At 48.6% G+C, this 243,793-nt stretch overlaps 2 protein-coding genes and 2 long non-coding RNA genes across 18 annotated transcripts; 3 read left to right on the top strand and 1 right to left on the bottom strand.

The window, feature by feature from the left end:
• Positions 1-9,206: 9,206 nt before the first annotated feature.
• ZRANB1 (zinc finger RANBP2-type containing 1) lies at positions 9,207-55,929 on the top strand. Of its 4 annotated transcripts, XM_079137768.1 has the most exons (11): positions 9,207-9,580; positions 22,928-23,099; positions 24,550-25,400; positions 44,155-44,342; positions 45,489-45,642; positions 47,723-47,794; positions 48,116-48,314; positions 52,652-52,772; positions 53,965-54,094; positions 54,263-54,492; positions 55,488-55,929. In XM_079137768.1, exons 2-11 carry the CDS (start codon positions 23,059-23,061, stop codon positions 55,704-55,706), a joined length of 2,205 nt encoding a protein of 734 aa, XP_078993894.1. In that variant the 5' UTR covers positions 9,207-9,580; positions 22,928-23,058; the 3' UTR covers positions 55,707-55,929. The 4 variants fall into 4 exon arrangements, with proteins under 4 accessions (XP_078993894.1, XP_078993895.1, XP_078993897.1 ...); XM_079137769.1 differs by lacking the exon at positions 22,928-23,099; XM_079137770.1 differs by lacking the exons at positions 9,207-9,580; positions 22,928-23,099 and adding an exon at positions 40,551-40,672 and having other exon boundaries at positions 25,277-25,400.
• Positions 55,930-58,949: 3,020 nt separating this feature from the next.
• CTBP2 (C-terminal binding protein 2) lies at positions 58,950-205,193 on the bottom strand. Of its 12 annotated transcripts, XM_079137779.1 has the most exons (13): positions 202,214-205,191; positions 201,729-201,932; positions 157,162-157,265; positions 115,497-115,595; positions 102,594-102,751; positions 71,737-71,891; positions 71,462-71,606; positions 67,388-67,594; positions 64,199-64,413; positions 63,645-63,775; positions 63,027-63,154; positions 62,512-62,629; positions 58,950-60,356 (listed from the first exon to the last, which is right to left on the bottom strand). In XM_079137779.1, the coding sequence occupies exons 5-13, from the start codon at positions 102,649-102,651 to the stop codon at positions 60,176-60,178; spliced, it is 1,338 nt and encodes a 445-aa protein (XP_078993905.1). In that variant the 5' UTR covers positions 102,652-102,751; positions 115,497-115,595; positions 157,162-157,265; positions 201,729-201,932; positions 202,214-205,191; the 3' UTR covers positions 58,950-60,175. The 12 variants fall into 12 exon arrangements, with proteins under 12 accessions (XP_078993905.1, XP_078993906.1, XP_078993898.1 ...); XM_079137780.1 differs by lacking the exon at positions 115,497-115,595 and having other exon boundaries at positions 157,137-157,265; XM_079137772.1 differs by lacking the exon at positions 115,497-115,595.
• On the top strand, positions 119,428-121,225 carry LOC306659887. The gene is made up of 2 exons (XR_013763479.1): positions 119,428-120,971; positions 121,113-121,225. It is a non-coding gene; the product is annotated as an uncharacterized lncRNA (long non-coding RNA).
• Positions 142,208-147,314, top strand: LOC306659642. Its single transcript, XR_013763362.1, has 2 exons — positions 142,208-143,506; positions 143,537-147,314. It is a non-coding gene; the product is annotated as an uncharacterized lncRNA (long non-coding RNA).
• Positions 205,194-243,793: the final 38,600 nt, after the last annotated feature.

Below are 243,793 nucleotides of genomic sequence, written 5' to 3'. Positions count from 1 at the left end.
AATATCACAGCAGTTGAGCATCCTGTGCCCTTGCACCGGAACATTCCCAGTCACCAGGTATACCACAGCCATGAGGTCATCAGAGACCATGAGGTCATCATTGCTCTCCCATTCTCTGTCACTGCTCTCCACACTGTACCACTGCACCCAACAAAACTCGTGACTTTTGACTGACACCAAGATGACATCAAGTACCCACTGTCATGGCAAGTCTAGGGCACCTCGGCCCATGCTGACTGGTTCTAAGTGGAGGAGGTTGAACCATACATTTGTACAGATTTCATAGTGGGAGGAATCAGCCTTATTTCCCTGAGTTCCTGGATCTGATCTGTGAAAAGGGTCACAAAGTTCTCCCCTTTCAGAGTAACTTGAGTTTCCTCTTGTCAACATTATTTCAGGCCCATGTTTCTCCTGCAGATAGATGGTAGTTTCCTGGGGAATGTGACATATCCTGTCCACTCAAGCCAGGCAGGGCTGCAGGTAAACTGCTTAGGAAAGAAAGCACACTGGGGTCAACACAGTGGGCTCATTTTATAGAATTATTCCCTTGACCTCATGTTCCCAACACTTGAATCTGTCTGCCGCATCACCTGCCAGAACCTTTGCCCAGAACTTTGACTTTCTTATTGGAATATGCTCTCTGTATCTGCCTGGGATCCTGACTGATATGAAAGTCTGCCAAGGACAACTGTTAAGAATGGGGGAGATAGATATTTTGTCTGTGACTTGTTTTTAGAAAATATCTCATCTTGAATGGAATTTAAAGCAATGCCTTTTACATTTTAAGGAAATTTAAGTTTTCCCTGCTATTTGGGTTTTGCTACTGAAGTTGTTAAAAGGTTTAAATTTTCACAAGAACATGAAAGAGAAAGGATAAGATTCTGCAGAGTATCTATACAGTTCAGCCAGTTCTCAAGGCAGGGTACCGACATTGTCACTCGAGTGTCCATTCCCATGCCCAGGGGGTTCTTCTCAGCATCATGGTGGCCAGGGGCAGATGAGTGCAGGGCTGTGTGGAGTTTACACATCTGTGTGGAGTCAGCATCTTCTTTCTCAAGTCTACAGGAGCGTGGCCTCTAGTTAACTCCTTACCTACTTGCTTCATGACCCCATCACCAGCCTGCATCCTGTGTGCCAACCCCGACACTTCAAGAGAACTCATTCTGACTCTAAAATGATGTCCTCTAAGGCCAATGTTAATCACCTGTCCTAAAAGCCTGAGTGAGGAAGTCACTTAGTATGACCAGATTATTTTTTCAAGTTCACCACTGATTAAGTTTGGTTTGAATTTGGATATTTATGCTTTTTCTCATTTTTACCACCTCTGATATGATTCTTGTTTCAAAGTGTGGTAAGGCCTCTGATATGATTCTTGTTTCAAAGTGTGGTAAGGCCTATAAGTGTGATCTTCTGGTAAATTCTATTTGTATGAATGACTTCTTGAGAAAGCTAATCTTAAAATTAGGGAAGACCTTGATATTTACTTTTAACCAACACACGTTATAAAAACATATGTTAGTTCTGTCTTTTGGGTCCCAACTAGGCAGATGAAATGGTGGGGGATGGGTTACTGTGTTAGGGCTTTAATTCCTAAAAGGTAAGTCCCTGTAACTTCTATCCCTGGGCTTTCCATTCATGTATTTGCAGATAGCACCTACCTGACAATACCTAAAGAAAAAATGAGCTAATAAATACCAAAATGTATTGAAAATTTAAGTATCTAAAGTTACAAACTGGGCTGGGGATATAGCTCAGTTGATAGAGTGCTTGCCTTGCATGCACAAGGCCCTGGGTTCAGTCCCCACCCAGTACCCACACACAAAAGGTTACAAGTTGTTATTATTGCCTAAAAGTACAAAATCTAGTCTGAACTTATAGTTTTTAACTGTTCTTGATGTTAATGTCTTCTGGGAATTGATGAAAGGTATAGATTCTCTTTCCCAAAAAAGAATAAGCCATCCAGAGAATTTTCTTGTACAATCAAGGCAATCACAAATCTTCTGACTCTCTATACACTGGAAAAATTTTCAAAAAAAAATATAACCTGTTTTCATTCTAAAGATTGCTAAGTGCAAAAGTTAATGTAAATGTTACATATCACTTTCATTTGCACTGATTTATAAGATTTAACACAAAATTCTGCACAAGGTATATAAGATTACAAATTGAAAGAAAAAAGATCAAAAGGAAATATCAAACTGTTTTAAGTTCTTGGACAAATTTGAATGTATTAGTTTATCGAACTAAAATATTGAGGTTGAAAAATATTCTGAAGAATAAAATTAAGGAAATCAAGTTCATTTGTCTATTCAACCTGTGTGTGCCAGGCACCATTCTAAGTGCTCAGGATATGTTGATAATCAGTCCAAACATCTAAAATACAGGGAGGATATTTTCTGTTCATTGGCAGTTCTTAAAGATCCAAGTAACATACGAAGACTAGCAGTCAACAAATCCACTGATTGTTTAATCCATGATGCACTCCATATGTGGAATGACTGAAAGGGCTGGGGATAGTGGTTCAGGGCTCCTGGGTTCAATTCTCAAATACCACCTCCCCCCAAAATTACGACTGCTACAAATCTGCCACAGTGAAGGGAACAGAATACTCTGATCTTCATGGCTCCATCTCAGTTTGGTAGCTGTCACACGGGTTATACTTTTTGGTCCACTATTTGAATATGCATATTGTTTTTGAAAGGAATGAAATAACTTGTGTGAATCATTTTTGTTAACTTAAGAAATACCTGAATGACATCAGGAATTTTGCCTTGCACATGCTAGGCAAGTGCTCTATCACTGACTACAGCCCCATCCCTTTTTATATTGAGACAGGAATCTCTATAATTTGCCCAGGCTGGCCTTGAATTTTCCACGCTCCTTTCTCAGCTTCCTGAGTTGCTGGGATTACAGACATGGGCCACCACACCCAGCATGAAATATTTTTAGAGTGTGGTCTATGAAATGACTGAAAGGGAAGGAATGAAGACTATCAAGGTGTTCCTAACTTCACAGCTTTGGAATGGCTTTGAGTTAATTTGTAATTTTAGTGTTTGGCAAATTACAAAATATTTTCAATTCCATATGCATTATGTAGTAAGACACGTAATATAGTATTAGATTCCAGTTACGTTTTTTCCTTGTGTATGAAAGAGTATGTGTGTATGTGTGTGTATGTATGTGTGTATGTGCATTTGTATATGCATTTGTTGATGCATATGCATGTGTTTATGTATGTGTATGCATGTGAATGCATGTGTATGTCCTTGTACACTTGCATGTATTCATGTATTGGGGATGGTAGAGATGTCATGTTGTCACCAATGAAATGGGAAAATGTTTCTTTATAAAAACAATTGAAGCCAGGCACAATTTGGCCGCGTTGGATGCAGTAGCTCACGCAGGTAATCCCAGCAGCTCAGGAGGCTGAGGCAGGAGGATCAGAGTTTAAAGCCAGCCTCAGCAAAAGTGAGGCACTAAGCAACTCAGGGAGACCCTTTCTCTAAATGAAATACAAAATAGGACTGGGGGTGTGGCTCAATGGTCGAGTGCCCATGAACTCAATTCCCAGTACAAAAAATAAACAACCAAAAAAACCAACACCCATTGACCAGGTCAATATCCCCTCTGAGGTTGTTCATGTGGTTAGACTTAGAGCATATTTGAGCTGGATATCACTCCTGGTTTTTGCCTTTTTAGGTTTTTGCCTTTTTAGGTTTTTGCTTTGTTTTGTGGTGCTGGGGTCTAAACAACAGCCTGCATGCTGACCACTGAGCTACATCCCAGCCCCGATTTTCAGGATATTAAATTAAGACTCATCTTATCCTTCATTGAGTCACTCATCTCTCCCACCATCTCCAGCATGTCCTTTTCTTTTCTCCTTGCTCAGATCATCACATTACCTGTAAAATACAGACTTTCTCCCCCCATTTTTTTTAAATTTTTTTTTTTTTTAATTTGTAGGTGGATATAATACCCTTATTTTACTTCTATGTGGTGCTGAGGATCGAACCCAGGGCCTCACGCATGCTAGGCGAGTGCTCTACCACTGAGCCACAACCTCAGCCCTCTCACCCCATTTTTATTTCCAAGGAAACTGCATGGCTTACCTGCTCTGTCTCCTATTTTTTTTTTTTTTTTTTTTTTTTTGCGGTGCTGGGGATTGAACCCAGGGCCTTGTGCTTGCGAGGCAAGCACTCTACCAACTGAGCTATATCCCCAGCTCTCTGTGTCCTATATTGAAACATTAGTGATCCATTTATTTGGTATAGAGCTTGCTTCTCTGTCCTGAAAAATGAATAAAACTCAACCTTTTATTAATTGCACTAGGTTTTCTTAACTTTTTTTAATGTCATGAATGACTCAGAATAATTTTTAAAAAGCATAAAACTAAATGACATTATAAGGAAATCAATTAAATTGAAATATAGTTATCAAAATGTTTTTAAAGATCTGTAATATTCATTTATATACTTAATAACATATTAAACAACAATATCCAACTGCAGGTCAAATAGCCACCATGATTTTGTAGTAGTGAAACCATATTTTGAGATTTCTACAACTGCAATGTGATCTAAAAAATAAATCATTTCTGCTGGGTGTGGTGTGTATGCCTCTAATCCATGTGGCTTGGGAGGCTTAGGTAGGAGGATAGCAACTTCAAAGCTAGATTCAACTTAGTGAGGCCCTGTCTCAAAATAAAAAATAAAAAAGAGCTGGGGATGTAGCTCAGTGAAGTGCTTAAGCACCCCTGGGTTCAATCCCTGGTACTAAAAAAAAAAAAAAAAATTCTATCATTTCCACTGGGCCCAAAGTCATTAATGCTATTGTGGTTTGCTGACTATATCGATAGTTTATGTAAATGCTCCATTTCAGTTAGTGGAAATTAGATGTATTTTTTCCATTCAAGTTTGGAGACCCATAGAGGGTATGTGGTCCCTGAGTTAGGCACCGCCCGCCTGGACTGTGAGCCCTTTGACACAGAGGCAGCCTTGTCTGTCTCTGCATTGCCAGCATCAAGCACAGGATCTTCCATGGAGACTTCCTCCGTATTTGTCATCTGGATTAAATGAAACACAAAACAAGGAAAGTGACCTTTATCAAGCACTTGAGTGTTGCCAGAACACTTCGCCTCTTATCTCATTGACTCTGCACCCTGCCAGGGAAATATTACCCTGTGTTGTTCTGATGAGGAAACAGACTCAAAGAGGAGAGCTATGTGGTAGAGTAGAATTTAAAACAGTTCATGCTGTTTCAACTCACAATATTGTCTTTTACAAAACACTCCTGGGTCCAGAGAATAACAAAGTAAAGTAGTTTCAGATCTTTGGTGTTTCCAAACTTATCACCCCCACCTTTTGTTTTTTTCTTCAGTACTGGGGATAAATCCCAGGGCCTTAGGCATGCTAGCCAAGCAAGCAACTACTGAGCCTACTCCCCCAGCCCCCAAACTTCTTAAGAAGACTCAGTAAAATGTCAGTGATTCTCTTGCAGCTCAGTGAGTCTAGCTTACAGGGATACCTAGCAGAAACACTCTTGGAGACATTCTTAGTCTAGGCAGAGGGTGACTTTGTTCCCATAAACATCAATTTCTGTCCATGAGAGGAGACCAGTTTTAGTACAGATGAAGACTTGTACAAGTCAGACCAACTACGTTTTGTCTGATGTTTCATAAGCATATTTTGCCTGCTCATGAGAGGTTTTCTTCCAGGCAGATTTTTGGTTGGTATCCAGGAGGGTCACAGGAAGGTACTATGTTCCACAAAACGATGTGTCCTTTATTGCAGGTGCCAACACAAATGACTATGCTCTGAATTTTACCTCCCTCCTGGTTTTGAATCACTTCCCCCGCTCCCCTATCTGCTTTTTCTCTGTTTACAAAAGTGCTCAGATATGCCTATTCTTAAATACTTAATAGGAAACAAAGCCTTTCTCTCGATCTAGTTACTAGCTGTGCCCATTATTCTACTTCCTGCCTTCTTTTTGCGGCCAAACCCCTTGGACTGGTAGTCTACAATCACTGCTTCAATACCCACACATGGCTTCTGCTTTTGAAATCTGGCACCTCTCCCTACCATCCTACTGAGAACCGTTCTCTAGAAGGTCACTAAGTCTCTTGTTTGTCAAATTCAGTGACCTTTCTTGGTCCTAATTCTCCTCCAAATCTGTAGAATCTGATATTGTTTAGGGTCATGCACTTGAGGCTAACTGCCTCCGCCTCCCTGGCTTCAAGAACACTCTACTTCCTTTTTCTTTCCTATCTTTCTGACCTCTCAATTTTTTTCTGTTGGTAGTTTTTCTCTCTTCTCACTCCTGACTTTCGCGGTGACTTCTGCACAGATAACTCCCTGACATTTATCAGTCCTATCATCCTATTGTCGCTTTCCCCCTGCCTGTTGCTCCCTTCCACCTGGGCCCAGGATCTGCTTGTATCTGATCAATGCCCAGCGTCTCTAATCCCATTCCTCTCCTGTGTGTCCCGCTCTTAGTCACACTACTATCACATAGCACTCCTCTCACCTTTGATTCTTTGTCCCAGATTTAGTCACTGGCAAATCCTGAAGATTCTACTGTCATCCAGTTTCACTCCTGACCCCTCCTTTCCATTCCCACAGCTGATTGGGTTTTAGCTTCTTGTCTCTTAATTGGTTTCTCTGTCCCTGTTTCTAATTCTACCCTTGTTTGTTCCACAGACATTCTAGGTAAAGGTGTGGCTCCAGTATTGCCACCTTCTTGCTTTAATCCTTTTCATGGCGATTAATGGAACTAAGTACAGATCCACAATTTAGCATTCAAAATATTCAAGATAAGGCTGAAAAAGTAAAATGGGATATCTTCTACAGGAAGTTTGAGAAACAACTGAAATAAAAGCCAACACAAACTATGTTAACAAAGTTATATTGTTCCTATACTTTAGTATAGGGGTTCTAAGGAAAAAATAGTGGGTATTTATTTTCAAATGAATAGTGGATATTTATTTTCAAACATATTTAGGTAAAATGGTAGTTCTCTCTGTGCCAAATAGCACAAACATATTCCTTAACCATGACAATGTCATCTGTGGAATTTGTTAACACCTTTTTGACTCAAATATATTGTAATGGAAAGAACTTCTGAGTGGGGAATGAACCATCTGTGTTCTAATTCCAGACTTGGTGGGTCAGGCTTTGTTAGGTTGCTTAACCTCTCTAGGCATTAGTTTCCACATCTGCAGGTTTGGGAGGTGGGACTCAGCAGTTCTCAAACTTGGCTGCACCTTGCCATTACTTGGAGAGTGTGTTGAAAACATATTCATGCTCAGGCCCTCCTGACGGACATTGCCTCAGAAGGTCTGTGGGGCCTGGAGAGTGGGGGTAGACATCCAAAATTTTAAAAAGCTCCTTAGTTGATTCTAATGTGTAGGAAGGGCTGAGAACTACTATGAACTGTCTTTCTGGCTTTAACAGAATCACTTTTGGATTTGCTTTTCCTCTCAATTACAATTTCACTTTACTTAGCATAATCCACCCTATATTTGTCTTATCCTTTTCCTGTGCTACAGTTTCCTCTACTAATGTGACTTACTCATTAGATTTTCACTAAACATTTGCTAAGTTGAATTAATAAACCTTACCCAAACTACATCCCCTCCCCATATCAAACTAAACAATTCAAACTAAACATAACACCTCAATGTGAGATTCTTTTTTTTTTTTAATAAATATATTTTTTAGTTGTAGGTGGACCCAATACCTTTATTTTTATGTGGTGCTGAGGATCGAACCCAGGATCTCATGCATGCCAGGTGAGCGCTCTACCACTGAGCCATAACCCCAGCCCTCAATGTGAGACTCTCGATGCTCTGCACCCTTGATTAAGAAAGGGGAAGCTGTGGAGGTTTTAAGAAGCTCTTAAAACGTTTTCAAAGTGAAATGGTTGAACGATTGTTCTTACATGAAAAACATGGTGTTTATGTACAACTGTGCTAATTATATGCTTGAGAATATGAGTTGTTTTGTAGGCAAAGGGCTGTTTCAGTTTAAAGGCAATCAACTGACAAGTCCTTGAGTAAATAACATTGCGCTGCTAAGACTGGGAATGTTGAAAATATCCTAGAATGGTTGTGAAATATGTTGGTGAGGGGAAGCTATGGAAGGTATCATTCTTTGTTGGCCATTGTGAAGCTGTACGCACTGCCTTTACTATACGCAGAGAAAAACTCAGACTACCATGAATGGTCTTACTAAATGAGGTCCAGCCAAATTAGAAAAATCTGACTACACTTTGAATAACACGGTCCTCCTGCTGATCCAGAGCTGCGCAATACAACTGCTCTGGGTCCTCTGGGAAGGTTGTCGTTCTTCTTCAACGCACAACTTTTAAAGAGATTTACAAGTTTTATGGTCTTTCAAACTCTTGAAGTAAAGTCTGAAGCACCAAAAGGCACTGGGAAAAACACAAAGCTGTCTAGAGAAACTGAACACACTCCTGGGGTTTTAGCAAATGGCTGCTTTATTTAAAGGGCTGTTGGTTATTTTTGTGGTGAAAAAGAAATACACAAACTACATCACCATGTAACATATTGTTTGGGACTTGGGCTCTGGGGAGTCTCAAGGCAGCGTTTTTCATGGCTGTAATTCATCCGCTGCCGGAAGAAGGAAAGTCTCATTTGCAATCCGCAGAAAAGGCAGCCACAAGGAAACCGGGTTTAGCCCGACGGGAGCCAGTGGGCGGCGGAGGGCGCACGCCGGCCAGCACGTGTGCGCGTCCCGGCGGCCGTGAACACACGCCACGGCGCGCGCCGACGCACCCGGCCTCTGGTGTCTGACACTGCCTAGGAGACCGCGGAGCGGCATCCGAGCAACCCAGTGGCTCGCTCCGCGATCCGGAGATGCGGGGCTGACTCAAAACTGGTGAATCTGCGGCCGAGATCTGGCCCCCGCCGCCCACAGCGCCGCGAGCCGCGCAGCCCAGGCGTGCGCCCGTCGCCCCTGGGCGTCCTCCACGCGTGGCCGCGCCCGCACGCCAGGCCGCCGCCGCGGAGGGTCGGGGCGCAGGGCGTGCGCAGCCGCCTCACAATCGGGACGCGCGCCGGTGACGTCACGCGGCCGCGGCCCGCCTCCTGCGCCGGGAAAGAGGCAGCCGCTCATTGGCTGCGCCGCCGGCGGCCTCGGGGCCAATGACAAGGCGGCGAGCGGCGGGGTCTGGTCCTGACGTTGTGCTGCCGCCGCGGGGTTTATTTGGCTCCGGGTCCCTGGCCGCCGCCATTAGGAGTCCGCAGCGCCCGAGGCCGTCCCCCTCTCCGCCCCCGCCCCCCGGCGCCCCCCCGCCTCCGCGCCTCCTCTCCGCCCCTCTCCCCCCGCCTCCGGCAGCCGGGAGCCGCGCGCGGGCCCGCGGAGACCATGTCCTGACTGAGGCGGGAGGGCGGAGGCGGCAGCAGCGGGGCGGGCGGCGGCGCCGAGGGAGGCGGAGAGGGGCCGAGCTCGGCTCGTCGCCGCGGGCTGTGCGGGAGTCGCCGCCGCCGCCGCCGCCGCCGGGCGCCGAGCGTCGGACGGGGAGGAGGAGTGGGAGCTGGAGGAGGAGCCGCCGCCGCCGCCAGGTAACCGGGCCCGGGGTGCGGGCGCCGGCCGCAGGCCCCTCGCCGCCCCGCCGCGGCCTGCCGGGCCTTCGCGGCTCTCGGCGCCTCGGCCGCCGAGCTTCCCAGGGCGGTGGCGTTGCAGGCCAGGGCGGCAGGCCGGGGCCGCCGCTGGGCCGCGTCCATCTTGGGCTCCGCCGGCGCGGGGACGGCCCGGGCTCCGTGGGAGGCCGGGCGGGCGGGCCCGCCCGCTTGTTTACCTACACGGGCGGCCGCCCTGCCGCCTCTCTTCCGCCAGGCTCCCCTCCTTCCCTGCCGGGTCCGCGGCGGCGAGCGGGGTCTTGGGCTGGGTCTTGTGCTAGGCCGTAAATACTCGGGCCCGTCGCCACAAGTTGGTGCTGGTCTCCAAACTTGTATTTCGGTCCCTTGGCCGCTTTCTCTCAGACTCCCGCGGTGGCCTCTTGTAGCCATTTCTAAGAAAATCCAGGTGGGGAGCTGGAACTCCGCTGGCAACAGTGATCGCTCAGTGCAAGTGTCTGTTGCGTTCCCTGCTGTGGTTTGGTGCGGGTCATTTCACAGACAAAAGAACTAATTTTTAAGCCAGGGGAGAGGCAGTTTAGGTGACCCTGGAAGTTTGAACTGGCCCATTATCTTTGAGAAATATAGGTATTTTGAAACTCCGTTGCTGAGAATTTTGTCTTTCAGCCACTTGGTTCTCCCTTTCCTTAACTATGGAGATTAAGGTGCCGGCCCGTTCCCAAAGTGTTGGGGTCATGGTATGATCCATTTATGATAATGTTTATAAAGGTAATATAAAAAGTACCATTTTAAGAGCCCAGTTGAAAAGAGATCTTAAATTCTTGGAAGTGTTATGTAATGAATGGTTCCTGTACCTGCGGTCTCTCTCAGTTGACTTCCTTATCACTTGTGCAACCTCCAGCGTACCCCTGTGTTGATTAAACATGTGTGACTCAGAGTACAGACCATAAGCCTGCGGGAACCGTCAGGAATTTTGATCTTGGCTGGTGCCACGGACCTTTGGAAAGCCATCCAGTCCGTGTTTGGGAAAAATAAAGCTTTTCCTGATTATTACTATTTTTAATTTAGTGAGGTCATTCTTCAAAGGTTTAGAACTGTACTCCCTCTTGATCTTTGTCTTTTAAGGTAGGCAGTCGTCTCATATGAAATTCCATAACATTGTTTTTATTGGGCCATTAGTTAGGGGGGTTAAGGGTAGCAGGACGGTAATGACACATTTTACTCCTTCGTGGAGGATGTTATTTCAGGAAGGACTCACAAGTGATTTTTATTTCTGTTGCTGTTTCCACACCTTTTTATTTAATGTCTCAGAGCATTGGGACACTTGTTTATTTACTCTTGAAATACACTTGGGTTAGTATGATGAACTCATTCACAATAGTATATTTTAAGTTCATGGCCTTGATCCAGATCTGTACACTGATAGGTGCTATGGGATATCACATTTAAAGTCCTGGAGTTCACATAGTTTTGAAACTCAGTCCAGTTGTAAAATATTTGAGGTAAATTTGCTTGGGATGGGTAGTTGATACAATGAGTGCCATTCCATGTGCCTTATATTGCTTTTATATAATAAATATAAACTAAGAAATGGGAGGTTCAAAAGTAGAACTCTGTAACTTTTTATCTAACTTGGTTCAGTTTTATTTATGTATTGCTGTTCTTTCTTCCTCTTGACTCTGTTAAGAGTTGTTATCCTATCTGGGCTTTTGCCACTCTCTCCCAGTTATGTGGTGTTTCATTTGGAATATTTGTGTTTTACTTATGCTTTGAGTAAATTATATCTTGCATCATAGTATACACACCTGCAGAATAAAGTTCAAACTCCTTGGTGTGCTGTTCAAGTTTCTCTGTAGTCAGGCCCTGACCTAGTCTGAAGTCTTATATCATTTCTTCCTTTTGTGAATCCTTAGTTCCAGCCAAAGTAAATTGTTGGTTGTTCCTGTGAAGTATCTCCTCTAGACTCTTTTTAAAGCCATTCTTTCCCTTTGATATTCTGGTATTCATGGGTACTCTCTACTCTGGGCCTACTTAATCACCATCTCTTGAGAAGTCTTTTTGATTTGTCTGTTCACTCTCATGAGACTTTCTCCTTTTTTAATTTGTTTGTTCTAACCTGAATTTCAGATTATCTTTTTCTGTTTTTATTCTTCCCAACTAGATTTTCAAGACCTCTGAGAAATGAGCATAAAAATATAGATACATGTCTGAAAAAGTATTTTTGGTTATAGAGGTAGTCTGAGATACATAATGTATAGTCTTCTAAGTATTGGAGTTTCTGGGACTTTAATAGTTTATGAGACAAAACTCCTGAAATTATGACTGTCTCTCAAAAAGAGTTTGGTTAGTATGTTTATGTTGTTATCAACACAGTTCATCTTGTAGAGGATGGTTGGCATTTTCACAATGTGTATTAATCAAATGAAAATAAATGCCACAAGTTTGTGGTTTACTTTGTTTGGAGCAGTTACTTGGTTTTGAGTTTGGCACCAGTGACTAAGGTTAGCTATTCCATATTTGTATATAGATAACATGTAGCGTCATGGGAAGGAGAAAATCAGTAGCCTCAGTTTACATTCTAAACCTCAGATGCTGACAGCATGTTGTAATTTATCATAAGGCAGATGGGACAACAAAATATGTGATTCACTGCTACCTGTCAACATTGTTGAAAGAAAACACAAATGACCTGAGTCATAGTATTGCTATATTCCAAGAATAATACATGTAATTATGTACTACTTAGGTGGATGCTGATGTGTTTGGAAAATAGGTGTGTACGTTCCTGTAGTGTGTGTGAGTAGGAGGTATGTGTGTTTTGTGGACACATAGTCTTTTGGCAGTAAACCATCTCAATTTGCTCACTGTATCTATGTGAAAATGTGTTCTCTTCTAATTCATCAAAATAGTCTCACCCTTCAAACTCTGATTTTTTAGAATGTAGTCTATATGAAAACATTACCCCTCTCCCCCAAGTTTCATAAATCTTTGTTTTGTTTGTTTGTTTGTTTGTTTTTTTGTTTTGTGGTGCTGGGGATTTGAACCCAGGGCCTTGTGCTTGCAAGGCAAGCACTCAACCAACTGAACTATATCCCCAGCCCCATAAATCTTTATAGTATAACTAGAGTTAAAATCAACCTGTTACTTGTGGAAATAGTAGGCATTTTTACTTAGGTTACTTGCATTTGTTAAAGTCACTTTTGTAGAATTATACTGTAATTTCCCTGCTTGAGAAATATGGATCCTCTAAGCATTCTTTTCTTTCTGAGTGGATGGTATTTTGGTTAAGATGAAATTTTTGATAAGAGCTATCTGTTTGAATTTTAAAATGGAGATTGGCCAGGTAAATTGAATATAATTTTAAAAAATATTTTTAGTTGTAGATAGACACAGCACCTTTATTTTACTTATTTATTTTTTATGTGATGCTGAGGATCCAATCCAATGCCTCACATATGGGAGGCAAACACTCCACCATTGAGCTAACCCCAGTCCTAATTTCGGTAATTTTTCCGAGGCCTACTGTTTATTGAAGTTTATTTAACTTTAACAGTATAATTATTCTCAACTATAAGTTGGTTATCGTAAAACAGAATTCCTTGGATATATGAAATTATTCCAGTTCTGCAGATGAAAAGGAGTTTAGTGTTGTACATTAAGTGGTAGCACTATACTTGTGATTAGTTTCTGAAGACAGGGTTAATTTCTGTGACTTATTTATTTATTTTTTTGGTACTGGGGATTGAACCCAGCAGTGCTTTACCACTGAGCCACACCCCCAGCCCTTTTTATGTTTTATTTTGAGGCAGGGTCTTGCTGAGTTGCTTAGGGCTTTGCTGAGTTACCGTGGCTGACATGCCTGGCAATTTCTGTGGTATATATATTTTTTAAAAATAAAGCACTTCCAAATTGTTTGCTTTTTTTGTTTTGGTGGGTAATTAATTTTATTATTATTTTTTGGTAATATAATTATTTTTGACTAATTTTTTTGGGAATATTCTCCTTTGATAACAGCAGAATATTGAGTTGCATTTTTTTGACTAAATGATTAGTAAGCAGCTGTCAGATGCAGATGCTATTTATAGAGAGAGAAATTAATTTTTCACAGTTGAGTGTTAGGGGAAAAGAATAGTCCCCGAAACTAAATGCTGTGATATTTATCTTGCTTTGTTCCTGGTCCTAGTGGTAAAGCCTCCAGTTTTCTCACCATTAAGTATTATGTTAGTGGTTGGTTTTTTGGAAACTTACTTGTATCACTGAGGTAGTTCTTCATGCTGATGGTTTGTCATTGTTTCTTTCTCTTTTTCCTTAGGATAGAACTTGGACCTCAGCCTTGTACATAAGCTATATAGCCCCAAGTTTGCTATTTTTTTTGTGTGTGTGTTGTTGTTGTTCTAATTATATGTGACAACAAGATGCATTTTGACACATCATACATAAATGGAATATAACTTATCATTTGTTTGGTTGTACATGATGTAGAGTTACACAGGTCATGTAATGATGTATGCACATAGGGTAGTAATGTGCGATTCATTCTGTCATTCCTACCCCCATGGCTATTATTGTTTTTTTTGAGTGATGAATGGGTTTTGGACTTTGTTAAGTGCTTTTTCTCCATTGATTAATATGATCATGTGATTTTTTCTCTTTAGCCTATTGATATGATGGGATTACATTGATTCATTCTTTTTTTGATTATTGAACCTGCCTTGCATACCAGGGATATGATTTGATTTGATTTGATTTGGATTTGATTTGTCAACATTTCATAGAGCATTTTTTCATATATATTCATGAGATAGAAGGCAGAATGTTATTCAGTTTAAGTCTATCTTAGTTTTCTGAAGTATATTTATTTGGAAATTTAGGATGAAAGAAACTTTGGTTCATATTTTGATATATTTCCTCTCTTCTATGAACCTATAAGTTCATAGAAGTTGTAGAAAGAATCTATATTCTTCAGTTTTCCCAAATGTTTAGCATTTTTTCTCGAATCCGAACTTGTGTCTTATTACTAGATTCAGCAGTCATACCATTATTCTGTAAAATTGCCATGAAAGTTTTAAAATCCTTTTCATTCTCCACAGTCCAGTAAATAGTCTAGACTACCATAGGTCTCTGGACCTCACTTGAGTAGCACTGTCCTAATATACAGTATTCTGATCCTCATTCCTTTTTTTAGCATTAGTACTCCACGTCTTAATTCTCAGTTTAAATAGTATTTGTTACTTTACTGTGTGTGTGGTGTTGTTTTTCTTTCTTTCTTTCTTTTTTTTTTGGCAGGGGGTAGTGTGCGTAGATGTGTTTGTGCACTGGGGACTGAATTCAGAGACTTGTTCATGCTTGGTAAGCATCTACCACTGAGCTTTACCCCAACCCCTAAAATCCTTTTTTATTATGAAAGACTTCAAGCATACACATATAGAGAGACTAAGAGAATGAATGGTCATATATCTATCACCTAGTTATTGACATAAGGCCAGTCTTGTTTCACTTACATTTCTTCCTCCCCATGAATTATTTAAAGGAAATTCTAGACATCTTATGCTGTAAATACTTGTGTGTTTGTACCTCCCTTTACCTCCATAGGGATTATCTGCTTACATCCCCATGACCCCATGATGTCAGGTTTGTACTTCTCCCTCCTGCATCTTGTAAACTGGTGGTCAGATCTAGAGGCTTGATCAATTTAGGTTCCATAATTCCTTCTTGGTGCAAATAAGTCATAGGTGGTATGGTATGTGGGCATTTGATAGCTCTATTTTAAAAATAGTCTTTTGCTATTGCTTGAATCTATTGATGTGATCCTTAATATTTAGTAAGTGTTTTAAAATTCGGGCTTGACTATCAGTTTGTTGCAATAGGAGGAGGAAAGATGTAAGTTTTTTCATTATCTTTGGAAATAGGGTATTTATAAAATCTCTAAAGGTTTTTTTTTTTTTTTGTACTGGGGATTGAACTTGGGGCCACTAGACCACTGAGCCATATCCCCAGCCCTATTTTGTATTTTATTTAGAGACAGGATTCTTGCTGAGTTGCTTAGGGCCTCTCCAAATTGCTGAGGCTGGCTTTGAACTCTCCATCCTCCTGTCTCAGCCTCCCGAACCACTGGATTACAGGCGTGCACCACCACACCCAGCTATAAACAAGATTTTAAAGTGAGTTTTTACATAGAAAAATAAGAGACTGGTAATTAGCATTTAGTACGTGGGATGGGGATCCTGGAGAGCATCATATTTGCTCCTTTGTTTTTACTGATGAAAAAATTGAGATTCTGAGATATAAATATGATTCGCTTACTATTTCAAAGAATAGTAAGCTTTCTTTAAAACAGGGTCATGTATAGGCCCTGTAATTCATATACATGGTATTTGTGCGGACCTCTTTTTCAGCTGACTGGATGAAAATGGAAGGCTTTTCTGTTCTTTTTTATTTAATGTGGTATGGTTTCTTGAATAATATGGATTGATGTATATTAGGCTAAAGGAAGTTAGGCTGACAGTTATTAATAATATTTTCTTTCTCAGTGGTAGCCTCCAAAACAAAAGACACTCCAGGCATTTTATGGTCTAAAGTTGTTGTGATTATTCCATTAAGTAAATTAATGTGAATTTTCCATTAAATTCTGTATGATAAATTTAATGTGTTTTGTTTTATAAATAACTTTTCTAGGTCCATCTAAATCTACTTTGGGAAGATTCATGTAATTTTATCAAGCTAAACGTGAGCAAAATCTGTGTTAACGTATGTTTGTTTAAATATTGCCTGCTAATAGTTATCTAAGAGGGGCTGCTCAGTAAGAAACTCATGTGGTTTAATAGTCCAGATTTTGGATGGTGGGAACAGGCAACTGAGCTGCAGTGTGTGTGTGTATGCTTATTTATATATAGTTATTATATAGAGTATATAGTTCAGACTTGAATGCAAAATGCCTGGGTTTAAACTCTGGCACTGCCTTTTAGTACCTATGACTTTAGGAAAGTTACTCAGCCTCTGCGTCTGTTTCTAGTCTTTAAAATTGGGCATAATTGTCACAAGAGGGTTCTGAGGATCAAATTAATTAATGAAGGTAAAGTGTTAGAATTATGTTTAGCACATGGTAACTGCGTATTTTATTTTAGCTATTATTTTCTCTTTTTAATTGATTAAGGCTGACCCTTGCAAAATTATGAAATAGACAAAGTTGGCCTAGTTATTCACCTACATCTAATGATTTGGGTAAGCAGTTCCTTTGCTTTGTTGCTGTTTTTGGCATTTCTTCCCAGAATGCCTTTTATTAAAGTTTTACCTACTTGTTCTGCCTGTCTCTACAATGGTAGGAAAATCCTTATTCTATTTTTGTTAATCATCACATCCGAATAATGAGGAAAGTGATCAAATTGAATGACTTTGTATTATTAATAAATAACATGTACAAATAACATTTATAAAATAGGTGTTTTAAATCAAATGACTTTAATGGATTAGAATTTAGGCAAAATAACAACATTAGAACGGAGTTGAGGGACTGGGAAAAATACACTTTTGGAACCAGATGGTAGGTCTGAGTTGGTATTGATTTAGAATATTTCACCCATTTCGTTCTGTCTTCTTTTTGCAGCTTTTTTTTTTTTCTTTTATAACTTATAAAAGTTCCAAGTTTCTACTCCTCCTCCTTCTGTCATAAAGGTAACACCTTTGATTTAAAGGATGGTCTAGTGGTCTAGGTGCAGTAATGACCTTTTGTTCTTAAGGGTACTTTGTAAATTGGAACTAGTATGTTCACAGTGTGAACAGAGAATGGATAGAATAATGAAAAAAATTGAATTTTGAATATGGTAAACATGTTTAGAGTTCTTGCAAAAGTTTTTTTTTATTATTATTTTTTGTGGTGCTGGGAGTCAAACTAGGGCTTTTGACATGCTAGGCAAGGACTGTACCATTGAGCTAACCTCCCAGTTCTGTTTTACTCTTTTTTGGGGGGGGCGGGGGAGAAGAGGGAATCACATAACTTTTATTAAAATTTCATGCATTGGAATTTCCAGAAAACATATTAGATATAGGGGCTTTTTATGCCCTAAGGAAATGAAAGGACTTGGAAACCAGCTCAAGGGAGGCCAGGTGGATTGACCACAGTGGAATGGAATTCCTGGAGTCAGGTGCCATGACAAACTTGGAATGTGCCATTTTCCAAAATATGGATTCACAGCATCTGTTATAGAAGGTGACTTGTTTACCAGAGCCAGCATAGAAGTTAGTTAGTTCTCACATGTTAGTTCTGTGAGAAACTTGAAATCATTCTAGAAAAAGACCAACCTCTAATTTTTTGGTAATTTTTCTTTTCAACCAACTTTGAGTAGCAAGAATGGAAACATGGGGAAGTGATGGAAGATGAGGACTAGTCATTAAGATCTATTGAACTCATGCAGTGACCCTTGCCTGTAATCCCATAACTCGGGAGGCTGAGACAGTAGAATAGCAATTTCCAGGTCAGCCTTAGCAATTTAGTGGTGACCCCGTTGCAGAATATGACTTCCAGGCTGCGTTTCACAGGATGCTGTTTTACTGTTTTTCAAATGTTGGGTTGAGCTGGGCATGGTGGCCCACGCTGTAATCCAAGTGACTTGGGAGACTGAGGCAGGAGGATCGCAGGTTTGAAGTCAGCCTCAGCACTTAGTGAGACTGAGCAATCTAGTGAAATCCTGTCTCAAAATAAAACGGGCTGGGGATGTACGTCAGTGGTTAAGCTCCCTTGGGTTCAATCCTTGGTACTCCCCTTCCCCCCAAAAAAAAGTTTGATTGATATGCACTCTTGGGGTGAATTGCTCCATTTCTGTGTGTTTAAGGAAACTATAGTCTTTCATCTGGATTTTAGGTTCCCTGAACAGCAAAGATAGTGTTTTATCTAGTTGTATTTATCTACGTTCCTGAGTGCATAATTCGTTTGGGATTGTAATTTAAAGTGTATGACCATGATATTGTAAAGTAGCTATTATGCTTAAATTGATTCCATCATATATGTATTGTTCCTCTTCCCTTTCTTGTTATTCTTTAAGAACTTAAGTGTTTAAATTGGGAAAGTTTATGTGCAAATTAGAATTTCTCCTGAAATGACTTGAAGATAGATGAAAAGAAAGAACATTAATATTTCATGCTAGATTTGACACAAGTGTAAGAAACTTTGTGTCTTTTAGGTCTTATTTCATTTCTGATCAATGAATTGCCAACTTTCTAGTACTTTAAAAGGAAAAACAACCTATTAGAATTATGACTGTTATAATTTTTCTTAATTGATACATTCTTGACAGATTAAAAAGTAAACTTTAAATTCTTTGTTTTAGTTCAAGGTTTTAGGATTGTTTTGATTGAAGATAGATGTAGTAGTTGAAGGGGTGATTCTTTCAGTTAAGTACACCATAGTTCAAGTAAGGCCAAGGTAGGTGTTATTGATCTTAAATTTACTTTGTCTTGTGTGTACACAAATTCTTTGGAAGGACTCACAAGCATACTTAATTCAGATCTACTCATTTGATCCAGATGTCATGCATAGTGGTGACCTTTTGGTATAGGAAGGTCAGTTTTTGAAATCTACTGATCATTGATTATATGTACACAGTTTCACATAGATTTAGTACTATTAGAAGATATTTAGCGATTGCAAAAGTTTTGTCCTTGTGCCCTTTACATAGCAGGAATTGGTTAATCAGCTTATAGGTTGTCAGAGTAGCCCAGGTTGCTCAGATTTCGAAGGTGTAAGTCTGTTGTAGAATGATGAGCAATGAGGGACAGAAATTTTATTGAACTAGTTTATGGCTCTTAGTGTTCTAATTCCTTCAGTTTGAAGATTAGAAAACTGAGGCTGAGAAACATGAAATTCTGATAAAGAATTGGGTTTTGAATATGTTGAGATATTTGTTAAAACATTTGAATAGAGTTTTTTTTTTTTTTTTTCCCCTGCGTGCTGGGGATCGAACCCAGGGGAAGCACTCTACCGACTGAGCTATCTCCCCAGCCCCAAAACATTTGAATAGAGGTGTCAGGTAGGCAGCTGGACTTATGAATCTGGAGTTGAGGAAGAGATCCAGCCTGGAAATGTAAATTTGAGAGTCATCATCCCCTTATAGGTGATGTTTTAAAACCCAGAGATTGAATGAGATCCCCAAGGGTGTTGATGCTTAGAGAGATGAGAACCAAGGACTGAGCCTTGGGGCTCTTGGCTCCTTAAGTCAGGAATGTAAGATGAGGTTTAACTTAGCCTCAGAGCAGCATAGGATTGGCTAGAAGTAAGCCTGTCTTGCGCTTTGTGTAGCTAAGCCTTCATGTGTATATTTTCAATGGAGGTGACACATGTGTGAGTTGTATATGTGTGTGGTGTGTTTGGGAGTGAGCATGTGGGCTCTGAGTGTAATGGTAAGGAGTTGAGAGTTCATGCAGTTAGAGAAGAGCCTCAGAAAGAGGATTGTTCTGGTCAGCCGGATGGATTTAGAAAGCAGAGATGCTTAGGAAGCTATTATAGTAGTCCTATTATAGTAGTCCTGACCTGAACTGAGAAAGGTCTGGTAGCAGTGGGAATGGGAAGAAAATAACTGATTGGATAGAACCCACTAGAAAGCATGTATGGGCAAAAGGCAGAATTCAAGGTGATTCTGGGTCTCTCCTGGGAGCAGGGGTATGAATGGTGTTATTAATGGAAACTGGAGAAGTTAGGGTAGGAGTTTGTTGTGAGAGGAAGATAAAGGGTTTAATGGAAGATTCGGCAGGCTATTGGACCCCTAAAATGGCATCAGATTCTAGGCAGTGGGTTCATTTATATCATCATCTCCAGGATCCTGCTCTAGCCCAGGTGTTTTTCCTGATGATTATTGTCAGGAAGATAAGTAGGAAGATACTGATGAGAAAAGAAGCAATGACTATGTGGAGTTTTAACTTAAGAGTTAACTAGTACTTTCAGTTTTTTTTTTTTTTTTAATTTACCTAAGTTTTGTAATTCAGAAATACTTTGTAATATTTTCACAGAACCTGAAAATCCAGCATGCTTGGAATATCCTTTTAAGATTTATCTGAGCTGGGGAGGTAGCTCAGCCCCCAGTACTGCAAAAAAAAAAAAAAAAAAAGATTTATCTTTTATCTATATTTCCCTAAGATGTTCTCTGAGCATTTGTAAACCTCCACAGATTAAATCTCCACAGATTTATATTAGTAAGTATTTATGTTAATAAAACTAATAAAAACTCTTACATGTGCTGCTAGTTTATTCTTTGGATAATTTCTCATCATTAGAAACTAACTGACAACTGAGTTTATCTCAGTTTGTTGAATAGGTTTGTACTTGATGAAGATTATTTAACTTCCCTAGTTCTCTTTCGTAGTTTTTTTAAGTAGGTAGTTGGGGGCATTTGTAGTATAGCTACAATTTTTAGGAATTTACTTCAATGTAGCTAAAGTTCTTGTACAGTGTTAAGTAATGCTTTGTAAGTATGATTTAATTAATTAAACATGGTAATATAAAAGTGTACCGTTACTAGCTCCTTTCTAGTCATTAATAAGATGGACCATAATACTCATACTTTTTAAATTATTATTTGAGTTGGGACGTTTATAATTAAAAGCAGTTAATTTAGTATTAGAAAATGGTTGATATATTTGGAGTCATTCTATAGGTAGAATTTGAAGCACAGATGAATTTCCTAGACTAGATGCTATTGTATTTTGAATGACGGAATATTTAAGAGTAGCAGTTGTGTCCAGTTTTCCTTAAAGAAGTCCCGATGCAGATTTTTATTGTACCAGTTCATTGAAGTATGATATGTTGGATAGAATTTGGAAATATAGGTTGTGTATGCAGACTAGTTATAAATTAAATTTGTTTTATTAATTTATACCCATTACTTGGGTATGTGAATATATATTAAAATGATATTTAGTAAGTTTTATTTCAGGGTGCAGCATTAATTCTTAGAGTTGATTGCTTTGAGATTAGTTTTATATACCTTTTGGTATGTTTTAACATTGGAAGAAAAAGAATACTCAGTGCTAATTTCTTCTGAGTAATTAAAAAAAATCAGAGTTGAGCTGATGTTATCCTTATTCTTCCATTTCATTTACTGATGGCCACACGCTCCAGTGGCTCTCTTAGAAAATCCTCTCCAAGAATTTCAGCTTTCAGTTACTAAAATAGAATATTCCTATAAAGTTTTAATTCTCTAGAATGGATACTGTATGCCATCATTTAATGTAATGCACTCTTCTTAAAACTCTTGAGCTTGGCTTTAGTATTGCTTAGTTACCTGGATTTTCAAAATCAGGTAGGCTAATTAGGCAGCTCTATGTTCAACCTCTACCAGGCTTATTTGATTATTATCATGTTTTGTGTTGCAGATTGAACCCAGGGCCTTGCAAATGCTAAATAAAGCACATGCTGTACCACTGAGCTACCCCCCCAGCCTCTATATGATTATTTTTTATGGTGATATTTTGTTTTTTGTCAGCCTTGGACATTTAAGTATATATCTGTACATTAGTTCCATGAAGATTAGGTATGATAATGTAAGGTCACAGGCTGTTGAATGAGGTTTACAGATATATCAGAGTAAGATTTATCAAAGCAAATATGGAGTTTTGAATGTGAATATTTTAAATGAAATACTGAATTTTCTTACAGTAGTTCTTAATATATGTTCATTATAGCATTTGTTTTTCTGATGTGTTTCATGCTCATTATAATTTCTAATAGCATGAATAAGTAATTTACTTACATTTTATACCTGAGAAACTACAGGAAGAAACTGGCTAATGAATATGATCACTATCTTCTATTGTCCATTTTATGAATGGTTATATGATTGTAGTTCCCTGCTCTTAAACACTTATTTGGATTGCTATCACATTGTGGGTAGTCTTTGTGTACGAATTAAATTTAAAAAGTCTTAAGAAATTTAAATTACCTGGGTAAGAGGAAAAAAAGCAAAACCAAAAACCAAATGCAAGTACTGAAGGAGAAAAAGATTTCAAAGTTGAACATAAGAAAAAAATTTTTTTTGCTTTTCTCTGCTTATTTGGATATACCACCTATTTCCATTCAGTAATACAAATAATGATAATATTAGTGCTTGTGTGTGTATATATACACATATTTAACATTATGTAGAAAAACATTTCCATATTAATTTGGCTGACCAAACCAATCAGTTGGCTATTTTTATTGTTGTTCATTAAAATTTTTTAAATGTAATAATCTTATTAAAATAAGTGAGAATAATTAAAATAGAACTGATTAAAATTAAGCCTTTAAAATACTTATGGATTAATTAGCAGGCTATAAGTGAAATTCAGTTTTGGTCTCCTTTACAGGAATAGCTATTCAGTCAGACAGAACCACTTATCACGTTTTGCAGTATCTCCTGAGGAAGTCAGAATCTGAGCCAGCATGAAGACTGAATCTTGTCTTTGGTCTGATTTATAACTGTGCTTTTATTCTAACCATGTGCAAGGTGGAGGTTATAGCATGGAAACTAAAACCTTAGTAAGTGTGATTTTTATTTTAGCTATTTATAATAGCCTTTCTAATAGTGAAGTTGTCTTCTCAGCAGAGTTCACACTACATGGGGTGTAGTCTTGGCAGGCAGGAACATAAAAGACTTCCAGAGTAAAAGGCATTTATTTATCCAGGTTGGGAGAAAATCCCTGAGAAAGAAAGGGAAAAGTATCTGTTACTCTACCTATGGTTTCTTTCTCTTTCCCAATTTAAAATTGGTGGGAATCAGGTGTAAGTGGCACATGCCTGTAATCCCAGCTACTCCAGAGGCTGAGGAAGAGGATCACAGTTTGAGGCCAGCTAGGGCAATTTAAGTGAGACCCTGTCTCAATGGACTGCCCCACCCCCCCAAAAAAAGAAAAATCATCAGTTAAGATGAGTTAAGAAAGGATTTAAGGAAATGAAAACATTGGTTTTAGTGACTAAATTTAAGCTATTAAAGAAGTTATTATTGGGGCTGGGGTGTAGCTTAGTGGTAGAGTGCTTGCCTAACAAGTGCAAGGCCCTGGGTTTGATCCCTAGTAAGTCATTGTTAAATTTACCATGTAAATTTCTTCATTTATGAATTAGTAAGTTCATTGTAGGATTCTAGAAATGCTTAAATAATATATTTTAGTAAGAATTGAATTTTGAATATATTTAAAAATTTCAAATACTGAATATGAACAGTCAAAATTATATTGACATGATTATGCTAGTAGTTATCTCAAGGGATGTTCCGTTGATTTGATTTTCCCAAGTATTGGTGATATGGGTTTTCTTTTTGTGCTCCACAGAGAACTAGATTTTGAGATACAGGATATCAAGAAACAATCTCTTTTATAATGTTGCTTTGTTAATTATGATGATTATTCCTCAATATCTTTTTTCCCCCTACTTGGAATAATTAAAAGCAGTGAATAATTGGTATTTTTAAGCTGCTTTTCTCCCAAGCAAAAAGTATAGAGATTACTTGGATCTTCTGTATTTGTGAATCAAATGTTACAGTAACCTAGATAGCATGATCTATGTTGTTTGTAATTTGAGAATGATTATGTGTTTGAGGTATTATTTATTTTGTGTGCTTTTCTTTGAGTCTTCTTAACTATTGGATACTTTGCTAAATTGTTGGTGATGACCAAGCTGAAATTAAACTGTCCTATTATATGACTTCCAAGTTTTAATTTCTTTCCGTTTGAGAATAAATCTCTATCTCCTGCCTATTTCTTGCATTCCAAAGTACAATTTCCTTAAATCCTGAGATCTAAGAATTTTCTTTGGAAATTTATCTGCAGTATCTCTATGGAAATCCAAAAAGAAGTAAAATAATTCAGTATGAAATCTTACATTCATCTTTGAGAAATGTACTTATAAGTTGAAGGGTACATTTACTTTTTGGGCAGATATTCAGAGGTGAAATTTATAGTTATTTTAATAACCATGTCCTAATTGTTTATAGCTTCCTGCTTGACATAACTCACTTCAAGAAGTGCACAATGTCAGAACGTGGAATTAAGTGGGCTTGTGAATATTGTACGTATGAAAACTGGCCATCTGCAATCAAATGCACTATGTGTCGTGCCCAAAGACCTAGTGGAACAATTATTACAGAAGATCCATTTAAAAGTGGTTCAAGTGATGTCGGTAGAGATTGGGATCCTTCCAGCACTGAAGGAGGAAGTAGTCCTTTGATATGTCCAGACTCTAGTGCAAGACCAAGGGTCAAGTCTTCATACAGCATGGAAAATGCAAATAAATGGTCATGCCACATGTGCACATACTTGAACTGGCCAAGAGCAATCAGGTGTACCCAGTGCTTATCCCAGCGTAGGACCAGGAGTCCCACAGAATCTCCTCAATCCTCAGGATCTGGCTCAAGACCAGTTGCTTTTTCTGTTGATCCTTGTGAGGAGTACAATGATAGAAATAAATTGAACACAAGGACCCAGCATTGGACTTGTTCTATTTGCACATATGAAAACTGGGCCAAGGCTAAAAAATGTGTTGTTTGTGATCATCCCAGACCTAATAATATTGAAGCAATAGAGTTGGCAGAGACTGAAGAGGCTTCCTCAATAATAAATGAACAAGATAGAGCACGGTGGAGGGGAAGCTGCAGTAGTGGTAATAGCCAAAGAAGATCACCTCCTACTACAAAACGAGACTCAGAAGTCAAAATGGATTTTCAAAGGATTGAATTGGCTGGTGCTGTTGGCAGCAAGGAGGAACTTGAAGTGGACTTCAAAAAACTAAAGCAAATTAAAAACCGGATGAAAAAGACTGACTGGCTATTCCTCAATGCTTGTGTGGGTAAGTTTCTGTTTACTGCATTTTTAAAAAAATGAGATGGGTAAAGGTATTAAAAATGACATGGAATAGAAGCAGGGTTAATAGTAGTTAGTATTGAACTCATTCAGCATGATAACTGTACTCACAAGTATTCATGCACAAGAATTTTTTGATCTTGTCAACTTGGTGCTAAATTGCATACATTTAATTGTGTACATGTCTCTATATCATTAGGGGAGAAATTTGAAGTTAAAGCAAACTTTTTACACATAATTAGAAAAATACACCTGGAGTTTAAAACTGCTTCTCTATTTATTATAACAAGATGTAACTGAGGAACACCAGCTGCTGTTTCTGAGTGTTTGTAAACAGCATGAGCATCTTGTGATGATAGAGGCTTTAGTCAGATGTTAAAAATATCACAAAAATGTGTGACTCCAAGAAGTTGAACAGACATAATATTGACCTTGAAAATGCTGATGTTAATTTAATGTGAATGTCATGTAGTAAATATTTGCAAACTTCTTGGAACTGATTTCATGTAGCCAGCTGATCCTATAGTTGCAAATCGTGATTTGTGTATATTGTGTTTTTAGTGTTTTCTTAAGGAAATTTGAAATTTTGGACTCAGTTACTAGTTCAGAGTTGTTAAAAGGACAGAGACATGTGAGAGCAGGGTTTTTCTCCAGTTATTGACCTTGTGAGAGTTTTTTATTTGTGATGTAATTCACAAAAGTTAAGACTATACTTTCAGGGATTATTTTTTCAGTAGTTCATTACGAAAAAATGCACACGTGTATACACATACACATGTATCTTGAGTAACCTGGATGTTTGATTTTTTTATTTAAATATTTTGATGGGATGCTTACTTTGACATTGACTTTTGAGTGATTAGTAAGGTTAATCTTTGTGTGTGGCAACAGTTAAGCCTTAAATGTAACAGCTGTGTTTCCCCCCTCTCCCCAGTACTAATTTTATTTATTCCCTTGGCGGTAGCCCAAGATTATGAAAGACATAACTCTGTGAACCTGCATGTCCTAAGAATAGACTTCAAGAAATTGAGTTTTTTATTTTTGTTTTGTCCTGGTCAAAAGAATATTCCAGTAGATGAGCCCCTCTAGACTCTAATTGTACTAGTGATTAGCAACTGTTTGTTCCGAGGACTAGGGATGAAAATATACTGAGCATCTCTGTTATCTTATTTGATCCCACTGATTTTTTTCCCTCCCCAAATTGGGGGAACACATATGGTGTGATTGCCTCCCCTGCATATAGTCTTTCTCTTTATATATATAAAAATTTTAAAAACTAGGAGATATTAAAGGGATTCATTTACTATCAATTTTGTAATTGAGATCAGATTCATATAACAAATCATACCATTGTGAAAATGAACAATTTGGTTTTATTTAGTGTATTTATAGTGGTGTGCAACCACCACTTCTTTTTAGTTCAAAACATTTTCATCACCCCAAAAGGTAACCCTGTACCCATTAAGCAGTTAAAATTCCCATTCCCTAACTTCCATTCTACTTTTTGTCTCTGAATTTACTTATTCTGGATATTTCATATAAATGGAATTTTATATTATATGACCTTTAACTACTTGTTTGTCTTTGGAACACTCTGAAAATGATTTTTTCAGGCATTAGTGTACTATGCATCTTTTGCTACGTGGTGGTGTTTGATATATGTAGATTTATAGATGAAAACGAACTAAATTTCATTGCAGTGATTTTTAACCTTTAGGGGTCATAGAATCTTTTACAAATTAGGTTTGTAGTTTTTTTAAGTCAGTAAATCTCAGGATAAGAACTGCTTTGAAATATTTATTGTCCTTGAGACACTTAAGTTAGACCAGTCAATATATTTGTCTTTATGGCTGTTGTTTCTTATCTTTATGACTTTCTTCTTGGTACTACTTTTTATTTCATTCCACATATCTTCACTACTTTTGAATATTTGTTTTATTCCTCTTTGCATTTTAATAGCTGTGAGTTCATTTTGATGATGGAACAGGAACTCTGGGCAGAGCCAGTATGAGATTTGGTCTTGTTTTATTTACAGGTTTCTTTGTCCTCAAGGTGTTGTTGGCACCCCTGAGTTTCTAGATTCTTAGGGCTAAGGGTTGATTGTATTTGGTTCTGTTTTTGACTGTTAACTGTATATCATTCTGAATTGTTAGGCAAAAGGTTATGACCTGTCATTCTGATTTGTAAACGTTACTGAAATTGTTAACTTTTTTTTTTTTTTTTTTTTTTACTTGTTTATGTTGTGTTGGGTTAATTTAAAGCAAGCAAACTGGAGCAGTTAGACAAATAGCAGTCTCCAAATTAATCTTCCCCTTTTTCTTCCTGCTTTATATTTCCAACATTTCATTAGATATATAGCATATTATTGTTTATTGATGTTATGTCTTGAAAATACAATCTTCATAGTATGTATACTAAGCGTCAAATTGTATACTAAGTATAAATTGTAAGACTTTCTCGTTTAAAATTGGAGAAAAATTTCCATCCTCAGACCAACTTTGTAGCTGATAAAATAGGAATGAGGAAAGTTGGGTTATTGAGAAAGCAAAAGTAAACTAAAGCATCAAAGTACTAAATAGGCATTTCTTACTAGTTGTGTGTGTTTCTCAACAAATCATCTTAGGTGGTGAGAGGATGTTAGGGGATGGCAGTGCTCCAACCTGACATCAGCAAAATGGAATCTGGGGAGCTAAGATGGTAAAGGCAGAGGTGGGAATTTAAATTCAGTTGACTCTGGAATGTCTGTTGTTGGTGCGAGGTGTTTTTAGGGATGTCACTTAAGCACTCAGTAGATTGCCCTTCCCACTGGGTAGACAGCATTGTACTGAGAGAGTAGGCAGCACTACTGTAATCAGTGCACTGATTTTCTTCTGTTACTGTATGAAGTCATTCCCCTCTGGCCACCCTCCCCCCGTCCCCCCAACGCTGGGAATTGAACCCAGAGGTGCTTTACTAATGAGCCATATCCCCAGCTCTTTTAATGTTGAAACAGGGTTTCTCTAGGTTGCTGAAGCTGATGTCCAGCTTTCAGTCTTCTACCTCAGCCTCCTGAATTGCTGGTATTATAGGCATGTGCCATTGCTCTAGGCCCATCTTTCCTTTTTACAGATAAGTCTCAAGCCTTTCCTCTGCCTCATTGCAGGATTTACTAAATTGCCTCCTTTGAGTCTTCTCAAATGGTGGCTTTCTCAGTGAGGTTCTCTTGACTGCTTTATCTAAAATCCCTGTTTTATACCCCTTGTTCTCAGTTTTAATTATATTCATCATAATCACTTTCTGGTACATTTGATCATTTTGTTTATTAGTCTATCTTCCCTGAAATTTAAGGTTCCTGAGCATCAGAATTCTGTTTTGTTTACAGCTATGTCCTAATGCCTAGAACAGTGCCTGCTGTATATAAGCGCTCAGATATTTGTTAACCAGTGAAAAGGCTTCAGAAACTGGGGTTTGAACAGACCTTTAAAGATCCTTATGTTCTTCTGAATTTCTGGCTTCTTTGCTGTTTTCTTAGCTTTCTGTATTTTTCACTTTACAGACTTATTTGGATTTGACCCTGTAAACCCAACTCTACTTCTCTTTGGCTGTCAGGTTAAGAATGAAGTAGTCAGTGCAATAGAGTTTTAGTGATAAGGGTAGAGAGACCTCAATTTATTACCAGGCAGTTCATGGGATGAAGTCTGAAGTCAATTTTTTTTTTTTTGACCTTTAATTTCTTCATCTTTTAAATTTTTTTTAAACTTTCATTTATTTATTTTTATTAACTTTTTTGACAGTGATATATTTTTTTAAAAAAATTCTTTTCATACATGTATATAGGGTAATAATGTCTGTCTCAATCCCATCCCTACCTACCCCACTCCTCCCCATATTCCCTCTATACAATCCAAAGTTCCTTCATTCTTCCCTACCCACCTCCCACTATGGATCAGCATCTGCTTATCAGAGAAACCATTCAGCCTTTGGTTTTTTGGGATTGTCTTATTTCACTTAGCATGATATTCTCCAGTTCCATCCATTTACCTGCAAATGCCATAATTTCATTCTGCTTTAAGGCTGAGTAATATTCCATTGTGTATATGTACCACATTTTCTTTATCTATTCATCTGTTGAAGGGCATATAGGTTGGTTCCATGGTTTAGCTATTGTGAATTGAGCTGCTATAAACATTGATGTGACTGCCTCACTGTAGTATGCTGATTTTGTCTTTTGGATATAAACCAGGGATTGGAATAGCTGGGTCAAATGGTGGTTCCATTCCAAGTTTTCTGAGGAATCTCTCCATAATGCTTTCCAGAGAGTCTGCACCAATTTGCAACTCCACCAGCAAAGTACAAGTGTGCTTTTTTCCCCAAATCCTCACCTACACTTATTATTGCTTGAATTTCTTCATCTTTGTATTTGCAGTGATGGCAAATTTTCAAATTTAAAAAGTCATTCTATGTGTTTTTGTACACCTAGAGTTCTATCAGAGAAAATTTTTATATGAAAATGTTTTGTTCATCATTGGATCTTTAACTTCCTAGTTGGCATTTTTTCACTTTTTTTCCCACTGTGCTGGGGATCTAATCCAGCTGGAAGTTCTCTACCACTGACACATGCCCCAATTTTGTTTCACTTCTTAAACAATAGCTCTTCAGCAGTCTTTCTTACATCTAATTTATCCAAGGCTCCTGCTAATGCAAATGTGAAGGAGTTGAGATTTGGTGAGGTCGTTAAAGGTGTAGGGGGAAAGAATTAAACTAGGCGTGGTGGTGCATGCCTGTAATCCCAGTTCTTCAGGAGTCTGAGACAGGAGGATCAAAAATTCAAGGCTAACCTGGACAGTTTAGTGAGACTCTGTCTCAAAATAAAATAATAAGCTCTGGGGATGTAACTCAATGGTAGAATGCTTGCCTAGTGTGTGAGACCCTGGGTACAATCCCCAGCTCCACAAGAAAACAACAATAAAACTCCATGAGCTTAAGGGCTTGGTGGTATGGCTCAGTGGTAGAGTGCCTGTCTAGCAAGCACAAAGCCATGGGTTTGATTTCCACCACACAGATATACATATGTGCACTCACACCCACAAATGAATCAAGCTTATGTAATAGGTACATGTTGAAACTTGAATTTATGTATTCAGGTTTTTAGTTGCCCAAAAGCAGTAGCATGAAAAACTTTACATAAAGAATGTTTCAATCAGTGATGCCTTGTGGTGCTCTGAAGTTTTGGAGTTCCCTGCACTGTGCACTGATATTTTCTGTTGAGAATCACCGATTTGTGGGCTAAACCAGAATATCTTCTTTTTTTAAATTATTTATTTATTTTAATTAAAATCATAAATTTACATAGGGCAATCTTGTTTGATTCATTGTTATTCTTTCCCTTCCCCCCGACCCCTCCCACCCTCTTTTCCCTCTATACAGTCCTTCCTCCATTCTTGCCACCCTCCTTATCCCTAACCCTAAACCTCACCCTAACGCTAACCCCTCCTACCCCCCCTTATATGTCCTTATCCGCTTATCAGCGAGATCATTCATCCTTTAGTTTTTTGAGATTGGCTTATCTCACTTAGCATGATATCCTCCAATTTCATCCATTTGCCTGCAAATGCCATAATTTTATCATTCTTCATGGCGGAGTAATATTCCATTGTATTTATATGCCACAGTTTCTTCATCCATTCATCAACTGAAGGGCATCTAGGTTGGTTCCACAATCTGGCTATAGTGAATTGAGCAGCTATGAACATTGATGTGGCTGTATCTCTGTAGTATGCTGATTTTAAGTCCTTTGGGTATAGGCCAAGGAGTGGGATAGCTGGGTCAAATGGTGGTTCCATTCCAAGCTTTCTGAGGAATCTCCATACTGCTTTTCAGAGTGGCTGCACTAATTTGCAACCCCACCAGCATTGTATGAGTGTACCTTTTTCCCCACATCCTCGCCAACACCTATTGTTGCTTGTGTTCTTGATAATCGCCATTCTAATTGGGGTGAGATGAAATCTTAGGGTAGTTTTGATTTGCATTTCTCTTATTACTAGAGATGTTGAACATTTTTTCATATATCTGTTGATTGCTTGTACATCTTCTGTGAAGTGTCTGTTCATTTCCTTAGCCCATTTGTTGATTGGATTATTTGTATTCTTGGTGTAGAGTTTTTTGAGTTCTTTATAGATTCTGGAAATTAGAGCTCTATCTGAAGTATGAGTGGCAAAGATCGGAATATCTTTTATTGAGGAATAGGCTGAAATGGGATCATGAAAATTGTTATCTTGATTACTTCTGAGCAAGATTTGTCATACTGCCAAGATTTTGACATGTCTAGAAACTTAGATAATTTTTAAAATATAGAAAATATCTTGGAATTGATTTTTCTGTCAGGTTATCTGCAAAAATATTTGATTTGATGTTTCATTGTTTCTTAAACTTGTTGAAAATTAGTATTTGAGTCATTTTCCATACTGATGCCAATTGTGTTTTTGGCCCCTTGCCAGAAACCTGTGTACTGTATCATATGCAATGTGTCCATGTTAGAATGTCAGAAGTAACTGTAGAAATATCTACATGTGAATGGTGTTAAACATGTCAGGTTTTTTTTCTCTTTTGGTTTCATAAATACTGTATTCATTTGAACAAAAATTGGTAATTCCTAGTCTTACTACATTTTAGAATATTCTTTCTGATTTGTTCTGGTATCTGTAATAAGAATTGTGCATATGGGCTGGATGTGGTGGTGTATGCCTGTTATCTCAGTGGTTTGAGAAATGGAGGCAGGAGGATGGTGAATTCAAAGCCAGCCTTAGCAACCTAGCAAAGCCCTAAGGAACTTAGCGAGACCCTGTCTCTAAATAAAATATTGAAAAAGGGCTGGGGATGTGGCTCTGTGGCTAAGCTCTCCTGGGTTCAATCCCCAGTAGCCCCCCGCCCCCCCACAAATTGTGTAAGTGAATGGACATTTGCAATTTGTCAGTTGGTTTTTCTCAAGAAAACAAATTGTTAAGATTGTTTTAGTGTTATTTTTCTTTCTCTGGAAAACAAAACTTGTAAAATGTAACCTTGTGTAGGCATTTTTTTTTTTTCTCCCCTAGTTGTTGTTGTTATTTATTTATTTACTTAATTTTTGGTACTGGGGATTGGAACCCAGGGACTCTTTTCCACTGAGCTATACCCCTAGCTCTTTTTATATTTTTATTTTGAGATAGGGCCTCACTAAGTTGCTTAGGCTGGTCTTGAACTTGGAATCCTCTTGCCTCAGCCTCCTGATTTGCTGGGATTACAGATGTGCACCATGTACCCAGCTAATTTTTAGTTTTAAAATTCATGTCTGGTCAAATGAAAGGGGTGTTGTACAATAATCCAAACAAAATCAGGTTAACGAAGTCCTTTAAGTTAGTTTTGAGAGATGGTTTTACTATGAACTTTTATGATTAAAAGGTGATTTATATCAAAAGTACCATGTCAAAATAAAATGAAATCTCTGCATTGGACGTAATGGTGATTTTACTTATTTAAGACATCTTCGAGAGGATTTTCTAACTTACAACTCAGGGCATACAAATGATTGTGTAGAAATGAGAGAAATTGTACAGAAATAGGAGGCTTCTAGTTTTGAATTCAGTACTCCTTAGCTTTAAAAATTATTGATCTGTTTCACAGAGATATTTTATCAAAGCCTTATCTGAAGGTACACATTAGATATCTTGAAAAACATATTAATGAGATAAGTTAGTATCCACGTTTTGTAGTTTTTATTATTTGTCTTATAGGTTCATTCCCCTGTGGGTTTTTGGTGACATGACTGAATTAAATAGTGTGGTTGGTAGGATAATGTGTGGTTTCTCAATTATGTCCATATCCTAATTCCCAGAATCTGTTGGTTTGCTACTTTACTTGGCAAAAGGTAGTTTTGCAGACCTGATTAAATAATAAAGGATCTGGAGATGGAGAGATTATCTGAGTGGCAGTGTAATCACAAAGTTCTTTCCTTACAAGTCAAAGAGTGAGATGGGAGAGTATCACTGGAGGACATGTGAGAGCGGAGAAGTGGAAAGACAGGGCTTTTGGATAGCCTCCTTTAGAAGAAAGAAAGGCCAAGGATGTTTTACAGCTTCCTGCAGGAGAGCAGCCTCGCCAACACCTTGATTTGTGAACTGATTTTCTCAGTAGGATAAGAAGTTAATATTGTTTCAAATCAATAAATTTGTAGTGATTTGTTAGGGCAGCTATAGGAGATAAATGCAAATAGATTTTGTTTTCCCCTGGCAAATATCATCTTAATTTGATAATTTCAGAAAACTTTTATTTCCTTTCTCCAGTTGTTAGAGGAGGTTGAGAGTTAACTGTTTTGTACTAGAAGGAAAGAAGTCGAGGTAGAAAGACTGACTTGCTAGATGTGAAGTAGCCATGTTGTTAATCTTTTGTACATAAAGACAGTAGAGGTGCTTTTTTTTTCTGCAAGCTGTGGTTGAAAGGAGCACTATTACTGGAACTTTTGAATAATATTTGATGCCTGTGAGTACTATTGTTTTCAGTCTTGTCTTTTTTGAAGTCAGCAAAATAAATATGCCTATATGAAGTTGATTGATGTGTCCCAAGGTGATCTGTCACTTGCCAGTATTTTACAACTTTGCATGATTAGGCTGCATTACTTGAACTTGATTTTTTTTTTTTTTTTTTTTTTAAATGTGGCATTTCAGTTCTATTTGTTCTTTTGCTTTGTTTGTGTTGACCTGTTTCCAGCTTGGTATACCACAGCCATTTGGGCAATCTATTTGGGCAATCTATTTTCCATCTTTAAGAATTTTTCCTGTCCATGGAATTGTATTACAGTCATCATTACTTCCATGTTGGTGACTCAGTAGCAAATCTTTGTTCTGGTAAATAATTTTTAGAGCTCATCCTCTTGGAGCTGGTGAATTTTTTCAGTTTTGTTAGATTTAAGTTATGGTTATTTTATTTTGAAGTGCTGAGTTATGAAGTTTGATTTTTATATTGATGCCAGATTGAGTTTTCTATTGAAAGATACTCTTCTGATTTAGTGTTGTTTTCCTTAATATATTACTTTACATATAAATGAAGAGCGGAGTGGGGGTGGGGAAGAAAGCTCTTGGATCTTACTAATAGTCTTCTACATTTCAAGCTATCCAAATACACTGGGTGTGGTGGTGCATACCTTTCACTCCAGCAACTGGGTAGGCTGAAGTAGGAGTTTACAAGTTTGAGGCCAACCTCAATAACTTAGAGAGATCCTGTCTCAAAACAAAAATAAACAATTAAAAAGGACTGCAGATGTGGTTCACTAGTAAAGTGCCCTTAGGTTCAATCCCCAGTACACAAAACAAAACAACAAATCTATCCAATTGCCTCCTTTAAACAATAATAACAAACCCCCCCAAACAAAACAAAACAAAACAAAAGTAATTTGATGGAAAATACTCTGTTAAATGCTTTTTAGTAGAATCTAAAATATATGCAGACTCTTCTAGCAAATCTTTGGCACTGTATCCATAAATAGAAAGTAAGCTCCAAGAAATGCTGGCAGTTCTTTGTATGTCCTTGGTTAACTCTTTGATACTCTAATGAGAGAAGTTTGTGTAGCTATAAAAATTGCAGTATCTTTTCATCGTATGCATTATTGCTTGTGGATTTACTTCCTGTTCAAGGTAGTTCATATTAGTAGGTAATAGAATTACTTCTAGCACCATGGGAGGAATATTACCTTAAGGTTGTTTTTTTTCTTGTTCTTAAGATTTTAAGGATTACCTCTTTTGATTGTGTAACTCTGGATATAAAATAATACTTCATGTCATAATTTTAAAATTAATTGTGGGAATTTCCAGCAATATAAAAGATTCTAATCTGTAGAGAAACACACAATTAACTGATGCTGGTCAGTTTATTCTGGGATTTGAAAGTACTTCCTGATACCTGGAGTAAAAGAAAGACTTCTGGGAATGTAATGTGTCTCTTAAAGCAAATGGATGGTGGTGACAGACATAGAATCCCAGCAGTGATCTTCCAGTTGTCTCTGGTATGCTAAAACACAGTCGCTGTTTAGAAAGAGAATATCTCGTGGTTCTTGAGTATGATACTGACATTTCTGTCTACATCACTGTCTTAGGTAAATGACAATACTGAATTAGGAAATTTAGATGCACCTACTGGAGTAAAAAAAAAATTTAAAAATCTTAAAAGTCTTATTATATCTGTTGTGGTTGGGGGAAATACTAAGGATAGATACTTGGGCTTATTTTAAAGAAATGGAATGGTTTCTCCTTTTTTTCTCCTCACCATCAACTGTTTATTCTGAGAAATTTCCTAACAGACTGAATACCACATATATTTGACATAGATTTTCCAGTTACTACTTTGTTACATTTGGTGTCTCTTTTTCCTGAAACACTTGAGAATTAGCTGTAGACGGCATACACATTGCCCCAGAATACCTTTGCATGTATTTTCCATTAACAAGGACATTTCCCCCTACATAGCCACACAATATAATCACTCAGGAAATTTAATACTCAGAGTCCATTGTTGATTTCACAAGTAGGTTTAGTAATGCTATTGCCTCTACCCTTTTCAATCAAGGCTGATATAGTACATTGTATTTAGTTGTTTTATCTATTGAGACTCTAATCTAGAGCAGTGCCCCTTTTTAAAAAAATTTTTCATAAAGTTAGGATTTTCAAAGAGTGTGGTTTTGAAGAATAATTCTCAATTTGAATTTGTAGGTTTTCTTATGTCCTCAATTGTATTTTCCCCCACCCTTCTCTCTATATATATTCATATATATAGAGAGAAAATATACATATATATTCATATTTAGTTTATTTTTTGGTATTGGAGAATGAACCTTGGGACTTGCTCATGCTAGGCATTGCTCTGTCTCTGTGCTACATGCCCAGACATTTTTAAAAATTTTGAGATGGGGTTTAAGTTGCTGAGACTGACTTTGAACTCGTGATCCTCCCACCTCTGCTTCTGGAGTAGCTGGGATTACATGGGTGAGCCAACATGTTGTTGTTGTTTTTTTTTTTAAGGAGTGAGCAGAATACTGTGTGGGTGAAATTGTTTTGAGGCAGTATCTCTAATATCTCTGAATATGCCCTTATATCATTGTGAGTTTTTTCAGTTCATTTTAATTATGGTAAAATATATATGACATACATTTTATCATTTCATTCATTTCGATTTAATTTATGGTGCTGGGAGTTGAACTCAGAGCCTTAAATATATTCTACTACTGAGCTATACCCTGCCCCCTCTTTACTTACTTTTAAGTGTATAACAGTGATACTTACATTTATGTAGTTGTGCAGCCATTATCACCATCCATTTCCAAAACTTTTTTTGACTTGCAAAACATTAAACAGTAATTACCTATTCCCCAACCCTAACCCCTGACAACTGCTGTTCTTTTTGTCTACGAATTTGACTACTTAAGTGTGTCAAATGAATGGAATTATAAAGTATTTGTCCTTTAATAACTAGTTTGCTTATTTCACTTAACATAGTGTCTTTAAGATTTGTTTACATTGTGGCATGTGTTAGAATTCCCCTCCTTTTTAAGACCAAATATTCCAGTGTATGTATATCATGTTTTGTTTATCTGTTCCTAAGTCAGCAGATATGGATATAACATTTCTTGTTTCATCAAAGTTAGAAATTTGTACTGGCTTCCTGTAACAGTGTATGAGTTTACTTTTAGAGATAAGAAAAGCTATGAAAAAACCCAAAATTTATAATCTCATTGCCTGGAGGAAATCTTTAAGATTTTTGGGTATTTTCAGTCTTTTTGTTTACTTACTTTTACATGGTTGAAATTTTATATTGTATATTCTGTCATTCATTGAACCTTTTATTTTCAGGTAAAATGTTTTCATCTTTTAAAAAGTGATTGTAAAATATAAAGAGGAGTTGTCGGATCTAAAGTTAACCTGTTACCAGCTGCAGTATGAGATTCCCTGTGGAGTTGTGTCTCTGAGGATGTTTGTTACTAAGGGCAACAAGCTATCCTATTTTATTAGTCATTTGTATTTTGTCTGTGAATTGTTGATTCATGTCTTTTGTTTATTTTCTTGGTGATCTTTAGTTATATGGCAGCTCTGTAAGTATAAATAATATGCATATTAAAATACTACTGGTCATATTTATTACAAATATTCTTTTCCCTTTTTGATGGGACAGTTTATTGTAATCATTTTTCTTTTTTCTTTTCCTATTGGATTCCGAACCTTAGAGGTACTTTACTGCTGAGCTACATCCTCACCCCTTTTTATTTTGGTTTTGAGACAGGTTTTGCTAATTTGCTGAGGGTTGTGTTAAGTTGTTGAGTCTGGCCTTGGCCTTTCGATCCTCCTGCCTTGGCTCCTGAGGCGCTGGGATTATAGACCATCAACCCAGTTTATTCTAACTAACATTTTATTTTTGTTATTTGCAATTTTTTTGGATTGAACTAGTGATTAAAATATTTGTTCCAAATATTTTCCACTAATTTGATTTATTAAATAAAAATTTCCCCCATTGATTTGGGTGTTTATATCTATATAAAATTTTTATATCAAAGTTGTTTTGAGGCTTTTACATAAATACTTGCACACATATATTACATATATACACATATAGTTTTTTAACAAAATTAACATCACACTTGTTTAAATAGAGTTTTATTTAAAAATCCGATAAGGTCAGATTTTAGAAGTAACCACACTCCCTTTACTGCTAAAAAATTGTCTGTTTTTACCTTTTCATTGTCAATTCATTCATTCACTGATGCATTCAGATATTCATTGAGTGTATCCCCAAGGATGGTGAAAGAAGTCTTGAGTTTCAAAAGAGTTTATGGTCTGGCAGGAGATGATATTAATTCAGCAAGTCAGTATGCTGCAGAAGTGTGAAGTGCTAGTGGAGCATGTAACCTGATCTCATTAAGAGTTTTGGAGAAGGCTTTCGGCGATATCTAGGCCGAAATCTTGGAAGAAGGAGTGGTATTTCAGAGGAAATTGCATGTGTTAAGTCCCCAGAGTCAAGAAAACATGGCATGACTGATAACCTGGGGGAAAAAAAAAGTTATCAGAACTGGAGTGTAGGGTGAATGCTATGAGAGGTAGACCTGCAGGGAATGCTGAACTGCAAGGTCTGTTTACCTAGGTAAGGAAATTTAGCTTTCCGCATGATGACACAGGTAAATCTTTAAAAGGGGAAGTTCCCCAATCAGATCTGTGGTTTAGGAAAACTACTCTGACAATAGTGGAGGAAATCGATCAGGAGGGTCTGGCACTTGAGACAGGCAAGACTGCCCAGGCAGTGATAGCAGTTCAGGTGAGAACAGGCTAGGCCAGAAGCAGTGGAGTTGGGAGAGTAGGGATGTATTAAGAGGTAGAGTTGGCAAAACTTGAAAGAACTTGGAGGGGAAAAGGAGTTAAGAAAGATAGCCAGGTATTTGGCTTGGGCTCTTGGGTTGGATAGCAGTATCAATTTTCATGAGCACAGGAAGAGGGCCAGGTGTTTTAAACATGATGTGGTGAGGGATGTCTTAACGTCTTGTGTATGGAACTGAAACTGTTGGGCAGAACATACCACTTCATTTATGTGGTACATATGTGTGGGCCATGAGATTTACGAAACTTGTAGAACCTTCTCTTGTAGTGGACAATTACAGGGACTTTCTTGTTCTGTGATTCTAGCTGGGGTCTTATCAAGATGATCTTATATTTCTTGTAATTTGGTAATTTGTTTATATTTTTGACTAAAGAGTTAAATGAGTGTAATATGAACAGTATAAAGTTAGGATAGATCACAAGAGTTTTTCCTTTTATTTTTCCCATACCCCCTACCTATTAAAATGTTTACTTACCATAGTTTTCTTACTTGTAAAAGGGGGTGGCTGGACTATTCAGTCTTTCTAGTTCTAACTATAATACTATAATTCTAAAATTCTAAAATTTGATTCCAAATTCAGCCAGGATGACTTGGCATTGTATCATTGAAATTTTTATTTTGAAGTCAGAAAAGCTTTTGGATTTGATGGCTGTGGTGATTGTGACTTTGGTATATACTATTTTATGTGAGTTTCAAAGTATGCTTTTAGGGGCTGGGAGTTGTTCAGTGGTAGAGCACTTGCCTACCAATGCACAGTGCACACTGCCTCCCCCCCCAAATAAAAAAGAAAAAGAAAAATACACTTAAAATTACACACTTTTAAAAAAATCTTAATTTCCTTCAGCTGAATACTTTGGTGATGTTTTAAGTGACTTTTATAATGTTCTATAACTCATTGACATTTATACTTGTCTCAGATCACTTGTTCCAAAGATAACTTTGTGACTTATTCCTTTAAATTCTTCCATCATGCTTCCTTCAGTAAATTTTCCTGCACTGCAGAATCTTATTTCTTAGAAAGATGTCTTTCATGACTTTGGGGATTTATATTTCTACAACAGTTGGGTTAACAGTCTGATCAAAGATATAAGGAGGTAAGAGCTCAGAAATATTGTTTGGCAGTTTGTCAGTTAATAATAGGACATTTAAAAGGCCTTAGAGACTATTTGACTTCTTTATCTCATTAAGTTTTCTGTTTTTCTAAAGAGGATTTTAATAATGGGAAGTGAGATTATTGAATTAGGAGTTAGTCTTGTTATAGTATAGATTAGATTATATTTAAGAATTTATTTCCAATTTCTGATTATCATCCCTCCTTTTTTGACAGCATTACTGTTTTATAGCACTATTCCAGCATTTGAAATGCTAAATCTTGTTACTGCTGGTTGTAGTCAACAGTGAACTAGGAGGCAGTTTGTACTGCTCAAACTGTTCTGGAGTTGTCCCTCTGTGCCTGATTGAAGGTAGACTTAAAAATATTGAGGACATTTAAATTAAAAAGCTTATGTTTGAGTATTGAAAGTTTGCTATGAATATCTAAGTCAGGTTTATGGTTAAACTATAGCCAAATGGTTAGGATATTAAAAAGAAAAGTGTTACTAGGTGGTGTCGTTTCTTATTAATATATTATGCAAAACCAATTAAATGAATCCAGCTCTGGATAGAGGAAAAACTACCTAGACATTATAGCCAGCCTCATCTGCATCTTTCTACTGACCATGACGTAGGACATTCTGAACATTACCACTTAAAACTAACTTTTCTTTTTAAGGGTTCCTGAAATTGTGCCTGCTGACTCCAGGTCCACCCTGACCCCACAGCATAAACCATGCTGTGATGTCACAGCTACCATAGAACTCCAGGGTAGTGTTGAGCTGGCCCATGTGGGCTCAGGTAAGTCCTGGCTTTTTTTTTACCATTTGGCATTCTTTTCAAAGTTAGTTACCATTATGATTTTATGTCATAAAGGAAAATAAGGCAAAACTTTGAAAACTGTGCCATACATGGGGGAAAAATAAGTCTATTTTCTAAACATCTATGAGCCAGCTTCATATGCTAACCAACGGAGTTCCATAGTAGCTGTGAAGTCCTCGGTGGTTTATTGACCTGTGGCTTCAAAATACTTTAAGCCCCACTCGTGGCCCAGCTTATAGGACAACATGAGCTGCTGCGGCAGGTGCTGCCTCTTTTTTTTTTTTTTTTTTTTTAAAACCTTTCTAGCTAGTAATGTATAACAGTATTTTTCATTTACTCTTTAGATCTTCATGTTTTTACAAGTGCATTAACACTTTTCTTTGTAATTACGTGTCTATTTAGCTAATTGTGCATTTATTGAATTCTTTTGAATGTACAATGATACTGTAGGTTAGTTTTATGCCAGTAATCTTCTCGGAGTGCCTTTAGTTGTCTTTTTATTTGCCTTATTGCATGAAAGGAGGAAGGAACAAAATGTTTGCTAAATTTAAAAAAAATATTAAGAGAAAGATACTTTAGTTATTTTTTAAGGCATTGTGAATTGTCAGTAACTTAGAAAGCAGCAGGTACAAGTCACCTCTCTCTCTTCTCTTGGAACATTTTCAGTTTTTCCCTCTGGCTTTTGTTCTATAAAGTGAGATTTTAGCACTTAACCTTTATATGCTATCTTTTTCTGCCTACCAATTTTGCTTTTCTCTACTTTGTTTTTATCCCTTATATTAAAGGTAGCTCAAAACGTAACGTTACATGAAGAACTCAGAGAAATCTTTTAAGTTTTTTTGCATATACTGTGATTGCCCCCCACCCCCCGGAGAAAATGTGGTAGCTAAAAGTTTAAATTCTTTTAAACATCTTGTGTGTAGTGAAGCATTCATGAAGAAATTATCTAAACTTTATTAGTAGTTCTCTTTGGGCAGTATATAATAAAGACATAACAAAGAATTGGGCAGTTTACTGACATACTCATGAAATTTGTAAAAAGTTTACTACTCTTTGCACCTGAAAATTGACCAATCACTGAAAACAAGAGTTCTTACTGGTAAAGAAAAGAACGGAATTATTTAGTCCTCAACCTTAGGCAGTAAGATAATTTTTCTTTAAATTATCTTGTGCCTGTACTTCCATGTGTTGTTCGTATTCAGGAAGTTTGGAGAATTTTGTGCTGTGAAGAATAGAGAAGAGTCTATTCTGTTTTTTCTTCATTTTCTGTCCTCATGTATTTATTCCATGCTAAGGAATGGGCACTTTAACTTTTCTGCAGTTTAATGCAGAGCTTGGGATGAGGAGTAATTTAGTATTTTTGTTATTTTGGATTAGGCCATATAGAAATTTTGGTTGTGTTTCTGTGTGTGTCAGCTTTACTGAGATATTGTTTATATACCATGCCTTTCACCATTTGCAGATCTTTTTTTTTTTTTTAAGTACTTACTCTGAAGGCAGAGTGGGTGATACTATAAATCTTAGTTCTAAAGCACAGATTATAAACTTCAGTGTGCTGTTCAGTTTAGTCTGCATCTTCCTTCCACCCCGATTGTGCTAATTAACTTCTAATTTCAGAAGTCCCTCAGAAACTTTAGAAAGGAAATGAATTCTTAAGAATTTGTAAGATGAGATTCTTCTAGACTTCAGCTATATGGTGAGTTAGCCAGGAATAGTAAAGACAGTGATTTAGAAGCTCTCCTTACAACCTAAGAAGGAAGTCATTTGGTGTTTAGCTAGATTACCTCATATTTGTCTTTTAGAAATAAATATATTTGAATATAGAATAACACATACATAGCATACACATACTACATACATATGTATGTACAGATCTTCCTCTGTCAGGTGAATTATTCAAACTCAGATTGCTTTTTGAGAGCATGGAATGTTCATAAACAGATTTTTTTTAGGTGTAAGCTAAAGATCATAAAACATGCAGTGATGCTGCTATACCCTGAAATAGTTATAGCTTTTTTTTTTTTTTTTTTTTTTTTTTTCCCTTTCTTTTGGACCTGGAGGGTATATATTGCTCAAGTGATCTCCTGAGTGCTGGGACTATAGATGATGTGCTTCCATGCCTGCCTTATCATGAGTTCTTAACTTGAAAAATGTATATGTCTATGTCTGGGGATAAGGGGGCAGGGGCACATTTTTGGGGCAAAAGCATCTAGATTTGCCAAAAGGGTCCATGTCCCTGCAAACTTCTTTAGCTGGCCTTTCATGACTCAGATATGATTAGAAAGGACTTTTTTTAAATATAGGAGATATGTTTTTATTGTCTTTGTGTTTCTCATATTGCCTAGAACAGTGCTCTCTCTATGTCATCATTCAGTGGATGTGGAAATTAAACTTAAGGGGGAGTTTGTTGCATTGTACTAACCTGTAAGGAATAGCTATTTATCTTAATTCCTAATTCAAAATGCTTTTTAAAAAGCAGACTATTTTCAGCTAGTATTATCATTCTGTCCAGCAAATTTAACAAATTTATTTTTCCTGTTCTAATTTAGGAAACAATTATTTGGTCTTATAATCTTGGGTTTGTTTCCCCCCGCCCCATTATTTGTGGTAAATTGCAAGCTGATCTACACATTTTTTAAAAAAAGTTGATTGTTTATTATCCATACTGCTTAGTAAATACAGTGATTATCCTTATCTAACATTATATGTTAAGGTCAATAAAATGGTTCATTGGGAAATTTAAAGTTCTTTGTGGATTTGGAAAAAGTGATATTTGTTTTATCTGCTTGTCCCTAACTTGTTTGTAATGTTTTAGTGTAAACATTTATCAAAAATCATCTGGTTCAATTTTTACTTTATTAACAATTCTAAATAGGTGTATAGGTGTCTTGGCTCTAAGAGATTTTGAAATCAAAATTTTGCAAACTTTCACTTAAAATGAAAATGGTTCCAGTCACTATGTTGTTTCAGAGCTGAAGAGCAAGCAGTTTGGAAAGCTCAGCACTCCCCCATCTTTTCTTTCTTTCTTTCTTTCTTTTTTTTTTGATTCTGCTTTAGAATGCAGTATAAGGGGGCAAAAGGAGCCCAACACCCACTGGAAGCACCTCACTGCCTCCTTGGTTTCTGCAATTAGGGGCTCAGTATCTTCTGTGAAGTCTACTTTCTCACATTAGTTTACTGATCTTCCATTCAGTGACTTTATTCCTAACGTTTCCTTTAAACCTCACCAGAGTATGGAGCCAGCACTGATGGTAAGGTAAGTGCTAACTAGGTAGTTCTGGACAGAAATTTTTGTAGGGAGGGAAATGATGATTTTTCCTTATGTTCTTCAGGATAATTAGTGATACCCCAGGATCCAGGAAGCACAGAGATATGCTTAGAGTTTGGAGTGAATGCTACAGGTATGTACTTTCTGATGAAAAATAGAATTAAATGCTTTTCTGTCTTGATACTTATTTTAGGAGTCGTAGAAGGTGATTTAGCTGCCATAGAAGCATACAAGTCGTCAGGAGGAGACATAGCACGCCAACTTACTGCAGATGAAGTTCGCTTGCTGAATCGTCCTTCTGCCTTTGATGTTGGCTATACCCTGGTACATTTAGCCATACGTTTTCAGAGGCAGGATATGCTAGCAATATTGCTTACAGAGGTAAGTGTGACTTTTTGGTTAAATATTCTTTTTTTTTTTTTTTTTTAATACCTTTATTTTATTTATTTTTATGTGGTGCTGAGGATGGAACTCAGTGCCTCACATGTGCTAGGCAAGTGCTCTACCACTGAGCTAGAACCCTATCCCTAAATGTTCTTTTATATTTAAATGTGTTCTTTAATTTTATTTTTGATGATACAGTGTTTCTCCAAATGTTCCTTAAAAGTTTTAGATACTCTTGTTTAAAAAAAAAAAATCACATTAAACTTACAAGATTTCACAGTATAAATTTTTTTCTCCTTCCTTTGAGATGAAGTGTGGTTATGTTGCCTGGGTTGGCTTCAAGATCCTGGGTTTAGGTAATCCTGTGTCAGTGTCCCAAGTAGCTGGGTGCAGCCATTGCACCCAGCAGTATGTGCTTTTAAAACAGGCTGTTTTGCAACAATGCTTGAATCATGATGTTTGATTAAAAATACTGGAATGTGTCTGTTACTCATTCAAGTTATTAACTATACAAATATTATCTATGCTATGTGTCAGGAACATAGTTATCAAAATACTAAACCAAGTTTGTGATTAATAAGAATGAATTTTATTTTAGGCAAGGAGTTAGTAAAAATGAAGGATTTAAATATAATTAAAACAAAGTTGCCATTTAAATTCATGGACCCTTAATTAAGAACTTTTAGCCTAAAGATTCATAAAGTTGATGAGAGGCAGCTTCAGGGACATGTCCTGCTTAAGGATGATGGTGAAGGAATGCTTGAAAGCCATTCTTCTCTTGGAATGTCTGTAGCGTTTGGTGTCAAGTCCAGGTTGTTTTTGGAAAAGTCTGGTTTTTGAAAGGATTGAGGGATAGCTTATTGGAAAAAGCTATTTTTGAATTTACTTTTGGTATCAAATGAGGGTCAGTTGCATTCTGAAAATGTTTTACATTTGGTTTCCCATATCTCTTTCTGTTTTCCTGGAAAGCTGTACCTGATATATATTTTCACTGTTAAGGAAATAACACCAGCACATTTTAAGATTAAGAAAGAAAATACCCTTGAGTTATTGGGAAATTTTGTTAATTTCTTTTAAATTCTGTTATGTTGTTCCATTTATGATAAATGAGCTACAGAAGAAAGTTTCTTTTGTTGTATTTAGGTGTCTCAACAAGCAGCAAAGTGTATTCCAGCAATGGTGTGTCCTGAACTGACAGAACAAATCCGGAGGGAAGTAGCTGCCTCTCTTCATCAGAGAAAGGGGGATTTTGCTTGCTATTTTCTAACTGACCTTGTAACATTTACATTGCCAGCAGGTAACTCTAAATTTTAATGTGAAAAGAAATTTCTATCTTATTATAGTTCTGTTTTTATATATGGAAGAAAAATGTGTGGGTTTTGGGGTACTGGGAATTCCACTCAGGGGGACTCGACCACTGGTGGTGTATGCCTTGTGTGTGTGTGTGTTTTTAAAGAAAGCAAATAAAATTAATAGATGTGCATCTTGAGTGATTTTTATGGTCTTATGTATACTTAAAGTGGTCAGTCCAAGAGCTGCTTATAAACAGATGCTGTAGTTATCAGAAGATGGTAACTGATTTTTGTGGGTTTTAGATTATTATTATTAGTATTTTCCCCAGTACTGGATATTTAATCCAGGGGCATCCTACCACCGAGTTACATCCCCAGCTCCTTTTTTAGTTTTTGAGATAGGGTCTCATTAAATTGCCCGGGTTGGCCTTGAACTTAGGATTCTCCTGCCTCAGTCTCCTGTGTCACAGGGATTACAGGCAAGTGCCACTGTGCCTAGTTATCAGATGTGTGTGTATATTTTGCCCCTTTATTTCCTCTTTTTGGTTTTATTTTACAATATTCTCTTTTATTGGTCTATTTCGATTTTCCCTTTCTTTTCACATTTGTCTGTTATTTTGAAATTGAATAGTGATTGGTTATCTTGTATCAGCAGAAAGGATTAGAACATATGACTTTCATGGGGAGAGTCAGGTTATTTGGATTAAAGATGCTGGAACTCTTGAAGATGGCATTGTTTTTCACTAATTACACTGATTTCTATATTTGTGAAGCAAATTTTCATTTTTCAGTAATTGGCTATTGAAAAAAATCTTCCAGGATGCTTTATCTTTGGCATTGACTAAATACACCAAAACTCAAAAGCTTTGTAAAATAAAAGCTTCCATATGGGATCTGAGTATTTTCAACTTTCATACTCAGATATAAATAGGGGACTTACAAATGGCATGATAAAAACCGAATCTTCTAAAAGTTGAGGAAATTTCATTTGAAGTATACTCTCTCTATAGTTAAGCTAATCCTAAATTATGATTAGATTTTTATTTTGAATTGAAAATGTTTTTGTTTTTTTGGTGCTGAGGATTGAACCCAAGGTGCTTTACCACTGAACTACATTCCCAGCCTTTTATTTCACTTTTTATTTCGAGACAGAATCTTACTGAGTTGTTTAGGGCTTTGCTAAATTGGTGATGTTGCCCTCAAACTTGTGATCCTCTTGCCTCTGCCTCCCAAATCTCTGGAATTACATTTACCTGCCACTCTACTTGGCTGACTTGGAAATACCTTTAAAAAATCGTTAAGGATAATTTTTCTTATGGATGAAAAGTGTGTTTTATTAAGTCACTTGAATAGAGAATAGAGAATTTGAGGAAGATGACAAAAAGGCTATGTGCCAAGACAGTGCTTCATTTATTTTTTAAAGATTCTAATTTGGAAGTAACAGTAGGGGCATAAGTTTCTAGTGTGAGAACAAGAGAACAGCTTAAAGTTGATATGTAATTATTGATCCAAATGTTGTTATTGATTTATTTATTTGGTGCTGGAGATTGAACCTAAGGGTGTTTAACCAGTGACTCACATCCCAGCCCTTTTTATTTTTCATTTTGAGACAGGGTCTCACTAGGTTGGTCACAGACTTACTAAGTTGCCGAGGCTGGCTTCAAACTTTTTTTTTTTGGGGGGGGGGGTGCTGGGGATTGAACCCAGGGCCTTGTGCTTACAAGGCAAGCACTCTGCCAACTAGCTATCTCCCCAGCCCCCTGGCTTCAAACTTTTGATCCTCCTGCTTTAGCCTCCTAAGCTGCTAGGATTATAGGTGTGCACCACTGTGGCACCTGACCCAAACGTTATTCTTTATATTAGTTTTAAATAAATTAAGAGTTTTGGTAATGAAATACAGTAAGGAAATATTTTAAGTATTTTATTTTCACACATTACATGCATACAATAAAAAAAAAAAAAAAAAAAAAATCTGACCTACAGTGGAAAGGGAGTTATTTTAGAGGACATGACTATTAGAGGCTAACATAGTTTATTGAATTATGGAATACAAGAGCATGTTTTCAGTCTGATTTTCCTTTGTAGATATTGAAGACCTACCCCCAACAGTCCAAGAAAAATTATTTGATGAGGTGCTTGACAGAGATGTTCAAAAAGGTAAGCATGTAATTAATGAGCATAATTTACCTTTTATCTGATCAGTTAAATTTTACTTTGTTTTGTAAGGTATGGAGTAGTTTGGTGTATTTTTGTTTTAAATTAAAGATGTAAAATCCTTAAAATTTCTACTTTCCATTATGAATGTATTTCTCTGTCCAACATTTTTAGAAAATAAAATTATAAAGAATTCGAAAGTTGAATATACTATTCCAAAGCCATGTTTTATTACCTTCTTACATATAGAAGATGGGTTCTTCACCCTACTGAATATTTTGTAAACATATGCACAAAAATGAACATGTTACTTAAATTGCTCAGAATTGGAAGAAGAATCCCCGATTATAAACTGGTCCTTGGAGTTGGCTACACGTTTGGATAGTCGACTGTATGCACTTTGGAACCGAACTGCAGGAGACTGCTTACTTGACTCAGTACTACAAGCTACCTGGGGCATTTATGACAAGGACTCGGTGCTTCGGAAGGCCCTGCATGACAGCCTGCATGACTGTTCACACTGGTGAGCTGGCATCCTTCCCTGTTCCACCTGGACTGTATCTCTCTCTTTTTTTTAAATTATTTTTTGGTTTATTGTACACAAATGGGGTACAACTTTTCATTTCTCTGTACGTCAAGTTTTATTTTCTGCAGAAATTGAAGAACAAAACTGTTTTGGTTGTAGACATGAAGACTGGTTGAATATCTCAGTGGTTTTATACTTTTTTTTTTTTTTCTGGTACTGGGGATTGAACCCAGGGCCTTAGTGCTTGCAAGGCAAGCACTCTACCAACTGAACTATATCCCCAGTCCAAAAAAAAAGAGGTAACACCTTTGCTCATAATTTTGAGAATTTACGATACTGTATTTTCAGCTTTTAAGAGATTATGTTTAGGTTGTATTGTGAGCTCTTTTTCTTCCTGAGGAAGAGACTCTTAAAATCACATTTTGCAGATTTTCAAATCCATAGAAAAGTTCAAAAAGTAAAAATCAGTGTGATAGATCCAGTATCTCCTTTATTTGATTGACCAGTTGTTAACATTTTGGCACACCTGCTTCATCTGTATGTGCTTAAATGCGCCATTGTACCAGTTTTTTTAGGCATCAAAATTTTACCTTTCATTATTTCATTATGCCTCTTTTCAGAAAAAGAATATTCTCCTACAACATTAAAACACCTAAGAAAATCAACATCGATTTAGTTGTCTAGCATATGTCCATTTCTCTACTTGTTTCAAAATGTTCTTTATATTTTAACCTAGGATTCAGTCAAATCTTGTTCTTGAAGTATACATTCACTTGTTGCATTATCAAGCACAAGAGATAGTTCTGTGCTTTTGCTTGCTTTATTTGACTTAGGGTATTTTCTTTCTTCTGTGAATATATTGTTTCACTTAGCTATCATTTCATAAAATATAAAATTGAAATTCAAAGAAGCTAAATTTAATCATTGGTAAGCATTAGAACTCATTAAAAAATTCATACTAATTTTCTGAACATCAGTATCAAAATTGCCTTTTCTCCTATATCTTATTGACTGCTTACAAGTAATGCTAATGGTCCTGCTTCAGGCAGTGTTAATTACCCTGGCATCTTCATGGTGTTTTCCAGCACTTACTAGTTGTGCATTTTGTGATTATACTTTGGAATTACATGAAGTCTACAATATAAAGAGAACAGGGATTTTATTTTATCTCATTTTGGAAGATCTAGTACCTGGAATAACTTGACATATAGCACTTGTTAAATATAGGAGCATATAATTACTAATTTGAAGATCAAAGCATAATGCAGTATACTAAAAATTTGTGATTGCTTGAAAAAAATAAAACAGCTCCCTGACTAGCAAGCCTGTATGTAAACTTTGATTGGTATGTGATAGAGCTAAAAAAAGAATATGTCACTTGGGCAGATGGTTTAGTCCTTTTAGTCTTTGTTCAGGAAAGAGGATTTTGTGCCTTTCAGTGGAGGTGGGTACTATGGATTGATCTGGTAGTATATGGGCAAGACCATTCCTATGATGAGGGGGATTCACCAGATTATGTAAGCCTAATGCCATGAAGTGTTCAGTCTGTCTGACTTCTCTTTATCAGATTGTATCCTTATCAGGTAACAACTTGGTGATGACTTGGCCTGCCTTTGCTGTGAGAATGAGAATGGTTTGGTTCCTGTGATGGCATCTATTGGCATTGTGGTTTTACAGATCTGCCTTATTGGTTTGGTTAATGTGACTGCCCTATAAGATAGATCTGTTCCTTGGTATTGATGAAGTCTAGCTTCCTAGCTGAAAGCCAGTTCTGGACTGTAATCAGTCTACAACTTTACTAGGCTTTTTTTCTTTTTTGGGTGCTGGCGATCAAACCCAGGGCCTCGTGCTTACAAGGCAAGCACTCTACTGACTGAGCTATCTCCCCAGCTCCTTTACTAGGCTTTTTTAAAAGGAGATTTGCAATTTTTTTCTCTGATGGTAATACCTGATCTTGTTGTAAGGTTGAAAGTACCTTGTAAATTTTAGCAGGTGATGTCTTTTTCTTAATCATTTCTTTTTCTTTTCTTTTTTTTTTTTTTTTTTGGTGGGGATGGGTGTTCCGAGGATTGAACTCAGGGACACTATATCACTGAGCCACATCCGCAGCCCTATTTTGTATTTTATTTAGAGACAGGGCCTCACTGAGTTTCTTACCACCTTGGTTTTGCTGAGGCTGATTTTGAACTTGAGTCTCCTGCCTCAGCTTCCCGAGCCACTGGGATTATAGGCATACACCACTGCACCCAGCCCCTAATTGTTTTTTTTTTTTTTTTTTTTCTTTCCTTTCTGTTTTAAGGCATTGGAGGCTAGTAATAATAGCTTTGGGCCAACTCAGAGTTGGCAGTCAGTGATTTCTGAATTGGAGTTGTTGTCAGTATTTGTATTAGGACTGGAGTTCTTAAGTGTCTGTGAATCATTTGAAATTCTGTCAGTCTAGCACAGAGATAGGCAGAAATAGATTACTGTAATCTGAGTTAGAATGCTAGAATGACAAGGAACAAGGCTGTTTGCTTACAGCCATCAGGAAGTATTGCAGCAGAACTTTCAGTAAGTAGTCCTCAGTTTGAAAGGATGCTTCAGGAGTGAGGCCCCAGAGCTGGTATATAGACAGGATTCCCCAAAGTGTGCTTTGGCACCATCTCAGACCCCTGCCTAGTGATATCTTTGTCTGATGTTTCAGAGTTTAGGAATAGAATGTTGCATAGAGTGCAGTTACAGGGACATGCGTATGTTATTTGAAGAGTGGAGTTGGGGTGCAGATTATCTAACAAAGAAAAGGGGTTCAATGACAACTGAGCTCAGCACTTCAGGGAGGTAGAATGAGACAGGGTAAGCAATTTAGAGGCTTGGAGGATCCAGCCCATCATAGATGTGTGCTTCTTTTTTTAAGCCACTGTTCGCCTAGGTGTCCTTTTGCACAGTCCAGATCAGCTGGGAGAGATGTTTTAAGTCCTGTAAAGTTTCTAGTAAGAACTGAGAGAGCAATTTCCCGTCCTGTGAACTCCTCCCCTATCAATTCAAGGTAGGCTGTTTTTATGTGTTTATATCTGTGAAGTTCTATTGGAGATCCTTGACTTGAGTTCTCAAGACTGCACAACATTGTACTTGCCTTTCATTTCAGTCTAGTTTCTCAGAGGAACAGATGTGGGGATAATTAATATAAATAAGGAAAAGATAGATCAGTGCAGGTCTTTTAGAATGATTACTGTTTTGTTATCTGGTAGAATTATCTTCATCTTGGAGTGGTGACATTTTTCAGGGTAAGTCACAAGTTCTGGTTGGAAGTAGACAAATAAATAATATAGATAACTGTTTCCTATCCAAATACATGTGGTTAGTACCTGTGCTATCATGTGGGTAGATACAATTATTGTGAAAATATTAAAAGTAAGACTAAAAGTTCTTTAAAAAATTTTTTTTAAAGAACTGGGGATGTGGCTCAGTGGTAGAGTGCTTAGAATGTGCAAGTCTCTGGGTTTAATCCCTAACACTCCAAAAAAACAAAGAACTCAGCCTGAAAATCAGTTATCTAGAATGTAAACAAATGCATTAAAGATGAACATGTTTTAAACATATTTTAAAATTTATTTATTTTTTAATGTGGTATCTCATACATGCTAGGCAAGAGCTCTACCACTGAGCCACAACCCCAGCCCTAAACACATTTTAAATGTCCATTTTCACTTCAGAGGTTTTCACTGGATTATTTTGTAAGATTGAACCAATATTTTGAGCATAATTATTTCTGATTTTTGTTAATTTCATACTTAATGTAAAGAAAAAGCATACTTTTTTTTTAAAGTAACTTTAGTCTTCTAGTGATTGACTAGACTGAAGCTAGTCAGTATAAAGAAGGAATTGTTAATTAATTTCATTGTTTTTTTTGTTGTTTAGATTATCAGGTGATCATCAGATATTTGATTTTATAGGAAGAAATCTAAGAGCAAAATGACCTTGGTATTCTTTTGAACACAGGATATTTCCTGTTGTTTACAGAAGTTGGGGATACAACAGTGGACAAATGTGGCTTCTTTGTAGTCTCAGATGATGTATTGAGTGTTTTTTTTTTTAATTTGTAAACTAGTAATAGACAATTGAAAGTAATTGTTCTATTCGCTAGTGTTTTGTGAAAGTTTGGTGGGTGGCAGATCAAATTTTGGCTGAAGATACTTCAAAAGATGTCTTCTAGCAGGATGGGGGCATTTTAATTTGAAAAAGATACTGCGAACCATGTAAAATTAGTATCAACATGAATTGCCTTAAGACTGCATTAAAGAAATGATTAAATGTAGTGTTTATAGAAGGCTTTTTTCTTTTTTTTAATTGTCTAGGTTTTACACACGCTGGAAAGATTGGGAATCCTGGTATTCTCAGAGCTTTGGTTTGCATTTTTCCTTAAGAGAAGAACAGTGGCAAGAAGACTGGGCATTTATCCTCTCTCTTGCTAGTCAGGTAAGCAAGCCTTGACTATGAGAAAGGTAAGCCAAATAGTCACAGTTCCTTGATTTGCTTGAGCAAACCATATTGGGGCATGTGGTACAAGGAAGGGTGCTTGACTTGGCATCAGTCAACTCGAGTTTTAGGCATGACTGCCATTTATGTGAGCATAGGAAGTCCTCCCTGCAGAACTTCTGAGTAACATGTTATATTAAGTCAAAATGAAAAGTTCTGCAGTGATCCTAGTCTTGAGGTTGCTTTCCATTCCTCCTCACTAGAGTGGGTTTATGCCTATTCTTCCTACAGGTTATCCACTGTTCTGGGTAGGTCTGAGGTGGGGCCTTACCTAGGATCACTTAATTAATGATAGGCACTTGCATGATGAAGAGCTATCAGGTGGAGGAAGAAGTCCTATTCTTCAGAATGCTCCCCGGAAGTGGTGAGGCTGCATCCAGATGATGTAGGCAAAGAAAAAGGTGCATTCTGGCTTACTCTGAATTAATCACCACTGGTAAGAGTAACTTCTAATTGATGTGGGAGTGAACTTCTCTGATAATCTGCTTACACATTTTTATAGGTGAGATTGGTTGGTTCAATATAGTATGCCAAGACTGACTTTTTTCTTTTTTTAAAAAATTGAGACCTCCTTGTAACAGAACTGTGTGGGATAGTCACTCTTGGTTTCATGCTAATTTTATTGTGTGAAGCATATTCAGTATAATAAACCACAAAGTCTCAAGATATATGCACAATAGTTCATTTGAACCTTGAGAGAGTAGTACCTTCTCTTTGGACTATTTCAGGGCTCAGTGACTAATTTACATCTAACATGTAAATCATGGCCTTGTGTTGTCAGTCATTGGAAGACAGACCCAATGGGTATGACAATTTGAGTTAGGTGTTATTTCCATTTAATGTTTTATCATATAAAACTTATCTTTTTATTTCAGGGAGACGTTGTAGGTAGTACTTTCATAGTTGATCAGAATGTGATCATACGAAACCCACTTGCTGTTTGGGTTGTTACCCAAGATTGAAGAGAGAGTTGTGAGCCTGGATAGCAAATGGGCTTCTTAAAATGTTTATCCACATCTTTGTAGTTTGTGAGTTTGGATAGTGAATAATACCTTTGCCAATGACATTACAGATATTTATTAACAGTTTTTTTGGACTTAAGAGAAATTGCCTTTTTTGTTGTTCTGTACAGCCTGGAGCAAGTTTGGAACAGACCCACATTTTTGTCCTTGCACATATTCTTAGACGACCAATTATAGTGTATGGAGTAAAATATTATAAGAGTTTCCGGGGAGAAACTTTAGGATATACTCGGTTTCAAGGTAAGCCATTATTCAAGAGCATTTCAGAAAAGCCCCATTTTTTACTGTCCTTACAGAGTCATTAATGGGGGAGGTCAGAGTGACTGCGAGGAAGGAGAGTTGTGGCCAGTGGGGTGTGGATGAGAAACAAGTTATTCACCCTTGTGGTTTTCTTTTGCCTTACTCCAGGAGTTTATCTGCCTTTGTTGTGGGAACAGAGTTTTTGTTGGAAAAGTCCGATTGCTCTGGGGTATACAAGGGGCCACTTCTCTGCTTTGGTTGCCATGGAAAACGATGGCTATGGCAACCGAGGTGCTGGTGCTAACTTGAACACCGATGATGATGTCACCATCACATTTTTGCCTCTGGTTGACAGTGAAAGGAAGCTACTCCATGTGCATTTTCTTTCTGCACAGGAGGTAAGCAACGTGTTTGTTTCTTCTGTGAACACAAGCAGTAACCTGTAGCAGAATCCAACCTCGGGTGCCTTTCAGGTGTGGTTTTATCTGTACTGCCAGATGAATTTATGAATGTGGTTTTAGTAATTGCAGATTTCTGGTAAATACTTGTCAGTCAGACTTTGAAATTAACTCCTGTGTGGGAGCACAGCAAGGAACTCACATGAGATGAGAACTCATCAGAGAAAAAGCAGAGCCTGGGGGATTTGTGACTTAATAGGGTGGTAAAGGGAAGGGGTCATGGGTGAAGTGAGTCTTCTGGTTTGGGGAATAGAACTCTAGGAATTGCTTGGCCAATGTGTATTAAGTGGAGGGGTAAGGAGGAAAGAGGACAGGAGAAAGAGGAGGTGATAAGGGTGAGCTGGGAAGCCAGCAGCCAGTATGCCCAGGAGGAGGAACACTGATTTTGAGGTTGAGGCTAGATGCCTGGGCAGTGCCTTGTAGATACAGGCATGAGCAAGCTTGTGGAGATTGAGCAGGGGAGGTGGTGAGAATGTATAAAAAGAACACACTCTCAGAGAGCTCATTTTCTTATAAAACTATTGGTCTTTTATTCAGTGTACTAGTAATGATCATAGAACGTTCATAGTCACAACATTGAGGGAAAAAATTAAATACAGGACCATAACTTGTGCAACTTTTAAGCCTGTTAATAATTTACCAAGTAAACTTACCTTGTTAAGTGTTTGAAGCTGGCTTTTTCTGGCATTTTCTTTGTCAGGATTAATTTAGTAAAATGTTTGCTTTTTGCTATCCTGTGAAACAAATGATCTATTAGGGTGTTTTCCCCTCTAATGTATTCTGATTATGTCCCCATTGATGTGCTAAATTTAACTAGAGAAGAGGTTGAAAACATGTTAGGTTTGTTGCTTTGGCCTTGTCATACCGGTATAGGTTGCTCTGCCAGATCTCTGATCTTGTATCATTTTCCCCCTTTCTTCATATTCCTCTAAAAGCTAGGTAATGAGGAACAGCAGGAGAAACTGCTCAGGGAGTGGCTGGACTGCTGCGTGACTGAAGGGGGAGTTCTGGTTGCTATGCAGAAAAGCTCTCGTCGGCGGAATCACCCCCTGGTCACACAGATGGTAGAAAAATGGCTTGACCGCTATCGGCAGATCCGGCCTTGTACATCCCTATCTGACGGAGAGGAAGATGAAGATGATGAAGATGAATGAAAAACATTACAGAGCAGAAGACCAAGACATCAGAATCTGTGATGACCCCCAAGTTAGCTTGGTGCTCCAAGCAGAGTGTATAGCATGGAGTGAACCAAATCTGGCAGGATTGACTCACAAGTATTTTTCTGATCCATACCCAGTGGAGATGATGCATCTGCTGCATGAGGAGACAGAGAACTGGTTGAACTAGTTTGTAAAAAACAAACAAACAAAAAAAACACCCTAATTTTATTAAGACAGAACTTTTTTCTTTCCAATTGTAAATCTGTCTATAAATGTAATGCATGTGGTTGTGTAAGAAATTGTGTAATAGGAAAAGTTGTACCAGCATCTTCATATTATTGAGAAAATTTTTTCCAGCATGGGCACTTACAAAAAGCACATGGCAGACCACTCTTATTCCTTTGATATTCTCATTAGAACCTGGCATTCTACTTTCACCTTAAAGATCCATTTTACATTAAGTCTGAGATCTGGAAACTTTGTACAAATTGTCCACAGCAAAACATAAAATAAATAAGCTTATTTTATTATTAATTTAGTTCCTGTTGTGCCCAATAAAATCAAATCTTTTAGGAACAAACTACAAGCAAAGCTAATAATTTTTTTGAGTGAACTTCACATAGCTTCCTTGGAGGATTTTTGGTTTCTAATTTGTCATTTTTAGGTTTTATGATTTTCTCCTTTGAGCATTCAGATACTTGTGGACTTGTCTGGAAGAATGCCCTGAAGTGAATGTTCTCACCCCCAACTGGGCAGTAGTTGGGAAGTGAAGGGAGTGGGCTCACTTCTGAGCCTTCTGAGTAGTGTCAAATTTGTTTCATTCAATTCCCTCCACATTGTTCTACTCCCATATTGCCACGCAGAGAACCTTTGGATTCCTCTATCTGTTATCACAACTCTGCTCTAAGCAAATGCTGTTAGGAGGCTGTGCCTTTGCTTAGGCCGATGGGAATACCATCCAGTACAGAATAAAGATCCTTAAAAATGCAGTAAGGTGGTAAATGCATCGTATGAATTATCTGTGTAAGTCCAAGAACTCTGGCATGTTGGTTAACTGTGGTCATTCTTATTTAATAAGTTAAAACTGTTATGTAGAAAAACTTTCTATGAAAAATATTATTTGACCACTTCAGGAATACATTCAACACTGGGTAAAAATATCTGATCTATCTCAGGAACACCAGACTTAGTGTCCTGACAAGCACTTTGTAGATTATTGATGTGGCAAGGAATTTGCAAAGAAGCAAATAACAGACACATGTTTTCCCTTTCCTTTGATGAAAAGGCTATGAAAACCTTTGACTATTTGCTTCTTTTCTGTTTAGATGGTATCGAAATGTGCACATCTTCAAATTTGATGCTGGAATACTAAAAACAGAAAAATACCCATGAGCTGTCATGTCTCCGGTTCTTTCTCCTTTCTGAACACTCAGTAAAGTGTTCCCAGGATGATGGCATCATTTTTGCTGCATGCTAAAACCTGCGGGGAAAGGTTATTTTTCCAGTATGATTCCATATCAGTTAATTTTGGTATATTACAATGTAAATGTACTGTTACAAGTGGTTACTGTCTTCTTACAAATTGACTCTGTGGTTTGCTTTCATTTTGGTCAGTAATAGCCAGGTTACTGAATAGAAGCAGGGACCACCATTCAGAGTGCTTAGAATAGCATCTGTAGTTAACTATTCTTCATGGATAGGGAAGATTCTTCAGGGGGCAGAGATCCTGTTCCAGTTGTTAACCCACTCTGCCCTCCCAAGTGAAGCAGCCAAAGAGAAGAGTTAGAAAAGCATCTGGTCTCTGGGGTCTGCATCGCACTCAAACTGACAGGCTCATTGCTGAGCTTTGTTCTACGTTGTGGTCTACTGGGTGTCCTTTCCCTGGGGTTCCCTTTTATTTATTTATTTATGACCAGTGGCCCTGACCACATATAGTTTGATGGGTACAACATTCTTCCCTGTGGGAAAGCATTATATCTGGTTCCATTTTCTAGGCTCCAGACAGGAAAAAGGGGATTTAAAAGTGGTTTTCACAGCAGTCTGGCTGGCTGTTAATGGCCGAATTTTTTGGTAAATCAATGCTGTGTTAAGCTCTTGAACTACTAAACAGCCATAATTATCCTAAGACAGAGTATACAGTCCTTTGGCAAAGAACAGATATGTCTTTAGGTTGACTGTGGGGTAATAATGCCTGAACTGTGTGGACTTAACCTTATGGTTCTTTTTTCTAGGATAAATTCAGTATGGTGTCTTCTGTTCTTTCTTATCTGTTGTTCTTCTTTGGAGTCAATTTATATATATAATCATTTCCAAAGAACTGTTTGAGCAACTGAGATCTAATTAAACAAAACCCAGGCACACCATGGATTCACCTGCCTTTTTCTATTTTTGACTTGTAGTCTCATGTCCCAGTCTGAACATGTGAAGGTGAAATAACTTCTGTGCACAAGTGGTTGAGGCTTTGTTGTGCATTTCATCATCTGTTTGGTGTAAGTGGTTATGAAGACAATGGCACACTACCTTCCTGCTTCCTGAGATAATAGGTCAAGTAACTGTCTCCCATGGGAGTTTGTTTTAATGTAAAGTTTCATTGTAGAGTAGGGATGGAGCCACCACCTACCTGAGTGGGAACAGAAGGCCAGGGAAGCTTGTTTTGGGTTGTGACTGAGTGGTAGAGCAAGGCCCTGGGTTTGAGCGGAGTGCAGCTAAAACAAAGTTTTCTAACTCGAAGGGGAGGATAAGAAAAGCTCAGAGTAAGTTTGACACTGGAATTGTGGGACTATATCTTACTAATGCAGAAGGTTTGATGTTATTTTAAAAGGAAGATGTTAAATGAACTTAATATGGATAATGGATGATGTTAATTATTTTGTAACTGTAAATATCAGTTCTTGGGTTATTGGCATGCGTGAACCAGTTAATTCTACTTTTGGGTCAATTAAGAGCAAAATTCACAAAGTTGACCAGCTTGTTTCTGGAATTGACTTCATTCCAATGCAGTGTTTCATCTTAAGGAGAGCATGATTTGAGAATGATGGACTTGTGCGAAGTCTTGCTCTTTCATTCAAATGCTGTATCACATTAGGTAATTGTCAGCATTTTTGAATCTGGTTATGGAATAGGCAGATAGAACCTTGGAGTAACAAGAGTTGGTAATTGGCTAACAATTACCTCTGAACATCTCAAGTAGAGAACTTTTTATATTGGTGAGATGTACTTGAATTTCAGAACTTAGCAGAAATTTTAATTAATTTTTATTGAAAACTGCACTGAACGCTAAATGTCCACCTTTACAATAAACAAGTACAGTAACGGTAACTCACACTAAAACAAAACATACTTCTGATAGCCATTTTCCTTTTGGGACAGGTTAAAGTTTTTTTTTGTTTTTTTTTTGTCACAAAAACAGGAATGTACCTATACAAAGGCTCAAAATAGGCCATCTTTTTAAACAAAAAGGCAATGATTCACAAAAGACTATGAATAGAACATGTAACTAGTTGATACAAATCTAATAGGATTTGTTAAAATCAGTCACATCTAATAACACATCTGAAGTGTTCTTGTATAAAATATCACGTGAAGAAAAGAATTTATCAATGTCTTAAAAAGTGGGTTTGTTCATAGACAATCTGACAAGTTACCATAAAAAGTGTTTCCTGAGACATAAGGAAATGCAACATTATTCTTGAACCCTTAGCAGTTCAAGACTTTCCACTCAATAAAATAGCTGAGGATCTGAAACTGAGAAAATATATTTGAGTACAAACAGCTTGTGAAACTTAATACTTTTTTCTCTTTTTTTTTTTTTGCTTTTTTTTTTTTTTTTTTTTTTTTTTTTTGCATCATCAGAGGGTACAACTGAACTTACAACCAACTTGCCCACTCGGTATGCAGTTCAGCTGCGAGGGAGACACTTCTGTACAGGAGCCTGTACTGTCTTCAGTCCTATGCGTGCAGGTGTCTAACACAGGCAAACAGTTTTTTCCCCATTTTGTAGCAATTGTCTTCCTATTAGCAAAAAGAGGTGACAAGCCCCTGTAGACCAAAGGGACTAGAGTCATAAGATGGGGATTTCCTCTTAATATTTTTTATTTTGATGTTTGTTTTGGAACTCTTGATCCAACATTCTAGAGCAAGGTGCTCAGGACCTGCTGTGCCCAAGGAACTGATAAAGGAAAAAGCTCTATTTATTCTTTGTGATTTGATGCACAGATGAAAAACTTAACACACAATAACAGAAGTTGGTCGTTAATAAATCACGTCCTAGTCTTTCAGCGCTTCTGTGAGCAGACGACATCTTCAGTTTTCTAACTCTTGTAGCTTTTAACACCGCAACACCAACGATGCATATGTCCAGGATCAGTTAAAAAGACTGTCAAATTCCTTTTCTCTTAGTTCATCCACTTTCACTGTCTCTTGGTCCCAAGTTTATCTGAATGATTACCTTTCAGCATTCTCTGCTATTGCTCGTTGGGGTGCTCTCGATTGTCCCCATGTTTTGTAGGCTGGTTGGGAGAGGGAGCTTGGGAAGGGTGTGCCACTGTGGGGAGGTTGTGAGTCACCGGGATGCCTCCAGGGATGATCCCTTCCATGGCTGCAGGAAGTCCTCCCGGAGCCACGCCTACTATGCCCGGTGGATACCTATGGAGCACATGGAAAGGGGACTTGTAAGTCTGACACAGAGTCCTAAGCTCTTGGCCCTTCAATTATTACAGGAAAATTTGTTGTCCTCTCTCCCCGCAAAGCGAGGGGAGACCTAGTTCACTGGGAAAAGAAAAGGAAAAAAAAAAAAAAAAAAAAAACACTAGGCCTTCAATTTTGTGGCTTTTTGACAACAGGTATAATTAATGTTGGTGAGTGTTGTGACCCAACAGTCTCCATTTTCTGGCTGACTTCAGAAAGTATTCACTAGTGAGGCTGACTTCGTGATTTGCCGACAGACTATGAAGCACACTTAGAAGAACCTTTGGGAGGACTCCCTATGAGAAGGATAAGTACCACAGTCATCTCATGTAGCACGTGGGGAGCCAGAGAGCTATGTGAGAGTTCGGCAACCTACAACCAGAAAGCAACCCTCACTGGGACCCTAGCCTGTTAGCAGCTTGTCCTGGCACTTGGAGCTTCCAGAACTATGAGAAACTTGTGGTTTATAAGCCACTGATCATTTTAATAGCAGCCCAAACTCTTAAGCTGCTATTCTGTGGGCTGGGGCAGCAATGGGGAACTGGTAACCTGCTGTTGTTTCAGTGCCTGCCATCCTATGCATGCCAAGGTAGGGGCTCATGTTACATTGCAGGCAGGACACAGACACGTCTGTGTGAGGACATGCTGCATTAGTCTCCTATAGAACACACAGTTCTTAGGCACAAATGTGACAATATATTTAAACACACTTATGGGACAGGTGCTTCAGAATGACTGTCCCACTTGCAAAGTTGTCAGACCCTTTGTCGCAAGCCTGCCCCAGCCCCTGGCTACCAACTTAAACTGCTAAGGAATCCCCAGGGTCTCTCCAGGGCTTTGATTGGTAGAATCCTTTTGAGCTCTGGGCCTTCAGAGCACCTATAGTAGTTTTTCAGAGCCTTGACCTGTCTGAAGGAATACAGCAGAGCCCGTCAGGGTTAACCACCAACCTGAATGAGTGTGGTTGTCGTTCTGAGATTGGCGTAAGCGATGATACTTCAAGGTGCTTATGAGGCAAAGTTGGGACTGAGTGGGCATAAACTATGCCCAGCCATCTGACATGTAGCAGTGTCTGGGAGAGACTTTCAGTTGTCAGAGATGAGAGTAGGAGGGGCTCCTGGCATTAGTGAGCGGAGGCCCTGGAGGCTGCTGAACACTACGATGTACCCAATGATTCCTATAAGATTATTACTTGGCCCCAAATGTGAGTACTGCTCAGGGTGGGGAGCCCTGGGTTAGGGCAAGGCTGCAGCTCCTCTTGTGCGCACAGGTTCTTGTATTTCACTAGAACCCTGCAATAATTGGAGGCTGGGAGGGGTAGCACGACACTACTGTTCCCTTCAGGGACTCTTGTTTCTATCCACCCTAGTAGTCATACTGTTTACCCACACTGCGTGCATTCTCTCCCCACCCCACAATACTGGAGCTAGAACCCAGGAACACTTGACTAGCTACATCGCCAGCCTTTTTTAATTTTGAAGGGTTCTGGTTAAGTTGCTGAGGTTGGCCTTAAACTTGCAATCCTTTTGTCACTGGGATTATAGGTATGCACCTAGCCCAAATTATATATATTCTACCTATTATTTGGGCTATCTTTATTTGTGTAGAAAAGGTCATTGTCCTTAGTTGATTTTCACATTCTCTTGCAAAAATGCTTCCCTTGGATACAAGATTTAAATTAAAATTTAAAAAAATCACAGACCTTTCCCCCTTGACAGTTTTCCTTCTAGAAACTCTGGAACTCTGAGTTTCTAGACAATTTTACAGAACCTTCAGAAGGAAGGGTGTTTCCTGGCATGGTGGTCATCCAACCTGGGTAATTAACCTGCATGCTGTGGATACTACCCTAGCCCTTACACTCTTAAAACATGAGCTGTTTGTTGCCTTTCATAATTCTAGTTTTAAATGGTTTCCTTCAAGTTGTGTTTATTCCATGGAAATCAGGCACCAAAAAAGTTAGAGGATAATGTACACAATTCCCACTTGAAAGGCTGATTTTTTTTTTTTTTTCTTTTATTACCGAACTCACTGCAAATTTGGGCTTTTCTTGCCTCCTTTTGTCCCCAAGGGCACAAGGCTAGTAGCTCAAGACAAATTCAGTTTCTCTTCTCACCTGTATGTGGCACCATTGAGCTCGGGATGAATTGCTTGCTGGTCTATTACTGACCAAGGAGCTGATGTGACAAAGAATTCCTTGTTGACACAGTTTCTTAAGCTTTCTGGGATGCGACCTAGAGTTAAGAGGGTTACAATTAATCATATTCATGTGCATGCGCAGAGAGTTCGTATATACATGCATGCATACACCAAGGTCACCGTGAGTTCAATATTACTTGGAAGGCTTGCAGTGCGGAGGAAGAGCTTTCAGCTGGAACAGAAAATGAACCTCCCTACTGCCTCTGGGGGTCACCTTCTGCAGTTTATAACATATACTGAGACTAGAGGGAATGAACTTCCTCTCTGAAATTTCATTCAGGATTTATGTGAACCTAACTCACAAAATTTAATTTACTTGACCCTAAAAATGAATTCTGCAGCCACCTGTGGCCATCAGGCCATCCGCTGTGTGGATGTTTTCTCCTTTCAACCAGCTGGGCTGCAGCTGGCGTGGAGGTGCAGAGGGCTCACCTGTGATTGCTCGGCGGATCTCGGTGGCAGCTGCCTCTCTCATCTCTAGTGATGCTTGTTCACTATACCAGGCCGTGTGGGGAGTACAGATGAGATTTGGTGCATCTTTCAAAGGACCCTGAGCAAAGCTAGACAAATGTAAAGGAACTCAATAAATGGGAAAAGGTATATCCGGTGACCATATGTCAACTGTGAACTCTGAACCATGTGGAGTGGTAACTGTAGCTCCAGTGGGCGTGTTCTGTGGTGCATTTCATAGGGGCTGGGATTTATAACAGTTTACGTAAGAATGGTTGGATCAGACAAAAAAGAAAGGCCAATTCTATTGAGGGTTGCCTTCCTCCAAGCAGAAGGAATGCCAGAAGTGACTTGTCTATAGCTCCAAACGACCACCACGTTTCCAGCTCTGCCTTCTCGGATGACCTTTGGGGATCTTTTGGCTCTTTCACTATTAATGAGGACATTACAGTCTTTAGAAGACAGACTTTAAACATCTCCAGAATTTCCTACCCAAAAACTTTTCTGGGAAAGTGCCTCAGATTTAAAGTGTAGGGGGGTCAGGTCTGGTCCCTGCAGACTCTTGGCAGGAGGCTAGAGTCAGGTGGGCCACACACCCACCTAAAGGGCTCTGATTCATGCACATCGAGAGCTGCCCCTCGTATCCTGCCCTCCTTGAGGGCCTGTGCCAATGCCTTCTCGTCCACCAGGCCACCGCGGGCTGCGTTAACGAGGAATGCCCCTTGCCTCATCTGTGGGAGGAAAGAGAAGCTGGTTATGTCTTGCTGCTGCTGCAGGTTCAAGAATCAGGGTTTAATGAAAGCTGCAGTTCAAGGACAGGAACGGGAAGTCTTGGTGATAGATGAGGGCCAGGGGTCAGGTTCTGCTGATCCTGTCAGAGGGCCACGAGGTCAGAAGGTTGGACATGTGGCCACTCACCTGCTTTTTTCTTTTAGAGACTAAGACCTGCCTGAAGAGTGGCTGGAAGCCGGCTGGGTCCCGGGTTAGCTCCGGGCCATCCCATTACCCCACCACCACGAGCACTGATTTGTCCCAGGGTCCTTGGTTCACCAATGTGTCCAAGAATCATTTCCCATCCCTTCTGGTGCCCAAGGCAGGTGGGCTACCTTTGGACAGAAGTGTCCAGGGTCTGAGGACATCTGTTTCGAAATTACCTGCTTTATAGTAAAGTCATTGATGAGGTGGTGGTTATGTTCGTTGAGATTGCAGTGCAAGGAGACACAGTCGCTCTGATACAGCAAGTCCTGCAGGGTGTAGACCCTCTGCACGCCCAGGGACCGCTCTATCCCATCCTGCAAGTAGGGGTCATAAAATATGACGCTGAATCCAAAGGCCTTGGCTCGAACAGCAACCGCCTGCCCTGTGCGACCTGTGCAGAGATAGAAGGTCCAGGTGAGTGAGGTCTCCTGGGGGCACTAACTATGTGCTGTCCCATCCTGCTACCTCATTACTTCTTAGGTTGAACCTGAGGTCACCATCCTTACTGCTAGCTGATGACAAAAGGACTGCACCCAAAATATAGTGGCATCCAAGCCGGCATCCCCCCAGAGGCCACCAGGGTCAAGGTGGAGATGGGTGCTCTTGGTCAAGGTCATGGTGCTGCTTATATTTGCCCACATAGCAGGAATTTTTTAAAAGGACATTTCCTAACCCATACCCAATTCAGTGTTTTAAGGAACCACACATGCTCCACCTGTCACTAGGAGGGTCCCATTCTTGTTTACCTCTCCGTTTCTTATTTGCACAGAAGGCTTCTTATCATTATTACTTTCTTGCTCTCACTATCCGTCAGGGAACATTTGTTCTCCAGCCTAATTGCCTTTGGGTTTGCTCCCACCAGGAGTACAAGGGTCAAAACTGACCATTGCATCCAGCTTGAGTACACAAATTGGCTGCAGAACTCACTGACTGAGGCAAGCCATGTGTCTGCCAGGCCTGGCCCTGTCCCACAGCCTGGACTCCATGAGTTCTAGAGAATGTCACCTAGCAGGCAAGAAAGTCTCCCCTGCTCCCCAGTGGTCATAAACCCGTGGATCCCTAAACATAGCTTCTGCTTCCCAGAGCAGTTTTCAGCCTGAAAATAAAATGGTTTCAGTGATGCTTAGGGCTCACTTAGGGCCCTAAATTTTAAATAAAATTTATCTCAACTATTTTCAAATATGCAGGCAGGGAGAAAGCAAGAGGGAAGACCTGCATTTCCAAACAGGAAGCGGGTCTTTGAAGGGCAACGTGCTACAGCCCCATCTAACTGGGCAGGCTGAGGAGGAGATGCCGCCGTGGTTGGGAGGCAAAAGTCATTCTGATCAAGTGGAGGGCTGCATGCGACCAGTGGGCCATTAATCCACCAAGTCATCGCTCGTCATCGCTCCTCATGGACGTGGTAACTGGGGAACTAGAGTTGTGCCCCCAGCACAGGGACAGAGGCGCAGGGCTGGGGCAAGGTACTGGGAAGTGTAGCACCTGTGCCAGAAGGACCCTCTGGGGCACACTTCAGACACGCGGTAGTGACCCCGTGGTGTGGCTGGTGGGAGTCCACATTCAACAGGGTGAATGCCTCCCCGACTCCCGACAGCCATCCTCAGCCACCCTCCGACTCCCGCCTACTTTGATCTGAGGCTGTGGCTCTCGCTGGGAGCTGGTGGAAAAGCAGATGTATACAGGAGGGGGCTGGGTATTAGTTCCCGGCAGCTTCCTTTTTCATACGTTCACAAACACCCACGGATTTACCAGCTTCTACTTTTTTCTGTGAGATTTTCTGATGAAAGACCTAATTATCCAAACTCAGTCCTTGTAGAAAGAAGCTAAGTGTCTGGGCCTCTTGTTTAATTTCTTTTCTTTTTTAAAGCATTGCTACCAGTAGTGGCCTTTTCTTTCAGGGTCTTGCAAATGTTTGCAGCCTCTGCCTCCAGGGAGCCCCCCACCACAGGACTGGCAGCCTGAGCGGGGCTGGCAGACTCCCTGTGGACACTCCCAGGTTCAGCCTTTGGTCCCTAACAGGGTGGCTGCACCAGTGATGGGGTAGCCCCCAAGTGTCCCTCCTTCTGTCCCCTCACTCTTATCCTGGAAGGCCATAGATAGACAATGAACTTGTGTCTGGGATCCAGGAAGATGGCAGTAACTACCTTATGGACAGAGAGAGCAGGACTGAAGCAAAAGGGTGGTCTTGGTACACGGAGGGGGCTCAAAGGGACTTTAAAAACGGGAAGACTAGGGCACATGGCCAAAGAAGTGACCCCAGCAAGGAGCGCCTGGTAGGAGAGCTGTGGGAGGTGGCGCCGCCGCCCCGCCAGGCCCCGCAGGCCTGCTGGAGTCTACGCCGGGCCGCGGGAGGGGCTTAGCAATGGAGGATTCTAGACGAGCCCAGCAACCTCTGCCTCACTTTAGCTACCAGATCCCCAGTGAAGCTTGTGGGGCAAGAGGGCATCAGGGTCATCACGGGCTCTGAGCCAATCATCTAGACGCATGGAGCTCTGAGCTAAAGGCTCAGCGATTGGGGGATATTCTGGAAGTTTACCTGTCCCTCATGTTTCTCATGCCTTCCTCGAGTCTCAAGAAGTGCATCCCACCCCATCGATTTACAGACCAGGAAACCTCAAGGCTATGAGCTGGCAAGTGTTGGGGCTGGGATTTTGGGGGCCAGCTGAGGCCTTCCCATGTGCACCACGAGCAGGGGATGGGTGTGTCCCTACTTGAGCCCCTCTGTGACCGAAAGTGTGGCATCTGGCTGCTTCAAACCATGACTCCCCTTCTCCTGGCCCCTCTACCATGTCTGCTGGAGACCCTCCCAGGGCCTGCTTGTTGGTCTCCATGGCAATAGTCAGGTCCAGGAAGATGGCTTCCAGCTCCTCTGAGGGGAACTTCCAGGCTGACAACCTATGCCACCCTCTGGCTGGAATCTTTCAGTGACATCCAGCTGCCACCTCAGTCTAGCATCCAAGACCCACAGAACCCAGGCCACTACTGAACCACCAGCCTGCTTCTAGTTCCCCAGGACTGATCATTGTCCACGATGGCCCTGGTGTACCCCCACCTGCCCTCAGGGAAAGTTAACACACCCAGGCCCATCCTGCAGCCCACCCGTGGAAAATGCTATCCTGCTTCATCATCCTGAGCAACAGTGCAGACCCTGTCTTACAAGTCTAGGTCTTACCTGCATTTTCTCCATATTGCTTCTGACCTCAGACCTCCCACCCCATGCAACTTGGTGGTGGGTGGGCCCTGGCCTTGCCCTGCCTACAGCAAGCAAACACTGCTTAGTTGCCACTATTGCGGGTGTGAACTCTTGGAGAACAGGGAATCCCTGGCTCCAGGGGGGCAGGACGGTCTGCGAGTTGGGCACGCACCGAAGCCGATGAGGCCCAGTGTCTCCCCACGGATTCGAGCTGCTCCTGAAGCCACCTCGCGGATCTGTTCCACACTCTGTACCCGTGTGCCTTCCCGCAGTGCCTGGTACAGCCATGTGTTGCGCCGATACAGATTGAGGATATGGCAGATGGTGGAATCGGCCGTCTCCTCCACAGCTGCAGACGGGATGTTGCATACAGCAATCCCTGAAAAGGACAAGGGCGAGGCCAGAGGTGAGAAGACCCTAGGTTATGTAGGGGAGTCCCAGGGCTCCGGGCCCACACTGCTGAGGGAGCAGGTTCCTGGCAAGGGAACAGAGAGGTAGGGTTGGCTTCCTCAAACATCGTCTCGTCATGTGGTCCTGGCCGCCCTAGAGCAGCATGGTCAGTAGATACTTCCACCCGACGCTGGCAAGACTTTGAGGGTAGGGACCTAGAGGACTGACTCCTCAACCAGAGTCCTGGGGTTTTCCTCATGGGGCCAGGTTGGGTCACGGAGATTGGCTTTTTATTTTATAGTATTTTAAGAGCTGAAAACATGTTATTTGTAGCTTAATAAAGCGACTCTATGTCCGATTCCAGTCGTGTACTTTTCTACAGACCCTGGTCCCTGTCCTGCTCTGGCAGAAAGCACAGAGGAGACAGACCTGCTCTTCCTGTCCCTATACTCTGGCCAAAAATGTTGGCATGCAGTCACAGAGAGTGAGAAACCCAAGTCTATGCAGGAAGGGCTTTGGCCCTTACCTTCCTTGACAGGAGGGCATTTTGGAGAAGGGAGCAGATGGGCAGAGACCAGGGTGGACACAGTTCTCCCTGCTGCCCAGTATGTGGAGATCCAGAGCCCAGTCGAGGGCCTAACCAGGACTGTGGGTCTGCCTGGGTCCGCCAGTTATGCAGCTTTCTGAGCAGGGGCACAAGCATGTGGGCTCCCTCTTGATCTCAGGTTTAGGCTTTTAGGAACGCCACGTTCCCCAGGCAGTTAGGTGGGGCCAGTTTTAAGGTGGCCCTGAACTGTTCTACCTTCTTAAGACTGGGGCAGGAGACAGAAATTGCTATTAGACAGGAAATAAGACCAATATTGCTGAGAACTATCTTTCTAGCAGTTGTGTTGCTGTCCCCAGGCCCCGCCATGAGGGTTGTTCCAAGGTCCACTCTGATAAACGACCCTCAGGAAGACAGACAGCTCAGAAAGGGAAGTTACCCTGCACGCACAACTCACTCAGCCCACCTGACTACTGAGGGCACCTGCCAAGGGACTTCCTTTTTGACTGGGATGGAGGCTGCCCATCTCTTCCACGAGGTGGAGATTGGTCATCTTGTGACAGGTCCAGCACATTTGCCATGACTCAGGGCAGAACATCAGTTCAATCGTATGTTGTTATTAGTGTCTGGGCAGACTGAGGCAGATGCTAGAAGTTTAAAAACCTTTTGGTAGTGGACGATTTTCACTCCTGAGGGGAGGGGCTACAGTCAGGTGGAAGGTGATGCAGGGCAAGACCCTGCAGGTCCATATGTGATAAAGGAACCACAGGGCAGGGTGCAGGCTTTACATGTGGGAATTCAGCTCCTTGACTCCTGTGCCCATGTGGAGAGGCAGAGCCCAGACCTGGGAGCACGTGTGGCTGGGCAAGGGTGTCAACAATGACAGGAGGAATGAGGAGTCACCCTACCCAGTGGCACCAGGACCTGCCAGGCAATGCCGCAGCCTTCATTAGCCGCAAGTTGGAAATCCTCAGCCATGCTCAAAATTCCACGGATATGGTCTCTCAGGATACTTCACCCAAATGCCACAGAAGTATGGCTCCAGCCCCACAGGGATGGGCTCCCAGCCTCTGTAGGCCCTGAGGCTTGTGGGAGCCTATGTCCTGGAAGTGGTCCCCAAGAGCCAAGCTGCTCTTCCTGCCGTGGCCCAAATGGGATTAGAAACAGACAAATGCGTTTGCTAGAGCGGCCTGCACGGCAGAGGCCTCTGCCCACACTGCCCTGCTTCTGTCTGCTGGTTCCTGGGGAGGAACGTGGGGGACTCCTCTGGCCGCTATAGGTGCCATTATCATGCAGCAACAGGGCCAAAAGGGGTTTCCTGAGCCTTGTTCTGCCCTTCACATGAAGGGCACACTCGTATTCTGGGGGTGGATGGCTGGACTATCTGGTGGTTACTGCAGGCTTCACACAAGCCTGGAGGGTGTGCTGCCTCCTCCGGTGCAGGGCTACTCTCTGGCCAGGACAGAAGTCCCGTGAGGAGGAGGGTTTGCGGGCAGCCACCTGCCATTCCTGCCATCAAGGGGCTGGTGACCACATGACTGGGGAAATGCATTCAGATGAAAGAGCATCTGGATGGAAGCTAGTTCTTCTCCAGAATTCACCTCTGAAAACCGCCCTTCAGAAATTCCCAGGAGGGCTGGGGTGCGGCTCAGTGGTAAGCACTTGCCGAGCACATATGAGGCACTGGGTTCGATCCCCGGCACCACATAATGATAAACAAATAAAATAAAGGTAGGGGGCTGGGCAGATAGCTCAGTTGGTAGAGTGCTTTCCTCACATGCACAAGGCTCTGGGTTCAACCCCCAGCACCACACACACACGCACAAAGGTATTGTGTTCATCTACAACTAAAACGATATTGAGAGAGACCAAGGGAGAGAGAGAGAGACCCAGCAGATATGCCCTGGACGGATCCCTTGTCAGGGCAGTCCAGGGTCAGTGAGAATGCCACCATTGATATCCCTTTTCTGTTTTATGAAGCGATAGTCCCTGGTGGCTTCTGTGAGTCCCAGGACTCTGGAACTAACACCCCCTTAACCAGGGCCCACCTCGCTGGGGGTCTTGGATTTGAGGTTCCTTCCTGAACCCAGCCCATCTGCTCTTACATCGTCTGCAGCTGGAGAGAAGGAAAGTTTAGCCTTGACCTCCCACTTCTCCCCAGAAAGGAGCGGCTGGTGGGTGAAGGAGGCCCAGCATTGAGAGCAGCTGACGCGCCAGAGCTGAGGGGCATGGCCCTGTGACCATGACCCGTCCTCCTTCAGGTTGGGCATTCCGCTCCGAGAGCACGGAGAACATCCGCTTCTAAACACGAACACCCTTACTGGTGCTGGCCAAAGGGAAAGGTCAAGCGTACAGCTGACTTACTCTGAAGTCTCCGAGCCGCCCAAGCTGCTGTGCTGCCAGGCCCGGCTCAGAAGCTGGGCCCAGGAGGGAGCAAACAGGAGCAAATGCTGGGCAGCAGGGACAGGTGAGCGGCCACTCGGAGGACCCCGAGGGCAACTGGAGCTGGTGTGGTCCCTTTCCCCCTTCCCGAGTGGCTGCGGGTAGGATGCGGGGAAGGACGGTCTTCTGCCTCTTCCCTGGACTTTGCCTGCGGAGCAGCCCCAGGAGGGCCACACGTCTCGCTCTGTGACCCCAGTGTCTGGATGCTACCCTCAGTGTGAGCCAGGGGACCGACCATTAAAACACACCCCCACCAGGGCTTCCTTGGTGGAAATGTGACAGGTGGCTTCCCAGGACCATAGGCTCAAGCGTCAGGCACGTGGGGTGCTCCAGCTCAGGCATGGAAACAGCTGACCCCTGGGGCCTTGCTGATGGGGACGAGGTCTCAGGACCCCGACCCACTAGGTTGTCAGCCCAGGTTGGTGTTTGGGGTCATTCAGGCCTGAGATGCTAGCCCTTCTGCGGTATTCTTTAGCAGCCTCACAAATATGGGACCCTGTGTGCCCACTAGGCAGGGGATGCAGGGTTGGTTTGCCTCAAACAGAGGGCCTGCCTTTGGGCTGCCCCGGTTGCCTCTGGTGCTGTTGTCGTGACTGGGCAGGGGCTGCTAGGCAGTGGTCTACCTGCTTTGGCATTGACCTGGGCCGTGGCCTGCCAGGGCTGCTCCCCAAGAGGATGAGCTCCACCCTTGGGTGGAAAAGACCTGAGACCCAGGGCCTTTCCCTCTGCCGGGGTCCATGGGAGCCTCTGGGCTTGGTCCTTCCAGACCCTCGGGGCAGGGGCGCTGGTGTCTGAGGTGTGTGGAAGTGGAGCCAATGAGGCACTTCAGAAACTCCCTGAAACCAGCCCCTTTGCCAGCTGTGAACTCACCGAGCTCGCCAGCAGCCTTGATATCCACGTTGTCATAGCCACTGCCAATCCTCACGATCACCCGCAGGGCCTTGAACTTCTCCAGGTCTTCCCTGGTGAGGGTGATGGTGTGGTACATCATAGCGCCCACGGCCTCGTTTAACACCTACAGAGGGAGGCGGGACACAGGTCAGAGCCCCAGCCACGGGGCGCCCACACGTCAAGGGGCAAAGGATGTTGGGGAAGCCCATGGTGGATACTCGAGAGCAACAGTGAGCAGGACGAACATAGCCCACCTTCTCGTGGATCTCCTGAGTGGACTGTGCATCGCAGAAGGCCACAGTGGCCAGGTCCTTCAGGATGGGCATCTCCACGGTGCAGTCTCTGCCATCCAGCAATGCCACCAAGGGGCGGGGGTGCAGGGGGCCGTTCATGATCTGGGGGCGGATACCTGTGAGGAGGGAGTGGCGAATGGTGGGTGAACAGGGCACTGACCATCAGGGCCAGGGCCAGGGCAGCAGAGAGCAGCCAAGTCTGGCAGGGCCACACCTGGTTAGGGAGCCTGGGGCTCCTCCCCACACAACCACAGGGTTGTTCTGCAGAACCCCACGAGGCTCCAGGACAAGCTCAGTTCACCCGAGACCTAGAGGGAGCACCTGCTGGCTGCAGGTGAGGAGGGGACTCGGGCATATGTGACCTCACAGGGAGCTAACCCGTGGCCACTAAGGAACGAGTCTGTGTGGGCTGCTGCCAACTGCCACTGTGCAGAGGGACTCCAAGGGTTCCTGCCTGCCACTAGCCCACAGCCGAGGCCCCAAGGCCCCCAAGGGCACAGCTACCAGCTGCACCTCAAAACACACACGATGACATGAAATGAAATTGGAGGGAACGAATGAGGTGCCTGCACTCCGAGGGATCTTCCTGGGGAAGCCTCGGGGGAGGAGGTGCCCTGGGCAGCCTCAGTCCTGTCTCCGCCTTAGCGAGGAGACCGTCCAAGGGGGAGGACGTATGGGAGGCAGGAGGCCGGGGGACTCAGGGCAAACTTCTTGAAGGGCTCCAGGGCAAGCAGAAACGGGGGGCGGGGCATAGCGATCGCCCGGCCCTTCTCCCTTTAATGCCCTCGTGCAAGCAGCTGTTCTGTGCCCACTAGTGTGGTGGCTTCTGGGCCTTCGGCAGGGCGGCAGCAAGGCCTCTACCTGCTCTCTGCCATGTGGCACACCCCCAGACACGCAGGCAGCGTGGACAGCCACCAGGCCCCCCAGGTGCAGTCTGGGGCCCGGGTGACTTCGTCAGCCATTCTGTGCAGCTGGCCCCACAGCTCTGAAGCCACATCGAGAGGGAGGCAGCACTGTCCCTAGCATCCACCAGCCACTTCAAGCTCCTGCACCTTGTCCTTGGTCTCCTTGCCTGACCATCTGCCCAGGTGTGGAGACATAGCACCCAGAACCTGGACACGTGAGAACCCAGGCTGCAACAGTGCGAAGCCAGGAAGGGGCAGTGCCTACCTGGAGTGGGCACGGATTAGGAATCCACAGGCAGCGCTGTGGGTCTCTGAGGCTTTCCAGCATCCTGGGGGACCGAGAGCAGCCCAGGCCCACTGCTGTTCCCACCCTCCACAGCCTGCTCTGCTCTGCCTTAGGTCCCACAGGTCACCAGCTCTACTGAGCTCCCCGCATCCTGCATGGGACATGGGCTGTCTGGGACCACTTGGCCTCCGAGTGACCATAAGTCAGCAGCACAGGCTCCAGACACCAAAGGCAGGAACCCACTGCCCAAGAATACTCACCTGTGTGGCCCCACCTCCCAGCCTAGCCCATCCTAGGGGGCTCTCAGCAGCCCCTGAAATGGCTGCCTCATGGGAGCTGGGACAGGTGGGCCTGGGCCCCTCTGTAGCACCTGGGCTCATTATGCAGCTAAGGGTACCCCACAGAAAGGAGCCCAGAGGACATGACCTCGCCGAGTGGGTCCGCCATCTCCGCGGGCCCTTGCCACCACTGTACATGTGCTGCCCCGGTGCAGAGTGGCAAACCTAGTGACAACTGTCTCTTTGAACCCACAGCAGAGGAAAGCCTTGTCCTGACCACAGGAGAGAGGGTGGGCAGCGGGGCACGGCGCACCACCAGGTGGACCCGATTTGCACCCAGCCTCCTTCCACTCCACCCGAGGGGCAGCCAGACCCCTGATGCTGATGGGGGGGTGCACGAGTACTCGGCTGTGCCTGCGGCCTAAGACCTTGACCCCCGAAACAGGGCACCCGAGTGAACCCAAGTGCCAATGTGCTCCTGCACCTGGGGGATGGCAGGGCAGGAGTGAGGGGGCACCGTGTAGGGCACCATGGCTGCCGCTGCCTGTGGCTCACGGTCCTGGCGTCTTAATCCACAGGTTGGGGCCCTCAGTGCTCTGACTTCAGGCACAGGTGAGGCTGGCAGAACAAGATGTTTCCCTCAGGGGCCAGAGGGAAGTGAGAGCAGCCCCCCACCCAGAGGCGCACGGCCCTGCCTCCTCTAGCTGAGCACACACTCCCGAACCCCCCTTATGCTAAGAGTGGTAAGATGACCAAGCCCCAGAGTGGGGAGGGCTGAGGAGACCGGAGTCCAGACCACCTGGGTGAGAACCCGCTCCTGACTTTCAGGAGTGCAGGCAGGACGGGTCATGGGACAGTTCACAAGTTCAGGTCGTTTTTAACAAGGGGCCATGTGGCAAAATCACATCAGGCACAAGGCAAGAACCCAGGGTCACGTGAGCTATCTGGAGGGCTGAGTGCCATCGTCACAAGATGCCCATCCACAGCACCAGTGCACAGATCCGTTACCCGGGTAACAAACTCCAGGTTGCCTAGTGATCAGCTCCCTGCCCAACACTGGCTGCTTTTCTTTTCCGTGAAATCTGCCTGTGGTTCTCCTGACCCTTGGGCCACCTGACCCAAGTGCAATGCTTGAGTGCCTGCTGCAAGGTCTTCACTGAGGCAGGAACAGGGAAGCATAGGGGTTTGGTGCCAAGACGGCCCTCGGCCGAGTAGAGGTGAGAGTGGGGTACCTCCTGCACGAGGTAGAGCGGAACCAAGAAGCCAGGGCAGGGCTGCCGGGGAGGCCACTGAGATCCCAGCACAGAGGACAGGGAACCTGTCACTGTGCCCTGGGAAACCTGGAGTTCAGTGAAGCCCCCTCCCCTACCTGCTGTCTCCACAGTCTTGCCAGAGGTTGAGGCAGAGGGTCCTAGGGAACCTCATGTAGTACCAGAGAGAAGCTGCGAACAGGCCTCCTGTGTGACCTCACGGCCTTTTGATGGTTTAGACAAATTAACCATTTTAAACACATTAGGATGTAATGGACACATTTCAGAGTAGGTTCAAATACAGTAAGATGGAACACGCCTCTGTCAGACTCCGGGAAGTGCGATGCACACTCAGGTCGCACCTCCTGGGGACTGTCTGTTCCTTCCACAGCCAGAGGGATTGGGAGGAAGAATCCACTGCACAATGTTCAACGAGGCAGCGTTCCAGGAGGAGTCTGAACCGGGGATCAGGTTAAGGGCTTTTCTGCTTATGTCTACCCCAAGATCGACAAGGACCTGTGATGCGGTCATGGTTCCTGTTCCCAGCCAGGAGCGGAGGCCACTGGGACCCCGCAACCCCTCAGACGTACCTCAGCGAGGGTGCCTTGCACTCTGCCACCCTCCAAGCAAGTAGCTCCCCAGGACGAGGGGCCGGTGACTCCTGTCATCAGTTACTGCCTGGTTTCAGGCTCGCCTCCATACAGCGAGGGCCACGCTCCAGTCTGGAACACTCTATGGACAGCTTGAGGCCAGGCTGCTGTTTGTCCCCAGGCCTGAAACTGCTTGGAGCTGAAGCCACACATAAATAACATGAACTGAGAGTCGGGAAAGCAGGACACTGCCAGGCAGGTCGCTGGGGATTCACTAACAGTGACAAGTCATGTGGGAAGGCCAAGTCCAAAGGCTCACAGACCCCAAGCGGTCTGCAGGAGGACTGGTGGCTTTCTGGTCACCCAGCCATGGTGCCACCATAGCTGGAAAAACACCAGATCTCCTTTTAGAGGCTGAACATGGGCTGGCAGGGCCGGAGTCGGCCACCTGGTTTAAGACTCAGGGCAAACAGGACGAGCTCTCCTGGTCGACCCCGCCACACGGCATGCGCAGTGATGTTGGGTGTGTGTTGCGTGTGCTGGGATCACCCAGCGGTGCTCCTGCATGGGGCCGCACCCCAGCCCTTTCTTGTTCTGATCCTCCTGCCTCCATTTCCCGTATGGCTGGGATCACAGGTATGCAACACCCCACCTGGCACCCTGCAGTGCTTCTAAGGCCCACTGTCCTGTCCTCTTGGTCACTGTGGACAAGTGACCAAGAAGAAAAAACAATGCCATTTAGAAAAGTGTTCAGAACTGGTTTCTGTTGCTTGCAGGTGGGAGCCAAGCTGTCCTCAGGGCATGATGTTGCTTCAGGGACTGAGAATCTCAGGTTCACCCCAAGGCGAAGCAGCCCCCGAGGTCAAGTTGGACGTGGTCTTAGCGCTTCTCGCACCGTAGTGCGGTTCTCAATGTGGCATGTTAAGAGTTGGGGGTAGCAGGCGGTCCTTTGGTCAGGGGGCAGTGTCCCTGGAAGGGCTCGAGATTGTTCTGGTAGAATCCATTAGCTCTCCGCAGACGCTGTTATGAAGAGGGCGAGCCTGGTCCCTAACCTCTCTGGCTCCTTATTTTGCAGTGTTGTCATCTGCTCCTGCAAATGCTTCCACTGTGATGCCATCTGCTGTTCAGTCTTCGCCAGAGGCTGGATCCATGGGGCTGCCCCACTGTGGATTTTCAGCCTCCAAAAACTTAGAGTTAAATAAGTATCTTTACTTTAAAAAGTTAGCCTGCCTCGGGTGTTTCAGTACAGCAAGGAAAAAATGGTCAAATCTAATGTTTGACATGGAAGCAGAGGCTGCAGCTCTGCAAAGACAAAGCTGGCCACACACCTGAGTGCCCTGAGGGCCCCACATGGAGGAGGAGCAGCAGAAGCAGGTGCACGAGTGAAACAATTGCCACTCCCAGTCGGAGGACGGTCCAGCTGGTGGAACCCAGGGAGGAGCGTCAGTGGGCTCAAGGAACTTGGAATTCTTGGGGTACTGGCCCCAATGCCATCCGTGACGGCTGGCTCTGGATGAAGTACCTGGGTTCTTCCGGAAAGGAGGCTCAGACAGCCCTTACAGGACCCAGAGACAACCAGTACCATCCACAAGGTGCTGTGTACCCGGCAGGAAGCGGTCACAGATTAAATGCTTTGCCAGCACCAACCCTGAGAGGAACCTGGGAGACAGGAGGCAGCTGGTACATCTCCCAGCCTCTCACAGTCGAGGTGGGGAGAAGAGACAGTGGCAGGAAGCCTGACGGTCAGCCGCGCTTGTACCCCGCAGATGCCCTCAGGAGGCCCAATCATGTTCCCCAACGTCCTAAGTTTTGCAAGACTCCTTAATTCAACAGCCTCTTCTTGGAATCCAGCCTGACGGGACCGACCCTCCTCAGCAAGGTACAGCACCAACTTCTGAAGGCCTGACAGACCCTGAGCTGGGGAGGGCAAGGGGGTACTTCAGAGGCTTGGGTTTCACAAAACAGCCCAGAAAACAGGATTGGGGCCAGACTGGGGGCTAGATAATGACAGAAACGAGCCCTCATGTGGGACTCAGCTCTGAGCAGCCCCAGAACAGGCAGGGGCAGGGAACACAGGAGGCCAGGCAGTTTAGCTGAGAGGCCTCCCTTGCCTGGCCGACGTGTCTAACCATGCCGTGGAATTTTCGAACGCCAGACCTGTGACGCAAACCAGAGCACAGGGCCTGGAAAGTGACCGAGGCTGCCTCGCCCCTCACCCTGGGGCAGCTTGGGGGTGACTCGGAACAGCGCTTGTCACTGGGACGTGGACATGGTGTTGTTTTAAGGTGGCCACTGCCATCAGAACTCAGCTTAGCTTCCTTGCTGCCGCCATTGGCCTTCATCTGCCAGGCGCGTGTCCAGTGGTGCTCCTGGGAGGTGCTCCAGGGAGGTCTGCGCCAAGCCTGGGGCAGTCTGGGTCAGAGCCAACCAGGCCTGATTTTGGAGACTCAGTAACATTCAGACTTGCCACGTGCTCCCGATTCTTCTCTGGCTCCTCCCCTTGCAAGTCTCGTTTGACACCCCAGAAGGCTCTCCAGCCCGGGGGGTGGCCTCTGCTGGCCACACCAAGCAAGTCAATGCTGGGCCTCTGTTCTGTTGCACCGGGTGGGGCCACACCCCAGCCTTTTAAAGCTGTTCCAGGGTGGCCTGGAACTGGTGAGTTCCCCTAGCCTCAGACTCTCAAGCAGCTGGGTGCGCACATCTTGGTCACCTTTCCATTTCTGCCTTTGCGGTGGACACGTGCTAACTGATCCCTATACTCTTTCTGAGGCCAGGACTCCAGGCCTCGGCGTCCTGTGCCAACGACACTCCAGTACCACCTGCAAGGCCAGCTGAAATCAGCCCGCCACACTGAGGGAGCCCAGCTGCTCCTGTGATGGAGAGTGTGAAGGTCCCTGCTCCCACATGGCAGAAGGGACGTGAGCTCCGGAAGAGGCAGGCTGCTACTGCAGGTGACCATGACCTCCTCAAACACCCCAGGCTCCCTCCCACAGTGCCGAGAGGGTGGCACCTGGGGAGGGAGAAGGGACGAGCAGCTGGGCTCAGTCGCGGCCTTGGGGTTTGCCCCTGCCTCCTTACAGCAGGGTGCCTCTCCTGTCCTGCAGGGGCTGGGACTCCCACCTCCATGCACCCGGGGCCCTTCTCCCTGGGTCTCGGCAACTCCCCACCCTGGCAGGGTGCTGGTCTGGTCACTTGAGTTGATGTGGTCGGTGCCACCTCTGAGGCTGAGCCCTGCTGGAATCTTAGACGTCACCCTCTAAGCTGCCTGGGCTGACTGAAGGCTTGTGCGAGGTGCAGCCCAGCTCACTGCCTGCATTTTAGAGCCATCTGCTACCCGGCAAAGCTAATGGACACACTGAGAAGGGGCGGGGCAGGCAGGGGCCATGGGAGTCCACAGTGAGCTCGGACCGAAGACAGCAGGAGAGATCAGGACCACCTCCCCTCAGCGGCTGGAGGGCTCGGGGGCGAGACCCCTGTGGGTCGAGCTGCAGAGGCTGCAGGAATGGGATCTGGCCCCAGGCTTTTTCCCGAGAGGCAGCGGAGACCGCCAGGTCCCAGAATGGACTCAGAAGAGCCTTCTTCAGGGCCCAGCCACCAGAGGGCTTGGAATTTTAATGCGACCTTTTGAAAAACACTCCCCTCGTCTCACTTTCCCAGATGAGCCCCTATCTGTTCCTAAAGCGCAGGGTCAGGTCGCTCAGCTTGTTCCAGAGGTGCCCTCCCCCTCTGGACCTTTGTCACCCCCACTCCACGGGTGGGCACACCAACCTACAGGCGTGTGGGGTCTGCAGGCAGAGCACGGCCCACCGCTGGGATCTCAGGGAGGTCACTATCATGCTGCGTCAAGCCTCGCCCAGCGGAAACGACTGAACATACCCTGACCCGGCCCGGCCAAGGCAGGAGCTGGCCAAACGGCAAGTGGCCGGACACTCATGCTGGTCAAGTCACAAAGTGGCCGCCCCTGTGCACATGCTCAGCTAGTGCAGGTGTCACCCACACTTTCTTGGGTGAAGACCACCAGGCGGGAAGGAAGCCAGCTGCAGTGATGGCCCAGCTGCCCCGCATGCCACAGGCACCAGGGGCTGGACTGCAAGAGGGCTCCCGAGCTAGGCTCTTCTCAACTTTGAATACACACCCGCTCTGCGCTACACTCCATGAGGGTCCGGGAGGCATGGGAACCAGTCGACATAGCTGTTAGGGGAGAAGGGCTTCAGAGAGTCTGGTCTCACCAGCCCATGCAGGGCCGAGATGACCACTGAGGGACCTGGTAGGCTGTTCCTCAGTCAAGCTGCCGGCTCTGGTCTTTGCTGCAGAGTGAGCTGGACGTGTGACATAGGACAGCCATCGATGGCATAGGGAACACCTCGATGGCAGGTCATGGTCCCCACATGAGACTCCCTGGTCCCCAGCAGCCATGCACACCTGCTGCTCCAGCCTGGACCACGCTCTGGCCCCGCAGGCTTGCTGTTCACCCAGTGTGAGCTCACACCTGTGTGATATGTGGGTGTCTGGGCGTCTGCCAGGGGGAAGCAGGTGCCTAGGCTTGTGGGAGGCACCATCTCATTCAGATAAATGTGAGAGACACTTTTCCCTTTAGAAAGGGCACTTAAAAACCAGAACAGGATTTCGCCATTTGTTTGAAAATGTTCCTCAGCACCTCACACATTGGGTGAGGTTCCAGAGAGCCTGCGTCTGCCCCCGTCACTCACAACCCTGGTTGAATGTTTGATTCTGGTCGCCCACAAAAGTCCCTGGGAACCCACTCATGTTCCCAAGTGAAACGTCCCCTACCTTAAGAAGCAATGATACCCCTGGAAGCAGAGGCTTCTCATGACAGAGGTCTGAAGCTAGGCAGTGAGGTGAGGTACTGGGCTCAAGAGGCCCACCATTACAGGATATCACCAGGAAGTACCTGACTGGACATGGCTCCACAGTCCAGCAGCCAAGGACACAGGCTCTGCTTCTATTTTCAGGAAGATGTAGGACTTGTTTCCTGTATCCTACCTCCTGCATTTCCCCAGAGGCCCAGTGTCACATGCAAGAGTGAAGAGACTGGACAAAGGCCTGGGTACTGGCTTGGGGACCAGCTGGTGTCCAGGTGTGAGATGCCCTGGCATCCCGTGCATTGGCAGGTCCCCAGAGGGGCATTCATCAAGAGCTGGTGCGCAGGGCTGGGAGCCCCTCGGCTGCTACCTCCTGAGACCCCTTTCCCATCCGCAGCTCCCAAGGCATCCTCTGGGAGGACTACAGCCACTCTGCCCCATGGGTCACCACAGAAGCCCTTGAGCGCCCCCCACTCTCCTTCCATGTGACAAGCCTCGTACAAAGAGACGAACCCCATGACTTTAAAAAGTGTAACCCTCAAGGACAAAGCGGGGGCTCCAGGTGAGTAGCTGCAAGAACCCTGGTGATTCACTTTTCAAGTCTCACGATTCTGTGAAGTCACTGGGCACAGAGCCAGGGTCAGCTGTAAGGTCCCTTGGCCATCCTGGGCATCCTCTCCCCAAGAGTGGCAACTGCCTTATAAGGAGCTCATAGCCCCTGAACTAAAAACCCAGCTCTCAGCAGCCTGAGCTGGACCGGGGAAGACCACCAAGCAGACCCACCCCACTCAGCAGCAGATGCAGATTAAAGGCAGCTGTCTGCAGACAACAGGTCTCCTGGGATTTTTCAAGCATGCCACACCTAGAGGGGCACATTCTGTGCCCCAGTAATTGGACACGCAGTGGACTCGCCAACTATGTGCCTGGGAAGTGGGGAAACAAGCAAGATGGGTCTAAAGTTGTAAAATAGTGGGTCTCATGTCCAGGGTTGCTGCTGAGTGCCACTTTTCCATAATTGGTTTTCGATGTTTTATCGAAGCAATAAAATCACCTGTGCACCCAAGAACCACAACAAACCTGTAAATCAAGTTCCGAGTAACCAGGAGGGTGGACGGCCGGCTGCTCCCAGGGCCATGACTACGAAACCGAGCCCGCCCTCCTAGCCCACGCCTGTTCGCAGGGCTGCCTCAGTGCTTCTCCCGCACCTGTTCGTTAAACCCTGGCTGAGGAAAGACTTGGAGGGATGTTGAACCTGCCCAAGGTCAGAGCCAGCAAGTGGTTGAGCCAGGATTCTAGTCCAGGTCTACCCGGCTCCAGAAACCAGGCACTGAACCCCAGGGCTCACCAAGCACAAGGGGAAGGACCGCCCCAAACCCACGGCTTACTCTTGAACTCCCAGTCACATCAGATTGCGTTGGCTCAACACACCTTGGACACTGGACAGAGCTACAAGAATTCCAGAGCCCAACCCTGGGACAGATTCAGTCCCAGGAGAGACACAGGATCTCGCTCTCCTGAGTCAAGTTAGGACATCAGTTCTCCCTTCACTAAGCAACACTAAGTGGTGTCTGTCAGTCACAGATACTGCAGGCATTGTCCCTGCTCCCTGGACTCAGATATACACCGTCCCTCTTTACAGCGTCCTCCGACCCAGCACACACCCATGGTCCTGGCTGATAACAGAACAGGTCCAGGAAATACTATCGGGGCCCCCAGCAACCCAGCCAGGAGGCAACTTTGAAGTGGCCTCTGCCAAGTGTCTCAGATGCCCTGTACCTGATCAGACAGGGCTTGTCGAGGCACCGAAGGGAAACACAGGCCTCTGCCAAGGTGCTGGCAGAGGGGAAGGACTCCCTGAGGCCTCGGGACCCGAGTGCTAGCCACCAGCAGCCTTGGTGGGCGTCCCTTTCAAACAGTAACCGGACACAGGGTCAAGCCATCAGGCTCATGTGAGAGGATCAAACCAGGAGCAGTGAGCGTCTGTTGGCCGGTGGTAGGCTTTTCCTAGAAGACACTCTGGGGGGCAGGGTGTTGACCAGTTACCATCTGTCCATTTCCTAGGACTTCAGAAAGGCTGGAGGGAAAGAATGTGCTCCAAGTCCCTCAGCAGAAGCTCTGGGTGATCTGAGTCCAAAATAGCTTCATCCAGCAGCCTAAGAACACCTCCGTGGTCACATCCTTCCTTCACTGTCCCGAGACTCATGAGCCATGTAGTTGCTGAACAGAGCCAAGCACACGCCGGCAAGGTGAGACCCTGTTCTCACCAGCGAGCAACCAACCCAGAGAGACCGTCACCCCTGCAGGGGCCAGCATGTCAGCTTCTCTCTGAAATGCAGTACAAAATGGAAGAGCAATGGCCAGGAAAGAACATGTGACAATGATGACAGGTCGCCACTGACCTCAGGGGAACAGGCAGGAAACACCAAGTCTGTGCTCTACGCCGGAGCCTCGGTCCCGAGAGCCTCGTTTGGAGCTGCATCCACCTCAGTCTCAGAAGGCTGGTTTTGGGGCAGGGGACACTGAGCGGCTGTGCAGTGTGCATGAGTGGGCATCCTGAGCCCCAGGCCGGTTCTCCGCCCACTCTGGCTGTGAAGACAGCCAGGAAGCCTGTGCAGCCAGACCCTGCTGGCGTGCCTTCCACCTGAGGGATGGGCCCGACCCAGCACCACCTCCCAAGGCCGCCTGCTTCCAAGAAGGCACCCCCCACCTCCACTGAGTGGGCACTAGGGCGGTGGCGCTAATGCTTCTCCAGAGCTAAACTGTGTCCGTGACAACACGGAGGGGATGCCTAAAAAGGGCAAGAGGAGGAGGAGGAAGGAAAGGCTGCCAGGGAGCCACACGTCTGCTACACGTGTGGCAGCTGTGTGCAGCTGCCACCAGTGATGTGTGATGGCGGGAATTCTACAGGAACTAAGGGGCTACAGTTAGCCCAGGGACAGCCTGGGCTTGTGGCCTGAACACTGTCCAGTGAACATTTTAGAGCCCCGAGTGCATGCCAAGTATTTAGGCTCCCACACCCTCAGAGGGAGCTACAGCACAAGCCAGGGGACCGGGGGAAGGGGACAGTGTGGACACAGCGGGATCAGGGACCTGGGCTCAAAGGGGCAGGGAGGACTCTGCAAGGTGCCTGCCCAGGCTAGGAAGGCTGAGAGGACATGCCTGCTCCTCCTGGTGCCCAAAGGGTCTTACTTAATAGAGGACAGGAAACGGAAGCCACCAGGAGAGTGGGTGTCCCAGGAACAGCGTGGGCTGAGCGGCCAATGAGTGCCTGGTGCCATAAGTTCTCCTGGCTCACTGCCTGTGTTGCTGGTTTGTCCCTTGGAATCAGACCAATTCTACCAGCGTGCCTGGGCACAGGCACCATGCCCTCTAAGTGTCCCGAAAGCCTGGTTGACCTAGGCCCATTTTTCTCACCACGTTAGCCAGGCCAAATGCCCATGCTTAACAATGTGATGTGTCCTTCGTTAGCTGGGACACCAAGAGTCAAGACGGGAGGGGAAAGGAGCCCCCCAGCTTCCTGTTCATTGAGTTTTCCACGTAGTCCTAAATCCAAAAGGAATGTGAATCTTAAGAACGTTTTGCAGGCTTACTATCTGGCAGGCCAGAGGCCAGGAACCTGCCCACAGCCCTGGAGAGGTGGGGTCAAGCAGCTGACCTCTGCCAGCAGAGTCACTGGGGAGACGCTCCCTCCCTCCTCCTTTCCTCTAACTTTTTCTTAAAATCAGATGACTTCCGAAGCATTCCAGGATCAAAGCCCAGTTTATGGGAAAACTCTAGAACCCCACAAACTCACATTTATGTCTTGATCTACAGAACATTCGCCAGAAACGTCCCCAGCAGGGAAGGCTGTTTTCACCTCTCTGGGCAGAGCTCCCTCAGCCTGGAAAAGAGCAGGCACCAAGTTCCTGCGCCAGTCTGGGGAGGTGCGAGCTTTCAACTGACCCGCTCTGCCAGCCCTCAGATTGTAAGAGCCTAGAAACTTCTATCAGGAGGCCTTGGTGTATCCAACAAAAATTAGAAGATAACATGGAGGTGGCTGTATAGGGCAGCTGAGGTCACAAAGGGGAAGGTGTAGGATGGGGATGGGGGGTGATGTAAGAAAGCAAACTGCAAACTTGGAGCCAACACTTGGATCAAGAGCAGGATTCACCCCAGACCACTGAGAAAAACCTCTTCCAAGCAAAGGCTCGCTGTCCCATCCCATGCACAATGTAAATCTTTTAAGTGACTCGTTTCTAAATTTACCTTGGATGCTAGGAAGCTCAGAGCAATTCCCTCATGCTCAAGTTTGCAGGGAAAGCTCTGCTCTGGCCCTTATCACCTGCCTCATCTTTTCCTGAATTTATTTTTCTTAGTTTTGCCCTTTTGCGAGTTAGAATAATTCCTGTTAGTGGGTCAGATCCTCTTAGGAACAAACAAGCAAGCTATATTCCTCATAATCCTCCAGGAGAATGCTATGCACTCGTCAAACAAGACTCAAATCCTGCATTCTTTGAGACCAGCATGATGCAGAGGGAGGGGCGTGGCCCTGAGGTCACCAGCTGGGAACAGGCATGCACCCAGTAAGGGCCCATGAAGCCGCAAGTGCCGAGAGGTGAGCCATGCACGATGCTTGTGATGTCAAAGTTCTCAGAACTGTGCGAGGGGAGGGCAGAAGGTCACAGAGCAGGGAAGTGAGCCTCTGGGCACCTTGGGGCTCGTGCTGGCATGAACCTCAGCTTCCAGTGTGGTTGAAAAGTCGGGGTGTTTCCCCAACTTCATACCATTATGGATTTCCCTGTGCTGTCCTGAACACTGTGCCTGGTGGGTCATCACGGCGTAGCCACCAAACGAGTGCGGAATCAGACAGCCTAGCTGAAGTCCCAATTCTGCTCTCTGACCTACAGCAGGGGGCTAACCTCTCTGCACCCCGGATTTTCCATTTGAAAGTGTAAATGCAAGTTGAGGGTGTATCTCAGTGGCAGGGCATTTTCTTAGCAGGCATGAGGGTTCCTGGTCTAACCTCAGTACAGCAAAACAAAAATAAGTTAAAAAGGAGGGGGTAGATGCCACAGGAGATAATGCATGGTGGCAACTGTTACTATTCCATGATCCGGAATAGTCCCCTCAGAGCAGAGCTGGTATGCCCCAGGAGCCCGTGGAGCATGCCAAGATGAGACCCCACCCTGCTGAGCACAGCCCGGGCTCTTACCTGTCTCTCTGACCCAGCAAGGGCTCTTTCCCCACAGCCTCCAATCCCTTCCTTGGGGGGGTCAAGTTCGCTGCAGCCAGGAGCTGAGAACAGGTGTTCTAGGCTACAGTGCGTGCTAACAATCCAGCCAAGCTGGATCCAGCCAAGTGACCTGTGTGGTCACTGTAGCCACAGGGTGCCCTCCCGTCTCCTGGGCAGCCAGGCCAAGCAGAGGGAGCAGCGTCTTGGCTTCTTCCTTTATGTGGAAAGGACTAGGAGCCCTGCACCGGGGCGGGGTGTGCCCCACAGCAATGTGTAATCACCTACGGTCTACATGGCTAACGTGGGCTAGTCAGTTGTGGGTTACAAGTACTCTTTTGCTTTTATAAACGAACAAAATCGCCCAGGCAGCAGCAAGAAATCTGTGAAAATGCTTCGGATTTCTCACCTCGTATGCTGTGACGAGAAGAAATTGGCTACAAACACCTGAAAAGCTTTCCTGTTAATACATGTTGGCTTTCTCACTTTAAAAAAGGATAGTTTCCCTTCTATAGAAGGTTAGTTGCCAAAGGAAGAACAAAAAGCAAAAAGAAAAATAAAAAATCTTAAAAAACCCAACCAACTCTTAGAGGAAAACATGGGAGTCCACCTTCAGGACCTCGGATTAAGCAATTGTTTCTCAGAGGTGACGTCAAAAGCACCGAAACCCAAAATAAAGGACTTAAAGATGTAACCTTTGTGCTTCAAAGACACTACCGGGAAAGTGAAGAGAGCCACAGGTGGAGGGATGTTGCTACACTGCACCTGACCCCAGCAGCCAGTGTGGTCCTCCCAGGCCCAGCGACCCCCAGACCACCCCCAGCGTCTGGGCTGAGGCAATGGAAGGGATTGCAGGGAGTCCCTGAGCAGACAGTGAACACTCAGCAAGGGTCACGTTTGAGAGGAGAGGGGTGGGCACATGGCCTGCAGCCTCTCCCTTTCATAGTCGAAAACCACCAGACAGTTCTGCTCTGCACAGGAGCCGGGCCTGCAGGTCTTCCAGGGGCTCTGACCTGGGCCGGGAAGCGTGCAGGGCAGAGGAGGGGACTCCAACTCAAATCTGTTATTTTGCAGTCAAAGCAGCTGATGGGCAGCTTCCTGCAGGGCACAGGGATCCTGAGAGGCCCTGCTGGACAAGCCCCGCTGCCCCATGTGGGGCTGCCATCTAAACCAGGACGTCCCTGCATAGAAGACACAGTGCCTCTGAGCCAGTCGCCTTCAGCAGATCTGGTGCAGGGCGCCAAGTCCCAGTTGTCCTGGCTAACTTCTCCTGCTGTGAGAGCCTGGGTCAATTCCTTTACGCTAACCGGCAGGGAAGCGCGGCCAGAACCACCCCACTAGCCACCCACTGCACCTGCACCCTGCAGGTAGGAAACACGACCCCCGACCCCCACCTACACACGTCACTCTGTGGGGGCCCCCTCCGGGCAGAGTCCTGCAGCAAGGTGAGCTCACAGAGATCCCCGACAGCCACCCGCCTGGAATCTGTGACAAGAATGAGGCCTCTCATGCCCACCCGAGGACAGTGGCCGGCCTGCTGCAGGCAGCCTGCCACCGTGTCCTCCACAGGCACAAAGAAGGGTGCACCCAGGGGCAGAAGAGGCTGCTGCCAGGGACAGAGTCGGTATGGTGGCCGGGGGACAATGGAGCCGACGCAAGCAGCGTTGTCGGGGCAGGCCCTGTCCCCGCCAAGGCCTAGTGCTTCCAATGACCGCGACCTCCAGGGAGTTCGTCCTCTGTTAACCACGCTCCCAACAAGGCTGTGAGGCAGCTTCAGTCCCTGCTGCCAACAGAAGCGCAGAGCTCTAACACGCGCCCGTGGAGGCAGTGGGCAGCAGCGCCCAGCCCAGCATGCAGCTGCCCTGGGCGGGTGACCCACGGCGAGGGCCTCTGCCTTCCCCAGGCCTCAGCCTAGTACAACAGGCAGGGGACCCAGGGTGCAGCTGGGGCAGGTGGACACCACTGGTGGGAGAAGTGACCCCTGCAGCAGGACAACAGCAGAGGTGGCAACGACCTGGGATGACAAGATCAGTGAGGCGATGGGTCGCGGGAGTCCATGGGAACAGGATGACACGCCTGCCTGAAGGTGGAGAACGAGGACCCAAGAGCGCCGAGCAGACTCCACACCTGCACACAAAGCGGGCACTGGAGTCGGACCTGGATGCTGTTCTGCTGGGAAAGGCAGCTCGGACCCCGCAGTGCCTTCTCGATTTGGAAGGAGGCTCAGCTGGAGGCAGGGCCTGGGAGAAGCCTGCCACAAGCCCTGGGTGAATTCCCTTCCTGCTCCCTGATGCCGAAATGTCCGGGCCATGCATGTCTCCACCACACTGCAAGAAGAGATGCCATGGGAGTCATGGAATACCAGCCCTTGCACACGACAGCTCACGCACACCAGCCTCTCTGGCCCTGATCACAAGTTGGGCTTGGTGCTCCTCACAGATGCTTCTCCAAGAACAGGGTGGCTGGGTGACTCTGGTGCTCCTGCCTCCAAGGGTCCCGCGAGTGGCTCTGTGACATGCTCCAATTACAATAACTGTCCTTTCCTACCATAACCTTCCAAAGACCCCATGTGAAGGCAAAGAGCGAGTCTTGCCCTCCAGTGAGCGCAAATGTAGCCCCAGGACTGGCCCAGCGGGTCCGCTTCCTGCCATATCAGCTTACTTTGTGTGATTCTAAAGGCCTGGAGCCCCTCTCTGCTGGCCGGACCCCTTCTCCTATTTCCCATGCTGAAGGGAGGCAGCAGAGCTGCACCTTCCCGGGCTGGCTCCACCCCGGGGTGGGGAATGGCGTCACCCAGGCTCTGGGGGTCTTTGGGGCCTGGTGGAGGCCTCCTCCAGCATCCTCCGGTCTGAGGGTTTAAGAATCGCAGACCCTCCAGGCCAGTGAGCCTTTGCCTGGTCCCAGCACAGATCTCTGAGTAGAGGACGCTTCAAAGAAGGCAGAGGATGACTGAGAAAGTACCTGGTGGCGGGTGTCTAAAGGACGCAATCCCTTCCTCAGACTCACGTGACTGGAAGGTTTCTCCTGGGGATAGTTTCTACCCAGGAGACTGGTGCTCACACCCATGATGCTGGAGTCCTGGGAATCAATCTTAGTGCCCCTTTGAGCAATGGTGTGTGAGAGACCAATCCTGGTGACACCACTGTAACCCGTCAGCCTCCTAACAGCCCATGGACTCCTCTGCTGACCTGAAGAGTCCTCGGCAGGACCCTGTCAACTATATGGGGGTCTCATGGTGTTTCATCTACCCAGCTGCTTCAAGGACAAACAGCTGGAAGCAAACGCAGACCTCCCAGGAGAGGAGGCAGGACTATCTCTCACAGGGAAGGGAGCCTGTGCTGCCCCCGGCTGAGCCCTGCTCTACGTTGGGAAGACGGTGATGAACATGGCGGTAGCACTGGCACTTGCTGGATACGCCCCTCGCCACAGGGCACAGGCAGGCTCAGGCAGCAGCATGTGACAACATGTGACAGTCACTGTCAGAAGGCTTTGCAGCTCGCGCCACAGCCATCCAGGTCAGCAGCGGAGTAAGAGCAGATCCGCCAGGTGCCGCTCACACGGGTCTGACCACAGCCTGTTAATCCTGTGCATCTGCCGTCTCACCTCTGTCGCTCTGAACTGCCTGGTCATGGGCTGCACTAGGCTAGCAAATAGGAGCCCAGTGTTTTTGTGCACACAGCGAACCCTGATGGAGCCACCGCTGAAACACCCAGAGCCTGTGAACAAGAAAACCAGACACTTGAGTGACAACAAAGTCCCCAAACAATGCCACTGTGTGCATGCCAAAGGACACAGGAAAACAAGCAACTTCCTAGGTACTCCTGCTCCCTCCAGATGGGTTTCTGAAGGGTGTCGTACATGCTCCTGTCTGCACAGGAGGAACACAGCTGGATCTGAGATTTGAAGAGCGCCGCCTGTTGGCCAGGAGGCAAGATGGGCTACCTAGCAGGCAACTCTGGTTCAGGGTGCTTTCCTTAAAGGCAAAGGTGACCCTCCCCAGGGCTCAGCAACCCTGCCTGGGGCAAGGACCACAGGCACACCGTCCAGTCTGCTGCTGCTTCCAACATACCCAAACCTGCCACACAAGTGGCATTAACCCAGATGAAAAGATACGGGGGATGCCAAGCCCCTGCCCCCACCCCAGCGAGGAAGAGTCATGAGCCACATGGAATGTACGATAAGGAACGAGGACGGGAACTGCCGCTATGGGATAGATCATTTGACAGAGAAACTCGTTTGCTGGCAGGCTTCCGGCTGCAGACTTCCTCAACACTGGCTTGCTGCCACGTAGAGGAAATAAAAATCAATATCCTCGGGTCTGCAAAACAGTGTGTTAACAATCACACTCCAAACAACTCACACAATATCCCTCACCCTACACCCAGTAACAGTGGATGTTTTTGTTAGGAGGCAGTGCTAAATAAACAGAAAGGGGGGATAAGACAATTCTGCAGGTCCTCCTTCAGCAAAACCTTTCCACAACTTCAATGAGGAGATAATCTTTCTGTGATTATGACCAAACCTTCCTGTTGCTTAGCAACACATAATTAAGGAATATGTTTTCAGATCCGCTTTGCAAGCCCAGCCATTATCAGATGAAATTACTGGAGCAACAAATGTCATCGCCATGCAAATTAGTTGGTTGCAAAGAAAGACTGACGAGAGAGAAGGCGCAGGCCCTCAGAAAAATTATCTGACTCGCCTCCTCTCACACGCTGGTTTTAAAAAAGTCAAGCCAAGTATATGATCAGATTTAAAAAAAAAAAAAGAAAAGAAAAGAAAACCACATGAGACAAAACCAGAACCTCCAGCAAGAGAAAACAGAAAAATCCAGGCTGTTCATCAGTCTCCCTTTGGAAGAATGAAGTGCCTGGGGGACCACTCTGGAGTCACAGTGGTCATGACAGCCACCTGGGCTCTGCCATCCTGGGGGAAACTGTAGCGCAGGGCGGGGCTCCCGACACCGTCTGCAGCAGGTTTCAGGGCTACAGTCAAAAGGGTGGATCTCGTTTGTCAGCACGATTTTCACCCTCTACCCTGTAATGCCAGTTATCGGGGGTGGAGGTGGGGAGAAGGTTCATTCCATAAAGGATTTGCTAATTATGCTGGGGAGGCAAAGGGAGAAGAAAGGCAGAAAAAGGATTAACCATGTCAATTTTCAATCAAGAGTCTAAATTAAAATTAAGAATTCTGATGGCTCAGAGTTTAGCAACCTAGAAGTTTAGACCCAGCCCAAGGAAACACAGGTGGTAAATCACCTGTGGCTTGTGCTTTGAAGAAAACCAGCAAGCATCAGCCTCCCTTTCTTCAACTTGGAAATATATTCTTCCCTACAAGCAAACAGAATTCCCAACTGTATTTTCCAAAATGAGAGACTAAATCTGTTTTTGAAACATGGAGTTCTAAGGGATTTCAACATCTTGCTTTGTTTAACCCACAAGTGTGGAAAAACACATTTTTATCTCTATGGTGGGTAATTCCCGCCTTCGAGAGCACACGCAGGCGCTGCTGAGGTATGCTTCCATGCCACGGTGCACTCCTAATGGCTCAGGAGCAGTGCACAATTTATGGGAGGCATTTGATCAAACATCCCTGCCTTCTCCAAAGCCACCCAACGCAAACTGGAGAATCACCAAACCTTGTGCATGGAAGGTCACAGCCTGTTCTGAACAACTGGAGTCTCTCCAGGAGACGGCTATGCTCCAGCACTGTAAAGGGCAATCTGCAAAGCAACCTGGACTCCATGAGAGGAGGACCAGCCTGGTAACACGATGCACCCAAACCCAGGAGCACCCATGCCCTCCACAGCCTGGGAGCTAGACCTGGCACTGTGGCCTTCCAGTTTGGCAGAGAGAGTCCGTGGATGTGTGTGTGTGTCCGTGGGTTCAAGCAGGACCAGCGGGACCCACCGCCCCCTGCTCGAAGCTCTGCATTCCTCCCACATCCCAGGTCCCTGCTGGTGGAGGCGGGAAGGGTGCATTACTTGGCTCCGGTGTGAGCATGGTGGACACGATGATGGGCGCTCCCGTCCGCCGGGCCACCTTCTGGTATGGCGAATGAGGTGTGTGCAGGCTTTGGCTGACCGGCGTCAGGGCGGATGGCTCCATGGAGACCCCAGGCTTCCGCAGGAGCTGGGGGCTGCCATGGGGGCTGGGAAGCGGAGAGGCGGCCAGGCTGCGCTCCCGCTTCAGCAATTCCATGGGTACGGTGTACGAGGTGGAGTAGGCCGTTCTGGGGCTGGGGTGCAGGGGGGTCGAGGTGCCTGGGTTAGTCAAGGCCACACCAGCCTGTGAGGGGTACGTGGGACCCAGGCGTGCGGTCAGGGAACAAGGGGTGGGAGAGCTATACCCGGAGTTGGAGGGGAAGTGGGGGCCCTGGGAGGCTGCCCCAGGGGCAGAGTAGGTGGCTGCCGTCTCCAGGAGGTGCTGGGAGGGTGCACTGGAGGGGCGCCGAGCCACGTCTCCAGCCCGCGGGGATGCTGGCTGCAGGGCTGTAGGGCCCAGCGAAGCCAAGTCACTGGGCAGCAGTTCACTTCGGTGGCTGAAGCTGCTGGACCGTGTGCGGGGCAGGGGACCTGCCTGGTCCTGCCTCCGAAGCTGCATCTCAGTCCTGCAGCTGCTGGCCAGGCGGCTCAGGACTCGGGCCTGGCCCAGGTTGGGTGCGACAGACTTGATGTCTGCGTCCTCCAGGGTTGCCAGGACGGCTGGAGAGTCAAAGCCTTGCTGGAACAGGGCTGCCAGAGTGGCCTCTGTGAGCCCCTCTGCCCGCAGCAGGGCCAGGAACTCAGGGAGCACGCTCCTCTTGCTGCAGGGCCCCTGGAACGCCGACGGGTTGGCCTCATAGTTCTCGTAAGCCACTTTAGCCTGGACGCTGTCCCCGGCAGGCCCGTAGCCTCGACTCAGAGCACCGGGGGTCACCCCCGTGCTGCTCTCAGAGGGAACAGCTGAGCCAGGGTCCACGACCAGGCACGTTGGGGCCACCTGTCTGGCAGGGACAGAATCCACAGGTCTTTCACCAACATCGTTGTAGACCTGGCTTGGCGGGTAGGCAGATGCCTCTACCCCAAACCTGGTGTCCAGCAGTTCCCTTCCATACCGCCCAGGAGACGGGGCCCGGCTCTGTGGCCGCTGCCCCTGAGGCAGTGCTTTGCTCCCAGGATCCCGGTACAGGTGACTGGTGTCCTGCAGAGCAGGTAACTGGCCTTGGACGTGCTCCCACGGCACCCTGCTGCCAAGCACTCCGTAGCTGGGCACTGGCCGGCTGACACCTGGGTCCCGATAGTAAGGCGGCTCCCTGGGCACCCTGGCTCCTCTGGACGGGTCGCCATAGTACTCCCGCGGCAGCAGGGCACCGCGACCAGACATCACGGCCTGTCTACTGTCGTAGAAGGTGAAGTCGGGAGTGGAGCCCTTCCTCGCAGCCAGCGAATTGTACGAGGCCTCCCGGTACAGGTAGGGCTCTGCGGGCCCCGGCAGGACCGCGTCCTGTACTGGCTGGGTTGGCGGTTCGCACCAGGTCCCCTCCCCGGGGCCATACGTCAGAGAGCTTCTCCTCCCGGGGGGCCGCGTGGCCTCGGCGCTCTCCCAGGGGCCCTCGTACCAGCCAGCGGCATCCCAGCTCTGCGATCGGCCAATGTTGACGTGCCTGCTGGGAACCGGCATGGGTGGAAGGACGGACTGCCGGCGCGGGGGAAGGCCCTCTTCATAAATCTGCAGTTACACGCATCAAAACCAGGCCCCTCCTGCACGCCAGCCCTTCCGAGACAGCAGCAGCGACCAACTGGGGGTTTCTGTTTCAAAGCGCGGTCTAAATTATTAATCCCCGAAACCTTAGCAGGCGAAACAGCAGACTCACGGCGACTTCGCCTCCCTCCCCAAACGTAGCCCGAGGTCTGTCCGAAAGTAGGCTGTGCTCCAGCCTGCTGGGTCCCCCTCCTGGCTACTGTGCTCTCATGGACCTTGGCTCTCTGCAGGCGGATTAGGAGCTAAATAAAACCCTAAAGCTTTGGTTCCATGTGACATCTTGTCAGCTCGATGACGGTGGAGCGGGTGCCTGCCCCACCCTAGCCTCCCAACCTGCAGCTGGGAATTATCCCACACTGAACTTCCGGCTGAGGTCCCTCCTGCTCCCTCCCCAGGGTGCTGTCGGGTCAAGCTCAGCCCCTTCCCCTCCAGGCTGCCCCCCAACTGCCGCCAGCTCGCCAGCTCAGGTTGCCTGAGAGCGACAGGAACAGAATAAGATGCTTCGATGTCAGTCCAGCCTTAATCCTCCCTGATGAAGCGCTAATCCACTGCGCGCGGCTAAGAACAACCCATGTGGGCAGATGGGAGAGCCTCGTGTGTGACTCTGGAGGGTAGTGCCCCACACAGGGCCAGATCTGCAGCCACTGCTCTGCCAACTCCGGACGTGGCTTTGAGGACGCGGCTTACAGATGGGAGGGGACCTGCTGCTCAAAGTCCACACAGACTCTTCACCTCCTGATCAGAAGGCAGATTCTTTCAAACCACCAGGGCGAAGTAGGGCCAGCGACAGGGGAGCTGCACCTTTCCACACCTTCCTGCAAACGTGCCAAGGGGCAGGAGAAGCCCTGTGGTAGCCACAGGGCCAGCACCAGTCATTCACACAAAGTGGTCAGGAAGCCACAAAGGCCAGCTACATTTAAAATGTTTAAATGAAATTATAAGCAATCGACTGCCACCCGTCTGAGGCAGCTGTGTCTTCACCAGCAGCCAAGAAGCTTCAGCTACTAAGAAATACTACTTATTTAAAAAAAAGAAATTAATAATGTGAGACGAGCCGAAGACTGACTGGGCGGCAGGAGGGTGGGTGTGATCCATTTCTAGGAACTGCAGGCCCAAGGGATGCCAGTCTCACCCTGCCCACCCCAGGAACCCAGCAATACGTGTTAAATCTGGGATAAAGTCCATGTATACGATCAATGCTCCCCAAGGAAATGCACTGATTCACCCAAAACCCAGAAGCTCTGTGGTCATTTCCGGCCTAGTGAGCAACCAGCCTCAGGGATGGACCAAGCGCCGCCCTGCCACAGCCCAGGCAATCTCAAAGACCGTGGCCAGTCACTCCGGCACCACGGAACCCCTTCTATGACTCCATTACTGTTCAGGACATGGGCAGAGCTTCCTTGCCTCCATAAAGGGGAGGGGCCTCATAGACAACCTTCCTGGGAACGAGGACCAGCGGGCAGCTACGTAAGGAGGAAGGCCCAGGACAGAGTTGGAGCCAGGTACTTCCTCCCGGCTCTGGCTCGTGTCTGTCTGCTCATCAACCTCTCCCAGTACTGGAATAATACTTAGAATAATTATTATTGGCAGGGGGACCCTCAGGTGGAATTCCACCTCACTAAAGCCACATCTGATCCCACTACTGGCCAGAGAGAAGGGACACTACTGTGACAAGGGCTTCCCAATAAGATGACAACACCTGTCATTAACATCCATGGACCGTCTACTATGTACCTGACCCTGTGGGGGGTGCTTTATTCAATTGCAGGTCTAGTATCTTAACTGTGAAATACCATAACGGCAACTGGGACGATGTCACATCACAGACCTAGGAATGCAGGGGTGGGGGCTCTGTCCAACAGAGTCCAACACAGTTTCCGTTACACCCAAATTTGTAAATCCAAACAGGACTACAAAGACTGCTAATCTGACAGTTCGTGCAACCACTATGTTTCTTAGGTGAACTTCTGCTGGTCCCGAAGGTGAGCTCATGGGGCAGGGTGGCAGGGGAAGACGGGCCCCAGGGTGGTGCTGCCTCCTCTCTAGAACCAGGAGGCCCGGATTCCATTCGCACCTTCTTCTTCCAGCCTGTTCTGCTTGGAAATCACCCAAACTCACCCAGCCCTGACTCTGATTTGCCAAATATTATGACAGATGTTTTCCTCTGTGAGGCAGAAAATCTGAACCTGGACTCCCTCTTTTCCAAACATTCTGGCAGACTTTTTTAAAAACACTTTGTGGTTCTTTCAGAAAGAACTGCTTTCCTGAAAAATCTCATGTTGACTACGAAAGGCAAGATGGGACCAGTTTTGGAGAGTCATGAGTCTTGCGGACTTGACTTTTTAATCCTGCAAAGAGCCTCTCTATATAAAATTGTACAAAGTAAAAATAGAATGACCGTCTAAAGTATAAAACTACCTTGAAAATTAAGAAAGACAACCCACATTCTTGCAGACAAAATAACCCCAAGAAAGAACTAATCTTGAAAGAGGATCAAATGGCCAACTCAGGGTTATGAGTATGTCTGCCCAAAGCTCTCTCCTGCATTCCCCGTACAACGAAGGCAACCCTTCACAACTGCAGAGACCGACTGAGACTCAGACCACTATGGAGAAGGGTCCAGACAGTTCCAGAAGAGTTGGAAGAAGAGCAAGAAAGGGATCAGTGCCAGCCCCCCGCACAATGAACATTTTGTGTCTGCCTGGGAAAGGGTCACGCTGAGGGTCTCATCATTTAGAAAAGCGAGATCTAAAGAAAAGCCAATCTAAAGGTCAGGTCGACAGGAAGGTTGTCACCTGGCTCAACTGCCTGTCCACTGACAGCTGTGTGTTCCCTGCCCACCTGGCGGACAATACTGCCAGCTTAGTCACAAGGCCTCCTAGGGGCCGGTCTGTGTTCAGAAGGCCGCCAGCTCCCACCCCAGCACAGTGGAGAGCTGCCTCCACCAGGGTGGAGCAATGCAGGCCCTAGGGCTTCCGCCTTGAAAGCACAGGCGGAAATGAGAACATCCCCAGGAGGTTTTCCTACGCCTCCCCAGGGAGGAGGCTGAGGTTAGTGGGTTATGCACTGCTTTCCGGCAGAAATGAGGCCAAAAATAGGCCCAGACATACCCGCTTCCTACTTTTAAATGTGGACAGGTTGTGTGGATTTTTTGTAGGTTTCTGTCAAGATAAATGTTCTAAAATTTAAATTTAAATACAGCCTTCTGCCTTTTAAAAAATGTCCCTTTAAAAAAGTGCCCCCCCCCCCCACACCAAAGTAATTTCCTTACTCATCTAACTCAAAGGCGGGGGAGCCCCGGCGCTGGGGGGGGAAGAGCCACAGGAAGTCTGGCACGGGTTTATAGCCACCCTCGTCAGAGCTGCACAGGCACAAAGAGAAAACCAGCAGAATCCTGCAGACACCGCTGCAGCCATCAGAGGTGCCAAGTGCCACCAATGTCCTGGCTGCGAGCTCCCAGGTCCCATCAATGCCACTCCCCGAGGAGGGTGAGGAGCCAGGTGCACCCCACCCATCCAGCCCCTTCCAGAGGGCTGCACTCTGCCAGCCCTCGGGAGCCTCCACACTGGCCCTTGGTGAAAACAAAGGCTGGCATGGGCTTCAGACCCACATCTCCACTCCACCACCGGAGCTCTGGGAAGCGTGTTGCGGAGATGAGGTCTCATTCCCACTCACCCAGGGGCAAAAAACCACCCCCACGGCCTGTCTAGAAAGTTCCAGTGGAACAGACGTGAATTCAGGGACCCCACCAGTGGGACTGGTGCAGAGAACACATCTCCCTGAACAGCAAGCTGCAAAAGTCACTCAGCTCCTCGAGAGCTGCGCCCATAGCAAACATTTGCTCCCTCTCTAACCAGCTTCCTGCAGCTCTGCAACCCCTCAGGCTCGGACCCCATACCCCCCTCAACTCCTCTGTACTGGGCTCAGGACATTCCAGGATTTCGTTCTTTCTGTTTGGTTTGTGATCTTTGTGCCATTCCTCAACCACCAGGATCCAGCTCAAATAACCCTCTACCACGAAGCTTTCTTGTTCAATTTCGTCACTTTGTCCCCAGTTCAAATAAAATTGAAATCTATTGAGGCAACAAAATCTCCACAAGAACAATCCCAGGCATCTAGTGGCAGAAAGGCTGTGGCCCCTCATGGGGGGCTTGGAGCCTGGTCCTCCACCACCTGGCCTTCCTAGCTCAACATGCCCCTTTCATTTGGCATGTGGGGTGTCAACCAACCTGCCCAGCAAGGCACTGTCTGGCGCACAGAGGATAATTCCCGGCCTCAAGGAAGGTACAACTGGATGGGGAAATGACAGACACCTGCATGTGGTCCCCCTCCCTAGGACCACTTCCTTATGTGCATGAGAAAGGCCACCAGGGCTGGGCCTTCAGAAGCAGCCTCCTTTATCACAGTAAAGGATGTCTGTCCACCTCGCTCGCAGTCTTGGAAGGATCTGCTTCCCTCATTCCAGGGTCATCACTTCCTCTTGAGGCCGACGGATGCTCCAGGCCCTCAGCTGAGTGAGGGAAAGAAGGACAAGGACTGTGGAAACCCATGGTACCCAAACGCATATTAGCATTCAGGACACTCCCCTTGCCTGACTACTTCACAGCTCAGCTGGAGGAGCGCAAATCTCAGATGGCACGTGAGGTTCCTCTATAAATGGAGACAGACAGACAGCAAACACACTCCAAAGCCCCCGAGTGTCATTAGCAAAGAGAGCCAATCACTGCTTAGGAAACTTATGAAATAATGGCCAGATGAACTCAGTCTATAAAGCAGTCAAGAAAGAGGAGTCTCACTGTGCACTCTTAACACTTGTAGGAAAGAGAGTAAGAAGCTGGCAGCCATGTTTATCTTTGGGTTCTGGTTCACTCCAAGTACTTGAGAAGGCAGCTGAGTCCAGGACATTCTTTGTATTTGTGTGGGGCACTGTCTACAGGGTAGTGGCTGCCCTCAGACCACTGTAAGTAGGAGTGTGTGTGTGTGTGTGTGTGTGTGTGTGTGTGTTTTGTGATGCTGGGGATTGAACCCAGGGCCTTATGCATGTGAGGTAAGCATTCTACCAACTGAGCTGTATCTCCCCAGCCCAATGTGCTGGTTCTTATGAGGAAAAGAGACACTGTGCTGCTTGGAGGTGCCATCGACTAGGAGCTAATACACTGAGAGCAAAGCAGGCCAGGAACACAAACCAGGCGGCTGAGGGCACTGCCGAGCAGCAGTGAGACGCCACAGACCCTGCCCCACACATCCACACCCCAAAGCCACACCTGAGCAGCCCCTGCACGCTGCAGATGTGGCGAGGGTACAGACTTGCACCTCCAGCAAACTGGCAAGTGCAGAGAAGCTTCTGTTTCCATTTGAGCAACAATTAACAACTGAGAATTAAACACTGAGCGTGATTCTCAGAGCAGAAAGTGAGGGCCTGGCTGTGAGTAAATCTAAGAACCCACTTCCCCAATGCCAGGGAAGGAACGGAGTGGGTGCATCCAGAGCAGGGGTCACTGCTCCAAATGCATCTGAAAGCACGACCAGATAAGGCAACATGGAATGTCTGTCCCTGGCAAATAACTGCACTCCTGCCTGACCATTCATATGTGAGCATAGTGTTTTGGTGTATTTATTTGTATTATGGAGGGTGAGCCATGTCTAGTTGACTATTGTATATTTATACCACTAATATAATCATAGCAAATCACTTAATTACTGGAAATGTGCATAATTGCTTGACACTAACATATAATTAAAATGTATAGCAAACATTATTAATTCCATTTTAAAACCAACTTTTTAGGGCTTTTAAAAGATATTTAGTAGGAATGATCACGTAGCACCTATGGACACCAAGCTTCAATGCCATTTCTCTACAAGTGCTCTCGACGTCAAACAAGCAGCGATTGTCTGAGTGTTCTTAAAAGGACAAGTAAAAAACCCCAGCTACCCAGGACAAAACCACCACATAAAACAAAGCCACCCCGGCCCAAGCCTGTGGCCGCTGAGCACCACACACCAGGCAAGGACTCCACAGCAGCCCTGGAGGCCCCTGCCTTCCTGGCTCCCTCAGCCACCTGGAGGCCGCCGGTTCCTTAGATATGCCAGGAACTCCAAGGAACGTTCTTGGGGAAGCTCGCTGAGAAGAGCACTCCCCAGGTAATAAAGCCGCAGGGGAAAGTTGCTGCCGCCATCCTTCTTCCCTCCTTTTAGTCTGGGCTTAGGAGGGCATTCCAGAAGTAAGCAAAGTTCTCCGGATTGTTCATTTAGAAAGAGGGCATATCACTCCCTCTCCCTGTCCCCCCACCCCCCAGGAATGAATGGGTCGCATGAAGAAGAGGACTCGGGTCAGCTGAGTGGACACCATCCTGGGAACCACTTCTCCACATTTCTATGACATCCGAACAAAATGAAGTAAAACGAAATGGCTACTTTTCTTCAGATTTCATTCTCAATAGCCTTAGGAAGAGGGGTTGTGTAGTGATCGATTTATCCAGGAAGAGGCCATCAGCAAAGCCACTGTGGTGCATGACCATTCTACAAAGCTGGGGCTGCTGAAATGCCTCTCTAGGGTACTTCTGGGTGCTCTCCTCTCTGACCAACCAATACTTAAGCCAAAACAAAGTAGCTCTGGTGTGGCACAGCCAGGACTCAAGAACTCTGGCTGGGGCAGCTCACAAATGCAATGGGAACCAAAAGCCAACACCTCAATTACACATGAAGAGGAGAAGCCTGACACCAGCGTCTGCCCAGCCCTGTCAAACGTGACCCACGACTGTCCTTGCACGAGGGCACTTGAGGACTGCTTGGTGGTGGACATCAAGAAAGAGCAGTAGACAAATTCTAAACATTGAAATAGAACAATTACTAGAAGGAAGCACTGAAATCTGGCTTTAAGTCAACTTGAAAGCTTCTTCATCATTCCAACCGATTTGGGTGGTCTGAGTCTTGGGCTATGTCCTGTTCTCTGAGCAAAGACGATCGCACGGGGCTGAAGCCCACCTGGATTTTGGTCAGAGTCACCAAGCTTCATACCATCTTTCCTTGTCCGACGCTGAGGCCAGAGGGGAGCAGTCAGGAGTCCCACAGAGGACCGAGTACTGAACCCACCACTGAGGAAGGGGCTGGACAGGCTTACAAGGTGGACACAAGAGGGAAAGAGTCACTGCCTAGAACAATGCTTAGATTTTGTCAGACTGGCTGCCCTGGAGGCAGCAGCAAAGGCACGTCCTACTTGGGCCTGGGAGACGGGAGCTGAGTCATGTGGGGTGAAGGAGTGCAGGAACAAGTATCCCCGGAGACCACTGAAGAAGCTCCTCTAAGCCTTGGGGCAGCGGGGTGACTACAGAACACAGAGGCTTCATGCTTTTAATCCCTCACAAACAAAACACCCCAAGGGACACAGAAAGTACCCCTGATGCGGGGTGCCGGCCATGGGGAAGGTCAGACTCTCTGGACTTCCATGTTGAGCATTCTACAAGAAAGAGGTGAGGTTGATCAAGAGCTCAGAGCTGTGTGTGTGTGTGTGTGTGTTTGAGAGAGAGAGAGAGAGAGAGAGAATGAATGGGGATGGGGGGAGAAAGAACACGCTTCAGGCAGAAAAAACCTGGGGAAAGGTCAAACAGAAACCAGCACACCACCTGGGTACTGGGTACAAACTGCCAGCTGCCCAGTGACGACAAATCCCGTCTAAGAAGGTGCCACAGGACCCTAACAGCTCATCCCGGGAGCACCAGCAGAGCACCTCGGCATAGCTACTGATCCCACCAGTGAGCAGGTTGCTGGAGGAGAGCTGTACCTGTGTGCCACAGTTTAGGCCTGCGTTTGTGACGATGGTCCTCATCAGAAATTTTTAAAATCCAACTGTACCGTTCCTGAAACACCGCACACACAGACGATACTGCCCTTCAAATCACAGGAAAAAACTGGCTGCAAACTTCAAGTCTCAGATGCCAAACTGGGTGAGAGGGCTGGGGACTGTGCTGAGGATCTGAGAGCAGAGACACAGGGAGAGAGGCCTGGGCTCTTCCCTCCCGACCTTGTCCCTGATGCAATCAATGCCAGGAGCAGCAGCTGGGTGGGGATGTGGACCCCCGCACATGCCCTCCCGACACTAGCCCAGCAGGGCTGGTCCACTAAGGCTTCCTGGAGAGAGGACTCAGCAACCTCAAGGTAGCCCCTGCCCCCCAACAGTCAAAAGTCAATTTTTAACACCCCGCCCCAAGTGATGAACCTGGATTGTGAAATACCCTACCAATCAATTAATCTTCAACTACACTTTTGAGAGATTAAAGGGCCAGGGGATTGTTTCAGATTCTCAGGACTGAAGGTGCATGACAACCAAGCAGAATGGGTGGCCCTTGACTGGCTCCTATACAGGCGAACTGATGTCAATAACCAAACTGGCCAAACACAGATGCAAGGGAAATGGGAATACGCCACCTGTGTCAGGTGGAGCCATAATGAAGTTCTATCCCAAGGGGTCAACGGTTATGTAGGAAAATGCTCCAGGAAGAGACACAAGCTGTAGGTACAAAGAATAAAATGTTCGTCTGCAAACTTTCTGGTGGTTCTGGAAAAAATCCTTCTATCCATCTCCCGTATGTATACACACATGCATAGCTGGACCTCTAGAAAGAAAAAGCAAACGTTACCCAGCAGTACACACAGCTGAAGGACACGCTGGTGTTCACTGTGCTATTCTTACAGGCCTTTCTATGGGTTTTCAGTGTTTTTTGAAAAATGTGAATACGTAAACAAAACAAAACAACAACAAAACCCCCAAATTCCAAGTTCCTTATACTATAGCAGAACCCCAGGCATGGGGCGGGTCAGTCACTGCTCTTACATTCTTGGTACAGAGCGCCCAAGGGGTGTGGAGTCATACAGCGGAGCATCTTTGATGTCCCCACCCCATGTGGCTGGAGCTACAATCTATTTAAAGGACAAACAATTCCATATGGGTGGCTGCAGGGAAAGGCTCGTGGGGGTGCATATTCCTGCCCAGGAGCTGGCAGGCGCCACAGCACGTGGAGGCTGCGGAGAGGGCTGCTGTGCCCACTTCAGCTCCCTCTGCCACACCCTGCAGAGAAGGCACTGGTGAGGACTCGGAGCCAAGGCTAGCCCTGGAGCACTGATCTGGGCTGGCAGGGCCCACAGAGCTCCCAGCCACCGGCTCTGGGTTTCTTGCCACTCACTAATTAGGAGAGGATGGTGCTTAATCAACATTTCAGTTTTGCCCCCAGGTTTCCATTAGGTTTTTAATTATGTTTATTTTTCCTTTCATGAATAAAACACTTCCAGACATTTTCAAAGATACTCAGGACTTGGACACGTCATGAGGGGGCAATGCTGGGCTCTTCAGGAATATCTTGGAACTCACTGTTGTAAATATCTTAATTTAAAACAGATAAGCCCAGAAACTTCAGGAAGTTAAAAAACCTGGTCCTAATAGACAGCGCCTTTCATATGTAAAATAACCTGAGGTGTATGGAAGAAGCAGACCCCCCACCCCACGGACCCCAGCCCCGCCTCCACCCCAGAAGCCAGGCCTGGTCCTGCATGAGGCTGGGCCCCTTGTGGGCACCTGGGCAAAGTGCTAGAACGCAAGGGGCTTGGACTGGGGAGGGTGGGGGTCCTGGCACTGGGTGTGCTAGCCTGGCAGAGACGACTCGGGTGGCCAGGCCCCGAGGATCTGAGCGAGGGACTACACGTCTTCCATTAGAAACCGCCAACCACGCTGGCTCTTACCTTCACAAATCCTGTCCAATCGCTGTCGCTTCACTTTGTGCTTATCCACAAGGGCCATTCTTTATCGAACTTTGCAACTCTGAGTCAAAAGGCAAAGCGGTCCTCTAAGAACTTAGGGGAACTCGCAGGAGTCTGCGCACATTACGCCACTATGCACCCTGAAACAAGGAGAAAAGAATCCTTACTCTCTGGAGACCTTCAGGACACAGGCCAGCAGGCCATGCAGGACTTTACTGCCACTTCCTAAGAGGGGACCTGCCATCTGGGCGCGTGGTGTTGCTCTCCTTGCGAAACACCAGTGGAGGTTGCTCTAAGTCCACGTTCACCATCTCCTGCTTTCTATCTCGATACAGTGAGCAGGCGAGTGCGCCAAGACAGTCGTCAGCTATTTCTGCAAGCAGCGAACAGCAGCACGCGGATCTCTTGCCTTCAGCTTCAGGGCTACAAACACCAAAGGCTACCAGTCTCAGCTGTAGTAATTGGTACTCCATGGCCAGAGACCGTGAGCAGCTAGCTGGACCTGCCCTTCGTTCTTGTAAATCAGAGGAGCTGAGTGACGGGGGATGGAGGACAGGGCCATGGACAACTGTAGAAGAGAACACTAGGTAGCTGGTCCCAGACACAGTCGCCATGGCTACGGGGAAGCTTCGAGGCCTTCCAGGTGCTTCACAAACCACGTCCCACGACGGGCCTCATGGAGGCCAGTAGTCAAAGCCAGAGCATAGCACATCACAAGCCCTTGGGGCCCACTGTGTGACAATGGACCGTGCAAACCCCAGCACCACCTATCCCAGGTTTGCCCATGCCATCTTCCTGAACCTTCCCCCAACGCAGGGAGGCTATAGCCAGCACCAGCAGGGCAGTGTCCCACACTGCTGGCCTTGGCATTGGGACTCAGCTTTATGGGCTGGAGGGGACTTAGACTGAAGAGAGGCTGGTGCACGGGAGCAAATATGCCCAAGAATGTCTCCAGACCCAGCAAGGAGGCAACAGAGTGAGGGTCTCTATTTGAGCTGCCATAGGTGGGGCCCTTCGGTGGGAAACCCCAACATGACCTGGGAGCTGCCGCCTAGCCTGTTTCTGGCAGGAGTTGGGGATGCGAGTCTTATCCACAACTGGCTTCGTGCAGCATAAACCTGAGGCCCAGATCATCAACCACGGCCAGAAGCCTAGTGTTTGGTTCATGGCTTCAGAAACTGCATTCTTTCCAATTACCACATGAAGAATTCCAAACCAGAATTACACGATGTTTGGGGACCCATTCTCTGGTCTCCTGTACTTTATTCAAAAAATACAACCAAACCATCTTATGTTAGACCACCACCACCAACACACACACACACACACCCTCCCCCAGAAAAGGTTGCCCTCAGTTATCAGGCCAATACAGAGAAAAGAGGTAAGACCAAAGGGAGGCTCCAGGGTTAAAAATGAGGAATCTGATGTATGCTCATCAATCATGCAAAATGCTACAAGTTACTTTATCAAGGGTCAGCCTGCAGGTCTGACTATTGAAAGGTAGGCAAGTTCCTGGTAGTTAATGGCTAATTTCCCAGCAACAAGGGTGAAAAAGCATCTGAAAGATTTATAGCAATAATTACATGATTTAAAAAAAAAAAAAAATCTAGGAAACAGCACAATTTCCAACCACATAAATATTTAATGCAACACCTAAAGGATACTAAACTCTTTCCCAAGACTGGGAAGTTTTTTAAAACCTGGGATGCCCACGTGGGGCACTGGACTAACATAGGTGGGGTGACTGTGTGGACACATCTGTCCAGCTCTGATGTCTCCATTGCCAGGCTTTCTGGAAGGCAGGAGTAGCCTCTCACCAAGCTGCAGGAGGCAGAGGACCAGGACCTGCAGGGGTGTGCGGTGGGCGGCCGCCACAGGGCTCCAGGGTCCCAACTGCAGCCTGACCCCTCCTGACCTCTGGTGAGACACACAGCTCACCTCATCGGCGGGTGAGAGAAGTGATGAGTTCATGTGTGAGCGCCGGGGAGATGAAAAAGAGCGTCAGGATCCCAGGCAGGTCGGGCTGCACCCCCGCCCGAGGGAGGCGTAATCATTCTTTTTGCTTTCCTTTGAATTTTAATTTGTATAATTAGATGGCTTCCTGAAAAATTGATAAGTAGAATCTCGATCATGCAATCAAAGGGAAGCTCAGCCGTCGGCTCCCTCAGCTCACACCAACGCCTGTGATAAAGGGCAGCTGCAGATTCCTGTGCTGGGCTTTCCTGGGCCTTTCTGTGGAGTTATCTCTGCAGACCCCCCAGCTGTGTCCTTGAATGTCAGGCCAGCCATAATGGCAGTGCATGCAGACTCTGGGGCCGCCAGTCACGGGGTCTGCCCACTTTATGGCAGTGGCCATAGACTCCACTCTTCCCCTCACCGTGATATTCTTAAAAAATACATGAAATGAGACGTGACTTTTCCCTCCTTCGCCCTCCAAGTGGCAAGCCATGTACAAGGGTGTAATTAACAGGGCCGTCTTTCCAAGGAGAGGGTGGTCTGTGTGCAGTGGTCCCAGTCAGCGTGTGCACCGATCCCGCCAGCACCTCACCTGGGTGCTGGCTATGGGACCTCTGCAGCATGCCTCCTCGAGTCTGTGATGGAAGCAACCTCGGCCTTCACCGGAAGCCATTCTCCACGCACAGGCCGTGACCTTCAAGAATCTGTCAACTACCGACACCACCTAGTCAAAATACAACAAAACCACAAAGGCACAGAGAAGACAGAAGTGAGAGGAGGAGGCATGGTCCCACGCCACTGCTTTGGCTGAGGACAGGATCCCAGGACCCACTTGCACAGTGACCTTGGATCTGCCTTCTTGGGCACTCGGGCTCCTTGTTCACAGAGAAGTGACCGTGTCACCTGTGTCCTGGGCGGGAAGCAACAAGCCTCTGAGGACTGATCCTGCCCTTCCCTGGTTCTCAGCGCCAACAGTCCCAGCACTGAACGTCTGGCTGAGGCTGGGAGTAAACCTCAGTGAAGTTCAAGGTCAAGAGGAAAGGCAGGTCCTTACATGGAAAGAAGGGTGCATGAAGTCAAGTCTCAAGACCTCCTTCTCCTTAAACAGAGGAGACCCAGACCAAAATCCTACCAGGATCAGAAAGATGTCCCCAAAAATTGTGTTTGCTTGAAGTGAGAGTTGTGACCCGGGACCAAAATATTTGGTGGCAGAAAATTCCAACTACAGTAGTCCTCCCACACTCAAGGTGCTGTTTGCCGGGGTTTATTACCTGTGGTCAACTGTGGTCTGAAAACATTAAATGAGAAATTCCAAAAATGAACAATTCTTAATTGTCACACTTCACGTAGTTCTGAGCAGTGTGACAAGCTCTTGCACCACTGAGGCCTTTGTCCAGCCCACCCACACTGTCCCCGCTACCTGCACATACACCCGCAAAGCACATGCCTCATCTATCAGATCAATTTTAGGAGTATTGAGATGCATGTGCTCAAGTAACCTGTATTTTACTTAATTTACTCTTAATAATAAGAGTAGTGAACTTGGGCATTTGGTTGTACAAGAAGTCATCAAGTGCTTCCCCTGGCTGAACAGGTGAAAAGCTTATCATTGATTTATTATCTATAGGAAAAGCCAATACAAGTTTGGTTCTATCCATAGTTTCAGGCATCTATGGAGGGCTTAGAACAAAGCTTTCCTGCACATGGGGGAGTCTGCTATATTTCAAAAAGATGACTGGGTCAGACAACTACTTGGGAGATTTTTGGTCACTCCAATAAACCACAGGAGTAGGAGATCTGTTCTGAGATTTAAGAAAATGGAGACAACACATTTCACAACCACTTCCTCTGATACCAGGCTTGATACAAAAACATCCAGAACTAAGGGCTGAAGGGAGAGGGGATTCCCATGGTGCAACACAGTCCAGATGAGTTTTTCTAGATGATCACTGACAGCCACCACCTCTCAGGACCAAGAACCAAGGGGTTGGACGGCAGAGAAACTCAGCGCTCCCCAATTTACATTTCTAAGTCTCACATTTTGAGGATCTTCTCAGCTGCTTTATTCTAGTTCCTGCTTTCAAAGATTAAACAGCTGAGGGATTTACAGAGTAAGTGCATGTCTTCAATGGTGTCTTTCAAAATGAAAATTCTCCCAAAAGTGGTTAAACATAATGATAGCTTTCAGTTCTTTTAAGGAAATCTCCTTAAACATTACGCTAATGAAGAAGGCCAAGTTTTGCAATAGTCTAATGAATGAAGAGTGTCCTAATTCAGCAAATACTGATGGTCTTCTGCATGAGCCCCTGCCCATAAAGTCCTCAGGATGTGTTTTACTGCTGATTGTGAAGGGGACATAGGTTTAAAATGCAGGAGGTGGTAGAGATCCTGGGTTAGGCAGAGCAGGCTCCCTACAGTGGAAGAGCAGCCCTGGTGCCAACAGTCTACAATCCCCAGCTGGTGCGTCCCCAAGGGAAAGGCACCCTCTCCGAGAGCTTCCTCTGCCCAGCCTACAAGCTCCCTGGTATCAAGACCTACTGGGCCACGGTGGGGAAGCAGCAGAGGTCCAGCAGCATGCTGCTGATATGGTCAGCTCAGCATGTGCAGATTCACAGTCTTCCAGTGTCTGGAGCTTGCTGGCCCGCCAACAGCACCGCCCCAATGCAGACTCCGACTCTGCATCTAGTCCCAGAGAGAAAGGCACGGGTGTCCCTGGTCCCTCAGGAAAGCCATTCCATAACCTGCAGGGGCCCAGCATGCCCGACACATGCCTTTTGTGTGAAGAGCTAGACTGAACCTTCATGCTAACAAAGAAGGTTCCAGGAGTCAGGGGACAGCGGGCAACACTGGCCTAGCTGTGCTTAGACAGCGGTCAGCACACCACAATCAATAACAAAATCATTAACGCTTCTTTAAGGGAGGAGAGAAGTTTTGTGGACAATGAGAGTGGAACATGAGCTCACCAGACTCAATTCTCACAATGCTCCTGTGGACTTTTTCCTTGGTAAATACCGACGCCCCGTTCCACTGTGATGGTGTTGGAGGTGTGGCCCTGGGGAGGTGTCTCCTGGGGTTCTAGCCTCGGGAACAGTCTCAGTGCCCTGTGAGTAGACGATTTCCTCTCTCAGGTGAGGACCCGGCACAGTAAAAGCCACAAGACAGGGAGCGGGCCCCCACAGATGCCACTTGCCAGTGTCTTCGTTTTGGACTTCCTCAGCTCCAGAACTCTGAAGTTCTGGAAGCATTTGGTGTTTCAGCTCCACAGACCCTGGCACCCCTTGCCACAGCAGTCAAAACGATGGGGACAGCTCCTTAGTCTCCGATTCAGGAGGTTTTGCAAATGTAGACCCCCACTCCCACCCCACTGGTGTGTCCGTGGTGGGGACTGAACACAAGGTTGGGACACAAAGTAGCATAAAAGGTGTACAGGAAACCCTCCCTTCCACACAGGTCCCCACCCAGCAACACCCTTCCTGAGATACACATTGAAGTTCTGCTCAGATTCCTGAGAACAGGCCTGTCCACCACCCAGCAAGATTAGAGAGCTCATCTTTCCCCACAGATGCCCAGCAGCCTGTCCCTGGGGTAAATTGGTCACACCCTGATCACATGCCCTCCGACTGTTCCAGGAGATCCACCTCTGTCCCTCAGGGCTGATGCAACACAGGGACCCTGGAGATTACACAGCAGCCTGGCTGTGGTTATCACAGTCCTTTCCAATGCCCTGGGGCCCTGTACGTGAAGCGTTTGGAATTTAAAAAGGCAATACACTGCTTATGCCATCTATCATGGTATACCCCCAGACAACCACTAATTTCAGAATAGAAAAATAAAGATAAGACTTCATACCAGAACATGTGATCATACTGACCCAACGGGACCAATGGAACAAATTTTAAAAAATAATAATTCAGGATAATAAGTTAGCACAGGTTAAATTCTAACACCTTTAAGAGGTTTTCTTTAAAGAATTTGGACACAAGACTTAAAAACTATGGATATGCAAATATTTTTTTTTTTCTTTCCAACAAAATCCTATCTAGTTTCTTAGGAGCTTTGATGTAGTGCCCCCTCCACCAAAAAACCAAAAATGAAAAACACCCTAAAATCCAAACAAAACCATAAAATAACCCTAAACACAAAGGTCTTTGTGGGCTGGAGATGGAGATTTAGCTCTGTGGTAGAGAGCTTGCCTGGGACAGGTGGGGTCAGGCCCTTGGCTTGCTAACCAGCATGCTCCCCCCAAGTGCAGACCCTGCAAGTTACATAGTATGTAAAGTCAAAGACCTTGGAAAGCAAGTCTTCCAGCATGTGGACTAACAATGCCAAAAGCCAACACACTACCAGGCCAAAGGGTGTCACAGCTAAAGTGGAAGCAGGCAACTTCAAGGTCACTTGTATGTTGGGCTCAAGCACCCTGAGTATTTTCACTTGCTAAACCTAAATATTTTTACTAGCTAAAAGCAAGGACAAAGGATCTAGCTGGGCACAGTGGCACACACTTGTAATCCCAGAGGCTCAGGAGGTGGAGGTAGGAGGATCACATGTTCAAAGCCAGCCTCAGCAACTTGGTGAGACCCTGTCTGGGGATGGAATCAGGGGGAGGAGAGGACAGAGGGTTTGAGCAGGAAGAAGTCATGATTTTTCTAACTGGTTGTTCCATTTGGGTCATGCTGAAAATTAAGGGTGCCTCTGCACAGGTGGCAGACAAGAAAATACTCTTGTTTAGAATTTTCACACATTTCAAAATAAGTATATAGTTTTAATAATAGACAAGGGGTGGATAAAGCAATTAAAGAAAACTTTCATTCAATTAAGAGGCAAAAAACTGACTCCTTTGTATTCCTGTTGTGTTTAGACTGAGGAATCACAGGTGCGCAGACGAACATTTGTTTTTCTGGTTCTCTACTGCGCTGGAATGAAAAGTTTGATTGGTGGCTGAGGAGCTGGGTCAAGCAGGGTAAAGGGATTAGTGATCTTGAACTCTGGGGACGGGAGCTTCTCCCTCGAACAGCTCATCTTTGGTTACATGAGCACTATGATTCCAGATTGTTTATATCTCAACAACTGGCCCCACACCAAGGAAGGACCTAGAATGTCTGAAAGTTTTCCTGCAAGGTCTGCAGGGGAGCTTCATTCATAAGGCTGTTGGGCTGGAGGTCACAAGGCTAGACCTGGACTATTTGTTAAATTATGATATATAATTATGCATACCATAATATTAAGACACAAATTATATGCTATGAACATATACTACAGAAAATGCCTTGCACAATATTAAAATATAAATTAAATTTGTTAAACTCAAGATTATTTAAGTCTGTGGCATGAGAAGATAAAACATTTTAAAGGCAACTTTGAATTATTTAGCATAATCTAACATATAAGAAATATACCTGTATTTAAATCTCATAAAAGCAATTATAAAAATTGCTTTCTTACTGAACTACAATGATGAAATCTTGAATTTTTAGAAAGCTTGAGTTAGGTGTTTTCTTTCCCACACCTCAGCAGAGAGATGCCCGACCGTATCTGTGGCTGCCAACCCTCTTTAGGTCCCAGGTGGCTCATCTCCTGACACCGTGAGTTCAGAATGCCTAACCAGGGTGCACAGTCCACAATTACTCAGAAACGAGGGCAACCGCCCCCACAGGCCCGCCCTTCTCCTGGTCCAGCCAGGGAGGCCTGCAGCCTGCTGCCCAGCGGTGGGGCCCTGTGGCCGGCAGAGGGCACTGTTCACCCTGCCTGGTCTTCCCCAGGCTGCAAGGTCCAAGCTGCTTCCTCATGTCAGTCCCAATGTTGGCTCCACAAGAATCCAGAGGAAAGAGCAGATACTGCAGGAGGACAGGCCTGAGGGAGTGGATGAGACGCCACATTCACCTCCACCTCAGCCAGGAGGCAGGAGGCACCACCAGCCTCCTGCTGGTGGGAGAGGTCCAGGGGTGGGAACAAGAGCAGGTGGGGAAGGGAATGCAGGACAAGGGGGAGAAGAGGTGGGTAAAGGGGCGGGGAAGCTCCTGTCCTCGGGTGTGGGGCTCCCCAACCCCAGGCTCCGCTTCTTAGAGATTGGTGAGCCACCGTGATGAAAAATGAGAACTTGGCAGCAAGAGAATCATAATGAGAGAAAACTGTGGCGGAGGGCTGTGCAGCTCCACAGGCCCAAGGAGGGAGGCTGGGGCAGGGCGTGCACCTGATAAACTGGCGACTGCTCTCGTCACCTCCATCCCCGAGATCTTTTGCTGTGAGACACGGATCACCTCAGAATACATCACTTTTTACCCTGGTAGACTCTGCTTTGGAGGGAGTTGAGGCAAAGAGGATTTTCCAGTCTTATTTAGGAATGCATGGAGGCCGGCAAGGCCTCTACCTGCCTGCTGACCAGAGGCTGACCCGCCAGGTTCCAAGAAGCCAGCTGCATCAGTGAGCTCACTGGTGCCCTTGCCACACTAGCAAGGAACCTGCATGGCACAGGAAAGGAGAAGCTAGTTTAGCTCACTGGCACTGCAGCAAGAGGGTCGCAGGTGCCACCCAATGCCCACACCTCCATAGGACAACTTTGCTCTCTGACCATCATTTCAAAGCCACAGTTGCCATTCCAACAGGATACCATTGGGTCCCCTGGCCGACTCCTGGTTTGACCTGACCAACCTTGCTTTTGGAGAGAAAGCCCCATACTTGAGATCCTCAGGGGCTCCTCTAAGCTCCATTCCACCTTCTCCAGGGGGCCCCTCCTGTTATGGCTCCACTGTCACGAGCACCTCCCACCTTTCTCCAGACAACCTTGTTTTGTTAAACCCTCTGGGTGGTTCCACTGTCTGGCCCGTTAGTGTGGACAACATGGTGGCCAAGGAGAGACTGACAGGGCGAGCAGGAATCATTCTGGTGTGCAGGAGGGGGACACTGGCTGGACTGGTGGTGAAGATAAGTTATCCACGTGAGCACTGGTTGGGGTTCTGTACCCCCTTTCAGAAATTAAGTCTGTGGAGAGCTTCTTTCAAAAACAAAACAGAAGGAAAAGTGCACTGCAAATGGGCCGCCTGTTTGAAGGGGCAGGGACCACTCTCCAGTGTTCAGTGCTGGTCAGGTGGCTGAATAGCCAGACAAGGACCCAAGCAAAGTCTCCAAGGAACCCTGTACGGACCCCACACCCTACCTGACATGCCCAGGCCAGGATGGCCACTGTATCTGGGCACCAGTTTCAGGCAGTGGTGGGACAGAGAGGTCCACAAGTCTGGGGACAGCCTGTCCTTCAACTGAGGTGCCGCGTGTGTACTAAGAAAGGCACCCAGCAGAGCCACCTCACAGCCCAGGAGTAAAGACTTCGTTTTATGATGACACATATCCCATAGTTGGACCTCTGCAAATATCCAGGTTCCATGGTTCTGATAATCTCCAAGTATTTCACCTGCTCCATAGTGCGCTCCAGTCCTGGGGTCTAATTCCACTTTAACATTTACCTACAGCCTGGAACATTCTGGACTCTAGGTAAGAAAGCCCTCAGTGGACAGTGGCTGCTGAACAGTGGCAGGGAGGTGACGCTTGGGGTGCGATTGACCGTGGGGCACAGTGGCTTGGATCAAGCACTTCCCCCACTGCTGCAAGGTTCAGAGGTGGGCTCGGGCAGTGATGGAATCCGGGTGGTTCTAACCCCACGGGGGATTAAGCCATTGAGAACTGAGTGGACTACTAGGAGCCGTGACCCAACTGGAGGAGATGGTCACGGGGGCCGTGTCCTAGAAGGGTGCATCTTCCACTCTCTCCACTTCTGGGCTGCCACTGACCAGCTGTCTTCCACCATAATGTGAGACCTGTGAAACTGTGAGTCCGAATAAATTTCCTCCTCTAAGTATTCTTGACAGGTATTATGGTCACAGGGATGAAAAGCTGACTGTGTCACAGGGTGGGAAACTGTCATGATGAGCTGGCCTGTACCCTGACCTTCCAGAGCAGGGTGACATGTTTGGATGATAAGGGCACATGGGGCACACCAGAACACCACCTGTTTAGATGATCATAGCTCATCTGTGCTCATGGCTGAGGATGAATTTTGCATAAAATCCTATTAAGGAGTACCTGGCAATATAAAAGCAACTTAAAAATCTGCTCTAAACTAATTTCTGGGGATGCTGTTCACATTGGAAGAAGCTCGGAGGACTTGCAGGATGACTGATTGCCAACGGTACATCCCTGAACTGGACACCAGGTGAGAACAGCACGGCAGGGCCCTGAACAGCTTCTCTGCGCGGCATTCCTGACCAAGCCTGCATGGCTACCTGAGCTCAGCGTCTGCATAATGCACCAAAGGACTCAACTAAAAGACCGTGGATCGATGTACATTCGCCTGAAGCCATGTTGACTCTCTCAGTCCCGGTATACATCTGGAGTCATGGACAGCAGCGATCGAGTTAGACGAGATGTCAGGGTGGGCTGTAACCCAATGACAGGGGTTCTCATGAAGAGTGAAGTGGGGGCCAAACTGTGGACAGGAAAAGGTTGATATGAAGCCACGGGGAGAAGATGGGCATCTAGAAGCCAAGGAGAAAGGCCTAGAAGAGTTCCTTCTCAGTCCCTCGAAGGAACAGATTCTTGGACCTTGGGTGCAGCCTCTAGGACCTGAGAGAGTCAACTTCCGAGATTCACGCTGCCCAACCTGTCCTTTCTCATGGGGGTGCAGGCAGACTCCTTGCTGCCTGCTGATAATGTCAGGGTCTACAGCTCGGAAGGAACACTCTGGGGGAAGCTCAGAGTCCCCAAGGTGGGAAAGTTGCCCATGGAGAAGGGACGAGCTCCTATGCAGTGTGATCTGTCAAGAACCAGGGCCTTCACAGACAGCACCAACTTACCCCAGCCTATCAGGAGACAGAGGGCCTTTAATTTCCAAAGGTGCCCTATGTGTAGGCTCATTCCCCAAATACAACACACAAAGGAAGGAAGGAAGACGCAAGATACTCATGGGTGGCTACTACATCCAACTGGCTGGACAGTCACTGGGGTCTGCTGGCCCACTCACCAACTTTAGTGCCCACCGTGAACAGGCTCCTCAGAGACTTGGTCCTGGGACTCCAAGGACAGGCAATGATGAAGTCCTTCCCTTCAGCGCAGTCTGGGGGCCTGCCCTTCTAAGCACACTAACCCGTGCTTAGATTTCTCCACCACAGAGCCACAGGTGGGAGGGAAAGGGTGGCAGCTGTGGAGCCCATGTGCAGGCCAGTGGGATCGGCCCAGAATCCCCATGTTCCAGGGGTTGACAGCCACAGAGGGCTGGGCTGGGCCTTGGAGTAGGGTGTGTCCTGCCCTTAGGGATCTGGGCTCCATGCTCACGGACAGGAGGAAGTTTTGCAACGCCCGGCGTGCTTCCACTGGGACCCCAGGTGCCGGCCATGCCCCCATGAGTGACAGGGCACTGAGGTGACTCTGGGACAGCCCCACACAGCCCAAGTTCCTAGGAGGTTCTGAAAGGAAACCATTTCTGACTCTACAGTCCCCGCTGGGCCTGCTCACGTTTCTGTTCCTCGGTTTAAAGGCCTGAACTCACACAACACAGCACCCAGCTGCTGACCCAAGGGCACTCGGTTCCTTGAAAACAGAATTTCCAGAAGAACAGGCCTAGTTCAACGGCGTCCTCGCGGTATCTCAGGAAAGGGGGCAGCAGTCCCCAAGGCTCCTGGGGTACCATGAGGGTTGGCTCTGGAGGACTGTGGCCCCCCTTCGAGGTCTAGTGCACTGCTGGCACTCAGAACAAGGGAGAGCCAAAGGACCACTGGAAGTGACCCTCTCCCTTGTCCTTGGAAACCACCCCCAGCACTGGTGTTTGCAGCGAACCCCCTGCACACCTGTGACCATGGTGCCCTTCATGTCGCCTCTGCCCTCTCCAGGTACCTCCCTGAGCTTTGCCCAAGGCAGGGCCCACAGGCATGTGCAGCTCTGGGGTGAGAGCCAGCTCGTCATTGAAGCTGGAGGAGTCAACAGGCTCCACCTCAAGGAACAGGAGGGGCACAGAGGGACCGTGGTTTATGGTCAATGATTTTGAAAGATCAAGGTCACACCCCTCTGGGCTTCAGGGACAGCATCTCAGTCTCTCCCGTCAAGGGGAGGGAAGGTCTCAAATGCTACCCCCAATACACCCTTCGGGCTGGCTCTAGGGATTAGCTGAGGGCCCAGAGGATGAGAGTGTCTGTAGATTTGGGAAGAGGGGGGACAAAGGGCAGCTCCACGTGGAGAAGCAGCAGTACCACACCCTTCTGGGAGGTAAGGGTGCTGGCCAAAGGTGGCCAATGCTTAGCAGAAACCAGCCTCTGCACTGGGGCTGTTGCTAAGGCTGCAGGGGTAGGACCAAATGACCTACCCAATTGCCAGGGTTCTCAAGACGCAGAAGCCCAGGAATTCGTCACTCTCTGCAGCAATCCACGGGGGACACAGGTGTGCCCACAGAGGACATGTTTACAGAACAGCTGCTGCTCAGGTAAGAGCCTTCCCTAGCGGCCTCCTGAGAGCTTAGCAAGTGGGCTCTGCCTGTCTCCCTGCTTGGGCAGAGCCGTCCTCACTGGGAGCTGAAGAATTAGTACCCTCCACACGGAACAGGTGGAAGAGGCGCTGGGGTGTCACTTCAGGGATGGGGTTAGAAAGGACTGGCCTGCTCGTTCCCCACTCTAAGGGAGACCAGCTGCCCTCTGAAGACCATGCAGCCACTCACCAGTGGGGACTAAAACCCAGTTCAGCATTCCCACGGGACCCAATCCTCCCCATCCCTCCATCAGATGAGACCCTAACTCTGAGTGACGCCTAGACAGCAATGCCACAGGGACCCCAACCATGGCACCTGGCGACGCTGTGCAAACTCCCGACCCAAGGAGCCAGAAGACAACATGGTTGCAGTTTTAACCTCTAAGTTCTGAGGTGACTGTTCGCTTGGCAATAGATAATACAGACCTTTATGCAGCCTATCAACTTCCGCTGGCCAGTGACGGAACGCGGCTCAACAGATGAATCCACTGACGCACGGGCCATGCCGGCACCAGGGTCAACCACCTGCAGGCCAGAGAACACCAACAAACTCACCGAAACCTGTATCGAGCTGCCCAAGCCAATGCTGCCTGTGATCTCCCCCCGGACAGCGCCTGGACTGAATCCCATTTTCCTGACACCAGTGATGTTCACACCCAGAGATCACAAACTTTATTTTCGTGTACCCAGACGCTCGAATTCCAGGGCTACACTCCACATACAGTTAACTAAGGCGCCCTGGGGCTCTCAGTCGGTCTCCTGAGCAGCAACAAATCTGGGGGACTTAAAAGACCTCTCAATGCACTGGCCCCACATTAAGACTGCGCCTCCCAGGCCACCCTTTCCCGGGTAATTCACTGGGGAAACAGATCCTCTGGTCCTTAAGCACAGCTATTAAACCCAAGCTCTCCAAGTCAGACAAAAAGAGGATGCGGGTCAACATTTAAGGTGGTCTGCAAACACTTGCGGGGCACAGATGCCACCTATTCCTGAGATGGGAAACGACCGATGTGTGCTCTGAGATGTGAACAGGCCCCCCCTGGAGCCCCAGAAGCAGAGAAGCCTCGGATCGCAGCTGCTGACGCACGTGATCACGCACGGGTGCACACAAACGCAACCATAAGCATGAAGGCCGCTGCGGCCCCTGCACTGAAACCATGTAACCATGGTTTCTGGGGCCTCGAGATTCCAGAAGTCATCACATCCAACTGCTCTTTCACACAAGGAAACGGAGGCTCAGCAAAGCCCGCTTACCCCAGGCCATGTTTCTGTTGGTTCTCTAGGACCCCAGGTACAACCCCTCCGCCCCCAGAACAGCCCTGCAGAGGCTCACTGGCACAAAAGCCTGGAAACCGAAGAGCTAGGTTGAGCTACATCCGCCAGGTTGCTCGGTGAAGTCTCATTGGCCAAAGCCTGCAGTCCCTAAACCTCTCAAAGGCTGTGCTCTCCAGACCAGAAGAGAACAGGTCAGAAAACTCATCAAAAAGCAAAGCACAGAGAGCTAGGGAGACACAGGGGCTCCCACAGAGGGGGACTGCAGGAAGAGGGAGTTTCTGGTGCCCGGTGCTTAGTGTGCAGAGACCCAGCTCCACGTGGCTCCGAGAGTCAATTCCCGAGACACACAGGCAGCCCTGGAACACGCTGCCGTGCTGGCCCCAGCAGACACAGCATCTGCACTGCAGACAGGCAGCTTGGTTTTCACACCTGTTCTGCAAGCAAGTCACCCAAACTCAGCAGCTGTCAAGAAAGAGGTACCCCTCCCCACCCGGGCACTTTTAAGGAGAGCAGACCATTGGCTCCGAGGAGCTGGAAGGGGTCTGTGGGAGGCTGGTTCCCTCTGGGGCTTGGCAGCTCTTGTCCGTGTATTCACCTCGTGAAAAAGCTAAAAGCCAACTCTTCCTGCCTCTGCTTCGGCTGTGGCACCAGGGCAGACTGCAACGTGCCATCCTGGACTAGGGGACGAGTTGCTGAAACTCCTGTGGCTCAGGGCCTCCAACCTCTTCACTCCATGTTGCCATGGTAATGACTTGCTCCACAGGGTATGCCTGCTGGGGACCCACTGCCCTCTGCACATCCCTGCTCCTGAGGATTGGCGAGCAACAACCAAAGCGCACACGTATCTGGACACAGCTGCGGTGTTTTCTCCCATGACCCGCTGGCCCTCAGTGCCTTCCTTGTGCCTCTCCATCCCACCTCTTCGTGGAAAAGGCCAGCTTCCTTCTACTCATGGGAACACCATAGGATCTGGGTCAGGCTCCAAGTCTCACACCAGGTCCAGGGCCAGAAGCAAGACCGAAAAGGCAGAAGATGGAACAATCTGGGGGGCGGGCTCACAAAGGGTTAAATGGATCTTTAAAAACAAAACATGAGAAAACAGCTCCAATTCAGTTAGATGAGGTCAGCGAGTATGAGGCCTAATGACACGTGTAAGAAAAAACATCTGTCAGTGTCAAAGGTCGGCAGGAAGTGAGTGGGTCTGGGCAGCTCCGACTGGCTGGACACATGCTCCTAGAAAGAGACACACATGGCTTAACTTAGCCCTCAGGGAACAACAAACCCCTTTCAATTGTCCCGAGCAGGCCGGCCTCCGCCTCCAGAGTGGCAGAGGACCTGGACTGGCTCTTTGTTCACCGCCCCATGGAGGCCAAATCCTTCAGAGCAGCCTTCGGGGAACAGGCAGGCCGCGGTCACTCTCGTAGGAACACAGCAAATGCCTCAATAAATCCATCATCACAAAAACCAAAACAAGAACTCCTTTGGAAAAACAGGAAGTGCTGGAACACGGTTCGGCTTAAAACAGGGCGGCTGCACCGGGAGCCCAGGGCGGCCTCCGAGCCTCTGCGCCGACTCACCTCAAGCAGCTCCTACGGAGCCCAGGCCGCCCCCAGGAGGAAGGGGCCTGGCCTTTGTTCCGCTCTGACACAGGTCACAGGTCTGGGTCTCGGCCAGTCCTGCTTCCCGTCCACAGGCCCTGGGGAAGGCCTCCAGGGAAGCCAGGAACGAGGCCTGGCGCTTTCTATAAACTGGGGCCTTTCAAGCCCAGGGTCTTCTGGCTTTGGTGTCTGCCTGCCCCCTGTGGACAGCTGCAGCTCTACGGACGCCCTGGCGGCTAGGTGGAAACTGCGGGGAACACAGCGAACTTCCCCACTGTGCGGTGGGAAGCAGGGTGCCAGGAAGGCAGCAGGTTCCCATTTTTCCCAAAGGCACCCGCTTTAAAGGGCACAAGCACAGGAAACCTCCCAAGAAACCTCAAGTGTCTTCCACAGACCAACTGTGCACACAGCGTTGTGCTCCTTACGCTGGCTCCTGCCAGCTGTGCCCAGCTGTCCCCTCCTTTCCCACGGGCTTTGTTTTGTTTGTTTTTTAAATAATCACCAAGGGTCCTGAGGGCAGTGTCAACCGCACAGCAGGTGTGTACCCATACACCCTGGGTGCAGTGTGGACAGCAGAGAATCAAGCCAGCTGACCTGGACATTGAGAGCCCAAGGCCCCACAGTGAACTGCCCAAGGTCAGGCTGCTCACAGTGACCTTAAGGAAAGACAGAAGAAGGTTCCTGCCCCCAAGAGCTGCTGCAGGTTCACCGGGAGAGCTGTCTGGGACCCTGCATTAAATTACTTTTCCCTCTTATGAAGACGTCAATTCTAAAGGGAATCAAAGTTTGTGCTGGCCGGGTATACTGACACAGGGCGGTAATCCCAGCCACTCTGGAGGCTGGGACAGGAGGATAGCAAATCACAAGTTCAAGGCCAGCCTGGGCAATTTGGCAAGACCCAGTCTCAAATCAAAGAAGGTGGAGGATGTAACTCAGTAGTAGAACACCCCTGGATTTAGTCTCCAGTGTAGACACAAAAGGGAGGGAGGGAGGGAAGGAGACGGGCCGGCAGGTAGGCAGGCCAGTCAGTCATTTGGTCCAGGTTTAGTAGAAAAGAAAATGTAGGCAATGCTGGGTGCTTCAGAATTTTAAGAAGCTTGTTGGTTCACAGAGAAAATCAGCTGAAGGGAAAGGGTAAGACGCACACAATTCAACGAAAGAAACGTGGATTTATAGTCCGTCATCAGGGATGTGGAAAACGTTGAGAAATGGGGGCGGGGGATAGGGGAGGTAGAACTTTGAGAACTAAAATGGTTCAGGTGAAGCGTGGCTTGGACCTTGGCCTTGCCACCACCCAGCCATCCTGATCCACGCACGTCCTGGACGCTAGTGAAGTGGCCGGCCTGACATCACCACGCCCTTTACCCATGACCTCAGAGGGGGCCTTCCAAAGGCGTCAACTCTGCACCACCAGGGCGAGGCCCTTCTACCGGCAGCCTGCCTTTGTCAGGCCCTCTGGGGGCCAAGAGGGGTGTGTTGGCGGACACTCTCCCAGGACCTCCCAGGTTAACCGGCTGTCTTGCCCGGGTTCATCCTCCCAGGGGCTCTGCGGCTCCGGGTCTCTTGCATGTAACTGAAGCCGTCATACCGTGGGCGGAACGTGAGACTCGCACCCAACTCCATTCTTTTTTAGTGAACAATACGGAGAATCTGAGAACACGTGACCACGCAGCTGATCCGCACAAGCATTCCCCACAGCCATTTATTTTAAGGCACTAAGCGCTATTTTTACACTCCACAGAAACACTGCCAAGGGAATCCACAGAGGAAACCGACTGCGCTTCAGCCGCCCAGGCTATGCCAGCTTCGCACTTGCACAGAACCAGCGATCATGGCGCACTCTGCCACCTCCCCGCAGAGACAGTATCACAGCTGTAGTCACTGGACGTTGTTTGATATCAAGTGTTAAAAAAAAAAAAAAAGAGAGAATGTTGCAAGTGGCTTTAAAATGAAAACACAGGCTCTCTTCCCACCACCGTCCAGGACGTCCCACCTGCAACCTGGTTGTGAGCAAGCGACAAATGTGAAATTCCCCGGCGGACGGAACTGGAGAAGCCTGGGTCCATCAGGGAGGGCTCCAGAGTTTCGCCCCCTGCCTACCGTTCTTGGTTCTGCAGTCGAGGAAAGGCTGACCCTCGCAGCCCCACCCAGAGGGCGTGGAGCCAGCCCAGGACGGCCACAAGGCTGGAGGTCCTGGCTGACCCATGCAGGCAGCAGGCTCGGGTGAAGGGAGGAGGGAAGAGGGAAATGCGGTTGACGGTTGCATCCCCGCCTGTTCCAGAATCTTCTGGTTGGCCCCGGAGGTGTGCCCGAGGATGCCCAGCAGCCAGCGCCTATTAGAGCCTGCTTCCCCCGGTCCTGAACTCTCCCAGGAATCCTGCGTCAGTAAACAGCCCTGGAATGTATCATTTTATTTGCACTCAAAACATCCTTTCTGGGCCCAAACTAACAAGCTGAGCTTACTATTTTGACGAAGGCCTTGGCATTGTTTGGGAATGTTTTCGGGGCTGAGCACACACTACAGCGAACATCTTTTCCGCTGCTAGGACAGCAGAGCAGAGCGTGCTTCCTGCCAGCACTTCCAGCGGAACTGCCCCCTCTGGTGGAGCCACTGGCAACAGGCACCCTGGCTCCAGGGAACTCTGACGGGCATTGGAGGCCAGTACCTACACTATCTTTGAGGGTGGCTCCTTCAGCAGCCTCCCACCCTTCACACCCCAGCACCCTGGGGAGGGGGCAGAGCCTCCTAGGCCTGTCCTCAGCACCCTGCCCATATCACTGAATCTTCCCAATAGTGCTAGAAAACAGGCACATTATAACATCAAAATGGCAAATGTGTTGCCCAGGGCATGGAGCAACTTGTTCAAGGAGAATTACGGTGTAGATGTGAGGTGGCCCCAAAGGCTCGTGCATGAGACCATGCAAGGAAGTTTAAAGGTGAAGTGACTGGGTCAGGACAGCCTTAATCTAATCAGTGCATTAACCACTGGTAGGAATTCACTGGGTGGCCACCAGCAGACAAGGTGTGGTGGAGGGGGCGGTACTGGGGGTGTCCCTTGTGAGCAGAACTCCAATTCCTGTGCCACGTCCTGAGCTGCCTTCCTCCCCCACATCCTCCCACCACTACCTTCTGCCTCACCTCCGGGCCCAGAGCAACGGAGCTGGCCAGCTATGGGCTGAGACCTCTGAAACGGTGGATGCTATATCAATTTTTCCTCTAAAATCGTTCTTGTCAGGGTTTTTGGTCATGGCAGCAAAAACAAACAAAAACGAACAAAGCCCCCCCCCCCAAAAAATCCCAAAACGACAACAAAAAAATGCCCCCCCAAAACCCCAAATCCACAACAACAAACTTGATTAAAAGAGAGACCATGAGGGGTAAAGTAGGCCCGAAGCCAGGCTGTCCAGCTGTGTCTACATTCAAGGGCCTTGATCACTCCTAAATTCACACACATTTTATTACGTATATTTTAAATGCTAAAATGAGAGTGTTCTCCCACGAGGGCAAAGAGGGAGGGCCGAGTGAACTTGCAACTGCCCACAGAGGACAGCACAGGAGCAGGTGGGCCCAGAGTTTGCAACCCTCAGTTCTTGATAGTGAGAGAGAGGGCACCCTAAGCAGAGGGGTGTGCTCACAAAACCCCCGGCTTTGTTAGTCTTTTAGTTAGGACGATGCTTTTGCTACTTTATATTTAAATAAAGGATGCCAATACCTAATCTTTCCAGATTTCAGAATTTCAGGCACAATAAAAAGCCTTTTGAGAATGCCAAAGCCTTGGCCCACATCTGCTTCACGTTCTGCCTATACACTGATGAAATGAAATGGGGCTGGGACTTGCCTTCCAATCACCTGGTGGGGCCCGTGTGTGCCGAGTCACGTGAGGTTGCCGTCAGTCAACTGCTGAACCTGGCCAGCGGGCACGCCTGCTTTTGTACATTTGCAACTTTCCATACAGCATCATTACTTTTCTAAAGCTGTACATCTGCACAATGGGGACAGTGCCATCTACTCTGTAGAATTGCCAGAAGACGCAGCTTTATGCAAACGGCCACTGCTTTTGCAGCTCTTCTAAGAGGTCAGAACATTGAGCAAGGCCTACTGCACACCCGTTTTTCTGGTGGTTCTAAGGGAGGACACCCGAACAGATGTTCGGGTCATCTCCGGCTTCCGGACAGCAGGCCAGTCCTCTGCATTAAGAGAGCTTTGGACTGGAAGGACACTGTGAACCCCAAACCAGTAATGCCCTGGGCACCAACGCACAGCATCAAGTGGCAGCGAGGGTCTGGACCTCTGCAGCCACCACGTACTGTACTACGAGCGGCCATTGTTGGCTGAACCAAGAACAATGGGCAAACGATCACATCATCCTTCTGGTTACAGAGTGATCTGCAAAGCTAAGTGCATGCTACCCAGAGTCCATCTTCCTTTCTGCTGTGGAAGGAACCCGGTGAATTGCCGTGGTGGGTAAAAGCATACTTGAGAAATGAGGGTCGTTTATTTATCTGCAAGCCACATACGTGTGTTTCACACATGCATCACGGGGCCTATTCCACCTCAGCCAGGAGCGAGAATCCGCCCACAGCCTGGGCTCTGGCCACGTGAGAAACCAAGGAGAAGACGCCGAGGCCACCCAGGATAACCCCCAAACACGGCAACCTGCTCCCCAGGCCTTAAATGGGATTCCTTCTTGCTGCAGGAAACTGTTAAGTTCCTTTCAATGTACACAAAACCAAGGCAAATCTCTCGTCCTTTGGCTTCCCTCCAGTAGTAAAAATTAATTGCCACATAAAATTGCTGATTCCTAGCAAATGAAGCTATACGATTTATCAACTCACGGATGGCGCAAGCTCAATAGTGGTTTAACTACATCACCTGAATTATGGCTGTGTTTTCTACCAGTGACAGCTTTACGGGGGATATAAGTTTAGCAAATTCATTCACGTAGGACAAACTCCCAAAGTAAACAAAGGCATTAGACAGAGGCGGCTCCCTGTGGCTTTGTCCCTCTGATTCTCAGCCAGTACCAGGAGGCTGGACTCACCCCTGGGCCTTCTCTGACCAAGCTCCCCCGTGTTGGGTACCAGGCACTCGCTACCCCGCCAGACTCCAGCACCGCCTTACCAGGGGCCCCTACCCCAGGATGACCCCCTAACCCTCAGCACGGTAACTTCAGAGCTTGTCATTTTATTATCCGATGCAACTTTGTATAAGAATTCAATTACTTGAGATGCTCCGAAAGCAAATCGCTGCCAGTAGTTCACGTGGTACAGCAGACACTTGATGGGGATCTGCTCCCTCTACGCTAAATGACGGGCAGCGCCCAGCTTTCCAAGAACACAGGCCACCTTTGTTTTACTGGAGTCATTTGACTGAGAATGGACATCCCTGTCATTTTGTGGGTTTTTGCCCCTCCTATTTTCCTTGTCCTTTGTCCCACGTCTGTTAGACAACATAAAGTCGCTCTTTCTAAACTGAACGCGACCTCGGACAGGGAGATAGTCACCTTCTGGTTCCACAGTTCCTAGAACAGGCCAGCCCTTCTTCCACTCTTCAAGCTCGGGTCTCCAGAAAAACACCTTTGGGAGGAACCCCTAGAGGAACAGCAGCCTCAGCAAAGACGCCGCGAGGGTCCCTGGTCCGTCCTCAAAGGAAAACAAAAAGCTGTGGCTCTTGGGAGAAGCACCCCGATTTTGAGAATTTCAGGCCCATTAAGAACTGCTTTATCCGCCCTTGGGGAGGGGCCTGGCGGATGCCTCCTTAGCCGGAGCTTGGAACAGACTCACGGCCAGCGAAGTGAGTTCAATGGCTGAGGTGAGGTACCCTCCACCGGGGCCTCATAACCCAATTCAGAACTCTTTAGAGAGAGCACAAGCCTGGTTCAAGTCTGCTCTGTCTTCTACCTGAGGCGATGCCTGGAGGCGGCCCCAGAACCCTGGTTTGAAGAACCCGAGACAATGCGACTCACAGAAGAAAGTCACAGGTCATTAACCTGCCTGTGGATTTTCCCCACTTCTGGACATTCCAATCTGTCCCTCTGTCAACTCCAGACTCCTCCTCTGAGGATGTGGAGACTCTGCCCACTGTTTGTGGTCAAAGTCACAGGAAGAGAGACCAAGAATGCAGCCTTTCTGGTTTGGTCACTTACCTCAAAGCTGGTTTTGTTCTTTTCTTCTTCCTTGGCCAGGCTGTGCATGTTTAGGATTCTCGTTTCCCCACCTCACTGGTTTTACTACTCAATGAGCAGAGACTATTCCCTCATGATTATCTTAAACACGCCCACAGGTCACCACACTACTGTGCACAGAACACGAAATGCCCAGGAGAAGTCTCAGCTGGTGATGAAATGTGTGCCTCTAGAAAACACTCTGCTCCCCCTGCCACAGGACCACCGAGCCACTCTGTACAAAGGCCATGGGCGACGAGGCTACCTCAGACAGGGTCCTTGGGACGGGGCTTGCTGCATGCGCTCTCTCCCTGCCAAGGAGGCCAGGCCCTCAGAGCCAAAAGGAAGCCCTGCGACTGTGGCCTCTGCTCCACCTCGCGCCCACCCAACCAGGACCTGTTCACCTTCGATGACTTAGTGCCCTGCACACTTGAGGTTTGCGTACGGTTTTCTGGATGTGTGAGACTCTTTGAAGAGCTGCAAAGCATCCGGAGGAAAGCCAATGTTTGGATTCAACCGTGCCTAGCACACGGGGCAACTCTTACAGCTGGCAAGGTTTCACACTTTCTCCTTTAAGGAAATTTTTACTTAAAAAGCATGCACAAAAGGCCATCTGCAAAACCCCAGAGCCAGTCTAATGATGCATGAGAAGAGCAGCACCCGCCAGTAGGCACATGACACAGAGGTCACCAAAAATGAAGGAAGTCTGGGAAGCCCAAGAGGGACCTTGGGACACATGAGCCCTAAATGTGATGCAGGGTCTTGGTTGGGATCCTGGGACAGGAAAAGGGCCTTAGGTAACTGAATAAAATCCAGACTTCAGTTAGAAATAACGTATTGACACTGGTTCATCAGTAGCAGCAAATGCATCACACTGACGCGAGGTGTTGATTGGGGATTGGAGGCAGGCAGTAGGTGCAGTCGCCAAACCATGCTCTTAACTGTTCTGCAGTTCTACAGCTGTTCTAAAAACAGTACGTCTGTAAAAGAGAAACAGTCGCTTTTATATATGACACACATCAAACCTCTCACCATGTCAAAAGCCTGTCACAGCTACTGAAGCACGGGTCCTTCAGCTCAAGGACAGCCACTCCATACACGGGGCCCAGCTTGCCACCCCAACCTCAGAGACAGCCAAGGGTAGTGCAGGGTCAGTGTCAGGGTCAAGGCCCAGGCGAGTGTGGGCAGGCATCCTGAGAGGGCCGATTCCTTGGTGGGCTTCTCACCTACCCGCTTCACAGGGTCCGTTACTCTGGCAACGTGTCCCTTGGTGCCAAGCAACACTGGACTCGTACCAAGTCCTACAGCCAGATGGTCCTCAGCCCAGCTGGTGTGTCCAACAGAAAGCCAGGAAACAGTGAGAAGGGGAGTCACCAAAGGTGACTTTCCCACCTACATGGGCTCCACTGACCCAAACTCCAGGGGATGCTAGAAGCTTCATGGAGAAGCCAGAGCTTTCTGCTCCAATGACCTTCTTGGACTGTGGAGGACACATCCCTTCTGAGCAGATGTGCACTGAACCCCTGCTAGACAAAGGACTAGCGCTGCAGAATGACCACCCCCAACTCTCCAGCTGTCTACGTCAAGGAATCCAAACTATATACAAAGTCAGGAACACGAGCCACAGGAAAGCAACGTTTGCTCGTACAACTCCCAGTCCCCTTTATCAAACTTTTAAGTTATAAAAGCCTAGAAAGCAAAGAACATCATATCCCCATTTTGATAACCTCAGGTTTAGTCATCAATTAAAACAAAAGAATGTCCATCCAGAAGACAGGCTGCTGCACAAGGAGGGTTCCCCAGTGGTCCTTGGGTGGGGGACGCCCCAGGCAGCTGGGATGTCCTGGACCTGCACCTGAGGCCCCTGCATCTCAGGGGCAGGCTTTTCCAACAGGTGGTCCCCCTCAGCAAGCACACCAAGCCCATTTCCCTCTACACCAGCAGTCCAGGGCTCTCTGGACGGAGGTGTCAACTTAGGCCACACAGCCTCATCTCTGATCCTCCAGGTCCCAAACGGAGGCAGGGAGATAAGCCACAGGATGGAATGGAATGGGGCCTGTGCGGGGCTTGGGGCGGACGGGTGCCCCATCCTCCCCCGGGCAGCCTCAGGCGGCTCGCTTCTGGACTTTCCTGAGAACAAGGCTCCTCCCTGGCCTGCCCTGGTGCCAAATGACTACCTTCCGCACACCCCTGGCCCACCCGTCACAGTCGGCGACCCTTCTGATGGTGATTTTCTGAGTTTTTAAGTCCCCAGATCAAATTCAGGATGAGTCTAATCCATTACACACCCCAATGCTGAATTTAACAAAAAACATCACTTGTTCAAAGTTCCCACTTAAACCTTATCTGCTAATGTTAAATTCCCAAACCAGGACCTGGTCACTCTGGCTGGTCCCCACATTTCATGGTAGTTCATACAGAATATCTGATGGATTGATGCCAGAGGAAGCAGAAAAGAAACCAAAAGATGTGAAATTATTTCCTTTTCCTCACCATTAAAAAAAAACAAAAACCAAAAAACTGAGAATTAAATCATATAAAAGAAGTTAGCCTCTCCAAACAACTATAATCTTCAGTTAACAACAATACTTCAACACTGTCTCACTGGGTGTAGTGAACACGTCATACTAATGTAAGAGGGGAGTGGTATACGGAAATCATTATGTTATTAAAATTTTTCCTGTAAATCTAAAGTTGCCCTAATACAAAATATACTAAAATTATTTTTTGGTAGTAGGGGGATTGAGCTCAAGGGCACTTTACTACTGAGCCACATCCCCAGCCCTTTTTTATTTTGAGACAGGATCTTGCCAATTTGCCGAGGCCTTGCTAATTGGCTGAAGCTGGTTTTGAACTTGCAATCCTCCTGCCTCAGCCTCCCGAGCTGCTAGGATTACAGGCTGCAAGCACCACGTCTGGCTTAAACATTCCTAATCAAAGAAAAACTACCCCATGCCCCTCGCCTTGTAGTCATGCCAGGACAAAAGCCCCTGTGTACAGCGCGTCCTCCCCGCCCCCACTTCTGAGCAGACTTGCTCGCTCTCCATTGTGTTGAAACAGTAGTCCCTCCACATCCTGCTGCCTCTGTGTCCCAGGCCAGGGCCTGCAATGCCCCTGCAGTTGGCGCCCCTCACCTGGCAGTGTCTCTGCTAAAAGGGGAAGGGACATTTGAGGGAAGGCCTTGTAGAGGCTCTCAGGCAGTCCTGGGCATGGGACCAGGGGCCCACAAGGATCCAGGGGCATGACAGAGAAACCAGGAGACAAAACTCAGAACACTGGTGGTGTGAGCTGCCTACCGAGGAAGGGGCAGAGCCTGCTAGCAAATCGGCCATGTGTGTAGTGAGCTTGAGCCCAAGTGGGACAGGAAATCAGTTCAACATGCACAAGATTCACACCCCAACTGCTGGAACAAGGTGAGGGGAACCCACCCCAAAAGTGAACTAAAACCAGAAAGAAGGCAGTAAAAACTTACAAGACTCAAATTAAAACAGAGCAAATGGCCATGACAGCCAGCCAAGGAGCCAGAAAATGGACTAGTCCGCCAGGTTTCAAGAGCTGTTTAGAAAAGCAGACTCACCAGGGCCACTGAGGGAAATGATGGCAAAATAAAACCCTGAGCCAACAGACAATAAATCTCCAAAGCCACAGTTAATGGTCCAATAATTTTTTTCCTTCAATAACAAAAGAATCAGCAAAATCAACGTCCCAGATACCCAGAAACGCATACCACCGTGGCCTAACACTTCCCAAACAGATAAACACCTTTGCAAATATGGCTACCAAATGCTACAAGTTCAAAAACAGAGTATGAGAACAGGAAGCAATCTGGCGATTTTCACCGAGGACAGGCCAGAATAGTCAGCTGCACACACATGCAGCAGGCAGAGCGTGTGGCAGAAGACAAAAGGTCAGGAAGGCGCCTCCTCCTCCTCCGCCGCCGCCTCCTCCAAGTGGCCGAGGGGCCTGCCCAGGCCCTGGACAGCCATATGACGACAACCCCTTAGGCCTGGCTAGGGGCTTCCCTGGTCAGACACTGAACAGCCAGAACACAACCTGCCTCTGGCCCAGATCCATCCTGCAAGAAAAGGCAACAGGGGAGAATGACAGGAAGAGAACAGCAGATGCCAATTCCTGGGGTCCCTCATGGCTGCTGGGGAAGGAACCCGATGCTCTTCACTGCTGGCCAGCAAATGGAGGTGCTGACCCTGGCGATACAAACAGAACAAGGTACAGGGGCACAGGCTGTGCAGGGCCTGAAAGCGCTAGTGCAGAGAAAGGCGCTGGAGATTCGGAGTGTTCCCCTGGATGTGTGCTTCAGGACTACTTATTTTACAAGGCCCCAAATCATTAACAAAACGGTTGATTACAGTTCTGGCAATCATTATTTAAGTCATTACTTAGACTGTTGGATGCAATAAATAGAGATATGACAGAATGGCAGACAGCTGAGATTCCACCTCCAGAGCCCGAGAACACAGTGTCAGGGAAGGAACAAAGCCGTGGTGGGGGCCACATGGGCTCACCCAGTCTTCAGATGTGAACTGAGCCGGGAGACAGATCATTCTAGGACGTCTTCCTGGGTCTGCCACTGCAGGGGCCGCTGTGCCCAATTTTTACATAGTTCCCCGTCTTTAATTCTAGTCTTGGTTATGTACATTTAGGAGCTCAAAAATACTCGATTCCTCCAGTGGAACCACACTGTTTTTGAACTGGTTTTTAAGTGTAAAAAGAACATGTTAATGAACTAGAAATCAATTTGTATGTAGCAAACACTTTTCGGGTGGCAAACCAAGGGCCTTGATTCATAACTGGGTGTACACACAGTGTTGTGGCTCTGACAGATCAGGTTTACCAGAAAGATTCTCTTAGAATATCAGGTCATTAGTAGGTAAGAAATTAAATGCCAGCACTGAGGCTTCCTGCTGTGTGGTGACCCAAGACAGAAGATTCCCTGCAGCCAGGGTCTGGCCCTGGGCTGGAGGGTGTGTGATGTCATCTGTCCGGGACAGGAGGTTCTGTTCTTACCCACTGCAGCCCAGATGTGGAATTCCTGGACCCTGATCCTCAGATTCTCCAGGCAACACTGGATGCCGAGGATGTTCTAACACCATGCCACATGCCAGAGGCACTGCTGATGTTGAGCTGAATAACTGGGGTGGGGGCTGTGCCGGGCACTACATTATGTTCTATGGCATCTCTGGCCTCCGCCCACAACATACCAATAGCCAACTAACAGTGAACATGCCAACTAACAGTGAATCCAGGCATTGCCAAAGTCCCCTGGAATCAACAGGGCCACAAAGGTCTCACTAACAATATGGTGAGCTCAGTGACGAATACAGTTCAACAATTTGGGTGACAAGGGATTCCCTACACATGGCTGGTCACAGGAACCTTGCCAGCAATGATCTGTCAGGGGTGCCATAAAGACCAAGCTGGGAGGTGTCCTCCAGTGACCACAGACCTGTGAACACTGAAGTCAGGGTGGCCTAAGAATGTGAAATGTGCAACATGACTCTGCCAACACCTCCAGTAACTGTTCCTGTCCCTTTAAGAACACTTGGTACTACGTCCACTACCCTGGCATCAGCATGTCACCAGAAGCTGTTCCTTCCCAACAGCTATAGGTTCAACCGGGAAGAGAGGTCTAGTAGGTGAGATGTCAGGGCCACACAGCTGATGTTGCCCAAACTGGAATGGTCTCTTTGGGAATGGCCTGCTACCCTCAGGCACAGAGTCCACTTGTCAACCTCCCTGCAATTGGACATTCTTCCCAAGACCACAGCCAGCCCTATCTCCCACAGCCATCAGTGCCTGAGGTACTTAACCAGGAGGGATGTTGACCTGGCTGTCCCTTCTTCTAGCTGCCACTTAGTCCATCTAGAAATGGTGGCCTTCTCAGGGTAGGCCTCTAAAACCATAGCTAGGTGCCTGACTTGTGTCCTAACTCCAAATTCTGACCCATTTACAGAGACCAGGGACTGAGAGGAGATGTCAGCCCAGCCTGTCAATACAGGGGCTCCAAGAGCAGCAGCTACAATGGCGCCACCTGGGGAACCAAGGATCAAGGACACTTTGACTGTGGCACCATACACAGAGCGGAGAAAAGCAGGGCCCTCGGCCCATAGCACTGCGTAGGGTTGATTCTCAGTGCACAGGGCAAACGGTCAGACTGTGCAACGAGGACTTAAGACATAAAACACTAACAACAAAATTCAGTACTGGATTTCATAACTTCTGCTCATCAAAAAGATTCCATGAACACAGTGTGGCTGCAAAGTAGGAAAGGCTGTTTCAATACAAATATCCAACTCAGGCCCCGCACCCAGAATCCATCACGAGTTTCTACAGTTCTACTACGCTAGGATTTGACTATCTCCCAAAATGTGTGTTGGAAACATTCCCCAACACAACAGAGATGAGGAGAGGGTCCAAGGAGAGGCAATCAGGCTCACAGGGCTGCGCCCTTGTGGACACGTTAATCTCCTTATCATTGGGACCACACACGTCTGGCACAAAAAGGCCTCGCGAAGCCCAGCGTAGCAAAGGGACAGCTGAAAGACGAACAAGAATGGAGTTGCAGCAGGGGTTAAAGGTTTCATATGCATGCTGGCCAGAGGGAGCTCGCTTCTCAGGGACCAGCCACGGCCTCCAGATCTCCCCCTGAGGAGTCTGAATGTCCAGGATGCTACATCCTCCTGATCTTCTTTTCTTCCTCCCTCTACAAATTGTCCTTTTTGCCAAGCAAGAATCATCTGCTTCGCTACTTCCTGCTGACACATTAATTACAACAACAAATAACCCAAGTGATGTCATCCAAACACTTACTTCCTGTTGTGGACTTCCTGTGGCAGAGGTAGGAGGGAAGGCGAGGCCTCTGCCAAATGTCCAGTGCCTCATGCCTCCATTCTAGAGAGAAAAAAATACTATAACTTTTGCCTCGCTTGAAGCCCTTATGTTCACAGAGGGATTTGCCCCGAAGGGTTAGTAAGTTAAATAAAAATAAAATGTGTGTCAGGCACCACTGCCACCAAACCAAACACAGCTATGACAGGGGGAAACAGGCCGTCGATTGTGCAAAACTGTGTGTGTAAGTTTACGCACAGAAAGAGAAGCCACCTTTGGGGGCGTGTAATGAGATGCGGGGTGCGAAATCACATTCGCTACGTTCCCGGCATGAGTTAGCAGGGCGGGCTGGAACAAAAGTCTCCGGGAGGACAGGGAGCCAGTGTGGGCCCTGAGGACAGGTGTGGAGGTGGTATTTCCCTTGTCTGTGTTCTTAGCATGAGACCTGGAGACAGGGAGGAAGGACCAGCTTCAGAGTCCCCGGGCTCAGGTGGCAGCTTGGCTCACTGCCTTCACCTGCCCTGGCAGCTAACACTGATGGGTGTGTTTAATTTTCTGATGGGAACAAAGATTTAGACTGGCTCCAATAGCACCTTCTAGAAATACCTGGAATTTCCACCAAGTGGGCTCTCTGTGGCAGATGAAGAGGAATCTGACCAGAAAACTGGAAACCCAGGTCGGCTGATAAAACAGCCATGAGCAGCTACAGGGGTGACGTGGTGGAGGCCCAGCTCCCAACGTTCCCACTTCCAGCTGCCATTCACCTGGTCTCAGCTGATCTCCAGGCATTTCGTCCAAATAGGGCCACCGGTTGGGGTCTGTCCTGCAATACCAGCATTCAGTATCACAGTTATTTTGGATTTTGGCTTCAAGAGCCAACCTGACCTCAGGTTCAGGCGCCATCCCTGGACGGATGACCACAAACAGGGCAAGGGGTAGCCACTCTGAGGACCCATTTCCTCCAGCCCACATAAGAAAACTTGCTGTGACCTTACCTTACCATTCCAATTCCTCCAAGACCCTGAGCAGAACCCTCCTCATGGAAGGCCACAGTCTTGGGTACTAAGTTCAGGGTTTATTTTCCATGTGACGAGAGGTCCCAAATATACCCAAGATTGGTTTTGCTGTAGTCCACCAGAAACAAGGCCTCAGTCTCAGTTCTTGAATACGTTTCCAGCTGGACTGGACCGACCCCACTCAGAGTCACTCCATCACTTAGATCTACCCCAGGAATCTTCTACTTCCATGGCTGTTCTTCAGGGTGCACTGGCTGGTCTCAGATCAGTGTGAACTTCAAAGTATCTAGACAAAGTGCTGTTGCGAGCTGCTGGGAGGTCACGGGCAGGTCCAGCTGTGACAACTGCCCAGGCAAGGGGAACTCGAGGCGGTGTCAGCAGTGGGTCCGCGTCTGGGGCCGCAGTGACTCCCAAATGTCTTTATCTGACCCTTTAGCCAGTGGTGGTGCTTCTTTCTCCAGCTGTTTTCTTATTACTGATCATGGACAGAGGGCTAGACCAATCCAAAGAATGGAAAAAGCAGCCCAGACTCCTGACTTTGGCGAGCTGAGGGTTCTTCAGCCTCCACAGGGACTTCCGGGAGCCAGCAACACATCACCTGGCTCGATGGGCAGGTTCCTGGTTGCCTGCCACACGGTAAGCAGAGGACTTCGCGGGGCAGAACCGTCCAGTCTCTGCAGTGGGGGCTGGCCCACACTCACCAGCAGCACTGTAGCCTGGGGAAGCGTGGAGGGGAAATCTCGGGAACACCTGCTCTGCCCTGCCTGGGTGCCCTCCTTCCAGAATTAAACCCAGCCCTTTGGTCTCAGGGACTCCATGCCCTCAGGTTCTTTTCCCAGGGACTGAGGTACACACACAGTGGATCAATTTCAGTAAGATATGAAGAAACAACGAGGAAAGATCATTTTGAAACAGGCTGCTATATATAGAAAACTAAATCGAGTGCCTTGGCTGTAAACACTAGGGCGGATCGGGCACCAGCCTTCCATTAATTATTAACTGTCCTGAAATGTCCCAATATGGACTCAATGGCCTATTCCCAGAGCTAAATGTATTCTCATTGACAAAAGGAGACCAAAATATTTGTCACGGTTGCTAATCTGAATAGAACTGGTTCCAAAATTAGGAAGTGACTACTTCAACATTGAGTTTATTGACAGGCATTTTGCATTTGGAACAGGGAGACCAACAGGACTTCTCCCTGGGTGAAAAACTTCCACCACACCAAGCGCTCCATGAAGTAGACCTTACTTTCAGACTCTCCTTTTGATTTTGAATGTTTTAGGTAGAATTTTAAAACTGAGCGGCATTCCCTCCATTACTGGTAGCCACGCTAAACGGTTCCAATACTGCACCTGACCATTTGCAGCGATCCCGACAAATAAAATCTTCCTCCAAGTTAACTCTGCTCTAGATTTATGCATTAATACCACAGCTTCCTGCAAAGCGTACAGATCATTTTAACAGAGTGTAAATTTAACTACCATGAAGGCATTTTATACTCTGCTTAACTTCACTAAGGGGCCCATATTTTTTGGAGCAGATAAATCAGGCTTCCATATATCTCTACTTAAGGGAACAGAAGTCAAAACGTATAAAGAGAAATATGTCCAATATCCCTGGATGACAGAACAAACATATCTGCATCCCAGCCAGGAACCCACTTTTGTCACCTGTTACCTCTTACCAAGCACAGAACACCCACGGGCACACCTAGCCCAGGACAGGTAAGAGAGGGGAGGGGTTGTCACCATGCACCCCTCTCCCACATCTGCTCCCTGTCCTCTTGCTATTTATTCTGCAACGATGGGGACTGACCACTGTTGCTCTGAGAACACCCCAAACCTGTGTCATGAGGAGCAGACATCCGCACCATCTTGAGTGTCATCAATAGAAACACGATCTCCTCTCGATCTTTCCTAAAGGGAACTCAATGCCCTGATGTCACAAGGTCCCTGATGCACATAAGAAAAGTAAAAAGAAAAAAAAAAAAAGGGCAAAAGAGAGTCATCCATGCCCACAGCAGCTGAAGTCATGAATTATTACTGAATGAGGGAACTTTAGCCACGGCCCATCTGGAAGGGCCAGACGGGGCCTCACACCGTGCCCCGGAGGTCGGAAGCGCCACAGGCCTGAGAAGCTGTGGCCCTGGCCTCTGGGTCCAGCACAGCACACTCCCCGGTTCAGAGCGCGTAACCCCGAACCCCGTGTCGCACCCACCAGTGAGAAGCGCTCAACACTGCCTCCTGCATCCCACGGCCAGACACACGAGACCCATGCAGGGCGACCCAGGAAGAGAAGACAACCATGACACTCCCTCACTTTGACTCAGAGCAAGTCAAAGACAAGAGGAAATGACATACAGTAATGGGGCCCACTGAAGGGCACCACCGGCCAATCCAGAAGCAACCTGAGCTTCAAAATGAAGCACGGCAGGGTCGGGTATGACTGATGAAGATCGGCCGGAGCCACAGATGAGCGAACTCAGAAGCGGGGATCATGAAGGCCCACCACACCTGAGCCGCAAAGAACTGTTGGCACCGGCAGATCACCATGACCAAGCTCCAGAATGGAGGATTTAACAGCGGGGAGGGTGAGGATCACGGGGTTGGCGTGACCCCCAGGCTTGTTAATTAGGAGGGGAAAACGATGGCCCTTGCGATGGAGAAAAGACACCTCCGCAGACAAGTGATTCCTCAGCCCGGCCAGTAATGAGATAAACTGGGCAAGGCTTAGTATGTCTCCCCAGGTGGCTAGGGTGGCCACACCGAAGCCCAGCTGGCTGGCTGTTCTCCTCCTGGGTAGCAAGTGTCACAGGACTGAATGACAACATGGCTCCCAAATCCCCATGTTCATGACAGCTCACCGTCATCCTGTTTAAATTCATCCCTCTGGGAAAGATACAGAACCATCAGTAGCTCCCCCAAACTATGTTCTTCTGTAACCAACCCTGACTCTCCAATCTAATCAATCCTTGTAAAAATTTAATATGCATTCAGCTAATTTTGACTGTCCCCAGTGACCAGCCTATGGTGGGTGCACAGGCCTGTTGGCAGGCTGTTAGCCAGGAATTGCTCTATTGTGGCCAGTTGTCCATGGACACATGACAAAGGGACTTAGGTATTAGCTTCTACTTAGAAAATTCAGCTCTGAAGCCACAGTTTCAGGAAAGAGATTTCCAGAGTACACCAAGCAAGAGTTAGGACCCCCCATCCACTGAGCCAGCCTGGGGACCACCTCCTGTCACCACCAAACTGTAAAGAAAGGCCAGCAGGGCATGCAACCCCAGCAAATCAATGAATCCCACCAACTGGTGCTAAACACCTGCTGGATCTAATACAACCAAGACGATATTCATCTTAAAATTCTAAACATACACCTGACATCCAAAACAAACCTAAGACCACCAAAATCTGCACACATTCTCTACACACTTTCCAAAGTTGGAAGTCACAGACAAATTGCTGAGGGAAAGGTCTTTTGATTTTACTTCTGAATGCAACAAACAAGTCTTCTCACTGTGCTGTAGCGAAGCAACTACTAAGAACACTTGAGGTCCACCCTTCAGTCTCCATAATCAAACCCCCAGGTGAGGGAGCTGAATGCAGAGCACTGGGCAGGTCAAGGACAAAGCAACCAAGCCCGCAACCATAAGATGCATAAGGAAGCAACCTGCAACAAGGTTTCCTGTCCCTAAAAGGGGAAAAGATGTCCAATTGGAGACTATGTAACCTAACCAACTTGCAGCTCCGCTGGCAAACCATGCTCCACGTTCTCTGAACAGGACCCAGGGCCCACTAGCTGCTACTTTTAAATGCATTTATTCTCTACAGGTTGTGAACAGCACCAAAGCCACCTCTGCAGGGCACCTCCAGCAACGCAGGACAGGAGCCACTGGGGAGACGGGCCTAGTCATCCTTCTATTTTGAGCCCTCGACAGCTGCGTGGAAAGGTGACTGGATGAGTAAGAGTCTGACTCAGAGGGAGGGGCTCTGTAGGCTGCTCCTGCCAGTCTGGAAAGCGCTACCTGCTAGGCGGACCCCTGGGAGGTACCACCATCAGATCTGCAGCTTCTTAGGCCAGAGGGGTTCTCAGAAGCACCCTCTTCCTGCCCATCCATCGCTCCCCTGAACGAGGGCGAGCCTGGAGTCCACAAAGCAGACAGATCCTGACCCCACCCGGGAAGCAACAGCAACCGCGCCCTCCCCTCCCCACTTCCTGACCCACTGGTGCACCAAGGTGCCTCATAATCCTGGAAAACCTCTCCCCTCTGCTGCCCCATGGCTGTAGAATGTGCCACCTGTTACTGTCAGGGTCTGACACCCAGCCATGAGCTCTGACTTCATCACATTAGCAACCTTTGCCAAAGCATACTTTCACTTGAACATTCCCCAGGACCCACGCAAACAAAGTCCTCTCCTTAGCAACAGTGCATGGGCACAACCCAAAGATGACCCAAGCTGGAGCTGCTCCAGGAGCCTGGGTGTTGGCCATGACCACCAGCATGGCGGCAGAAATCACCTACGACCCTCCTGTCTCCACCCATCGCCCCAGCCGGGGAAACAATACATCAGCAGGAAAAGAAGAGACAGATTGCAAACAGCTGCTGAGTCCTGAGATCAAGAGTTTTATTTTAGTGACTATGGGGAAAAGTAGAGAAGAGCCGCCAACATCTTTACTAACAGCATAATTATATCAGAGATGCCCTCCTCCAAGATTCCTGCGCTGCCCTGATAGCAGTTTAAACAGTCAAGGAAAGATGGCGAGGGCAAAGTCATTGGAGCAGGACCCCGTCTCCTTCCCACGTGCACGTCTGACTCTCTTTAATGACGATGAAAGAAAGCTACCCGGACATATGGCGAGGGGAGCTACCCCGGGTGCGGCAGTTACATAAAGCGTTTAGTAGAGGATTTAGCTGCTGTAAAGATCCCATTAACCAGAGATGGTTTCCATCTCTGACTCCATCTCTTCTGAGATCAGGGCGAAGAGTATCCCGAAGCATGTATTCAGGAACTCCTGGCCTGACCTGGGTGACATGACTCCAGGGTGCCACCTAATCCTGTTTCCCGCCAGCCACCTTAACAGGCAGGTCCCCCACTGTGATCACCTGGGGTCTATTTTTGCCCCTTCCTACATCGCTTCCAGGCACACCAGAGGTGGGAGTGCAGCCTCTTTTCAAAACTGAAGTCTGATGATATCACGCAGCCCTGGCACTCCTCTGCAGGGGCCCTGAGGCCTGGATGGGCGAGGTCAGGATTCCAACTGCCAGCTGACCTGCTCCCAGCCTCCTGCACTCCCCTCCCATGGTTCCGGGCCAAAGCATGCTGCTTCCTGCCTGGGCGCTCTGCAGGCACACCCACCTCAGCCCAGAGGCTCCTTCCCCTGACCTTCCTGCAGCTGGCGGCCTCCTGCTCTTCCAATTTCTGTACGCTGCCAAAACTCCCGCCAAAGTGGCTCCTCAATTCAAGACTCGATGTCCTGGTCTGAATGTATGCACCCCTTCCAATTTCTATCGAAATCCTCCTCCTGGGTGAGGATGTTAGGTGGTGGGCCTTCGGGCATTAATCCGGTGGTACAGGAGCCCTTGGGATGGGATTAGAGACATTAGAAGAGCCACCGGGAGCACCTCTGCCCGCCCCCCACCACATGAACCACAGCAAGAAAGCACTCTGTGAACCAGAAAAGGACCTTCACCAGACGCCAGATCTGCTGGCTTATGAACGATCTGGGCCTTCCTGGCCTAGAGGACAATGAGAAATCAAGCCTTGCCTTTTTAAGCCACCTGTGTAAGGTAGGCCTTTACAGCAGATAAAGACGATGGATCCTCAATTGGAGAGGCAAGGCCAGCTCACAGAAGCCCCCCAGAGGGTGCCTCCTCTCCAGGACACACGCTCAGGGGAGCTTGTCCACTGCCATCTGCTGAGCCTGAACCCCCCGCCAGCACGCTCGTGTGCAAACACACAATTTCTGACCAAGTCTACAGACGGACACGGTCAGGCGGCCCCAGGCCTCGGCCAGCCTCGTCCCTGCCGAGAAGAGCTTGGGCAAGTGCCGAGCAAGAACCCATGAGGGCCAGTGGTCACCAGGCACTGGGCTCCGCCTGCACGGTATCAGAAGGATGAGGGCCATGGGACACCCCCAGTGGCAGGATGTCCCACCAGGCCCACCTGGAGGGAGAAGGTCTGCTTTCAGTCCACTGAATCCACCCACCCCCAGGTCTCACGGTCTTTGAAACTCAACAAGCAAGAGCCCACATCTAGAAATGTGCCAGGCAGCTAGGAGTTGTTTGAATCCGTGAGACCTTCATACTTCAACGCAGACTGCACGACATGCAGAGACCCCTCGGGCACGGCTAGGTGGGCTGCTGCGCATGTTCTTCTGATTTAAAGGACAGGCACCTATCTCCCAGCCCAGCTCTGCCCTTGGGAGCAGCCGCCTGCCTCCTTCACAGGCCCACGCTGAAAGCGGGCACTTTCTTCTCTGGCTGGATGGTCCCGAGATGCCCCGCCCACCCTCCAGTCCACTTCCTCCAGCAGCTCCTAAGGGTCCAGGTGCTGTTGATGCCTGGCCCTGGAACCTGACCACACTCCAGCCACCGAGGAGGACATGTCCAGGCCTCTCTCGGGCTCAACAGGCCTTGGCTCCTGGAGCCACCAAGAGTTGAAGGAACGGGACAAACGCCCACTCCTTGAAATCCATCGAGACAGCAAACGGGCGCCTGCTGTGTCACTGGTGCAGCAGTCGGGGAGTCAGTCCAAGATGAAGAGAGAAGGGAGCGGGCGACAGGCAGGCCTGCGAGGAAGTGGAGAACGAGCAGGGAAAGGGGGGCATGACGGCTCAGGGCAGAGCGACTGTGAGCCCCAGCACAGGACATCGGGGCCCTGCTGTGCGACTTAGGTCCCCCTTCGACTCTGGCCATCACCACGCAAAGACGGCCCTACACAGATGGTGCTGGAGTGTGTGGTTTACCACTCAGCACAGTGGGGCACCAGAGTCACTGCTCGAGTCACCCCATGCATTGCTGCTGATGGACTGGCCCGAGCTGCACGGGATGAGTCAACACCATCTCCTGGAAATTACTTCGTGTTTCCAGTTGCTAGGAGTCGGCTAGCGCCCTGCCCAAGGCCTCACGACATCGAGTTACTTAAAACACACACAAAGGGGGCAGGACCACCTCCTGACTGCCACCATCTTCAACAAACGTGCCCCATGGGGAGGCCCGAATGGCAGGGAGGGAGATGCCAGCCTGCGCCCTGCCCATCTGCCCCCAGAGTCGGATCATCAGAAGCCAAGTGGCAAAGCATCAAAGCCACCCTCTCACCTGCCTAGCTGATCCTGCTCCAGAGCTGCCCAGGCAGAATCAGTACCGCAGACATGGAAGCCGTGTTCTCCCGTCTCCCAAAACTTCCAGAGGAATGTAACAGCCTCAGAGCTTCCCGAGACCCACACAGAATATTCCTGATCATGCGCCGCTAAACACTCCTCTTACTTCATGTGCTCTTGACAACAAATTTCAGGTGAGAATAAAAATTGCTTTTTCACAAGAGGATTGAAAAGGAAAACAAGGCCTACTGATGGGAATTTGTTTTTAAACATCTGGCAATTCGAAAGTATCAGAGGTTGACAGAAAATTTTCAAATCAGAACAGAAATTCCTGATGGAATCAGGGAAATTTTTTCTGTAGAGTGGATCAACTCTAATGATGGCTCTGCTTTGGCAGTAAGGGTCTAGCCCATGGAGAGAGAGGACAGTTAACATAGAGCTATTAAAATGACAACTGTCAGCCTGCAGCACGCCAAGCAGGTCTTGGAGGACCATGTGCTCCAGGCACAGCTCAGAGGGTGCCCAGGCCCAGCACTGCTCAAGAGGTGAAGCCTGCTGGTGCAAACAGGCATCCAGCAAGCTAAGGCTGGGCGGACTCCAGAGCGGCCTCCAAGAGTCCTAGTGCACCCTGACGTACAGCAGGCACTAAATACACTCTGTTCAATTAAAGAAACCGCTACTTACAGCCTAGTGGCACAGCGGAACCTCAAGACTGGGACCAAGTGGCAAGAGGATGATCCTCTTGTCCTCTGCTGGCTCCGTGCTCACCAGGTCCGCCCCAAAGGCACAAGTCCTGGAAACACTTCTGCCTGGGCACTTCCTCCTGGGCTAGGCTCCCACTTTGGGTATGCTGGTGGGATTCCCAAGGGCAAAGCAGCTTCAGGTATGAGCTGCCCTAGGGACTCCAGTGCAATCAGCCTTGATAGCCGATCACAATCCAATCACAGCCCAACCCAGGGGCTACAGACAGATACCATCTCCTTGATCGGGCAGGGAGGGGCAGGCAGGAAGCACAGCCAAAGGATCTTTCCTTCAAGAGAACTGTGAGACGGACCGGCTTGTAGCTAAGGCTGTTACCTAAGACAGGTAAGGGCAAAGCATCTGTATTACAAACTGACCTGAATGTGGAAAGCATTGTCTCTTTACATGTTATTTCCCAGGGGAACACAGCAACAATGGAGGAGGACAGTAACCACCTCACTGATCACCAGGTTGGCAATGTGGGTACTAGGTTTTCAGGTACTGGTGCACATATGTAACTCACAAGCATTAACTATATATATATATATTTTTTTATTTTATTTTATTTTATTTTTTTATTTTTATTTTTTGGGGTACTTGAGATTGAACCCAGGGGCACTTAACCACTGAGTCACATCCCCAGTCCTTTCATTACTTATTTAATTTACAGACAGGTTCTTGCTGAGTTGCTTAGGTTCTAAATTGCTGAGGCTGGCTTTGAACTCATGATCCTCCTGCCTCATGCTCCCAAGCTGCTGGGATTACAGGTGAGCACCACCATGCCCGGTGCATTAACTCATTCTTTACAAGTCAATGGACAGATATATACTATCATCATCTTTACATTCAAGGAGGAAACTGAGGCACAGAGAAGATCAGTCATCTTCCCAAGGTCACACAGCTTACAAATGGCAGATAAGTCCACGTAGCTGGTGTTAGAGCACACTGTCCTGTCAAGAAAGAGAACTGAAAAGCCAGGATGTGACTTACACAAACCCAAAGCACAGCAAGCTCAGACTACACTTCTGTGAGCTCATGTGCACATGCACAAAGGGGAAAGAGGACAGAGAAGCAGTGGGTGGGCCTCCCCACCTGCAAGGGATCTATGCACAAGCCATTGTGCCCCACAGGCACGCAGGGCGAGCAGGAGTTTTTTGGCAAGCCAACACGGAGCATGGTCTTCATATTCAGAGACGCTTCTATCTTCCAGGAAAGGCAGGGAGAAAGGCCGCAGAGGGTACCCTGAGGATTGGTGAGGGCAGGCTACCAGCTCTGCCTTTGTAAATCGTGTGTGGCACCGCTTCCCTCTTCAACAAGTTCTGGGGTGGCCAGCATTTTTTCCCCCTAAATTAAAAAGCACACATTCATCACATAACATTTGAGAAGGGGGAGGGAGGTGCAAAAAAAAAAAAAAAAAAAAAAAAAAAATCACCCAAATTCTACCCTGTAAAGATGACCATTGAAGCATTCATTACAACGTCCCTCAGTGACTTTTGTGGTTCTCTTCACAAATGTACCTTCAACCCTGAATCTTTTCTCTTTAAGACCATTGTTCTCCTTATGCTACTTCAAACTGTGAAAGCAGCATTTCAGAAAGAATTAGCTCCTTCCCCACTGTCGGATGCTGGCGGCATCTGTCATTAAGTAACACTGTCAAAAATCTTGGTTTATCGAAGCTTTTTTGGGCACTGATTAGGGAAGGATGATCATTAGGTTAAAGGGCATATGTTGGAAAGGTGGCCTTGTTTTCCACGTCTGTCTGAAGTTTCTGACCACAGTCACGATCCACGACAGCACCTTATCTGACCCTCACTCTGCCACCTCCAGCAAGTGCTTGGGGGCAGACCTAGGCCAGCTGAGGGACACACACCAGGTAAGCAGTCCCTTCTCACTGCGCAGCTCTAACTGGTAGGAAGCCACGTGCAGCAAAGAGCAAAGGTGCCACACGTCCAGATGAACCAGAATCGGATGGACCAGACCACCGTTTCTTCCATCCAGGGCCAACGGGAGGAGCTGGCTCCTGTTTCAGAGCCAGGATACTTGAACATACCCACCTTCGTATTTATGTATTCGTGATGCGGCCGCAGGGCACGGCACCAGCCACAGGAACACCAGGGTGGCAGTGTTGGCGTCTGCTGCTCCCCAACCACAGGAGGGGGCAGCATGTGCGGCTCACACCCCGCAGCTCCTAATCCCCAGCTTGCCCTTTCCTCCCTGCCTCAAGGTCTCGGCCTCCACCTGCAACCGCCCAAGGCCTGCCTCCTGGTCAGGTCCCTGACCTCACCTGCTTTCTCAGCAAGCACCTGTTCATCTCCAATACCCTTCAGTTTGGAAAACTCTTCACTGTGCCCTGCAGCTTGGGGTGGGGACATCCCTGGGGCCCATAGAAGAGCATTCTCATGAAGAATCCAATGATCCAGCAAGCGTCCTTTCCAGCCCTGTCGGCTGCCCGAGAACATTCTCACCACCTCTTTGTATCTGAGACAACCAAGTCAGCAGGTCCTATTTTGGGCAGACTTTCCACATCAAAAGGCACAATGGTTAAGGTGCTTGTATGACCCATGTTCTAAACAAAGCCAAATACCAACATGGGAGCGCAGACCGCTTACGGCATTTGGAGTTATTGTAATTGGGCTTGCTGGTCACCCAGGCTGCCCCACCCCCTTCCTTCTTTCCGACGCAGCTGGGTGGGAATTCACTGACCTAATATCATTGGACAGATAATTCCTTGCCTTGGGGAAAGACTGGCAAAGCCCATGGCATCTGCCATTTCCAATCTATGCTTTGGAACAGTAACTCAGGGCCCGTGCCAAGGGGGGCAGGGCGGCACTGAAGGCCTTCAACGGGAGCTGTGAGTGAAAACTCGAAAATCCAGCCCGGCCTCCTTGGGATCACTGCTCTGCATGGGAAGAGCCAGGCATTTGATCCAACTAAATCATCTCAGAGCCTGCTTTGGAGAAAATAATTGAATTAAAGAGTTGCCATAACTCATTCCAGTGAGATAAAACCATCCAGTGGGAAGCAAGGGACAAGCAATGACATCGCTCTGAAAATCCGCCGTCTCCCCAAGATAGCGAGGAAAAAAGCAGTATGATGTGGTTCAAAGGACAGATGGGACTTTCCTAATTGTCCCCAGATTCCTAGCAGCAGGGGGGGTAACTAAACGGTTTTAATTAAAAGTTAGAGAAACAGGGGAGGGAAGGCGGGCGGGCGGAAGTTATGCTGGGTGCTGATGGGACTGAGGGATGCGTTGTCCTGACTTCAGACAGCGAGTGTCAATGGCACTGAGCAGTGAACCCATCCCAATATGTCACCATGACAAGGTGACAAATAAATCTGTCTGTCAAACACACTGTCATGAACACTTGCATGAGAGTAGGGAGCCAAGTGCCAGGCGCAGGCGATGTCTCGGTGCAGGGCACCTCCCTCCGCGGCCTGCCCCAGCACATGAGGCTCAGAAAGGGGGCAGTCAGGCACAAGGGGCTCAGAAAGGGGGCAGTCAGGCGCAGTGGCACTTGCCTGTGATCCCAGTGATGTGGGAGGCTGAGGCAGGGTCACCAGTTCAAAGCCAGCCTGGGCAAGTCAGTGAGGGCGACCCTGGGTTCCATTCCCAGGCCAACAAGAAACAGATTAAAAGGAAACATGTACTAGTGAGAGACAGGAGGCTGGCCGTGGAGCAAGGTGACGGACACACCTCAGAAAGCCCAGACCCACCCCGAGGAGGGCTGAGAGGCCATTTCCGTGGGTGCTTAAGCAGACTCCAGCCAACGGTCAGGTCAGGGGTGCAGAAGGTTTACACATCCACTCCTGGGGCCAGTGGTCCTCAGCAGGGGACGACTCCTGCCCCGGGGACACCAGGCAATGGCTGGCGACATTTTTTATTAACTCCGCAATGAGGAGGGAGGGAGCGACTGGAACGCAGGTGCCAGAGCCCAGGGATGTTGCCACACACCCTCTGACGCCCAGGACTGTCCCGCACCCAGGGACTACCTGGCCCGCAATGTTACAGTACCAAAGCGGAGAAACGCTGCCTTGAAGGAATCACAATCGCAGCCTCTGAAGTTTCAAAAGAATCAAGAATGCTAAGAAATGGCGGGGGGCGATTACAGGCAGGTTAATTTTCACAAAGGTGGGGTATCAGAGACATTGCTGATGGTGGCTGATGAAAGGGACGACTGGAGGCGGTGACAAGAGGCAGACTCAAGTGTGCCCAGAATAGCAAAGGAGGAAAACAAGGGAGCGCTCCGGCCACCTGCAACAGGAAGGTGATGTCACAGGCCTGAGCCATGTGACTGGAGACCACCTGCCCCACAGCCCAGGCCGTCAGGTGAGTCCTCTCAACTCACTCCAAGTTCATGCTTCCCATCCACGTCACCCCTCATGGAGTAAAAACTTAACACACAGATCTCACAAAAAACAAATCCTTCCGTGAGAAGGTCCCTGAAACCCAAGACCAAGGAACCAGACTCACTACCAATGGTTAGTATCTACCAGCCCATCTCCCAAAGCAGCTACAGCAGCGTCAGGTGGTCCACCCAGAGGTGCAGGGGATGCAGAGTAGGGCTGGGCTCTTCTTCCCATGCAGATGAGGTGGGCTTGTGTAACCTACGCATCTCCACTGGGGCTGGGGGTCCTGGAAAATCAAGAACACTACCAGCACTAAATGCTCCAAGGACACAGCTTCTGTGGGCTCTGGGGACCATGGCCCTGGCAGCACACTGACCTAAAGAGCTTTTCCTGCCATCCCTGTTCTCCCTGTCTGGGCCTCTTGGGCATAGGTCTGCTTACCAAGGAGGAACAGATGCTGAGCTCTGCAGACAGGACAGAGCTCCTGTAGAAAATAGATTCCTCCCTCTGCTTATCACACCCCCGGGGAGACTCCAGGATCAGGCTGTAGATGACCCCAATCAGGAGTAACAAAGCCTGATCCCGGCCCACCGGCATCAACCAGGGGCGAGAGTCCTCGTATCCGCCAGGAAATCCGGCCAGGTCTTCTAGGACCGAGTCCTTCTAGGAAACCTTGTAATAGGGCGCTGGGTTCAATTTCTCCCCTGGCTCTTACTGGTCTGTTTGTTTTGCTGCTGGGGATCAAACCCAGGGCTTCACACAGGCTGCTCAGCACCCTACGCTGAGCTCATCCCCAGCCCTGCTTTCTCTTTAAATCTCATGGTTTTTTTTTTTTTTCCTTTTGGAGGGGGAGGGGTTCCCTTGTTCAAAACAAACAGAAAACACATACATGTTTAGCAATGTGATCACATTTATCACAACAACCAAACTCGGAATACTCCCAGCACCCCACCAGCTTAGTACTCTGCTACCCCAGTTGACGTTTCCTTCTCCTTTCACTGAAAATAGGACAAGAGAAGACACTGAACTCTAGTGTCACAGCTGCCTGTGGGGAAAAAGTCCCGCATGTCATAATAAAGTGGTGAAGAACCAAAACCGCTAAATAAAATAATACAGTCCTGGCAATAAACTCCCGGCATGAATTGAGACGGAAGCCTCTGGAACTGAACGTTGACCAATCCATACTCCGCAGTCCCAGTTCAGCAACGGGGGACAACAGATCTACAAGCCCAAGCCCATGGCTGACCAGAGTCGAGTGAAAAACGAAACAAAACAGTTCTCAGCCTCCAGATTGCAGATGGCAGAGTGAGGTGCCCACAGGGGCGAGTGCGGGGGAACACGCAGGGCGAGTTCCTGGAGCCCGCTCTCCTGATGAATCGATCCCCTTCCCCAAGACAGAGAGATAGAGAGATAGAGATACAGAGAGACCGAGAGAGAAAGAAAGAAATTCAGTCCCTGACCTTGAAAAAAGCAAGTCCAGCCAGTGTGAACCATCTCCAGGAGACTTGTTTAGTGAAATTAACTAGTGGTTTAATAGGGGGGAGTCTGATATACAAGAGCACCCCAATTTCTTCAGAGAAACTAACATTTCAATCCTGTTTTTATCTAGAAGTCATTAAACTGTGTAACATGAATTATTGGAAGTGGAGTGGCGAATTAACTCTATTCATCAACTAAGTCCAAACACTTTAGAGTGCATCGGTAATGAAAAAATAGCTCTACAATCCTATCTCTTCTCATTAAAGTAAACCAGTTTTCTCTCTCTCAGTATATAAAACTGTCTTCTCTTCGTATAATTTATATTACCATAAGTCGGCTCACATTCTAAACTATTACACGCCTCCAATTAATTTTTGCAGCTTTTGCCTGAAAATTTAATGAGATAGTAGAGTATGAACCTGCTGACTTCAGATTATGCGTGCGCTCCCAATATTCATGTTGGCATAATAAAATAATCTGATCTGGACCTGATGAAGGCATCTCCCATTGGCAGAGCGGTGAAGGTAATGTGTAAACCAGGTCTGCACATTTTACTCTTTTAAATCCAATTATAAAATTTACTGGCCTCAAATTAAACTGCTCCTACTCATCAACCTGGGGGAAAAGAAAGATGTGGCCCAGTCTAATTACTGCCCAACACTATTTCTATAAACATTTCAGCAAGCAGTTAAGACGGATGGCTATGCGTGCAAGTCCGTGGTTCTCTACCACGGAAGCAGAGGCCACCAGCCAGGGCAGTGCGGTGAGCGAGCCCTTCCTCCATCCAGCAGGTCCCCCTGGGTATGCACACCACAGGCAGGGTGCAAACTGATTTCTGACTATGCCCCAGGTGTGTAAGAGTGTGTGCTGCCTGTTTGTATGTGCAAGTGTGCGCACTCATTTGAGCATGCGCAGAATGTGCATGCGTGTGGGTATATGCGCAGGTTCACGAGTGGATATGTGCAGTAGTGTTGGCGCTTGGTGCATGAACTGTGCCCAAGGAAACTCAGACAAACACAGAGGTCAGAGGCAGTGGTGACCCGAGTCTCCGCAGGCCTCTGGTTATTAACTTTTGCCAAAAGATTTAAAGCAAAGGTAGTCTGCAGAGAGAGGTAGAGAAAAGCTAGCAATCGACGTGCGGTCGAGTGCTTCTAATCCCACGTCACCCAGCATCCAGGCTTTTGGTGGAGGGAAGCATGTGGGCATGTAGCTCAAACCCAATCCCAAATTCCACCTCGGCTTCTGTCAAATGCCAACAGGACAAGGAACCTTCATTATCTCTTAAGTCACCAGGAATAAAAAAGGAGAAAACCCCAGCCGTGCAGGGCTGTCCCACACACACACGAGACAGGCGGCTTGTGCAGTGCCCAATACACGCCGGATACTCAGTTCACGAGGCTTCCTTTCCCAGGCCAGCAGCTAGACTGCTTTGGGTTTTCCAAAAACAAAAACAAAAAGACCCTTTTCAACTCTGCTCTCCTGGTCAGGGATGGGCAGAGGCAGGCCCCTGAACCCCGACCACTCAGCTGTCCCCCAGGCTTCCTGGAAGATGAACGCCTTCTCCTGGACTCTGGCTGCGGCAGCCCGGCCACCATCCTTTAAAAAGGTTCCCCGCCCTCGACAGGGAAAGCCATTCTCCTAAGGAAGTACCTGTGGATCTGTACGAAGGCTGAGCTCGAGTGGCCGAAGAGCCCTGGCTAAGGAAAGGGGAGCAAAGAGATAGCGGCTACCAGGGGAGGTGGCAGAAAGATCCCCAGGACTGCCTCAGTCTATGGTCACCCTTTCAGTCTGCTGTCACTCAGCTGGGCCAGGGTGGGGTGCGCACTGGGACTGGTCATCTGGGCTCTTCCCAGGACCCACAATCCCAGCACACTCGGGCCAGATGCCTCTGAAGAACAGGATGCCCGGGTCTCAGGCCCAGTCCCACAGGACAGAATTCCACAGGGCAGAGCCCTGGAGTGCCAGCTACCTCACCAAGATCACAAACGCTGCAAACCTTCCCCTGTACAGAATGGAAGCTATTGACTGTAACTGTCATGCACAGATGTTGTCTATTTCTAAAAATTCCCAAATAGGTCAATTAGCATATTATAAAGAATTTACTTCCATTCTCCCTTGACAGATCATAAAAGCCCAAACACAATGCTTGGTTTGAAACTGACAAGTGTATACAGCAGGAGAAGCTGTATTAACTGCAGACAACAGCAAAGGAAATGGTACTTATCGTGATTAGACATGATAATTAATCTAATTAATTCTAAGAGTAGAATGTCAAAAGCTATATATACATTTCTTTGGTAACCCCAGTTCAACACCAAACAAGTCACTTCTACTCTGTGAAGGGAAGTCCTAACATTTTCCTAACAGTTGTGCCCAGCACTAAGGGTTGTTCTGCCTGCTTTCTAGGTAAGTTACTGGCGCTAACAGCAGGGGGTGGCTTGGGGGTAAATGAGCAAGTACTCACAAAGGAAAAAGGGAGAAAATATGAGAGCAATAAATTTTAAAATTAAATAAGCTTAAATACCACAACATCCGTAAGTAGGGCTGTAGGATCCTCACCCATTCCCAGCTGGGGCGATTAACTCGACTTAAAGGAAGAATTCCCAAGCTTGGGTCATGTGAAAATTCTGGGGGCCTTTTTTACTTCTTCAATTTGGGGGGTGGAGGGGCGCCTCTAAGGCAGACAAAACAGGGATGCCATTGTTCTGGAACTTTGAGCCTTGTTTTTACTTGGGTGTCTAGGAATGGCCCTGGGGAGAGCAGTAAAGGAGATAAGGGCAAGAGGGGTAAGAGCAAGGATAACACGCGAACCGAAATTAAGTTAATAGGTGCAGAGTTGTCCTTCTTCCCATTCTTGCAGAATTCTCTTCCTAGATTGCAAATCAAAATCTGCATTTAAATAGAATCTTTTTAATGTAGAAAAAAGGAAGCCCTAGGGTACAAAGGTATTGCATTCAATATCTATGGGCACAACATTGCATTTTAAATGAGATGCGGCATTTCGAAATTTACCGAATATATTATATACTCCAAATTGTCTTGTGATTACTGTTTTTTACTAAATTCTCCTATCTTAATAGGTTATGTTTCTTTTCCAGCTAGGACTGTTAATAAAAGTAATGTGATATTACATTATTCTATCAATTTCGTCTTAAGACTACGTGGTCCTGGATCTCAAAAGCTGTAGGCTCTGATAATTCCAGCCATTATTCAGTGTGAGATTCAAACAGTCTGAATTCATTAACATTGGTTGTTACAAATCTGCATGTTTAGACTTTGCCATAAAATGCAGGAGTCCAAACTCAGTGACCTGAATCTAATAGCCTTTCACGTGAAGTGGTTGCGTTCACCAGCTTCCCCTTGCATGGCTCTAGGGATAAAGCTCGATGTCCTCTCCTTTCCCTGGCTGGAGAGAGGTGGAGGCGATGTGGGCCTCAGGCCTGCTGTGGTCTGAAGGTGTCCCTCACAGTAAGTGGTGGAGACTTAGCCCCCAGACTCAGGTGCTGTATGGTTTCTGGAGTTGGGCGCTTTAGGGGGTAAATAGGACTGGGTGAAGCTGTGGCCCTCGGTGGCTTTAGGTCTTGCCCACTCTCTCATTGTGTGACTGCCCTCCATGCCAATGTGACAAAGCAAGATGGCCCCACCTTGATATTGGCCATCCCGGCGTCCACAATGTTAAGAAATGATGGTCTCTTCTTTATCATGACCTGATCTGTAGTATTATCGTAAACAGCGGAAAATGAAATGGGTCCTCTGCTGGCAACGTTTGGGCACTTGCAAAGGTCTTGGCGCATCAGCAGGAGGAGAGTGGAAAGGTGTTCCCAGAGAAGGACACATTATTAGACAGGTGGGTGTCAGTCAAGTGGCCACAGCTGCGCGTGGGAGCAGGCGACTCGGGCAGAGCAGCGTGGCACCAGCACAGCACTCGGCTGGACTTCAACAGTGCATCCTTCCAAAAGTCAGCGAGACCTGGGATTCAGCACAGGACGTTTGGGAAAGCCTTCGCTGCTTGGTGCAAAACTGTCACCACAGGCTGGTGGGAAGGGGCTACGTCCCACCTCACGTTCCAGAAGGAACACATAACCCTCAGGCCACACCAAGAACCCACAGGCAAGGTAGAGGAGAGCTCTCCTCTGTCCACATCTACTAAGCTCTCACGCTAACACCGACCACAGGGCTGCCCTGGAGAAACGCACCCTTGCTTCCTCCTCACTGCGGAGGCTGTGCAGAGCCAAGCGGCCGCCATCGATGCGACTCTCATTCTTCCCCAGTCCTGCCAGTGGGTCAGGTCCTCACTAAGCCCTCCTCTTTGCTTCGTTGAACGTCATTAACACCACGCTCCAGGCCAGCGGAGGGGTGAAGTACAGAAGGGTTTTGTTTTCCCAGGTCGGTGCCATCAGAGGCAGCCAGGGTCCGTGGCAAGCTTTCCATGGACATGCTGTCAGGACTCCACTGCCCATTGTCAAGGCCTGGGCGTACGACTGTCACTGTTCCCGTGCAGATGCAGGAAAAGGAGCCAAAGCCACGGGGCTGCTGATGGAGCGACTGTCCTGAGCGATCCACGCCGAAGAGCCAAGTGTGCCTCGGTTGCTCTGTCTCAACACGAACACAGGAGGCTTTCCCTTCTGGCCTTAGGACACCTCCTGCTGTAATTAGGGAATGGCAGCGAGTGGAAAGTGACAAGCCAGAGCGGCGTACACTCATCTGATGAGGGTTTTGTACACACCTGCATGCGCGCACACGTATGTGTACACACACACACACACACACACACACACACACACACACACACACACAGCAGCACCAGCTGCTAGGCCTCCGGTGGCCAGGTGAGGCAGGCGGCCACTGAGCCGGGGCCCTGAAGGAATTTGCATCACAGTCACCTGAGCATTGGTGCCAAGGGATCTGGTGCTTCAGGACTTGGGGAACCAGTTGGATATTCATGTTGTCCTTATGGTCACAGCTTGATGTACCAGGGCAGCTGACCGCCCCTCACCTACGTGGCTGGCACAGGCAGGGCACCCCCAGATGATGAGCAAATGCAGCCAGGCCCTGCACTACGCAGGGCTCAGACTCCCAACTCGACCTGCATGTAGGAGCGCCAGGCACATGCCTTTGCTTTCCTGCAGTGGAAAGCTCCAGAACACGGCTTTGTTATTTCGGAACATGTACACTCCCCTGGACAGGTAGTACAGCGTGCTGGTTTGCCTTCTGTCTGTGGAAAACACTCCCGGCTACCACAGAGCAAGGCAGCTCTCCTGACAGATGCCAGGAGGGGCTCCTGCCTGCACCCAGCCCACGCCACCCCCACCCCCGGCAGCACAGCAACCCAGATTTATTCATTCAAAAAATACTCAGGGGCATTTGCACTGCGAAGGCCCCACAACAGAAAATTATGGAGATAATAAGTGCAGTGGACACAGCTCTGCCTTGGAGGGCTTGCAGAAATCACTCTAGAAGGTTCTGTGTTAACAGAACTCTGCCCACTAATCCACTCCATTTCCCATCCTTTCACTTAATCTCACCAGTCGGAGAAGTCACAGAGCTCAGGAAGAAACCCAAACAGACTAGAGTCCAGCTATGGGCTCTCACGGGACATGGGGCCACCCTCCTGCACTCAGGGCACATGAGTAAAAACCCAAGCAAGTGACGTGGGTGGGGGTGCCCAAGCAGAGTGAGCATGATGCTCAGAGAGGCTAATCCCAGGGCTCCTGACATGGCCAGAGACACGCAGAGGAAGCCAAGTGCCCAACAGCACTGGAGTCAAGGTCCTAGAGGACAGAGAACCCCTCTCTTCCCTGTTCCCAACTAATCCTGTATTTTGGAATGCCCACATGGTAGAAATAAAACTGTCTTCAGTCAGCACACAGGGCAGGACACAATCACCTTGAGTGAGCCCTTGGTCCAAGCCTCCCCTGGGAAAGGATCAAGCCTGCCCCGGGTTCTGGGACCCTTCCTAAGGCTAAGTCCCACAGACCCGCCTCCCCAGGCCCCAGATGAAAAAGTCACTGCGCTGCCAGCTCTGGTTCAATTTTTCAAGGAGTTGCAGGTTCCGCCCTACCCAGGACAATAGGTTTCCAACGAGTTAAAGGTCGTATGGCTGAACTGCAAGAGGGAAGGCGACCACAGAGTAGGTGTTGCGTTACCAGGCGACAGGACCAGATGCCTCACTACCCAGTCTTGTTTTCTGCAAAACACGTCAAAGACAGCAGAACTGTTCTGAGAAGTCCAGGCCCTCTCCAAGCAGATCCAGCTGGGAAGCTCACAGGGACACCTGATCTGCCAGCCCGAGAATGGACCAAGGGAGGGTCCTGTGCGGGAGCCATCTTACCGAGTCCACGGATGGAGAGAGGAAATCCGGCGCTGTCATTAGATGTTCTGAACCGCTGTTTGTTCACAGGTTATGTTTTTTATCCTTGCACATTAACATTTTCCCCCTAATGTTCTATCTTTTTGCCATATATAATTAATTTTAACAGCCTCTGCAACTTACCCCACAGGTTGTTTCTGTTTCTTTTAAATAGTGTACTGCTGAGAAACTGATTTGTTGGCTCTGTGTGCCTAAAGAAACCACATTATGAAATATGTATAAATGTCACTGTTCGGCCTGTTTCTCAGGATAAATACAGAAAAATGTCCCACTTTACTCCTTACACGGGAGTCCACTTGGGGAAGAGGTTTTCATGGATTACCCATGTTCCCACACACACAAACCAGTGAATTACGCAGCATTTTCTTTTAAAACCTGCTATTTATCCTTAACTGGTACAAGTCTGGGGGAATTATCTTAATTGCTACATGGAAAGAATGAATTGCAAAAGCATTCAGTTAACCAAGACTTTATTTGTAACAGCTTGGGGCAAGGTGGGAGTTGCCGAAGTTTGCCAAAAATAAATGAAATCAATCAATAAATAAAGCAAACCTGTTCTGTCAGCATTAGGAGGATGCCAGAGGAGAAAGTCTAGGCAACGGCACCCTTGTTTCTGCACCAGATAAAAACACCAGGCCGGGGACCCACCTTCCCCGAGGGCTCTTTCCTAGAGTGTTACTTTAGAAAACACATTCGGTTTTTTGCTCTTCAAGCAACCATGAAAATTGGGACCAGAAATGTCATTGTGACGAATTCTGAAAGTACCTGGGTACTTTCCTACCATGTGGGCGGGTTGAGGGCAAATCCTCTTTCTAGCACTGTCAGAATCACCTTGAGCTTATGCAACTCAGGAGTTGCTGCAAGTTCAAAGTTAGGCCCTTTACTCTCGAACCCGGGCAAATCCCTGGAACTTCAGTGAGGTGACGCACCCCCACACACAAAGAGCCAAATTCAACTGCCTAAAAACAAGACCACGCTTGAAGCAGAAAATGCTGCCGGTCCCCCACACTGTGAGCAATCATGGAGTCGGGAACACGTAACTTCTCCACAGAAACACCTGCAGAAAGAAAGACCCTGCCCTCTGCCATTAGTCACGCCCAGGAACTTGAGTCCAGAGCCAACATTTTTAACAAGAAAGCTAATTTCCCTGCCTCCTCACACATCAACTTGTGCACCCCAAACCTCCCGAAACTTCAATTTCACCATAAACACAAAATCCTCCTTCCGCACATTAGGGCCCTCCCTGCTGCACCCTCTTCCCCCACTCTTTCTCCCTCCAGCAAGCGCATTCCGAGCCTCAGGTAAAGGCCAGTGCTCGGTCCCCGACATTTGCCTCTGGTTGTCCCACAGCACCGGCTGTGGTTCCTGGGTGCAGCGGAAGACCAGCGCCGGGGCAGGAGCTCACGCGGCCTGGGCCTGCTCAGTGGTCACGGCTGGCTTCAGAGGGCAGAGGAGGAGCCCCTCCCACAGCAACACCATGAGGGCAGAAGAGTCCACAGTCACCTCCGCTGTGCCTGGACCATACGTAAGCTTGGGGGCAGGGACTGATGCCACACACGCTCTCGAAAGTAACCTCCAAGCAGTCCAGACGCCAGGAGGCTAGTCACGGACTAACAGGGTCCTTGATATTGACACAGCGAGTCATATCACTGCAGTGTTTCTGAAGGCTCTCACCGTGCAGGGAGCAGGAGAAACCTGGGTTTGGGAGTACGCCACCAGCACCTGAACCCCAGGTCTATAGGAAGGTCCCAGGTACTGACAGGAAGATCGGAGCATCTAGTTCCTCATGTAGGAAATGGGGATCTTAGCCCAGGTGACAAGGTCCTTGGGGCCGGCCGGTCACATCTACACTTTTCAGCATAGCATCCAAATTGGGTGCTTGACAGTGACATACTCAGTGGTTCCCCAATGGACCAGAGGGCTTGCCCACCCTTCCTGAAGCACAGCTTGGAGCCACCTGTCACAAAGAGGGCCCCAGTGGGACACCCACCCTGGCAGGAAGCCCCAGAAAGCACAGGCAGCCTTCGCCACAAGGGTGACAGAGTGGAAATTGAGACCTTCAGTTTCATTCTGCTCCTCCTGACTTTGATTGGAACCAGAAGCTGGGGTGGGTGTCCTCTACCAACAGCCCAGCAGGAGTGGCCAGGGCTGACCCACTAGACTTGGATTAGAGAGGGGTCAGACTGGATGGTGGCTCCAGTGCTACTCAGGAAGCCATGCTAGGACTCTTGAGAGTCTCAAGCGCATGGCAGGCTGGGGACAGACCACCCGTGTGCTCTTGGAGACCAAGAATGGCAACTGCATGCTGAGAATTGAAGCACAAGCCACATCCTGCAGGCCCAGGAGTAAAAGCCATCCCAACAAGACCTGTTTCAGCAGGGCGTCCCCTCCTCGCAGAGGGCGGACTAGGGTGACCAGGGCTCTGCAGCATGGCTGTGGGCCCCGTCTCAGCTTTCCGGCTGCTTCTCATCGACAGTCCCCCAGAGATGAAAGGCCCCAAGGCCCCTCCTCTGATCTGTGGTTTCCAACAATGGCAGTTGTGCCTCCGGGCTAAACACTGGGGCAGGACACCCAGATGGACACACTGGCTGGCTGACACTGAGCACCCAGAAGGCCCTGGGAGGCTGCAACATTGCGGGACCACAGTGCCCATGGCCAGACACCACACGGCCTTACAGTCCGTGACAGCAGGCTCTGAGGCTTAGGTACTGTTTCTCAAATAAGTGTTGTACTTTTCCTCCCATTTTTATTAGAAGAAAGATGTCTGTTCTGCCAGAAATGGGTCAGAGATCCCAACAAGGGTGAGGACCTTACCTGGCACCCAGAGCTGCCACTTCAGATGGTCAGCACAACCTGGGTCCCCAGCAAGGCAGGGCAAGGCACCTCCCAGCACCCCGCACACTGAGTGGCCAGCACCGTCCCCTCAGATTGCCACCTCCAGAGGCCTTGTTGGGCAGGCCAAGCTTCCACATCATTATTGCAATCTGTCAAAACATTCAGTGTGCACAGGCAGCCCGACGTGCCATCATGCTGTGTGCAAATCCACGGCCACCATTAGTCCACCATCACTTTGCATAAAAGCAAAGCGCTTTGACCCGCCTTCCACTCATTTATAGACATTCGGCCAAAGGGGCTTCTTCCCTGACACTTCAGTTAAAATCACCAGATAACTAGGTGGCACACAAAGCACCACGTGATACAGCACGGTAGGAGAGGACCCACACACAGGGTAAGCGGCGAGAACATCAGCTCCAGATCCAGGTCGGCAAGTGGCCACGCAGAACGGGTTTTCACCATAGCAACTGTCAGCAGACAGAACAGACAGTAAAAGCAGGACAAAATGCAAGAGGTCTAGATTTAGCATGTCGCCCTTCACTATGAATCACAACATGAGCCTTCCTTGGGAAGGGAAAGCTGACATGTTTAGTGTAAAGTTTTCACAAAAGGCCATAAACCAAAACATGAATTCGGGTACAACAGGAATGGAATGCTATTGAATTAGAACACGCTCAAAAATACCATGGATGACAAAAATGACATAAAAGATGGTTCTACTGCCTCGCATGTTTGCCATTCTAAGGCCATGACTTTGACGGACTTGTGGGTTTCTCATCTGCCTGCTTCTGTCTCCACCAGGGATCTCGACAGGGTCGAACCGCCCTGTGGGCCAGCCTTTGGAAGCAATTCAGCAGCCAAGGTGTTGCTACACATTGACTGCAGGTGAGGTGGAGGGGTGGCTGCCTGCACAGAGTACACGCCGCTTCCAGAGACCTGCAAGAGCTTCATCCTGAGAGCGTTCCAAGAAGGGTTCCTTCCACATGACCAGAAGAGGTCACGCTGCCTGCTGAAGGCCACATTGTGCTGGCGCATCATCTGCAGGCATAGTCTGGGGCCCTGGCCTTGCCCTCTGCACTGACCACTTGGAGAAGTGAGGAAGGCGGCGGGCAAGACCTTTCCCAGTCAGGACCCACCCGTCTGAGAGTCAGCCAGGCCCCACCGCGGCTCGATCCAGTGTAAGGGTCTCCAAGTCACTAACGGCCCCCCTCAACTCGGGAGGTCAGACCTGAGGCAGCGGGGTGAGCCTGACCCTCCTCCTAGCCAAAGTCAGCGTTCTCCTGTTGGACATCAAGAAAACCGGCTGAGACCTTTCCTGCTTTTGAATGACATTGTTCATTCAAGGATAGAACGTCTTTTTAAAAGGCAGGAGAAAAACCAATCCCATCAGAAGCATCGCCACTCGGAGATTTGGGGTAAGACCCCTACCTTGTGTGAATGGCTGAAGGCGTGTTGAAACTAAACTCTGAACCCCAAACCTTGCAGACTGAGCTGTTATCAATCGATTCTCTTTCCACCACACACCAAATGACTGTAGGCAGAACTGAATGCCGTCTCCTGCCTACACCCAAATTCCCAATCAACTCCCCCAGAAAAAACCATTCCACACCAAGACATCCCAGAGGTTGGCAGCTCTGAAAATCTAAACAGTCAAGAGCCACCCTCACCAGCAAGCTGCTTCCTTTCTAAAAACATCCCTTTGCTATCTTACAAGGGGCCGGGGTGGCACAAGACCATCTCCCTGATTCATTTTTATTCTTTTTAATTAATACATTGAGAAGTCCTAACACTATTTCCATCCCGACTTGAGTTTCCTTGTAGTGTGATTTCCGTTGACTTATCTTTATAGCAGCAGCAGGAATCACTTTACAAGGAACTGTACTGCTTCAGAGTTAATTACATGTATTTTGCTTTTGATAAATGAAAATACCAGATGCAATTAATTGAAAGACAATCAATATGATCCTGCTATTAGACATCCCAGAGAAACATCCACAGGCTGCCGGCGATCCATAGTCATCAACTAATTGAAAACACGTTCCAGAGGGGGTTTTAGAAAACTGAACTTTTACCTGGAGATGCTTTACAATAACTCACCAATATAAATCTGTCTGCAAATTCTACAGTTCACACGATGGGCTGTCCGTCTTCCTAAGGGGATGCAGCTTCATTGGTTCAAAACCATTTAAGGTGGTGAGACCCTGAAAGCAAAATGAATCAAATCAGTGAGGCTGAAGCAGGGTGTTGTTTACATCTTAGCCAGCCTTTAATTGCATCTTCCAATGCCCGACTCTACGCTAGCCGAGGTTATTAAATGGTTTCATTAAAAATACTATTTGTCTTGCTGAAGTCACACACCAGATCAAATCAACCCGTAGAGCACCAGAACAAATGAACCCTTTCCATCTACTCTGACACAAAGCCAAGGGTGGAAAACCAGAAGGCCAGGTTGTGTTGTCACCGTGAAAATGTCATTTAAGCTTTCTTTACATCTCCGAGTGGCAAGCAAAGGGACCCAACAATCGATACCGTTGAGCAGAAGTATTACCAACTGTTTTGAGAATTATGAAGCACGATCTGTAGCCCACGGTTTCTAAGTGCTATTAGCATAAATGCTGACAACCGTTAATCTACTGTAGGTCTGATGAACGGTTGCAGTCGTCCATTAATAGAAGGTCATCTTAACTTACTACTGAAATTGATTACTCAGTTAAGAATTCAATCCTAATGTTCAATAAAATTGCACTTTCTTAGCGAATGCAGTATGAAGTGAGGTGACGCATTGAACATTTATTTCACTGTACAGGGGTAGAGAGGAATAGATGGCACCAGGGGTGTCATCCGAGCCACTTCCTACATACAGAGCTGCAGAAGGCGAGGGCAGCCAAGTCCCTCTGATGGCTGACAGAAAAGGCAACCATCTGGGCAGTGGCGGAGGCCCGGGGCCCGGGGCCTGCTCCACGGCTTTGTGAGGCAGAAAGAACTTTCTCAGCTTGGGAGTTCTCTACAGCAGGGGAGCCCGCACAGCAAGGTGACCCTCCTCCAGCCTCAGGAGGCAGGTCAGAGGTACACTGTGCAGGCAGAACCACTGTCACCAGTCCTTGTCATGCCCCACCCTACCCCGCCTTCCTTACAACCAGGACACACAAAAAGGCATGCGTCACGGTGACCAGCTCCTGGCTACACTCCACCTCTCCAACCACTCAAATCTCAGGAAGCTGTGGATTCCTAATCGCTCTCATTTAGAACACGAGGGCTGAGCCCTAGGACCCAATCCTGTTAAAGACATCATACAGTGAGTCAGAGAGAAGGCCTCCAGACCTCCGGACCTCCCGACCTCCACCCGCTTCCAAAGAAAACCTCGATCCTGTGTTCAACTCACTACTTCACTTAAGGAGCAGAGAGAGCTCTGGAGCCCGCCAGCCAGCTCCCACTTCACAAGGAGATCCAACGGCAGGCAGGACTGCAGAAACATCTCTTGGATGCCCCTGGTATAAAATGGAGTCTCTCTGCATAAATCACACAAGTCTTCCCACACACTTTATCCCATCTCTGTAATGGCAAAGCCACATGAATAGTGGCTACATTCTACCTCTTAAAATCTGTCCAATTTTTTTATTGTTGGGCTGTGATTTTTACATTGGCTGTTTCCTCCAACTATTTCCACTCCGATACGGGTTCAATGCTGAATTTTTAGGCATGGAGGCTCAGGTGTACTTGGGCAGGGTGGTCTCTATACTCAAGATCATCACACACCCCAGATGAAGAAAGATCTCATTGTTCTAGGCACTTTACACCATATTACAAACCCCAACTCTACAATTTAAAGAAACTAGACATCCCAGTCTTTTAACATGCACAGAAGAGAGGGACTGCTACAGATCTTCAGTAGGTCCCCAAACCTTTAGTGACAGTCATCCAGAGTCAAGGAGCCACCTCCTTTTTTAAAAAAAAGTGATACTGGAGATTAAACCCAGGGTCTTGTGCATGCTAGGCAAGCACTCTATCCTGAATCTGAGCTACATCCCTTTATTTTTATTTATTTATTTATTTTTTTGAGACATGGTCTTGCTAAGTTGCCTGGGCTGGTTTTGAACTTGCTATCCTCCCTGCTCAGCCTCCACTGGGATTACAGGTGTGCACTACCATGCCCAACAGGAACCATCCCTCAGGTGTGGGAGTTTGTCTGGTCAACTTGTCTCCACCCTTCCAAGCCCATCTCCAAGGCCGGTACCTTCTGTTACAGCTTCCCTCCCAGGCTACTGTCTACCCTGTCCATCTCCAAGTCTCTAAATGTTAAATACTTTGATTTCATTTTATTCATTTCTGGAACATAAGAAATCAATGATTTGGTTAATTGTGTAACAGAATTTACATTCCCTGAGAAGCACTACTTGTCCTAATTGGCCAGGGGCTTCCTTTTTCTATTTCCAATGTTTTGCACAGAAGACACAAAAATGTTTACCGATATACAAACATAAGAAATCAGTTTTCAAAAATGTAAGGAAATGACGTGTTAACCCCAGGATGTTGCCCCTTTTGGAAAGAAGGAAAAGAAATTAGGGGGACGAGGACAAGATTTAGTCAATGTGTAACATCATATCTTGATTTTAAACAAAGGTCTGAGGACAAACGCAATGACCTGCCAACACCTACCCAACCTCAGTAGCGGGTCCCGGCTCTGACTCGAGATCGCCACGGTGAAAATAACAAACAGGAAGCACAGCTCTGTCTGGAGGAGGCCTCACAGAGGAGGTGACATTCCACGGGACGTCAGACAGGGGCATTCGCAGGAGCCCGTGGACTGCCAAGCAACAGTGACAGCTCATTTAGTGGGTTAGGGACATTAAAAGACTTGGAAGACTGTCAGGACCTTTAAAGCAAGGGCCCACTGTTACTTGAAGGTCGAGAGAAGTTCTTAAAAAGATTGCAGCTATAGGAAAGCTAAAAATTCAAGAATACTGGTTTCGGCAGATACTTGCTGACAGTGCAGCGTGGAGGTGTGCCCCGGGGACCTGCCAGGGGGAATTTTCTTGGCAGGATTTCTCTAAGAACTTCCAGGAGGGTACAGCCAGCTGTAGAAATGACTTCGCTGATTAAGATCACCACTGTTTCGACGCAGCGGCGTCCAGGCTAACTCGGCTGCTTCTGGCAGACAGGGTCCTGTCTTTGGCTTGTGTCATGAGCCTGGGGGATCTACTAAACATCCCCGGCCCCAGGTGCTCCTCCCACAGGGATCACAGAAGGGCTGGCAGGCACATGCGTCCTGGGAGAGAAAGTGGGGACAAAGTGGACAACCCAGCTGGGAGCAGCTGGTCTACTTGGGTTTCTAATTTTTCTTTTACGAAGTCAGGTATAAGAAAGCTGCATTCTAAGTGTAGAAGAAATACACTTTTCTGGAACTCAATGAAATTAGCACCTTGGGAAATCTGCAAGCGCCTGTGATGAGCCTCAGACGACCTTGAAAAGGCCCGCGAGGCTCTGCCTGCTTCTTCCAGGAGGGCCCGTCCTGTCCGCACGTTGGAATGGCTTCCGGGCTCTGGATGGCACCTTTCACCACCCAGCCGTAGACCATGGCGAGGACACGCAGGCGGCTCAGCCCGGGCTCCCGGGCGCTCCACCCTGCCGGGGGCACCGTTTCCAGAGTGCCCACCTACCTGCACCCATCTGGCACAGGCATTCTGGCACTACTTCTCCCAACCAAGGCTTGGGTATGCTGGCTCTTCTCAGCCCGGGGGACTTTCCTGAAACTACTTGGATTCCTTGTCTAGACTGCCTCACTTCCGAGTTGTCGAGGCTTTCTGATACCCGTCTACTGTCCCATGAGGACAATGGGTCAGCCTCACCCACTCCTTTGGGGCAGTGGTCTTGACCTCCTCTCAAGGCTAAGTTGCACTGGCCAGTGAGCTGGGGCAGTTATCAGGAGAAGGGTCTTTAAGAGATGAATGTGGACACCAGGAGGTGGCCATGAGACAGGCTCATGGCTTCTACAAGTCTCGCCTCCCAGACCCTCACAGATCCAAAGCCGCAGACCCCTTTACTACTAAAACCAGACGGGAGTCCACAAAGGCATCGCTGGAGCAGCCACGAAGTCGCCACAGGAGCCGAGGAAGAACACTGCAGGGTGGCGTTCTGGTTTGGTTGGCACACAGGGAGAACCAAGAAACTGCCCCCACCCAGTGCAGAGCACACTGTCGGCAGCACAGCACAGGAGCCAGAACACCGTCACTCACGGCAGACTGCTCCTCCCGGAACTCGACTCCACCAAGTACTGCCTCATGGTAAATAAGCCATACTGGCCACTCTGAAACGACTATCCTCGGGTTGCGGGAGGGGGCGGTGTCCTGAAAGCTAATTCTCTCCACGTCTCTCTATGGCCACCTTGGCCAGGACACACTCCATGTCAAGTTGACACTTATGTCCCAAGTTCCACTGTTTCGAGAAGGAAAATGTCCTCCAGGCAGGAACTTTACATACATGGCCTTTTGAGAAGTGCTTATGGAAATTAAGTGATATTAAATGTATTCAGCTGGTTTTAGGTTTTAAGAACATGAAACGGCCCAACGGCCATATTTTAAAAGAATTCTTGTCTTGAACGCAAGGACGGCCATGGAACACTGGAAGGCACAACTTGGGACTCTGCCATGCTCTTAAGGAAATAAAATAGGATAGCGCCCGGGTGTTGTCTCAGATGTAGCCAATTAACCCTGCTCTGCTGGGCCTCTCAGCAGTGAGCCTGTGGACGATACAGAGCCCACGGCCTTAGGCAGGCCAAGGCCAGGTGAGGGGAGAAGCTGCCTGGGGGCCTTGGCGGGGCCTCGACCTGCTGGAGTGCCCCATCCCGAAGCTCCAGGAGGGAGAAACAAACGAGGGCGTGGGAATGGCAGATGGGAGGGCTTGGCAGCAACTGGAGAGAAGAACACGGAGCGCAAATTGATAAATGGGTGCTGCCGATCAGGGCTGGTGCTGGCCAAGTTTCGAAAGGCAAAAAAAGGATGGATCCATGAGCAGCAGCCCACACAATGACGTCATTTCGTGAACTCGAGCTGTGTTCCCACACCCCAAACTGCCCAGCTGGCGGGAAAGCAAAAGCAGCTGCTGTGCGCAACGGGCCCGAGGCTCCAGAGGCCTGGCCAGGACCCAGGTCTGTGCGTATGTGGGGGCGCCACAGGCCTACTCCCAGCCACACGGTCACCTCAACAGAAAAGACCAGAGCAGTAAGGAATGCCTGCCAGTGGGCCAGGTCTCTCAAACTGGCCCAGCTCTAAGGAAGTCTCCACTAAACTCACCAGGCTGGGGGTCAACCCATATCCCAGAGGCCCACCGGGCATCATCTCTGGTCTTTCACATCTCCACACAGTAACTGAACTGGACGGCCACCAGCTGAGGTGCACACCTGTGACACAGCTGAGAATGACTTCAGAAGAAATGGATGTCAGAGATGAGCCCAGTAGTCAATGACTACTCACCAGCTGGGCATCTGACAGGAGGCTGCGGCCTCGGTTTTCTCCCTTGCAGTTGGAAGGGACAGCAGAGGTGTTTCTGAGTTCCTCCCCACCAAGCACCAATGACACCCAGTCTGCCAGGGGACAAGGAGCCACAGAAGGGGCTAGACAGTCAGCAGAGGGGTCTTCAACACACAAAGATGTTGCATGTCCCAAGATGGGACAATCCAACAGCAGGACACTCCCTGATCTGCAGAGTCCACAAGGCAGACCCCTCATGCTGGTGGAAGAAGCACTGGGCATCTATCTAGCAGTGGGCAACACTTCTGAAAAGTTTAACCCCTGCTCCACTGCCTCCTGGAAGAGCAGGGGAGGGAACAATTCTCCCCTGATAAATAAGAGCTACTCAGAATACCATGTTATACCTGTGTCTATATTGTCATCTTGAAATAATGCAAGCGATTGTTAAGTATTCCAAAAAATTCAAATACATGGGAAAAGTAACTACAGGTCAAATAGAAAATGATTTACAAAGCACATTCAAATCTTAAATTTAGAAATATTCTTCAGAGAATTTCACTTTTTAATATATACATATATGCATAAGAGGCAGAAAATATATCCAAAATGATGTTTCTCTGTGCTGAGATTGAAGAGGATTTTTAAAACCTATAACATAAAAATCATTTTGGTTTTCTACATACGCTCCTATATTTCTCCACGTTCTGCGAAGAGCAGGATTTCCTACAATCTAGAAGATGCTGTGGGCTCCGAGGCCAGGAAGTAGGACTGGGGCTGAGAACGCTGCTGGCAAGACGCTGCCAGGTTGCCCCTGGGGCTCCATCAGGATGCAGGTGCCGCCGCTGCACTTCCACCAGGTGGGCTGAGTGTCCCTCCGCCCTCCTGCAAGTTCAGGTTCCAAGTTCACCCTACAAACTACACACTAGGCTGCCCTCAGGAACGTCAAGGCAGAAGGCAGAATCCCAATGGCCAAGCAACTGGAGAAAGAGTTGGGCGGGGAAGGGGGGACAGGCACTCCGAGAACCCCTGGGCCAGTGGGTGGCTACAGGGCTCACGGGGGCTTCACAGGCAGAGTTCCCAGCAGGGTGTAGCCAAGCTCTCCCCAGGGACTGAACTGCAGCAGAATGAGCAGCAAGAAGCAGTAGGAAGAGCAGGATGGCTTGGGAGTCAAGTAGCCAACTCCCAAATCCCCCAACCGGTGGGATCGACAGGCCGCATGAGACACACTGACTAGGAACACCGAGGTGGGTAAAATGAATGCAGCCAGGTACTGGGCTCTGGTCACCCAGTGACCTTACCACAGTCCTTCACGTGGTGCCAAAGGCCAGGCTGCCTGTCCTGTTCACTGCTTCAGGTGTCCACCTCCCTGACAGCAGACAGAACTCAGTTTTTACCCTGGAGAACTCAGAGACCAAGCAGCAGTCAAGAACACAGGGGTGCCAGGTGCAGGTGGAGCACACCTGGAATCCCAGGGACGGAGGCAAGAGGACAAAATTCAAGGGTAGACTCAGCAACTTGGCGAGAACCTGTTTCAAAATAAAAAATAAAAGAGGGCTGCTGGAGATACAGTTCAACGGGAAAGCACCCCTGGGTTCAATCCCCAGTACACCTTAAAAAAAAAAAAAAAAAAAATTGGAGTTAGGCTGCGAGTAGTCCCAACATTATCAGGCCGAGCTCAGCCTCTTCTTCCTTCAGAGGGAGTCCAGGACACAGTCGTGCCGTGGTCCTCACCCCTGGGTTGGAGGAGCGGGAACTGACGCCCTATTGCTACGCAGGGCTCAGCACGGAGCCAGCACACCAGAAGCCCCGACACATCAGCCGTCTCTTTTAACAAACGCTTTCCTAACATAGCTACTACGTGGACTGAAGGATCCAGAGTCCTGGAACGAAAAGGCCAAAGGAAATTGGGTCCCGTCTTATTTAATGAAGGACCCAAACCTTGAGGTTTGGGGAAGGCTTGAATTGAAAATGAAGACCATCGCTGCCCTCAAAGGCAGCAGCTGCTCTACCTGTGACAGGCAGACTGTTTCCCTAGAGACTGTCCTTTCCATCTCCAAGGCCAGGGATGCCAGAGAGACTAGCCCTCCAAGAAACTCCGGAAATCCGAACTTCCATGGAGGCCCCAAAGACCTAAGTGAATATATTTCCTCTGGAAGCAACAAAATGAATCAGTGCCAGTGGAGTGCATGAGGCCCAGAAAGGACAGCAGGCCCAGGTCACCAGCCAGGCAGCAAGGGCAGTCTGCCCTGACTCGGTGACTCGGTCCTGGCCACTCCCCACCAGTACGCCGTCAGCAACACTTCAGAGGACCAGCTGCCCGATAACCCACGCTGGGAAGCCCCTCCCCAGGCTGCAAGCCCCCATGTGATGGTCCCAGACACAGACGCCCCTGCCTCTTACCCAGAGGGACCTGGGGCAGGGAGAGAAGCCAAATGTCCAACTGTCCCGTTGCCCACCTTGCCAAGCGAGCCCACTTCAGGCACCAAATGAGCTTTCCTGTTCCATCACCCACCAGCTCCCAAAAGGGCACAGTGCCCAGCAGCATCTCCATTCAGCCAAACAAACACAAAACATAAGAAATGAAAAACGACAAAACAAGTCGTTTGGAGACATGATTGTGGCCTGTGGTTGTCCCGTCAGCCACAGTAGATCCCGCCATGTCCTTCGACATTGCCTTTGATGATGAGCCCCTGGGCTGGCTCTCCTCTGAGCTGTTTGCAGACAAAGTTCCAAAGACAGCAGAAAGTTTTCGTGTTCAGTATCGGAGACAAAGCATTGGATTATAAGGGTTCCCGCTTTCACAGAATTATTCCAGGATTTGTGCGCAGGCTGGTGACTTCACATTCCATAATGACTGGTGGCAAGTCCTTCCACTGGGAGAAGTTTGACGAGAACCTCATCCTGAGGCGCTCAGGACTGGCATCTTGCCTACGGCAAGTGCTGGGCCAATCACAAACGGTTCCCGGTTTTTCATCTGCACTGCCAAGACTGGGTGGTTGGATGGCAAGCCTCTAGGAAGATGGAGGAGGAGATGGACTGGTGGAAGCCATGGTGCACTTTGGGTTCAGGAAGGTCAAGACCAGCAAGGAGATCACCATTACTGACTGGACAACGCTAATACATTTGACTTGTGTTTGTCGTAGCCACCAAACCATTCCTTCTGAAGCTCAGGGGAGCACCCCGCCACCCCATCTGCTTGCAATAGCCCATAATCTTTGTGAAGTTCTTTGGGTTCCATATTTTCCTTATTTCCCTCCCGAGTCTGGCTGGATTGCAGAGTCAAGTGCACAAGTATGAATAAAAATCAAAGAAGAGCGACACAAAACCCCGCCAAGCCTCTTCCATCAGAGGGACACGTCCACCATACACACACCGTCTACTGATTCGTGCACACGGTAACTTACCCTGGGAGCCCTGACCCAGCCTGCACGTAGGCAAGGACTCGGTTGCATTTCGAGTACAGACACCCTTTAGCTCGGATGTTCACCAAGGCGATAAATCAGAAATGCTGTCCTCACTCGATGAGCGAGCACACATACGAACTTTCAGCACAGCACAGCGCAACAGAGCTTTCTGAAGGCACGACAGACAGGCCGACACATTCACCGTGGAAGTAGATTCCGGGATCCGCTCTTACTCAAGCAGCTGCAGTCACACAGGGGAGAGGGCGTCTGCCCGAAGAGACACGGCGACACAGCCTCTGGCGGCTTAGCACACCAGGCCCGCACGTGTGTTCTCGGATCATGACCGCTAATGAGCAAAGTGGACCTGGTAATCGATACATCCACAACTGTGTTTCTCCACACATTTCAGCCAATGTGTGAAAGCACACAACAAAGGAACAAACATGGTCCCCAAACCAGATAGCCCACTGTGATGCAGCGCTGGGTGCATCACACCAGCCCACTGGGTGTCACCCAGTGGACGGACACCAAGCAAGCAAGGGCCCTGATCACTCAGGTCTGCATGATGGAGTTCCTGCTGCCAGCACTGCAGCGAGAGACTGGGTCACAAACCTTCAGGATGGGACGGTCCTCATCAGCACACAAAAAAATCAGGGCCATGTGCAACCTGAAGGAGTCTCCAGGGGAACACAGCTAGACAAAGCTGATCCGCACAGGCTGCGGGTTTTACGATTCCATTTGTGTAGCATTCTTCTATGATGAAAATCAAGAACTGGAAAACAGTTGCCAGGTTCAGCACCAGGAAGGGGAAAGACAATCCAACTCCAGAACTTTCTCTGAGCAAGCCAGTCGGTCTCATGTGTAACCAGGTGTGCCAGTCCAGAACTGTCCTATCCACCTGAAGCGGATGTGGCTGCAAAAGGCTAACCGGGGATCTTGGGCTGATGCATACAGGACCTTACACGTGACGAAACTGTACAGAACTAAACATACTCCCAAGTGCATACTCCTAACACCAGGGAAATAGTATGTGAGGGCAGGGACAGTGTCAATTTCCAGGCTGTTACAGTTACCACAGCTGCACACAATGTTTCCAGTGAGGCACGGAGGGATGGGCGGGAGGGTTCCGAGAACTGGTAGTACCGCCTCTCCTACCACGGCATGGGAATCCACGTTTTCTTCAAAACGCGAACTTTAAAGTAACAAGGAAGCTGGTCCTACTTTTTGGCTTATTTGGCTTGTGCTGACTAGTAAGTAGGGCAACTCCTTCCTTGAGTGTTCACCAGGAGCCAGCCCTGTTGATACTGCTCAGGTCCTGGGCTGGGACCGGTGTCTTCCAGCTCCGCAGCCCAGAAGAGTTCCCAGCTCCTGAACCCTGACCTTCTCCCGCTGAAGCTGGCCAAGACGCCTGCCTGCTACGTCAGTCCTTTCCTGGGAACGGGCACGAATGGCTGCCTTGCTCTCTCCCAGCTGCTACCAGCCACCCAGGGCTCCCCAGGCCACACCCGACAGATGGCGCCTTCCCTGGCAGAGCAGCCCTGGAGAGGAGAGAAAACCAGCCCCAGGGTGGCTCCCAGCTGGGCAGGTGGGCCACTCTGGAGAACTCCAGGGCCCCTGATCCAGCCTAGCTGAATCGAAACTACAGGCAGCAGGCTGGAACAGGCCAGGACCGTCCGTCCGGCTGACACACATAGTTGCATGCTGGGCTGGCCAGCTTCCAACACCCAGCTTGTTCAAAGAAAGTTCTGGAGCTGGAGCGTCCCAGCAGATCTCCAGGATCCAGAGAGTTGCCTGGCACAGCTACACCCTTGCCTCCCGCAGGAGCCCGGGGACCTGGCTGGTGCCCGCAGACTCTACACCAGCCTTTTTTACCAGGGGAAAGGTCTGCCATGGGGCCAGTGCCCAGTCTGTCCTCCCATATCCTCTGGGGCCTCCCTTTTAAGGAGAGCTGGCTCTCTCTGCCAGAGCTCCCAGTCACTCCCTGCTGATTCAAAGACTCCAAAAGAAGAAAATTACAGGAGTGCCTTCCCCATTTCTGTCTTTATTGTCTTTGGGTCACACTTTTTCCAGTCCACTTGACAGTTTATCCTACTTCCCAGCAACAGTAATGAAAACACCCCCATCCTCAAAATGCACACTGACATGCACATGGGTGGACAAAAACCTTTCCAACAGTACTATTTTCCAGACTCAATAAACCCTTAAATGGCCATTTACTCAAGGATCTCGAACCGCTTTCAAATCAACACTGCTCAGCTTCAAAGCTGTTGAAAAAAAAATAACCAGCGAATCTCCTCCACACGAGTAAAAATTACATTCTACATAAATTAAATATATAATTTGATTAAACATGTTTATGTCTTTGTGATGACATTTAAAATAGAAGTAATCATTTTCTTTTTTAAAAGAAAAACTCTTTCAAATATAATTCGAAGCTGTCAAACCAATCTTCTGCTACAGATCTTTTAAATGTCACATACCTTCAAAAGGGGATGGCAGTTTCCTTTTAAATATGCAATTCCAAACAGTGCGTTCTGAATCGAGAATGTATTAAAATACACCGCTGGCATTTATCCCGATTTAAGCATCGCCCTCTCCCCCTCCCTCCTGGTGGATCTGCTCAGAAGCGCGGCACTGTGGCATCTCTCCCCAGGACAGCTCGGGCTGTCAGTGCCGCCGCCACTGGCGGTAATCACAGGGCTGAACACCAAGTCACACTCCTAACACCTTAAGGGGGCAAAGGTATCCTGTGCTGATTCCACCACTTTCCCTCCCAGATGGCTCGCTGAACTCTGTGCACCCGTTTTGGCACAGCATCAACGGCCAATCGTAAGACAGTGTTAATCACACGCAAGGAAAACTCCGAACTCATTCTCATAAGTCAATGACCTACATATTCAATTGCTTATTCGCCATCTCAGTAGCAAACACTGTGCTATATTTAAACGCAGAGTACAGATCTATCTTTCTTCTAAAAGGCTTAGAGAGACAGATAAGCTTACACTCTAGCCCTCCCCTCCTCAGCACCAGGAAGGCAAATCTGTCAACATCCAATGTTTGGGGGACTCTGGAGAGAACACGTTCTCTCTCTCTGCTGTCTTCATAGGGAGGTATGAAGGGCCATTTTTTGTAAGTAGCCAACATGAGTGAATGCATCTCCTGAACCCAAGGCAGGGTGAATGCTGCCTCCCAGCATCTGGCAAAATAAGTGCTCAAGGAGAAAAAAAAAGCCAGACAACTTTGAGTCAGTTAAGCACAGGTAGCAAGCATGTCTCATGCCAAGAGCCCAAAAAGTCGAGATGGCGACCGAATGGGAGCACTTCCTAACTGCAGTCCCCTGGACTGAGGGCCAGCATCCGAGTCATCTCGGCGTCAGCAGAGACAACAGCAAAAGCTGTTCGTCACCCAGATCTGACGAAGCGCAGGTGAGTCGGCCCCACACGCAGTGATCCTGGAGGTGCTCCGCATGCCCGAGAAGCCGATAGAAGGCCAGCCCTAAGCCAAAGCAGACACCCCCCACCTGGGAAGGGGAAGCTGCACCCAGGGCCCTGCACAACTCCAGGGAGCCTTTCACGAAGTCTGTGGTGCAGGGGGTGCTGGGGAGAAGGCTGGAGGGGATTGCTTCAAACTGGAGTTGGAATTAGTTAAGCTGGGCAGCCACAGGCTGTGTGGCCACAGGTAAGTAACTAAGCCTCTCAGAGCTGAAGCTAACTTCCACCAAGCAGAGGAGAGGAGGGATGCAGCCCGAGATACACCAGGGTTCGCCACTCACGCTCCAATTCCACTTAAAGTCAGGCAGCCATGAAACTTAACAAGTCTCAAGAGTTCCTGGGGTTTGAAAGAAATCCAGAGTTGGCAAAAAGACTCTTCTTCTTTGGGTTCAGACAAAAGTCCCTCCTCGGGTGGCAAACCCTGCTCCCAGGACAAGGATGGAAGGGCCCAGACCTCACGAGCTGACACACAGTCCCAGGATACAGATGGCCAAGGCAGAAAGTCACAGGTGACCAGAAAGACATGGCGGGATGAGGACCATCGGTCTGTACAGCACCTGTTTTCTTCCCTGAGAGGGCCAGATGGGCTTGCTCCCTCTCCCTGGCCGGTCCCACAGGACTGATCATCTCCTCTCACAGGTGACAGTGTTCTTTTATGTGACCTTTCCTATCAAGCTTTACGCCAATCATCCCCAAGGTGGACACACAGCACACCCACATACACGTGTACTCCACAAGGGTCCCCGAGTCGTGACTGGACTTTACAACGGTGTAAAAGCGAAACATCTTCAATGAAAACTGCACCTTAAATTTTGACCTTTTCCTAGCCTGGAAAACCAGGCAGCAGCACTGGGCCTCAGCTCTCAGGTGGACATGGCACACAAACGTTTTTAAAAGAGAAAAGACCCACTCAACTGACCGACTCCTCAAGGTATTTCAGGTTCTATCACAAATCAAAAATATCCCCAGCTAAATATGTTGGCACAAGCCTATAACCCCAGCAACTCAGGAGGCTGGGGCAGGAGGATGGCAAGTTTGAGGCCAGCCTCAGCAACTCTCAAAAAATAAAGAAAGGACTGGGGATGTGGCTCAGTGACACCTCTGGGTTCAATCCCTGGTGCAAAACAAAACAACAAAAACCTAGAAAGGCCCCTCACATAATGGCCTCCCCTAAGAGGTCCCTCCACTCTTTCTTTTTTTCTGATCACAGGTAGGGTACTGCAGGCCTGGCATGTCACCAGGTCCTGGGCTTGGGCCATGACAGGGCTTCACAGCAGTGACCATCCCTCTACACAGCTCCCCTATGCCAAGGCACTTACTCATAGGGTCAGCTCAGTGACACATACTGAATGGTCCTAGGCTCAGAGCTGCCCCACCTAAGACATCTCTGCTTATAGCCCAAAACTTACAGTTGTTTTATTTACATTTTTTTCCCCCTCTTAAAATCAACTCTGGTCCTCATTCAATCTCATCCCCTCTTACAGCCTTTTTTTCCAAGTCCTCAAAGTACTTTCTTGAGAGAGGAAGGTTATAAATAAGTAAAACGGAATCCACCAAGAGGACACGCTAGGAGCCCCATAAAACACAACTCTGAAAGTGACGGCCCAGGGAGACTTGGGGAAGCTGGCAGCAGCGACCTGAGGCTGAGCGCCCAGCCAGCCAAGACCCGGGGCCCTGGATGGCCCAGGTCACGTGGCTGCTCTGGCAGCACCTGTTCAGAACACCTGCTTAGCCACTCAGCAAACTAGAAAAGTGGGTGCTTCCGTGAGGTCATCAGGGGCTCCTGTCAGTCATGAACGCAAAAGGTGGACAGAGACATGAAATAGAACCAGGATCACAACAGGAGCCAAAGGGCCACAAGACCCTTGTCCTCAACTTGCTGGTGTCAAGGTTCATTGGAAAGCAAGGCACCACGCCACAGGGCAGAGGCATGGGGTGGATCGGCACCCATTCTGAACATCTGGAATACAGAGCAGCAGATGCCGGCTAACTAAACAGGGCGCGGATATGTTTTCTGGGTGGGGACTCCTTGGCCCACCTCCAGCAGAGCAAACCGTGTACACCCTGCCCCATTCTGTTAGTCGGGGAACTAAGGGGGGGGCGCCACCCACTTGCCCTCTCACCCTACTGCAGCACCCAAGCAGGAAGCCGACATCGTGATTTGTTTTCAAAAAGTGCCTCTCACTTCCATATGTGATTGGTGGAAGCATGAACTCTTCTAACTTCTTTCTAAAATTAAACAGATACCCATTTGATGGCCCAGCAATGCCATCCCTAGGGATTTACCAAAAACAAATGGATATCTATGTCCACAAAAGAAAAACTGTGTTTATGAATGGTTTGTAGGACTTTCATTCAGAACCCAAAGCTGGAAAACAGACCAAGTGTCCATCAATAGGACATCAATAGGTGAAGAGGTCAAAGACTAGTAGATTTGTTCAATGGAATATTACTCAGCGGTACAGAGGCACAAGCAACCTAGATAGGCCCAAACAGGCTTTTGCATCTAGAAAACATTATGTTGACTGAAAAAGACTCTAGGCACAAAGGTGTACATGCTACCTAACTTGCACATCATATTACATACACACATTACGGATAATATGTATTACACGTTACCATAGGGAATTCTAGAACAGGCAAAACTAATCGTATCAGAAAAAATAGTGGTTGCCTAATGTGATCATGAAGGTGGGGGACAGCCTGGAAAAGACCACAAGGACTCTAGTGGAGTGACGGATGTCCTATCCCTTGATGGGTACTGGGATGCGCACGTGGCCGTACCCATCAGAACCTCAAGATCACCATGTTCCAAGGCTCCCCCGCCTATCCCCACTCCACCCCACACTCCCCAAAAGTTTTAGCTCAGAGGAAAACAATACAAAAAGAACCACAGACAAGTGGGCCTCCCTGGTGAACAGTTTCCTCCCATCAATTCGTGGCAGGTCTTCTCTGCAACGAGGCCCATGAACCACCGACCCGGCACAGGCGACACAAGCTCTCCACAGGCACTCCAGGGCTGCTGGAAGGCCGTGGACATGTGCAGGCTGTGTCAAGTGCAGGTTGAAACAGCATGAACTCCCTGCTCAGGAAAAGGGCACCAGGGGAATAAAACCCCAGGACTATGACATCGGCAGCTTGTAGGTTCCACGTGGCTTTGAGGCCAGGGAAAGGACAGCCCAGGGGTTTCTGCTGCCTCCCCAGGGGCAGAGCAGCCTTCAGCTACAAACAGCTCCCAAAGAGCAAAACTATTGCCTCGGCTCCTTCCAGAAGCCAGGTGCTACATGCCACTCGATTCCTCAGCACGGCTGCGAGAGCTGCATCCTATAAAAGTGGGGCTGCTCACTCTCAAGTCGCGCTGCCCCAGCGCAGGTCACGCGCGGGCTGCGCTCACAAGCCTCTCTTATCACCCAAGAGGCTTTTAAAGTATTAAGTACAGAAAACGCATGCAACTCCCCAGTTAAAATAGAGCACACGGACACTCAAAAAGGTCAAGGCAGCTTCCACTCCATTTTCATTACCGATGCTACACCCAGATGGCAGGGATGCTTCGATAAAAGCCGTTAGAGACTCGCCGACGAGAGGAACGCGCCCCGCATGGAATCCTAGGCGTCTTTGATCGGGCAGATCCTGGAAATCCCCACGCACAGACCCTCACTCGAGAGGGAGGCAAAGTCGACCCGGAAAAGAAAAGACTTGCTGTCTGAACTGGAGGAATTTCCTGGGCACTGGCCCATGTTAGCTAGGGTCCTCTGGAAACAGAAGCCAGGACGAAGACCTCCCGGAGAGCCAGGGGGGCCGGAAGGCAGAGGGAGACGCCGCCGCCGCCGCCGCCCTGTGGTACCTGGGGACGGCAGGGAGGAGGAATGCCCTGCTGTCCCTGGCTGGGAGCTGTGCACAGGACCACAGGCTGCATGGGAACGTGGTGCTGGAGTCCAGTGTCGGGCCACCAACTACATTCCCAGGAGCAGAAGGCCAGGAAGGAGCATCCTCATGGCTGCCACTCGAGGCCAGGTCACTGCTACGACATCATACCCAAGACCCTTTTCAACTGCTTCAGGGTCTGAGGATTAGAATTCTAGGGCCACCTGGCAGAATCCACAGTACTGAGGTGATGCCACTGGAAGGCAAGGAACACCCATGCCACCGCAACACGGGGCAGGAGGGGACCAGAACCTACAGCACTCAGTGAACAAGGGGACATGAAGGAACAGACGTGAAAGCCACAGGCTGGGACGAGTGACAAGTGGAGGTGACATGTTCTGATGGAAGCAGAGAGTGAAAGAGGAAGGGGGCAGGGGTGGAAAGGGCCGACTATTAAGTCAATCAACTACCCTAACTCACTGCATTGGTTAGATTAATACTCTTCCTTTCCAAACCTAACACACATGAGATGATGATTCCTCCATAGCAAGCAGATCACTAGGGTGTTCTCGACGGGCGGACTACTCAGTTCAACTGATCCAGGGACCCAGGATCCTCCTCCCTAGACTCCTGGCATTCCCTGCTGCACTTTCCATGTCCAGTTGATGGTGAAGGAAGAAAAACTGAGTAAGGCGCTGGCTTCTCAACTACTTCTGCCAGAAGTGACACACATTCCCACCCACGTTGTACGGGCAGAATCACCATGGGGCTCCTGGCTGATGCCTGGTGGGCTCACAGTCACACCAGCAAGAAGCCCCCTGGGAGGAAGGGAGAAGCAAAGGATCTCTGGTTGTCCTCTCTGAACTCACCTTCCATTCCAATCCAAGGCTTACTTCAGAAGCCACTGGGCACCTGTCTTTCTAAGCACAAGAATCCGAGGTTCTGTGACCACTGAACCAAATCAGAAGAGAAGCCAACAACTCCACAAACTCATCTATTCAACTCTTCTTACCACACTCCTCGGAATTCAAGACAAGCCTGGCCAAGACTGGACTTCCATTCACCAACTAGTTGCGCATAGCCAACCATGGCCGCATACACCCAAAGTCCCCACACTTAGGACTGAGGCAGGAGGATCTCAAGCCCAAGAGTTCAAGATGAGACCGGGCAATGTTGGAAGACCTGGTTTCAAAAACGAATAAAACAAAAAAACAGGAACAAAAAGTATACCCTTTTTTGTTGTTGTTGTTCAAAAAAGCTGAACCGGGGACTGGGGTTGTGGCTCAGTGGCAGAGCGCTTGCCTGGCATGTATGAGGCATTGGGTTGGATTCCCAGCACCACATAAAACAAAATAAAATAAATGTATTGTGTCCACCTACAACTTAAAAAAAGCCAAACTATAAAACTTGCGCAATGCTTCCATGTACATCAAGCCTGAGACACCATGACACCTTAGATCCGCATTACCTCATAAGCCACTAGGAATGAACGACAGCAAAAAAAAAAATACTGTCAAGCTACAGCATGTGATCCATTTGGTGACACAATGATTCCAGAAATGTTAAAATGTTCGAAATCAAGTTATATAGCAATATAGTGCTTTCATTGGAGTCTTCCAGTAAATTTGTAAGAAACACAGGAATAACCATTTCACAAATAAGGACCTGGGGCTTCCAGGGGTCGGGTAACTTGCCAGCAGTCACACAGCTGGCTGAGCCAGGAGAGGGGGATTTCCAACCAGCATCTGACTCAGCATGGGCTACAGGGCCCAGATCCCCACAGCTGGCTCCTGGCATCCAATTCTCAAAGACCAAGCCGGCTCCAGTACTCTTGCATCCACACGAATTTTAATCCAAATGGCAAATCAAGCACCTTGGATATATAATATCCGTATAAACACATTTGAATTAAAAAAAAAAAAAAAAAAAAACTCCACTAGAATATGGGTTTTCATCTGCATAACACTTTACCAACAAATTCTACTACATTCAAGTGAGAACAGATGATGTACGAAAATATCAAAAACAAGGATCCGATTTGGTAAACAGTTGAGCGCTATTTTCACATCATCCTAATGAATTTAGTTTCAATAAACACAAATCAAGCAAACACTCTTCAAATTTTAATGGTATGGTACAAAATGAATCTCAGAATGACAGCTCTGGAAAACAGACTTTTCATCAAGTGATAGATACCACAGGAAGAAAGAAAAATCGCAACAGGCGCCTTGGTCCAAAGGGTCTGCTCACGACCTGTGGCCCTGGGCTAGCCTGCCTTGACCCACCGCGGCTGAGGCACCAAGGACGGCTCCGGCTGCCGGCATGTTCTGACAGAAGGTGTCTGGTGGCAGACAAGCAGCAGTGGGTCAGCACACGGGTGACACACGGCTTCTGGGCAAGCTCCAGTCCAGGCATCAAGTGCACGTGGCTGAGAAGGAGCAGGATGCCGGGGAGGTGTCCGGGGTGGCATGATGCAGGCCAAGGTGGGCCAGACACCAGTGCCCTGCCCTCCTTCCATCCTCACTCTGAAAGTGTCACCCAAACTGACATTTCGGCAGAGTTCTAAAGAGCAGAGACAAACCCAGTTCATGTCAGGCTGGGCACACCGCCTGGGCACCCAGCGGGCGGGCCTTAAGCCGGAGCCCTACCGTTGCTCCACCTGTGAACTGAGGCGATGCTTGAGGCTACGACGGGAACACCTGGGAACGGCTTGCAAACCAAGGATCACAGGAAGGCTGGAGGGGTCTTTGGACGTGACGGGGCTGGTGCTGGGAAGGACCCCATCAGTTGTTCAGAAGGAACCCTGAGGCCCACCACCACCTACGCCGCCGTCTACACCCTGAGCCCCAGGGCGGGAACTGGCACCCCAGCCACGGCCCCGAGACTGCAGCGGGGTCTTCCGTTTCCTCAGTCGGGTGTGTGTGAATGATGGGCTGGAGTGAGTCCCAAAAGAGAGACTCGGATGCATTTAAGACCTCACAGGAATGAACGACATTAAAAAGCAACAGATCAAATCTGAGGGTCACTGACAGGAAGGGACAAATGCCAACACTCCAAAGCCATGTCCCCTAGTGCAGGCTTTCCCACATGCAGTGCCGAGGACGCAAAAATTAAGGCAGCCCCAACCATCAGCTTCCAACACAGGAACCCTCGGCAAACCCAGTACAGCTGCTCCACCAGTAACTGTTATACCGCTCCTGACTCACAGGTGAGGAGACCCAGGCAATCGTGCCAGCTCTCAGTGAAGCCTCGCACCTAGGCCAGCTCGCATGCACCCAGCAGAGCCAATGTGACGAAGTTTCAGTGTGGACCACCGGAGGGGTGTGCAGGCCCCTCTGCTCCCTGTCCCCCTTTGCCCTGGGGAAAGGGGCACAGCACTGTTCTAGCTCTGAGCTGGGGCTGATCCAGGTAACCCCAGTGGGGGCCACAATCCTTCCGGTCCCACCACCTGCTGGAGACCCTCTGAGGGAAGAATCCTGCCAGGCAGAACCAACCAGATCACGAAGGCTGAAACACTGGCAGCTGCTCTCCTGGCATCCTGTGGTAGCCCCGTACCTAGAGCTGGAGGGCGACCGATCGGGTCAACGGGGCTCCAGCACCTTCAAGAGGATCCGGTGGAGCTGGGGTTTCTCCCTAACCTGACCCTCCAGACTGTCCCCTTCATTCCCTCCTGGAAAATTAAGTCCAGGATGCATCCCAACAGCCGATCACTTGGGATCTTGATTTCCCAATTCTTAAACCCTTTCCCATTCAGAAGCAGCAGCAAGACACTGTCACAGGCAGTGCCCCCGAGGCACCCTCTGACTGCCCAGCTAGAAAGGAGCCTTTCCTTAGACCAGCTATCACTGTTTTCATGTGGGCTTCCTCCTACCTCGGGGGACCCTTGGGGAGAATCCAAGTCCCAGCACCCCACCCCGTGCCCTCCACAAAGCCCAGTGGCCTGCAGCAGGGTGAGTGCTGGGAATCCCTGGGGCTCCCACTCCCCACCCGCACTTCCTTCCCTGTTAGCCAGGGAGCACATCACCTCACCCCACCCCATCTGTTTAGGCCCAACCCAGGGATTCCCAAAAGCGAGGTCCTAGTCTCCTTTGAGATGTCCTGAAAACCTGGACTCTTTTCCTGTGAAAAATGTATCACCTCGTGCATTTCTGGGGTTCACCCTCCACGCAGGCATGGTGCCCTGAGAGGTCCCTGCCTGAGTCCGGGTTGCCTAGGCAACAGCTGTTCTGGCCTTCTAGCTCCGCATGGACTGGACTAGGCAGGAAGATTATGCTGCTCTGGGTTTCCTCCACAGAGGGCAAGAGGCGGCAGCTTTCCTTTATTCAGGGGCAAGGGCCCTGCCAGGCACGGGCAGCAGCAGCTACCTCATCCACAAAACTAATTCCACGTTTTCTTTCTTTTTTTTTTTTTTAAAGCAATGACTCAGCCCTGAATGATGACTCTCACCTGTTGATGGAAAGCAGGCCACAATCCCCCTCGAGTGCAGCCAGGGTGTCCTGGCCCTGCCCTCCCATCTGGCCCCACAGGACAAGTGTGCCTGTCCATCAAGGTACCTGTTTGAGCAGCTGGGCATCCCGGGACAGCCTGGGCCCTCTTACCAGGCGGGGAAGTTAGGCTTTCCCAGATTCTCTGGGCCTGTGCCTTCCAGCCCTGGACAGAAAGGGAGCGTGGCCTCAGCTGAGGGGCGTTAGCTAGGCAGGGGCTCCCCACCAGGACTCTCATTAGAACCACCTGGAGCTTTTCAACTCCTGAAGGCAGGTCTCCTGGCCCACCGATTGAACCTCCGAAGGTGGGTCTGGGCTTAGGTCTTTTTGCAAAGCTCCCCAAGTGATTCTTAGGTCCAGACAGGGATGGCGATGATGGGGTGGAGGGACACAGGTGGCTTGGGCGGGAGGACGGCTTAAACTGGCCCCTCACCCTTGCAGCTCACAGCTCATAGCCCGCCTTTATTCAGGAGGTGCCTCCTGGCCTCAAGGTGTCTCGGTGGGGAAGCCCCGAACTCCTACCCCTCCTGCTGCCTGGTTTGCCCACTTTATTTGCTTGTTTCCTGCACTCTGGTTTGATGGCCAGCTCCTTTGGACCAGGACCTACTCAAGCCAATCCCTGAGTGCCCAGCACAGCATGTGCCCCACTGTCCTACCATTCCCCTGGGGACTCAATTAGCCCTGAGTTGAGGAAGGACCACCTCTTGAGTGTGCCTGATGGGGGACCAAGACACTGTAGGGAAAGTGAGCAAGGAAAGAAATGAAGCCCACCAAGCATGTTCCTGCAGGAGATCTGCTCTTGGCACCCTACTTGGCTTCCCTACTTAGGTCTGATTTGCTTCTACAACAAACTCCTGCAGAGATTGCAATTCACTTAATCCTCACTGTGCACCTATTACATGCCGGGGCCTGATGAACTTGAACCTGGCAGTCTTTTACAAGACACCATCCAGAACACTGATTCCTAATCCCCCCATGGCTTCGAGAGTCCAGGGACATGTAGGGGCAAAAACACGAGGCACATTCTCCTCAGACAGCAACAGGATATTCCCCTGATGGTGCTGTCCGTGGCCTTGAAAGAGCCAGAATATTCCAACGGGCCCCGGGCAGGCAGAGGGTGGGGGCAGCGGATAGGAGACTGCTTTCCCGGCCAGTTGCCCCCGCCCCGGCTGGGGAGTGTACCGGGCACTCTGCAACTGAGCGACTCCCCAGCTCTTTTCACTCTACTCAGCCTCCCACTAAGCTGCCCAGACGGGCCTTGAACTTTCAATCCTCCTGCCTCAGCCGGGCTCGCAGGCATGCACCACCGCAGGAATGGAGATGCTCATTTGTTGCAAGGTCTCCTGTTCTGGCTTTTTCTTTTACCAAAAAATCTAAAATTTCCCATCTGTGTCTTTACACACCTGGCACGAAATCACAATTCACCAAGAGACCAGGAGCACCAACAAGCACTGTGGAAAAGAGGTTTAAAAAGAAAAGTAGCGAGAAAATCAAGGTAATAGATGGTAGTAGGAAGAAAAGTCCACATTTTGATCACAATTTGGGGTCTTATTTTAATCGAGGTGTAACACGAGTGACCAAACTCTAAGATGAGTCTCAGCCTGGCCTCTTTTCCTCCAGATCAGCCTCCCCAACCCAGCCAGGCTGCGGCGGTTCGGCGGGTTCTACTCAAGGACGGTGGGCAGCACACACAGCATCAAGGGTCAGGCTTTATCTTTCAAATGCACAGTGTGCTTGGGCCAAAAACAAAACAACCTTTCCAAGATGCTTTCCAAATTCCTGAAACATGCTTGGTGGAAAAATGGAGCCTGTTTCCTCTGACTGTGAACCTTACATTGTCTGTGTTCATAATGAAATAGAATAACTTATTTATTTGCTTACCTTACTTGGAAAGACAATAAATTGGAAGGGCTTCATAAATCTCATAGGGAATTCCTTTCAACAAGGACCGTCAGCAAAAATTCGTAAATAACCTCCTGCCAGCCTTGAGCAACCCCCACCACATATTCTTGTTCCTTCCTGCGTTTGTACTAATCTTCTAGCAAACAAATCAAATCAAGCACCAAAACGTTTTTATTCTTATGGAGGTAAAACTCAGAAAACATCCGGAGTCCACGGGGCTGCAGATTCACGTGGCCTTGGGAAGAGAGCCGCAGGTGAAGCCCGGGGGACAGCACCAGAGGCACCTCAGCACCCTCACAACTGGCCACCACGCTACTCACTCATTTACAAAACCAGAGTTGTTGGCTGGCTTCAAAAATAGAGACTGGGCTATTCCTAGTAACCAGCACAGCATGCATTCTCTCTAAGCAAACCATCCGCCCTGGGCGAAAGAAAACACCTCAGGAGAAGAATCCAGGGCAGACTGGGGGCCCCCTGCCACCTGGGCTAGGCAGGTGGCAATGCTGGGAACCTCTGATCCGGGTGGTTCTGGTCTAGTCGCTCATCCCCAAGCAGATGAACTATAGTGCTCCAAGACGGTCCCCAGCAGGCCCAGGCCTCTGCAGCCAGTCCTGCGCTGCCACACCAGAGGACTCGGTGGGGCTGATGAGTGACCTTCTGCAGTTTGGATGGACAGTCTCACACTGAGGTTTCGATGACTGTGCTAAAAATAAGTTTAAACAAGAGGCAGGAGGAGGCCTGTGGATAATCAAAGGTGCAAGACTTGAAAGGGCAGCAGTAATCAATTTACATACCAGGAAAGGAGAATTGCCATAACCAAGGGGAGAATTTCCAAGTCAAAAGTTTAAAAAAAAAAAAAAGGTCAGACCACCAAACCCAAATGCAGACCAAACGGGTGTTTTTCGCCAGCACCAGACTTCTGAGTTGCCTGTCAGTTCCCAGAGCCCTGTAACCTCACCCCGTGACCTTGATTCCTGGGTGTAAGAAGCGCGGCTTAAGCAATCCAAACATACCAGTTCACATCCGTCTCTTCACTGGCTAGTTCACTGCAAAGAGACCAGCTTTTGATCTAAGTCCCACAGAGGTTCCCACACAGCAAAAAAAAGAAGCCATGGAAGAGCCCCCGCTGCTATCCAGGCTCCAGGGCCTCCAGAGCCAACTGTTCCGCAGCCTCCAACTCCTACAGGTTGCCCTTCTCTAGTCTGAAAATCTAAAACCCAAAATGCTCCTAAATCTGAGATTTCGAGCACTGACATGATAGCACAGGGAGGAAATTCCACCACGGGGCACTTTCTTTCATGTGCTATACTATTAAAAAGACTGTACAAAATGACCTTCATCTTAGGCGTATTAAGTGTACATAAAACATAAATGAATTCTGTTTAGACATGTCTCATCCCCAAGATATCTTGTTACACATATGCAAATATCCCAAAATCTGGGGGAAAAAAAAAAAAAAAAAAAACAAATCCAAAACACTTCTGGTCCCAAGCAGTTCAGATAAGGGATTCAAGGACTGTCCTACTATGGATCCACAAAATACATTTCCATCTTCTCCTCTGCTGGGCACATTCCTGGAAATCAATAAACTGGAACTATTATTATTATTCCTTAACATGTGTCTAAAAGTCTCACACATCTAATAGTCTTGGTGTGAAGGCAGAGGCCCTTCTGAAAAGGCTCCTTAGTGATTCAGTCACTTACCCACCAAGAGCTTTTTCCTTGCCTGCGGGGCCCTAGGAGCTTTCAGCTTGAGTCAGCTGAGCCTGAGCACAGGACAGCAAGCCACTGGCTGGGAGGCTGTGGACTCCCTTACCTCCAAGCAGTCAGATAAGAGTTTTAGGATCTACCCAAGGAAGCCTTCCCCACCTGAAGGGGAGACAGTAAGGAGCCCACAGAGGAAACTGGGACAGTTCCAGTGTCCAGAACACCACCAGGCCCTGCTAGGTTCAAAGGCATGTGGTTTGGAGCTGCTGACCACACAAGAAGGTCCATGTGTGATTTCTGGTTGCTGGGAACACAGCACTGAGTGGCCGATGGATGCTCTTCACAACAGAAGCTCCTTCTCCCTGGTGCAGTTTGTAACAATGGTTGTTAAAAAGCTGCACACATTCACACACACGACCTGATGGGTTAGGACACACGTGCACCCGTGAGGCCATCGCCACAGTGGAGGTGAGCAGAGCCCTCTCCTCCACAAGTCCTCATGCTTTTCCCCAATGTACAAATAAAGCCCAACTTTCGACTTTCCCCACAACAAATTCCAACACTTGAATAAATGTTTTGGCTGACCAAGGACCAAGGAGGGGATTGCTGTGAGGGGCCCCTGGGGTATGAGCTGCCAGGAAGCAGACTGGTGGTGGCCACCGTGGTGCAGCTTCAACTTAGGTGCCCATAGGCTGTTTCCATCAAGAGCTCTTGCCAGGGTCCCTGCGGCCTTCAGGACAAGACCCACTGTGGTCCCCTTACACTAGGAGAAGCCTCCCCTGCCAATGCCAAATCCTGTAAGCAACCCTTGCTGCATGGCACTTCACAGATAAACCCCTCAAAGCCAAGGTTGCACAAACACCAATCTCAGACCAGCAGTCAAGGTCACGTTTGGTCTGAAGTCACAGACATCAAAGGGTTTTCTTGGGCAGCAAGTGCATACAGACAGGATGCAGCATGACCACTTCGGAGGTGGCCAACCAACTTGCTGGATACTCTCACCTGCCCCTGACCCCAACTGAACAATGGGAACACCAAGCCTAAGCCCTAAAAGGGCACTTCTGGCAGCCAAAAAGTTAAATAGCTGCAGCAATCTCCACTTCATAAATCTAGAACAATCCAAGAAATTTCAGAAAGTTTTCCCCCAACAAACAGAAATAAGAGAACATTAAAAACTGTGGAGGAGGACAGTTAACTGCAGCTCACATCCCCGAGTGCAGCAGGGCACCCGGCCAAGCATTTCCTCTGTGCCCAGCTCCTAAGGGCATCTAGCCTAGGAGCACGGGTACCTCATAAAGACTTCTTTCCGCAAAGCCCATCCTCCTTCCTATTTCATACACAGGAAGCAACAGGGCAGGAGTGGGACCCAGAACTGGCCTCCAGGGGGTGCTCACCCAAGTGCTTTGGTGCCACATGAACCTCCAGGCAGCTCCCCTCCCCGCTCCCCCCAGGAAGGTTCTCTAGTTCCCTGGGCTTTCCACAGACCATGATCCTTGACCTCATGAAGATGGCTGATCTCTACCTTTAAAAAGTAGAGGCTGCCGAGGAGTCCTGGGAACATGCATAGCCAGCAGCAGTACCAGTGTGGTCAGTGTGCAGCCTGGCTCTTTGCAAAGCCACATCCCCCACAGAGAAAGAGGGAAGCAGCCAGTGACCTAGCCGTAACTTGTAGTCCCTCTGGACCTGGAGCCAGAGGCCGTGGCAGACGGAACAAGCACCTGTTCTCAGGCCCTTCCAAGAGAGGCTGGCGGGACATCGCACAGAGAGGCAGCAAGCCTGTGTGTGCATGTCCCCAGGGGGCCCAGGACAATGGCCTTAGATGCACTGAGGACTTCAAGTATGGGCCCAGAAATGCCCACTCTTGAGGAGGGGGGCCTCTTGGGGACTCAGGTGGTTTAACAAGGCAGACAAGATGCTGAAGTGATTTCTTTTGACCTGACTTAACATAAGCCAAGGTCCTTCAGTCTCAGCCATCCCTGGGATGATGCTGCTGGGAGGTCACCTAGGCAAGTGCATCTGCTGTGACCAAAACATCCTGGTGGACATGCACAGCCCTCAGACATTATATGTCCCAGAAATCCCTGGCCTTACACCAACATCCACTGACCTCTACCAAATTCCTAGGCTGGAATCTATCATCACAAAGGAATGATTTGTCAGTGGTGGCCAGGGCTTGGGTGAAGGGAGGCACCAGGCCCAGGGACTATCCCTGGATGATGACTTTGCTCTGCAGCCAAGTGGTGGTACGTCAATTTTTCAAAACTGGCAGAACTGTTGCCACCTGGTAATCCCAGCTGCTCTGGAGGATGAGAGAGAAGGATCGAAAGTTCAAGGCCAGTTGTGCAACTTAGTGAGACCCTGTCTCAACAACAACAAGGACTGAGGCTGTAGTTCAATGGGAGGGCACTTGCCTGGCATGTGCCAGGCCCTGGGTTCAATCTCCAGCACCTCAAAACCTCAAAACAAAAACCCTGCAGAACTGCAGGCCGAGACTGAGTTTTACTGTACATGAATTGTATCTATATAAAAATGTTAAAAGTTAGTATCCCTCAAAAAACAAATGATAAAAATAAATGACTTTCCCTTTTCCTGTTCAGTAGGCTGTGAAGTCCTGCTGCAGCCTCTGGGCCTTTCCAACCAGCGGGAGGGCTGGCCCTACACCCACGCCACCAGCTTCCTGGAAACCTCACCCCATGAGAGCCCAACATCAGCAACAAGGGTTCTGGTGGAGGCACACATTTGGCCTCGCCTGAAATTCGGTTACACTTTAATTTTGTCAGGGAAAACTATTTTCACCTCTGGCAACAGGTGGCCAGGAAGTGAGAAATGAATTCCCTTCAAGAACCTTTCCTCAACTGCTCTCAGCCTCGGGGTCCATCGCATTTACCCCACCTCGCCCCTTCGGTCTAACTCCAGACCCAACAGACTCTCTTACCAAGCAAGAAGGGCACGGGCTTATCCTGGCCCCTCCAATCTCTCCAGGAACAGCCCTGGCAGGACAAGTCCACACTTGTGTGTGGCTGCCATCATCTCGCCCACACCTCAGCCCCTCCAGAATACAACCTCGCCGCTTCTGGGGGAGTCTGGGCAAGCGGGCATGGATGGGGCAGGCCAGCTGCCCGGGAGCCCAACCTTACCAACAGGTCCTTGCCTGAAGATGCAGAGACCAGGGGATGCCTTGAGCTGAGAACCCAGGATACACAAGGGAAGGAAACTGAAACCCAGCATCCAAGTTCACCCCAGGTCACCTGGAAAGTTCAGAGCAGAGCTAGGACAAGACCCTATGGTTCTTCTAACCAAGAGGTTCATTGCCACCTTATCTCCCCATAGATGGCCTGTGTGGGAGAAGGCCATAGTGACAGTGACAACATAGCTTTTGGCCCTACTTTTGGCAGGACACAGGGCGATCATGCCCAGGCATCCCAGAGTGAGACAGAAGCTTGAGCTTCATCAAGATGAGTTGGGGCCACTTGACCACTTACAAACCCTGTACCCTGGGACCTGGAGCAGACCCTCCCCTACCACACCTCGCAGGCTCTCAGGACCCTCATCTGTCAGAGGAGAGGCAGTTCAAAAGGCCCAGGACAGTGCCTGCCACAGCAATTCCCCTGAGATGTTACAGTCAGTATCCACCAAGGTCACCAAGGACTTTGCCAAAGACCAAAGACATCTGCAAGGACCTGCCAGCCTGGACATTCTAGAACTCTGAGCCTGGATGACTCAGGCCATCCAACATGGCACAGAGGTAAAATATCCTCAGGCCTAGGTGAGGCAGCTCACTCGGGACACCCTTGCCTGCCCCCTCACGGTCTCCAGGACCCCACGCCTCTCCCACCCCCACGAATGCTATTGCTCAGGGCAGCAGCTGCCCACCCTCAGGATTCCAGATGCTACCAAGTGTGCCTCCAGCTCTCCCAAGCCACAGCCATAATTTAAATGTCTCTTCTGAAGACAGAAACTTCTGAGCTTGCAGCCCAGTCAGAACTCACAGCTACCCAGAGGCCCTTGAGCATAAGTACCGCTCCAGCGCCCCCCCAGGAGCCCCACTCCTCATTCGGCTCCACAGAGAGATAAGACAATAATGACCACATTTGGGAACCCAAGTGTTTGCAAAACTCTTCACCAACACCCTGCAGGGGATACAACAATGTCAGGGGAGCCATTTGCCCGGGGCTCCAGCTAGTCACTGGGCAACCTGATAGTATGAGTGCATGACCTGAGGCTATGTGCTTAACCAGGGCCCTTCAGAAGAGCACCAGGAACTTTCTCAGCTTCCAGTGGGTCCCCCTCCCTGACCCTGAGGCCTGGGAATGACCCACCCGGACACCCTCCCACCTGCATGTTCACTACTGCTCTGAATTTCAGAGCCAACTCCCCGAGCCAGACACCACCTCTGGTGGGCAGCAGGAGCTCCATTCCATTCAAAGCAGATCTTCCCAACAGGCAATTTTCAGAAGCAGCAAATTCCAATGCAATGTCACTACATAAATGTCTAGCAAATCAATCCAAATTGAGTTACCTTATCATATAACACATATAAACCCTATGCTTAATATTGCACACCTATTTCTGTTTGATTTACTAAATTATGAAGCTTTTCTAAATCTCTTAAAGGTAGTTTTTCTACTAGTGCATAACTGCTTAATTAGGACGTGTACAAAACATGATTACACCGTCTAACACTACAATATCGCTTAGGGGAATATCTCCGTTCAGGCATTCTGCTTTATTCTGTACTTAATCTCTATTAAGATGTCTGTATGAAAACAGATAGGTATGCTGCTTTTTATAAACACCATAAATCATAAAGTCATTGCTTTGTTAGTCACTAAAGTCCAAAAGCAGCCCAAATAGAAGCTGCTTGGGCCCCAAAGGCTACTGTTTCTCATATTTAGTCTGACAAACCCCTTGCCTCTTCGTGGGTATCAAGGACACCCAGTCCAGGCTACTTAGCCAGGTAACCAGAGTTCAGGCCACGGCTGCCACAGGCTCCCACAGGCTCCCACGGTAATCGCCTCTGCATGCAACTCCGAAAGCACTCCAACTTCCCCCAGAAAGCAGTTACCCAAACCAAGAGTGCATCCCTTCTGCTCAAGACCCCGTTACAAACCTCATCAAGGGGTAAATGGAAGCTCCGTATAGCGCCCCTTTCTGAAGAAACCTGCCAACACCTATCAAGTTCACCCTTCCACTCTGGGTTCCCATGGAAATGCCAGCTCTTCAGCTGGAGGGATGGTCGTGCCCCGCCCTGCTTCTAGCCTTCAAATCTGCACTCTCTTCTAGAATCTGAACACACTGCTGTCTTCAGACAGCCTGGCACAAGAGCCTGACCACAGTCTGGATCTTGCTCCATCCTTCATGAACCAGGAGCCCATCCATATGGCTCTGCCAATTCCTCAAGTGGGAAATAACCCCAGTGCATTGTGCTCTCACCGTAGGGTTATTACTAAAAACAAAACAAGCCAATGTATGACACAGAACTTCTATAAACAGGAAGAAAGGTGAGCTACTGGCGGAGAGGCGGCAAAGGTGAAAGCCTTTGCCATAGAACCTTCCTTTCCAGACCACAGTGTGTCCCCACATATGTTCAGAGCGTTGGCATCACAATAAAAAAACATTACTGGCTCCAGAAGGGCCTTGGCTGAGCCCCCAAAGGTGGACTTCATCTGCCCTTAGTGCAGACACCAGAAGTGGAAAACTCCGTGTACCTGACTTGAGACTCTAAGTTTTTTATAGTGCACCTCACTAAGTGGTTCAGATTTTTCAAAAATATAATTTGTAAAAACCATTTCTTTCCTAGCCGGTGTGCTGGGTCAGTCCACCCTGCCTCATCTCAACAAACATGCTGACCGGCGAGGAGACACAGTTAAATGTCAAGTGCATCTGCATATGGAACCCGCTCCAGGTGTAAGACATCCAGGAAACGCCTCTGGGAACGTGTGGGGATGTTTGTGGGGGTGAGGATCCTCCTACACCAAATTAGGAGTAGGGCAGACACATGTATTTCAATTGTCAAATCTATTCATTTATTGGGGGGGGGGGGCGCGTTATTCAAGTTCTTTAAAATTTTCTTTCAACCACTTTGCATGCCAAGTGTTGGATCACCAGGGCCCAGGGTGTGAGCTGTCTGGGGGGAGGTTCATCTTTAAAGGTGGTCTGGGTGGGTCCTAAGGGCTGCACTGAGAGCAGCCTGGGGGCGCTTGCTAAAATGCAGACGTTAGGGGGTCTCTTACCAGGACAGGAGGGCTCCTGGCTAGGATGCCCCAGGGATGCCCCTACAAGGAGGACCCAGGCACAGGTCCTCCCTGGGGACTGTGAGTCACTCATGCGAAAACCACCAAGCCCACAACCAGCCTGTTACCACGCGGGCTCGGACTGAGAAAGGCTGGGCCAGGGGTGGGCTGGAACTCCTCTACTCCCTGCTGAGGGCCCTCCCCAAGCTCCCCAAGTCTCTAATTCCAACTGTACATCCGAGAATTCTGAACGCCTGCTCGAGGCTCTAGGAGGAGATAGAATTGGAACATCGTGTGCAGCTCAAACAAGGCAGAGGGGAAGGGGATGAGTCATTCAGGTCCGTGAACACCACCACAGGACTGAGTCGCCCTTACTCCTACCACTATCACCACCCCAATAACAGCACTGGTGTAACTGGCCACTGTGGGCACCGGGCACCACTCAGGTACATGGGCATCTTAGGTACTGCACACTCCATGATTTGCAGCTGTGAAAACATGGCCTTCTGGCCCCAACCCAGGGCCTGCGGAGATGCCCTGGCATTCCAGAACTGCTGTTTCCCAAGGGCACTTTCAAGGACCATCTTGCATGCTCAATGCTGAGACTGAAATGAATCCAAATAAACTACTGGTCCATGCAATGACCAATGTCACAATGACTGTGACAGGAACGGCAACAGACATCGACCAACACATGCCCTCTCTCGCCCAGTCCCACTCGCCCACCCTCACTACTCACACTTGGAGTCCGCCACGCAGCATGGCACAGCAACACCAACCAGGAGAGAGCATCTCACGTTAGTGGAGCTGCCTGAAATCCAAACTACTCAGGAGGCTGAGGCAGGAGAATCACCAGTTTGAGGCAACTTAGTGAGATCCTCTCTCAAAATTAAAAGTAAAGAGGGCCCTGGATTCAATCCCCAGCGCCTCCAAGCAAGGCTCTGAGTCCTTCCATCCTGCCTGTGGCCCTCTGTGGGTGCTCCATCAGCATCTGTGAGCGAATGGGTTCGCTGGGAGGAGATGATGAATTACCACTCGGTCGTCAGGGTCAGGAAAGGGCTCACACACCCACAGCAAATCTGCCACCCAGCTGGACCTGGGCCAGTTACCAAAGCTGCTCCTGGCTGCACAAGCAACCACCACGTGCCAGGCAGACAAATCTACCAAGACTCTAGGAGGCCATCGACCCCCCTGACCATGGTGCAGACCCTCCTACCGCCTGGGGGCCTGGAGGAATTAGAGACAAATGCATGAAGGGAAGAGGCAGGCAGAGTCCCCCAGCCTCTGCAAATGTGGCCAGGCTTCCACGCTGCCCTGGGGCTCAGGGCTCATGAAGCCGAGAGGCGCGTCTCAGCAGGCTCCACCTGTGGAGGGCAGGCGGCGCACATCACGCCCCCATCCTGGCCGTCCATCAGGCAAAACAGTCCATTTTTTCTTCCTTCTCTGGGAAGGGAAAATAGGTCTCAAATAGAAAAGTAAATATTTTACTGGGCATTTCTTGGAATGAGCTAATACAGAGTAACATTCCACAGACTAAAAACAACCTTCTGAATGGTCTGCGGTTCATCACTGTGGCCCCAGGAATCAATAAGATAGCTGCTCCCCACCGGAAGCCAGTGCCCCCGCCCACTGCCCTTCCCTATCCTGGGGTGCACTGCACATTCCACGGTTTTTTTAGTTGCTTTTTTACGGTGCCAGGAACCCAGATCTCCCATCTTCACATACTTCGCACTGTGACCCCCTCCAAAAGAGCAGGTCCCCTGGCCCCTAAGAGTCTTCTGTCCTTCATTGCAAAGGATAAAAATACCCTGCACTGTAGGTCTGCCCCTCAGGACAGGATGAGGCCTCGCCCTGCGCTATCCATCCAGGCCCAGGGAGCCTCCCTGCTGTCTGCAAGGCCCAAGGGGAGCCCCTTTGCTGCCTGGATTGGGTTCCTGGACGTCCACCCATTGTGGGAGGCACACTGCAGGCATCCTCAAAGCAAGGGTGGCCGGTTTGCTTTATTTTATTGTGTTTTAATATGTTTACCAAACATCCACAAGGCATTGGCCTTTCTAAGCACTGTACAAACACTCCCCTGGGAAAGCCTTACAGCACACCCTCCTTCTACCCTCATTTGACAGACTCTGAGACCAAAGCCCTTTGCAAGAGTTCAGTAAATGTTAAATGCAGGAAAGCAGTGAAGTGTTTTCCAGCCCTTCTTTGACAATTTCTAGAAGGGTCTGTCCTATGGGTATCTTCTTCCCTCTATAAGGTCTAGGAGGACAACACTATCTCTCCCACAACCCAACCTTAGTCTTCCAAAGGAAAACATTCAAGGCCTTCTAGTAGGACCTATCCCTTACCTCCACAGGGAGGACACTGTCCAGTGGTCCCCAGTGGTCTGCTGCAGCCCCAGAGCAAGTCTGGTGGATCAGAACCACAGCACTACTGTGCCAAGTCATCATTAGGTTGCAAAGCTCCCAGTTAAGGACACAACCAAAAAGTGGCCCACACACCTTCCTGCTAGTGAAAAAGAATCAGCGTTCAGCTGCAAACCTGACCCTGTTCTGAAAGGTGACAAGAGTTAAGAAAACTCCTTTCAAAGCTTCCTTGGAGGCACAGGTTAGCCGCTCTGAGGTCTAAAGATGTAACATAGGAACTTGCTCTAAGCTCACAGGCTGGCGGGGATGTTTGGGCAGAAGTAACAGAACAACAGCCACGACCCCCTTCCCCAGTCTCGACGGACCCAACAGACAACCAAGAAGCTTGCAATTACACAAAGAAAACCCAAGTCATTTTGTGGTGCTTGCTTTGTCCGCTGCTTGGATCACATGACCAGCTGTGGAAGAATGACCCACTACTGAAGCCCTCCTTAAACACCCAGGAAGGTGGCATTGCACAGAGAACTTAAATGGTAATTCTGAAATGTTCTGGCTTGTCAGCCAAAGTCACTTTTCTAATCCCAGACGCAGTTGCAAAATAAGAAACAATGTGTCCATGGCAGAGGAGGCGGCGGGTCTCCAGTGAAAGCAGCAAGCACTGTGGAAGCCCAAGAATCAAACGATTGTGCACTGATGCCACCACATACCCAGGAAGTGATGGTGCCTGTGCTGGGCACGTCCCCTGCGCCTGTCCTGTGTTTTGATGGAGGAAACTGGTGATGCCAAGCTCAGTGGCTTTTCTGAAGCAAGACTGGGGCACATACCTCCGGTGCCCCAGACCCCCCTGAGCACAGTTCTGAGGCCGCACACACCTGGCTCCTTTAGCAAGCTGCATGCAGTGGTTGGTCTGCCAAGGCTGGGAAAACTTTGGGTGCCATCTGAGCATTCAGATCTCAGCTGCCTGCAAGAGCCAGCCACTGCGCCTGGGTCCCCCTCCAGGCACACCAGCCTTGAGTCTGTGGGGATAAAGCCGCCCGGAGCTGATCTGGCCCCACACACCACCCTTCCGTGTGGAGGGAAGTGTAATGGAGACCTGTTTGAAAACTGCAGGGGACTTAAAATAGACAGAATATAATCATTACCAAAGCTGGAGCCAGGCCAGGACACCGGGGCTAACATGACTAATTGGTCAAGAGACATCTCCCCAAGCAAGCTTCCTCCCTTGACCTGAAACAGGGTGGGCCTCACTGGGCCCCCCAGCCTCACTGGGTCCCCTGCTGAGCAGCGCTTTCCTGGGAACACACATGTTCACAAGCCCACACGTGTTCTCGAAACGAAGAGGAGGGCTGTGGAGCAGGAAGATAATCTTATAATTAGAGGAAAGCCTGTTTTTCAGGAAAATCTCCACTGCATGGCGACCTCAGCTCCAGAGGAAGCCAAGGTCAAGAGCTCCTGCACCACCTGCCCGGAGCCTTTCAGGCCAGTTAACCACACAGGCCGGGCTCTGGATCTCGGACACACCCAACCTTGAGCCGTTCAGTCAGATCTGATAGCCTCTTTAAAAAGAAGGCAGTCCCTTCTGTTCCGGAGAATTCATACAAATTCCTCTCTAAGGTTCAGGACACAAACTCAGGAGCAACCAAAAGGAAGTTACCCTCTCAGTCACGTTTCTCCCTGGTTTTTACAGGAGTGGTGCAGACAGAACGTCCCAATGGGAGAAATCCTACCCAGACTCCCCCCATTTCTTCCCCTAAATTTCCCCATGAATGCAGAAACCAGATCCTATTTTAAGATGTGCACAATGGATCCAGCTGAAAGTGAGAAGCAGCCAGGGTGGGGGCGGGGTTCATCCCATTCTAGAACATCCCTCTCTTCAGGGAGGGGCATCCCAGGAAGCGGGGCTCACTTTGAGAAGACATCACCCCAGCCCAGACCTCAAACACAGAAATTTGAGTCTGACCTACTGAAAAGGATACCTGACCACTAAGTCCAGGATGACTCAAAGCACTCGAAAACTACCTACATAACCCCAGGCTGCGTGCATGCATATGTGTGTGTGTGTGTGTTGGGGGTGGGAGGTGGGGTGCTGCATCCAGCACAACCAGATGGAGGGCAAGGGAGAAGTCTAATCTCCGAGCCAAAACATCCCCAAGTCTCAGTTAAAAAGCAAAAAGAAGCCTCAAAGACAGGAAAAACCAGGACCAGACAGGAATATAATTTTTAACTAGCTCTCTCCTGACTCCCTTACATACCTAATCTCTTGACCTGAGGGTCTCTTCATTGGTAAAGTAGTGACTATCACTCTTACCTCCGGGAGATGAGAATGTGGCTGAGGCAATAGCACGGAGCCCACCCTGGGGACCATCTGCAGCTGGGGGTCTTGACTGGCCAGACAGCAAGAATCCAGAGAATTCTCCCTACACACCAATGGGGACTCTGCCTACCACGCCTGCTGGAGGGGTCCCACCACAAGCCTTGATGTCTGGACACTCATCCCCAAAGTACAGTGATTCTAAAACTGGCCTGGAAACAATCTAGAAAGCCCTCCTTGACATTAGACTCGGCCACTCCAACAGACAGACCTAATCAGGAAACAAATGAAAACTAGCTGGGCTTGTAGCCCCACGTGCCCTGGAAAACAAGCAACTTCTGAGATGAGAACCTGAATCCTGCGGAAACTGCCCAGCTGGAGCTCAACCCAGCCCTCCCCTGAGCTCCCCACCACTTGGATCTCAAGTGGGTGAGGGAGGCAAGGAGCACTCAGGGGGAGGTTCCAGCACCCACAGTTCTCCCAGCAGAGTCCTGCCAACTCTCTCCCACCCTCTTGCAGCAGCCCCATCAAATCCCAGCTCAGCCACTTTCAGTGGGGTGGGCGCTTGGCGGTCACCTGGAAGTGCCTCCCAATATCTGACATCACCCCACCCCCCAGGCTTGAACCTCAAATTCTACAGCACACACCGATTATGTAGTGAGCTAGGAACGGATACCAGGTCAGTGCTCAATAGGTGCCTGCTACAATGTTACTTTAGCAAAAGTTGGTGCATTTATTTAAATGCCTGCAGGGAACCTGGGTCACCAAATAGTCTGCAAAGGACAGAAAGGCAAACAAATTCCTCCACCAAGGAGATCCTGGCAATATGAAAACGCCTACGTTGTGCCACTCAGTACTTGGGCAACTTCGAGTCGCAGAGTCCCCAGGCCCAAACACTGGAGAAGAGCTGCCCGAGAGACTCGCAGAGTAGCCGTAGAGCTTCCTGAAAACTGGAGTTCCCCGCACCAACGGCGCTATTGGTAGCGCGAGTAAAATATTCAGATTCGAAATTGCTACCCGAGAACCGTGACCCCAGACGCTGCCCAGACGACGGGATCCAAGCCCGCCAGGTCTTAAGGATGCAGCTGTTTACCGTTTGCTTGCGCCTCGGTAACGATCGCGCAGTCAATCAACGAACCTCCGCAATAGTCCACTAGAGGCGCCAGGGACACCATCACTACAACAAGTCTGGGGCATCGATGGCCGCGATCACTGCCAGCGGGGATGGCCCCAGCAGGGTTCTGCCAGGTACCTGGCTCTGCTAAGCCTCGGCCGAGGGTCCGGGGGCCCACTTCGGCGCCCCGCTGCGTCAATCCCAGGGGTGCCCGCTGGTGAGGGGCGGCTGGAGCCCGACCCCCACCGCCCAGGGTCCAGGCCCTGCACAAAGGCCTGCGGGAGGCAGGAGGAAGTGACCGCAGGGGCAGGGACCATTTCCACCAGCTCTCAATGACTTCCCCGCGGCGGGAAGCGGTTCCGATTTACACGTGAAAAGGCGACGGCAGCGAAGGGGCGCTTCCGGGGGTGTCAGGTACCGCGGCCCGCGGAGGGGGAAGGGGAGGTCCCGCCAGGTACCGGGGCCTGCGCGGGCGGGGCCTCCAGCTGCTCCTGCCCGGAAGGGCTGGCGGAGCCGCCAGGTGCGCGCGCCCCAGGGACGTTTCGCCTGCAGCGCGGTGTCCCGGAACCCTGGCACCGGGGATGGCCCGACGCCGGAGCCCGTGCGCTCAGCAGGTCGGAGCAACCCCGCGCTCCAGGCGCAGCCCGGGAACCGCGGCCGGACCCCGCCCCCTCCAAGCGCGGCGCGGCCAGGTGTGCGTGGCCTTGGCCGAGGTCCATTCGCCCCCACCGCCCCACGTCGGAAGGTCGCGCGGGACAGGCGATGTCGCCGGGGAGCCAGTGTGGGCGGGACCCAGGGGTTCCCCGCTGCGCCACAGAAACAGGAGGCAGCCAGCCTCTCCAGGGCTAGCAGGAGGCCGACCGGTTTTCTTCCCCAGTTACCCCGCTCGCTGGGACGTCGTGAAGACCAAGGGCCGAGAATGTTTCTAAGACCAAAAACATCCCAGATCTTACTTGTGGGCACTTACAGGTGCACACTGGTCTGTCCAGTAAAAGACACTATCCATTGCCCCCCATAATCTGAAAGCCGCGGCGACACCAAGGACATAGACAGGGGACGCCATTTCAGCCTGATGGGCACTGGGGGCCGCCAAACCAGTCCCAAGGGCGGATGAGCCACACAGGTCAAGACCTCTCAACGGCTGGAGAAGGCAAGGGGGAAACTTTTAATGTAACTGTCGCTGCACTAAGAAGAAAACGTGGCGCGTCCTCCCAACACAGCTGCCCCCAAGCTTGGGCCTCCAACCGGGTCTCTGGTGTTTGGAAAGCCTTGGTCCACACAGAACCCCAGCGGTCAGCCAAGTTTTCCAGGCTGGAAGGAGCCCACGCAGCCTGGCAGCTCCACAGCTAGGCCTCCCTGTGTCACCGCCACTGTTCCTCAGAGCAAAGCCAGCCCTCCCCACCCTGGCTAAGCTGGGGGAACAGGGCCAGGGGCCTCTCCAGGTTGAACACTCGCAGTTCCCTCAGTCGTTCCCTGAACGTGGGTTAAGAGCCTGCCTGATGCTTGCCGCGGGCATTCACTGCAACAGTGCGGGACCTCAGGACCAGTGACTGCGTAGGCACTGCCCCCACCCTTCCTCTAGCCCACTAGGGCCTCAACAAGAGGATAAGCAGTTTGCACTTCCACACAGACCACGCTGAGATCCTCCATCAGCAAAAGAATACAGCCACAGCTAGAGTTCATTTAAAAGGCGCACAAACCCTTTCTGCGCCTCTCACCCCCTCCCACAAAGAACTACACCTGCTTGGCTCCCTCCAGCCTTCTCCCCTCCCACCCCCACTTCACCGGGGCCCTACACACACCTGGAGCAGGTATAATGCCTTCACTTCCTGGTTTGATTCTGGCCACTTACACCTATAAAACAACTCTCCGGCTAGCCTCAACACTTAGGTGAGATTTTAAAACTGCCATAATGGGAAAAAAATCCCATTACGCCAGAGAAGTTGACCTCTGATTTAGGTCTATGGTTCCTTCCAGAGGAACTTCCTGGGTTTCCGTGACTTCAAGAGTGAAGTTTTTGTTTGTCGTGGGCAGCAGTCTGCTGGAGGCCACATTTCAGCATGGTTGGTGCACAGCTACCATTAGGTGACTGGCACTGTGGAAAGACCCTCCCAACCCGTGCCCATCTATGTCCTACAGCCTAGGGACCATTTCCCATCTGAGGGTCTTAAGAGTTCTTTTCAGTCATAATTAAGGATTTGTCTTAATGCAAGGAGCACCTTTCTGCTGACCAGAGGACTGATTTTGAATGGAGTAGAAATGAACGACATAAAGGAAGACGGTTTCTTTCTGTATTTTACAAGGGGAAGGGTCTTTAGGACCACAATGGTTGAAAAGCACTGCCCTCCCAGCCGCACCCCCCCCCCCCCCCGGGACTTTTCTGGACCCCCAGAGGTCAACAGAGCCCAAAGACTGACCACCAGCTCAGAAAACAGCAGCTATTCAGGGTTAACATCCTCTGAACACCAACTGACCTTTGGGTAATATTACACAGGACACAAGTCGCAACTCCCCACAAAACCAAAATCACCACTTGCCCCAGTAATAAAAACCCAACTGTTTTATCACACTTTTTTTGTGGGTACTGAGCCCACTCTAGGCAATCATCTGTTGAATTTAAGTTAGGTTAACAGCTCAAGCAGATCATTTCTAAAACATTCACCAAAGGACTGTTAGAAAGGACGACGCGCAGGGACTAGGCTAGATACTATGGAAACTGCCACTGGTCCCCACAATTCTAAGCAAGTGTACGTTGCTAAACAGCAGAACTGGGGATGGTCTCGACAATGATCAACTATCCACGGTGATCTCGCTTGGGATGGGGGATAAAGAGCAAGGTGGGCATGCATGTCATGGGGCCACCATTAGCTCCTGTTGGCCCTATGTTCTAGGGTGAAAGTGGGAGGACTCTGAGTAGAGAAGGGAGACAAAAGAGTTTTAGAAAGGGCAGCAGGTGGGCAGCAGGACCCATCAAACGAGGATTTAGGGGCGCTTTCCCTGACACTGCAAACAGCACTATTCGAAGTGAGAGAAATAAAAATCAACACACCTTGTTCCTGGGACACCAGATGTCTCAGTTTCAGGTGCTGAGTATTATTTCTTAATTCAAATTCCAAGGGGAAAAAAAACCTTTGATTTTTTTTCACACTGTCCTGGAAGAACTGTCCTATTTGCTTTTTGGAATCTTTCCTCAAAAAACAAACAAACAACAACAACAAACCAGATTACTGAAAAGAGAAAGCACACATTCCCTAGCAGTCCAGAAAGACCACCTTCTAAGAAAAACTCTGGAGGGGAGGCAGGCCAAATTTCCATGCCCAGCGAAAGCAGATGAATGCCAGGCTGGTTCCCACCCCGCCTGCGGCTCCCGGGGCTCCGTCCTCCAGCAGTTAGAATGGAGGCGACACTGCCCCTTGGCTCCCATTATCAACATTCCACACAAACAATGGCCGGCTCCCTCTCCATTGTGCATTCTGTATTCATCTGTGAATCCCCCCTTTTTACACAATGTGCAAAGCCCTTCTTTTCACAGGGGAAGTTCTGAATGCCCAAGTGCAGCCATAATTTAGGCCTTAAACATTAATAATGACAGCTAAAAGCAAACTCTGGATCATGCCTCAAAACTAATTTCATTAATTTGCCAATATCTTTAGAAACCACATGGATGGCTTTGGGGTACTTTGATCACAATCAAAAGAACTACTTAATACCTTAAGAGTGTTTCCGAAGTTTTGAGCAATTATTAAATATAATAATTCCCAAACCTGGAGATAGGGAAATCCTTTGAGAAGTTTTGACACACAGTCTACCAAACCCAGACTTGAATAAAAATTAACTTCAAAAGATGGGCATGGAGAGAAGCCTTGCAAGTTCCTCTTTTTTTTCCAGGGGTGCTGTAACTTTAATTTGCAGCCCCGAAAATTAGGACAGGCTTACCAGCTGTACAGGGGAAAACTGATACCTGCCCAGGCAGGGCAGTCTGGGAGAGTCCATCATCCGGCGCTGAAGTGCCTACTAAAACTTTTCAGCAGGCCGCGTCTTCACAAGCATTCGTGAGTTAGCAATTCACGGGAAGATTCTTGGGGAACAAAATACCCTGATATTTCACCAAAGAGTGTCACTTCTGTTAAGTACAAGGACTTCTTTGTAAAGGATCAAACTGTGCGCCCATTTTTTAATTACTACAAAAATGTACTCCACGCTTGGTAATGGAATGATCACCCAGACTTAGAAATATTACCTGAGTTGTGCCCTGCCCAACAGATAAATTTCCCTTCCCAACCACGTGCTGCATGGATACCTATTTGTGGCCAGTATCAGGGACCTGGGACACTTGGCTGCTGCTTTTCACTGATGGAAAGACTATTAACAGAGGGACCCAGGTTGCACTCTCATACATTATGATGACAAGCCTCTCTATATTGAAATGACAGTGGTAAAAAATGACAACTGGGGCCACCATTCTACTGCTGCTGTAAACTCTTTAAAAATTTTTCCATTTAGGGAAAGCATTAGGTGCAAAGGGTATAACTTTGCCTTCAAAAATGATTCATGATGTTAGTGATCTGTTGGCAAATGGCATTCCTGCGCTAGATCTCGGTGGGGCCCCTCCCTGAGAACTGTCCTTTTCTGTGTCCTTTTCCTTTTTAATAAGTGAATCTCAAGAATTTCAAATGCCACAAGCCACCCTGAGTTCCCTTTCTTTTGGTAGGTTAACAGTTCCCAGCAATCCCATTCTTAAATCCAGTCCCCTGCTCCTTCAGTCCACTCACCAGCTACTACACGGGAGAGCTTGCAGGTTGGCTTTGCAGTTTTGAGTGTTGTTGCTATTTGTTTCTCTTTATTCTCTCTTTAAAACACTTTCCAGTCTTAGGAATAACATTTGTTTGGAGTTTTTAAAGTCAAGAATGAAGTTATTGATTATTCCCTGAAAAGGCATCTGATGAACTAGTTAATAATTATTCAGCCAGCAAGTGTTACTGTTTCATCTTGTGTACAGGGTCAGATTAAGATGGACAATGCCAGGGAAAGCAAACTCAACTCAGTGGGACAGGAACAGGTGTGCCCGAGTCTTAAAAGGCCAAAATATGTCCCCAGTGTGTTTTTACAATGGCAGTTAGTGTTTGCTTTTAAGTAGCCAAACTTTTTACCTTCTTAACTTTAAAAAGACATACTTTGCAAAGATTTCTTCACAAGTCAATGACTACATAGCACACATAAACTGCTTCAACTCCTGCCTAGCAAGGAAATGCATTTTGGGGACAAAGAGATTATTAGTATTATTTTTTTAATCACAGCTAAGTTACCCTGCCCATCCCCCACGACAGCACCCATTCAAGGGTTAGTTTCAAAGATCCCAAATGAAATCGTAAATAACTCAGGAGGTGAGCTCAGTCTGCAGAACACACCACCTTCCTCCACTCTGCTTTATTAAGGTGCCATTAGACAGGGGGGAGGGCACAACAGACCCCAAGTTAAGTATCTTCCCAAGCAGGAAAAGAAACCAAAAAGCACCTCGACAGGTTCAAAACAAGCGCCAAACCCCTAATTCCCTCTAATCACTGCTTTCCACAGGGACAGAACTGGGGTCCCCTACCCTTGGGGCACAGAAAACCAATCAGCGCCATAAATCCCTTTGCCTTCGACCCTCTGGGGCAGGGTGGGGGAGGGGTGACCCAACATCAACACTTACACTAAACCCTTCAGTGCTCTACAGAAATATGCTGGCTTATTTCCTTTGTTTGGTCATGTTATACTTGATCAAGTGTGAACGATTAAACTGGTTTCATTAAAGGCAAGTGCATTCACGGTGAACATCCAACTTCGATGGCAACTGTAAGCATATTTTGCAGGAGGAAGGGCCTCCTTGCTTGAAACCTAGCATCTCATTAACTTTTCTTTGGGGGGCAATAAAAAGGGCACTGGGGGTTTTTCCAGGAGAGTGTCAGAGCCAGACAAAAGGATATTCAGTGTTTCAACTTTAAGATACAGTCCCTGCTACTTAGAAAATAGAAAGAAACATTGTTTCAATATTAAAGCTACTGACTGAAAATGTTGAATTAGCATTTTAAATATTACTTTGTAATTGCAGTAAGAAGTCCTCTTTGAAATCAAGTGATTATAAACACAAGATCCTTTAAAGTCCCATTACTTCGAAATGCAAAAGACTTTATTTATTAAAGATTTCAAAACAGAATTCTCCGAAGTGGATGAAAACTAGTTTTACTTTGAGAACCGAGGCAGCACACCAATCCTAGGGGGCGAATACTGGGTACTTTAAAACTGTCCTTGAACCCCAGCACGGAGTAGAGGAAGAATATTTTCTTTGAGAGTGGTTCGATAGTTGATGTATTTCGTCAAAGTTAGAAGGCAGAAATCACTTTGTAAACTTCCCTCAAATATAACGTTCCCTCAAATATAACGTCCCCTCAAAATTATCCATATCAGATAAAAATATACCAGTCTCTAGAATATCCAACAGAATTGCAAATAAGGCATTTAGCATTTTAAATTCCCAATGCATATTTATAGAATTCTCTTGTCTACCCTTCAAGCCACTCGCATCTGACTCTCTAAGAACTTAACCCGATCTCTAATCTTTAAAGAAAAAAGGGGGAAACATACAGAAAGATCTGTTTACCCCGCGTAGGGAAAGGGAGCCCGGCGTGGCGACGTAGGCCATTGCCAGCAGCCTAAACCACGAGCGCGCAGGCAAGCGGAAATTTCTACGAAAAAAAAAAAAAATTCCTCTTCTCCCTTATAGAATCCTAAACGTGGGGTCCCCCGGAGCCAACTGCTGTTTGGGCCGCCTCCGGAAAAGTACGGGGGTGGGAGGGATAACCACAAACATTCGCGCGCGCACGCACTCCGGGTCCGCGACCATCGTCGCCGGCGGAAAGCAAGCCACCGGAGGGAGTGTGCGCGCGCGAGTGTCTCGGCGCGGCCCGCGGTGACCGCGCTGAGCTCTTGGGCCCGCGGCCTTCGAGCCCCAGGGCGCAGCGTGGGCTGCGGGCGACCCTCCACGCCGCTGGGCCTGCGGTTGGAGAAAGGCCTGGGCGCGCCCGGGCTCCGGCGCTCCTCTGCCCAACTCGCCCCGGGCACTGGGGAGAGAGCCGTGGAGAGAAAGAAAGGCGCTTCCCCTCGGCCGCGCGGGGCCGTCCGGCGCCGCGGAGGACGAGGAAAAGGAGGCGACCGCCGCGGCCCGGCTGTCCCTGCGCGGCGCTGAGTCCCCGCCGCCCAGGGCGCGCCCCAGCCAGCCCCTCCTGCGAAACTTTTTCTTTTTGATTCGCCCCACCCGAAAAGTGCGGCCCGGGCGGGGGAGGTGAGAGGCGGGCGGGCCGGGCTCCCGGCGGCGGGTGGCGAGGAGGAAGTGGTGCCCGCGGGAGCGCGGCCGGGCAGAGGAAATGCCCAGCCCGCCCGGCCCCCGCCCGCGCCCGGCCCGCCCAGGCCCCCCGCCCGGCCGCGACTTTGGCGGGCCGAGCCCCGCGCGGCAGTGGCGGCTGCTGCTGCGGCGGCGGCAGATGTGGCCCGGCTGCCCGGAGGAGCCAACAATGCCGGGCTGGCAAAACAAAAGGGTTCCACTTCGTCTCCTTCCCGGTCTTTCACTTGCGCTCTCTGGGCGCCGCGCGGGATCCCCGGCCGGCAGGGGCCGCGCCCCCAGGGGCCTGAGTCGCGCGCGCCCCGACTTCCCCGCAGACCCCCACCTTCCTGCCCCCCCACTCGCCTCGCAGGCGCAAGGCCCGCCGCACCCCGGCGTGCTCGGACTCCTGGTCCCCAGGGATCCGGCCGTATTGTCCCCGCGGCGCGCCGCGCGCTCCGCCCGGGTCGCCAGCGGCCCCCGCACGCGCACCCACCGGGCTCGGGGGTCAGGAGCCGGGGGTGCCTAGGAAACCGTCGCCCAGACGCCGCCGCCGATGCTGCCCTCCGGACGCCGCTGCGCTCCGGGTTTTTCTTTCCTTTTTTTTTTTTTTTTTTTTTTTTCCAATCCTGATGGGAAGGAAGGTGACCGCCTACTTCGCATTCATCAACTCTCATCACAACAAAAATCCTGGCGCAAACGCGACCGGCGGGCGCAATCGGTGGCGGGGGGCGGCGGGCGGGGACCCGGGGCCGGCATCCACCCCCGGGCACCGAGGAGAAACACCGGGCCGGGGTCGCGGACCAAAGATGTCCTCGGATGCCGGCTCGGTGTCCTTCGCCCTCCTCCTCCTCCTCTTCCCGGAGTGGCGCAGTGAGGCGCGGGCACGGCGCCCCCAGCCCGCGGCTGCAGGTGAGGCGGGGGCGGCGGCGGCCCCAGCCCTCCCCTCCTCCCCCGGTCCTCCTTACCTCGTCCGGGGCCGCCGGCGTCCACCGCGAAGGGCGCCCACCCGGGAGGCGGCGGCGGCGGAGGCGCTCCCGCCCCTCCCACCCCACCCGGCGGCGGTGGCGGTGGCGGTGGCTGTGCTGCCCCCCCTCAGCGCGGCATGGCTCCCGGCTCCGTCCCTCGCTCCTCGGGCCGCCGCCGGCTCCTCCGGGCCGCTCCCGAGCCACCTTAAAATGACACACGCACACAGGGACACACACACAAAAACTTAATCTCTCCAGCTCCCCGCCCCTCCCCCTCCCGCCCTACCCCTCCCTTCCCTTCCTCCTCCTCCCCTCGCCGCCGAGCCTCTTCCTACTTCCCCACCCACCCCACCCCCTTCCTCCGCCCACCCGGCTCCCGATCACCCCCACCCCTAGTCCGGGCTGCGCGCCCTCCCGCCAGCCCGCCCGCCGGGCGGGGCTGCACTGGGGGTCCCCTGCCCGCGCCCGCCCCGCGCCGCGCTCACCCCCAAGAGGATGCTGATTCCAACTTGGATCGGGGGAGGGAACGTCCTGGATGCCGAGCGCCTCCCGGCTATTTGCTCTTCTTTATTTGTTTTCTCCTCCGGGAAAGGAGGAGGAAAGCCGAGAGAAAAGGAAAGGGAAAGAAGCGGCTCCGACCGCGTCTCCCGGTGCCTGCCGGCTGCGCAAGAGCGAGGCGGGAGGCGAGGTGAGGGTCGCCGCTCTCTCGCTCCTCGCTCCTTTTTTTTTTTTTTTTTTTTTTTTTTGGGCAAAGGCGGGGTCTCTCTTTGCAAACCAATGACACAACCCCACATGGGCCGGTCTCGCCCCCTACAGATACTCCTCACTACAAATCGGCTCTCTCGGGGGATTAGTGGCTGCGCGAAAGTGCACACTGGCGCGGAGGGCGCTCCCCGGCCTGCCCGCCCCGCGCCAGCCTCTAGGGAGGCGCGGAGCCGCAGGAGCGGGGGCGGGGGTCCAGGGGCTGCGGCCTGGAGTCCGGGCTCCCCTCGCCCTCCTTCCTCCTCCGTCCGTTCCACGTGGGGCCCCAGGCTGTCGGCCACGTGGGAGGACGCGAGTCCGGGCGGGCCTCGGCGCAGATCCCCTGGGTGGCCCGGACCTGTGGGGCCCCCTCCAGGCCCGCGGAGCCGACCTGCCCCTTTCCCCGCCCGGCGATTCCAACTTCCTCCTGGGCCCCGCGCCGGCGGTTTCTGCCTTCTCAGGCCCGCGGGGTCAGGCGCGGGCCGGCCACAGGGGGCACTTGCGCTCCCCAAATCCAGATTCCAGAGGCCGTGCCGGAGAGGCGGCGAAGGCTGTGGGTGCGCGGGGAGAGGGCCCCATGTGCTGGAACTTGCAACGGTGTGTTCTCTACAAGAAGCAAAACATTTTTACACACGAAAAAAAAAATGTTCCTTCCTGTTGCCTGGATCTCGCCGGAGCTATTTTTAAAGCCTTGCCTTGAATGGGATCCCGAGGCCTCACGGGACCGATGCGCGCTGCTTCCCGGGTCCGGGGATCGGGGTCCCGGGCTTGCGCGGCGCCCTTTCGATACCCCGAGCCCACACGGTCCTGACGTTCTGCGGTTGGAGTCTGGACACCAGATCGGGATCTGGGCCCAGCGGCGACACTCAGCCAGACGACACCTGGACTGGATTCCATGCCCGTGACCCGCGGCATCCGAACGCCGTCTCCGGAAGGGAACCAGCGGTGGGGGCTGGGGAGGCTCTTTTTCCTGCGCCGCAGGGCGCCCCACACTCTGGTCTTAACCCCTGAGTTCTCAACGCGTTCTCCAAGAACCCCTGTGGGAGCTGACCAGGGCGCTTCGACTTGATTTGTTTAAAACCCGTATTGAGATGTTAGGAACTGGATTGAGACGTTGAGCAGGAGGGGTCCGAGTCTGGCCTTTGAAGTCAGGGACGGCCATTCCTTGAACCGAGTGAAACGAGGCGCGTGGTTTGGCTTCCTCTGAACCTGAGGGGCCCCACGCCCAACCCGACCAAAGAAACTTGCAGCCAAGGCCGGGCGCGGGGGGCGGGGGGCGAGGGAGGCCACCCAACCGCGGAACCCTTTTCTGCCTCCAAAACAGCCCTGCTCCAGCCCTGCTCCTGAGTGCGTCCTGTGCCCACTATGTGATGGGTAGCGTGGGTCCGTGTCTCCCGTGACTTGCTTTATAATCGAACTGGTGTTAACATTGGATCGAAGATCTCCTGTTTGTCTTGGCCTCGCAGAACACACAAGATGTCCGAAGCTCGTTTTTTACATGGTCCTGACAGACAAGCCTGCTGTTCCCGTGGGTGAATTCCCCACATGTGCTCCCAGTTGTCTCCATCTTCTGGTGACTCCGTGTCCCCACAAACTTATCTTTAGGGCTCTCCAGCCAGCAGTTTTGCCTCAAGGTCATGGTGCCTAAGACTTGGTTGTAACTGACCTTGTCCACCCCCCAACCCCATCCCCGCTACTGGGCTATCAGTTCCTACTTCTCCGAGTTTCTTGGGCATAAACTATAATAACTATAAATATTTTTCTGCTTCCTTAATTCACAGAAGATCTTTGGTTCTGAATGGTCATCTATCATCCCTGAAAAACCACAAAATATTAGCTGGCTCTTCACATCACTCGTTCAACTTTTATGCATTCTATGAATTTGAATTCTGCCTTAGAAAATGCTCTTCTTTGTTTTGAGAATATTAAAAAGAAGGCCTCCTTAGAGCTGAAAATTATTTCCCACTTCGGCTTGACACCCTGCATTTTAAAATACAGAGCCCGGTTGCCTCCAACGTATGAATTATTTCAGACTCTAATTTTTTTAAAGATGTTACAAAGAATCCCATTCAAAAATGGGCAAAGACTCCAATAGACATTTCTCCAAGGAAGATATATAAATGGCCAATAAGCACATGAAAAGATGTTGGGCTTCACTAGTCGATAGGGAAATGCAAATCAAGACCACAATAAGATACCATTTCTTGTCTACTGGAATGGCTATCAACAAAGCAGAAAAAACGGGTTGATGAAGATGTGGAGAAATGGGAACGCTTTGTATCACTGGTGGAAATGTAAAGTGGTACTGCCACCGTGGAAGGCAGCCTGGCAGTACCTCAGAAAGTTAAACATAGAATTGCCATATGATCCAGCAATTCCATTTATGAGTATATGCCCAAAATAATTGAAAGTAGAGACTCAAATGGATATATGTATACCCATGTTCATAGCAACACTATTCACAACAGCCAAAAGGTGCAGACAACCCACATGTCTATCAAGGGATAAGCAAAATGTGGTGCATATGTACAATGGAATATTATTCAGCCTTAAAAAGGAATGACACTTTGACATTTACTACAATATGAATGAACCTCGAAAACAGGCTACGTGAAACAATCCAGACACAAAAAGACAAGATAATGTGTAATTCCACTTACTAGAATAGCCAAAGCTGTAGACGAAGTATAATGGCGGATACTGGGACTGAGGGAAGAGGGCAGTCATTGTTCCACGGGTTAGGGTTTCTCTGTGGAATCCTGACTAATTTCTGGGAATGGATGATGTCGATGGTTGTACAATATTGATAAAGTTTGATCCCATTAAATTATGCACTCAAAATGAGGAAAATGGTAAATTTTTTGTCATGTTTATTTTACTACATCATAAACAAGTTGCAAAGTACCTTTTGTCTTTCAGATGTCTTAGCCATTTCATATTGATTGCTTGTCGAAAGGTATTTTTCAATAAAGAAAAAAGATGAGAAAGTGTTTTAAAACAAATGCCCATTAACTTACTAATTGTTATCTGTGTGTGTTACCTTCATAGAATATGCTTACTTTTCAGAACTCCCTGTAGTCACTTCCTGTCTGATGAATCGGTCAGGTTGAATTTCTGGTGTTTCAACATGGAATTGATAGACACAAAAGCCAGGAGCGTCTTAACACTCATAATAGCAGCAGGTGGCAGAACTCACATTAGTTCTTGACTTGCCACCATGCTTAACATTGTGTTAAATCCTTGAGATGCATAGTCACTCTTCATAACAGCCCTATAAGAGAGATTCCAACATTATGGCCATTTTACAGCCGAGGAGACTGAGGTCCGCAGAGAGAACATGACATCCTCTGCTGATGAATAGGCGCTGGGACTGAATGCTGGTCCTAACTCAGACACTGCTCCATGCTAGAAGCTCCAGAAAAGGCAGAATTAGTTAATTTTGAAACATATACCTTGCATCACCTTATTTGATTTTTTTTTCTTTATTTGTTTAATTATGAGTCCTCAATCTCATCAGGGGAAGCTCAAGAATTATGTTATCAGAGACTGGTTAAAATGGAAAAGACAAAATTGGGCACGATATGTGGACGTTAAGGCTCCTAAGGGTCAATTCTGAAACAATAACAAAAAGCCATGATAACAAGAAAGCAGAAAGTAAATTATTAGTAACTGGGAGTGAGAGAGCACCACGCATGCTTTCCTATCGGGAAGGAGAGATAACACAGAGCTTATCAGGTTGCAACTAGTGCTTTTTTCTTATGAAATATCTATAATCATGTTTTTCTGATTGTCCAAGTTAAGTATAAAATACTACTTTTTTCAGACCATATCACTGATCAAGTTTCTGAGTGTGGGGGAGTTTGAAATGAACACCCTGCCGTCAGACGTATATAGAATAGGCGTTTTCTACCCCTGGGCTCCACCCCCAGCCCACCACCCCTGCTTTTTTTTTTTTGAGACAGAGTCTTACTAAATTGCTGAGGCCAGCCTCAAACTTGGGATCCTCCTGCCTCAATCTCTACAGTCACTGGGATTGCAGGTGTGCCTGGTAAAAACTTTTTTTATTCTGGGGAATGCAGCTCATCTGCCCAGGAGCCTCTGTTTATTTCTTTATTTAAATTATTTAATTTAATTTAATTTTTGCATTTCTGGGGCTCAAACCTCAAACTCAAGGCCTGTGGCATGCTGGGCAAGCACGGTACCCCTGAGTTATGCCCCAGCCATCCATGTCTTTTGAAGTCAGGCCTCCTGGTTTGATTCTGTTTTTCCTGGTTCTCTCCATCTCTTTGGGGTGCATGCAGTGTGAACTCCCTGTCAAAGTGATGTCTCCCCTTGCTCCAGGACTCTGCATTCTTTTTTTGGGTACCTGAATTGGGGACCCAGAGGGGGCATTGGAGGAGAGGGCCTGGTTTTCCTGTTCAGAGGTCTGGCCTGGTGGAGCTCCAGAGCTTTCGGGTGAGGGTGAGTGAAACTGGCACCATGTGGCCCGACAGACAGGGTAGAGGAATTTTGCCTGGGGACCCAGACACACCCCACTGACTAGGCCAGCTCCACCAACCATCTGAGGTGCTGCCTGCCCTCCATAGGCTCCCCCTCCACAGCCTGTCAACAGGGATATTCTTAACTTTGGGTGCTTTCTGGGTTCCCCTGGAAGTGCTGGGCTCCATTAGGCCATAATGTGCTGGAGGGTACTCCTGTCATAGGCCATCAATCCAGTCTCTTCCCTCTGCCACCCACCATCAGGGCAGAGAGGATGGGGCAGGCAGCAAAAGCTGGCCTAGGTTGTCTGTCAAACCCTGCAGGTTTCTGTCACCTCTGCTCTGCACCCCTCCAGGAGAAAACAAAGTACATTTCTCTCGAAGATCTAATGGGTTTGCTCCAAAAGATCATTAAAACCAAGTGAGCAATCCTGATTCCTTTTGCCTTTGCTTGTAGGAGGCTCAAAGCCAAATTAAATGCTCAAGGATGCTAAGCCACCCTAGTGTCATATTCTAGGAGGCCACATCCTCCTTCCTCCATGAAAACTGATTGTGTACTTGTTATGGGAGAGGATTGGTTTGTAGTGTTGGAAAAGGCATCATCAATATTTTCATATAATCTTACACTTGGAAAAAATGTTAATTGTCCTTTTAATATAAATTAAGGAAAGTAAACCTCAAAACAAAAAGTCTCTTCCCTTGGATACACAGGCAACACAAAGAGCTAAAAAGAACTGTATTGAGAAACTGTGGGAGGAAGTTGTAATTTCCCTTTTGGCTTTTTGATGAATGGTAGCATTGTACACATGTTTTTACTACAACATCGATAGTACTTTTTGGAAATTGATAATACACTTAAAACCCAACCATATCAACATCCCCAAGTTATGACCAGGGACATTTTTCCCCTCAGGGGAGTAATGGTGCAGAGGAAGCAAGAATTGCCCTGGAGGGCAGTTGTCGCATTTTGTAGCCATGGAGTTGCGTGAAGATTTGCTCAGTGCTGTACACCTGGCCCCTAGGAGGTGCTCAGTAGGTATTTCCTGGGTCCATGGGTGGATGGACAGATGCATGAACAAACAGGCAGACAGACGTGTGGGTGGGCGGATGGAAGGCTGGATGGCTCCTTTAGTGAATGTATTTCAACAGATCTGAGCTATACAAGTTACATACGCAAATGGATTAAGAGAATGAGAAGACTTTCAACTGAACATCTTAGCATTGCGGTGGTAGGATTTGAGGTGATCTTTAACTTTTTAAATCTTTATTTTGTTACATTACTTGTATAATTTCCCAAAGTAAAGGAACTTAAGAAATGAGATATATAACCTACTCTGCAAAGATTCAGAAAATGATAATATGCATAAAAGAGAGAATGACGGCACAAACGTGGCCTTGGTAAAGGCTGGTGGACAGGAGCGCTGGCTGTTTAGGAGTTCTTGTGCTGGGGATCAAAACCAGGCCTCCCCTTGCTAGGCCGGAGCCTTCCCACTGTGCTGTACCCCAGCCCTTCTTTGTGTGATACTAACAACTTATCTACAAATCCAAGGTTATTCCAAAATTTAAAATTTTTTGAGGCACTGTGGAGTACACCCAGGACTTTGAGCACACTAGGCAGGTACTCCAGCATTGAGCTAAACCCTTTGCTTCCCAAATGATTTTTTTTGTTTTTTTTTTTTAAGTAAGGGGGGAAAATGAGATCTGCAGCCCCAGTGTGGGGTATTGAGTGGAAGGCACTTCTTTTCTTCCATTTAGGCTTTAAACGGGACAGCATAATTCCATCCCTGCTTTCTACCTCCCTAGGAGTGGCTTTGATGTCTCCGGGAACCAAGGGCCCATGAAAGGCCCCTGGGACAGGTCTGCCGACACAGTGCAGCGTGTGTCCCCCACTACAATCAAAGACCTCTCTCTAGCAGAGGTCCGTATTGCTCGGTTCCCTATCTCTTCTATTTCATTTCCAGTAACCAACAGTTACAGAAAAAAAGATAGTGGCCCTAGATAATAGTGGGTCCTTTTATTGTAACTGTTTTGTACAATAAAATGGACTAGTTATGTGCACTTGAGGGTTTCAAGGGTCTCTGTGGAGAGAGTTCCCGGGAGCAGACTTCACTGGGTCGTCACTCACCTGTCTCCCTTGTTCAGGGCTCAGCTCGCTTCAGAACTGTGATTATCTGGAGCTCCTGGGTGCTGCCTCAGTGGTGGCGGGGGGCGGGGTGGATTCTGCCTCCATGCCTGGCCGCATAGCTGCACTCATTGTGGCTATGATACAATCACTATGTGATTCATAATTAATTCTAAACAGCGAGTACATAGTGCCTTTACAGATGCTCTGGCCCCTTTCAAACACGCTTTAAAAGTCCTACGCTCATGCCCTCTGCTATAAGGGGTGCAGATCGGAGTGGTTGAAGCTCTCATGGATTCAGGATTTAATTGATATTTGGGTTTAAGCCCATCACTTTTATTTTTTCAAAACACACACTCACACACACACTGTGCCTGAATTCTTTGAAAAACAGTGAGTATGGTTCCAGCAAAACAAAAACAAACATGCTGATTCGCAAACATGAATCAATCTGTAAATGTAACATCCAGAAGAAATAAACAAACACACGGAGCTACTACTACTCAGTGAACGCTGCAGGAGGCCTGCTCTGTGCTGGCCAGGCCGGACCCTTGCAGCAAAAATTACCCCCAGGGATTAGGACTCCACTGTTTCCTGTGCGAAGGGTGAAGCTTCCAGAGAGCCCAGGGGCTGGGCGGGCTGCCCCTGGGCTGGTGTGTGACCTATGTGGTCACACAGAGCTCGGTGCTCAAAACGTTGGCTTCACGACTTCTTTCACACAGAGCCACACAAGTTACATAACTCGTTCTGAAGTGCTTTGCCTAAGGTCCCTCTGCCACTAAATGGCACCTGGGTCCAAACGTTCTTCACCCCTCCAAGTTCACTGTTCGTCGACTCCCTGGAAAACTAACTTAAATACTAGAAGGAACGGGTCTGTTATGATTTGGATCTGGATGTCCCCCCAAAAGTGCACGTGTCAGGCAGTGCAGCAATGTTCAGAGGTGAACAGATTGGTTGATGAATGCTCTGATTTCATGAGAGGGTTAATCCACTTGATCGATTTGTCATTTGAATGGACCACTGAGTGGTAACTGCAGGTGGTGGGGTGTGATTGGAGGAAGTAGGTCACTGGGGAGCCTGGCCTTGGGGGATTATATCTGTCCCTAGTCCCTTCCTCCCTTGCTCTGCCTACCTGCTGCCCTGTGCTGAGCACCTTTTCTCTGCCACACCCTTCCGCCATGATGTTCTGCCTCGACTCCGCCCAGAGCAATGGAGAGGGTCGAACACGGGCTGAGATCTCTGAACCTGTGAGTCAAAGTAAACTTTTCTTCCTGTAGGTTGTTTTTATAGGTATTTTAGTCACAGTCATGAAAACAGAGAGTGGAAAAGCCTAGAAGCCTTTACTAGTAGCTTTTGGAGCCAAATAAAAGGCAACGTGAGTCTAAAAGGTCCCCTGGTCTCTTGTGAGTCCACTTCCTCACATGTCCAGTGTTGAACACTGTCCTTGGAATGTTCATTTTCCTATAGCAGGGGAGGCCCGTGACACACAGACCTTCAGCCATGTCAGCAGTGGTGACTAAGGCCAGAGTCACGCAGACTGCTGATGTCACTCGGTGGGACCAGTGGTGAGGCCGTGGGGGTAGCAGTAGCCAAGTATGGGCCAGAGATGGACTGACTGGACTCCCGGGAGCTGTGCTCGTGGGGAAAAGATCCCTGCTGTCAAAGGAACTTATTCAGCCCCAAGCAGAACTGGTCTTAGTGTCTAAAGTTCCTGATGTCACCTGCAGTTCAATCATCTGCAAAATACCGTATTAACAGATCTTACTTCACGGAACGTCTGTCCTCCCAGGGGAACTCTGTACTAAAACAATTAAATAAAAATTTAAAATCCATGTATCCCTGCCTTTCCCTGAAAATCTACAAATAAGGCCCATATTTGTGGGGTCAGCAGTTGGCCAGTGGGCCCACGTGGCACTGGCTGATATACCGCTCACAGTACCCTTCCTGTCCCTGGAGAGACAGTGAGTGTAGCTCCGTGCTCTGGCCTGGTGTGGCCCTGAGGTGGTGCTGGTGGGTTGACAGGGGAAAGCTCTTGACCTCTGGCCCAGGTTTGCCCTCACATTTAATTTGTTCTGGGAAAAAAAAAAATGAGGCAGGTGTTGCTAGTCGTCTTCCCTGCTCCGACTTTTCATTTCAAGAGTTTTTGAATCTATAGAGAATTTGACTTAAATAGTGCAATGAATACCCCCGCCCCACAAGCCAAGCCCGCCACCTGTTTGGACCTTCTATTTGCACACGGCATGTTTAATTCAGCTTTCCCCCTTTTTATAGAGAAACTGTGTCCTGAACCATTAGAAAGCCATTTGCAGACACCCTGACATTTCACTCCTTCTCTAGATAATGCCCCCCACAAATCGGTACACCAAAGTCTGGTTTCGGGGGTGCTATTGGGAGGGAGTGGGATCCTTAAGATGAAGGGAGGCCTTTGGGTCACTGGGGAGTGCCCTGGGGGGAGGGACCCTGCCTCTTCCTCTTCACTCTCCTTTGCTTCCTGGAGATCTGGCTCCACCTTGCCTTCCAGTCAGGATGTGCTGCCTCGCAGCAGGACCTAAGGCACTGAGGCTAGTTAATCATGGAGCGGAGCCTCTAAGACTGAGCAGCAAGACAAAACCAGAAAAAACAAATACAAACAAGCAAAAAGCATTTCCCACAAGTTGATTATCTCAGGTACTATAGTGACAGAAAGCTAACACAACTCCCAAATACTTTAGCATATTTTTTTTAAGGAAGAAAGCCCTAAAAACCTTAATATCTGATCATACCTATGAAAATTAACAAATCTTCTCAGTACCAGGGCTGTAAATTCAGTGTAACTCTCCATACAGACACTATTTGGCCAATCTGTGGACTATTTGTTACAGGGAACAACAAGTTAACTTTAAAAAATTGGGGGCAAGTTTGTAGAAACTTCCATAGCAAATTGACAAGTAATTTTAGATGTATCGAATCTAATGGTAAAAAAAAACCCATGACTCATATTTTGTGTATTTTTCATTTTATTTTCCTAGAAAGTCATTTTTTATTATTTTTTACAAAAGCATTGGTTTGAGATGCACTGAAACACAAAAACTGTTTCTTCCCTGCACACGTTTGAAATGCACCAGGCGAATACCCAGACCACATTCAGAGTTCCCCAATTGTCCTCAAATGTCTTTTGTAGGATGAGTCTGTGGATCCAGGGGGTTGAGTTCCACACGCTGCGTTCATGGGCTCTGCTGCCTTTCTCAGCAGCACGAGGCCAGCTTCTTGCTTCCTTTTGGAAGCGTCTCACTCCCCTTTGGGTGGGCCCAACTTAGAGCCAGGAGTGTGTCTATCAGGGGGCCCATAGAAGTTACTGTTCACAAAGCAATAAAAGTCTAAGCCCAGTGATTTGACAACCCATTTTCAAATGTCATATGAATGTTGTCTTGATGCAAAGAAAAATTTTATCTGTAGCATTTCGGCAGAATGATATGGAGTGGGAAGAGAACCTGTGTTCATGCTGAATCTCAATCAAGCGAGAGGTGGGTGATGATGGGCAGGACAGCCGCACCTCGGGGTAGGGGAAACTTTTCACAAAAGAGGACATTGTGTAGTTTTGGCAGTGGTGCTTCTCAGGCCTGGAGTGGGCGTCCTGATGTGGACTGGGTGCTCCTCAGCCGGAAAGCAACCGTGTTTCTCTAAATCCATTCCCACTGAACAGAGGAGGTATGTGCTTGTTGGAAGGCACCACAGAAATGCCCACCATTCATCATGTGTGATTGTTCAACACGGGGTGTGGCACGGGTAGGGGCTTAGAGTGGATGCCCCTGGGCCTTCATCCAGGGCCAGTTCCCAGGCTGCAATCTGTGCTGGTGCCTGAGGCCGGTGCTTAGAAGGGCCCTGGGTTTGCTTTGAGGCTCTCCAACCACCATCGTCCAGTTCTTCATACTTCTAAAACAAGGGTCTTATGCTTTATTTTGCACTAGGACTTGCAACTCTCCAGCTGGTCCTGTCCCTACCACATCTGGTTGACCTACCTCTGACGGCATCTGCAGGGGCTGTGGACAGGGGGGGTGCGAGCTCAGAGTTCACTCTCGCTGTCTGTAGAAACTTCCAGAACAGAGAGCCCCACATTCTGCATCCTACCCCAAGGCTTCTCCAGCACCTGAGGATCCCTCTCACTGTCACTAGTGACAGTCCTGAAGGACAGGAGAGCTCGTGGGTGGGAGGGGACCTTGCAAGCAAGGGTCCCTAGTGGGGACGGGACTGGGGAGAAGCGTGGGGCTCCTGCCCTTGCAGAGACAGCTCTGAAATGCGCTCAGGAAACTTCTCAGTTCCCACCATCGTTCAACACTGCCGGTGCTCCTTCCCCACTCTCCTGCCCCGCTGGGGGCCATCTCCCAAACGAACCACCTGCACACAGACATGACGGGGTTCTGCTTGTGGGGGCACCCGTGTCTAAACAGTCCAGGTAGGGGTTTCAGCAACACCCGTCAGGCTCAAAGGACTGCCGACAGGAGTCGAGGAGATAGCGAGGAAGCGCAGGCCCGGAGCTGGGCACACAGGAGCAGATCAGTGGTGGCAGGGTCAGCGCAGCTTCCCGCTCTACCTGGCCAGTTTCCACTCCAGCAGAGCTGACATGAGACGCAAGCCAAATGTGATGGGAACATGGGTTTCTAGGACTGCAGGGACAATTCACCACAAACTGGGCGACTTGACACAACACATTTTTATTCTCTCAGAATTCTGGAAGCCAGAACTTGGAAATCAAGGTGTGGGCAGGGCACGTGCCCTCTGAAGGCTCCGGGGGAGGGGTCTTCTTTGCCTCTTTTGAGTTTCAGGTGGCGGCCAGCATCTGTGGGGTTCCTGGGCTGGTGGACGCTTGGCTCCAGTCTCTGCCTCAGTTGTCACACAGACTTCTTCTTGAGTACCTGTACACATGTCCTTGTCTTCACCCTTAGAAGGACAGTGGTCAGGAGTAGAGCCTGTCCTAATCCAGTATGACCTCATCTTGACTCAATTACATCTAGGACCCTGTTTCCAAGTAAGGTCACATTCACAGGTACGGTGGCTGGACACACGGTTAGGAGGAAGAGTTCTCGCCACCACAGACACAGAGTGGGAGTTATTTAAGGTGAAACGCAGAACACTCTGGGGTCAGTGTCCTCAGAATCACACTATTGACACCATGACGACTTCGTGGGAAAGCCAGACTTCCCTGGGTGGAGTGCAGCCATGTTTTGACATGGCCTTTTGTAAGTGAGCTGAGAATTTAACTTCTGACACAGGCCATAATCCCAACTGGGCTTTTCCCACAGAGCTATTTATAAATAGCCTCAGATGTTAATTATTAATATGTATAAAATATTTATTAAGCACTTAATTTATACCAGGCTCCTTCACCAGGCACTAGAGAGACAAAGAAGAATCAGGCACAGAGTTGGCCCTCAAAGAGCTCCTTGTCCACGGACACTGGCAGTAGAAACTTGCAAATTCATGTGTGAGCACCTGCTGAATGCCTAGCCCATGCACAGTCACACTGGGCTCTGGGCCTCGCTTGCTCCCTGTCTGCAGTCCAGCTGGGCTGCCTGGGGAGCTGTTTCTGGGCAACCTGTAAACACGGTGCCACCTCTGAGAGTTCCCGGGGTGTGCCAGGCTGCAAGCTGGGTTCCTTTCCTGACTGGCTTCCTGCTGACCATGGGGTTTTGGATAGATTGTAGCCCTCTCTGGCCTCCCTCTCTTCCCCTGTAAAAACCAGCCTGTGAAACCAGTCCACGGCAAAGGGCTTCTCAGCTCTTCTGTCACCACGGTCAGCAGAACCACCAGACTTTTATTAAGCACTCACTGTGTGCCAGGAACAGACTAAGCCCTCGCCACACATCATTCCTTTAATCCTTACACCCTTCCTATCAGGTGTGGGTCTTAAATTTTAACTAACTTAGGGCATGTACCTGTAATCCCAGCCGCCCAGGAGGCTGAGGCAGGAGGATCACCAATGTGAGGTAATTGGGCTACAGAGTGTGACCCTGCCTCAGAAAATAGTTTTTACTATCTTACAGATTAACAAACCGAGGCAGAGGGAATAAGTCCATTCCACGGGGAGCAGAGAGTGCACCCTTGGAGCAGGGTCTAACCCAAGTGGTCTGACATCAGGTTGGAGTCCTAAACAGGGCACTGGGCCATCTTACTGCACATGCTGCAATTTTTCAGTATTGAGAGGACTTTTAGAGGGGGCAGAGTCCACCAGGTGGGTGTAGGGAGTGCAGGTGGCGAGACTCTGTGAAGCCTTTTGCATCTTTCCCAGGCCAAGAAGGGAACTTCTGGGCCTGGAGCACGCCCCTCTCTGCCTGAGGCTCCCTTTGGCCTGCTGGGCAGCCCTTCTCCCTTCCGCTGTGTGCTAGAGGCTGGAGAGCTCACACCCACATCCGAACTTACTCCAGCAACTACGGACGACCTTGCAGGATGCTTTCCATGTACTTTAACTGCTCCTGGCTGTGGCTCCTTTACACATTCTTCACCCACCAACCCCCTGTACTGGGACTGGAACGCAGGGCCTCACACATGCCCGGCACAGGCTACCTGCCCAGCCCTTTCTATTTTTTTAGACATATATATATATTTGGTTGTAGATGGACACAGTACCTTTATTTTATTTATTTATTTTTATGTGGTGCTGAGGATTGAACCCAGTGCCTGCTCGTGCCAGGCAAGTGCTCTGTCGCTGAACCACAACGGCAGCCCCCTATTTCTATTTTTAATTTGAATCAGGATCTGGCTGAATTTCCTAGGCTGGCCTTGAACTTGTTATCTTCCTGCATCAGCCTCCGAAGACGTTGGGATTTGTTATGGTTTGATTGTGAGGTGTCCACCAAAAGCTCATGTGTGAGATGATGCAAGAAGGTTTGGAGGAGAAATGATTGGGTTGTAGCCTAATCAGTGGGTTAATCCCCAATGGGAGTAACTGAGTGGTAACTGGAGGCAGGCGGGGTGTGGCTGGAGGAGGTGGTTAATTGGGGGCGTGACTTTGGGGTGTATATTTTGTATCTGGAGCATGCAGTCTCTCTCTCTCTGCTTCCTGATCACCATGTGGGCTGCTTCCCTCTGCCACACCCTCCTGCCACGATGTTCTGCCTCACCTGGAGCCCTGAGGAATGGAGCTGGCCTTTTATGGACTGAGACCTCTGAATCCATAAGCCTCCAAATAAACTTTCCCTCCTCTATAATTGTTCTGGTTGGGTCCTTCAGTGGCAGCGGTGGAAAAGCTACTAAAACAGGCATGAGCTCTGGTGCCTGGCTCTTATTTTCCTTCTACTCTGGGTTGCAAATGTCTTCTGCTGCCACGCCACCCCCGGATCTACTGCACATCCTTTCCACTCTGTTCAGTCTTAGCAGGTGTCCCATATGGAGAAAGCAACTGCTGGCCTGCCCACCGGCTTCCAGTGGGTTTGTCCCATGGGGAACCACAGTTGAGCAGAGGGAGGAAGAAAGGGAGGTCGGGGCATTTATTCTCCTGGTCCCCTCGTCCTCTCCTCCTCCCATGGCCCCGCCGGTTGCCCTTGAACTGACTATGCCTTTCCTCCAAAGGTCAGGCCCTCACCCCTTTAAAAAGAAATCATCAAGCCAGGTGTAATGGCGCATCTGTAATTCCAGCTACTCAGGAGTCCAAGGCAGAAGGATGGCAAATTAGAGGTCAGCCTCGGCAACTTAGGGAGACCCCACCTCAAAATAAAAAATAAAAAGAGCTGTGGGTGTATCTCAGTTATAGAGCACCCCTGGGTTCAATGCCCATCTCCTCAAAAGAAAGAAAGGAAGAAAGAATTCACCCACTGGACACTTCACCACTTTGAAGTGTAGCATTTAGTGGTTTTTAACACATTTATAAGGTTGTGATCACTTCAGTCTAATTCCAGAACATTTTTATTACCCCCACAGAAACCTGGAACCTGTCTCCTCTCTCATTCATCCTCCCCCCGCCTCTGGCCACCACTAATCTGCCTTCTGACTCCATGGCTTCCTGTGCTGGACATTTGCATGAATGGAGACACAGGATGCGGCTTCTGCACTGGCTTCTTTCACTTTGCCCAGTGTGTCCAAGGGCCGTCACGGATCGGCAGGCGTCCTTTGGAGACTGTGCGCCGCCCCCTGTGTTCTGGTAACTTCTTCCTTTCCTCGCTCTGTGGGCCTGGTGTGGCAGCCTCAGGCTGCTGTTCCACCTGGTGGGCTTCCTGCACCCACGTCTTTAGAGACAGACCCTCCTCGATTCTCCTATTTGGGAGGGGTGGGCGCGTGCTCCCGAGGGTCCTGAGACCTGGCCTCTTTGCATGTGTCTGCATTTCCTGTGGATTGTCAGGTGTGATCCACATGCTTTTCCACGATGAATTTGGACCAAAACAGACCTGACCACGATGCTGGGTGTGGCTCTTTCTCACGCTTCTGCCAGCCGCCTAGTAAGTGCATGGTTTTAAGACTCTCAGGAGTTGCACACCCCAGCTCTGCTGGTTCTGGAAATACTGGTCAGGGAAAGCCTGGTCCCCAGCAGCATTTTGGAAGTGGCCACATTCACTTGGTTCATGTGAATACAAAGGAAACTTCTAGCAAGTATCTGGGCTGGAAGGTAGCTGTGGCTTCTGGGGGCACAGAAGAAGCCATACGAAGCCACACTTGGGAGACGTGTGAAGCTGGGTTTTAAAGAGGGCTCCGTGGGGGGATGGGCAGCTGACACAGAGCCATTTTCTTGCTTTCATATCGTCACCACTGGTGGCTGGGAACAGACCATCCAGCCTCTGCCTACTCATGAGGATTCTCAAAAGAGTTTTCAGTAAATTTCATCTATTAACAAGGAACTGCTCTACTAAAAAAGAAGAAGAATAACATTTGCAAATAACCTCCTATTACTTAAGGCTTTGATTTTTGCTGTATTATGGAAGAATTGGCAAGAACAGCAGCATAAGACAATGGGCCCCATAGCAGAGGACCAAGAATAACAGGCAAGGTTTTCTTAAGCCTGTCACTCAAACCCAAGGGCTTCTTTCTGGAGCAATCTTTGATGTGAATGCCCCAAATCCAACGGTCATTTAAATCTTAATGATTAAACTCAGGAGCGAGGCAACTGTTTACGACACGAAAGCTCTATAAAACAAGGACTAGGATTTCAACACTACTGGTCAGAGAAGAAAAGGAGGTTGGCATGTCCAGCTTGGAGACATTGTATCTCACAGATAGTGTTAAAACCAGACACAGGGGTGCACACCTGCAATTCCAGCAACTTGGGAGGCTGAAGGGCAATCATAAGTTCAAGGCCAGCCCGGGCAGCTTGACCAGACTCTGTCTGAAAATAAAAAATAAAAAGGGTTAGGGATGTAGTTCAGTAGTAGAGCACCCCTGGATTCAATCCTCGGTGCTGGAAAAAAATAAAATAAAAGAAGAAACTCTACCATTTTTAACAACATGATGGACCTGGAAGACATGATACTTCCAGGGTCCAATGAGTCAGTCAAGGGATGACAGATACTTATATGAGCATCTCAAACTTCAATAAGCAGAACATCCAGTGGTGGTCATTAGTGTGGTAGAGGGACCAAAGGATATAAAGTCGCAGTTCCACAACATGAGTGAGTTCTAGATACCCACTATTCAATGTAATGCCTACAGTTAAGAAGATGGTGTTGTTCTCTTAAAAATTGGCTGGGAGGGGGCTGGGGCTGGGGCTCAGAGTCTGCCCAGCATGCGGGAGGCCCAGTACTGGGGGAAAAAAAAAAAACCAACTGAATAGGCGGGAAGATTTCACGTTAAGTGTTCTTACCACCAAAATAAATAAATTACTTAAAAGAAAAAGAAAGGCTAAGGGACACAAGAAAACTCTGGAGTTGAAGGGTGGAGGATGCACCTATTCCTTGCATGTGGTGATGGCCACACACATCAAATTGCATACAGGAAGTATGTGCATTTTATGTATCAATCATACCTTAATAAATGGCTAAAAGTATTTAATGACTTTGAAAAATGGTCATAATATCTTAAGTTAAAAGGGCACATGAGAACCTAGAATTATAGTGCAATCCCAATTTTGCAATAATTTGGGTGCACAGACATAGAATAAAGATGGGAAGATATATGCATCAAAATAAGAACAGGCTGGGCAGCTCGGGGGGATCGTGAGTTCAAATCCAGTCTCAGCAAGGGTGAGGCACTAAGCAACTCAGTGAGAGAGACCCTGTCTCTAAATTTAAAAAATACAAAATAGGGCTGAGGGTGGGACTCAGTGGTCAAGTGCCCCTGAGTTCAATCCCCAGTACTCCCTCCCCCAAAATATGAACAGGATGTAGTCCTTGGGCTTCAGGATTAGAGCTGACTTATGAATTTCCATGTGTTTGTCTCTGCTTTAAGATGAATTCACACCAGTTTTCTAATCAGAAATAAATAAGCAATTTTTCAAAGGTAGAAGAACAAGAATAAATTTCAAAAGGATTATGTCACAATCTAGCAGGTAAGATTGGGGCAATTGGGAAGTGTCTTTCATTGCTACTTTATATACTTTTTACGCTTTGAAAAGTATGTATTATTGTTATAATTAAAAAAGAAGACTGAGCCAGGTGTGGTGGCACATGCTGTAATCCCAGCGGCGGGGTCGCCTGAGGCAGGAGGATCTCGAGTTCAAAGTCAGCCTCAGCAAAAGTGAGACCCTGTCTCTAAATAAAATACAAAATAGGGCTGGGGATGTGGCTCAGTGGCCCCTGAGTTCAATCCCTGGTACCCCCCACCCCCAAAAAGAAAAAAGTGAAAAAAAAGAAAAATGAAGTCAAAGCAAGGTCAATGTCCTTTCCAATCCAAGCCCACCAGGTGTTTTTCAGAGTCAGGCTTAGAGTCAACATAAAAAGCACCTGCCCCCAGTGCAGGCCTGGACGCCTTCACACTGGGCTGGCAGTCTGTACCTTGCGGGGTTTGTGGCACTGTCCCAGGTACAGGAGGTGATGTGCAAGCTCTGTGAGCAGAGCCCATCCTGGGGTGGGGGCGTTGGGGACCAGAGAGAGCAGCTGGTGTCTCAGGCCGCAAAAGGCAATGGACAGGGTGGAGCACACTCCGGCAAGAGGGTGCAACTGCCCATTTCCAGGATCCAGACTTCCGTTAGCAGCAAAGAATGGAGGTGCTGGGGGTGTAGCTCAGTGGCTGAGTGTTTGCCCCTCATGCGTGAGGTCCTGGGTTCGATTCCCAGCAACCCGAAACAAAACAGCAACAAAACCCTGCAGGCAGTGCCTCTGTTTTGACAAAGGAGGTGTGTGGGTTTAGAAGTTGCTGCCCAAGTGTGCAGGACCAGCGCATCGTCGACATGCTCGAAGACCCTGGGTCGGCCTGGCTTTCCCTGTTACACACAGACCATTGTGAGCCCAGTACAGACACTGCAAGAACTTCAGGATCTGGCAAAATTTGCTGTCCTCTTTTTTGGTGCGTGTGCTGCTGGGCCTTGAGCACACTGGGCAAGTGCTCGACCCCTGAGCCACACTTCCTGTCTGCTGTGACCATTTTGAAAGAGATGAGGAGTGGTCCATTTCCAACTTGTCTAGGGATTTATTTTACTTCATCGAGTTGATCATGCATTTTTCTAACTGGGTCTCCATTCTCAGGGCAAATCTGCTTATTTTTACCTGCTCTTCAATTTGGTAGTACGACAAGCATATTTTTCATGTTCATACAAATTTTTCAAAAACTTCCAAAATGTCATACAATGTTCCATAGTACAATTGTGCCATAAATTATCCCTTTGGTTCCCATTGAGGTTGTTGGCAATTTTATTAATATTGAGACCACTGTAATTAATATTTTTGTGCCATTAAGCTTTATTTGTGTTTCAGATCATTTCCTAAGGGTTGATTCCAATTGCAACCACTAGGTCAAAGGCATGGACATTTTTTGGTGTTTTTTATTTGTTTTTTTCTTGTGGTACTGGGGATGGAACCTGGGGCCTTGAGCATGCTAGGTAAGTGCTGAGTGACACGCCCAACCTTTCAATTTGGTTTTTATTTTATTTCTTGGTCAAACTTTATTTTGGGTTTCCAAGTTATATTTTTCCTTCTGGCTTTCTTTTCAATGATATGGCTTTTCCCCCTAATCATAATGGAAATACCAACCCAATGTAAATGATTTTGGTAAAGAAAAAGAGGTAAATGAGAAGCACCAGGTATTCTACCACAGGCATTTCTTCCAGATCTTTCCTTATGTGCTCATGCATACAACATGACCAACACGCATGTCCACCTTTAACTTCTTCCCTTAACACATCACAGACATCTTTCTAATTATTTCTTTATTTTGGTACTGAGGATTGAACCCATTTGGTACAGAGGATTGAGCTACATCCCCAGCCCTTTTTATTTTACTTTTACAATTTTGAGATAGGGCTCATTAAATTGCTGAGGCTGGCCTCAAACTTGCAATCCTTCAGCCTTAGCCTCCCAAGTCGCTGGGATTATAGGCACCAAACCTGGCTTCCTATTAATTTAGTAGAGAATTCTACAAATTTTTTTGGCTGTAGTACATACCACTATGTGGAGATATACTGTCTTAGTCCATTTTTTTTGGTGCTGCTATAACTGGATACCATAGACTGGGCAATTTATAAATACTAGCGTTTGTTTGGCACGAGTTCTGGAGCCTGGTGTGTCCGAGAGCACAGCGCAGGCGTCTGTCTTATAGCTGCGAGGGCCTTCTTGCTGTGTCACGTGGCGGAGGGTGTCACATGCAGGGACAGCAATCAGGCTAGCTCCTGTCTCTCTTCCTCTTCTTGTAAAGCCACCAATGCCTTCACGGGGGTCCCACCCTCCTACCTTCATCTAATCCTGATTACCTGTCAAAGACACCCCCAAATACACTTAGCATGAGTTTGTGCGTTCTGTTTCTAACACGCGAACTTCTGGGGACACATTCAAACCAAGCTTGTGCTTCATGAAAAACCAAGTTTGAGCATTTTTAATGTTCTTGACTTGTCACCAAAACACTTTCCAGTGGCTCGTACTAATAGTAGCCCCTTCCGGTACCAATGCGTAACGCTCACTCTCATGGTCAATGAACATCATTGGCAAGGTTTTCCTTTTTTACCGAGACGTTTCTAGCAAAGACAAGTGCTGAGGAACTTGATGGGAATGTCTGAAGGTTGAGTCTGGTTTCTTGAAAGACTAGTGAGGACCCACAGTAGCTGCCGCCCAGTGCTGGCTTACTTCTGCAGAGCATGCCGAGAGGGTGCTGAGGAAGAAGCCTAGGGGACCGGGGCTGCCAGGAACGCACCCCTGTATTTGTCACGCCCATGATTGTGTCTCTGAATTCACGTGGGGGGTTTATTTACTGTACTGTGAAGCATCTTGGGGGAACATCGCATATTGATACCAGCACTGAGCTTGATCTAAGACTTACAGTTCTTGCAATTAATAGAGCACCAATCCGACACTAATTACCAACTCTGCCCAAAAGGCCAGTTGAACGGGAGCAGGGAGCCTCCTAATTAGGCAGGACTTTCAACACAGACCAAAAATTGAGTTGTTGCAAGTCAGACAGGGAAACGCCACCATCTGCACGGTTTCACCCCGGCCAAGGGCACATCCTAGATGATAGCTCTTGCCTGCGACAGCGATTCCTCAGTTGCTCTGCCTGGGACAACTGTGGGACACCAAGGTCCCTGCTCACAGCCTGACAGTGTCCCTTTATAGGGCAAAAGGGGCCTGGGAAAACCCTCCACCGTCTGTCCGGGGCGGGGTGTGACTTGCCCTACTGTGTGCCTTATCCAGATAGTGCATGCATTGGGCTTCCCCGAGGGGAGTTTGGGGTGCACTGGAGGATCGGGGCCTTGAGAGTTCTGGAGGTGTCTTCCCACGGCCCCCGGTGGTCTGGAAGGCTGGGTTTGATTTCTGAACTTTTCCCACCCCACTCTTGTGCTGAGAAACTTGTCCTCCCAAGAGAGCAGAGTGCTCTGTGCCTTGGCTAGTTTCTGTCACCCGTCCTTGAGGGGCTGGGAGGTGGGGCTCCTGGGGGCTTAGAGTCTTCTGTCTGCTCTGCTTCTGGGGAGGGAGGGAGGGAGGGAGGCCAAGCCACTGGAACCTCCGCAAAGCGTGGTTTTCTCCTGGCGCCCACCAAAGTTTTCCTGAGGACTTTTCACGTTCTTGTGCCACCTCCACGGTCCCCCTGAGCCTCCCAAGGCCATCTCCGACTTGAACTCTGGTTGCCTCTCCTCCCTCCTTCTCGCCTCTTTATCCCCACGCTGCCGAGCACCACCTGAGGAGCTCTACTCCCTCCTCAGAGCCCAATTCAGAGCTCCTCTCAGGCAGGTTGGCCTGTCCCCTTGGCTGCTCCTCTCAAAGTGTGTCCTATGCATTTGGGGAATGGCAGGATGTCACAGAGCATCAGGCTTTCTTAAGCAGACTGGCCTCATTTTGCATTTGAACCCATAACTGGGATTCATTAAAACTTTCTTAAGGGCCTGAAATGGCAAACCAGAGACTTGGCAGAAGGCTTCGCTCTGTTGTGAGTTTCTGGGGCTTCTAGATGATTGGTGGCCCTTGGGACCCCACACCAGCACCAGAAGACAATGGGGCAGCAGACCGAGGAACTGTTGAGAAGAAAGCCTAATGAAGGAATGCGCTCCTCCTTGGCCGGGGACCCAGGACACAGGCGTTTTGTGGGGTCTGCCTCCCAGAAACAGCACGAAAATCAGCAGGACAAAGCGCCCGGATCTGCGAAGCTGCTCTGGCTCTCTGTTGCTGGGGCAGAACTGGGCAGAGCGGAATGCCACCCTCGCTGTGGGCAATGCCTTTCTACCTCTGCTATTGGGATGTCCAGGCTGTCACCAAAGGTTGATCGGGTATAGAAAGTAAAGACAGGTTCTTTCCTCCTGAGGAGCCGGGGCCTGAGGAAAGACATCAGCGTTGTCCCAGCAGCCAGCCATTCTGCGACATCTCCTGGAGGTATCTCCGTCCCAAATGGATGCACCATGGTTTCGGAGGGGCTGCGACATCAGAGTAGAGCTTGGAAGGGTTGATAGAGTTTCAGTGGGTGATGAGGAGGAATGTCGAGCAGCTCCAGTCCCTGACAAAATTGGTGCAAATTCTTCTGCTGGCATTGGAGACCATCTGTGTTGCTCTCCTCCCCTGGAGTCTTCAGTGACTCCCTAGCTCAAGCCTACCAAACTTAGGCCCAAGACCTTGGATATGCCGTTCCCAATGTAGCCATCTTCCCGTGTCAGCTGCCATCTCTTTCTTCTCCAACCCTTTCCTTTCACCTTGGGCCTGGGAGTTCTCCTCATGGCTGCCTGCGGTTTTCCTGCTTCATCTCCCCGAAAGGCGGTGTGTTCCATCTTGGTCCCTGTGGCAGCCCTCAGCATCCACACAGCAAGTGCTCCTGGAGTGTGATGGCTTGGAGAAGTCTCCCGAGCCGGGGGGAGGACAGCAGCTTCCCTCTGCCGGCAGAATGGTAAGCAAAGAAAGGACCCCTTTTCGAAGAGGAGAAATGAGCTAGTGGCTTTCCATTGCTCTTTGTTCCCACACAGGGGACAACTCAGAGGAGGCCTCTGTCCTGGCAGGTGACCTCCAGAGGATTTCCAGAGGGACTCACCCAAGAACTTGAACCCCACGCCCTTCCCTGTTCATGCAGCAGTTCGAGCACGGAAGGTGCCTGTCCTAGGAGCTGTGACGTGGCCAGGGCACTAGCGGGCTTCCACTGTGCTCAGAACTTCCACCCAGAGGGGAGTCAGAGCTGGTCACAGAGGGAAAGAGCCCCAGAGCGGCCCGGAGGAGGTCGGGGGAAGGGTGGACACAAAGGCCCTGCAGCCACAGCGGTGTTGGCCTCGGATCTGGGAGAAGCACAGGTTCCGCAGGTTCAGACTTGTGCCCACGTGTGCAAGTGTGTATGAGCTCTGCTCTCTGTGACCCTCTTGTTTTCATGTGTGAGTGTCTGAGTATGTACGGTATGGGTGGATGTGTGTGTCTGTGTGTGTATGTGGGCACAAGTGTGGAGCTCTGTGTATGAGCGTGCATGTTGTTTGTGTTGTGAATATGTGTGTACAGGTGTCATATGTTGGTGTGCATGTGTGTGTATGTGAGCGCATGTGCTTATGTACATGTATGTACATGTGCATACACGTGTACACCTTACGTGTGTGTGTGTGTGTGTGTGTAACGTGTGCGTGGAAGGGCATGGTAGGCGGAGGGAACCCTGTGTGGGAACACAAGAATGGGAGCAGAGGTCAGTCAGTGAGTCACCTGGGGGCCTCGGGAGGAGAGCGCGGGCAGCCGAGCTTGGCTGGAGCAGACGGTGGGAAGCAGGTGAGCTCACCTGCTCGGGGGACAACCTGGAATGGGCCAGAAGCATCACTGGAGGCTCTGAACTGGAGGGCGACCTGGCGAGAGTGGGTCCATGCTCCCTCATCCTCTTTAGAAGGAGGGCCTCCAGGGAAGGATGACCAGAACTGGCCACGGGCAGGTGGACTCCAGGTGAAGGTGAGGCTGAGGAGACTGGTACTGGTCTGCAGTTTTGGGGGCGTTCGACAGACCCAGGGAGTTCGCACCTTCAATCCTGGCCTGTCCCTTCCCAGGCTTCCTGCTCAATGCTTAATGGCTCCGTGGCCAGACAATGCCCTGCACTGTATTGTGGCTGCCTGGGGCCCCACAGCCACCAGCCCTGCGCTCAGGTGACCCTGTGCTTGGGAGGGACGCCCCCCACGAGGCCCTGCACATCTGTGTCATGCTGGGGAACCTGCCACAGGGCTCTTTTAAAAAATAAAGGCCTGGGTTTTGAACAAACTCTTTTTGTGGGAATAATTTTTATGCTCCCAAGTATTTGTGGGTTCAATTTTGCACACAATTAATTGTACTTACAAATGCCTCCTTGAGGGCACAATTAGTCACCGACAACTCCTTCTAAAGGCGCCAGAGGCTAATTGTACCCCCAAGTGAGAAGTTTGAGGTGTAATTAATTATTTTTTAATTATTAAATTTATTACCCATTGGTTGGATGCACAGAGTTGTACTCAGCTGAACCGGCCGGCGCGGGGGTGGCCGGGGTGGGCAGGCCTGGGCTGCCCTCTGAGCCAGCCTCTGCCAGGGGATGTGTGCGAAGAAACGGGCGTGCGCTGCCTGGTCGTGGGGAACTCCTGGAGCGAGGCCCAGGAGCCCGAGAGCTGGGTGGGCAGCAGGAGGCCTGGCCCAGAGAGCCCGTGCTTCTGCCCCTGGTTGGCAGAGGGAGGCAGCGAGGGCTCTAGCCGTCTGAGTCTGCCCTGCAGCTGTGTGATCAGCACAGCCCGTGCCCCTCTGAGCCTCACCTGTGAAAACTAATGGCACAGACTACGTCCCAAGCACCCAACAGAGCTCGAGTCACGTGCAGCTCGTGTTTGCCACAGCGACCTCGGGAAAGTAGTCTACAACCAGGCTTACCAGATTTTTTAATTTTTAAAAAAATTTTGGTGGTGCCAACAAGGGAACCCAGGGTATTGTGCATACTAGGCAAACACTCTACCACTGAGCTCCCTCCCCAGCCCTTTAAAACTAATTAAAAATAAAAAATCTTGCCAGGCCTGATGGCATAGACCTGTGATCCCAGCAGCTTGGGAGGCTGAGGCAGGAGGATTGTGAGTTCAATGCCAGCCTCAGCAACTTAGTGAGGACCTTAGCAACTTAGTGAGAATAGGTCTTTCTCTCTTTCTCTCTTTTTTTTTTTTTTTTTTTTTAGGTACCAGGAATTGGACCCAGGGGCTCTTAGCCACTGAGCCACATCACCAGCCTTTTTAAATATTTTATTAGAGACTGGGTCTTACTGAGTTGCTTAGGGTCTCGCTAAGTTGCTGAGGCTGACTTTGAACTCATGATCCTCCTGCCTCAATCTCCCAAGTCCCTGGGGATTATAGGTGTGCCCCACTGTGCACCTGGCTATGACCTTGTCCGTACATAAATTTTTTTTTTTTTTTTAAATAAAAAGGGGACTAGGGAAATGGCTTAGTGGTTAAGAGCCCCTGGGTGCAATCCCCAGTATGTATGTATGTATGAATAAATGAATGAATGAATGAATGAATATAGTCTTGAGACAGGGTTTTGTTAAATTGCTGAGTCCGGCCTTGAACTTGCAATCCTCCTGCCTCAGCCTTCTGAGTAGCTGGAATCATAGCAGACGTATCAATTTTGAAACCTGACTATATGCATCAGCTGTATAACCTTGGAGAGGCTATTTACTCTCTCTGGGTCTCAGTTTCCTCCTGTGAAATGGAAGTTCGGGACAGCCATCCCCTTCCTGCGGCTGTGCGGGTTGAACGGGTTTGTGTGTGGACAGCAATCAGCACAGCGCCTGTCCTTGGAGAACCCCTGGAAGTGCCTGCTCTGTCTTTCTTTTGTTACCTCCATGGCCACCAAACTGAGTTTGAACAGAAAAACCACTGTGCGAACGCTGCCTCCCCCAGCTTGGCTTAAGAGCCCGTGTTTACGTGGACGCCTGATGAGACTCATCTTTTGTGGCCAAGACAGTAGGAGCTGCGGGGAGCCTTCAAAGTGGCCCTGAGCGGCTGTGGGTCCAGCTCGTGGGTGGCAGGGGCTCCTTGACTTCTTCAGTATTTCTCAGGTTTCTCGCTTCCCTGGCTTCTGTTTAAGCAAGCAGCGTGTTGAGACGGAGACCACAGGACCGCCGGGCGAGGCCAACCATCCCGCGCACCTTCTGCCGGTCGCCCGCAGGTGCAGACCCTCCGTGCCCAGGACCATTGTGTCCTGCGTCCTTCCCCTCCTATTCACCCTCGCCAGGCGTGGCCATCTTCTCCTGTCCTGGCTTCCAGGCCCACTCATGCCCCCAGGACGGCACCCGCACACCGCCTGCCTCCACCTCGGCCAGGCCTGGCTGTCATTCCCTCCAAATCGACTGCCCGAAGCCAGCTGTCCCCCACAGCACCCCACCCAGGGCTGCGGCGGGAGCTCAGCTGACAGCTCCCTGCAGCTGCGTGGGGCACCCTTCATTTGATTTTATGGTTTCTTGGGACAAAAAGTCAGAGCTATCCAGAGAATAATGTAACCTACGCATCCGCACCAGAAGCAGCCCAGCCCTCCCTTCTCTTTGCCCTGGGTTGTTTTTCGGACATAAAGCATTGCAGATCCACCTACTGCCTCCGCTGTGCCCCCTGCCCAGTTTCTTTTTGCTCCACCCCTGCCCAGATTTGATTTGAATTTTTAAATTTTGCGTTAGTGTTTTCACGATGCGTGTCTGCATCTCTAAACGTTGCACAGTGTTCTGAAGATGTTCGTGGTAATCTCACTCTGCAACGTGAGTCCCCTCACTGTCTGTCTGTGAGCTCCGCCCGTCGGGATGTGTGCAATGCTGGTCTTCAGCTGGATGAGGCCACTGAGATCCTGGGGACCGTGCTGCCCGAGGCAGCAGCTACAGAGCCCGGGACCCGGGATTAGCCCAGCTGACTGCTTCTGCATTGCATCAGGGAGTCCTGGCCACAAGCAACAGAAGACGAGCAGCCCTGCAAACTTAAGCTGCAAATGAATTTATTGACCAGGAAGCTTAACTCATTGAAGAAACTACAGAAACTTGGACTTTTAGGACACACATCAACAGACAGTCCCAGGCATTGGGCGGCGGGTGCTAACCCACAACCTTGTTGGGAAGCCGCTGGCTAAGACTTTTTGTCTTTGTTATTTCACTCAAGATTCGAGGTTCCTGGGCTGGGTTTGTGGTCACAGTAGAGTGCTGGCCTAACGTGTGTGAGAACCTGGGTTTGATCCCCAGCAAAGCCAAAAAAAAAAAAAAAAAAAAAAAAAAAGAAAAAAAAAGATTCAGGGTCCCTGAGGAAAAATCTTCACTCAAATTGGCTTATGCAAAGACAGAATATACATGACTCACATAATTAAAAATGTCCTGTTCAAAATTACCCAGTCAATAAATGGGCTAAGAACAGTACAGACACTTCACAGAAGAAGAAATACAATCGTTCAACAAATATATGAAAAATGTTCATCATCTCTTGCAAATCAAAACTACGATTTCATCTCATACCAGTCAGAATGGCAATGATCAAGAATACAAGTAATAAGTGTTGGTGAGGATGTGGGGGAAAGGCACACTCATACATTGTTGATGGAACTGCAGACTGGTGCAACCACTTTGGAAAGCAGTATGGAGATTCCTCAGAAAACTTGGAATGGAACCACCATTTGAACCAGCTATTCCACTCCTAGGTTTATACCCAAAGGACTTAAAATCAGCATCCTACAGTGACACAGTCACATCAATGTTTATAGCAGCTCAATTCACAATAGCTAAACTATGGAACCAACCTAGATGCCCTTCAACTGATGAATGGATAAATAAAATGTGGCACATATACACAGAGGAATATTACTCAGCCTTAAAGCAGAATGAAATTATGGCATTTGCAGGTAAATGGATGGAACTGGAGAATATCATTTTCAGTGAAATAAGTCAATCCCCAAAACCAAAGGCTGAATGTTTTCTCTGATAAACAGATGCTGATCCATAGTGGTGGTTGGGGGGGGTGGAGTAGGGAAGAATGAAGGAACTTTGGACTATGCAGAGGGGAGTGAGGGGAGGAGTGGTGGGTTAGGGGGTGGGGATGGGAAGGATCATAGGATGAGACAGACATTATCACCCTATATACATGTATGAAAAAAAAATTTTTTTTTTCTTAAAAGAAATGTCCTGTTCAGAAACAGGGCTAGCTTCAGGCATGGCTTGATTCAGGACCCAAATGACATCACTCGGATCCATCTCTGCCCTTTTCTCTTGGTTCTTCACCATCTCATGCCTTCTGTTGGCTTAATGGCTCCTGCAGTTCCAGCCTCCTGGGCTCTCAGCTTTCCCAATGGACAGAAAAAGTGTTAGCTTCTATCCTAGCTCTCCCAGGAGAAGATTCACTGTACCTCTCTGGCCTTGGTTAGGTCACCGGTTCACACTGACCCAAACACCGTGGCCACAGGAACGCTATCTCTGGTTGGCTGGTGCCTGTTCACACGCTTCCCCTCGGTGGCCTACTGAAGCCCTGAGATTTGGGGAACCAGCACCTTTTCAAAGGGAAATAAAGAGACATTTACGTCCAGTCATCGAATGTCCACTCTGAGAAGTAAATAGATAAATAAGCAAGAGAAGGGGAATCAGATGAAAGGTGGCACACGGGACTGGCCTGCGCCGGGGAAGGCAGGACCCCAGAAGGGACTGAGGGGCGAGTGAGCCAGTCGGGAACATGGGTGGAGAGCCTGGCTCACCTGCACGCTGCAGCAGGAGCACAGGCCGGAGCCCCTCGTCGGCTGCTGCTGTCCACCTTCCGTCTGACTTCCCATCGATTACTGTCAGCTGATTAACTTCAACCACACACTACATTTTCCTGGGATTATCCCCTCAAATGAATTATATGAATAATAAAGTTTCAATATTTTTCATTCAGCAATTAATCTTGGTGAGCATAAAACTTCATTTAAAGTGCCGGTAGAGTGGCTGGAATCCATTAATCAGTGGTGAAGGAGCCAGCCAGGCGCAGGATCAGCCCCGGCTGTGAAATATGGGCACTTCTCAAAAATCCAGGGTCCCCTCCAGATTCAGCAGCGCCATCTCAGAGGCACAGCTGGGTGTGCCTGCCTGCAGGGCCTCTCGCTCAGATCCTGCATGGAAAAGCCCAGGCCGGGTTGGACATTCCCCAGGAAGGTTCTCCTTCCTCACTGGAGGAAAGAGACGATCGAAAACATAGCTCATAAACCCAAGCCAGTCATTATTAGAGGGGCAAAAACACAGTGCTTATGCACAGAATAGTTTACGTTAAATTAAAAACCATAACTTATCTCAGAGACACTCCATTTAGTACATCTGAGGTTAAATATGGTACAGAGCAGCTCCTTCGATTAAATTGTTCTTCCTTTGCGCTAGTAAACTATATTAAACATAATTTCCTGAAAAGTAACAGAGATCATTACTCTGTTTGCAAATTGATACCATGTTATTAAAATAGAAAATATTTGCAAGGATATTTAAGATAACTGTTTTTACAGAGAACCTGGTATCAGCACAGATTTCTGGCTCTCTGGCCTGTGTGCTGGCAGGCGCTCTGGACGCAGCAGGACAGGCGGACTGGATGGGCTGGTGAGTCTCCAGGCGGGTTCTGAGAAACCGGGAAGTTTTCCAGAGTCTTCCCACTGTGAACCCAGTGTCCTCCTAGCTGGGGAGCGCCAGTCTGGGGGCTTCAGGGTGATTTTGAGTTGTTTATTAATGTTTGACTTTATGGGTACATTCCTTGTACATAAACTGACTTCACGGCCTTGCTGGCTTTTATCTGTGCCCGCCTCTCGGAAAGGCCTGTTCCAGTTGCATGAAGCTGGGCTGTCTCTCTCGCCTCTGCAACCTGAGTCTTGGTCACAGAATGATTGCAAGTTCCTACTGGCCACTGATTGGCTTCCCCAGGTTTAAAGTACGCAGATTGACAAGGCTGTCATGTGGGCCATGGCTGCCATCTGAAGTGACTTGGATGGAGGGGTGGAAGGCCAGTGAAGGATTAGGAGCAGAGCCCGGCCCTCTGCTCCTTTGTCAGGGGCGGAGGCTCTGGAACCAGGTGGCTCATCATGTTGAAGCCACCTGTCCCGGGCAGTAGGGTGCCAGATTTGGCCTGCCGGGGACCCTGCCACCAGAGGCGGGAACTGGAGGGCCTGCAGAGGGAAGAGGAGGGTGGAGCCCTCGTTTGAGTGGAGGGGTAGACAGGACGTGTTTCCTGCTGCTCCGGCCACCGCTGTGTCAGTCGAGTGCCACGGTGCGGGAAGCAGCATCTCAAGTCACATGGAGAGCACGCAAGAAGGAGTTCTGTGTCCCCGCTTGAGAGCCACCCACCCACCATGGAAACTAGCCCATCCAGCAGGGCCACTGTCTCTGGGAACGAGGAGAGCTGCTTGAAGGCCCAGCGCAGCCAGGGTAGAAACCGCTGCGGGGCTGTCTGGTGGCCGCTCTGCAGGGGCCTGAGTCCCAGGCCCGCCCTGCCTGACCAAGCGTGCAGCTCCTCCCAGCTCTGTCCCAGGGTGCCTGAGTCCAACCTGGACCAGGATGGGGGTGTGTGGTCCACAACAAATGTAAGACTGTGTGTCAAGATGGACGTGGAGCTGCGGGGAGACTCCAGGTGTGACTGCTGGCTGCCAGCTGCACTCTGCCTCACCTGAGCTCTTGCCAACGTCTGATGGGGTTTGACTAAAAACTGGGGTCACAGCCACGGGTGAGTAAAAGGGTGTCTTATTCGTTGCTTTAACTTGCCTTTCCTGATACCGGAGACGTGCAGTGCCCGTCAGACTTGCCCAGGTCATTTGCATTTCTTCTCAGACTGCGGTTTTTGCCCATTTTCTCTGGGGTTGTCACATGAGCTGTACCCCTGAGCTACACTCCAGCCCTTCCTGCTTATGTGTACAAATGCACAGAAGTACGTCTGGAAAGACACGCACACTACCCATGCTGGCTGTCCCAGAGGGTGCAATTCCTAGGGAACTTGAGTTGCCTGTTGTATCATTATTTATATTATTTTATTTGTATTGTCTGAATATCTCAAAATGGGACTGTGCTCCTCTTGCGCATGAGTGGCTGATAGAGAGGCGTTGGCGTGTAACATGGGCTCCAGCAAATCCCATGAGATCAGCGAGGAGGCCAGTCCACTGGGGTCTGCCCGTTTCACCTGTGCAACCCAGAGGACGGGGAAGGAAGGAAGTGGCATCTATTGAGGAGCGTCTCCTGAGTGTCAGAGCTGAGCCGGGTCTGGCCTTGTATGGACATTCAATTCAGAAATCACCCTAGCTTAGTTCACATGTTGACCTTCCTGTACTACCTGTGTGACCTGGAAGGGACATCAAGCCATTTGCTCCTTTGGGTCTCAGCTCCTTCTCTAAGTGAGGACACTGTCACCTGAATTGTCCAGGTTGTGCCAGACGGAGCTCGAGCTACAAACAGAACAGTAGTCTCAGGGAGCCCCCAATCCCCAGGGAGAGAGGACAGAAGACTTGCAGGACTGGAATCCAGGGGGCTGGCACTGCTTCGTGGCCACATGCTCACAGAGTAGGTGTTATGGAATTTTCCTTGAGACACCGTCGGATGGCGCTGCTTATCCTTGGGGAGGTCGGAGGCTTGGCCTGGGCCGGAGGCTACTGAGGCCCTCACTGTTTTCTTGCCCTGGAACCGATGATCCAGAAGAGTCCCGCAGACCACAGAAGAAAAGTGAGTTCTGTTTCCCGTGTGGCACTTAGAGAGTTAAATCCACGGAGGGAAATCGGGAAGATTCCAGATGGAGAAGACCCTCCAGGGGGAAAGTTAAGATGAGAAGAGCCATCCATTAGGGGCTGCGTCCTCCCGATCCAGAACGTCTCCAAGGCCATCCGTCAGTGCCAAGGCCAGCCAGAAGACCTGCAAAGATCAATTCCTCTGTGCAAGATAAATAGTTTAAAATAATTGTATATATGTAAAGGGTTTGCCTTCTCATAATTGAAGAGAACAGAGGGAGTCACGCATATTTCAGGGCGACTGTCTCCTGCTCCGAGCTGCCGAGGCTTCAGCCTCGTACAGATGGGTTAGTAGCTGGCGAAAAGCCAAGGCGCTTAATCAATCTCCAAAGTTTATTATGAATAACCCCCAAAGCTAATGGATCATTCTTAGCAAGAACATCATCCTGGTTATTTCCTCATTTTTATAAATTGATCTATAACTTTGAATCCGGGTCCTTGAGAGCTGCAGGGGGCATTAAAAATCCGCAAATCCAGCAGAAATCTTTTATTCTAAAAAAAAAAAAAAATCAAAGCAAACTGTTCCTGTTGACATTGGGGCAGGCCCCTGTCCTCTCAGACCCCGCTCCCCTGTGCCCTGCCTGGCCCCACAGTGGTCCCTAGGGCTTTTCCTTGGGACCCCAGAGCTCTCAAGAATATGATTCAAAACTATGATTTCATCAACCCTCTGCCCCATTTTTCAGATGGGGAAGCTGTCACTGGACTGAGGTCACGCTCAAGGTCAATGTGGTGATCACAATTGGTTGCTCCCTCAGTAGCCTTTGCCCAATAGCCCCTTTCCTTGGCCCAAGAGCCTGTCTCAGCCAGACACGGTGGTGAGTGCCTGTGACCCCAGACACCTGGGATGTTGGGCAGGAGGATCTCAGAGCCCATCTCACATCACTGGGGCTTAAAGTGCTGCATATTCACCTTCCTGACCAGTCTTCTGGCTTGAGCATGGGTCGTGACACAATTCTGGAAGGATTTACCTCTTTAATAAAAGAAACAAGCAAAGAGAAATCACCATTCTTCTTGACTTCCAATGTGGCTGTAATGAGGATGTGACGACTGGAGCCGTGGCAGCTGACTTGTAGCCACGTGAATGAGCTCGGGGATGTGAACAGGCCATGTGAACAGGCTGGAGGATGACCACTGTGTCCTCTGGGGTCTAGCTAGGGAACGTGAACCACTCTAGGTGTTTAAAGCAGAAGAAATTCGGGATTGCTTACAGAGATGATGGAAGAGCTGACTAGTCAAAGGGAATGAGATACTCCTCTCCCCCAAGAGGTTACAATGCTAGGGCCCTGTTAGCACTCCCAGGGCTGGAAGGACAGAGGAGGAAGAAAGGAGAGCTCAGAATCTGCACTTGGGATCTAAAATCACGGTCAAGAGCCTCTTGGAAGGAGCTGGGGCACCGGGTGTGTGTTGAGGGGAGGTTGAACCACAGTATGTAGAGACTCATTCACCGCAGGCAGCCCCAGGAGAGGGAGAGGGAGAGAAATGCCCTGTGTCACTCCTCCCTCTCCTCCGATCCTCCATTGGTGCCTCCTGTTGGCTAAATGTCCCCAGAATCCTGGGAAATGTAGGCAGAGCAGGGAAGGGGGCCAAGGACGCAGGGGCAGTTGACCCTCGTCAAGGACGGGCAGCCCCTGACGGTCTTTCTGAGCCCTGGGCCCGTCTGTGCCTCACCTGCTGCTGGTTCTGGTTCTGAGGCTGAGAAAGGCCTGAGGTCATCCTTATGGACTTACTTGGGCATCAGATTCTCACAGCTGAGGCAGCTCAGTGTCAGAGCAACACTAGCCCCGGCCTGGCAGCTACACCTGCCGGACCAAGACAGTGAGTGAGGTCAGACACCTGTGTCGCGCCCACTTTGGACAGAATGAGGTAATGAGTGGGCAGCAGGGCAGCGTGCTCCCAGCCCAGAGGACCTCGAGCAGAGGGCCAGGGAGGGCAGGGAGCTTGGCCACAACATGGAACCCTGGATAGAAGGCACCTGCGGGGTGAGCCCCTGGGCCCCTGTGAAAATCCGGATTTCAGCTGGACAGCTCACCTGAGCTGGTCGTTTTCACACTTTGTTTAGACTCAGAACTTTTCTTGGAAGCCAAAGTGGGCTGCCCCTCCTGTGTGAAGCCCCAAGGGTCTTCCCATCAAAGTTGATGGGGCAGATAGAAAACAATTAATTTAGTTCAGTTTACAGATGAGGAAATTGAGACGGAGGTTCTGTTAGGTGTCCTCAGGGACAGAAACGCCCCTGGATCCCGCCTGCGTGGTCTGGGGGACTTATCGGGATGGGCACAGGTGGAGCTGGCCTCAGGGACGTGGATTGGGGCCCAGCAGCTTGTGCCATTCCCTCTCCCCCTCCCCACGCCCACCCTTCCCCTCCGCTCTGGCTGGCCCCGTATGCCGGCTTCAACCCTCACTGCTGACCTGAGTCTCGTTCACAGTCGAGAACGTGGCTGCTGGTATCTCCAGACGGCCTCTCCAGCTAAGCTAAAGGTCAGAAATCTGAATGCCCCTCTCTCCATTCCAGGCCGAAGACATCTGAGGATTCCTAGAGGGGTCAGGGACCTGAGTCTGACCAGACTTAGCTACAAGCTGATGCCGTGGGACTGGCAGGCAGCACCTTCAGGGCCCCTGGGAAGGACCCAGCTGGTGCTGGAGAGGAGCCACCTTCGGAAATCCTGCCCGAGCCCTGCTGGGTCACGGGCTTCCATTTGATCTTGGTTGTCCTGACGCTCTGGTCCTTGCTGTCCAACAGGAAGTCTTGTGGTCTTCGCTTGGTCAAATAGGATCTGAACTGAGGAATACTTCATACCTCAACTGAGGAGGTGAGTCGACAGCTGTTGGCTGCCCCTGGCTGGCCCGGCTGGCCCCGTTCCTTCCCAGAGCCCCTTGGCGAAGGCAGGGGAGGGGCGGTGCCCAGCCCAGCCCTGCTCTCCAGGGGAGGCCCCGCCTGCCAGCCTCCTGGAAGCGGCTCCCTCCCGGGACGCAGTGCTGGTTTCCAGCATCTTTATTTCTGGGGCTGTGATTCTTATTTGGTTAAATAACACATTTTTAAAAATTGTTGTGATTCCATACTGAAGCTTCCCATATGGTTAATTGGAAGTGTTCTCACCAATATTGCAGGCTGTAAAAACTAATGAGGTAAATGGAAAATTTATCAAGTGCCACAGTTAGAAATTAACTTATAGCTTGACGCTGCACTCATGGCTAATGAAGTCAGAGGGGCTCTTCATCCAGAGCAGGAGCCAGGCTTGGCCCCCCTTGCTGGCCCCCGGCCGAGGAAAATCCTTCCCTCTGCCCATCTTGACCTCTGTCCCCACCTACTCTCTGCCAGATAGCAAATGCGTACAATGAATGACGCTCTGGTCCTTTTTCTGTTGCTAATAACACAACACCACAGGCTGGGTATGTTGTAAAGAAAAGGGGGTTTATTCTGGTTTATGGCCCTGGAGGTGTGAGGCTGAGCCATCTGGTGGCCCTGCTGGCAGTGTGAGGTGGTACAGGACAGGACATCCATGGCCAGAGACGCGAGCTGTGCGTGCGTTGTCTCTTCTGGTCTCTCTTCCTCTTCTTACAAAGCCACCAGGATTCCATGGGGGGCAGCGCTCTGCCCTGATAACTCACCTGATCCTAGTCACCTCCACAGCCCCCACCTGTAACACAGTGGGGTTAAGTTGTCACACTTAGTACCTCACGATGGGACAAACCTCCCACACAGGAAGCCTTGGGGACACTCAGAACACAGCAGATGACCAGGCTTTCCAAGACCGTTGCACTCAGACGCGGTGCGTGCATTCAGTTAGGCATTGCATCCCCAGCAGGGGCAGCAGGCGGCAGGTGTGGTCGCTGGGGGCCACCTCTACAGTCTCTGGTGCTCCTCTCCCCTCGAGGCTGTAGGGAGGTCTGCGATGGTGGTCATTTTCAGGTCAGGAAACTGAGTCTCAGAGGGAGCGGGTTGTCCGAGGTCATGTGTCCCTAAGTGGTGAGCTGGTGGCATTCTTCTGCATTGCACTTGGGGTGCAGGAATCAGTTCATCTAATCCAACCATGAACAGGTGCAGGCACCAGGCTCTCCTAGAGACACCGGGAAGGAGCAGGGTCTGAGGAGGATCGGGCACAAATTCCACTTGCTTTGCCACTTGCTGGCGTGGGTGGTGCCTTTTGGCTGCCCCTCCAGATTTGCTGTACCGTTTCCCACTCACTCTGGGTGTGGGAGGCTGTCCTGTGTGGCCCACGGTGGATTCCTCGCCTGGGGCTTCTGGTTGAGCTTATCAGTGGCAGCATTGGCTGGAGATGGGGATGGCAGGAGAGTGGGCCGGGCCACTTGCTCTTGGGCTCCCCTGCCAGAGGCCATAGACTGGCTGTGCCTCTCCACTGAGCGTGACCTCACCTCTTAGTCCTTGAGACCCAGGAGCGGGCAGGCTCCTGCCGTCAATAGCCCCGAGAGTCTGTGCCAGCCATCCCTGCTTGGTTTCTCAGACCTAGCCTCTGCTTCGGGATTTCCTCCTTTAAGAAACTCCTCTCAGATAACTACTTCAAGTGACATTTCTTCCCTGCTGGGACCGTGGGACAGTGGGAAGGTGGTTTCACTCAGGTGACTGGCGTGGGCTTCGGTTCCTTCACCAGCACGTTGGTTTCAGTAAAGAGCTGCCATGAGAATTACAGGAATTATGCGTAAGAGGCTCCATGAACACCAGCTCTTTGTTACTTGGACAGGATTCTGCCTTTGAGGACAGGCACCGTGGGACTCTGAGCTGAGCGTCCCATGGAACCACCTCCATGTGCAGAGTCCAGCCCTAGATTCTTGGCCAGGACCAGCCACACGCAGGTGGCTCTGGAGACCCTCTTAGGCTGCAGCCACACCCCTGAGCAGCTACAGGAGGCGGGGCTGGGCGGGCTTTCTGGGAGCTGCTGTGGGAACCACATGAGCTCAGGGAGGACGGCGGGGGAGGTGGGGCGCAGCGGGGGTCCAGCGGCCCGCACTGCAGGCTAGGCAGCAGCATTGGACCAGAGGCGGTCCCGCAGGGTGCTCACTGGGGAGCTCCTGACCTGCAGCGACACCAGCTGGGCCACTGTTCCCAAAGTGTGGGTCTCCCCGCCGCACCCTGTTAAAACCAGGACTCTTCATGGCGGGGGCCGCAGAGAGAAATCTAACCCCCCACGATCTGGGTGGCTCCTGCCCACCTTGGACCCTCTGATCTGGGAGCTGTGGTAGCGTGGAGAGAATGTGGGCGTGGTGAGGAGGGAGGACCCACGGCAGCTTCCGGGGTCCTGGCTGGCGGGATGGTTGCTGGAGAAGATGTGGGAGGCTGCTCCGGGCCGAGGCCCCGCGAGGACTCTGGGCTTCTCCTGGCCGCCCCGTGAGCCTCAGCAGTTATCTCTCACGCTGTCTTTCCACCCGTGTCACCCAGGCTGCTCTCCGCCCGGCCAGTACTGCTTGCCACCATCACCCTTGTCCCAGGCCCACTCCTGGGATCAGGAAGCTCATCTGACAGCCAGAGGCCCCTCCTGGGAGAGCCAACCCCGAAGCAGCTTCGCCATCACAGCCTGGGCCTTGGCTGATGCCGCCCGGCCTGCGTTTGCGTAGAGGACGGGGTCTGGGGCCCACAGGCCTGGGGTCCATCTTGTCCCCAGGCAAGTGGCATCACCGCTCTGATCCTTGGTCTCCTACTTTGCAGAACAGGGTAGCAATGCCAGCCTCATCAGACGGCACACATTGTCACCTCATCGGCTACTCTGAGTGTCCATGGAGGTCACGGATGCTGCACTCAGAAGTAGGTCTTGGATTGGACCCTGACAGGGTGCAGAAGGGTAGAGGTCATGACTCTCCTGTTCCTGTGTTGAGCTCGCCAGAGCCCTAAGAAGAGGCAGGGACTGCGCAGGGGGTCATCTCTGCAGTGTGACCGGTGTGGAAGCCCCTCTGTGGCCAGGCCCTGCTGGCAACCTGGCCTGAGAAGTGGGTGTTTCTTCCAGCAACTCCAGGCAGGGGTCTGCCTTGGGTCTCCCTGACCTCTCTGCGTACCTCCACATCCAGCCTGGGTGACTCCAGCATCACTCCATGTGGGCTCGGGACACGCGTGTGCCCGTCCTCTGGCTAGCTCGTCCTCCTCCAGGTCGCCAGCACTTGGCTCTGGGGAGGGGCACACTCTGGGACCCCTCTTCACTCTTCTTCCTCCTCTCCTGCCATCACCCCTTACCCCGTGCTCATCGGCTGTCCCCAGGTCTGCTCACTGCCACCACCCGACAACTCAGATCCTTCTCTCACCTCCTGCACTGAGGACAAAACACCAGATGAGAACCCTCTTCTCTCGGAACGTGGCTTTTTCCCAGAGATAGACTATGTCGATGGCCACAGTCAACAAAGACAAGGGCTCAGCCAGCCAAATCCCCGTCCTTGGCAGAGGAGCCAGAGGCAATGCCCAGGCCTGGAAATGCCATCTCCCCTGCAGTCTCCTCAGGCAGTGGCCACGCCTGTGTCCTCAGGTCTCCGGGCAGGGGAATCTGGCTTGTGGGGTGCTTCTCACATGGCTGTTGAGTGAATGAAACCAGATGGGGCCTCTTTTCAACTCTGAGGATCAGGGACTGCATCTATTGTGCCCTGTGCTGGGAACTCTTTACAGAAAAGAGGGGGATTCCGTCCTGGGCCCTAGCCAGCCAATGACCGCAGCAGAGAAAACACATGAACATACATCCCTCCCGATGCTCTACCTGCAGGCACGGACACTAACATCCAGGTCTCGTCCCACCTCTGAGGTTTCCTTGCCTCCTCCCTGGACCATGGCACAGCCTCGGAACTGGCCTCTGCTCTGGCCCCTCCGCTCCCCAGCCTCGCCAGCCTCCCTAGCTTCCCTGAGCGGACGAGTCTTCTGCAAGAGGCAGGTCACAGCACCCCTATCCTGAGTGACCCACAGTCTGCCCCTAAGCGGGCGCTCAGGCCTGGTCCTTGTTCAGTGGCCTCCTCCCCAGCAGTCAGTTCGTCTGTCCTGTCCTCACACAGCCAAGACGCTCCCTGTCCTGGGAATGCCCCTTGCCTAGAGCTCCACCCCTCCACGTGACCTCCTCCACACCTTCTAGGCCCCTTTGCAAATCCCGCTTCTCCTGGGAAACGTCTGATTAAACATAGTAGGAGAATTTCAAAAAGCGATAGCCCTCCAAGTGCAGCCGCGGGCAATCACTTATATCGCCTGTAGGGTATAAATTGATGCAATAATTCAGAAATCCAATTTGTCATATATATCCAGAGACTTTAGAGTTCTCTGCTTAAACCCAGCAAACCCACGCATAAGGCTCTATATTATAGAAATTCTGGGAGCGCTGTCAAACCTGGCTCCATGAGGAGATCTGCTCCAGCGGCGCTCCTATGTTCCTAACGGGGGCAGCCTGGGATCCGGGCTCTGGATCTAGCTGTTCAGCAGCAGGGCACCTGCACAGCTGTGCCTGGGTGACCCTCCCACTAGCACACATGTCCACAAGAGTATCCACGGACGTGGGCAACCGCTTGTGACCCGCCATGTGAATGGTGGAGGCTACGAATCAGACCTCCACATTTGTGTGTGTGTACGTTCACACATGTGTGTACATGCACAAACGCTGGATGGAGATAGGAACAGGTCAAACTGGAGACCGTGGTTTTCTTTAAGTTGGTGGTTTATGGATTATTTAAGGTTTTATTTTGTATTCTTCTATATTTTCTGACTTTCAGTTTGTATTGCCTTCACGATTGAAATGATCTCTGAGGAGCTCTGTGTTTCTGTCACGGAGGGAATGTTCCTGCCGGGGTGTATCATTTCAGGGTGTTTGTCTTTTTTTGTTCTTAGACGACGCCTCCCTGAAAGGACAGGAATGGCATTTGCTTCAGCTCACCTGCAGGACCCGTTAGCCAGCTGGAAGGAGTTGGGTGCTTTCTTTGAAAGCAGCCCTGGGCCTGGGGCCTCGAGAGCAGCCCACGGCCCGCAGCCCTTGGCAGGACCTCAGTTTTGGTCATTCTATTTATTCATCTGGAAATGGCTCCATAAATTGAGAAGTTGATTGCTGCACAAAATCTTTTTGTTCTTTAAGAACTTATTCCTGTTTTTGCTTAACCATCGATTTTTACTTCTTGCTGATTTTTTGGGTCTATTTATAGATCCTGTTCTGGAGATTAAACTTTTTTTTTTTTTTTTTTTTTTTTTTTTTTTTGGTAAAACCCTCAAATCTGCCTTTTTCCTTTCCCTTTCGTATTTAGTTTTTGATAACCTGATGGAGAGGGCTTGTCTCAGCATTGGATGAGGTTTGGAACTGAACATGAATCAGCCGTCTCCACTCAAGGGTTAGGCATTGGAAGTGAATTTCCTGTTTAGAAAGCAAAGGTCCCTTAACTTGCACAGCTTTCTCCCTTGGCTGTCCTCTTGGTTCTGCTTGAGATGAACAAGTTCCTCCACTCAGCTTATGTCCTGGATCCCAGGTGAAGTCAAGTGCCCCTTCTTATATTGCTTCTCTTCTAAATTCCAAAGCAAAGAAGTCACCGCTCTGATCCACTGCGTCCCACTTCTCCCTGCAAGAGAACCCGAGAGACGTTCATTCACAACACACTGGTTTCTGGATGCTGGGCGCTTCCCCAAGCAGAAGAAGGAATACTTACCCCGATTTTTAGGAAACAAAAAGAAATTGAACTCAAGTTGGGGATACGTGTTAGCCCTCTGTCCCACATGTGAGTGAGATGGTAAGAGTCATGTGCGCACCAGGGCAGTGGCTCAATTAAATGCACTGCTCACTCATTCATTCCGTAAGTAATTTATTGAGCACTTACTTACTAGGTACCAGGGGCTGGTACAGATTCTGGGAAAAGTAGTGAGCAAAGCTAGGCTGGCTCTCACCCCCGACAGAATGCAGTCCTTTGGGAGGGGTGGACGTGCATCAAAAACCATGCAGGTGATATTTTGAACTATGGCAGGCAGCTTCCATAACACCCTGTGGGCTCAAGGTCAAGGGCCTGTTACTGGAATTCAGCTCTGCGAGTAGGCCCCTTACCACCATGCCTCTGGTTCTGAGGCATGCAAGATGCTCCAGAGAAAGAAAAGGAAGCCCACTGTTGTAGTCTGTGCTGGGTTACTGGAGCAGAAACAGACAGCGGGTAGTTTATAAGGACAAAAATTTATTTGGCTAATAGTTCTGGAGACTGGAGGGTCCAAGAGCATGGGTCAGTGTCTGGAGAGGGCCTTCACACTGTGTTGTCCCAAGGCTGAAGGTAGAAGGACAAGAGAGGCGAGGACAAGAGGGGGTGAACCTGCTTTTATGACCGCCCACCCTGAGGGGACATCGATCCCTCCTGACCCAGCCACCTGGTCTTAGGCCCCAGTCCAATACCACGGCACTGTGGATGAATCTTCCAGCATAAGAACTGTGGGGGACATTCAAACAATGGCATCTTCACGTTCTCTGGCACTCTGAAGGTGGCTGCCTCCCTGGGTGGTTCCTTCTGTGGGCCTGGGTTTGGAGGCCCAGCCTGATGGGAGAGTGGCAGGGAAGCTGTGTGGTTCCAGTCAGGACTCAGCCACCCTGTGACCAGGAGCAGGAGCCAGGAGGAGCAACCGGGCTGCAGGGCTGCTTCTCACAGCCACGTCCAGAGCCCTGAGCGCATGGAGGGCCCTCTGCCCAGGGCCCCCATCTGCCAGCCTCTGGGGCAGGAGGCTGGTGAGCACCATCAAGCACGGGCCAGAGAAGAGGAAAAGGCGGGGAGAGAGTCTGCATCCAGTTGTGTGGCCGTACATCTGTCGGAGCCAGATCTAAGATTAGAGCAAATGGGTTCTGGCTCCTGGATCTGCAGTCCAGCCCCAAACCCATGCTGTTTCTTGGCAAAGCTCTTTCCACATTCCTCTAACTCAGATCCACCCTAGTTTTGTCTCTGGAAATATTGTAGCTGTCATAATCGTTGTTCTAATAAAATACTCATCTGACCTATTAGGAAGGCATATTGTTGACAGGAAATGTGCATTTGCCATATTTCCTATTATATTGTCTATTTCCTGCCTCATTTTTCTTGGGAGGGCAGGAGTCACCGGAGATAATAGCATATTGACAGAAAAAGAGAACGAGGGAAAAGGGGTCGTTGGAAGTGGGGAATTTAGTTCTATTCTTCGGCAAAGGCTTCTAGCAGGAAATCCACAACTAATTTCCTGTCAGCCTGCTCAAAATAGCATCAGCCCCTTCTCCCCTTACACAGACTGTCCCCCCGCTCTGGAGGCGAATGCCCTGGTCACATGTGGAGGCTACGCCTGTCGTTTCTGGGGCACCGGCCAGAGGTGATTCCTTGTCCAGGTGAGAACGTGAAGTTAACTGTTCTCTATCAGTCAGTCAACAGGACCTAGCTGAGGCTGGTGGAATAAGAAGAAAGAAATCTTGCTTCTAGAAAATTCTCTCCCCACACGTTTTCTCTTTCAGTATCAAATTGCAATAGTAAATTTTCAGGGGATAAAAACCCGCTTGCTGGTGGTGGAAACCCAGTGGTCGCCCGAAGGTCTCAGTAAGCCACGTG

The sequence above is a fragment of the Sciurus vulgaris genome (assembly GCF_902686455.1).
Source record: "Sciurus vulgaris genome assembly, chromosome: 4".
Taxonomy (NCBI): domain Eukaryota; kingdom Metazoa; phylum Chordata; class Mammalia; order Rodentia; family Sciuridae; genus Sciurus; species Sciurus vulgaris.
This window is presented reverse-complemented; position numbering and strand designations above follow the sequence as displayed.

Excerpts from the sequence above, each read along its gene's own strand:
- ZRANB1 (XM_079137768.1), top strand. The coding sequence starts at position 23,059 with ATGTGCAAGGTGGAGGTTATAGCATGGAAACTAAAACCTTA. Across the intron at positions 25,401-44,154 it reads ATTCCTCAATGCTTGTGTGG|GAGTCGTAGAAGGTGATTTA; the intron begins GTAAGTTTCTGT and ends TACTTATTTTAG. Across the intron at positions 44,343-45,488 it reads TAGCAATATTGCTTACAGAG|GTGTCTCAACAAGCAGCAAA; the intron begins GTAAGTGTGACT and ends TGTTGTATTTAG.
- CTBP2 (XM_079137774.1), bottom strand. The coding sequence starts at position 92,777 with ATGCCGGTTCCCAGCAGGCACGTCAACATTGGCCGATCGCAGAGCTGG. Across the intron at positions 71,892-91,099 it reads CATGCTCACACCGGAGCCAA|GTATCCGCCCCCAGATCATG; the intron begins GTAATGCACCCT and ends CCCTCCTCACAG. Across the intron at positions 67,595-71,461 it reads CAAGGCTGCTGGCGAGCTCG|GGATTGCTGTATGCAACATC; the intron begins GTGAGTTCACAG and ends TGTCCTTTTCAG.